The sequence below is a fragment of the Hyla sarda genome, chromosome 2 (assembly GCF_029499605.1).
Source record: "Hyla sarda isolate aHylSar1 chromosome 2, aHylSar1.hap1, whole genome shotgun sequence".
In the NCBI taxonomy this organism is placed as follows: Eukaryota; Metazoa; Chordata; class Amphibia; order Anura; family Hylidae; genus Hyla; species Hyla sarda.
The window spans coordinates 370,094,664-370,383,021 of NC_079190.1; the positions used below are offsets into that span (position 1 = coordinate 370,094,664).

At 44.1% G+C, this 288,358-nt stretch overlaps 2 protein-coding genes and 2 long non-coding RNA genes across 11 annotated transcripts; 3 read left to right on the top strand and 1 right to left on the bottom strand.

The window, feature by feature from the left end:
• Positions 1–30,186: 30,186 nt before the first annotated feature.
• On the top strand, positions 30,187–187,716 carry HIP1 (huntingtin interacting protein 1). 4 transcript variants are annotated; one of them, XR_008888950.1, is made up of 31 exons: positions 36,772–37,629; positions 83,705–83,768; positions 91,254–91,396; positions 92,065–92,121; positions 92,284–92,364; positions 93,799–93,875; positions 99,505–99,566; positions 115,038–115,178; positions 123,185–123,242; positions 127,108–127,183; positions 128,398–128,541; positions 129,919–130,016; positions 130,944–131,016; positions 135,179–135,362; positions 138,368–138,456; positions 147,578–147,694; positions 150,257–150,358; positions 153,084–153,216; positions 153,298–153,384; positions 159,223–159,312; positions 160,786–160,922; positions 165,763–165,873; positions 176,720–176,778; positions 177,653–177,746; positions 178,837–178,937; positions 180,211–180,316; positions 180,580–180,703; positions 180,842–180,903; positions 183,731–183,839; positions 186,266–187,320; positions 187,431–187,716. XR_008888950.1 is itself a non-coding variant. In XM_056558402.1 (30 exons), exons 1-30 carry the CDS (start codon positions 30,217–30,219, stop codon positions 186,274–186,276), a joined length of 2,805 nt encoding a protein of 934 aa, XP_056414377.1. In that variant the 5' UTR covers positions 30,187–30,216; the 3' UTR covers positions 186,277–187,344. The 4 variants fall into 4 exon arrangements, 3 of the variants coding, with proteins under 3 accessions (XP_056414377.1, XP_056414376.1, XP_056414379.1); XM_056558402.1 differs by lacking the exons at positions 36,772–37,629; positions 187,431–187,716 and adding an exon at positions 30,187–30,231 and having other exon boundaries at positions 186,266–187,344; XM_056558401.1 differs by lacking the exon at positions 187,431–187,716 and having other exon boundaries at positions 186,266–187,344.
• A 13,423-nt stretch (positions 187,717–201,139) lies between these two features.
• LOC130356631 (uncharacterized) lies at positions 201,140–239,405 on the bottom strand. The gene is made up of 3 exons (XR_008888951.1): positions 239,309–239,405; positions 237,945–238,018; positions 201,140–201,540 (listed from the first exon to the last, which is right to left on the bottom strand). It is a non-coding gene; the product is annotated as an uncharacterized LOC130356631 (long non-coding RNA).
• LOC130356632 (uncharacterized) lies at positions 214,568–217,122 on the top strand. 2 transcript variants are annotated; one of them, XR_008888952.1, is made up of 3 exons: positions 214,568–214,636; positions 215,811–215,951; positions 216,929–217,122. It is a non-coding gene; the product is annotated as an uncharacterized LOC130356632 (long non-coding RNA). The 2 variants fall into 2 exon arrangements; XR_008888953.1 differs by lacking the exon at positions 216,929–217,122 and adding an exon at positions 216,463–216,511.
• LOC130356630 (eosinophil peroxidase-like) lies at positions 237,944–260,697 on the top strand. 4 transcript variants are annotated; one of them, XM_056558405.1, is made up of 13 exons: positions 237,944–238,056; positions 245,060–245,153; positions 247,792–247,967; positions 249,186–249,306; positions 249,397–249,526; positions 249,658–249,864; positions 254,923–255,238; positions 256,145–256,305; positions 256,409–256,661; positions 256,929–257,099; positions 258,871–259,108; positions 259,370–259,608; positions 260,080–260,697. In XM_056558405.1, the coding sequence occupies exons 1-12, from the start codon at positions 237,981–237,983 to the stop codon at positions 259,569–259,571; spliced, it is 2,145 nt and encodes a 714-aa protein (XP_056414380.1). In that variant the 5' UTR covers positions 237,944–237,980; the 3' UTR covers positions 259,572–259,608; positions 260,080–260,697. The 4 variants fall into 4 exon arrangements, with proteins under 4 accessions (XP_056414380.1, XP_056414381.1, XP_056414382.1 ...); XM_056558406.1 differs by having other exon boundaries at positions 259,370–259,581; XM_056558407.1 differs by lacking the exon at positions 237,944–238,056 and adding an exon at positions 239,526–239,617.
• Positions 260,698–288,358: the final 27,661 nt, after the last annotated feature.

The following is a 288,358-nucleotide window of genomic DNA, read 5'->3' on the forward strand; positions in this document are numbered from 1 at the left end:
GGGTTAAACCCTGTGGGTCCCGGTTGCTACGGGCAGCCAGGACACACGGCTAATACCGGGCACTGCCGCTCAGGCCGATGCCTGGCATTAACCCTTTAGACGCTGCGATCAAAGCTGATTGTGGCATCTAAAGTGAAAGTAAAACTATCCCGGCAGCTCAACAGAGCTGATTAAGACTATGGCAACAGAATCGCGATGTCCCGATCAGCTTACTAGATGACAGGAGAGTCCTCACCTGCCTCTTGGTCATCCAATTGGCGACCTACTGTTCCATGCCTGCTCAGCAAGCTGGCCAATAACACTGATCAGTGCTATGCTATGGCATAGCAGTGATCAGTGTATGCAATCAGAAGAATAGTTATAGGGGTCAGAAGGTGACCATTTTAACCATACTAATTTTGGTGCATGTAGTTATAATTTTTTTTAAGTAGTAAAATAAATAAAAACTACATAAATTGGGTATCCATGTAACCGTATTGACCTACAGAATAAAGATAATGTGTAATTTTTACCGAAAAGTGCTCATGCTTCTGTTTGTACGAAACAAACAGAAGCCTTAAAATTAGCAAAATGGCATTTACTTTTTTGTGTGTTTTGCCACACATTATGTTATAAAATAAGTAATGTCAATTGGTGACAGAAAAAACAGGCCTTATATGGGTCTGTAGGTGCAAAATTGAACGGGTTATGATTTTTAGAAGGTGAGGAGGAAAAAATGAAAGTGCAAAAATTAAGATTTTAGTACGTACCTGGCAGACAGTAATGGACATGCTTAGGAAGGATCTGCGCTTGTCTTGGGGCTAAATGGCTATGTTGTGAGATTACCATAACACTGTGGCTAGCTTTTTGTAAACTGGTATTTCCTGTTTGAGTTTTCTTATCTGCCTACACTCCCACACATCAGCCACCCCACCCATTGAAACATAAATGAGCTGCATCCATTCAAAAGACCTTTGATTTTCAATCAGAGTGCCTACAGCTGTTGCATTAGTTGCATATTGATCTCTCTCCCACCAAGCGATCGCTCCCTGTCATCAGCTGACTAGTGATGTCAGGTCTCGGCCGCATTGCAACCTGGGAAAAATAAAATAGCATACATATAACTCATGCAGACAGTAAACAGTACATGACCAGTGCACCTATGGAGTACCTCTCACCTCCTACCCCAAAAGCGTTTTTGCATCAAATGGCTTCATCAGGGGGAGCCCCCTGACGAAGCCATTTGTTGAGAAAACACGTTTGGGGTAGGAGGTGAGAGGAACTCCATACGTGCACTGGTCATGTACTGTATACTGTATACTGTCTGCATGAGTTATATGTATGCTGCTTATTATGTTCCTTTGCACTTTATTACTGCAGTCATTTCTGTTAGCATAGGTACAAGCTGTTAGAGATAGCATCATATGTCTCTTGTGATTTCAACCCAGCATGTTACTTCCTTAGTGATTATCATAATCCAGCCTTTCATTTGGCACTTGGTTTATGCCTTCCCAGGTACTTTGTCCTGTGTTCTCATGAAGTCCCTACTTTCAAGGACTTCTTTTAGTGCCCTCATCTTCCTCTCTACTACCTGAGACACTTGTTGTACCCATACATGATACATGTTTTTTATGTGTTTTTAGGTTTTGTTATACCCTAATAAAGTTTGTTCACATTTCTATTGATATTACTGTTGTATGGTCTTTTGTTTTTGGTGTTGGTAGCCCCGTAGCATAGTCAAATAAAAAAAAATCCTGGAATACCCCTTTAAAGGGTTACTCCGCTCCCCAGCATTCAGGAACTCAATGTTCACATTGAGTTCCTGAATGCTGTCTGCGGGCTTCCATGTTCAAGCCTACCCCCTCGTGACGTCACGGCCTGCCCCTCAATGAAAGTCTATGGGAAGGAGGCGCAGCGGCCGTCACACCCCCTCCCACAGACTTGCTTTGAGGGGGCGGGACGTGACATCACATGACAGGGCATGACGTCACGAGGGGGCGGGCGTAAACACGGAAGCCCACACACAGCGTTTAGGAACTCAATGTTCCGGACGCTGGGGAGCGGAGTAACCCTTTAAGGGGAAAATGGGCTGAGTCCTTAAGGGGTTAACAGCAATAATGTTGTCTGTCACCTGAGTTTAGGAGGATCTTCTATACACAGGTGACAGACTGACAACAACCACCATCATTAGTACAGACCCACATTTACATCTGGGGACTCACAACATCTTTTCTGGTCACAGTTGTTGACTTTCCTTTTCTCACACTTTTCCTCCCTCCATTAGGTAGTTAGTTCACTCCAGTAGATAGACAGGTCTCTTCTCGTAATTTCCCCATAGATAGTTTCCCCCTATAGGGAGACCCACCCCCACCCCTCCCTATATGGTTTCCCTTGTAGAGAGTTGTACTTCTTCATTTAGTTGCCCACAAAAAAATATATAGTTAATCCCTTGTCTATAGTTGCCCCCTTGTCTATAGTTGCCCACCTGCATATAGTTGCCCTCTTGTATTTTGTTTGCACCTGTATAAAGTTGTCCCCTTGTAGATAGTTGCCCCCATCCTCTCAAGCAGCCCCCTACAAATAATTGCTCCCTCAAAATGAATAAAAAGAGAGTACAGGGAAGATGATTACTCCCATTCATCAGTGACTATCTATCTATTTTTTTATTTCATATCAATCAATCTATTTATCTGCCTACCTACCTCATATCAATCTATTTATCTGCCTACCTACCTCATATCAATCTATTTAATCTATCTATCATCAGTCTTTCTTTTACCTATTTATCTGTCTAAACTATCAATCAAAATACCTTTGTACAGCTCTCATGCAGGGAGCAAGGGCCTAGTCCTTGAGATCATGGGGGGAGGGGGGTGGGATAGGGGATACATTTTAACATAGTGGAGTACCTCATTACAGTTATGCCTCCCCCTGGAAAGTTTCTGCAGATGCCTATGGTTCACAGTGCTAAAATGGTCTCCCAATACCCCATATTTTAATCCGATCTAGAATCTGTGGGATGTGCGATCCAACTTATAGGACCACAGGTCACTTTTCCTATGAAAAGTTTTAAGTCCTACATTACTTTACAAAAACACTTTTTATATGATCTCTACAAAGCAAAATCATTTTGTCTGCATAATATTTGTGTAAATTCTGCTTTTCAGTTCTAGTCATTTAGTTTCTGTCATAGTTGCAGCAGAAAAGGAGTTCAAGCTGTGATGGACGCGTGACGGACATCAGAAGAACCTGATGAACCAGCACTTAATTACGGGTTTCATCGTGGTGACGTCATTTTGACAGAAATATTAGCTGTGCATGCTACCAAATAGAAAAGAGAATAAATAGAATATAGTACCAATAGCAATAATACAATGATGAGTACAACACAAATGTGAACACAACCTAAAGTCAAAGTATCATGAGCGATGACACCAGAAAGTGGAGCCTCATATAAACACTTTATATCAGCCCAATTGTTTTAATGAAGATAAATCTATAATACATTCATGTTCTTGCATACATCTGTGAATAAATAATTGCCCTTCGTGTATTGAAGGTTGACCTATTCTATTATACCTTATCCTGAGGAACAAAACCTGAAATTTTAAAAACACTTGATAATTCTGACATTAACAGTGTATAGTACAGCCATTCACTTGTAATAATCTGAATTATAGTGTCAGGAGGGGCGGCGGTAGGTGGAGGTCAGAGACAGCCAGGCTTTTGGATAATCGTCCATTGTCTGTACATGACAATACTGCGGCGTGTACTGCGATGAATGTAAATGTATCTGAATGATAAAATATGTACATGAAACACCCAATATGCTTTCATCCTTTTGTAGGGCACGGGTGTGCGTCACGTTTAAGCCTTTTTAATACATATATCTTCTCTGCTGCTTATTGCGCAAATTTACTGAACATGCATTATAATGGAATCATTAGAAAAGGAGAGCCCCATAGACTGTAAACATTCTTATAATGTTTGCAAAAAATTTGCCCTCATACATACCTGTAAATGAAAAAATAAAAAAGTTATAGGGGCCAGAATGTGACAATTTAGCACATACTAATTTTGGTGCATGTAGTTATCATTTTTTTAAAGTAGTAAAATAAAATAAAACCTATATAAATTAGGTATCCTTGTAACCGTATGGACCTACAGAATAAAGATATGGTGTCATTTTTACCAACAAGTGCACTGCATAGAATCAGAAGCCCTTAAAAATTACAAAAGGGCGTTTTTTTTTCCAATTTTGCCCCACAAATATTTTTTTCCTGGTTTTGCTGTAAATTTTGTGGGAAAATGATGGATGTAATTATAAAGTACAATAGGTGGCTCAAAAATAAGCCCTCATATGGGTCTGTATGTGCAAAATTGAAAGCGTTATGATTTTTAGAAGATGATGAGGAAAAAACAGAAGTGCAAAAATGGAAAAACCCTGCGTCCTTATGGGGTTAAAAAAAATGTTTCCAGGGGAGTACACTTTTAAGGTTAAGGTGTACAAACTCTGCATACCGTATATTTATACTTCATGCGTACCGTATTTTTCGCCGTATAAGACGCACTTTTTCTTCCCCAAAACTGGGGGCAAAAAGTCGGTGCGTCTTATACGGCGAATACACCCCAATCACGGTGGTCCCTGCGGCCATCAACGGCCGGGAATCACGGCTAATACAGGACATCACCAATCGCGGTGATGCCCTGTATTAACCCTTCAGACGCGGCGATTAAAGCTGAAGGGAAAGTGACATTAACCCGGCTGTTCAGTCGGGCTGTTCAGGACCGCCACGATTTCACCGCGGCGGTCCCGAACAGCCCGACTGAATAGCCGGGTTAGTGCTTACAGGACACCGGGAGGGACCTTACCTGACTCCTCGGTGTCTTCTCCGTTCAGGGTTCCCCTGTATGGCCGGCGCTCTCCTTCCTCGTCATCACGTCGTCGCGTACATGCGTCGGCGTGCGTAACGACGTGATGATGGCGACGGAGAGCGAGGATACCCGGCCGGCAGCAGAGACGTTCCGGTGCGACGGGGACACGGCGACAGCGATGGAGCGACATCCAGGGCAGCGGTGACGGGTCCGGAGCGGCGGGGACACGTGAGTATTACCTCCTATGCAGTGGTCTTCAATCTGCGGACCTCCAGATGTTGCGAAACTACAACTCCCAGCATGCCCGGACAGCCGTTGGCTGTCCGGGCATGCTGGGAGTTGTAGTTTTGCAACATCTGGAGGTTCGCAGGTTGAAGACCACTATTGGGTTCAAAATCTTAATTTTTTTTGATTTTGCACCAATAAATTGGGTGCGTCTTATACGCCGGTGCGTCCTATAGGGCGAAAAATACGGTAATTTTATATTGACATATTTTAATACACTGGAAACTCAGAAAACCAACAAAATAGGTATAAAGATATAGACAGGCGACCTGGAATCCTCCACTCATACTTGACACTGGACGGGAAGCTTAGGTTATCACTTGTCAGGCGGTGAGGCTGAAGCTTTTGGCTGTTGGTGGAGTTCTCCTTTACCAGTATCAGTTATCCCTCTAATCCTTCTTTATTGGTTAAACTGAAACAATTACATGACATAATTTACCCTTGATAGATCCCTTGGCATAACAAAGAATTCCCATTATAGACAAACCATATACAGTACTTTATATAAATATGAGGATATCCAGGGAAAATACAGCAATATGGCTCTGTTCAGTTCCCCCTTTTTCATTTTGATAAAAATATACATTTGGAGTATCCCTCAAGCGTATACCACTGGTAGTAGGCTGTAATGTATAACACTCTATAGGCATACAGTGGCATGTGTCAGTCATTGACTTCTATTGTAAAAAACATGTTTCCTACAGTATGCATTTTCTACATATACGCAGACAACACTTCTCTATAGTGAAAAGGACATGCTTATGTAAACCAACCCATTGAATACCATAGGGGACACTCATGCCAGGTTCATTGTGTGAACAGAGCTTTATATGAACTTATCATAACGAAACCCAAATGGTTTAATTCCCTATTACAGCATGAAGAATCCACGGCATGCTGTAATGGTCTCCTGAGGCTGTTGTGACCTCTGCGTACATCTTCTGAATCTACATTAGGTAATGCAGACCACTGGGAAGGGGATAAAAGGCAACAGACGGAGTGTCATGGAGTGAGGGGAAAGCTATAGCATGTCATCATTCTCACCATTCACACTAAAAAGAAACAATTGTTGGAATGTGTCCTTTCTTGAACACATGGATAAAACAAAAGAAAAAAACAAGGCCACGGGGGGTGGAAACTACAAAAGGTTATGGCTCTGGGACTGCGGTGATGGGGAAGCAAATCTTGTTTAAAAGAGTTTTTATTGTGCTAAAGTAACCAAACATAAACAACAACAACAACAAAAATAAAATAAAAAATATATAGCTATGTAGTATCTTTGTAACAATACCGACCAATAATACTAAGGTAACATTATTTATTCTGTGGCACAAAATGTAAAACACAAAAAAACTATGATGGAGTTGTTTTTACATCCCCCCCCCCCCCATTTCTATAACAAGAGGATGGAGTTGTTATTTCTATAACAATAGTTAAAAAAAGGTAATCAATAAGTTATATCTGCTGTTGAGGCTATGTTCACACAACAGAATTCCACAGGAATATTCCTCATGGACATTCTACTGCAGCAAAACCCCATTGATTTCAATGGGATTCTGCTGAACTGTGCCCACGACAGAATTTCCGTCGGAGATCCCGTGGGTGGCACTAGGACTGTGTGGAGTGCAATACCGTCCCCAGAGATGGCAATGCAGTCCTTTCTATAAGTCCACTAACAGCAACCTCCAAATACTCCCAAGGGACTTCAATAGGCGCAGAAAGGATGAAGGTAATAAATGTATAAGTCCACTAAGAAATGCATTGACATCTATAGGGACAGCAATGCAGTCCATGTGGTCCTAGTGCCGCCTGCGAGATCTCTGGCAGAAATTCCATCTGGTGATTCCACAGTGTGAATCCGGCCTTATTGTCCCCCTTGTTAAATCATGAATTTATTGCCACATATCTACACACAGGGGAAAGAAAGAAAGGAAGAAAGAAAGAAAGAAAGAAAGAAAGAAAGAAAGAAAGAAAGAAAGAAAGAAAGAAAGAAAGAAAGAAAGAAAAAGATTGTTTAGCTAAAAATGTTGTGCTACTAAATAAAATAGGTATTATGCTATTCTCTCTTCCACACAATAAGGTCTATTCACACGGCAGAATTTCCACCTCAAATTAAAGCCCATAGACTTCTATGGGATTCCGCACTCCCATTCAACCTTCTGAAATTCCACTTGCGGAATTCCACAGAAGTCTATAGGCTTTAATTTGAGCCAGAATTCCGCAAGTGGAAATAAACCCTTATTGTGTCATATGGAAAATACGCCATGTGAATAGACCCTAAGACTTAGGTCATTAGAAGATGCTGACATCAGTTGGGACAGTTACTGAAGTGTTATTAGTACATTTTAGGGTGTTTTGGGGGTCAATGGCATTTTTTCTGCCTTAAAACATGATAGAATTGTATAATTAAAATAATGTCACCTAAACACTTGCTTCAAAACGCTGCATTTTATCTTTAGCAACAGAAAGAATTTTACAACAAATTGACAAAACTTTATGAAGGGCGATAAGATGGGAGATAACAAAATGTATTAGATAAAAAATGTCTGGTCCACATCCTAAAACGTATTTCTTTTCGGCAATGAATGTCAGGAGTTAGGTATCTATCTGACAGTATATTGAGCCCCCCCTTTATAACTGAAGAAGAAAGTATGCTCCCCCTGAAAATAAAGAAGACAGGCAGACTAAGAGCTTCTTAATGGTCCCGCCGGACAGACTAAATCCGGCTCATCGAATGTCCTTTAATAATTCATCAGAAGAGCTTAGGCAGCATCCTGTAATAACAATGTATATCAGTGTCTCTATTAATTCTGCAATCTCCAGCTCAACCAGTTCCTTCTTTGTTCTGATGGTTTTCCTTTTTCACGCACGGCCTTTCTAGGCTATGAGAGCTGACCTCTTGTGTGAGGAACTCTCCCTGGCACTCCGAAGACAGTTTGGGAGATACAAGCAGCTGCTAGTGAATGGGATCCTAAAAGTGGGGTAGCCCCCTCCTCCACCTCCACACACAGCTCCTCAGTATCCAGCATGCAGCTGGCAAATTATTATTCAGCTGAATGTAAAGGCCGGAACTGTGGGTTTAAATATCCTTTTGCCAACAATGGCAGATCTCTTCCCTGACACATCAGCGCTGCACGGCCAAAAAATAAAAGAGCAAGATATGCCATGTGCCTTACTTTGCCGGAATAGTTAGAGTACCAGGAATATGTCTGAGAGGAAACAATATAAAAAGTTATCCCCCATCCACAAAGTAGATAATAACTTTTCAACCACTAGGACCCCCCAAGGATCTTGACAACAGAGGTCTCTTGACCCCAAAGTGAATGAAGCAGCAGCATGCATGCTCGTCTGCTGCTCTAGGAAGCGCCTACCTTAATGGTATATAAGACTCAACATGCCAGTTTGGTGCTCTCCTCAAGGAAATTAAAATGGCACAGGGGAGTTGGGGTGGAGGGACTAAAATAGCACGGGGGAGATTTAAATGGTATAGATGTAGTGGGGGGGAATAAAATGGCACAGGGGGGCATTTTAGTAGGAGCGGGCAGGATTGGATGCACATGTTAGCTAGAGCAGGCGGGATTGGGCACACATGTTGCGGGAGTGGAACACACACCTTGCGGAGCGGGCAGGAATGGTCAAAAATGTAGGGGGAGTGCGTGGGAGCAGGATTAAAAAAAATAGTCCTTCGAAGGGCTCTGGTGCATGCCACATCATCACACAGTCAGTGCATGCCACATCATTACACAGCAAACACATGCCACATCCTCACATCATCGCACAACCAGTGCATGCCACATCATCACAGTCAGTGCATGTCACATCATCAAACAATCAGCACATGCCACATTATAACATCATTGCACAATCAACACATGCCACATCATCACACAGTCAGCGCATGCCATATCATCACAGTCAGTGCATGTCACATCATCAAACAATCAGCACATGCCACATTATAACATCATTGCACAATCAACACATGCCACATCATCACACAGTCAGCACATGCCACATCATCACACAGTCAGCACATGCCATATCATCACACAGTCAGCACATGCCACATCATCACACAATCAGTGCATGCCACATCATCACATAGTCAGTGCATGCCACATCATCACACAATCAGTGCATGCCACATCATCACATAGTCAGTGCATGCCACATCATTACACAGCCAACACATGCCACATCCTCACATCATCGCACAACCAGTGCATGCCCCATCATCACAGTCAGTGCATGTCACATCATCAAACAATCAGCACATGCCACATTATAACATCATTGCACAATCAACACATGCCACATCATCACACAATCAGTGCATGCCACATCATTACACAGTCAGTGCATGCCACATCATTACACAGCCAACACATGCCACATCCTCACATCATCGCACAACCAGTGCATGCCACATCATCACAGTCAGTGCATGTCACATCATCAAACAATCAGCACATGCCACATTATAACATCATTGCACAATCAACACATGCCACATCATCACACAATCAGTGCATGCCACATCATCACACAGTCAGTGCATGCCACATCATCACATAGTCAGTGCATGCCACATCATCACACAATCAGTGTATGCCACATCATCACACAGTCAGCGCATGCCACATCATCACAGTCAGTGCATGCCACATCATCACACAGTCAGCGCATGCCACATCATCACACAATCAGTGCATGCCACATCATCACATAGTCAGTGCATGCCACATCATCACACAATCAGTGCATGCCACATCATCACACAGTCAGCACATGCCCCATCATCACACAGTCAGCGCATGCCACATTATCCCACAATCAGTGCATGCCACATCATCACACAATCAGTGCATGCCACATCATCACATAGTCAGTGCATGCCACATCATCACACAGTCCGCACATGCCAAATCATCACACAATCAGTGCATGCCACATCATCACATAGTCAGTGCATGCCACATCATCACATAGTCAGTGCATGCCACATCATCACACAGTCCGCGCATGCCAAATCATCACACAATCAGTGCATGCCACATCATCACATAGTCAGTGCATGCCACATCATCACATAGTCAGTGCATGCCACATCATCACACAATCAGTGTATGCCACATCATCACACAGTCAGCGCATGCCACATCATCACAGTCAGTGCATGCCACATCATTACACAGTCAGCGCATGCCACATCATCACACAATCAGTGCATGCCACATCATCACACAATCAGTGCATGCCACATCATCACATAGTCAGTGCATGCCACATCATCACATAGTCAGTGCATGCCACATCATCACTCAGTCAGCACATGCCACATCATCACACAATCAGTGCATGCCACATCATCACATAGTCAGTGCATGCCACATCATCACACAGTCCGTGCATTCCACAACATCATATCATCACACAGTCAGCACATGACACATAATCACATTAAGGGTATGGTCACACGACACGTATCCGCAGATCTGCCAGTGACCCAATTCTTAATGTGTGCCTCCAGCTGTTCCTCCCTACTTGCAGCGGCAATCCACTGCTCTGAGCAATCACACAGAGGCCTGCGAGTAGCCTTGCACAGCGGTTCGCCCTGTGTGACTGCTTGGAGCAGCGGATTGGCGCTGCAAGCAGGGGGGACAGTTGGAGGCACACTAAGGGTTGGGTCACCGGCAGATCCGCAGCGTAAGCTATCACGCCCCCTCCCGTAGGCTTGCATTGAGGGGCGGAGCGTGACGTCACACGCCGCCGGCCCTGCGGTCGCCGGTAATCAGTCCCGGAGCGAACACGCTCCGGGCACTGATTACAAACGGGGTACCGCGTGCATGATCATGGGGGTCCCCAGCTGCGGGACTCCGGCGATCAGGCATCTTATACCCTATCCTTTGGATAGGGGATAAGATGTTTAAGCACCGGAGTACCCCTTTAACCTCTTAAGGACCAATGACGTTGTGGAACGTCATGGCACCCTGGGCTTTAAGGACCAATGACGTTCCACAACGTCATGGCATTTTCCGGTCTCTGCCGCGCCCCGGGCAGAGATCGGAACTGGATCCCTGCTGAAATCCTTCAGCAGGCATCCAGGGCATACGCCGAGGGGGGCCATGTAGGCCCCCCATGTCGGCGATCGCCGCAAATCGCAAGGGAAATCGCCCTTGCGATTTGCGGCGATACCGGGCTGATCGGGTCTCTGGGACCCGACCGCCCGGTAATTTTGCATGATCCCGGCTGTCACAGACAGCCAGGACCATGCTGGAGTATCGGAGCGAGGTGGCAAGCCTGCCACCTCCTCCGATCCCCTGCGATCTGTCGGTTAGTTAACCGACCAATCGCAGGGGGGGGGGGCGGTTACTTCCTCCCGCCCTGCCCGGCCCCTGAAAGTCCGGAGAGGACGGGAGGAAGACCGGAGGACGCGGCGGGGGACGGGGGAGTGCTGGGGACCGGCCCCGGTACTTACCTCGTCCCTGAAGACCCGGATCCCTGCGATGAAGATGGCGGCGGAGGAGACAGGTGAGTAGATCTTCAGCCGCGGTCGGGCCCTTTACAGCAATGCACGTCGCCGTAAAGCGACATGCATTGCTGTAAAGGGACCCTGTAAACTACAACTCCCAGCATGCCCAGACAGCCCTTGGCGTCTGGGCATGCTGGGAGTTGCAGTTTTGCAACATCTGGAGGTCCACAGTTTGGAGACCACTGTACCCTTCCAGATGTTGCAAAACTACACATCCTCAGCATGCCCTTACTGTCCAGGCATGCTGGGATTTGTAGTTCTGTAACATCTGGCCCTTCAGATGTTGCAGAACTACAACTCCCAGCATGCCTGGACAGTTTTGGCATACTGGGAGTTGTAGTTTTGCAACATCTGGAAGGGCACAGATTGGGAACCACTGTATTAGTGGTCTGCAAACTGTAGTCCTCCAGATGTTGCAAAACTACAACTCCAAGCATGCTGGGAGTTGTAGTTCGGCAACATCTAGCTCTAAAGATGTTGCCGAACTACTACTCCCAGCATGCCTGAGAATGCTGGGAGTTGTGGTTTTGCAACAACAGGAGGCACACTGGTTGGGAAACATTGTCTGTTTCCTAACTCAGTGTTTCCCAACCCGTGTGCCTCCAGCTGTTGCAAAACTATAACTACCAGCATGCACTGATGGACTGTGCATGCTGGGAGTTGTAGTTTTGCAACAGCTGGAGGTCCCCCCCCTGTGAATGTACAGGGTACATTCACATGGGCAGGGGGCTTACAGTGAGTATCAGGCTGCAAGTTTGCGATGCAGCAAATTTTGCGCGGCAGCTCAAACTCGCTGTAACCCCCCCTGCCCATGTGACTGTACCCTAAAAACACTACACTACACTAACACAAAATAAAATAAAAAGTAAAAAACACTACATATACACAGCCCCCTACACAGCCCCCCTCCCCCAATAAAAATGAAAAACGTCTGGTACGCCACTGTTTCCAAAATGGAGCCTCCAGCTGTTGCAAAACAACAACTCCCAGTATTGCCGGACAGCCGTTGACTGTCCAGGCATGCTGGGAGTTTTGCAACAGCTGGAGGCACCCTGTTTGGGAATCACTGGCGTAGAATACCCCTATGTCCACCCCTATGCAAGTCCCTAATTTAGGCCTCAAATGCGCATGGCGCTCTCACTTTGGAGCCCTGTCGTATTTCAAGGCAACAGTTTAGGGTCACATATGGGGTATCGCCGTACTCGGGAGAAATTTCTTAACAAATTTTGGGGGGCTTTTTCTCCTTTCACCCCTCATGAAAAGGTGAAGTTGGGGTCTACACCAGCATGTTAGTGTAAAAAAAAAATTTTTTTACACTAACATGCTGGTGTTGCCCCATACTTTTCATTTTGACAAGAGGTAAAAGGGAAAAACGCCCCCCAAAATTTGTAATGCAATTTCTCCCGACTACGGAGATACCCCATATGTGGGCGCAAAGTGCTCTGGGGGCGCACAACAAGGCCCAGAAGGGAGAGTTCACCATGTACATTTGAGGTGATTTGCACAGGGGTGGCTGATTGTTACAGCGGTTTTGACAAACGCAAAAAAAAAAAAACCCCATATGTGACCCCATTTCGGAAACTACACCCCTCACGGAATGTAATGAGGGGTGCAGTGAGAATTTACCCCCCACTGGTGTCTGACAGATCTTTGGAACAGTGGGCTGCGCAAATTAAAAATTTTGTACAGCCCACTGTTCCAAAGATCTGACAGACACCAGTGGGGGGTAAATGCTCACTGTACCCCTTGTTACGTTCCTCAAGGGGTTTAGTTTCCAAAATGGTATGCCATGTGGGGGTTATTTTGCTGTCCTGGCACCATAGGGGCTTCCTAAATGGGACATGCCCCCCGAGCAAAATTTGCTCTCAAAAAGCCAAATATGACTCCCTCTCTTATGAGCATTGTAGTTTGCCCGTAGTGCGCTTCAGGTCAATTTATGGGGTACCTTCATACTCATAAGAGATGGGGTTACAAATTTTGGGGGGTATTTTCTGCTATTAACCCTTGCAAAAATGTGAAATTTGGGGGGTGGAAACACATTTTAGTGAAAATTTTTTTTTTTTTTACGTATGCAAAAGTCGTGAAACCCCTGTGGGGTATTAAGGCTCACTTTATTTCTTGTTACGTTCCTCAAGGGGTCTAGTTTCCAAAATGGTATGCCATGTGGGTATTTTTTGCTGTCCTGGCACCATAGGGGCTTCCTAAATGCGACATGCCCCCGAGCAAAATTTGCTCTCAAAAAGCCAAATATGACTCCTTCTCTTCTGAGCATTGTAGTTCGCCCGTAGTACACTTCAGGTCAACTTATGGGGTACCTCCATACTCAGAAGAGATGGGGTTACAAATTTTGGGGGGTATTTTCTGCTATTAACCCTTGCATACAAGTGAAATTTGGGTGGAAACACACATTTTAGTGACATTTTTAAAACATTTTTTTACATATGCAAAAGTCGTGAAACACCTGTGGGGTATTAAGGCTCACTTTATTCCTTGTTACGTTCCTCAAGGGGTCTAGTTTCCAAAATGGTATGCCATGTGGGTATTTTTTCCTGTTCTGGCACCATAGGGGCTTCCTAAATGCAACATGCCCCCCAAAAACCATTTCAGAAAAACGTACTCTCCAAAATCCCCTCGTCGCTCCTTCGCTTCTGAGCCCTCTACTGTGCCCGCCGAACACTTTACATAGACATATGAGGTATGTGCTTACTCGAGAGAAATTGGGCTACAAATATAAGTATACATTTTCTCCTTTTACCCCTTGTAAAAATTCAAAAATTGGGTCTACAAGAACATGCAAGTGTAAAAAATGAAGATTGTGAATTTTCTCCTTCACTTTGCTGCTATTCCTGTGAAACACCTAAAGGGTTAAAATGCTGACAATGTCATTTTGAATACTTTGGGGGGTGCAGTTTTTATAATGGGGTCATTTATGGGGTATTTCTAATATGAAGACCCTTCAAATCCACTTCAAACCTGAACTGGTCCCTGAAAAATTGTGATTTTGGAAATTTTGTGAAAAATTGGAAAATTGCTGCTGAACTTTGAAGCCCTCTGGTGTCTTCCAAAAGTAAAAAATCGTAAATTTTATGATGCAAACATAAAGTGGACATATTGTATATGTGAATAAAAAAAATAATTATTTGGAATATCCATTTTCCTTACAAGCAGAGAGCTTCAAAGTTAGAAAAATGCAAAATTTTCAATTTTTTCATCAAATTTTGGAATTTTTCACTAAGAAACGATGCAAGTATCGACAAAATTTTACCAATAACATAAAGTAGAATATGTCACGAAAAAACAATCTTGGAATCAGAATGATAGGTAAAAGCGTCTTAGAGTTATTAATGCTTAAAGTGACAGTGGTCAGATGTTCAAAAAACGCTCTGGTCCTAAGGTGTAAAATGGCCTGGTCCTTAAGGGGTTAAAGTAGGAAAATCTGCAATTGCCAATTGCGGATCTGCAACTGTGGATTTTACAAGGGAATTCTTATGTATTTTTGATTGTTTTGTAGTATGCAACCTTAAATACACAGCAAATGTGTTGTGTGTGAATACACCCTAAATAAGTATAACATACATTTTTCTTATATGTATGAAGCAATAACAAACAAACATACTACAGCGGTCTCTGGAAGTATAACATGTCTTTGTACTTTTAAGAGGGAATAATACGTTTACCTCCCTTACAAGAGCATTTACCAGGCATAACTGTCATACACTGTGCTCCGTCCGCAAGCACTGGCCATGAGCGCATGGTCCCTGAATCCCCTGCCGGCGGGGCTGGGATTCGCATTGCAGGATGTGCCCGCATGCGAGTCCCGGCCGGTCACCCACCATGCTCCGCTGCCGCCTCCTCCTCTGTGTCTCAGCTAGGAGTGTCCATGTCTCCTAGGACGTGCACGCTCCGGAGCTCTGAAATTTAAAGGGCCAGTACGCCCATAATAAGTTGTTGCACCTGACACCACATTATAAGTCCCTGCACCTCCCACATTTTCCTGCCGGATCTTAAGTGCCCCTAGCCTGGGATTAATCGACCCTTATAGCCTGTTAGCCTTACCCGTGTATCCAGACCTTCCGCTACGTTATTTGACTTCGCACCTTTGCCACCTGCCATGACCATCTGCTACATTTGACTACGCTACTGCCTTATCCTTCTGTACCTCGCCTAGCCCAGCTACTGTACCTGTGTGGCCGAGGCATGTCGGGGGTAGCGGCCTGGGTGTCACTTGCCGCAGCAAGCCCATCCTGCCTTGCAGTGGGCTCTGGTGAAGACAAGCGGCACCTTAGACTCTGCTCCCAATACGGTCCGAGTCATCACCACACAGGTTAGAGGATCCACACCCTGCTTCTTACAGCAAGATCTGGCCATGGATCTCGCTGGAGTTCCTCTGCCTGATAGTCCGGATCTCGCTTCCTTCGTGGCACTCCAGTCACAGCAGTTGGCCCAGCAGACACAGATGTTGAGCCAGTTATCCGCCATGATGCAGCAGTTGCTAACTGCTCAGCAACAACTGCCACAACCACAGCCTCCTCCTACTCCGGTGGCACCTCCCGCACCTGCAGTCGTATCAAGATCAAAACTCCACCTGTCTCGCCCCGAGAAATATGAGGGGGATCCCAAGTCCTGTTGTGGTTTTGTGACTCAGTTCTCAGTTTCATGCACATTGAACTCATGGCGGATCAGTTCCCTACGGAACGAGCAAAGGTGGCCTTCATCCTCAGTCTTTTAACTGGAAGGGCTTTCACAAGGGCTCTCACAACCAATCTCCAGGACTCAGCACTTTCCTCATCACTTTCCCCACAGGAAAGGACTCGCCGACAAACTGAGAACCTATGCCTATACTGCACCAGTGAGGATCACTTCCTAAGAGATTGTCCTCTGCATACTCAGTCACAGGGAAACGCCCGCACCTAGGGTTTGTGGGAGAGGCCTCCGTAGGTGTGAATACCACCTCTCCACAGATCTGATGGTCCAGCTCCTCCTACCGTCCAAAGAGATCATCTCCGTTCTTGCCTTTTTGGACTCTGGCTCAGCGGGAAATTTTATTGATGCTTCCCTAGTACAGAGGCATCACCTGCCGGTGTCCCACCTGTTAAAACCTCTGTACATCTCTAGGGTCAATGGTGAAAGACTGGACTGTACCATGCTATATCACACAGAACCGTTGACTATGCAGGTCGGAGTCTAACATAAGGAGAACTTTTCCTTCTATGTTCTCCTTCATTGTACTTCTCTCTTGCTTGGCCTACCTTAGTTGCAACTCCATGCTCCGCAGCTGGATTGGAAAACTGGAGAAGTTCTTCGCTGGGGTCTGCATTGCAACAATCACTGTATTCACATATGTATCTCAAAATTAGAACCATCTTCTCATCCACTGCCCGGTTTGCCTTCCTTTCTTCAGGACTATGCTGATGTCTTCAGTGAAAAGCAAGCCGAAGTGTTACCACCGCATCGTCCCGAATCTACCCTTTTTCTGTTCCAAAAACTCTGGCCATGTCTAATTACATCCAGGAGAACCTTCAGTAGGGATTTATCAGGAAGTCCTCTTTCCCCTGCCGGAGTCGGTTTCTTCTTCGTAGAAAAAAAAGACTACCGAGGTCTGAATAAAATTGCAGTAAAGAACCACTACCCACTTCTTTTAATATCTGAGTTGTTTGATCGTCTGCGAGGTGCCAAATTCTTCCAGAAATTGGATCTTCGTGGGGCCTATAATTTGATTCGTATACGAGAAGGGGACGAGTGGAAGACTGCATTTAATACTCGTGGCGGTCATTTTGAGTATCTAGTGATGCCTGTCACGATTCGGCTTACAGGTTGTGGATCCTCTGTGTCAGCGAGGGATTGGCGTGGACCGTGCTGGTGGACCGGTTCTAAGAGGCTACTGGTGTTCACCAGAGCCCGCCGCAAAGCGGGATGGTGTTGCTGCGGCAGTAGCAACCAGGTCGTATCCACTAGCAACGGCTCAACCTCGCTGACTGCTGAGAAGGCGTGGGACAGAAGGACTAGGCAGAGGCAAGGTCAGACGTAGCAGAAGGTCGGGGCAGGCGGCAAGGTTCGTAGTCAAGATGGATAGCAGGAGTTCAGGTAACACAGGCTTTGGACAACACTAAACGCTTTCACTGGCACAAGGCAACAAGATCCGGCAAGGGAGTGCAGGGGAAGTGATGTGATATAGCCAGGGAGCAGGTGGAAGCCAATTAAGCTAATTGGGCCAGGCACCAATCATTGGTGCACTGGCCCTTTAAGTCTCAGAGAGCTGGCGCGAGCGCGCCCTAGAGAGCGGAGCCGCGCGCGCCAGCACATGACAGCAGGGGACCGGGACGGGTAAGTGACTTGGGATGCGATTTGCGAGCGGGCGCGTCCCGCTGTGCGAATCGCATCCCCGACGGCCATGTCAGTGCAGCGCTCCCGGTCAGCGGGACTGCCTGGGGCGCTGCAGGGAGAGAGACGCCGTGAGCGCTCCGGGGAGGAGCAGGGACCCGGAGCGCTCGGCGTAACAGTACCCCCCCCCTTAGGTCTCCCCCTTTTTTTGTCCGACAACTGCTTTACCTGGGACGAGGACACCGGGAGTGAATGGAGGGTTTCCTCAAAGGCAGGCAGTACAGCAGGAGTGGGAATGGGGAGGGAGGGCAGAGGGTGAAGCTTGGCACGGGGCAGTGTGTCACCAGGACGGGCGCCATGAGGAGGCACTGAGGCTTGCCTGACGGGACTGGGAGGGGGGGGAGAGGCATTTCTTATGGCAAGCAGAGTCCCAGTTCTTGATCTCCCCGGTGGTCCAGTCAAGGGTGGGAGAATGAAGCCGGAGCCATGGCAGACCGAGGAGGACCTCAGAGGTACAGTTGGGAAGGACGAAGAATTCAATCATTTCGTGATGGGGTCCAATACACATTAAGAGGGGTTTTGTGCGGTAACGCACGGTGCAATCCAATCTGACTCCGTTGACCGCGGAAATGTAGAGCGGCTTGACGAGGCGGGTCACCGGGATGCAGAATTTATTCACCAAAGACTTCAAAATAAAATTCCCAGAGGCACCAGAGTCCAAGCAGGCCACGGCTGAGAGGGAGGAGTTGGCAGAAGGAGAGATCCGCACGGGCGCCATGAGACGTGGAGAAGCAGATTTTGAACCAAGAGACGCCACACCCACGTGAGCTGGGTGCGTGCGTGCGTTTCCTAGACGTGGAGGACGAATAGGGCAATCCACCAAGAAATGCTCGGTACTGGCACAGTACAGACAAAGATTTTCTTCCCTACGGCGATTCCTCTCTTCCTGGGTCAGGCGAGACCGATCCACTTGCATGGCCTCCTCGGCGGGAGGCCCAGGCGTAGATTGCAAAGGATACTGTGGGAGAGGTGCCCAGAGATCTAAGTCTTTTTCCTGGCGGAGCTCCTGATGTCTCTCAGAAAAACGCATGTCAATGCGTGTGGCCAAATGGATAAGTTCTTGCAGGTTGGCAGGAATCTCTCGTGCGGCCAGCACATCCTTGATGCTACTGGATAGGCCTTTTTTAAAGGTCGCGCAGAGAGCCTCGTTATTCCATGATAATTCGGAAGCAAGAGTACGAAATTGGATGGCGTACTCGCCCACTGAAGAATTACCCTGGACCAGGTTCAGCAGGGCAGTCTCGGCAGAAGAAGCTCGGGCTGGTTCCTCGAAGACACTACGGACTTCAGCGAAGAAGGACTGGACTGTGGCTGTGGCAGGATCATTGCGGTCCCAGAGCGGTGTGGCCCAAGACAAGGCCTTTCCTGAAAGAAGGCTCACTACGAACGCCACCTTAGACCGTTCTGTAGGAAACAAGTCCGACAACATCTCCATATGCAGGGAACATTGAGACAAAAATCCACGGCAGAGTCTAGAGTCCCCATCAAATTTGTCCGGCAGGGACAAGCGGAGGCTAGGAGCGGCCACTCGCTGCGGAGGAGGTGCAGGAGCTGGCGGAGGAGATGGTTGCTGCTGTAGCAGAGGCAGAAGTTGCTGTAACATGGCGGTCAACTGCGACAGCTGCTGTCCTTGTTGGGCAATCTGCTGCGATTGCTGAGCGACCACCGTGGGAAGGTCAGCGAGACTTGGCAGCGGCACCTCAGCGGGATCCATGGCCGGATCTACTGTCACGATTCGGCTTACAGGTTGTGGATCCTCTGTGTCAGCGAGGGATTGGCGTGGACCGTGCTGGTGGACCGGTTCTAAGAGGCTACTGGTGTTCACCAGAGCCCGCCGCAAAGCGGGATGGTCTTGCTGCGGCAGTAGCAACCAGGTCGTATCCACTAGCAACGGCTCAACCTCGCTGACTGCTGAGAAGGCGTGGGACAGAAGGACTAGGCAGAGGCAAGGTCAGACGTAGCAGAAGGTCGGGGCAGGCGGCAAGGTTCGTAGTCAAGATGGATAGCAGGAGTTCAGGTAACACAGGCTTTGGACAACACTAAACGCTTTCACTGGCACAAGGCAACAAGATCCGGCAAGGGAGTGCAGGGGAAGTGATGTGATATAGCCAGGGAGCAGGTGGAAGCCAATTAAGCTAATTGGGCCAGGCACCAATCATTGGTGCACTGGCCCTTTAAGTCTCAGAGAGCTGGCGCGCGCGCGCCCTAGAGAGCGGAGCCGCGCGCGCCAGCACATGACAGCAGGGGACCGGGACGGGTAAGTGACTTGGGATGCGATTCGCGAGCGGGTGCGTCCCGCTGTGCGAATCACATCCCCGACGGCCATGTCAGTGCAGCGCTCCCGGTCAGCGGGACTGACCGGGGCGCTGCAGGGAGAGAGACGCCGTGAGCGCTCCGGGGAGGAGCAGGGACCCGGAGCGCTCGGCGTAACAATGCCATTTGGACTCTGCAATGCTCCAGCAGTTTTCCAGGAGTTTGTCAATAATATTTTTCATGACATCCTATACTCCTGTGTTGTTGTTTATTTGGATGACATTCTCATCTACTTGCCCAATATCCAGTCGCATCGCTCTCACCTCCGCCAATTGTTACAGCGTCTCTGTGAAAATCATCTCTACGCTAAACTAGAGAAATGTACTTTTGAAAAAACAGCCTTCCATTTCTGGGGTATATTATTACCTGTCAAGGTCTACAAATGGATCCCAACAAGCTGTCCGCAGTACTGGACTGGCCTCAACCTTCGGGCTTGAAAGCAATTCAGCGCTTCCTCGCTTTGCCAGTTACTGTCGGCAATCTATTCCTCACTACTCCACTTAGGTAGCCCCCATCGTCTCCCTTACCAAGAAGACTGCTAATCCAAGAGTTTGGACTCCTGAGGCTGAAGAAGCTTTCCAACAGGCTCGTTAGTCCTGCAGAAAAGAATCTTCGTGCTGACGCTCTGTCCAGATCTTCCGACGTTCAAGGCCTGAAATCACATTCTCAACATATTATTTCCCCTGATCGTCTCATCTCAGCAGCACCAGCGTGTCTTCAGCACTTGCCACCAGGGAAGACTTATGTACCTCCCCGTTTAAGACCCCAAGTCCTGAAATGGGGTCATTCCTCTCTATTAGCCAGACATGCTGGAATTCGTAAGTCCATACAGCTCATCGCCCGACAGTATTGTTGGACCACTCTAAAATGGGATGTCGTTGATTTTGTCCGATCTTGCTCAGTTTGTGCCCAGGACAAGCGTTCAAAGCCTGCTGGTCTACTACATCCTTTGCCAGTTCCAGAGCAACCCTGGACGGATATTGCTATGGAATTTATTACTGACCTTCCCTCTTCTGGCGGAAATACGTTTATTTGGGTTGTTGTGGATCGATTCTCTAAAATGGCTCATTTTGTGCCACTAACGGGATTACCCTCTGCACCACAGCTTGCCAAGTTGTTCCTCTGCCATATCTTCTGCCTGCATGGATTGCCCTCCCATATTGTCTCCAACCGAGGAGTCCAGTTTGTCTCTAAGTTTTGGAGGGCCCTCTGTTCACGCCTTCAAGTTAAATTTGATTTTTCTTTGGGTTACCACCCTCAATCCAATGGATAGGTCAAAAGGGTGAACCAGGTCTTGGAAGACTATCTTCGTCATTTTGTTTCCGCTCGCCAAGACGACTGGGCCAATCTGAAACCCTGGGCCGAATTTTTGTACAACCATAAGGATTCTGAATCCTCTGGGTCTTCTTTCTTTGTGGTCTATGGACTTCATCCTCATTCTTCTTTACCCTTGTCCACTTCCTCCGGAGTTCCCATGGCGGATGATCAAGTGCAGAACTTCGTCTCCATCTGGCAAAAGGCTCATGGCTCTCTTCAGCATGCCGCTACTCGTATGAAATCGCAAGCAGAAAAGAAAAGACGTCCTCCTCCTGAATTCTCTCCAGGGGGGCAAAGTGTGGCTGTCTTCCAAGTTCCTCCATTTTAAGGTTCCATGTTATAAACTGGGAGCTCGCTATTTGGGTAGAAGATCAAAAAACTTTTAAACCCTGTGGCTTATTCTCTCCATCTGCCTTCTTCTCTCCAGATCCAGAATTATTTTCATGTATCTCTCTTAAAACCTGCTATCCATAACCGCTTCTCAAAAAAGACATCACTCCTACTCCCATCTCAGGTACCTCCGATGTCTATATTGTCAAAGAAATTCTGGATTCCAAGTTTGTCAGAGGGAAACATTTTTTCCTTGTGGATTGGGAAGGATTTGGCCCAGAGGAAAGGTATTGGGAGCCGCAGGGCAACATTCTAGACCGTGACCTTATCCACAAGTTCTTGTCCTCAAAAATGAGGGGGAGACCAAAGGGGGGGGGGGGGGGGTACTGTCATACACTGCACTCCGGCCGCAAATACCGGCCGTGTGCGCATGGTCCCTGAGTCCCCTGACGGCGGGGCTGGGATTCGCATCGTGGGACGCGCCCGCATGCGAGTCCCAGCCCGTCACTCACCATGCTTCGCTGCCGCCTCCTCCTCTGTGTCTCAGCTCCGGTGCGCGTGTCCCCGTTTCCTAGGGCATGCCGGAGCTCTGAAATTTAAAGGGCCAGTACGCCCATAATCAGTTGTTGCACCTGACACCACATTATAAGTCCCTGCACCTCCCACACTTCCCTGCCGGATCTTCAGTGCCCCTAGCCTGAGATTAAGCGACTTTTATAGCCTGTTAGCCTTACCCATGATAACAGACCTTCTGCTGCGTTGTTTGACTTCGCACATTTGCCGCCTGCCTTGACCATCTGCTACATTTCACTACGCTATTGTCTTTTCCTTCTGTACTTCGCCTAGCCAAGCTACCTTTGTGATTGAGCCATGTCGGGGGTAGCGACCTGGGTGTCGCCTGCCGCAGCAAGCCCATCCTGCCTTGCGGCGGACTCTGGTGAAGACCAGCGGCACCTTAGACTCCGCTCCCCGATATGGTCCGAGTCATCAGCCACACAGGTTATAGGATCCACTTCCTGCTTCGTTATAATAATGATAGGGTGCAGTTTTTAGCCCCTGATGTGTATACAAAGTACCTATTTGTACAGTGTGTACTTCACAAATTATTTTAACAACAATAAGCATTTTTGTGCACAGTGCCCACTAAATCTAATATATATATATATATATATATATATATATATATATATATATATATATATATATATATATATATACATATTTTGAATGCAGTTTTACAATTCCCATTTCAATCTAAAATAAATTCTCTTTTTGTCTCGGCCTACTGAGAAAAATTTTGTGCATAACCTGTTTACGAAAGGATTGGAAAAAGGAAAACTTAAAGTGAACCCTTACCATTTTTTAAATAATTTATACAAAAAAATTCTTAGCAGATTTATTTCCCAGTATATCTTTATAGTGGCTGCAGCACTGTTTTGCAAATAAATTTAACCTCTTAATGCCTTGCAAAAGTATCACCCCTCTTGGACTTTTCTAGGTAATAGTACAACTACACATTCAAATTTATTTCTGTGTTTCTGTGATTTTATGCAATGGGAAAAACACAAAATAGTCCTACATTTTGAAGTTGGGGGAATATCACATTTAAGAAAAAATAAAAATGATTTACAAATTGTATATCTGAAAAGTGCTGAATACATATGTATTATACCCCTTTACGGTGAATCTCTAAACAAAGAACAAGTGCAACTAATTGCCTTCACAAGTCACATTTGCAAGTCACATAATTAGGGTTCACCTGTCTGCAATTTAATCTCAGTTTACACCTTTTCTGTGAAGGCCTCAGAGTTAGTTAGAGAGCATTACTGAACAAACAGCTACATGAAGACCAACGAGCTCATCAAACAGGTCAGGGATATAGTTACATATTTCACAAATCCGGCCTTTATGGAAGAGTGCAAGAATAAAGTTATTGTTGAAAGTGACCCACAAGAAATCCTATTTGGAGTTTGCTACAAGCCATGTGAGAGACAGAGCAAACATGTGAAAGGTGCTCTGGTTAAATGAAACCAAAAAGTTTTGTCCTTAGTGCAAAATATTATGTGTGGTGAAAACCCAACACTGCCCATCATCCTGAGCACACCATCCCCACAGTGAAACACGGTGGTGATAGTATCATGCTATGAGCAAGAATGTATTTATACTAATTTGTAGAAAGTAGCAATGAGGGGCATCACCATTACTGTATTAGCAATGAAAGCAATCTTCCTCCCATTAAGCCCATCGCATATTCAATAATGTTTTCAGGCCAGGTTCTCTTTCTGTTTAAGCCTGAGGTGCCTAAACAATGAATAATAAATGTGATGCAATGCATACAGTGGGGCAAAAAAGTATTTAGTCAGCCACCAATTGTGCAAGTTCTCCACTTAAAAAGATGAAAGAGGCCCGTAATTTTAATCATAATACCTCAATTACGAGAGACATAATGAGAAAAAAAATCGATAAAATCACAGTCTGATTTTTAACCCCTTCCGGCTATAGGACGTATGCATACGTCTAATCATCCAACACGTTCGCGCAATTGGACGTATGCATACGTCATAGCAATCTCCTGCGCTGCCGCCGGCGACGGGACCCGACTGTTAATCATGGCCGGAGTCCCGCCGCAGCTGCCAGAGCCGCGATCGTGCCAGTCCTGGCAGCATTAACCCCCTAGATGCTGTGATCTATCCTGATCACGGCATCTATGCTGTTGACAGGGGGAGCGCTCTCCCCCTGTTCTCCAACGGCGGCGCCGTGATACAATCGCAGGTCGTCGTTGGTTGCTATGGCAGCAGGAGGTCAGATCATGACCTCCTGTATGCCTGCTACGTAAGCCTGTGAGATCCAGCCAGAGGCACAGGCTATAGTGTGTGCAGCTCATCAGGTCATATTGTGCTGCAGTACAAATGTATTGCAGCATAGTATAACCTGTAAAAAGTGTAAAAATTTAAATAAAAAGTTCTTCAATAAAAGTATGAAGTGTAAAAAAAAAAAAAAAAATGCCCCTTTCCCAATAAAAGCCCTGTATTATCACCAAAAAAGATCAAAAACACAAATCATATACATATTTCGTATTGCCACGTCTGTAATGACGTGTACTATAAAACTATAATGTAAATTATCCCGCACGGTGAACTCCATAAAAAAAAACATTAAAAAAAGAGCAAAATTCACCAATTTTGGTACATATAGCGGAATAGAAAAGATCAAAAGGTAGCACGCAGCACAAAAATTATACCAAAAAAAGTGCAGCTCACCCCACAAAAAGAAGCCCTTACTCAATGGCGTCGGATGAAAAATTTAAGAAATTTATGAAAAAGAGCATAGAAAGCTATATAAAATGGGTATCGCCATAATCGTACTGACCCACAGAATAAATATAACATCACTTTCACCGCACAGTGTATACTTTAAAAATAAAATAAATAAAAAACGCCAGAAATTTTCCAGTTTTTCACAATATTTTGACGTTTTTCACAAAAAATGCTGCATGTGTCAACAAAAAAGCACCATTTATATAAAGTACAATATGTCATGAAAAAACTATCTCAAAATCGCTCTGCTCAGAAAAAGCGTTCTGAGATTTAAAAAAAAGAGCCTGGTCATTGAGGTAAAAAATGGGTCTGTCCTTAAGGGGTTAAAGAATTTATTTGCAAATTATGTTGGAAAATAAGTATTTGGTCACCTACAAACAAGCAAGATTTCTGGCTCTCACAGACTTGTAACTTCTTCTTTAAGAGTCTCCTCTGTCCTCCATTCGTTACCTGTAATAATGGCACCTGTTTGAACTTGTTATCAGTATAAAACACACCTGTCCACCACCTCAAACAGTCACACTCCAAACTGCACTATGGCCAAGACCAAAGAGCTGTCGAAGGACACCAGAAACAAAATTGTAGACATGCACCAGGCTGAGAAGACTGAATCTGCAATAGAAAAGCAGCTTGGTGTGATGAAATCAACTGTGGGAGCAATTATTAGAAAATGGAAGACATACAAGACCCCTGATAATCTCCCTCGATCTGGGGCTCCACACAAGGTCTCCCCCCGTGGTGTCAAAATGTACACAAGAACGGTGATCAAAAATCCCAGAAGCACATGGGGAGACCTAGTGAATGACCTGGAGAGTGAATGACCTGGGACCAAAATAACAAAGGATACCATCAGTAACACTATGCTGCGAGGGTCTTAAATCATGCAGTGCCAGACGTGTCCCCCTGCTTAAGCCAGTACATGTTGTGGCCAGGCTGAAGTTTTCTAGAGAGCATTTGGATGATCCAGAAGAGTATTGGGAGAATGTCATATAGTCCCCCTCTGCAGTCCGGAACCCCTGATCCTCCAAAGGTCCCCCTCTTTCAGAGCTGACTTGTGCTCTGGTGGCGGGCCCACCGGCTGGATTTTATTATTCATAAGCGCTGGTCACGTGAGAGCTCGTTCCTACTGAGCGCTCATGTGACCAATGCTTATGAATATTTAAATCCAGCTGGTGGGCCCGCCTCCAGAGCGCAAGTCAGCGCTGAAAGAGGGGGACCTTTGGAGGATTGGGGGTTCCGGACTGCAGGTAGGTATAGCAGTCCCAGACCCCACATCAATCTCCTGCTCACCTGCACTATAACCCAGTGTATCGGATTATAGTTCGGGTGAACGGATGACCGTTTTCCTTTAAGCAGCATTTTTCCTCTGCCCAAATCCTGCTAATGAATGGCACAAGTTGCACAACGGACCATCCGGACCATCAGTTTTTGTCAGAAAAAGAGTCTTTGATGGAGGCCCAGAATGGTGCTCCGATGTAGATGTGATCCTAGCCTAATACTAACATAGAGTGGTCCTGTAACATAGGGCCTTCTGGGTAGTTTGGCTCTGACTTATTGCTGGATTACAGAGAACTAACAGAATTATTTCTTTATTTTGTATCAGATAAAAAGCTATAATCTTCTTTAAACATGTCTGCTGATCAAATACTTGTTAGTAAACATCGGCAATGGGGTTTCCGCAGGCTGCACATACAAGTACATTCATAGGCTGAATGGAGCATCTGGTGTAAACGCTGAATTATTCATATCATGCATAGTGCTAACTGCTCAGTCATTCATTTTATCAACGTGATGATTCACACAGTAAGCAGAAACTCTACTTGCATATTTGGAATCAGCTTGCATGTGGGTTGAATGTGTTACGCCAGCGGATGTCTATTGTGAAAATTATGCAATCACATGAGATTATTACACATTTGAATAAAAAAAAGCTACAAGCAACAGTTATCGTGGAACTCTCCTCTTCATTGAACATGTTCTGTCCCATATCATGACCCATAACATTTAAAGAATAACTGTCAGCAAACTAAACTTTTAATATATTGTTCCTTATGTAATTATAAGACACTTGGCTTTTTCCTTGCTCTTAAAATTCTTAACCTTTATATGTTTTTATTGTGATTGAAAAAATGGCCACTAGGTGGCTCTGTTCTGTTCCCTGCTGGGCATGGCAAGGCACAGCTCTCGCAAGCTTCAGTGACGTCATGCCTGCTGGGGAACGCCCACTTTTTCCTGCAGGGAGCTCATACAATGGCCATGATTTACTATTGTAAACCCGACATGTTTTGTAAATTACTTCTATTAAAAAATCTTAATCCTTCTAGAACTTATCAGCTGCTGTATACTACAGAGAACGTTGAGTAGTTATTTTCTGCCTGACCACAGTGCTCTCTGCTGACACCTCTGTCCATGTCAGGAAGTGTCCAGAGCAGGAGCTAATCCCCATACCAAACCTCTCCTGCTCCAGACAGTTCCTAGACAAGGCTTCAGTATAGAGTGCAGGAGTACATCGGCGCTGAACGGACCCAGGACACAGCAGGTAAGAAGGTAAAATCCAATTTATTTGATGCAACACGTTTCCCTGTGCAAGCACAGATTCATCAGGCATTTCGATGCCTGATGAATCTGCGCTTGCGCAGGGAAACGCGTTGCATCAAATAAATTGTATTTTACCTTCTTACCTGCTGTGTCCTGGGTCCGTTCAGCGCCGATGTACTCCTGCACTCTATACTGAAGCCTTGTCTTGTATCCATACGTTGTGGAATCCACACCAGGAGGGCTGCAGACGGACCATTGTATCCAAGCGATTTCCATTGTTGTGTATGAGGCTACACAACCACCCATGGTGAGCAGTTTAAAATTAGCTTTTACCTCTCCCCTCCCCCCATCTCCAGTGGTATTACCCTATGGAGCGCCTTCTCTCCTGTTTTTAGAACCAGACAGTTCCTGACATGGACAGAGGTGTCAGCAGAGAGCACTGTGCTCAGACAGAAAAGAACAACTCAACTTTCTCTGTAGTATACAGTAGCTGATAAGTACTGGAAGGATTAAGATTTTTTTAATAGAAGCAATTTACAAATCTGTTAAACTTTCTAGCACTATTTCATTTGAAAAAAAAAACAAAAAAACTTTAAGGTGTAGGTATAGGAAAAGATGAGGGACAGTCAGAGTCAGTCCTTGTACTTGTCCTGTTTTTATTATCCATTTCATTATTTCAAGTTTCAGCGATCTTTTAGTGAACTACTATTCTTAATACGTGCTTGTATGGATAAGTGCTATATTAGTTTTTCTTGCTTTCTTCAAATCCTGGAGAAGTGTGGCCTACAGTTAGGACTAGAGATGAGCGAACTTACAGTAAATTCGATTCGTCACGAACTTCTCGGCTCAGCAGTTGATGACTTTTCCTGCATAAATGAGTTCAGCTTTCAGGTGCTCCGGTGGGCTGGAAAAGGTGGATACAGTCCTAGGAAAGAAGTTCGCGATGAATCAAATTTACTGTAAGTTCGCTCATCTCTAGTTAGGACCAAGGAAAGGTGACTAGTATAGGTGAAGTCCAGCTGGCATTTTTGTGACTGATCACTATTCTGTAAGTGAAACATAAATCTTAGCGCTGCCCAGTGTATGCGGGTATACTCAAGCAGTGTGTGTTCATTGTACTGTATACTATATAGCAGCAGTTTGAGGCTTTTATCACATTGTACTATACAGTGGTCCCTCAAGTTACAATATTAATCGGTTCCAGGACGACCATTGTATGTTGAAACCATTGTATGTTGAGACCAGAACTCTATGGAAACCTGGTAATTGGTTCTGAAGCAACCAAAATGTCATCCAAAAATAGGAAAAAGTGAGGATTAAAGATAAATAAGTAGATAACTAATTCAGATAAAGCAAATCCTTCCATATAAAAGTAAGAAAGATCTGCTGGGAGATGTAAATCACTGTCTATTTCAGTGTTTTCCAACAAGGGTGCCTTCAGCTGTTGCAAAACTACAACTCCCAGCATGCCCGGACAGCCTTTGGCTGTCCGGGCATGCTGGGAGTTGTAGTTTTGCAACAGCTGGAGGCAACCTCTTTGGGAAACACTGGTCTATGTAGAGGACAGGAGCTTCTTCAGGGTCCTGTACAGAACATGCAATGTCCTAAAAAAGGAAAATGGAGCCGCCCTCACCTGATGCCCAAAGGAGTACAGAACATGTAATACCTCCCTGTACTGTAGGGGGCGCTACCAGACACCAGTCAGTGCATGCACAGGGGTTTTACAAGTGAAATATCCATTCTGATTGGTCGGTTCTTCCAGCCATTGACATGTTTCGCAGATTCCAAAGCATTGTGGGGGAGATTTATCAAAACCTGTGCAAAGGAAAAGTTGCCTAGTTTCCCATAGCAACCAATCAGATCGCTTCTTTCATTTTGCAGAAGCCTTGTTAAAAATGAAAGAAGCAAGCTGATTGGTTGCTATGGGCAACTGGGCAACTTTTCCTCTGGACAGGTTTTGATAAATCTCCCCCTGTTTGTTGAGTCTGGTTTCAAGTTACAATGGTCCAGAAAAGACCATCGTATGTTGAAACTAATGTATGTTGAGGCCATTGTAAGTTGAGGGATCACTGTATAGGGAAATCCTCTGGTACTTGTTGACACCACAACATGTCTCACCACTTAGCACAGAAAGAATTGGTGCCTGTTTGCCCTCCATCCTATTCCTCACCTTTGTTTCCTAACATGGCACGGTTTGCTTCAATGTTGTAACCCGTATTAAAATAAGTGAAGCAACTAAACGGTGTTGTGTTTCCTATCTCCAGGGGCCTGACTGCAGCAATGTGTACTCACACTGTGTCACATGATCACTGAATTACCAAAGTGTGCCGGATTGGGGACATTTCAGTCATGCTCTGGATGGAGGTAAAAGATTGCGCCATAATAATGAGCATTATTTTTGTGCATTTTTTGCTGATTTTTCTTAGGCATCATTTTCAGATTTATGACTTTTCTCTCTGCCTTGATTCAATCCCGCTGCTGCACCTTTTTTCCTCCTTTATACTTTTGTTTGCTGGATTTTCGTACTATTTATATGTAGCACCGCCGTAGAAATGGGAGGGTTGTACATTAAAAATAGTCAAAATGGAATTATGGAAGCAAAGCAGTGCCGGTTTACTCTCTTTTTGTATATCCCTTGTTCTATTCGCCTACTGTAAATGCGAGAAGCTGCATTGTGCTATCAAGATTCAGTTAGGGGGCATGCACACTACGTTTCTTAAGATACGGGACCGTATACGGCTGGGGAGAGGGGGGCGGAGAGTTGGGGGCGGGGCAACCGCACGATGCCATATGCGGTCCCGTATCTAATGTGTTTCAATGAGCTACCGGAGTGAAACGCTGCCAACAGCGTTTTTAGGTCCGGTCGGGAAACCGTATACGGGGCAAAACGGAGCCGACCGGTCGCTCATTGAAATACATTAGATACGGGACCGCATACGGCAGCGTGCGGTTGCCCCGCCCCCGACTCTCCGCCCCCCTCTCCCCAGCCGTATACGGTCCTGTATCTTAAGAAACGTAGTGTGCATGCACCCTTAAAGGGGTATTCTGGCCTTAGACATCTTATCCCCTATCCAAAGGATAGGGGCGGGACGTAACGTTACATCTCCGTCTCAGGAGCAGCGTCCGGCAAAATGGAATGCCGAGAGCTGCACGGAGATCGCGGGGGTCCTAGTAGCGAGACCCCCGCAATCAGACATCTTATCCTCTATCCTTTCAGAGAGCTGGGGCCCATCATCGAGGTTGTGGGGGTCCCAGCGGTCGGACACCCTGTATAAGACAGGATAGGATAAAAGTTACTTTTCACTGCACAACCCCTTTAAGGGTATATAAATAAAATTGATAAATGATCACTAGATGGATATGCTGTGGATTTGTCATGTGTTCACTTGGCAAATCCATAGCAGGTTACAGTACCAGCAAAGTAGATGTGATTTTTAAAATCACAACGTTTCCTGACCAATACTGACCAGTGGTGCGGGATTTAAATTCTGAAGCCTGTCAATTTATATTTGTTGTGTTTTTCATGCAGATTTTCTGCAAATTTTTACCACAAGAAATTGTCTGCATTTAAGCTGGGTTCAAAAAGCTTTCTTCCACAGTATAGGGGATAAGTGTCTGATCGTGAAGGGTCCGTACAATGGGACACACCCAGGGCTCAAGTCCTGCAGGAAGGCATGGGAATGGAGTTCCTGCACTTTTTTCACAGCAGCAACACTGTTCCCATTAGCAGGAGTCCTGCAGGACCAGCTCTTGAGTGGAAATCTTGGGTGAGTTCCCACACTTTTTTTCCAGGACTTGACCCCCTGGACACCCCCCCCCCCCTCCATGAATCTCTATGGGAGATGCGGAGATGACCTCTCCCATAGAAATGAATAGAGAGCGTGTCTGTCCACCTCTTAGTGAGGTTGATGACACAAACATTAGCCGCACAGAACCACTGCAGTTCCAGGGGCCTGTTCCGGATAGGGGATAAGTTGTCTATGGCTGCAGTACTCCTTTAACTGTTCATAATGTCCACACTTCCCTCTCGTGCTTCCAGTAACTGTTACGCCGAGCGCTCCGGGTCCCTGCTCCTCCCCGTAGCACTCGCGGCGTTCACCTCCGTGCAGCGCCCCGGTCAGACCCGCTGACAGGGAGCGCTGCACTAGTGTCACCGGCGGGGATGCGATCCGCGTAGCGGGACGCGCCCGCCCGCGGCTCACATCCCAATCTCCTCACCTGCCCCGTCCTCCGTCTGCTCAGTCCCGGCGTGCGCGGCCCCACTCCCTAGGGCGCGCGCGCCGGCTCAATCAGTACCTGCACCTGTGCCTTCCTCATTTAAACCCACTTCCCCTTCCTGTCATCGCCGGATCTTGTTGCCTAGTGCCAGTGAAAGCGTTTTGTGTGTTCCCAAGCCAGTGTTCCAGACCCTCTGCTGTTGCCTCTGACTACGACCCTTGCTGCCTGCCCTGACCTTCTGCTACGTCCGACCTTGCTCTTGCCTTGTCCCTTGTACTGCGCCTGTCTCAGCTGTCAGTGGGGTTGAGTCGCTATCGGGTGGAACGACCTGGGGGTTACCTGCCGCTGCAAGTCCATCCCGCTTTGCGGCGGGCTCTGGTGAAAACCAGTAACCCCTTAGACTCCGTTCCCCTGGTACGGCCCACGTCTTCACCCCACTGACACAGAGGATCCACCACCAGTGTCCTCGCTGCATACCTGTCCGGATCCTGACAGTAACTCTTCCATGGTCCCATAATCCTGTTTATTTTTATTTAAATCTGATGAATCGATTAAATATTCGGCCAAATAATCGATTATCAAAATAATTGTTAGTTGCCGCTCGATTTTTGAATTTTATTTAAAGAAAAAAGAAACTGTGGCAAGCACTATTACATGTATTTTATGCAGGTATTAGAAAAAAACATTTTATTGCCTAATGACTCTATGCACTTGGCCAGAGAATCTCTTTCCTATGAAGGTGAAGTTGTTTTCTGTGCACAAGTGTGAGTCAGGCTTCTATTTTGCTAAACTACAACCTATACGAATAAGTTTATAAGACACCTTGGGGTCAATATTTCTCTAGTGATGTGTCCTGGCATGTTCAGACTCACTGAAGACTTTTATGTAGCCAGCTCTGTAGAAAAGCACAAACACAGAAGTGAAGAGGAATATCTACTTCTGCTGTGCGAGTTCAGTCACAAGTGAATAACCCTTTCATTGTAGCGTATAACAATTTACAAGTTTTGGTTACTAGATTTCTTGTTTCAGATTTGGATCCCAATTGCCCATGCAGATTATGTACAGCAGCAGGGACTCCTGTCATAGATAGAAGTCCCTGCTCCTGTACAGCATTCTGAGACACTGCACCAGGTGCACAGCAAAAGTAGCTAGTAAAAACTATGATACATACAGCATTACCGCTTACCCCCAGGCTGCTCTGTAAACAGCAGGGATGAAATAAATGTAAAAAGAATTTAAAAAAAATTGGATTTTTTTAAATTACAATTTTTGCTGAATGGATTTGGTCATAACAATAAATTATGAAATACTATATAGAAATGAACTATCATGTTTAGTACGATCTGCCTGTCATATTTGTTTCGGATTCAGATCCCAATTTGGAAGTGCCCAAACAAAATATGTATAGGAAAAAGGACCCCTGTCAAGGACAGAAGTCCCTGCTCCTGTACAATACACTAACTAGCTGGGTCAAGTGCCAAGCAAATCCAAAAAGTATAATTGTTGCTTACCCTCAGGCCTGTCAGTGTACAGGAACATGGATGAAACAGATTTCAAATAAATCACAAAAAATTTTGACCAAAAGTCAGACCAAATCCAATGTGTGCTCAATGGATTAGCTCATCTCAATGAATGAGTAAACCATTTATAGTTGAGTGATTCCTGTGAGATTAATTTTGGGTCAGATTTGGCAAATTTTAATGTGAGGTTTCTTTGACATTCAGGTCTTGATGGTAAAGTAGTCCCTACTCCTGTACAGTACACTGATACATTGGGCCAGGTGCAGAGCAAATCCATTAAGTGAAATCTAAGACACATACAGCATTGCTGCTTACCTCCGGGCTTCTCAGTGCACAGGAGCAGGGATGAAACAACCAATCTGCACAAAATGGACTATCTCATCTCTAATCTTAACAATGAATGAAGTGATCATTTTAGTTAGAGACAAGGAAATCTCGAGAAATAAATTTTAGGTCCGATTTGACAAATTTCAATGTTTCTTTGATATTTAGATCCTGATTCAAAGTATGTACAGGATCAAGGACTCCTGTCGACAAGAGGAGTTATTGCTCCTGTACAGTACATTGACCAGCTGTGCTGGGCACAGGGCGATTGCAATATGCAACACATACAGTATTGCGCTTACCTCGGGGCTGCAAAAAGTTCTGATTTTAACCCCTTAAAGACTCAGCCCATTTTGGCCTTAAGGACTCAGACAATTTAATTTTTAAGTTTTCGTTTTTTCCTCCTCGCCTTCTAAAAATCATAACTCTTTTATATTTTCATCGCCATACTAGTATGAGGGCTTGTTTTTTGCATGACCAGTTGTCCTTTGTAATGACATAACTCATTATATCATAAAATGTATGGCACAACCAAAAAACACTATTTTTGTGAGGAAATTAAAAAGAAAAACGCAATTTAGCAAATTTTGGAAGGTTTCGTTTTCACGCCGTACAATTAACGGCAAAAATGACGTGTGTTCTTTATTCTGAGGGTCAATACGATTAAAATGATACCCATTATTACATACTTTTATATTATTGTTGTGCTTAAAAAAAATCACAAACTTTTTAACCAAATTAGTACGTTTATAATCCCTTTATTTTGATGACCTATAACTTTTTCATTTTTCCGTATAAGCGGCGGTATGAGGGCTCATTTTTTGCACCATGATCTGTACTTTTTTTTTATACCACATTTGCATATAAAAAACTTTTAATACATTTTTTTTAATTTTTTTAAATAAAATGTATTAAAAAAGTATCAATTTTGGACTTTTTTTTTTAACGTTCACGCCGTTCACCATACGGGATCATTAACATTTTATTTTAATAGTTTGGACATTTACGCACGTGGCGATACCAAATATGTCTATTAAATTTATTTTTTTACTCTTTTTGGGGGTAAAATAGGAAAAAACGGACGTTTTACTTTTTTATTGGGGGAGGGGATTTTTCACTTTTTTTTTTACTTTTAATTTTACATCTTTTTACATTTTTTTTTATACTTGAATAGTCCCCATAGGGGACTATTCATAGCAATACCATGATTGCTAATACTGATCTGTTCTATGTATAGGACATAGAACAGATCAGTGTTATCGGTCATCTTCTGCTCTGGGCTGCTCGATCTCAGACCAGAGCAGGAGACGCCGGGAGCCGGACACAGGCAGGTGAGGGGACCTCCGTGCGGTGTTCTGAATGATCGGATCCCCGCAGCAGCACTGCGGGCGATCAGATCATTCATTGAAATCGCGTACTGCCGCAGATGCCGGGATCTGTATTGATCCCGGCATCTGAGGGGTTAATGGCGGAGGCCCGTGAAATTGTGGGCGTCGGCCATTGCCGGCGGGTCCCTGGCTGCGATCAGCAGCCGGGATCAGCCGCGCATGACACGGGCATCGCTCCGATGCCCGTGGTTATGTACAGGACGTAAATATACGTCCTGGTGCGTTAAGTACCACTGCACCAGGACATACATTTACGTCCTGCGTCCTTAAGGGGTTAATACATTTTTGTTTTTTTTTTTGTTTTGTTTTTTACCAAATCCACTCCACTCTAAATAGATTTGCTCATCTGTAACCATAACCAATGATTGATTAAATAATTTGTAGTTAGAGATGAGACAATCTCTCCAGATTTGTTTCCGATCCTGGTCCTAAATTTTTCCTACCATTGTCCTCACAAAGTACAGGATCAGGGACTCCTGTCAACAGCAGAAGTCCCTGCTCCTATACAGTACAGTGAGCCCTATGTGTACAGGAATGAAACAAATCACGAAAAGTGTGTAGAATAATGGATTTTATTTAATTTATTTTTTGTGAAATCTGAGCCGAATCCACTCCGAGCTGAATATATTTGCTCATCTGTAACCATAACAATGGGGGAGATTTACCAAAACCTGTGTAGAGGAAAAGTTGTGGAGTTGCCCATGGCAACCAGATTGCATTTTCAGAGGCCTTTTCAAAAATGAAAGAAGAAACCTGATTGGTTGCTATGTGCAACTTCCTCTGGACAGGTTTCGATAAATCTCCCCCAATGAGTGATGAAATAATGAGCGAATCTCTCCAGATTTGCTTCCTATCCTGTTCCTAAAGTTTTCCTGCCATTGCCCTCACAAAATACAGGATCAGGGACTCCTGTCAACAGCAGAAGTCCCTGCTACTGTACAGTACAGTGAGCCCTATGTGTACAGGAATTAAACAAATCACAAAAAGTGTGTAGAATAATGGATTTTATTAAAAAAAAATTTTTGGGTGAAATCTGGGCCGAATCCACTCCGAGCTAAATATATTAGCTCATCTGTAACCATAACAATGAGTGATGAAATGATTTGTATTTAGAGATGAGCCCGATCCCAGTCCTAAAGTTTTCCTGCCATTGCCCTCACAAAATACAGGATCAGGGACTCCTGTCAACAGCAGAAGTCCCTGCTAATGTACAGTACAGTGCGCCGAAACAAATCACGAAAAGTGTGTAGAATAATGGATTTTTATTATTTTTTGTGTGTGAATTCTGGGCCGAATCCAGTCGGTGCTTAGTAGGTTTGCCCCCGATCCCATAGATCAGTGGTCCCCAAACTGTGGCCCTCCAGATGTTGCAAAACTACAATTCCCAGCATGCCTGGACAGCCGTTGGCTGTCCAGGCATGCTGGGAGTTGTAGTTTTGCAACATCTGGAGGGCCACAGTTTGGGGACCACTGCCATAAATGGAATCACTCCCAAGACTTGTTCTTATTATGGCTGGCATCAGGCGTGTGCCCACTGCAGTGTCTCCATCACAGGGCAGGGGCAGAGCTGGCCCCGGCTAATCCCCGCTAATCCCGGGCTGAATGCGGCTGTACCCGGCTGTGTGTGTGATGAGCAGCACTGGAGCAGACACCGTCCTCCTCCTCCCCCCGCAGCCACAATAGGCGGCTATTCTTATTCTAATGCCGGGGACACATATGCTGCTCAGTCCCCTCCTGTCTGCTCGGGGTTGGGGGGGCTTCTATCCCACAATCCTCTCCATCCTGCGCCCCTCCTCTCCGGGGGCTGTCTCGGCCTCTCCCCCCCAGCAGCAGGAAGAGAGTTGACCGCCTGATGCCAGGCTGTGTGACTACTGCACTTCTGGCTGGATGATCGCAGTGCCAGGCTCCCTCCTCCATCCCTGCATGCTGATGTGCCAGTCTGCACTGAGCCCTGCACCCTCTCCACCCAGCCTCAGCACCATCTGCCCATTGCCTGCCACACTTCTCTTTGATGCTGTTTACTTGGTGCCCTCTGTTCTGCATCACCCCCCATCATCATCATCACCACTTGGGACTACTTTATAGCTTAACCCTTTACTTACTTCTGACTTGCCCCCCAGTAACCCTGTGATCTGGCTGTGCCCCCTCCCTTCATGGTGATAATGTTGCTGCATCCAGCATTGTGATAACTCCTAAAAACTGCATTTTTTGGGCACTGGAGGTGGAGCTTGTACCCAGCTACAGCAGCAACAAGGGGGTCTGCAAGTGGCCTGCAAGGGATCTCATTGGAAAAGATGGACGCTAGCAAAATGGTGAGTGCCTTAAAGGGCTTCTCTATGTGTCTGTAAACAGAGCTCACACCACAGAGCACATGTACTTGTAACTTTCTAACATGTAACAAGCTGATCCTAGGGACTGGAATGGCCAGGAGGGGGCAGAGATGGTGTCCAGACAGTGATGGTGTCCCTATAGTGTTTCCCCAACCTGTGGCTTTCTCTAGCTCAGTGTTTTCCAACCAGTGTGCCTCCAGCTGTTGCAAAACTACAACAGCTGTTGCAAAACTACAACTCCCAGCCATGCCCGGACAGCCTTCGGCTGTCCGGGCATGGCTGTGAGTTGTAGTTTTGCAACAGCTGGAGGCACAATGGTTGAGAATTACACCTCTAGCTATTTCAATACTGTTAAAACACTACAAGTCCCAGCACGTCCAGACAGCCTTTGGTATGCTGAGAGTTGTAGTTTTGAAACACAGGTTTCGGAATACTGCTATAGAAGAACATCTGTAAACAAATCCCCCCCCCCGTTTTGTGGTTTATAAAAAAAGACCCCTAAACTTTACATATACATGAGGCTGGCTGGATCCTAAAATCTGAGCGCAGATCAGTGTTTTCCAACCAGGATGCCTTAGGCTGTTGCAAATCTATGACTCCTCTCTAGCTGGGGCATGCTGGGAGTTGTAGTTCTGCAGCCGGAGGCACACTGGTTGGGATACACTGGTGTAGACCATGGAAATGCCACAGTCATGGCGGCAGGAAAGTTATTGCCGCATATTTCATATTATTGTTTATATTATTAATAATTTTTTTAGAGTTCAAGATTATTTCATCTTTGCTGTGTATATACTGTGTGTATATATATATATATATATATATATATATATATGCTAACTGAGTACCCGGCGCTGCCCGGTTATTCCCACCTTATCCTTGTGGAGGAGGAAAAGCAACAGGAGGAAGGAGGAAGCTTTTGTCCTCATATCCTGTCCCTAAATCCTGACCCCATATCCCCTCCTCATATCCCGACCCCAAATCCCTTCCTCTTATTCTGACCTCATATTCTGTCTTCATATTTTGTTCTCATATCTCGACCTCATATCCCGTCCCCATATCCCGACCTCATATCCTTTCCCTATATCCTGACCTCATATCCCATCCACATATCTCGTCCCCATATCCCGTCCTCATATCCCAACCTCATATCCCGACCTCACATCCCATCCCCATAGCTAATCCTCATTTCTAATTGTCATATCCCAACCTCATATCCCATCCTCATATCCCGTCCCTATATCCTGTCCTCATATCCCGACCTCATATCCCGTCCCTATATCCCGACCTCATATCCCATCCCCATATCCCGCCCCCCATATCCCGTCCCCATATCCCATCCTCATATCCAGACCTCATATCCCGACCTTATATCCCATCCCCATATCCCGCTAATCCTCATTTCTAATCCTCATATCCCGTCCTCAGATGGGGCTGCGTTGTAGTAAAAATATTGGAAGCTGAAAATAAAAGGGGTGTGGCTTAAAAGGTGGGCGTGTCTTTGTGAGATGGGACATGGCATGCAGGGAGAGTGTGGCTTGCCAGCCGGATTGACACATTCACAGGGAGATGCAAAGTGGAGCTTGTGGAGTAAGGCACCAGAAGTCCTATATACTTGCATGGGACTTAAAACAAAAAAAACATCCTTCACATGTGGGGGCAGGTTAGTGGTTAATTTTACTATTATATATTTTTATTTGACATAGCACTAACATGTGACCAAGTATTATCGAAATATCTCCAGCTGTTTGGAAGTTATGCAGTAACATATATTTACCATAGTCTTGTATGGGACTTTAAATAAAAACCCTGACTCTTGCAAATAGGGGTGGGTAAGGGTTAAATTACCTATCCTATGTTTGTTGCTGACATATAAGTAATGTGTGCAAAGTTTCATGTTAAAGGGGTTATCCAGGAAAAAACTTTTTTTTATATGTCAACTGGCTCCAGAAAGTTAAACAGATTTGTAAATTACTTCTATTAAAAAATCTTAATCCTTTCAGTACTTATGAGCTTCTGAATTGTAGGTTGTTCTTTTCTGTCTAAGTAATCTCTGATGACACGTGTCTCGGGAACCGCCCAGTTAAGAAGAGGTTTGCTATGGGAATTTGCTTCTAAACTGGGCGGTTCCCGAGACACGTGTCATCAGAGATTACTTAGACAGAAAAGAACAACCTTAACTTCAGAAGCTCATAAGTACTGAAAGGATTAAGATTTTTTAATAGAAGTAATTTACAAATCTGTTAAACTTTCTGGAGCCAGTTGATATATATAAAAAAGTTTTTTCCTGGAATACCCCTTTAATATCTTTAGCAGTTTGGAAGTGATGCTGGAACATACACACATACATACATACACACGTTAAGTTTTATATACATATATTGAGAAAGGCTGCAAGTGGGCCGCCGGAACGTCGCTATGCCGTCAGGCTAATAAATCCATCACCTTTGCATCTTGACTTGGAGCGCTGCGGAATGTTGTCATCTTGCTGTCTACTATTGACCTGTTACCTGGGACAACGGTCTGCTGGCACCCATCATTGTTTCCCTCTTTGGTTGTGCTGCTTCATATTTTACCTTTTGTCTATATAGATATATACATTTTTTTTTACCAATTGTGTTTGTTGGCTTCTCTGACTGTCATAATATTGTAGTGATGTGCAGCACTACTGTATCCTGTAAATACAGCTAAAATCTGTCAGACTCATTGAGATAGGGAGGCCTTTGGAAAAAAATTTAGGGAGAAAAAAGATGGTCTTTCCAAAGCCGTTTTTTTTTTTTTTTTTCTGAAAAAATGTAGAAAAACAAAAAGGAGTAAGGAATATGTTCTTTTATAATGATAAATAAGATGTTAATATTTAAACTGTATAACATTTAGAAATTCTTAACCTTTATATGTTTTTAATGTGATTGAAAAAATTACCACTAGGTGGCTCTGTTCTGTTCCCTGCCGCAAGTCAAACAGTTAGTTTGGTCTCCTTCCGGCCTGGCAGGAGACCAAACTCAGGAATTGTGTGCGGGGCATGGTGAGGCACAGCTATCGCAGGCTTCAGTGATGTCGCGCCTGCTGGGGAACGCCCACTTTCTCCTGCCAGGAGCTCACATAATGGGAGCAAGGGGAAAGGTAAGATACAGAGCTTTTTAACTTCTTAAGGATGAAGGGCGTACCTGTACGCCCTGAGTCTGCTCCCTTTCTATAACTCGAGGCCACGCGGCGCTTTTAACCCTTTAGACACAGCATTTAAAGTTGATCGCCGCATATAAAGTGAAAGTAAAGTACTGCCGGTTAGCTCAGTGGGCTGTTCAGGACCGTCGCGGCGAAATTGCAGCGTCCCAAACAGCTGGCAGACACAAGGAGGGTCCCTACCTGCTCAGTGCCTGAGATCCAGGCATGAGTAGTTAAGCGGCAGAATCATTGATCAGTGGTTTCTTATGAGAAATCATTGATCAATGTAAAAGATCAGTGTGTGCAGTGTTATAGGTCCCTATGGGAGCTATAACACTGCCAAAAAAAAAAAAAAAGTTAATAAAGATCATTTAACCACTTCCCTAATAAAAGTTTGAATCACCCCCCTTTTCCCATAAAAAACAAAACAAAAACTGTGTAAATAAAAATAAACATATGTGGTATCTCCACGTGTGGAAATGTACAAATTATAAAAATATTTAGTTAATTAAACCGCACGATCAATGGTGTACGTGCAAAAAATTTCCAAAGTCCAAAATAGCGTATTTTTGGTAACATTTTATATCATGAAACAAGCGATCAAAAAGTCCGATCAATACAAAAATGATACCACTAAAAAGGTAAGATCACAGCGCAAAAAATGAGCCCTCATACCGCCCCATACGCGGAAAAGTAAAAAAGTTATAGGGGTCAGAAGATGACAATTTTAAACGTATACATTTTCCTGCATGTAGTTATGATTTTTTCCAGAAGTACGACAAAATCAAACCTATATAAGTAGGGTATTCCTTTAATCGTATGGACCTACAGAATAAAGAGAAGGTGTCAGTTTTACCGAAAAATGTACTGTGTAGAGACGGAAGCCCCCAAAATGTACAAAATGGCGTTTTTTCTTCAATTTTGTCATACAATGATTTTTTTTTCCGTTTTTCCGTAGATTTTTGGGTAAAATTTACTGATGCCATTACAAAGTAGAATTGGTGGCGCAAACAAAAAACCATCATTTGGGTCTGTAGGTGCAAAATTGAAAGGGTTATGATTTTTAAAAAGTGAGGAGGAGAAAAGGAAAGTGCAAAAACTGAAAGACCCAAGGGGTTAAAGGAGTTCTGTAGTGAAAAAAAGCTTATCTGCTATCCAAAAGATAAGGGATAAGTTATAGATCGTGGGGGTCCAAGCGCTGGGATCCTCCGCGATCTCCTGAATGGGGCCCCGGCAGTCTGCTGGTAGGGGGCGTGCCGACACGCCCCCACCATGTATCCCAAAGAAATACATGGAGGGGATATGTCGGCCTCGGCCTTCTGCGGGGGTCGGAACGGCCCCTTCCAGCAGACTGCCCGAAGGGGCAGGGGGTTCGTTCAGGAGATCGCGGGGGGTTCCAGCGCTTGGACCCTGCGCGATCTATAACTTATCCCCTATCCTTTGAATAGGGGATAAGTTATTTTTCACTGCACTACTCCTTTAACTCCCGTCCTTCCAACTGTCTGACCGACAGAGCTCCATTTAATGGAGAACAATGGCCGTGTGGTGAACAAGCCCTAAAATTCTTTATAAAAGTGGTGCAAGTCATGTAAGACTGTTTTTCTTTTTAATGCAGACTGGTCCTGCTGAAAAAATAAGGGAAGCTCCAATGGACCTATATAGGAGACTGCATAAATACATAAGAGACTTATTTAAAATACAGCTATCCTAAAGATATTGGGGGGAGATTTATCAAAACCTGTGTAGAGGGAAAATGAAGCAGTTGCAATAGCAACCAATCAGATCGCTTCTTTCATAAAAAAAAAATGGCTTCTGAAAAATAAAAGAAGCAATCTGATTGGTTGCTATGGGCAACTGGTCAATTTTTCCTTTGCGCAGGTCTTGATAAGTCTCCCTCACTGGCTGAGAAAAATTGTTCCGGATTTCTAGAACGGTCACATTGTTACCATAGGCCACTAAATCACAGATCCATAGAGCTATCTGCAGATGTCAGCACATTAATAGCCAGGAGTCATGTATTAGAACTTGCTCTTCTACAGCATAATTGATACTTTGCCAAAAAAGTGAACGAAAACCAAAAGACAGAATTGGGCTACCCAGTACCTCCTATCATAATGTGTAATTCATATCCAATGCAAAAACGTCCCAATAAATAAAGCACTGACAGGGATATCATCCAATATATTGAGACTTTATTGATACAATAATACAAAAATAGATGAAAACTTTAAAAGTAGATGTACTACACAAAAAAATGACCAAGTGGACCCATGCAACAGTAACATCACCCCGTTCAGGTGTAGTATGTTACAGCTGCAGAGCAACACATGGAAAAGGTGTTACAAGTATAACAATATAGTGCATGGGAAAACCTTATATTAAAGGGGTACTCTGCCCCTAGACATCTTATCCCCTATCCAAAGGATAGGGGATAAGATGTCAGATCGCGGGGGTACCGCTGCTCGGGACCCCGGGATCTCGGCTGCAGCACCCACCTAAATGGCTTCCGGCAACGCTGGAGGCTTTGGATCCCGACCACGCGAGCGTGGTCGGGATCCGAAGCCTCCAGCGTTGCCGGAAGCCATTGAGGTGGGTGCTGCAGCCGAGATCCAAGGGTCCCCAGCAGCGGGACCCCCGCGATCTGACATCCCATCCCCTATCCTTTGGATAGGGGATAAGATGTCTAGGGGCAGAGTACCCCTTTAACCCCTTAAGGACGCAGGACGTAAATGTACGTCCTGGTGCGGTGGTACTTAACGCACCAGGACGTACATTTACGTCCTGTGCATAACCGCGGGCATCGGAGCGATGCCCGTGTCATGCGCGGCTGATCCCGGCTGCTGATCGCAGCCAGGGACCCGCCGGCAATGGCCGACACCCGCGATCTCGCGGGCGTCCGCCATTAACCCCTCAGGTGCCGGGATCAATACAGATCCCGGCATCTGCGGCAGTGCGCGATTTCAATGAATGATCGGATCGCCCGCAGCGCTGCTGCGGGGATCCGATCATTCAGAATGCCGCACGGAGGTCCCCTCACCTTCCGGCTCCCGGCGTCTCCTGCTCTGGTCTGAGATCGAGCAGACCAGAGCAGAAGATGACCGATAACACTGATCTGTTCTATGTCCTATACATAGAACAGATCAGTATTAGCAATCATGGTATTGCTATGAATAATCCGCGTGCGTAAATGTCCAAACTATTAAAATAAAATGTTAATGATCCCGTACGGTGAACGGCGTGAACGGAAAAAAAAAAAAAAGTACAAAATTGCTACTTTTTTAAATACATTTTATTTTAAAAAAATTATTAAAAATGTATTTAAAGTTTTTTATATGCAAATGTGGTATCAAAAAAAAGTACAGATCATGTCGCAAAAAATGAGCCCTCATACCGCCGCTTATACAGAAAATAATAAAGTTAGAGGTCATCAAACGTACTAATTTGGTTAAAAAGTTTGTGATAACAATAATAGAAAAGTATATAATAATGGGTATCATTTTAATCGTATTGACCCTCAGAATAAAGAACACACGTCATTTTTACCATAAATTGTACGGCGTGAAAACGAAACCTTCCAAAATTAGCAAAATTGCGTTTTTCTTTTTAATTTCCCCACAAAAATAGTGTTTTTTGGTTGCGCCAGGAGTTAAAGGGGTACTCCGGTGAAATTCTTATTTTTTTTTTTTTATTCAACTGGTTCCAGAAAGTTAAACAGATTTGTAAATTACTTCTATAAAAAAAATCCTAACCCTTCCAGTACTTATCAGCTGCTGTATGCTCCACAGGAAGTTATTTTCTTTTTAATTTTCTTTCCAGTCTGACCACAGTGCTCTCTGCTGACACCTCTGTCTGTCTCAGAAACTGTCAAGAGCAGAATAGGTTCGCTATGGGGATTTGCTCCTGCTCTGGACAGTTCCTGAGACAGACAAAGGTGTCAGCAGAGAGCACTGTGGTCAGACAGAAAAGAAATTCAAAAAGAAAATAACTTTCTCTATAATGTACAGCAGCTGATAAGTACTGGAAGGATTAAGATTTTTAAATAGAAGTAATTTACAAATCTGTTTAACGTTCTGGCTCCAGTTGATTAAAAAAATAAATAGTTTTTCACCTGAGTACCCCTTTAATACAGGCCAAACCTGAAGCACCCCAATGATCATTTCACCTACTTCACTTCATCAGGGGGATGAAAAGTTTACTGATAGTAATGGAATAATACACAAAGGAGACCCCAAGAAAATATAAAGATCCTACGCAAAAATACTAAATCCAAAGCAAAAAGCAGGCGCATCTAGATCAAGTTATAACAATGAATCACTTTATTAATACATAAATGCTAAATAATGACATACATTTAAAATCATTTAAAAATTGTAAGAGATGGAATGCCAGATATGCATCCCTGTGATACAGATATAGAACAAGAGATCTGGGATAGGAACTCACCGAAGTTAGAGGGATGACCGTTTTCCTTTAAAAGGACATGTTGTAGAAATTCCTAAAACATTGATAGACTTTTTTGGGGATTTTGTAAATTCTTATTAAGTGTTTGGTATTTCCTGATATATATATATATATATATATATATATATATATATATATTGTGTCATTCAGTTTTCCGGAGCCAAAGGATTTGGATGAGAACAGAAGTAATGCCATGGAGGAGGCACCTTTTTATTATACAATTTACAATATTGGCCCTCATTTACTATTCTAAACCCGACTTCTTTTGTCGGGTTTTTTTGGCGCATCTTTGTCTGCGACATGTCTGCGACACGATGTGACATTTTTTCCCGACGGACCCGATGTTGATTCTCCCAAACCTGAAAAAGGGGCGTAACCCGACATTTCTGAGCTTTCCCACGTATTTATAAAGGTTTCCAACCCAAATTTGTTGAATTGTTGTGGATTTTTTCCAGACAACTCAGAGGAGTTGGAAACCAAAACCTACAAAACCCACGTGCGACAAACAGGATGCGACATAATAATAATAAATACCAGGGGAAAAAACAGTTGGGTAAGAAAGCAACATAGACTTACAACCCGATTTTCTAAGTAAATGAGGGCCATTAAGTTTGGATAAACTGAGTAAACTGAATGTTTTATCCAGTTCTAGTTTACAGATATAAATAGTCAACATGGGGGGCCTGAAATTAGAAAAGCCCAGGTTTGCTGCCATGCCATTTATCTCTATACATTTTTATTAATAATTATGCTGCTGTGGGGGGGATATGACTGCTTGGGTCACCTGTGACCTCAAAAACGTCAGTAATAGCCGAATACAGTATTTGTCTGTCCCTGTGGCTCATATGAAGAATTAAAGGGGTTAGAACAGAAAAACACAGCTAATTTCTTTCAAAAACAGCTCCAGTCTGTCTCCAGGTTGGGTGGGGTTTTACAACTTGGCTCCATTCACTTCAATGGAACTGAGCTGCTGAACCACACCCAACCTGGAGACGGACAGGGATAGTTTTTTCGAAACATAATAGCTCTGTTTGTCTATTCCTGGATAACCCCTTTAATGGAGCGCCAGTGCACATGTATAACCTGCCAACTCATTCTAATTGGAAGATACAGAAATCGCTGTGGTCCCCAGCAGTCACATAGTTATCCTATGGATATGATATAAATTTACTAGATGGGAAAATGCTGTGTTTGCATCTCCTGTTGTATGCTAAATAATAATAGCACCAAGCAAGCCCGATTGACTTCTAAGGCTATGTTCACATAGCCGACACTGGCAGAACATGCCCATGCTAGGACCCCTTGTATATCCGCCATCTCCATAGATGGCAATGCATTTCCGAGCAGATTTCGCAGGTGTGAGATGTGAAGGACAAAATTAAGATTTCAGCACCAGGTGTTTCCCGTGCAGAAATTCTTCCTTGTGGACAATGCTGCAGAATCCCCTAGAAAATAATGGGACTCTGCTGCAACAGAATTTACGAGCTGAATTTTTACAACGAATTTTGCGCAAAAATTCCGCCGCATGAACAAGACCTAAGAGGGACTGTTAGATTCCATCATATCTCATGGGAAGAATTGTGATGAATGCAATGCTATTCTTTCCATGCACATGATGGACACCATAACGACCCCCCCACCCCCCCATTAGTGGGTTCCATCAGGTTACTGTGATATCCATTGCACGATTAATATGGCACTGCCTATTAGCTTCCATTGTAAACCCTAGTTTCAAATGGAAACCCTATTACAGATGTGGGCAGAGCATGTTTCTTCGATATATTTTATTTGGGCAATGATTATTAATAATTCCAGAGAAGTTTTTACCCAGCTTTACTAGACTCCTGGATCAGTGAAGCAAACCAGTAATACAGGCGCTGGGTTGTATCATTGGATGTTAAGAAACAGATTTACTATTTAAGAGCTTGGATTTTGTACAGTTGGGTTTACCGCAGATTTTACCCTAATTTATTGATTTATTTATTTTTTGTGTGGTTTATTCCTGCTCATATCTGTGAGTAAATTCCAGAGCTTTTCCATCTGTGGAATTACAGATGGAAGCTGTGAAACTACAAGCCTCAGCATGGCCTCCCAGACACCTTACTGCTATGACATGTTGAAACCTGCAACTGCTATGTCTGCAGTGTATCAGTATAACAAGCTTCGTTCAGAGGGAGACACTGGATAGATCCTGGGAATAGAACAGTGTTTCTATCACCCAGTGTGCCTCCAGCTGTGGCAACACTACAACTTCCAGCATACTTGTCCTCAGTGCACATTGCCCTGCTTGTCCTCAGTGCACAGAGCCCTGCTTGTCATCGGTGTACAGAGCCCCGCTTGTCCTCAGTGTACAGATCCCCCTGCTTGTCCTCACTGCACAGAGCCCTGCTTGTCCTCAGTGTACAGAACCCTGCTTGTCCTCAGTGTACAGAGCCCTGCTTGTCCTCAGTGTACAGAGCCCTGCTTGTCCTCAGTGTATAGGGCCCTGCTTGTTCTCACTGCAAAGAGCCCTGCTTGTCCTCAGTGTACAGAGCCCTGCTTGTCCTCAGTGTACAGAGCCCTGCTTGTCCTCAGTGTATAGGGCCCTGCTTGTTCTCACTGCAAAGAGCCCTGCTTGTCCTCACTGCACAGAGCCCTGCTTGTCCTCAGTGTACAGAGCCCTGCTTGTCCTCAGTGTACAGATCCCTGCTTGTCCTCAGTGTACAGAGCCCTGCTTGTCCTCAGTGTACAGAGCCCCTCTTGTCCTCAGTGCGCAGTGCCCTGCTTGTCCTCAGTGTACAGAGCCCTGCTTGTCCTCAGTGCACAGACCCCTGCTTGTCCTCAGTGCACAGATCTCTGCTTGTTCTCACTGCACAGAGCCCTGCTTGTCCTCAATGCACAGAGCCCTGCTTGTCTTCACTGCACAGAGCCCTGCTTGTCCTCGGTGTACAGAACCCTGCTCGTCCTCAGTGTACAGAGCCCTGCTTATCCTCAGTGTACAGAGCCCTGCTTGTCCTCAGTGCACAGAGCCCTGCTTGTCATCGGTGTACAGAACCCTGCTCGTCTTCAGTGTAGAGAGCCCTGCTTGTCCTCAGTGCACAGAGCCCTGCTTGTCCACCATTCACAGAGCCCTGCTTGTCCTCCATTCACAGAGCCCTGCTTGTCCTCAGTGCACAGAGCCCTGCTTGTCCTCAGTAAACAGAGCCCTGCTTGTCCTCCATTCACAGAGCCCTGCTTGTCCTCCATGCACAGAGCCCGGCTTGTCCTCAGTGCACAGGGCCCTTCTTGTCCTCCATGCACAGAGCCCTTCTTGTCCTCCATGCACAGAGCCCTTCTTGTCCTCCATGCACAGAGCCCGGCTTGTCCACCCACACTTCCTGTATTTGGTCCTTTTACAGAGACACACAGGCAATAGCTGCATGGACAAAAATATACACATTTTTTAACCAAAGTATATTACAATTATACATATAATGGGAGTCATTTATCAAAACCTGTGGAGAGGCAAAGTTCCCCAGTTGCCCATAGCAACCAATCAGATCGCTTCTTACATTCTTAACAAGGCCTCTGAAAAATGAAAGAAGCGACCTGATTGGTTGCTATGGGCAACTGGGCAACTTTGCCTCTCCACAGGTTTTGATAAATCTCCCCCAATGTCATTTTCTACATTATATAAAAAAGTTTTTGTTTGTGACAGGTACACTTTAATACAGGCACAGATTACCATGCAGGTAACCATAGCGGGCACAAAGCTTTTCTGTATATACCCTATGTATTATTATAATGTTAGCTACTGAATGGCTTTTTGGAAGTTCAAACACTATCGAGTAACACATAAACAGGTGGCAGACATGTGAGGGATGTGGATGTGGGAAGACCATGGGTAGAAGGACGGCTAAGATTACAATTAATGGGAATGAGGAGGCAGGAGAGAAAAGATGCTCCCAAGCTGCGTAGGCCGGGGGCTGAAACCATAAAGGGCTATTGACTGCTTGACCTGTGGTCCTTGGCCTTCAGGGGCAGAGAGGAAAAAATTGTCAGCGCTAAGAACTCTTAGGTTGACAGACAACTACTGGAGATGGTTTATGGTTTAACCCCTTAAGGACGCAGCCCTTTTTCACCTTAAGGACTGAGCCCTTTTTCGCAATCATGACCACCGTCACTTTACGAATTAATAACGCTGTCACGATGCCGGCTGGCAGGTAGTGGATCCTCTGTGCCAGAGAGGGATGGCGAGGACCGCGCTAGTGGACCGGTTCTAAGCCACTACAGGTTTTCACCAGAGCCCGCCGCAAAGCGGGATGGTCTTGCTGCGGCGGTAGTGACCAGGTCGTATCCACTAGCAACGGCTCACCTCTCTGACTGCTGAAGATAGGCGAGGTACAAGGGAGTAGGCAGAAGCAAAGTCGGACGTAGCAGAAGGTCGGGGCAGGCGGCAAGGTTCGTAGTCAGGGGAGATAGCAGAAGTTCTGGTACACAGGCTTTAAACACACAAAACGCTTTCACTAGGCACAAGGGCAACAAGATCCGGCAAGGAAGTGCATGGGAGGAGGTTAGATATAGTCAGGGACCAGGTGGAAGCCAATTAAGCTAATTGGGCCAGGCACCAATCATTGGTGCACTGGCCCTTTAAGTCTCAGGGAGCTGGCGCGCGCGCGCCCTAGAGAGCGGAGCCGCGCGCGCCAGCACATGACAGCAGGGGACGGGAACGGGTAAGTGACCTGGGATGCGATTCGCGAGCGGGCGCGTCCCGCTGTGCGAATCGCATCCCCAACGGCCATGACAGAGCAGCGCTCCCGGTCAGCGGGACTGACCGGGGAGCTGCAGGGAGAAAGACGCCGTGAGCGCTCCGGGGAGGAGCGGGGGCCCGGAGCGCTAGGCGTAACAGTACCCCCCCCCTTAGGTCTCCCCTTCTCTTTGTCCGGTAACTGCCTCCCCTGGGATGAGGACACCGGGAAAGGATGGAGGGATTCCTCAACGGCAGGCAGAACAGCAGGAGTAGGAATGGGGAGAGAGGGCAGAGGGCGAGACCTGGCACGGGGCAGTGTGACACCAGGACGAGGGCCATGAGGGGACACAGAGGCTTGCCTGATGGGACTGGGAGGGGGGGAGAGGCATTTCCTGTGGCAGGCAGAGTCCTTAATGACCTTAGGGGGACCGGATACAGGAGGAACCACAGGGTCACGGCAGGGAGTACTGGGAACCGGTTGAAGGCAGTCCTTGGAACAAGAGGGACCCCAACTCTTGATCTCCCCAGTGGACCAAACCAGGGTTGGGGAATGGTGTTGAAGCCAGGGTAGTCCAAGGAGAACTTCAGAAGTGCAATTAGGAAGGACAAAAAATACAATTTCCTCGTGATGAGGTCCGATGCACATTAGGAGGGGCTCCGTGCGGTAACGCACGGTGCAATCCAACCTGGCTCCGTTGACCGCGGAAATGTGGAGTGGCTTGACAAGACGGGTCACCGGAATGCGGAATTTATTCACTAAGGACTCCCGAATAAAATTCCCAGAAGCTCCAGAGTCCAGGCAGGCCACGGCTGAGAGGGGAGAGCTGGCTGAAGTAGAAATCCGAACAGGCACCGTGAGACGTGGAGAAGCCGACTTAGCATCAAGAGACGCCACACCCACGAGAGCTGGGTGCGAGCGTGCGTTTCCCAGACGTGGAGGACGGATTGGGCAATCCACCAAAAAATGTTCAGTACTGGCACAGTACAGACAAAGATTCTCTTCCTTACGGCGATTCCTCTCTTCCAGGGTCAGGCGAGACCGATCCACTTGCATGGCCTCCTCGGCGGGAGGCCTAGGCGCAGATTGCAGTGGAGACTGTGGGAGAGGTGTCCAGAGATCTAAGTCTTTTTCCTGGCGGAGCTCTTGATGCCTCTCAGAAAAACGCATGTCAATGCGAGTGGCTAGATGAATGAGTTCATGCAGGTTAGCAGGAGTCTCTCGTGCGGCCAGAACATCTTTAATGTTGCTGGATAGGCCTTTTTTAAAGGTCGCGCAGAGAGCCTCATTATTCCAGGATAGTTCAGAAGCAAGAGTACGGAATTGTATGGCGTACTCGCCAACGGAGGAATTACCCTGGACCAGGTTCAGCAGGGCAGTCTCAGCAGAAGAGGCTCGGGCAGGTTCCTCAAAGACACTTCGAATTTCCGAGAAGAAGGAGTGTACAGAGGCAGTGACGGGGTCATTGCGGTCCCAGAGCGGTGTGGCCCATGACAGGGCTTTTCCAGACAGAAGGCTGACTACGAAAGCCACCTTAGACCTTTCAGTAGGAAACTGGTCCGACATCATCTCCAAGTGCAGGGAACATTGCGAAAGAAAGCCACGGCAAAACTTAGAGTCCCCATTAAATTTGTCCGGCAAGGACAGGCGGAGGCTAGGAGTGGCCACTCGCTGCGGAAGGGGTGCAGGAGCTGGCGGAGGAGATGGTTGTTGCTGCTGTAGCTGTGACTGTACTTGCTGTAGTTGTGACTGGAGTTGCTGTGTCATGGTGGTCAAGTACGACAGCTGGTGATCTTGTTGGGCGATCTGACGAGCTTGCTGGGCGACCAGCGTAGGGAGGTCAGCGACAACTGGCAGAGGAACTTCAGCGGGATCCATGGCCGGATCTACTGTCACGATGCCGGCTGGCAGGTAGTGGATCCTCTGTGCCAGAGAGGGATGGCGAGGACCGCGCTAGTGGACCGGTTCTAAGCCACTACAGGTTTTCACCAGAGCCCGCCGCAAAGCGGGATGGTCTTGCTGCGGCGGTAGTGACCAGGTCGTATCCACTAGCAACGGCTCACCTCTCTGACTGCTGAAGATAGGCGAGGTACAAGGGAGTAGGCAGAAGCAAAGTCGGACGTAGCAGAAGGTCGGGGCAGGCGGCAAGGTTCGTAGTCAGGGGAGATAGCAGAAGTTCTGGTACACAGGCTTTAAACACACAAAACGCTTTCACTAGGCACAAGGGCAACAAGATCCGGCAAGGAAGTGCATGGGAGGAGGTTAGATATAGTCAGGGACCAGGTGGAAGCCAATTAAGCTAATTGGGCCAGGCACCAATCATTGGTGCACTGGCCCTTTAAGTCTCAGGGAGCTGGCGCGCGCGCGCCCTAGAGAGCGGAGCCGCGCGCGCCAGCACATGACAGCAGGGGACGGGAACGGGTAAGTGACCTGGGATGCGATTCGCGAGCGGGCGCGTCCCGCTGTGCGAATCGCATCCCCAACGGCCATGACAGAGCAGCGCTCCCGGTCAGCGGGACTGACCGGGGAGCTGCAGGGAGAAAGACGCCGTGAGCGCTCCGGGGAGGAGCGGGGGCCCGGAGCGCTAGGCGTAACAAACGCGAAAACCCTTTTACCGAATATTCTGATTCTGAAATTGTTTTTTCATGACATATTCTACTTTATTTTGGTGGTAAATTGTCGGCATTACTTGCATCCTTTTTTGGTGAAAATTCCCAAAATTTCATGGAAATTTAGAAAATTTTGCATTTTTCTTACTTTGAAGCTCTCTGCTTGTAAGGAAATTGGATATTCACACTAAATTAAATATTTCTTCACAAATACGATATGTCCACTTTATGTTGGCATCATAAAATGGACAAAGTAGAGCAGCAATTTTCAAAAATTTTATGAAAATTGCTAAATCTGAAGGGACAGATGTTACAGAACTACAACTCCCCGCATGCCTGGGCAGTCGAGGCATACTGAGAGTTGTAGTTTGGCAACATCTGGAGGGCTACCGTTTGGGCACCACTGTAACAGTGGTCTACAAACTGTGACCCTCCAAATGTTGCAAAACTACAACTCTCAGCATGCCCAGACAGCCTTTGGCTGTCTGGGCATGCTGGGAGTGGCAGCTTGGCCTTCCTAGTGGTTGCCACAGTAAAGATCGTTTTACTTTCACTTTCAGTCCCCCACCCACGACGATTCCCTACCTGATCCAGTATCCAGCAGGCTCCAGCGAAGATCCCGGCTCCCCAGGCATCTTCTCCTGCAGGTACGGCCTCCATCTTCTTCCCAGATCCCCTCGACATCCAGGGGCAGGCAGAACGGGGGTTGCCACGGGGGTCCCCTGTCCTGCGCTGCCATTGGTCAGAACTCCGTTCTGACTAATGGCAGGGGATAGGAGGAGATTGCAGCTCTGCGACCTCACTCCTATCCCTTAGGCTGATCGGGGCTGTTGCTGACAACTCCGATCAGCCCTATTTTCCGGGTGATCGGGTCACCAGAGACCCGATCAGCCCAGAATTGGAGAAAATCGCATGTCTGAATTGACATGCGATTTTCTCTGATCGCCGACATGGGGGGGTCTCAGGACTGATTTCAGCAGGCATCCGGCTCCGGTCCCCAACCGGCTAGCGGTGGGGACTGGATTTCCCATGGGCGTATGGATACGCCCTGTGTCCTTAAGGACTCGGAATGCAGGGCGTATCCATACGCCCTGTATCCTGAAGAGGTTAAGAAACATTTCTGGCTATATTTAAGATTCTCATTCTGAGGAAACCTAAACTTATCTTTATTGAGAAATCTTTTTGTGGCCTGGGAGTAGCTGAGTCATAGCGGGCGGTAACTGTCTCCCAAGTTTTATGTGATAGTTTTGCAACATCTGGAGGTCCACAGTTTGGAGACCACTGTCATTGTCCCTGCTTTTGTCTTTTTCTTTTCCTGCATAGCTGTTCTAGTCACACAATGTTGTGATACTATTGTATACAGCTGTTTTAGGGGGTTATACAGAGCAGGGTACTGCTATACGTTTGCAACCTTCCCTTAAGGGAAGATAACCTATAGCCTGATGTGTTTCCAGGCAGGCCCCTTGGTTTTAGTGGGCTGAATCTAATTGTGACCAGGGGTACTTCTGCCCCTAGACATCTTATCCCATCGCGGGGGTCCCACAGCTGTGACCCTTGCGATCTCCTGGCGGTCGTTTAGAAGGCTGGGTGCGGGCGGCGGGGTCTTAATGTCACGGCCACGCCCCCTCATAACATCACACCATGCCCCCTCAATGTAAGTCTATGGGAGGGGGCATGGCGGCCAGTCACCAGTATATATTATGAGTGACTAACAAACACATACTTTAAGTGTATCAGGAAACTTAGTTTAGAAAAGTTTTTCACTAATTAAGTTTCCCCACCATGCATAGAAAAAGGTGAATAATCTATTGTTATAGGTCCTTCTGGCTTCATCCCATTCTGCAAGGCTTCACCTACAGAACAAGAATGTGTCAGGTCTTTGTTTGATCTTATCGGCGAGACAGAGAGAACCTCTGACCCTGATCCCAATGGGGAATCAGCGTTTGCGGGTGGTGTGAGATCTACTTTCCGCTCCCCCCGTTTGTGGCGGGTAGTGGCCTTGACTTCTTCCAACACAAAGTGCTAGAGGAGGTCCCACTCAGGTATCCGGAGGACCTATCCAGTCTGTCTGCAGTGCTGATGATAAAATTGCTTTGAATTCACTATGCTCTTTGAAAGGCGAAGTGTTTAACCCCTTAACGACCATGGACATAAATGTACGTCCTGGCTTGACGGTACTTCATGCACCAGGACGTACATTTACATCCTGTGTATGACCGCGAGCATCGGAGCGGTGCTCGCATCATACACGGCAGGTTCCTGCTGTTATCAGCAGCCGGGGACCCGCTGGTAATGGCCGACATCCGCGATCGCGTGGATGTTTGCATTAACCCCTCAGATGCCGTGATAAGTACAGATCACGGCATCTGCAGCAATGTGCATGTTAAAATAGATTATCGGATCGCCCTCAGCACTGCCCCGGCGATCCGATCATCTGTAATGGCGGACTGAGGTCCCCTAACCTGCCTCCGTCCGGCTCCCGGCGTCTTCTGCTCTGGTCTGAGATCGAGCAGACCAGAGCAAAAGATAGCCGATAATACTGATCAGTGATATGTCCTATGCATAGCACCGAACAGTAAAGCAATCAAATTATTGCTCTAGATAGTCCCCTATGGGGACATAAAAAGTGTTTAAAAAAATGTGAAAAATTTAAAAATAAAAAGTAAAAAAAAAGTGAAAAATCCCCTCCCCCAATAAAAATGAAAATTGGCCGTTTTTCTCTTTTTACCCCCAAAAAGCGTACATTTTTTTAATAAACATATTTGGTATCGCCGCATGCGTAAATGTCCGAACGATCAAAATGTTATGTTAATGATCCCATACGGTGAATGGCGTAAACATAAAAAATTTAAAAAGTCCAAAAATGCTGCTTTTTTAAATTAATAGAAAATGATCTAAAAGTTTTATAAATGCAAATGTGGTATCAATAAAAAGTACAGATGACGGCGCAAAAAATGAGCCCTCATACCGCCCTATATATACAGAAATAGGAAAAAGTTATAGGTGGTCAAAATAGGGCTAATTTAGATTACTGATTTTGTACAAAAAGTTTTAGATTTTTTTTAAGCAGTACAAAAATATAAAAGTATCTTGCCATGGGTATCATTTTAATCGTATTGACCCACAGAATAAAGAACACATGTCATTTTTACTGTAAATTGTACAATGTGAAAACAAAACCCTCCAAAATGTGCAAAATTGTGGTTTTCATTAAAATTTCCTCCCTAAAAATAAAATTTTTTGGGTTCGCCATACATTTTATGGTAAAATGAGAGATTTCATTACAAAGTACAATTGGTCACGCAAAAAACAAGCCCTTATATGGGTCTGTAGATGGAAATATAAAAGAGATATGGATTTTAGAAGGTGAGGAGGAAAAAACAAAAATGCAAAATAAAATTAGCCTGGTCCTTAAGGTTAAAATGGGCTTGGTCCTTAAGGGGTTAAGAAATCAGATAAGGGGGAACATAGTATTGATGACGGAAGAATACTATGTTCAAGAGTCCCTACGTCAATTAAAAAATTCAGATAACTATGAGCCACTGAGCAATAATCCAACTCAGCAATATACTCATAAGCTGCGTACTTTACTTAGATCTAATGTAGAAAGGGGCGTGCTATCTCATAAAACAGCAACTAGATTGGTATTTTCTGCCAAAAGTACATAAAACCCTGACTCATCCCAACAAATTTTTGTTTGGTTCAATCAATATTTAATCCTTATATACCAGTATTCCTCAAACCCTATGCGTGGAAATTATCAGGGATTTACTTTTTAGGCTCTAATAAAAGCCAGGTGTGTGTGGACTTTATCTGTGCGGCCCTTTCCTTTATCCTGACTTGTAATGCTTTTCAATTTGACCATTCCTGGTACAGACAGATTGGTGGAGGGGCCATGGGCACCCCTGTGGCATGCACCCTCGCCAATCTGTTTGTTGCGGTTTTTGAAAGAAAATGTTTTTTCAGCAACAAATAAATATTCCAAATACATTAAACATTACAGTCGTTTTGTAGACGACGTGTTTATAGTGTGGTCGGGATCAAGACAGGACTTCACAGATTTTGTCCAACACCTTAATCTGGTTAATAAAATGAATTTAAACTTCACTTGGAAATGTGAAGAGCAAGTTCAGAGTTTTTAGATGTACTTGTGGTCCCTGAGAAAGATAGATAGACAAGAGGATTTAGAAAGCCCACGGCTGGAAACTCGCTCATGCACTTCACATGTAAAAACCGCAGTACTGTATGGACAATTTCTGTAACTAAGTTGTATAAACAGTACAGATGATTCCTTTCAGGTCCAGGATTAGAGTTAAGTGACAGACTAAAGAAAAGAGGCTATCCTCAAAAAGTGTTGGATAATGCATTGAGGAGGACAGCAACTCAGGATCATATGACCTTATTAAATAGAAGGAAGAAGAAGGGCAGGAATGAGCTACTGTATATACTCGAGTATAAGCCGACCCAAATATAAGCCAAGGCCCCTAATTTCACCCCAAAGACCCAGGAAGAGTTATTGACTCAACTATTAGCCTAGGGTGGGAAATACATCATCCCCCCATGTCATCATCCCCCCCTGTCATCATCCTGACCCGTGTCATTAACACCCCCGTCATCATCACCCTGTCATCATCACCCCCATCATCATCACGCTGTCATCATCACCCTGTCATTATCACCCTGTCATTTTCACCCCCGTCATCATCACGCTGTCATCATCACCCTGTCATTATCACCCTGTCATCATCACCCCCGTCATCATCACCCTGTCATTTTCACCCCATCATCATCACCCTGTCATTTTCACCCCCGTCATCATCACGCTGTCATCATCACCCTGTCATTATCACCCCCGTCATCATCACACTGTCATTATCACCCCCGTCATCATCACCCCCGTCATCATCACCCTGTCATCATCAACCTGTCATTATCACCCTGTCATCATCACCCTGTCATTATCACCCTGTCATCATCACCCCCTTCATCATCACCCTGTCATTTTCACCCCATCATCACCCTGTCATTTTCACCCCCGTCATCATCACGCTGTCATCATCACCCTGTCATTATCACCCTGTCATCATCACCCCGTCATTTTCACCCCCGTCATCATCACGCTATCATCATCACCGTGTCATCATCCCCCTCGTCATCATCCCCGCTTGTCAATCCCTTCATCAGTGGTCTTCAATCTGCGGACTGCCATCAGCTGTCCGGGCATGCTGGGAGTTGTAGTTTTGAAACATCTTGAGGTCCGCAGGTTGAAGACCACTGCGGCCTTCGTCATCATCCAAACCCCCCCTTTAGTTTTCTTCTCACCTCCCCTCGGTGGGAAGGAAGGGTGAGCTGGTCCAGGCCATCTATGCTGCAGGGACCGTCCGGTGGGGAGGGTTAGTCATTCCTGGCTGTCCATTTTCACTGGGAAGCCATCTTCTCGCTCCGGGCCGGCCCCGGACTAGGGATGTTGCCTTGACGATGACGTACAGGAACGTTCATGCGCAGATACGTCTGCTGTGCACGGACGTCCCTGTGCGTCGTCGTCAAGGAAACATCACTATGCTGGGGCCGGCCCGGAGCGGAGAAGAGGTCCTCCCGGTGAAAATGGACATCCCGGAATGACTATCCCTCCCACCGGACGGTCCCTGCAGCATAGATGGCCCGGACCAGCTCACCCTCCCTTCCCACCGAGGGGAGGTGAGTAGAAAACTAAAGGGGGTCTAGATGATGACAAAGGCCACAGTGGTTTTCAACCTGTGGACCTCCAGATGTTTCAAAACTACAACTCCCAGCATGCCCGGACAGCTGATGGCTGTCCGGGCATGCTAGGAGTTGTAGTTTTGCAACATCTGGAGGTCTGCAGGTTGAAGTCCACTGAGAAGGGATTGACAGGCGGAGAGTTCACTCGAGTATAAGCCGAGGGGGGCGTTTTCAGCACGAAAAATCGTGCTGAAAAACTCGGCTTATACTCGAGTATATATGGTATCTTTAACTAGAGGGCTTGACCATTTCTCCTCCTTTAAATATAGTCCACTCGCCAATACTCAGAGAATCTATCAGAAAGAACCGGTACCTCATACAAAGAGGTCCCCAGCTAGCTGAATTTGTTAGGGATAAACCAATGGTTACCTTCAGGAAAACTCGAAATCTGGGAGACATCCTGACTTGCAGCAGGTACCGTTCACAGCGGAGTGGCATCGGTTGGCTTTCTTCAGCTGCACCAAAGGGTAACCACAGATGTGGAGGTTGCAACTGGTGTGTTTTTTTTTTAGGAAAAGTAGAAATTATTCCTTTGGTGGTTTCATTTGCTGCTGTACGAAGTTTGTTGTTTACGGAATCGAGTGTGAATGTGGCAGATTTTATATAGGCAGTACTATACGTCCAGTTCACACTCGCTTCCGTGAACATATCTACTCAATGGCAACACTAAAAGGTTCTCCCAGGTTGATCCAACATGTATTAAAGCAACTCAGGTAATACATCTGTTTTGAAATGTTTTGGCTTAGAACGTGTACATTTGGTAGCTGGAGGAGATAGAAAAAAACTCCATCAAAAAGAAGCCAGGTGGATCCTGCAAACGAGAGCGCAGGGACCCGCTGGCTTGCTAGATTATAGTGTATTCCTCTAAGCTTATACATAGTTTTGTATGGTTTTAATTGTTTTTCATTCCCTTGCACATGAAAGAGTTAAACATACACCTGTTCACGCTGTTGCCGGTATATACACAGGCAGTGCCGGGCAGCAGGGAGTTGTCAGAAGAAGCACCCGAGGCATGCAAAATAGTTATCACCTACCTATCACCTACCTCTCTGCTCGACGTCCCTCTCCCGTGATGCTGCTTCCATGATGCCGTTCATGTGTATGTACGGCTTCCACCTGCTCCCTGGCTTTATTACCTCACTTCCCCTGCACTCCCTTGCCGAATCTTATTGCCTTGTGCCAGTGAAAGCGTTTAGTGTTTTCCAAAGCCTGTGTTTCCAGATCTTCTGCTATCCACATTGACTACGAAGCTTGCCGCCTTCCCCGACCTTCTGCTACGTCTGACCTTGCCTCTGCCTAGTCCTTCTGTCCCACGCCTTCTCAGCAGTCAGCGAGGGTGAGCATCCCGCTTTGCGGCGGGCTCTGGTGAATTCCAGTAGCATCTTAGAACCGGTCCACCGACACGGTCCACGCCAATCCCTCGCTGACACAGAGGATCCACATCCAGCTAGCCGAATCGTGACACCTGTATCTGTGTACCTGCCCTGACCTTCTGCCATCTGCCATGTCCTGCCAGTGTCCTTCTGTGCCACACCACCCCCCAGCTACCTGTGTGGACGAGTCGTGCAAAGGGTAGCAACCTGGGTGCCGCCTCTGCATAGATCAATAGCACAAGCGAATATAAAAAACTTTGTAATAAATCTTAATAGATAAAAATACTTCTTTCTTGTGTTATCAAACCTTTTTCCATTCTTTCTCCCCTTTCTCCTGCTCACACTTGCTTCTTTGAAAATCAACTCAGCCTTGTCCTGTGTCTCCAAAACCAGCAATACACATCTATGGAGGGGTGAGGAGGGAGCTCCGCCCACCAGCTCTGAGAGAACTGCAAATTATAGATCAAGCCTGCAGAGCAGAAATCTACCGGAAAAAATGCCATATACAAGTGATATAATGGCCAGAAATAGTGCTGTTCCTCGTGTACACAGGCATTACAGCTTATCCTAAAAAGTCACCTTAAATGAAAGGTACGCTTTAAAGGAGTACAGTGGTGCAGTAAAACTTATCCCCTATGCAAAGGTCAGTGAATATGTGTGTCAGATTGCGGGGGTCTGACTGCTGGGACACCCATGATCTCCTTCACGGCACCCTGTCTCTCCCTAGGAAGGAAGCATTTTGACCCCGCACCGAGTGGCGACTGACACGTCCCCTTCAATGCTGCATAGAGGGACATGTTGGCCACCGCTTTGTGCAGGGATTGACATGCTCTCTTCTTGGAGAGAGCCGGGGGGCTATTCAGGAGATCACTGGGGTCCCAACCGCTGACACGTATCCCTATCGTTTGAATAGGGTATAAGTTTGACCAAACCTTGGTACTCCTTTAAGGCCTGTACAACTAGAAGAGTTGCTGTCTCTGGGAACATGCAGGTGGACATTACATTAATCTCCTAGAAGGAGCCATCATGAATTGTAAGTCCGTTGGGGCAGAAAGGTTTCTATTACACAGGGCAAAATTGCACCGTAAACAGGCCGGGCAGTTAGTCATCTAACAGGGCCTTAAATACCTTTTTTGGCCAGATTACCCACCTTTGCAAGTGCATAATGCTTCCTAAATCAAATTAGTAATAGTAGACATCTGTCTTTCTTTGTCTTTTGTGGTTTGGGCGTTTGTAGTGGTCTCTGTGTCACTGGGTGCAGACGTTTCTCCACCTTTGCTTTAAGTGCTTTGTAGCTGGAGAAACATTTATATAAGAGTCATGATGGTATTTTTAGACTTGGGTGTATTTTGTTTCTGGGACTTTTTCATCTTGTTTTCATGAAGACTTTCATTGGTGTCTAATAAAAAATGCCTAAAAATAGCAAAAATACCATTCCTTGTACTTGATATGTTAACGGAAAATTATACCATTTCAAAGCAGAAAAGTGGAAGCTGATGTCATAAGGAAATGGGCCACTTACTGCGAAACGCTTCCAGAGTAAACAAGAGAACCCAGTCACTGCATCATTGTACGTGGAAGAAGCCCTTAAAGCTTTCCAGTGACGATTGGGTTTGATAGTTGTCAGATAAACACACATAAATCCTTTATTTTTAGTAGGTAATGTAAACTGTAAAGTATCATTTTTGACTACTAGGTACCTTCTAGTAGCTAGAAATGGGCAACTCCTATTATGACTGTCCGCACAGTTGTCAGACTCACTTTTCAGTCTCAAGGAACTTATGCTAGACAGATAAGTAAGAATGTTATTAAAATAAAAATTCCCTCAAGAAGATGAAGAGTCCGGTCACCTGTTGTAGTGATGCACTGGAATGAAGAATAGGTATTCTCATATACATGTGATTATCATCTTACTATAAGGATTGGGTCACATGTGCCATATTTTGCTGCGTATTTCCTGCAGCTAACTCTTAGCTACCTATTGACTTCAATGGGTAGGAAAATATACAGAAGCAACCCCATACACTTATAGTGCTGATACTACCTGTATTCATAGAGGTAACATACAGATATAGTGCTGATACTACCTGTATTCATAGAGGTAACATACAGATATAGCGCTGATACTACCTGTATTCATAGAGGTAACATACAGATATAGTACTGATACTACCTGTATTCATAGAGGTAACATACATATATAGTGCTGATACTACCTGTATACATAGAGGTTACATACAGATGTAGTGCTGATACTACCTGTATTCATAGATGTAACATACAGATATAGTGCTGATACTACCTGTATACATAGAGGTAACATACATATATAGTGCTGATACTACCTGTATTCATAGAGGTAACATACAGATATAGTGCTGATATTACCTGTATTCATAGAGGTAACATACAGATATAGTGCTGATACTACCTGTATTCATAGAGGTAACATACAGATATAGTGCTGATATTACCTGTATTCATAGAGGTAACATACAGATATAGTGCTGATACTACCTGTATTCATAGAGGTAACATACAGATATAGTGCTGATACTACCTGTATTCATAGAGGTAACATACAAATATAGTGCTGATACTACCTGTATTCATAGAGGTAACATACAGATATAGCGCTGATACTACCTGTATTCATAGAGGTAACATACATATATAGCGCTGATATTACCTGTATTCATAGAGGTAACATACAGATATAGCGCTGATATTACCTGTATTCATAGAGGTAACATACAGATATAGCGCTGATACTACCTTTATTCATAGAGGTAACATACAGATATAGCGCTGATACTACCTGTATTCATAGAGGTAACATACAGATATAGTGCTGACACTACCTGTATACAGAGAGGTAACATACAGATATAGCGCTGATACTACCTGTATTCATAGAGGTAACATACAGATATAGCGCTGATACTACCTGTATTCATAGAGATAACATACAGATATAGTGCTGATACTACCTGTATTCATAGAGGTTACATACAGATATAGTGCTGATACTACCTGTATTCATAGAGGTAACATACATATATAGTGCTGATACTACCTGTATTCATAGAGGTTACATACAGATATAGCGCTGATACTACCTGTATTCATAGAGGTAACATACAGATATAGTGGTGATACTACCTGTATTCATAGAGGTAACATACAGATATAGTGCTGATACTACCTGTATTCATAGAGGTAACATACATATATAGTGCTGATACTACCTGTATTCATAGAGGTAACATACAGATATAGTGCTGACACTACCTGTATTCATAGAGGTAACATACAGATATAGTGCTGATACTACCTGTATTCATAGAGGTAACATACAGATATAGTGCTGATACTACCTGTATACAGAGAGGTAACATACAGATATAGTGCTGATACTACCTGTATTCATAGAGGTAACATACATATATAGTGCTGATACTACCTGTATTCATAGAGGTAACATACATATATAGTGCTGATACTACCTGTATACATAGAGGTAACATACAGATATAGTGCTGATACTACCTGTATTCATAGAGGTAACATACAGATATAGTGCTGATACTACCTGTATACAGAGAGGTAACATACAGATATAGCGCTGATACTACCTGTATTCATAGAGATAACATACAGATATAGTGCTGATACTACCTGTATTCATAGAGGTTACATACAGATATAGTACTGATACTACCTGTATTCATAGAGGTTACATACATATATAGTGCTGATACTACCTGTATTCATAGAGGTAACATACATATATAGTGCTGATACTACCTGTATTCATAGAGGTAACATACAGATATAGTGCTGATACTACCTGTATTCATAGAGGTAACATACAGATATAGTGCTGATACTACCTGTATTCATAGAGGTTACATACATATATAGTGCTGATACTACCTGTATACATAGAGGTTACATACAGATATAGTGCTGATACTACCTGTATTCATAGAGGTAACATACATATATAGTGCTGATACTACCTGTATACATAGAGGTAACATACATATATAGTGCTGATACTACCTGTATTCATAGAGGTAACATACAGATATAGCGCTGATACTACCTGTATTCATAGAGATAACATACAGATATAGTGCTGATACTACCTGTATTCATAGAGGTAACATACAGATATAGTGCTGATACTACCTGTATACATAGAGGTAACATACAGATATAGTGCTGATACTACCTGTATTCATAGAGGTAACATACAGATATAGTGCTGATACTACCTGTATACATAGAGGTAACATACATATATAGTGCTGATACTACCTGTATTCATAGAGGTAACATACATATATAGTGCTGATACTACCTGTATTCATAGAGGTAACATACAGATATAGTGCTGATACTACCTGTATTCATAGAGGTAACATACAGATATAGTACTGATACTACCTGTATTCATAGAGGTTACATACATATATAGTGCTGATACTACCTGTATTCATAGGGGTAACATACATATATAGTGCTGATACTACCTGTATTCATAGAGGTAACATACAGATATAGTGCTGATACTACCTGTATTCATAGAGGTTACATACATATATAGTGCTGATACTACCTGTATTCATAGAGGTAACATACAGATATAGCGCTGATACTACCTGTATTCATAGAGGTAACATACAGATATAGTACTGATACTACCTGTATTCATAGAGGTTACATACATATATAGTGCTGATACTACCTGTATTCATAGGGGTAACATACATATATAGTGCTGATACTACCTGTATTCATAGAGGTAACATACAGATATAGTGCTGATACTACCTGTATTCATAGAGGTAACATACATATATAGTGCTGATACTACCTGTATTCATAGAGGTAACATACAGATATAGTGCTGATACTACCTGTATTCATAGAGGTAACATACATATATAGTGCTGATACTACCTGTATACATAGAGGTAACATACATATATAGTGCTGATACTACCTGTATACATAGAGGTAACATACATATATAGTGCTGATACTACCTGTATTCATAGAGGTAACATACAGATATAGTACTGACACTACCTGTATACATAGAGGTAACATACAGATATAGTGCTGATACTACCTGTATTCATAGAGGTAACATACATATATAGTGCTGATACTACCTGTATACATAGAGGTAACATACATATATAGTGCTGATACTACCTGTATTCATAGAGGTAACATACAGATATAGTGCTGATACTACCTGTATACATAGAGGTAACACACAGATTATTTTTTAACATGTTGTCAGTGTATGACATTATAGGAATACATATGCCAGGCAGATCCCATTCTGAAAGAATCTTTCCCTATGAAATTTAAGATAGCCATGTGCATGAACCGATATGGTAACTTGTACTGTCTCTGCCCTCCATTCAGGACTGGGAAAAAGGCTAGGCACAGCAGGTAGTGGAAAATTAAATTGGGGTATGGGGAAATATTGAAACATATTATTTAAAAAATAAAAATGAATAAATAATAAAAAACCTGTGCACAGTGTCATTACATTAACGTATCAGAGTACTGACAATGTGAATATGTTGCTCTCACTGCTGATATTGAATCCCTAAGAATCCCCACCATGGTATTATTTCTCATTCTCTGCAACTCAGTGGGCGGGACCAGAGCTGGACTGTTTGCCAGTAGTACACAAATACTTTCTTCTTCCCTTTCTTCTCTAGCCAATCACAGCACAGCAAAACACATCACATACTCTCCTCTGCTATGCCATTACATAGTGCTGGTGCAAGTGCACTAAATAGACTGCGATATTTTTATGCTTACAATTAATATATAAAAAAATAAGCTGGAAATGTGCTGGGAGATGATTTATATAGTACATTATTATATATGGCATGTATAGGGAGAAGGGGTTACTGACACACTGGCTTTGCAAAGTGCTATGAGCAAAAATAATTCACTGTGCATGGACAGTGCAGATCTTATGGACACAGGTGCACAGTCTTTCTCTCTTTCCTCTGTACAGCGCAGGCCTTATGTAAGCTTATAAAAATCTTTACATTTCAGAGGATGATTCCCGCACTGTAATCTGTGCCAGCCTGAGACTATCACAGTTTATCTGGCGTGGTTTCATCTGAATGAGTTCTCTGTGTCATGTCCTTTACTTCTGCTGAAAACTTCCTGTTCAACATAGGAGCGTCACCCTGGAGCTTCCCTGTAACATTGCGAGACGGTCTCTTTGGTTCCCTTTTTAGGCGACAAACTAAATTTTGTTTGGCCTGAAAAAAAAAATGCCACAAAAAACTTTTTTCTGCTCCATGATGCAGTTTTTGTGGCATAGGCGGTGTTCCCCAACCAGTGTGCCTTCAGCTGTTGCCAAAGGCTGCCCGGGCTTGCTGGGAGTTGTAGTTTTGCAACAACTGGAGGCACCTTGGTTGGGAAACACTGAGCCTAGGTGATTTTTATGACTCAAGAATTTCTATTAAAGAATTAGGGGAAACACGTGCCAGAAAAATGCCCGCATATATGTACACCTATAGAGGTCTATGAAAGGAAGAAACACCAGGGTAAAACAACAGCAATGGGAAGGAAAAAAAAACAAAAAAAAACACCATAGCCAGAGTATGCAGCAATTTAAAAAAATGCCCCTAAAGGGTAAATCAACAGCAAAAATAAAAATGCTATGTATGTATGGCATTTCATATTTCCCTATTGACTCCTAGCTGACATCTGGCTGCAGCATTTTTGCCTAAAAGCATTGTATCTGGTGTAAAGAGTTGTTGATGGTTATTGTTTTACATTGTTAAGAGCATCATTGTTCTGGTGTGTGGCCTTTTATACATCTGTCTGGTCATATCTGCAAAATGTTAGAACATAGCATCATGAAACTAGGACGTGAGAGCCTGCCGTCTCCTGCACTCTGCTTAGAGCGTAGCGGCAGGCCCACATGGCCTAGCAACATGAAAGTGTAAAGGTTTGCATATTCATTATGAGGGCGGGCCAGAGCAGGGAATTTTGAGGAGCCAGGGGAGTGTGGTGAGCAAGCTCCCCGCCTCCATTGAGCAGAGCTGTGCAATAGAACTAGAAGAATAAAGACCTGCATTAATGCTTTACTGGCTTTTAGGATGAGTTTACATGTGACAGAATTGCTGAGGATTTTTGGCACATTCACATTGTAATAATTTCCAGTGCATTTAAAGGGGTACTCTGGTGAAAAACAAATGTTTTCAAATCAACTGGTGCCAGAAAGTTATACAGATCTGCAAATTACTTCCATTTAAAATGTATACAAATTTGTACGAAAGTTATACAAATTTGTAAATGACTTCTATTTATTTTTCTATTCTATTTAAAGCCTCCAGTACTTATCAGCTGCTGTATACTACAGAGAAAATTGTGTAGTACTTTCTAGTCTGACCACAGTGCTCTCTGCTGACATCTTTGTCTGTGTCAGGGACTGTCCAGAGTAGAAGCAAATCCCTACAGCAAACCTCTCCTGCTTTGGACAGTTCCTGATATGGACAGAGGTGTTAGCAGAGAGCACTGTGGTCAGACTGGAGAGAACTACCCAACTTCCTCTGGAGCATACAGCAGCTGATGAGTACTGAAAGGATTAAGATTTTAAAATAGAAGCAATTTACAAATCTGTTTGACTCTCTGGCACCAGCTAATTTGAAAACATTTTCCCCCACTGGAGTACCCCTTTAACTCCTAGTGATATAATGTTGTGTAACCAGAGGTATCAACACAAAAATATTGCTTAATCAAAAATCAAATTTTTTTTGTCCCCATCCTATTACAGCAGTATTTTCCAAACAGTGTGTCTCCAGCTGTTGAAAAACTACAACTCCCAGCATGCTTGGACAGCAAAAGGCTGGGAGTTGCAGTTTTACAATAGCTGGAGACATTCACACCTCTTTTTTGCAATACGGCAGCTTTTTTTTGCAAAATTCCCCCCACCATATTGCAAAAACGTGGTGTTAATGCACCCTTAAAGCTTGTGGACTAAAGGATAGAAATGACTTTAAAGGGGTACTCCGGTGCTTAAACATCTTATCCCCTATCCAAAGGATAGGGGTTAAAATGCCTGATTGCGGGAGTCCCGCCGCTGGGGACCCCCGGGATCATGCACGCGGCACCCCGTTTGTAATCAGTGCCCGGAGCGTGTTCGCTCCGCCCTCGTGTGACGTCACGCTCTGCCCCTCAATGCAAGCCTACGGGAGGGGCATGATAGCTATGCAAGCCTATGGAAGGGGGCGTGATAGCTATGTGCTTGTCCTCAGTGTACAGAGCCCGGCTTGTCCTCAGTGTACAGAGCCCTGCTTGTCCTCAGTGTACAGAGCCCGGCTTGTCCTCAGTGTACAGAGCCCGGCTTGTCCTCAGTGTACAGAGCCCTGCTTGTCCTCAGTGTACAGAGCCCGGCTTGTCCTCAGTGTACAGAGTCCTGTTTGTCCCCAGTGCACAGAGCCCTGCTTGTCCTCAGTGCACAGAGCCCTGCTTGTCCTCAGTGCACAGAGCCCCGCTTGTCCTCAGTGTACAGAGCCCTGCTTGTCCTCAGTGTACAGAGCCCTGCTTGTCCTCAGTGTACAGAGCCCTGCTTGTCCTCAGTGTACAGAGCCCTGCTTGTCCTCAGTGTACAGAGCCCTGCTTGTCCTCAGTGCACAGAGTCCTGCTTGTCCTCAGTGTACAGAGCCCTGCGTGTCCTCAGTGTACAGAGCCCTGCTTGTCCTCAGTGCACAGAGCCCTGCTTGTCCTCACTGCACAGAGCCCTGCTTGTCCTCAGTGTACAGAGCCCTGCTTGTCCTCCGTGTACAGAGCCCCACTTGTCCTCAGTGTACAGAGCCCTGCTTGTCCACCCACACTTCCCCTATGTGGACTCCTCATAGAGACACACAGGCAATAGCTGTCGGGACAAAAATATACACATTTTTAACATATATATATATATATATATATATATATATATACATATAATAGTATTATCTACATTATATAAAGGTACACTTTAAGATGATGTCACGCCTGCTGGGGAACGCCCCTTCCCAGTCTGTGAATCGGACTGAGACTGAGCAGAAAATACAGAGCAATATCAAGGTAGAAAACTAAAAAATACTAAAAATAAAAGGGGTGGTTTATCATGATGGGGCAGTGAACTGGGAGGATTATAACATTTAACAAGATCATGAGAGGTACTCTTTAGGCTCCACTTATTATTATTTTTTTTTACCTGCAATGTACTTTGGTTTTTAATGCCAATGCAAACTGATTTAAACAGAAGGAGTTATATATTAATAATGTAATAAAGCAGCCATGGTGATTAGGATGTGGATGACTCCGACTGAGTTGACCTTTCAGAAAACACCTTTCTTTTAATGACACCAAATATAGATTCTGACCATCATCAGGAAAAGCGATCATGCTGAGAGGTGGTGATGCAGTGCGCTGACTAAATGGCTGGCTGTAAGGTGCAGAAACTAAGTTGTGCTGGAACATAGGAGTGGTGCTTCCTGTCTGGCACGGGGAAGTCTCACATTGCGTTCTAAAAATAGACCCCCCTAAACACAACGCCAGTACCTCCAGTCAGGCTCTGGACTTAGAATCTGAAATAGATGGGGACGAGTTATTAGATGGTTGCAGTTTGGAAAAACAAAACCGAAAAAATATGACCATAAGATGTTTGTCCATATTTGGAGATGATGACATGTTTTAGTACCTATTATACGAACATGGGCAGTCGTGACCAAAAGTCAGACACAGATTTATGTTCTCACACAGTTTGCTACTTCTGTGTTTTTATAGCTTTTATTAGGATGTTTCTATGGTCACTAAGTACAGTTATAAGCATTTCATAAGTTTCAACATTTTTATTGACAAATACATCAAGTTAATGCAGACATTTAATATTTACAGTGTTGATTCTTTTTTTTTTTTTTTTCAATACTTTTTTAATGCCCAATCCTGACTGGCGACAACCCAGTCTACCTGATTTTGGGTCATGGACCCAAAATATTCATGCTTTGTTGATCAAGCCGCTTAGCCTTGTGATAGGGTGCTCCATAATGCTCAAAAAAGCATTGTTCATCACCAAATCGTCCCTGGATCATTGGGAGAAGGTGCTTTTTTTAAGAAGAGTGACTTCAATATATTCTTACTGAACACAACTGTGTCCTGTGACAGCAAGTATAATACAAATGTCATCTAGTCTTACTCTTATTCAAAGATTCAACCCAAATCAGAGGAAAACTACAAAATTGTTGCTGGTAAAAGTTATAGCTAAGGCTATGTTCACATTAGAAAAGTTGAGTATGTCTGTGGTATATGTTGGGATATGGTCACAAATGTATGCCAACCTATCCCACAGCATATCCTTGGAAAGCCTGTTCACCATAATGGGATGAATATACTTCCCGATAAAATACTTTTATTTTGTTGGACTTAAATGTGTAGCAGACCATTCTTTTGAATCCTGCAAAATAAAGAGAATAAATCGAACATAGTCACCAACAGACTACCTTGGGTCCATTACAGTCAATGGGCCATTGAGGGGAGTGCTGCATTATACACCTGCAGACTATTTTGCTGGTATCCGAGCATGTACCACAAATGTACTCCTCTTTTCTGATGTGAACATTGACCTATATTGTAATATTGGCTTGAGTTACTAAAGAGTTTTTCATGAGTTTTTTCTTCTTCGTTTAGCTCATAAACAACTCATCTTAGACCATGTAATGTACTCATATTTTTTATAAAGTCACCGATACCACGACTCCACTATAAGTCATGTGACTTTCATCCCTGCTGGTAAGATGATGCAGTAGGTCATGTGCTGTTCCTTCCGGTCTTTTTACACTATGTACGGTATGTCAGCAGTGACGTCACATACATGGACCAGCTCGGTACATGGACCTTCACCCTGTTGTATATCTATATTCTCATCTACCCATATCGCCCTCCCTAAACAAGCACCTTCAGCTTGGCTGAACGTGCATGTTAATTTTATTGTAAAGAAGGAGACAAGCGGCTGCCAGACCCCCGTGGCAGCATCTTATAGCACAAACAGTTTACCATGCTGAAATCCTACATAATAATAACCCAATAACTCTTTTCTCCAACATCTGTCACTATGGGACAGTCAGAAAGCTCACAATAGAGTTTAAATGGGCACTTGCAGAATCAAAATCTTTTTATATGTTGTACATCGTAGAAAAACATTATTCCAGGAAAAAACTTTTTTTTTATCAACTGGCTCCAGAAAGTGAAACCGATTTGGAAATTACTTCTATTAAAAAAATCGAAATCCTTCCAGTAGTTGAACTTGAGTTCAGTTGTTCTTTTCGGTCTGATAACAGTGCTCTCTGCTAGCAAACCTATCCTGCTCTGGACAGTACCTGAGACAAGCAGAGGGGTCAGCAGAGAGCACTGTTGTCAAAAAGAAAAGAACAACTCAACTTCAGCAGCTGATAACTACTGGAAGGATTAAGATTATTTAATAGAAATAATTTACAAATCTATTTAACTTTCTGGAGCCAGTTGTGTGTATGTATATATATATATATATATATATATATATATTTATTTTTTTTTTTTTTCCCCTGGAATACCCCTTTAATCTGTCTAATATATTTCATAACAATTTTTATCTATTTTTATAGTAATCAGGGCTTATAAAAAAGACCACTAAGGGTCTTCATACCATCCAGAACATAATCCTGAAGCATGGTCCAGGAAGTAAGGGGTGGGACTAGCACTCCTCTGTGCTCACTCCTGGTGTATATTAGAGAGGAGGGGGTTACAGAGCAGCCTGCAGTGATTGAATATGGAGACACAGCACAGTAGACTCAGGGAGGAAGTGAATGCATGGTTTGTGAGGGCAGACTCAATACTTGCCTTGGACACCCCCTTCCTGAGAAGAGGATGTCAGAATAAGTGAGAAGCAGAATGGAGGGATTGTTGAGCCAAATTCAGAAGTTAGACACATAAAAATACATGTAAAGCATCCGCATGACCTAATGAGTAACATAAATAAGCATAATTTTTTTCTGTGATCTGACAGATGCACTTTAGGCAGATTATATTGACAATAACCTAATATACACAGTGGGGATCAAAAGTTTGGGCACCCCAGGTAAAAATTTGTATTAATGTGCATAAATAAGCAATGGAAAGATGCAAAAATCTCCAAAAGGCATCAAATTACAGATTAGACATTCTTATAATATGTCAAAAAAGTTAGATTGTATTTCCATCATTTACTCTTTCAAAATAACAGAAAACAAAAAAATTGTGACTGCAAAAGTTTGGGCACCCTGCAGAATTTATAGCTTGCACAGCCCCCTTTGCAAAGCTGAGACCTGCCAGTGTCATGGATTTTTCTCAGTCATCATCTGGGAATACCAGGTAATGTCAATCTCAAAGGTTTTAAATGCCCAGACTCATCTGACCTTGCCCCAACAATCAGCACCATGGGTTCTTCTAAGCAGTTGTCTAGAAATCTGAAACTTAAAATAGTTGACGCTCACAAAGCTGGAGAAGGCTATAAGAAGATAGCAAAATGTTTTCAGATGTCAATATCCTTTGTTCGGAATATAATTAAGAAATGGCAGTCATCAGGAACAGTGGAAGTTAAAGCAAGATCTGGAAGACCAAGAAAAATATCAGACAGAACAGCTCGCAGGATTGTGAGAAAAACTATTCAAAACCCACGTTTGACTGCACAATCCCTCCAGAAAGATCTGGCAGACACTGGAGTTGTGGTACACTATTCCACTATAAAGAGATACTTGTACAAATATGGTCTTCATGGAAGAGTCATCAGAAGAAAACCTCTTCTACGTCCTCACCACAAAAATCAGCGTTTGAAGTTTGCAAATGAACATATAGATAAGCCTGATGCATTTTGGAAACAATTTCTGTGGACCGATGAGGTTAAAATTGAACTTTTTGGCCGGAATGAGCAAAGGCACGTTTGGAGAAGAAGGGGAACAGAATTTAATGAAAAGAACCTCTGTCCAACTCTTAAGCATGGGGGTGGATCAATCATGCTTTGGGGTTGTATTGCGCCCAGTGGCACAGGGAACATCTCACGAGTAGAAGGAAAAAATGGACTCAATAAAGTTTCTGCAAATTTTGGATGCTAACTTGATGCCATCTGTGAAAAAGCTGAAGTTAAAGAGAGGATGGCTTCTACAAATGGATAATGATCCTGAACACACCTCGAAATCCACGGGGATTACATCAAGAGGCGTAAACTGAACGTTTTGCCATGGCCTTCACAATCTCCTGACCTCAACATAATTGAAAATCTATGGATAGACCTTAAAAGAGCAGTGCGTGACAGAGCCCAGAAATCTCAAAGAACTGGAAGACTTTTGTAAGGAAGAATGGGCAAAGATATATAAACAAGAATTGAGAGACTCTTGGCTGGCTACAAAAAGCGTTTACAAGCTGTGATACTTCCCAAAGGGGGCAGTACAAGATATTAACTCCGCAGGGTGCCCAAAATTTTGCAGCCGCTATTTTTTTTGTTTTCTGTTATTTTGAAAGTGTAAATGATGGAAATAAAATCTAACTTTTGTTAACATATTATAAGATTGTCTAATCTGTAATTTGATGCCTTTTTGAGATTTTTCCATCTTTCCTTGACTTCTTTATGCACATTAATACAAATGTTTACCTGGGGTGCCCAAACTTTTGATCCCCACTTTAAAAGGGTTTATAATCCATATTAGAGGATAAAATCAAAAATGTAGATGTCATTTACTTCCATTTTCATAATGGCATCATAGACCTGGTATGAATGCGTTGTCTCTGCTGTGCTGTCCTCCTTCTCATATGTTAACTAACCTTCAACTTTTTACAAGGTGCTAATAGAACAGAGCAGAAGGGCAAGGAGCAATAGAAAGAAGCACATAAAAATGCCACCCATTAAAGGTTGTGGCTGCATTGTATATACTGCAGACACAGCCTTTTTATAGAATTTGCTTTAGAGTTTTGATTTACTGTATTAATATGACCACCTGGTCAGGGTTCCTAAGCTATAATAGATTAATATGCCTTTATAACAGTAACAGCTTTGACCCAGATACGCCTTTACAGAAGGACACGGCCATTTGTGCTAGGTTGTGATGCATAAATATTCATATTTAGGAGCATGGATGTGCTTGAGGGTCGGGCTGACCTGTGAGGAGTACTCGCTGTATAAAAGGAGTCTAGTGCAAGACGTGAGAGTGGAGACTTCATCTACTACATTGTACTGTATAGACAAAAATCTTGTAGCACATGTGTTGTACTTTTCCTACAATATATGTGATATTGATAGGACATGGCATAAATGTCACATAGATTGGGGGTCGAAACGATGAAAGTGCACCTCCTGGTACGTCTCTGAAAACAGGTGCAAGCTTTACTCCCTTATTTTGTGGTAAAAATGCCTCAGATTTTTTGCTTCAAAATAAGCAATAGATTTTTCTGAAGGAGAAACCCATGTGTGAACATTCCCTGTAGGTTCCTATTAATTGAATGCAAGCAGAGATCTGAAATTGTAATTTCAAAGAGTATTCCGGGATAGTTTTTTTATTTTTTTTTTAAAGCTAATTTTTTATTCTGTCAGGTATAAAAAAACAAACACTACTTACCTTCTGCCACTTCCCGGTGCCTCCATTGTCCTGCTGCAGGCCCGGTGCACTCCTCTTCCCGAGTACCCCTTAGTCAACAACCGCTCGACAAGCGATTAGCTGATTGGCAATCTGATATATTGTGCCCCAGCACCAGGAAGAAGACCGGAGCTGGGGTTTATTTTGTCAGATTGACCCTCAGCCACTCACTGGCCAAGGCATGGCATTGTTGCGACTATTGATTGCTGAACCCCAGCATGATATGTTGACCACAGGGAACCTGGAAGAGCAGTGCATCTGGAACTACAGCTGAACAACAAACATTGTTTCTTGATGTGGAGATGAGCTGTGATTGGCTAAGACCGCACCCCCTCATTAGGGCTGGGCGGTATACCGGTTCATACCGAATACCAACATTTTTGTGCTGCACGATATGAATTTTAACCCATACCGCAATACCGGTTTGGCCCCTCCCCCTCGGGAATGAATGAGTTATCAGACCAGCGCTGCGCTGTCCCCTAATCATATGAACTAATCATATGTGACCCGCGAGTGCTGTTCTGCCCCCCCCCCCACAATTAATTATTAGCCCAGTGCTGCGCTGTCCCCATCGGGGTACTACTCACATGTCACCCGCAAGCGCTGCCCTCCTCATCCTCCTGTCTGTTGCGGCCGCCGGCGCTGACACTCTATACCAATGGTCTTCAACCTCCAGATGTTGCAAAACTACAACTCCCAGCATGCCCGGACAGCCGTTGGCTGTCCGGGCATGCTGGGAGTTGTAGTTTTGCAACCTCTGGAGGTCCGCAGGTTGAAGACCACTGCTCTATACTGTATCCATATATCCGGGCTGCAAAAGGTAAACAAAATAAACTTTAACTCACCTTCCCCGTCGGTCCGGACCAGCTTCCTAGGGAATGGAACATTGGAAAGCCGTCAGCCTGTCACCGGCCGCAGCGATGTTCCGCCTCGGCCGGTGATAGGTTGAGCCCACTGTCATGTAAGAAGCGGGCGGAACATCGCTGCGGCCGGTGATAGGCTGACGGCTGTCCGACGTTCACGTCCCCAGGAAGAGCGTAAGGCCAATGTAGGAACATGCGTAAAAGTTTATTTTTGTTTACCATTTGCAGCCCGGGCATAGGGATACAGCTATAGAGTGTCAGCGCCGGTGGCCGCAACACACAGGAGGAAGAGGAGGGCAGCGCTTGCGGGTGACGTGAGTAGTACCCCGATGGGGACAGCGCAGCGCTGGGCTAATAATACATTTTATTTTTTTTATTTGGGGGGGGGGGGATACCGTTATATACTGTGGAACCGCCATAAGTTACAAAAATACACATATTTGGCCTTACCGCCCAGCCCTACCCCTCATCACTCTGAACTCTGCTGTACACTCTATACACTGTGCTGAGCTGAGGTCCCACCTGCATTTCCTGACTTTTATCTCTGCCAGGCTGCTGCAGGAGACAATCTGCAAGCAGGAACAGAAGGAGGACCCTTGGTGGCCAAACATTTAGGGGTTAATGAAACACATGAAGTATATTAGAAAAGTAATTCAAATAGGCTATTCTATAACACATTCATTTTTATTACTAATGGCAGGTACCCTTTTATAGCAAAACTGTATATACAATATATGCAAACTAAGGCTGGGCGGTATGACCAAATGTGCGCATCATGATATTTTTGTAACTTTCGGCGGTTACACGGTATATAACGGTATTTCCTCCTCCTCCTCCCCCCCCAAATTAATTATCAGCCCAGCGCTGCGCTGTTCTGCCCCCCCCCCCATTAATTATCTGCCCCCATCGGGGTAAATACTCACGTGAGCGATGCCCTCCTCATGCTGTTTGTCGCGGCCGCCTGCGCTGACACAAGTTAAATAAAATAAACTAATGCATGTTCAGACGTCGGCCTTATGCTCGGGACGGGAATGTCGGACAGCCCCCAGCCTATCGCCGGCCGCAGCGATGTTCCGCCTCGGCCGCTGATAGGCTGAGCCCACTGTCATGTCAGGAACTCTGGACGGCTTCTTACATGACAGTGGGCTCAGCCTATCAGCGGCCGAGGCGGAACATCGCTGCGGCCGGTGATAGGCTGACGGCTTTCCGACGTTCCATTCACTAGGAAGCAGATGAGGCCGGTACCTGACCAACGGTAGGTAAGATAAAGTTTATTTAGTTTATTTTTTGCAGCCCGGGCATAGGGATACCACACAGTATAGAGCAGTGGTCTTCAACCTGCGGACCTCCAGATTTTGCAAAACTACAACTCCCAGCATGCATGCTGAGAGTTGTAGTTGTGCAACATCTGGAGGTCCGCAGGTTGAAGACCATTGGTATAGAGTGTCAGCGCCGGCGGCCGCAACAAACAGGAGGATGGGGACAGCGCTAGGCTGATAATTAATTGGGGGGCAGAACAGCCCTCGCGGGCAACATATGATTAGTTCCCCAATGTGGGGACAGCGCAGCGTTGGGCTGATAATTCATTCATTCCCGAGGGGGAGGGGCCCAACCGGTATTGTGGTATGGGTTAAAATTCATATTGTGCAGCACAAAAATGTCGGTATTCGGTATGAACTGGTATACCGCCCAGCCCTAATGCAAACCACCGTGCAAAATTTCACGCTGGGGACCAGAGTTAGACATAGGAAAGGAATCACGGCATGTGCCCCCACAGAGCCCCACGCCTTACGTTACTACAAGGCAACTACCTTGTAGACCCCCCACGGCGTTATGCTACTACTACCATGTTTCACTGTGGTCATTGTGTGCTCAGGGTGATGTGTGTGGACACAAAGTTCAATTTTGGTCCCATTTGACCAAAGCACTTCAGTAATACAGATGTTTTACCAGTGAAATATGGATACCGCACAATATAGAGTGTTATATACATACCTATATGGAAAACATTAACTTAACAAAAGCGGTCACATCTGTGCCCATAACCGTGTCCGAGGGCACGACTTTAGTGGGCATACCCTGCAATGAATAAATAAAATAAAAAAGGGAGGGTTGGGAGGGATCCGCAAAACGTCACGTACACCCCGCCAGTAAGTTCAGGGGTTGTTATATACCCATGCCCCCCTCCACACACACACACAACTCCTTTGCGCCCCACCTAGTACTGCAGGGGCGGAAATACTCCTGCCTCTCACACAAATACAGCATGATAGGCTTAAAGGGATAGCATGATAGGCTTAAAGGGATTCTCCAAAGGATAGGGGATAAGATACCTGATCGCGGGAGTCCTGCCGCTGGGGACCCCCTGTGATCTTGCACACAGCACCCCGTTTGTAATCAGTCCCCGGAGCGTGTTCGCTCCGGGTCTGATTACCGGCGACCACAGGGCCGACGGCGTGTGACGTCACGCTCCGCCCCTCAATGCAAGCCTATGAGAGGGGGCATGATAGCTCCCATGCCCCCTCCCATAGGCTTGCATTGAGGGGCGAAGCGTGATGTCACACGGGAGCACACCGTGTCACACATCACACACCGTTGGCCCCGTGATCGGCAGTAATCAGACCCGGAGCGAACACGCTTCCGGGGACTGATTGCAAATGGGGTGCCGCGTGCAAGATCACGGGGGTCCCCATACAAATATATTAGTATGGTACAGATCTTACTCTGCTATTTTATTCTATTACTCTATGCCAAGTGTATAATTTTAATATTATTGCCTAATACATTGTTAGGTTGCCTTTTATTATGTATGTTCTTCTCACAAGGGCCCTGTGAGAAGTGGTGAAATCTTATTTTTATAACTAAATGATAATTATTATTGAAGCACGATCCTCGTATATCCATTTTATACTCACCTAGAAGGTCCGGGCTACATTGCATTTTTTTGGTTTTCCTTTTTTAGCAATTAAGGTATAGTTGCTTGCCCTGTTTGACCTCGGTGCGTAATAGTTGTGAGCTGCACACATCTACATAGTTTTTTCAGATTTGTAAATTACTTCTATTAAAAAATCTTAATCTTTCCAATAGTTATTAGATTCTGAAGTTGAGTTGTTGTTGTTTTCTGTCTAACTGCTCTCTGATGACTCACGTCCCGGGAGCTGTGCAGTTCCTATGGGGATATTCTCCCATCATGCACAGCTCCCGGGACGTGACATCATCATTGAGCAGTTAAGACAGAAAACTTCAGAAGCTAATAACTTTTGGAAGGACTAAGATTTTTTAATAGAAGTAATTAACAAATCTGTTTAACTTCCCGGAGCCAGTTGATATATATAAAAAAAGGTTTTGCCTGGAATACCCCTTTAAAAACTACCCACCCTTAATATCCATAAACCCCAAAACACAAGCAGGGACATCACAAGGATAAGCCGAAAAAGTCCCCAATGTGCTTACATACTGTAAAACTCACGGCTGCAAGCAGGACACTCACGGAGGTAGTGGATCCGCTGGACCTGTGTGGCAGATGACACGGGCCGTTCCAGGGAGCTGGGTCTAAGGTGCTGCTGGTTTTCACCAGAGCCCGCCGCAAAGTGGGATGGTCTTGCTGCGGCAGGCGGCACCCAGGTCGCTACCCCTGGCACGGCTCGACCACACAGGGGGCTGAGGTCATGCGAGGTACAGGAGGAGTTAGGCAAGACGTGGTCTGGATAGCAGGAGGTCTGGGCTGGCGGCACAGGAGCGTATTCAGGAACATAGCAGGAGGTCTAAAGGCGGGCAGCAAAGAGCAATGTCAGGCACGGAATGAAAGGGTCTAGAACACGTTAAGGCTAAACAAACTAACGCTTTCTCTAGTACACTGGGGTAACAAAGATCCAGCAGGGAGTGATGGTAGGTGCAGATATTTAAGAAGAACAGTGCAGGTGCAAAACATAATTACGGGCGCACTGGCCCTTTTTATCAGAGCGCTCCAGCGCGCTCGCGCCCTTGGGTGTGGGGGGCCGGCGCTGAGGGAGGACGGAGGAAGGAGAAGAGCACAAGGTGAGAGACGGACTGCGACTCGCATGCGTGTTTGGCCAGAGCGCTGGATGTAACACATACTAGGTGGTAACAATGGCAATGCTGTATATAAGAGTCACATAATAATATTTACCTGATTAAGACATCCGGAGTCCTAATGTACCCTGCCTCACCGGAGTCCTAATGTACCCGCCCGCTCAATGCAAGTCTATGGGAGGGGGCATGGTGTACGTCACGCCCACTCCCATAGACTTGTATTGAGGGGGCGGGGAATGACATCACGAGGGGCGGGCTGTGATGTCACAATACTCTGGCCCCTGTATCGCCCATCATCAGGCAGATGACACAGGGTGCTGCAGGAGAGATCGCGGGGTTCCCAGCTGTTGGACCCCTGTGATCAGACATCTTATCCTCTATCCTTTGGATAGGGGATAAGATATCTAGGGAGGGAGTGCCCCTTTAAACAAAGATCCCACGTGGCCCTCACGTTACCCTTTAGGCCCTTCGCCATTTTTTTGATTGGCCCAGAAAACTCCTTTAGATAGATAGATCAATAGATATGCACTGTAGATCTATATAGATAAATACACACATATAGGTACAGTATGCAGATTCATATATGTATTTATACACTTTGTTCCTTAGATATCTGTCCAGGAATGTATTTGAGGGAAGTATAACAAAAAAACATTCAAATCCAGTTGTGCCATAATAACAGCATAAACAGAACTATTTTCCACTTTTTCCGAAATGATAACACACTGCGCCAAATCTATCTAGACATAAATCAGCAATCTGCAGCAATGTAGTGGGCAGAAAAGTGTGAGAAGGTAAGTGGACCGGTATGACACTTGGCAGGTCGGGCAGGCATACCGCTTATCCTTAGGTTCAGAGCTACAGGCTGCTTATTTAGCTGTCAGACAGAACATGTGAGAAGCCTGAGTAAATGCAGCAGCACGCGGAGATATGTAGACTGTGTGATACACAAGCACTCTATCAATGTGTTACATTAGATGTAAACATCCTCCGGAAGACAAAGCTGATTATAGTTGTTGCTTTTTTTTTTTTTTTTTTTTTTACTATGTCGCTACAATGTTAAAGGGGGAGGGGGGTTCGGTGACTTCCTATAAGTAATATAGGTGGACGCAAGCATGTAAAAAGCTAATTTTATTACATTATAGCAATTTTGGCTCAAAGAGCAGCACAAGGTATGTGTACATAGAACTGATCTCTAGTACCATATTGATGAATGAGATATTATCTCTGGTCACACCGCCTTTACATTTCCTCCCTTCTCTTCTATCATCTATATCATTTTATTGTAATGTAATTTATTGTTGAGGTGATTTGAACCACTTTGCATTAGGGGGTAACTATCATTTGGACGAACTTTAGTCATGTCATTGTAACATCTCAGAACTTTTGATCATGGGGACCCAGGTCCCACCCAGGGGTATAGCTATAGGGGGTGCAGAGGTAGCAGTCGCATCAGGGCCCTGGTGCCTAAAGGGGCCCCAAAGCACATCTGCCCCATAAGAGAACGGTAATATAATTGACACATGGGGCCCCTGTTGCAGAATTTGTATCGGGTCCCAGAAGCTACAAGTTACGATTATGGTCCCACCCATCACTCAAATGAAGGGGCAGAAGGGCTCAGTTGAGTGGTGTTCCTCTTCTCTTCTGAGTGGCTCTTTTTGGAAAGAGATTTAAAGAAAGTCTTATGGACTTTTTTTTATATATCTGTGACATCGGACACTGACAGAACCCGACAGGTCACCTTCACTTTGCATAGGGTTCCACCGGGGTTCCATTACATGTCCGTCATTTTACAGGATTTTTGGAGTTTAAAAAATAGCCGGTGACATTTTTTTTCTCCACTAAGGTCCTGCCGTTTTCACGAGATCAGCAGAATCCTTCCTAACTTCTCATTAAGAATTTTTTTAGAATTTGTAATGGGACATAAAGTACTTTACGAAATAGTTGTGCCCATTAATGGTGCCTTGATAGGACATAATACAAATTTTATCACAGCCCTGTCAGGACCCTTGTAAACGTATAATAATTAAAACTTAATATTTATTGATATGCATTAAAATGTAAAATTTCAGCAAATTGTGATATACACTCGTGATCACCCAAATAAATCAAATAATGATAACGAGGTATTGGACCACAAACCAATAATACCCTATTTAACAGGTATCAGATAGAGTTAATGACAACTAATATCTGCAGTAATCCTGTATATGGTGAGAGCGTGAGATATCACCGTCCCCCAGGCTACACGAACAGAGGGAATATCACACTTCAATTCTTCAGTTGCCAATGCATAGGTAGTGTGATATAGTTGTCAACAACACAACACCCAATTGTGCAAACAGCTCTAAATAATGTTTGACAACCCAGGGTTAGGCTCACCATTTGTTCAGGTATAGTCAATCCAATATCACCTCATGTGCAAAAATAAGTGAAAAATAATGTTTAAAATCTACATGACAGTTCATGATCCATTAGTTCCGACGTGTTTCTCCCCTTAATAACGGGGTTTATCAAGGAACGTTTGTAGGAATAGTCCAATAGATAAAGACTGGTGTCAGGAGTATAAGCTAGCTCACAATGAGCATCAGTCTGCCTCACTCCTCCAGGCTGTATGGGATATCGATAGTGGCGCCTGATATGCGCCCCGGTCTGCTGTTGGGCGCAAATCGGGATTTTAAACATTATTTTTCACTTATTTTTGCACATGAGGTGATATTGGATTGACTATACCTGAACAAATGGTGAGCCTAACCCTGGGTTGTCAAACATTATTTAGAGCTGTTTGCACAATTGGGTGTTGTTGACAACTATATCACACTACCTATGCATTGGCAACTGAGGAATTGAAGTGTGATATTCCCTCTGTTCGTGTAGCCTGGGGGACGGTGATATATCACGCTCTCACCATATACAGGATTACTGCAGATATTAGTTGTCATTAACTCTATCTGATACCTGTTAAATAGGGTATTATTGGTTTGTGGTCCAATACCTCGTTATTATTATTTGATTTATTTGGGTGATCACGAGTGTATATCACAATTTGCTGAAATTTTACATTTTAATGCATATCAATAAATATTTTACGTTTTAATTATTATTCGTTTACAAGGGTCCTGACAGGGCTGTGATAAAATATTCTAAGTGACTCCTTGATCTATTGATACAAAGTGCTGTACTGACATAATACAAATGCCCAATCTAAAAAAAAAAAACTGATGTCAATAGTAAAGATTCTACTAGTAATGTTATATAAATTTTTTTTTGTAAGAACGCAGTTGAATAATATATTTAGTAAAGTGGCTACAGTGTGAAGCATTGCAGTGGTTGTCGATGGGATCAACCTGGCATATGGAAGAGAGATAATACTCACCTGCCCCAACCCCCTGGCTAAGCACAACCTCCTCCTTTCATCTTGACATGCAGTAAGCGTCTGTTCAGCCAATTGTTGGCCAAGAAAAGTTGCAGCTATGACTAGTGAATGGCTGAGCGGATGCTTCTTGCATGTCGATGCAAAAGCAGGGAACCATGCCAAGTCAGAACCAGGCAACATTGGGTCAAAATTCGGGACAGGTCAGTATAATTTTTTTCACAGTTAAGCCATCCTGAGCTCATGGACAAGAATTTTGCAGGCTGGAAAACTCCTTTTAATCCTAATGCACCATTATTCATGTTATGTTAAAGGGAATCTGTCACATTTAATTTCAGTCTAATCTGCCGGCATTAGGTTATAGAGCAAGGGGAGCTGAGCAGATTGATATCATTTTTCATGGAAAAATTCCAGGATAACTTGTCATTTAATCCTGGAAATCTCTGATCATTTTAAGCTAAATAGTCATGTGGGTGGTCCTACTTAGTTACTGGCAGCTATTTGTGTATACGTGTGCATATAGATAGCTGTCAACCACTAGGACCGCCCATATGACTATGTACCCAGAATGAGTAGAGATTCACATAAATAAATGACAAGTTATCCTGAAACTTTTCCCACAAATCTATATATCGATCTTCTCAGCTTCTCCTGCTCTATAACATGCTGCCTGCAGATTGGGCCGGATGTTCAAGGTGACAGGTTCCCTTTAATTGAAACTGATCCTTTTTTCACCTCCTTGTAGTTCTTTTTGTCACAAATAAGTGTCACAATGTTCTAATGCTTTTGGACAATAAAGATGGTGAAAGGTGTCAATAAGTATGTCACCTGGTTGGAGTAACAATTTGTTTAGACATACTTTTCTTTATACATCAGGTTGGTATATGAGCCGTAGTCTTTGTGTATGCTCAGCCATCCAGCCTTGCAGCTGCCATATTCAGTGTCGCAGTTACTAGATTGTGCTCTGTCTATTGTATTCCCACCATCTCTCACCCTGCTCTTAATGTTTCCTCTTTCAGACTGTGAGTATAAACAAAGCCATCAACACTCAAGAAGCGGCCGTGAAAGAGAAACATGCAAGAAATATCCTTTGAAAAGATACAACCAGTGGGATGCCAGAGTCCATGGCTGAACGTGTTCTGTGAGCGTGTGTGGGAGGAAGGGATTACAATTACCAGTGAATTGGATTTTACAGCAGGCCGTGTGGCATTGTGACAGTGCTATATGTGCTACAGGATGCGGGTGGTAAAGGAATACTAAATGCTTTAGCACATTAGGATTTCTGTCCCCACAGGGCAGAGCTGGCAGTCTGTCAGGCTATTCTTAGAAAGAGAATTAATATTTGACTTATTAATAAAACATACAGCTTTAACAGAACTATGCAGAAGACTACACTCGGATGAGCGCTCTGAGCTGAACCACTTTTTCTCTTGTAACCTATTCTGAGGAAGGGTCCTCAAACAACAAAAGTGTCATCCAGTCTTAAAGGAAATATGCAGCCATAACAACTTATCCCCTATCTACATGACAGGGGATAAGTGTCTGATCACGGGGGGGGGGGGGGGGTCTGACCACTGGAACCCCCTGCGATCTCCTGCTTGAGGTCCCGCCTCTACCGCAGCTCTCCCGTGCAGGTGGCGTGCCGTCCATAGCATGGCGTCACGGCCGACACGCCTCCTCCATGTAGTTCTATGGGAGAGGCGGGGATGCAGCGTTCATTCCTCCCCTCCTCTCCCATAAAGCTGTATGAGGAGGGGTCGTACCTTCGACCTCAAAGAGGTCTACGCTATGCGCATTAGCAGCTTGCACAGAGTGGAAATGCCGGGGCCCATTTGGGAGATCGCGATGGGTCCCAGCGTTTGGACCCCAGCGATCAAACACTTAATGCCTATCCTGTGGATAGGGGTTAAGTTGTTATGGCTAAAGTTGTCCTTTAAGTTGGGTTAATTCCATGTCCGGGATCTACGTTTCTGGTATACGTCAGCCAGTATCCTGATGTATACAGTTGTTGCCAAAAGTTTTGAGGCTGTCACAAATTTTTGTATTCACAAAGTTTGCTGCTTTTGTGTTTTTTGATTTCTTTTGTCAAACGTTTCTATGGTTATTGAAGTACAGTTATAAGCATTTCTACGATTTAAAACTTTTATTGACTCAATATTTAGTGTTGACCCCTTTTTTTCTGAAATTCACCCTAGCATGCTAAATATCAGCTTCTAAACCCAATCCTGATGGATAGTAACTCATTCTGGTCTATTCATTTCTTGGATTTTATCACAATTTCTTAGATTTTGTTTGTCCTCCTACTTTTTGAGGACTGAGATCTGGGAAGTGTTTTGCCCATGTACCCAAAATGTCAATGTTTTGTTCACTGAACCACTTAGTTATAACATTTACCTTGTGACCTGGTGCTCTATAATGCTGGTAAAATTATTTCTTCATCTCCAAATTGCTCCTGGATCATTGGATAAAATGGTCTTGGAGGATCTTTGAAGTCTTCTTAGGCAAATTTGTGAGGGAGCCTACTTACTCCCTTGGATAAAAAGTAACCACACACATGAATGATATCAGGAGGCTTTACTGTTTATGACACATTTACAGATAATCATTCTCCTACATGTTCCAAACTGTCTGCAGGGACTTTATCAGAAGACAGTAGGGGAGATTTATCAAAACCTGTGCAGAGGAAAAGTTGCCCATAGCAACCAATCAGATCGCTTCTTTCATTTTTAACAAGGCCTCTGCAAAATGAAAGAAGCAATCTGATTGGTTGCTATGGGCAACTGGGCAACTTTTCCTCTGCACATCTTTTGATAAATCTCCCCCAATAACTTTACCCCAGTCCTTTGCAGTCCAGTTCCTGTAGAATGCCGGGTCTGTCCTTGAAGTTTTTCTCGGAAACAAGTGTCGTCTTTGCTGCCTTTTTTACACCAGTCCAGCCAACAAAAGGCTTCACAAAATTTCTGCACATGTAAACATTCTCCAAGAGCAACTTCTCCAGCATAATGAAGGACCGTGTCACCAGTTTAAAGTGATAACTAAGTGCCTTGGTGGACAAAACATTAACATTTTGGACCCATGTCCAGGAACCGTTCCAGATCAGGGTGAATTGCAGAAGTAGAGTCAACACTAAATATTGAGGTTTTGCATAAAATTTATGTATTTGTCAATAAAAGTTTAAAATATTATGGAAAACTTAAACCTTTACTTCAGTTTTCCATAGAAACATCTGACTAAAAGATCGAAGAACACTGAGGCAGCAAACTTTGAAAATCCACTGTACTGCCAATGCATGAAACATGAAGTAGACCCAGCCTAAGATTTTCTGACATACTATTTATACATGTCAGAAAATGAGATTATATGGGTTCATAGGAACAGGGATTCCCTCCAGTGCTCTGAGCAAACAACCACACCTATGGCACTGACTGGCTACAAGCCATTTATTTCCAATATATCACGGCCAAGCATGGCACAGAAGTGCATGCATAACCAAAGGGGTCTGATGTTTATGGAATGCTGGAGCACTGTTGTTTTGTTGGGGGCCCCTTCTCCTTCACCCATGTAAGTGTAATGTTCTGTTATGGAGTATGGAATTATTGAAGTCTTTATTTGATAGTAGTAGATAAAAGCTGTATCACATTATGTTTGGAAGCCATTTAAGTGGACTTCTACCCAAAATGAAAAAAAAAAAAAAACTGCCACTAATTGGAAAAATACTTGTTTGAACAGTGACTAAGTCTGGCTATTAAAAGGGTATTCTGGGCACAAATATTTTATCCCCTATCCAAAGGATAGGGGATAAGATGTCTGATCACGGGGGGCCCGCTGCTGAGACTCGATTTCCCTGCAGCACCCGCATTCTATGCGGGTGCTGAATCTCCAGTTTCGGAAACTTCCAGGTTTACGGGACTGGGGACGTGACGTCATGCCACGCCCCCTCCATTCATGTCTATGGGAGTCACGCCCCCACCCATAGACATGAATGGAGGGGGCGTGGCGTGGTGTCACGTCCCCAGTCCTGGAATCCCGGAGGTTTCCGAAACTAGAGACGCAGTACCCGCATAGAATGCGGGTGCTGCAGGGAGATCGCGGGGGGTCTCAGCAGTGGTCCCCCCGCGATCAGACATCTTATCCCCTATCCTTTGGATAGGGGATAAAATGTTTTTGCCCGGAATACCCCTTTAAGTTACTTTTACTGACAGAGATATTGACATAACAGTCTTCTTTGCGCAAGTGAACACAGGAAGTTACAGCCACATTAGTTATTACCTTTAAAGGACATGTGTGATCAGGTAATGGCCTATTGTTTATATACAAATTTAGATTTTTTCTAATTTACCGTTGTACTATCTATATTTTTAAATGATCATGGAATCTTTGTATTCTTACCACCATGCCTTTTCTCAGTAGAGAAAACTTCAGCAGTCTTTTCACTATCATCGCTAGCAGAATTACAGTTAAAAGTGCCACCAGTGCATAGATAAGATGGGATCACACCATTCACAAAGGGTGTTTAGAGCCCCCCTCTCAGTCTCCATGCAGAAAATTATCTCAAAGAAGTCAGTAGAGTCTTCTACAGTGTATTATCCCCTATGTCCATCGAGCTGCTGTCAAGCACATTTATGAATGCATGTAACAGAGCAGAGGAAAAGCTTGACAATATGGCTGCCCCTTAATAATGTACAAAAAAAAAAATTACAACCATAAAAAAGAACAGATTAGAAAAAAAAAAAAACAGGTCATTATTTGTCTCTGATCGGTAAAAATTCTAGGTGACACATTTCCTGTATAGCCAGCGCCAATTCTGCCTATAGGCAAAATAGGCAGCCGCCTAGAGCACCCTCTTGATAGGAGCGCCACTCTGCATGCTGCAAGAAAGTTAGGAGCCAGCTAGCATCTGAAGCACCTGCCCAGCCAGCAACACTGTGTCACCCCAGTAGTAAGGTAATTACATGAGGAGGAGGTTTGTTACAGTGTGTCACCCCAGTAGTAAGGTAATTACATGAGGAGGAGGTTTGTTACAGTGTGTCACCCCAGTAGTAAGGTAATTACATGAGGAGGAGGTTTGTTACAGTGTGTCACCCCAGAAGTAAGGTGATTATATGAGGAGGAGGAGGTTTATTTTAGTTTGTCACTCCAGAAGTAAGGCAGAGGGGGGGGGGGGGGGGGGCGTGTCAAAGGGCAGAGCCAAGCGGCAGGGGTGCCTGCTGTCGATCAGTGATTGATGACCTATTTCGAGGATAGGCGATCACTTAGATTAGCCCTGAAAACCCCTTTAAGTTGTCTTCTCAGTAAATTGTCACTTTGTTTGATCAATACTTTTTGATAAGCAAATTTAGAAGTAGCAACCAGTTTTTCTGCACTTTTTGACACTTCACAAAGAAAGAAACTAAACATTATGATTTGTGTTTTCTCTTTTATTATAAAGCATGGACTTTTAGGTCGCTGTTCCTTTAAAGCATAACACTTGCTGATCTATTCTAATGCAGGGCTCAGCAGATGGAGTGGTGATTTCTTTCCTGGCAAACATCCTGTCTATTCTTTTAGCTTTTGAACAATTTTATACTGTCCATGCCCTTTTCTCTCAATAATCTGAGTACGGTACTTCCTGAAGATAGCAGGGTTATCTGGATTCCTGCTTACTTGAATTTTGTCAATTTCCTGCATTTTTTTATATTCACTGTCAGCAGTCATGAAACTAAGGGAAATATCATCCTACTATGTGCACTTATATCCAAGTTGTGTAGCTTGGGGAAGAGTTCCATAAGCTGTTCACTAAATGTTCCCAAAATCCAAAGGCATTTCAGAGTGCAATCATGATTAGACCTATTTATAGAATTATTATTATATAAACAGTCATGGACGTAAATGTTGGCACCCCTGAATTTTTTCTAGAAAATTAAGTATTTCTCACAGAAAAGGATTGCAGTAACAATTTTTTTGCTATACACATGTTTATTCCCTTTGTGTGTATTCAAATTAAACCAAAAAAGGGAGGAAAAAGGCAAATTGGACATAATGTCACACCAAACTCCAAAAATGGGCTGGACAAAATTATTGGTACCCTTTCAAAATTGTGGGGAAATAAGATTGTTTGAAGCATGTGATGCTCCTTTAAACTCACCTGGGGCAAGTAACATGTGTGGGCAATATAAAAATCACACCTGAAAGCAGATAAAAAGGAGAGAAGTTCACTTAGTCTTTGCATTGTGTGTCTGTGTGCACCACACTAAGCATGGACAACAGAAAGAGGAGAAGAGAACTGACTGAGGACCAAAATTGTGGAAAAATATCAACAATCTCAAGGTTACAAGTCCATCTCCAGAGATCTAGATTTGCCTTTGTCCACAGTGCGCAACATTATCAAGAAGTTTGCAACCCATGGCACTTTAGCTAATCTCCCTGGGTGTGGACGGAAGAGGAAAATTGATGAAAGGTGTCAACGCAGGATAGTCCGGATGGTGGATAATCAACATTTAAATGAAATGAAACACTATGGCAGAAGACCCAGGAGGACCCCACTGCTGACACAGAGACATAAAAAAGAAAGACTACATTTTGCCAAAATGAACTTGAGTAAGCCAAAATCCTTCTGGGAAAACGTCTTGTGGACAGATGATACCAAGATAGAGCTTTTTGGTAAAGCACATCATTCTGCTGTTTACCGAAAATGGAATGAGGCCTACAAAGAAAAGAACACAGTACCTACAGTGAAATATGGTGGAGGTTCAATTATGTTTTGGGGTTGTTTTGCGGCGTGTGGCACTGGGTGCCTTGAATGTGTGCAAGGCATAATGCAATCTGAGGATTACCAACAGATTTTGGGTCACACTGTACAGCCGAGTGTCGGAAAGCTGGGTTTGCATCCAAAATCTTGGATCTTACAGCATGACAATGACCCAAACATACATCAGAAAGCACCCAGAAATGGATGGCAACAAAGCGCTGGAGAGTTCTGAAGTGGCAGCAATGAGTCCAGCTCTAAATACCATTGAACACCTGTGGAGAGATCTTAAAATTGCTTTTGGAAAAAGGCGCCTTCCAATAAGAGAGACCTGGAGCAGTTTGCAAAGGAAGAGTGGTCCAACATTCTGGCTGAGAGGTGTAAGAAGCTTATTGATGGTTATAGGAAGCGACTGATTTATTTTGAGTTATTTTTTCCAAATGGTGTGCAACCAAATTTTATGGTAAGGGTAAGAAACAATCTTATTTTCCCACAATTTTGAAAGGGTACCAATAATTTTGTCCAGCCTATTTTTGGAGTTTGGTGTGACATTATGTCCAATTAGATTTTTTCCTCCCTCTTTTTGGTTTAGTTCCAATACACACAAAGGGAATAAACATGTGTTACTGCAATCCTTTTCTGTGAGAAATTCTTCATTTTCTTGAAAAATTTCAGGGGTGCCAACATTTACGGCCATGACTGTATATATATATATATATATATATATATATATATATATAATTTTTATTTTTATTATGGCTTCCTATGTAGGAAAATGCATCAATAACTAATGTAAGAATAATAATAAGAATTTATGAGAACAACTTTTTAAATACTTCCATCGTTGTATTTGGTGCTAAGAATCAGCACCATAAACACTGAAAAAAAGAGGCAGGTCAGTCTATATAAGTGATTCCCAAAGTGGGCAATATTACTCCCTGAGGGGCACTGGAGCAATCCAGAGGGAGTAGGAGGTGGCGGGTTTTAGTAACTTGAGGAGCATTTGGGGGACGTAGAATAAAAATAAGGGGACAGTGGAAGAATAATTAAAAAGAGGAAGATAAGAACATTTTAGAAATGTTCCATGTGTTGTTTCATCTGTTGTGTAACACAAGAGTTGTTACATAGAGTTGTAATGATTACTTCATTTTCGAAATAAACACACAACATGCAAATTATAACTGATAAGTGAGCAAGTGTGTTGGCAGGTCTTAACAAGCAAGTGTTGTCAGGCGAATGTGGCGCACATTGTCGTAAAATGTCCAGCGTGCATCGGCAGGAATATGCGCCTGTCATGATTTGTTTGTGATATTATAAATGGGCGACAGGTATAAAATCTATTTTACAATGTTTCTGAATAGTGTGACAAGCAGTTATCAATAGCTCAAGTGCAATACATATAAAAAAAAAAATTACTCATATTTGATCTTTATGAATTATGGATAACATAAAAAGCAAATTGTATTGTTTCAATAAAACTCCAATTTACAAGTATTTTATATAGTTTTTTACATATCTACCTTACTCTTCTGTGTCTTCTTGTTTCAAAAATCACATACTATATTTTTTGAATGAAAAGATGCCCTTTTTCTTCTAGTCCACAGTCAGTGTGATTCAGCAGTGCCTAACCTTCTGACCACTTTAATTAGTGATCAGGGAAAATTCTAATACGACATTCTGTTCTCCTGTGAGACATCTTTAGTCTTCATAGTTTAGACGGGCCTGTCATGACCACCAATAGATTATATGACTGTGATAGACTTTATCCTAATATATTTTGAGAGGATTGTATGTTTTATTCTATTAACTGTTTTGGAAGTGTTGTGTCCTTAATTTACTTCTACCTTGTATTTTGGGAACTCACCATGAGAAGGGAGCTCAGACATTCTGGGCAGCTGTCAACCGGCTGCCCCTGTCAAGCAATGCGGTCCTCTGCTGGAAATTTTGCCACGTGTTTCACAAACTGCTCCGTGATGGACACCCTAATGTGAGTACAGCTAAACCATAGTGTACTTTATTCCTGCTGTCCTAGGGGCTGACAGCGTTAATATCTAAAGAATGAGTAGCTCAGAGTACGATGGAATATGTAGTGTATGTCTCCAGCAATGAACTTCTTCTCTCTGAATTTCTTCATTGCAGGGGGTCTGTATGGCTGTACTGAGACCATCCCCTGTATCAGCAATTTTCCCTGCTGAATTTTCTCCCTGCAGAATGTGTGTAAGGCTGTGTTCACACCACGTTTTCATACGGGACCTACGGGACCTCATATCCCTGCCGTATGCCGACCGTATGTAATTCATTTCAATGAGACGACCGGAGTGAAAAGCTGACTCCGGTCGGCTCAGTTTTACCCTGTATGCTGTTTTCCACCAGATTGAAAACCGGGTTTTTCACTCCGGTCGGCTCATTGAAATGAATTACATACGGGAGTGCCCGGTTTTAGCTTCCCCCAGCCGTATCCGGTCCTGTATGGCTGAAAACGTGGTGTGAACCCAGACTCAGAAACATGAGAAATACCCTCAGATTTCTACCATGTGTTTGTTGAGGATTCGGCCACATGGATTAGGAGTAATAGGTTACCTCTTTTATTATGCAATGCAGATTTTAAATTGTGTCGTTTTCCTTGTATAACTCATATATAGTTTTTATTTTTAGGTTTTGAAGGACTCTTTGCGATATAAGAATGAACTAATAGACATGAGCCGGATGTGGGTAAGAGGACAGATTCCCCATACATCTTTATTTTATATCCAAACACAATTGCTATTTGGCAGATTTAGTGGTTGTTGTGATGACATATTCTACAGCCATTATGGGTGTTATGTCCATCCTTTTCATCCATTATAGTTGATTCTTATCCTGTTTCCCTTACAGGGGCATCTTAGTGATGGCTATGGCCAATTATGCAGTATCTATCTGAAGCTCCTGAACACCAAGATGGATTTTCACACAAAGGTGAGAATGCCAGGAACCACCTCACCATGATTGGCCATACAGTTACAGCAGTTTCTTTACTGTCATTGATCCCTCCAAAAACTCAATACACTGAATGGCATTGTTGGCATAAAGAAGGCCATTATAGTCATATGAAGCCCAGAAAAAGTAGTGCATGGATGAGGACTGTGGCCCAGATTTGTCAAACTGTGTGGGATAAAAAGTGGAGAGATTTTCCCACAGCAACCAATCACAGCTCAGGTAACGAGCTCTGGTAAAGTGAAAGCTAAACTGTGATTGGTTGCTGTAGGAAAACCACTCCACTGTTTCTCTCACACAGATTGATAAATCTGGGCTACATGAGGGAGATTTGTCCAAACCTGTGTAGAGGAAAAGTTGCTGAGTTGCCCATAGCAACCAATCAGATCACTTCTTTCATTTTTCAGAGGCCTTTTCAGAAATGAAAGAAGTAATCTGATTGGTTGCTATGGGCAACTCAGCAACTTTTCCTCTAGACAGGTTTTAATAAATCTCCCCCTATGTTTTTACATTTTAGAGCTTGGACTCTGAACAACAGCCCTTTGTACTTTCCTAAACATGCCCACAAGACATGTCCGCCGCACACCTCTACATAAAGCCCGGTAAATCTGGGGCTGCCCAGGAACCCTCACTGAATCCTACGCCAGCTTGGAGCCTGCATAGAGTTCACCTACAATTTACACCTACTTGCAGGCATACGTTTTAGTAAATTTACCATGCACAGGATGTTATGCCCCCTTGGCGTGACGCTACACCAACCTTGTGGTTACACTCTGCACATTTGGCAAGCTTAGCCCACAGTGGGGGAGATTTAGCAAAACCTGTACAGAGGAAAAGTTGACCAGTTGCCCATAGCAACCAATCAGATTGTTTCTTTCATTTTTCACAGGCCTTTTTAATAATTAAAGAAGCAAATTATTGGTTGCTATGGGCAACTGGGCCACATTTCCTCTGCACAGGTTTTGATAAATCTCCCCCAGTGTTCAAAAAATTGCAGGATCCCCAATCCTTCAAACACCCCCTGGCAGTGGACTTTGAATGCTGTGTGCCTTGTTTATATAACCAGACCCGCACAGACTACTTGTGAAGCTGCCACGATTTTTGTGTGGAATTTTTCATCCATATTGCTTTCATTGCTGACTTAATTGAATTTGAACATTTCTATCATATCCCCACTTTCCAGATCTACCGATCCATAGTTACTTTGTTGTCCTAACGGTGCAGACTGCTAAACTATGTATCCCAGCTAAAATGTGCACTTAGCGGTGGCTCGTATCCTTCTAAGAGTTCCGCCATGTAATTGTATACTGTTATACACTGTAAAGCTCTTCCCCTGGTTTATATCTAGAACATATTCCACTAGTATTGTTCCTTCCATGTGCGATCATTACCCATTCTTCTATTTTGTGCTCCCAGAATCCTCGTTTCCCTGGAAACCTTCAGATGACTGACAGACAGCTGGATGAAGCGGGAGAGAACGATGTCAATAATTTGTGAGTTTCTTCCCCGGCTCATTACAAGATTTTACCTTCTACTAGGCATAAAGCATTACTTAGAAGATTGTGGTGTTATTACTGAGATGCTCTTTCCTACCTCCATTTATACAAGGGAGGCTGCACTTTTACAGTCCCTGTTACTTATATATTATGGAGTTGTATAATGAGCAGTTCCCTAGTCTATACTTTTTAAGAAAATTGCTCTCATGAGAACTACAATTCCCTTTCTGGTCTGGACGGCAGAATACAGCACAGTTTACTGCATCGGCTCACAAGAGCCTGTGTACTTTCTGTATTTGTGAAATGGAGAACTTCCGAAAGTACAAAAAGAAATTACAACATGTAACATTATTGCGTACATGATCTGCTGTATATTTTCTGCAGCTGATTTTGCTACCTATTGAAGCTAATGGGTTTCAAAGTCAGCTGCACAAAATATGCAGCAACAATATGCAGCAGATTCTGTTCATGTTAATGTACCCTTAAGGGGTTAATGTGTTCACATGTGTGTTCACATGTTGTCGCCCCAGTGGGGTCACTTTCCCTCCTCCAGTGTCCACAGGTCACCAACTGGTCACATTACCAGAATTTTTTTTTTGAAAAATCGTGGCAAAAATGGCGCGGTCTTACCACGATTTTGAAAAATCCCGGTAAAACTGCACCATTTTTGCCACGATTTTTCCCAAAAATTGTTCTAGTAATGTGACCTGTTGGTGACCTGGGGACACTGGAGGAGGGAAAGTGACCCCACTGGGCTACTACTATACACATCACTCAGCCCCTGGTTATATTGCTGATCAGGGGGGAGAGAGGCAGCACACAAGGACATCACTCACCCTCACACGAAGCGGCCTCTCTGCTGTGTTCCTGGGAGGCCTGTCAGCTCTCGGCCCTGTCCTCTTCCTGTGATCGGGGCGGAGGCAACAATCAGGTCCTCTTCCTCCCTGCTCTGCTGTCTGTCTCTGCTAATGATACGCATAGCAGGAGCAGCGCAGGGATATTTATATAGAGAAAGACATTACCTGAAAGTAGCACTTGTCTGACTGGGGATCCGGGACAAGTGTCCTGAATCCTCAGCAGCTGCAGCGGGCCCTTTACCCGGCCGGGTCTTCGGACCACGGCCGAATGGATCGGCCGGTCATCCCGCTCCTGTAGCACCATGTTTTGGTATTACCCAGCAGGAAACTGTGAAAGGTAATCTAAGCTTATTTTGATCATAATTTTGATTTGATCTTATCGCCCTGAAGAACAAAGGATCGGGTGGAGATTGAGCTGTCCTACGATCTCTGTGATGTGACTGTTATTGGTATTCTGCTGCTTGCTATGGGAAGTGATATGCAGACGTCAAGTTTTTAATAAAGCCCATTCTCTCGAATAATTTTTAGCCAAAAATACAGGCATTTCAATAAAAAAAAGGTAACTCTGTAACTTCAGGCCTAAAAATACCCAGAATTTTCAGTTCTTGCCTGAAGATAAACTGTAACCTACATAGAACATTGGCAGTAATAGTTATAGAAGTAGAAATTGCTCACTTAATATAAGAATATAACTCTACAGAGTTATTGGAGGTTTCTAAGATGCATGTTTCCACCAGCCGAGGAGCAAATGAGAATCCCGGCGGATCACAGCTATACTTGAGTGTCATCATTTACTTCTTATATAATCCCCTATGGAACAGGCATCTTATATATACATGCAATGGATCGGTGCCCTACTTTCAGATTAGCACACATAGTCTTACTATAGTGATGGCTTGGCAGCATGTTGCCTCTGTTTCTCTCCAGCGCTGGATGAGCTGCAGTTAGAGATACATATTGAATGACATTATGACCTTCTCTCGGCTTTGAAGCAGTTATCTGCCTATGTGTGCTGAATGCTTTTATGTTGGCTTTTTCAGATAAAGAAATCATGATCCATCTCACGTTCCAAGCTCTGCTTTTTTTTGCATAGAAGAGTTAGTTACATTGATAAAGCTGGCTCACTTGGCTTCTGGACACAAACACATTACAGTGTCCTGAGCTGAATAAACTTGCCAGAAGTCTATTTTATCATTTAGTGCATTCACTCACTGTCGCGGAATTTATCGCCCTATTGAGATGATTACTGGAAACTGGGAGGGTACGTAGGGTACGTTCACACGAGCGGATTTACAGCGGATTTTACGCTGCGGATCCTCTGGTGAAGGCCCGCTCTATGCTGTCTTTACGTGTGCCTGCTCGTAGCGGCAATACACCACTACGAGCAGACACATGTAAAGACAGCATAGAGCGGGCCTTCACCAGCGGATCCGCAGCGAAATACGCTGCTAAAATCCGCTCGTGTGAACGTACCCGTAGGATGTCTCTTGTATTAAGGGAAACCTGACTGATGCACAAGTTGCCCTTAGTCTCAAGGTAAATAGATACATAAGTTAGGACAGTCTGACCTGATGCTGCTGTTTACTCCGGTTGTCTTAATGGGAACCTTTCACATTGAAATCAAAACTCTGCAGGCAACATATTATAAAGAAGGAGGAGCTGAGCGGATTATATATTGTTTTGTGGGAAAAGATTCAGGATAACTGAATATATTCATGTGGCTCTCTGCTTATTCTGGGCTTAGTAGTCATGTGGGCGGTCCTACTCTTTAATTGACAGCATCTGTGTGTATAAGTGTATATATAAAATGAGCTGTTAATCACTGAACAGAACCACCCACATGACTACCTAGCCCAGAGTGAGCAGAGATTTACATAAATAAATGACAAGTTATTCTGGAAGTTTTACCACAAAACGATATATATGTATCAATCCGCTTAGTTACTCTATAACATGATACCTGCCGATTGGTTGCATTTCCAATGTGACAGGTTCCCTTAAGAACATAAAGAAAAAGTAACTCAGATGGATTTATTTTAGTGATTACTACTACATAGTATTCGCTATAAACTGTGGCTGGTGGCCGCTTTTTTCCTACAAAATCATCTGATCCCCGATGCTGTTTATGTCTGTAATATGGGTGAGAAACCTTTTTTCTGCCAAGGGCCATTTGGATATTTATAGTTTAATTTGAGTGCCGTATTTTGCTATTTTGCACCGTACAATTCTAAATACCGGTAGTCTGCACAAGATGTTCCCAGATTATCTTGCGGCGCTGTTCCTTCCCCCAAAATGGGGGCCCTTACTAATGAGATTGCGCTGAATTACAGTGAATGATGATCTGTGTCTTATTGCAGACCACTGTCTGGGGGTACTCTGCTGGGAAACTTTTTTTTTTTTCAAATCAACTGGTGCCAGGAAGTTAATCAGATTTGTAAATCTCTTCTATTAAAAAATCTTAATCCTTCCAGTACTTAGCTGCTGTATTCTACAAGTTATTTTCTTTTTGAATTTCCTTTCTGCCTGACCACTGTGCTCTCTGCTGACACCTCTGTCCATTTTAGGAACTGTCCAGAGCAGGAGCATATCCCCATAGCAAACTTCTCTTGCTCTGGACTGTTCCTGACATGGACAGAGGTGTCAGCAGAGAGCACTGTGGTCAGACAGAAAAAACATTCAAAAAGAAAAGAACTGTCTCTGTAGTATACAGCAGCTGATAAGTACTGGAAGGATTAAGATTTTTTAAAAGAAGTGATTTACAAATCTGTTTAAAGTTTCTGGCACCAGTTGATTTAAAAAAAAGTTTTCCAGCGGAGTACCCCTTTAATCTATTATTCTCATGTGGGAAAAAAGTAGCATTTTATGGCAGAAATGTTTACTATGTGTACAGTGGTCTGCAATAAGACACAGATCATCACTCACTGTAATGCAGCGCAATCTCATTAGTAAGGGAGTACCCTTTTTAAGTCGTGATATGGCCATAATTTGTCAATTTGGCCAATTGTGTTAAATACTGATGATTGCTTTGTTTCTGGTATCTCCTTGCCTCCTTATTATCCTAATTATTTTTGAAGTACGTAGATACTTTCTTGTCTGCCTTTTGTCCTATTTTTTTTAAAGTATATATTGAAGTACACTTTTGGCACTTGCTTGGTGGTATGCAAAAATATTTTTGGAATTTTATCGACAGGGTCATAGTTTGCATACCTGTAACAGATACATTTGGCGCTTGATAAATGAGCCTTTTTAGGATAGTTAATGCGAAAAATACTGGTCCATTTGGTTTAGTAAATCTCCGCTATTGTCTTTACACTGTTATACTGTAAACATATCAAACTTATGTGTATTGGTGCAATGGCTTACTTTATAACATGAGCATAGATTCCATCCAAATTGCACGTAGCTTTAATAAAAGTCTGCAGTAGGATTTTCAGAAAGAAGAAAAAACACTTTTTAAGGACTGCACAGCAGTGAGTGTCCCAAGTTACCGACCCTCACCTGCCATTTTATGATCCTGAATCTTCTAAAAGGGATCTCTGATTTAGCAAATTCTTTTGGTGTAACTATGCTGTGTACAAAAGCATAGCCAATGTATACGTTGCAATGTGTGTGTTTTTTTTTTTTTTTTTTTCATGCTGTAAGTCAATAGGAAATAGATTTTGCTTTATGGCATCCGTTTATAGCATCCATTTTCCCTTTCAAGAGTATAAAATGCATACAATAAATGTAAACAAAAATGCAGTGTGAGTCCATCCGTAGAAGTATCTCTTCATAGTAGGCTGAACACAAAGTGTACCCTGCTAGAACCCCCAGGGAAACCCCGTAGTAATTCCATTTTCTACAGCACAATATATGTAAAGGGAATGTGTCACCTTAATACAAGGTTGTCTCTCCTATTAGCTTCAGGGGCCCAAAACAAGATATTGTGACATTTGGGTAACAGAAGTGAAAAAATCTTTAGTGTCATTCATAGAAACTTTTTACGTATCATCAAGACATCAAAAGTTTAGATTGCATCGGGTCTCAGTCCTGAGACCCGCTGCAATCACGAGTAATAGCGCCTCACTCCCCAGCTGTCAGTCCAATCCGATACTCACTGCATCAGTCTATAGAGTGAATGAGTTGGTCTGGGCATCCAACCAGTGAAGAGAACTGCTGTGCACTTCAGCAGGCTATTACTGACGATCGCATCGGGTCTCAGGACTGAGACCCAAGTGGGATCTAAACTTTTGACATACTCATTACGGAAATGCTCCCCACCTTTTCTCCTCCCCTTTGTGGTGTCCAATGTCTTCTATGTGTGTGCTCTATTGTCTCCGTCAGATAGGACAGTTTATACAGATAGGACAGATCTTCTGTATGTATGTGTGGCACAGTTCATATCCAAATCAATAAGTTGTTTGCGTAATACGGTACAGGCTGTTCTAAACCCAAGAGGTCATGAACTTCCGACTCCTCTATTTACTCAAAGTATCCCAATAGGGTATATGAAAATGGGTTTTCTATTCCATACAACACCTTTAATAGCGCAGTACACGTTGTTAAATAGATGATTTAATGTGGAGACAACATCTATTGTAATGTAATTGTAGCCTCTTTCTACTAATATAGTTAATGTATGTATGTGAGAGGTGGCTGCGTGCAATTATTCTATAGAAATCAAGACGTAGAACATTTAGTACAACCATTATTTGTGTGCATATATAGAAATGCTATAATATCCCGTGTCTGTTTCTGTACATAATAACTTTTATGTTAATGTTCTTCAGCTTTCAGCTTACGGTGGAAATATTTGACTACATGGAGTGGGAGCTCAATCTCTTTCATACAGGTCAGTGTTTCTTGCCTTCCCTGACTGATTCATGTAATTCATGACTACTGCTGTTCCCTGCTGATGTACTGGAAGACTGAGACCTGTCATCCCAAGTATGGAGCGCTGCTCTGCAGGAGTGGCATTTATGCCACCACCTAATGATCACTCCGCACAACTAGCGATTACACCATGGAGGCTAATGTTACAGTGCACGTGGTGCCGTATGTGTTCACGTGTCTGGCTTCAAATGTATGTCTTCAGATGAGTACCATGGGTAACACTAAAGTGGTTGCCTGCGACAAGTTTAGAAATAAATCTTAATTCTATTCATCTAGAATGATATATTTTTAACAAACATGAGTCATATGTCCTATGCCCCTGGCACATTTGCTCATAGCGCCAGCCTCAATGCATTCACAGAAACAGGACATGATGTATATTACAATTAATGGAATGTTGCACACACAAAAGGGTATAGTCTACTTTAGGGTTACAATATTTTTTAATAAAAAACTGTATAAATACACTGTGTACACAGTAAAAACAAAAAGGACTGCAGTGCTTACGACTGAAGCAAGTCTTTATTTATTGTGAAATATGGCTACACAGGCTACCATCATTGTGCTACCATGAAGCTTTATCATGCTCAGTTGTATGAAAGAAAGCATAGTATAATGTGGTAACTAGTCAACGGGGCAATTCCCGATGGCTGCTCTCTGCCCCACCTGCCCAGAGTGGCAGATCTCTTATGTGTGTGTATAGGGAGAGACATGTCACTCAAGGGTGGTGGGGTAGATAGCAGCTGAGGGGGCTATATGTAAATGAAAACACAAAATGGTCACCTTTTTTTCTGTCTAGCTTTTTTTCAGTTTACCTTTATGCAGTAACCTTTGTCCCAAATGTACTGCTTTTTGCATATATAAGGGTATTTTATTATTCAGCCTCTTTAGCCTTCAATATGACCATACCGCAGAGCCTTTTAATATAATCAGGGTGGTAACTATTATACCTTAAAGGGGTACTCCACTGCTCAGCGTTTGGAACAAACTGTTCCGAACGCTGGAGCCAAGAGCTCGTGATGTCATAGCCCTGCCCCCTCATGCAGTCAGACATCACACCCATAGACTTGCATTGAAAGGGCGGGGTGTGATGGCATGAGGGGGTGGGGCTATGACGTCACAAGCTCCGGGCTCCAGCGTTCGGAACAGTTTGTTCCAAACGCTGAGCAGCGGAGTACCCCTTTAAGGGTATGTTCACAATTGCATACTTTCTGCTGCAGATTTGCTGTAGCAGATTTTGCTCCCCATGTGCATCCATTATAGGTTATTTGTACTTGTATTGTAGACTTTTTGCTCTTCAAATACCTGCAAAAGAATAAGTGCAAAATAAGAGAGGCTCTTGTCACACTAATCACCAAAGAGACCTGACAGCTATACCCACGGTGTCAGAAAAATGCAGAATATGAAATAAGACTCTGGGGCTCAAGGTCTCGGATATTCAGGAAAATATTTTATTTTCGTAATAAAATTTAAACAACAGTGGTGTGTACCATATAAAATAGTTAAAAATGTAACTGGTGGCACTAAAGTCAGAACGTATTGTAAAATAAATCAGTACATACATTAAATAAATTGATGTGCATATAAAATGTTCAGGATCACCATATATTGAATAAAATCAATCCCACAATGGATACAAGTTGGCTACAAGTAGTGACTAAAAAGCTATTCCTTATGGTTAGCTCCAGTTTCTTGTAGTTACAAGGAAGAACGCTCTTTCTTTTATCATTGAATCGCTATATCAGCTAATATAATGCGTTGGTAAGTAGTATTTGTTGTAGCAAGTTTGTATCAGACATATTCTGAGTCACTAGTTTCAGTGTGCTGAGATAAGCAGTAATTGAAATAGATATAACAGCAAAGGCATGCTGGGACTACTTGTCGTAGCGTGGCATTGTGTTACGCCTAGCGCTCCGGGCCCCCGCTCCTCCCCGGAGCGCTCACGGCGTCTTTCTCCCTGCAGCTCCCCGGTCAGTCCCGCTGACCGGGAGCGCTGCTCTGTCATGGCCGTTGGGGATGCGATTCGCACAGCGGGACGCGCCCGCTCGCGAATCGCATCCCAGGTCACTTACCCGTTCCCGTCCCCTGCTGTCATGTGCTGGCGCGCGCGGCTCCGCTCTCTAGGGCGCGCGCGCGCCAGCTCCCTGAGACTTAAAGGGCCAGTGCACCAATGATTGGTGCCTGGCCCAATTAGCTTAATTGGCTTCCACCTGGTCCCTGACTATATCTAACCTCCTCCCATGCACTTCCTTGCCGGATCTTGTTGCCCTTGTGCCTAGTGAAAGCGTTTTGTGTGTTTAAACCCTGTGTACCAGAACTACTGCTATCTCCCCTGACTACGAACCTTGCCGCCTGCCCCCGCAGCCAGAGAGGTGAGCCGTTGCTAGTGGATACGACCTGGTCACTACCGCCGCAGCAAGACCATCCCGCTTTGCGGCGGGCTCTGGTGAAAACCAGTAGTGTCTTAGAACCGGTCCACTAGCACGGTCCTCGCCATCCCTCTCTGGCACAGAGGATCCACCTCCTGCCAGCCGGCATCGTGACAGTAGATCCGGCCATGGATCCCGCTGAGGTTCCCCAGCATTCCATCTCTGATCTCACCACGGTGGTCGCCCAGCAATCCCGACAGATCGCCCATCTAACCCACCAGCTGTCGGAAATGTCCACCATTGTGCACCAACTTCAGTCGCAACTGCAGCAGCAATCATCTCCTCCGCCACCTCCTGCACCCCTTCCGCAGCGAGTGGCCACTCCTAGCCTCCGCCTGTCCTTGCCGGACAAATTTAATGGGGACTCTAAGTTTTGCCGTGGCTTTCTTTCGCAATGTTCCCTGCACATGGAGATGATGTCGGACCAGTTTCCTACTGAAAGGTCTAAGGTGGCTTTCGTAGTCAGCCTTCTGTCTGGAAAAGCTCTGTCATGGGCCACACCGCTCTGGGACCGCAATGACCCCGTCACTGCCTCTGTACACTCCTTCTTCTCGGAAATTCGAAGTGTCTTTGAGGAACCTGCCCGAGCCTCTTCTGCTGAGACTGCCCTGCTGAACCTGGTCCAGGGTAATTCTTCCGTTGGCGAGTACGCCATACAATTCCGTACTCTTGCTTCTGAACTATCCTGGAATAATGAGGCTCTCTGCGCGACCTTTAAAAAAGGCCTATCCAGCAACATTAAAGATGTTCTGGCCGCACGAGAGACTCCTGCTAACCTGCATGAACTCATTCATCTAGCCACTCGCATTGACATGCGTTTTTCTGAGAGGCATCAAGAGCTCCGCCAGGAAAAAGACTTAGATCTCTGGACACCTCTCCCACAGTCTCCACTGCAATCTGCGCCTAGGCCTCTCGCCGAGGAGGCCATGCAAGTGGATCGGTCTCGCCTGACCCTGGAAGAGAGGAATCGCCGTAAGGAAGAGAATCTCTGTCTGTACTGTGCCAGTACTGAACATTTTTTGGTGGATTGCCCAATCCGTCCTCCACGTCTGGGAAACGCACGCTCGCACCCAGCTCCCGTGGGTGTGGCGTCTCTTGATGCTAAGTCGGCTTCTCCACGTCTCACGGTGCCTGTTCGGATTTCTACTTCAGCCAGCTCTCCCCTCTCAGCCGTGGCCTGCCTGGACTCTGGAGCTTCTGAGAATTTTATTCGGGAGTCCTTAGTGAATAAATTCCGCATTCCGGTGACCCGTCTTGTCAAGCCACTCCACATTTCCGCGGTCAACGGAGCCAGGTTGGATTGCACCGTGCGTTACCGCACGGAGCCCCTCCTAATGTGCATCGGACCTCATCACGAGGAAATGGTATTTTTTGTCCTTCCTAATTGCACTTCTGAAGTTCTCCTTGGACTACCCTGGCTTCAACACCATTCCCCAACCCTGGATTGGTCCACTGGGGAGATCAAGAGTTGGGGTCCCTCTTGTTCCAAGGACTGCCTTCAACCGGTTCCCAGTACTCCCTGCCGTGACCCTGTGGTTCCTCCTGTATCCGGTCCCCCTAAGGTCATTAAGGACTCTGCCTGCCACAGGAAATGCCTCTCCCCCCCTCCCAGTCCCATCAGGCAAGCCTCTGTGTCCCCTCATGGCCCTCGTCCTGGTGTCACACTGCCCCGTGCCAGGTCTCGCCCTCTGCCCTCTCTCCCCATTCCTACTCCTGCTGTTCTACCTGCCGTTGAGGAATCCCTCCATCCTTTCCCGGTGTCCTCATCCCAGGGGAGGCAGTTACCGGACAAAGAGAAGGGGAGACCTAAGGGGGGGGGTACTGTTACGCCTAGCGCTCCGGGCCCCCGCTCCTCCCCGGAGCGCTCACGGCGTCTTTCTCCCTGCAGCTCCCCGGTCAGTCCCGCTGACCGGGAGCGCTGCTCTGTCATGGCCGTTGGGGATGCGATTCGCACAGCGGGACGCGCCCGCTCGCGAATCGCATCCCAGGTCACTTACCCGTTCCCGTCCCCTGCTGTCATGTGCTGGCGCGCGCGGCTCCGCTCTCTAGGGCGCGCGCGCGCGCCAGCTCCCTGAGACTTAAAGGGCCAGTGCACCAATGATTGGTGCCTGGCCCAATTAGCTTAATTGGCTTCCACCTGGTCCCTGACTATATCTAACCTCCTCCCATGCACTTCCTTGCCGGATCTTGTTGCCCTTGTGCCTAGTGAAAGCGTTTTGTGTGTTTAAACCCTGTGTACCAGAACTACTGCTATCTCCCCTGACTACGAACCTTGCCGCCTGCCCCCGACCTTCTGCTACGTCCGACCTTGCTTCTGCCTACTCCCTTGTACCTCGCCTATCTTCAGCAGCCAGAGAGGTGAGCCGTTGCTAGTGGATACGACCTGGTCACTACCGCCGCAGCAAGACCATCCCGCTTTGCGGTGGGCTCTGGTGAAAACCAGTAGTGTCTTAGAACCGGTCCACTAGCACGGTCCTCGCCATCCCTCTCTGGCACAGAGGATCCACCTCCTGCCAGCCGGCATCGTGACACATTGTAACCGCTTACCTTACTGGTACAAGGACGCGCTGGTCTTTATCCTCACTGCTGGCTTTCTATAGCAAGAGGGTATGCTGCAGGAGACTTGGCCGTCTCCTATTAGTCACAGAATGGACAGATGGGCTCCAGTCGGGTGGACTGCAGCGCTCCTGCTCCTTGGGGACATGATGTCTGTGCAAGGATCATGGGTGTCGTCCTCGTGGTAGGTAGCGCAGGCAGGCGGGATGGTACGTATGCAGTGCAATAGTAAATCCAATTGGTCACACTGTGGGTAGTCAGTGGTGATTCCAGTAACTAGCTGGACGCGTTTCAAGACCTCTGTAGGTTTTTTCTCTTCAGCAGCTTGTATGATAATCATTTCTCACAGAAAAGGATTGCAGTAACACATGTTTTGCTATACACATGTTTATTTCCTTTGTGTGTATTGGAACTAAACCAAAAAAGGAAGGAAAAAATTATTGGCACCCTTTCAAAATTGTGGAAAAATAAGATTGTTTCAAGCATTTGATGCTCCTTTAAACTCACCTGGGGCAAGTAACAGGTGTGGGCAATATAAAAATCACACCTGAAAGCAGATAAAAAGGAGAGAAGTTCACATAGTCTTTGCATTGTGTGTCTGTGTGTGCCACACTAAGCATGGACAACAAAAAGAGGACGTGAGAACCATAATTGTTGAAAAATATCAACAATCTGAAGGTTACAAGTTTATCTCCAGAGATCTAGATTTGCCTTTGTCCACAGTGCGCAACATTATCAAGAAGTTTGCAACCCATGGCACTGTAGCTAATCTCCCTGGGCCTGGACGGAAGAGAAAAATTGATGAAAGGTGTCAACACAGTATAGTCCGGATGGTGGATAAGCAGCCCCAAAAAAGTTCCAAAGATATTCAAGCTGTCCTGCAGGCTCAGGGAACATCAGTGTCAGCATGAACTATCCATCGACATTTAAATGAAATGAAACACTATGGCAGGAGACCCAGGAAGACCCCACTGCTGACACAGAGACATAAAAAAGACTACATTTTGCCAAAATGAACTTGAGTAAGCCAAAATCCTTCTGGGAAAACATCTTGTGGACAGATGATGCCAAGATAGAGCTTTTTGGTAAAGAACATCATTCTACTGTTTACTGAAAACAGAATGAGGCCTACAAAGAAAAGAACACAGTACCTACAGTGAAATATGGTGGAAGTTCAGTGATGCTTTGGGTTTGTTTTGCTGCCTCTGGCACTGGGTGCCTTGAATGTGTGCAAGACATCATGAAATCTGAGGATTACCAACGGATTTTGGGTCGCACTGTACAGCCCAGTGTCAGAAAGCTGGGTTTGCGTCCGAGATCTTGGGTCATCCAGCAGGACAATGAGCCCAAACATACATCAAAAAGCACCCAGAAATGGATGGCAACAAAGCGCTGGAGAGTTCTGAAGTGGCCAGAAATGAGTCCATGGAGACCGGGAGCAGTTTGCAAAGGAAGAGTGGTCCAACATTCCGTCTGAGAGGTCTAAGAAGCTTATTGATGGTTATAGGAAGCAACTGATTTCAGTTATTTTTTCCAAAGGGTGTGCAACCAGATATTAAGTTAAGGGTGGCAATTTGAAAAATGTCAGTGGTGCCAACATTTACGGCCATGACTGTGTATGTGTATATATATATATATATATATATATATATATCCAGCAGCACACCATTGTCTCAGATGAATTCATGTGTGGCTATATTCATCCAGTATACAATGCGATGGATCTATGTGGAGCCTCTAACCCAGCCTCTGGCAGCCTGCACCCAGACCTATTCTTTTTGGAGTGCTGCTATCCTCTGGTATGTGAAGATTCAAAGGCCATGAGCACTCCACTGGGCATTGGATACTTACCCCTTTTGCCTAGGCGACAGGCCTCTCACCATCCAAGCCAGAACACACTGCACTGTACTGATGAGGGGCAACACCCCCGAAACAGCACTGTCTGCAGATGGATCCTCCTCCCTTCTGGGGAGACTTCTGGCTTAGCATTTAATCCTAATCAGTTTCTGAGACTCCGTAATTGGAGCTAAAACTGTTGCTTAGGGGATTCTACCTGAAGGTGGTGTGATTAGCTGCTATACACACACACATATATATATATATATATATATATATATATATATATATATATATATAAAAGGGTGTTTCATTTTGTAAGGCAAAAAATTAAATATAAAATTTTTGCATACCTTTCTTATGCCACGAGTCTCAGTGATGTAAAATATATATATACCAAGTTTCAAGAAGCTTGGATAATATTTAGAGGTTGCACACTGATCAGTGTTGTAAAAGTAGGCACAAATGTGATTTTTTAATGTTAATTACTTTTTATTGGGAAAACTAGAAATCCCAAACTTAATATAATATTAAAACTAGACACATAAGATTAATAGATAGTATGATAGGCAAAACATGTGTTAATCAATCAACTTTGAACAATGCAATCCCTTCTTTTGTACGCTTGGTGACGACTTTCCTTTGATGCTCGACTACCCTCAAAAGAATTGTTTTTGTTGTTCGTCCCTGACCGATTCATTAAGCAGCCTGAGTAATACATTCATCCAAAAAAGCCAATCCTACATTTGTTTGTGACCAAAGGTACCAAAGGTGTTTCTTAGCAACTGTGAGAGCAATTTTTTGACATCTGCACGTGCTCAGAATCTGTAGCATATCCAAATCATTCTTTGGAGCCCATCAACTTACAATTGCCTCATGCCAAAAGCCAACATATATGAGGCTGACAAAATGTGCAACCCGTTTCATTCCTTTCAATTCTCGTTGAGGAATATTCTACTGTTTAGTGAAGAGGACAATTTTAAGTGCATATATTGCCTTTGCCATCCACCTTGCTTGATGCAGTGCCCCTGGGATCCTGAAACTGAAGTCATTTTGAGACCAACCTCCTAGGTACAGGAGTGAGAGTTGTAATAACTCTTTGTAGACTTCCGTCTTTTAGGACATTTTGGATGTAGTTAACCATTTTCACTCGTTCTTCTAGAAAGCCTTAAACAGGACTTTCTTCATCCAGCATTGTCGTATCTGACTTATTATCAAGTGAAGCCCACAGACTTTGAAACTTCTGAAAAATCTGAATGTCAGGACCACTTGATGGTATGCCACAACACTCCTTTCAATATTAGTTCATGGGTGTGATGACGGCAAGCCAACCACAACAATGTTCGTCCGAATTCCCTTTCAATTCTGGTACATGCCCCTTGGATCAGATGATATTGTCACATAGCGCAAATCGGTCCACTTCCCAAATAACTACTTCAGCCATCTGCTCACCAGTGCCTTTTAGGGCAACAGGTACGTCAAGCAATTGCTCAAAATCTTAGCTAGTCACTAGAATTGCAACTCTTTCTTCCAGAGTTTTGACACTCCCATGGGCAACTGAGGGCAACAGTTTACTATCCCAATGCAAGACCAAATGAGGAGGATTTTCAAAGGGTGACTCTTCAATTTTCTTTGCCATTTTACTTCTATTGATTGCCCGAGCTCGGTAAATGGTTGTTGGAGATACGGAAATGTTTGAAACATCGTGGCCAAGGCTCTTTGCAGTTGCTATAAATGAAGAGCTATTCTCGATCCCAAGTATATGTGAGTGTCTGATCAAGAGGTTTTTATCTAGGACTTGAACGTAATGTTTTCGTTGCTGAAGGCGAAAACTCTGCCTTTTCGTCATTAGGTGCTGATGGATGATGATGATGGAGATGAGTCTTCCAGTGTAACTGTCTTATTGATTTTAGCGATAGCTTTGTAATGTTTATTCTTAGATGAATCATTTTTGTCTTCTTTTGTACACTTAGTTCTTATTTTCGAGGCAAAAACCTTGTCTACTCCACTCATTGACAAACTCATATGATCTTCTCTTTGTGACCTTAGAAATTCTTTATCTTCTTGTGATATGCTAGTCATGTCCATCACATTTTGCAAGGAAATGTCAAATAACTCGACTCGACATTTACTTTATCCGTGTTTCTCGATTTCTCTTTACCCAGATTTTGGTATTCTTTGTACAGCTGTATACCAGCACGGATATTCTCCTCCGTCATAACAGGGATATTTGCTTTCCTCCACACTTCCTGTAGTTTAGTACTGGTAGATTTTGCAGCATCCGCAAGTGTTTCTTTCATTTCCTTGTGATGGTAAATAAAAACTAAGTACTTGTTCCTTTGAAGGGAGCCGAGCTCCTAAAAACGCACCACTAGGCACCTTTTTTGGCAGCCAAATTCCTCTTTGGGTTCCCATTTTAAAGTTCAGTTACTTGCAAAGGATAAAAGAAATACATGAGAAGCCCATTAGTACAAATCCCTTCAATATTAGAAATGTCACTAGTTTGAGATAAAAGTGATCAAAGTGTGCCACCCCTAAATATTATCCAATCTTCTTGAAATTTGGCATATATATCTTTTACATCACTAAGACTCGGGGCGTAAGCAAAGTCATATGAAAATCACATCTTTGGAAAAATGAAACACCCTAATATATATATATATATATATATATATATATATATATATATATATATATATATAATATATATATATATATACTGATTAAGTAGAAGACACGTCAGTTTTGTCTGTGATATATCCACATGAGGTGTTGACAGCAGTACTATACGATGGTGTATAGCTGTGTTCAGCGTGTAGCTGTGGGTTCATTGCACATAGTTTTCTCACCGAGCTGGGAAGTTAGTCATTTAATCACTAGTTAAACACTCACTTCCTTTCTGTTGACCGGTACAGAATCTTAATGTATCATAGGAAGTAACACCATTGTGCCATTGCATAATAGTGGAACGTTCTCACTGACTGCAGTGTGTCAGAGCTTCAGCAGAAAAATGTGACATGTCTCTATGTGAGAAAAGGCAGCGCTCTACAATGTTTGTTTGACTTTTTATGGACTGGTTATAGTTCATTGACAGGCATTAGCTGCTTCAGACAGCCCCTTGTTATTTGGCTTAGAAGGTCGGGTAAATTAGAGAAATGTAGTCCTTATTGTTTGTGTGTTGTGATGCTTATGCTTTGAGACTGTTTGCTTGAAGTTTATTCTGAAAGACTGTATGATCTCATCAGAGAAAGCTTATTTTCAACTAATGACCTACAACTGAATCCCTTAGGCTATATGTATTTTGGTTAAAAAAATGGCTAACAAAAAAACTATGTGGCAACGAGAACATAGCTTTAGGCCAGGTTCACACAATTTTAATGCATGTTTTATATTATCTGCACTTTTTCAGCCTTGAAGTATGACACAAAATTTTACGAAATGTGAACTGGCAGGGTTTACACACATTATTTTGGCCTGTATTTCTAATCAAATCCAGAGAGAAAAACTGTAAGGCTAAGTTTCCACACAGGTTATTTTTTTGTGGCGTTTTTTGGGAAGCTGCCTCTGCAGTCTTTGAGCCAAAGCCAGAAGCGTATGTAAAGTGGTACTCTGCTCCTAGACGTTTTATCCCCTATCCAATGGACCCCCGCGATCTCTGTGAAGCACCCATCGGTCATTCAGAACACTGGGTGCAGTCGAGGGGGGGGGGGGGGGTCGTTATGTCACTCCACGCCCCTTGTGACGTCACGCCTTACACCCTCAATGCAAGTCTATGGGAGGGGGCGTGGCCTCTCCCATAGACTTGCATTGAGGGGTGTGTGATGTGACATCACTAGGGGCGTGGCCATGATGTCACGACCCCCGCCGCCTGCTCCAAGCGTTGGTAGCAAAATGCTCCAAATTCTGGGGCAGCAGAGTACCCCTTTAAAAGAAACGGAAAATATTTTGGAAGGATGTATACCTCTCCTTTCTGCTGGATCCACTTCTGGATCCACTTTGGCTCAAAAACTGCAGTGGCAGAAATAAAAATAAAAAAGCCAGAAAAAAAACCTGTGTTGAAACTCAGAAAAATGGGAATTTGCTGCTTTTTCTGTGTTTTGAACTTATACCTGGTTTGGCCTAAAATACTGACCAAACTACTATAGTGACCTCATGAAAGTGCATCCCCTGTATAAAGTGAGCCGAGCAAGGCTGCTTCATATAAAATACAAGTATAGTAAAACGTTTTTTGAAGGATGCTCAAAATTAACATTGGTTATATAGTAAGCAGCATTAAATTGTAGCATATTTATCTTTTAGTATAAAAAAAACTCTGCTACTAACCTTGAAACAATTAGCAAGGCTAGCTTATGTTGACCAAAGTTAATAGGGAGCACTGTTCTGAAAGTAGTGTGTGTATATGTGTGTGTATATGTGTGTGTGTGTTTAGTTGGCTTATGAACATGTATTACTCCATGTGGTCCATAGTCTGTTTGACATCACGTATTTATGCATCAATAAGCTGGATCTGGAGCAAAGAAACTAACATTACACCCTTGTGCACTCAAAGTACTAAATAAATAAATACGCATTCAAGAATAATTTATGTTATGCTGATGGTGTCCAATAGATAGCATATATTTTATCTACATTTCGGACAGCAAGTGAGCATTATGCCTTAATAGTGATGCATAATCCTCTGTACTGAGTGGAAGTGTCCTCCTACACGCTCTTGTTTTAGCATGCATTGTATGTGACTGACGTGTGCTGATTAGACAGAATTAATCAGATTTCCTCTGCTACATTATCTTGAGCTAACCTGATAATTATTTTCTCATCATGAATTACATTGCATTAACAACCGCTCCATGTGTAGTCAGCAGTGCAGCGATAAAGAATATACAGTTATACCTTTAACCTAGTATCAAATGCACACACCCCCCCCCCACCACCTCCCATTGCTGAAAAACATATTTGACTTACAGTCTCCAAGTAAACTGGAATTTACAGGCTTAGGGCTTATGCACGTGGTTAAGTCTCCATGCAATGTCTCTCTGTCTCTGCTGGACCCCATAGCAGTGCCTGAAGGAAGGAATACCTCTGTACATACATAGTCCGAAGGAGCATGCTGCAGGTTTATACAACTTCAGGGGATCTTTCTCTGTGCAAAATACATAAGCTTTTTAATATCTTGTAATATAAAACTTAAAGGGGTACTCCGGTGGAAAAATATTTTATTTTAAATCAACTGGTGCCAAACAGTTAAACAGATTTGTAAATTACTTCTATTTAAAAATAGGAAGTTGTGTAATTCTTTTCAGCCTGACCACAGTGCCCCCTGCTGATACCTCTGTCCATATCAGGAACTGTCCGGAGTAGGAGCAAATCCTGATAGCAATCCTATATTGCTCTGGACAGTTCCTGACATAGACAGAGGTGTCAGCAGAGAGCACTGTGGTCAGACTGAGAAAAAATTCAAAAAGGAAAGAGCTTCCCCTGGAGCATACAGCAGCTGATAAGTCCTGGAAGGGTTAAGATTTTCAAATAGAAATGTTTTACAAATCTGTTTAACTTTCTGGCACCAGTTGATTAAAAAAAAAAAAAATTTCCACTGGAGTACCCCTTTAATTCATACAATGAACTTAATTTTGAAGCTTTCAGATGACTGGTTAATCGAGTCTAAATAAGTTGATTAAAGTGGATTTAGTCAAGGCAGACATGTTTATAAAAGAACCCGAAGGCTGGTGAGAACAGTCAGGTTTATTATAGAGGACTGCTATTACCCATGAAATACAATTCTGTAGCATGTCCCATTCTTAGACTTTAGTATCAAGCCATTCCGTTGTTATTCCTCCTCTTTGTCCAGCAATGTACCAGTACCCTAACCAAAGTTGTGTGTAAACGGGGTCCTATAAATGTAACAAGTGACTACATTTCATTCCTAAGATATATGGAAATTTCATTAATTACTGGAAATTTTTGGGAACTTTTACCAAATTTGGGAAATTTATGGAGCTCTCATCTTTAACATGAATCAAAGCAGCGTCAAATGTGTCAAATGTTGCATGCTGTTTGTTAAACGTCACACATTTTATATTGGAGAAGACAAGATGTGTTAGCTTCAGTTTTGTCATTTCTTTCACCCCTTTTTCTTTGACTTTTCAAAGAGTTGTATTTCATAAATACAACTAAAAGTATAACACAAATAGAGAAACATAGATGCACATTCACCATTTGTATTTTGATCTACTTGCTTCTCAGCATAATTTACAAAAACTAACAGGTTGTTAGTATACATTTTGATCAAAAAGTACAAGCCCACTCGCCATGTCAGGGGCTTGGTCAGGCAGTAGTGGGGCTGCCTGGCCACTGGGTCGTTCCCCCTGTGGGCCTGGTGTCTCGGAGGCAGTGGTCGGCGCACGGCACTACGCCAGTGTTAGGTTAGGTACCCACTCTGACTAGGTGGCCTTGACGTGGCGAGTGGGCTTGTACTTTTTGATCAAAATGTATACTAACAACCTGTTCGTTTTTTAAATTACGCTGAGAAGCAAATAGATCAAAATACAAATGGTGGATGTGCGGCTATGTTTCTCTATTTGTGCTGTGCAACTAAAAGTATCTCAACACATAACCATGGTGCAAATAATAATTTTTATTAGCTACAGTTTAAATTTTACTGTTAACCGTTGTTTCCAGTAAAAATGAACCCCCCCAAAAAAAAAAAAAAAAAAAAAAAAGAAGAAGCACAAAGCTTGAAAAATGTGGACCAGGTTTTCCCTTTGGTTTAGGGTTTTTTCCGACTCTCTTTTGGCAGATGTGATTGAAAAGAAGGGTGGGGCCGTTGTACTTTAAATTGGTACTCCCCTGCTCAGTGTTTGGAACAAAATGTTCCAAATGCTTAGAGACGGTGCCGGGAGCTTGTGACATCATGGCTGTCACGCCCCCTCCCATAGACTTGCATTGAGGGGCAGGTTGTGACGTCATGAGGGGCGGGACTATGACGTCACAAGCTCCCGGTGCTGGCACTAAGCATTAGGAGCATTTTGTTCCAAACGCTGAGAAGTGGAGTACCCCTTTAACAAGACTGATCCTTTGTTCTTGCAAGATGTGTTTGGTCACCATTAGAACATGCATACCGAGGGAGAAATAGTAAGAAATAACTATGAAGTTGTATGAAAGGGATGGCCTTATGTTGGATAGTGCCCTGTTTAAGACTGTATTGTTGTCCTCTCCAGTATACCTTAACTTTTTTTTTTCCCCTCAGCTTGGGAAGGTTTTTTTTTTTTTTTTTTTTTTAAAGTGGTATTTTGACCTTAGGACCTTAGACATCTAATTCCCTCTGCAATGGATAGGGGATAAGATGTCTGATTGCAGGGGTCCTGCCTTTCTGTGCTGGGAAATGCTCCCGAGATGGAGACGTGACGCCACACCCCCTCCAATAGACATTAATGGAGGGGGCATAGCGTGACGTCATGAGGGGGTGTGGGGTGACGTCACATCTCTGTCTCGGGAGCAGCGCCCGACACAGATACCGGGTGCTGCACTGAGATTGTGGGGGGGTCCCAGAGGCGGGACCCCCGCGATCAGACATCTTATCCCCTATCCTTTGGATAGAGGATAAGATGTCTAAGGCCGGAATACCCCTTTAAGTTTGTCCAAATCTTGCCAAAACCAGTGACCAAACCACAATACAAAGGCACATCTGACTGCAAAATTAATATTAGCTAAAACAGAACTCATGTATTTACATGAGTATGATAAAAAAAAAGGAAAGTATAAAACGTTTACATACACATGACATATTGTTACGCCGAGCGCTCCGGGTCCCCGCTCCTCCCCGGAGCGCTCGCTACACTCTCGCTATTGCAGCGCTCCGGTCAGATCCACTGACCCGGTGCGCTGCGATCCTGCCTCCAGCCGGGATGCGATTCGCGATGCGGGTGGCGCCCGCTCGCGATGCGCACCCCGGCTCCCGTACCTGACTCGCTCTCCGTCGGTCCTGTCCCGGCGCGCGCGGCCCCGCTCCCTAGGGCGCGCGCGCGCCGGGTCTCTGCGATTTAAAGGGCCACTGCGCCGCTGATTGGCGCAGTGGTTCTAATTAGTGTGTTCACCTGTGCACTCCCTAGGTATACCTCACTTCCCCTGCACTCCCTCGCCGGATCTTGTTGCCATTGTGCCAGTGAAAGCGTTTCCTTGTGTGTTCCTAGCCTGTGTTCCAGACCTCCTGCCGTTGCCCCTGATTACGATCCTTGCTGCCTGCCCCGACCTTCTGCTACGTCCGACCTTGCTTCTGTCTACTCCCTTGTACCGCGCCTATCTTCAGCAGTCAGAGAGGTTGAGCCGTTGCTAGTGGATACGACCTGGTCACTACCGCCGCAGCAAGACCATCCCGCTTTGCGGCGGGCTCTGGTGAACACCAGTAGTGACTTAGAACCGGTCCACTAGCACGGTCCACGCCAATCCCTCTCTGGCACAGAGGATCCACCTCCTGCCAGCCGGCATCGCGACACATATACTACATGCAGATACACATATATATATATATACATATATACAGAGACACATTGATGTTCTTCAGTCCTATGTATATACATGCTGATTTCTAATATAATTTCTCTTTTGTTCTGCAGTTTTTAAATCATTGGACATGTCCCGTTCTGTGTCTGTCACCGCTGCTGGCCAGTGCCGTCTTTCACCTCTAATCCAAGTCATACTAGACTGCAGCCACTTGTATGACTACACTGTGAAACTCCTCTTCAAACTTCACTCTTGTGAGTATTCTGTAAACTAGCAAAACCTCAAAATGAAAAATTAAAAAGAAAACTTTGAAAATATACTGCACCATTTCAGTGAATATGGTACTTTTAGGCATGAAGTTGGTGGAGAAAAAGTGTTCGACCACTGAATTTAGTTACCGTATATACTCGAGTATAAGCCGACCCGAGTATAAGCCGAGACCCCTAATTTCAACCCAAAATCCCAGGAAAAGTTATTGACTCGAGTATAAGCCTAGGGTGGGAAATACCTCATCCCCCCCTGTCATCATCCAGAACCGTCATTAACATCCTCATCATCATCCCCTTGTCATCATCCCACACATCCCCCCTTCATCATCCCCTTATCATCCCACACATCCCCCTTCATCATCCCCTTGTCATCATCCCACACATCCCCCCTTCATCATCCCCTTATCATCCCGCACATCCCCCCTTCATCATCCCCTTATCATCCCACACATCCCCCCCCTTCATCATCCCCTTATCATCCCGCACATCCCCCCTTCATCATCCCCTTATCATCCCACACATCCCCCCTTCATCATCCCCTTGTAATCATCCCCACCCCCCTTCATCATCCCCACACCCCCCCTTCATCATCCTCTTCTCATCATTCGCCCTCAGTGGTCTTCAACCTGCGGACCTCCAGAGGTTTCAAAACTACAACTCCCAGCAAGCCCGGGCAGCCATCGGCTGTCCGGGCTTGCTGGGAGTTGTAGTTTTGAAACCTCCGGAGGTCCGCAGGTTGAAGACCACTGCGGCCTTCAACATCATCCAGCCCCCCTCTCACCCCCTTTAGTTCTGAGTACTCACCTCCGCTCGGCGCTGGTCCGGTCCTGCAGGGCTGTCCGGAGAAGAGGTGGTCCGGTGAGGAGGTGGTCCGGGTTGCTATCTTCACCGGGGGCGCCTCTTCTCCGCGCTTCCGGCCCGGAATAGATGCGTTGCCTTGACAATGACGCAAATGACGCACCTCTGCGTCGTTGTCACGGCAACGTGACTATTCTGAGGCCGGGCCCGAAGCGCTTAGAAGAGGCCTCCCCGGTGAAGATAGCAGCCCGGAACCACTATCCCACCGGACGACCTCCTCACCGGACAGCCCTGCAGGACCGGACCAGCGCCGAGCGGAGGTGAGTACTCAGAACTAAAGGGGGTGAGAGGGGGCTGGATGATGTTGAAGGCCGCAGTGGTCTTCAACCTGCGGACCTCCGGAGGTTTCAAAACTACAACTCCCAGCAAGCCCGGACAGCCGATGGCTGCCCGGGCTTGCTGGGAGTTGTAGTTTTGAAACCTCTGGAGGTCCGCAGGTTGAAGACCACTGCGGGTGGGGGAGTTCACTCGAGTATAAGCCGAGGGGGGTGTTTTCAGCACGAAAAATCGTGCTGAAAAACTCGGCTTATACTCGAGTATATACGGTAGTTATTAATCTTATTCATTTATTTCGTTATTATTTTTAATTATTGATTAGTTTTCTGCTGTTTTAGATTTCTGTGTTGTCAATTTGAAATTTTACTTTAAAACTTTCCATATGAATTGTCAAGAGTGTAAATATCCTACATGCATAGTAAAATGAACAGCGCCACCTACTGGCACAACTGCACATATTATTACAGTTGTGCCAGTAGAAAGTAGAAAGTTGACAAGGAAACTGGTAAAGAGATTATCAAACTCCATTATCTATATCACTGTTTCTCAACCAGTATGCCTCTAGCTTTTTCAAAACTACAACTCCCAGTATGTTAGCACATATTGACATAGATGGGGGTTCTTTACTTGGGGCCCTTGGAGGAACAAAAGAAACATAACAGTCATATGTAGGTCATATCCCTATACATTTGTATTTAGCTTAATATTTATTTTCTATTAGCTGAGTACCCAGTGTAATGATGTTCTTGTAATGATGTGTATATGTATATATATATATATATATATATATATATATATATATATAGTCCTAGAGCGTGAGCTGCACATTTAGTTTTGTTTCTGTCTTGTCTGTGAAGCAAAACAGACTTTTTAAATTAATATTTGGACCCTGGCGGAGGGGAAATGAACCCTTCTGGTCTCCATGTCAGTTTGTACCTCAGTTAAGTCTGTACAACATATAAAGATGAATTGATTCTGGGGAGGGCTAACAGGAAGAGCTAAGATCTAAATTGTGTCAATTCAGTAGTCTGTGAGTCTCTTCTGGTAAATGCCAGTCATATCTGACCACAATCAATAGCCGGTCTCTAGACTTAACCCATTATATAATGGACAGGATTGTGGTGGGGTCATGCCAGCAGCAATCTAGAATTATTGTAGACTTAAAGAGTACCTGTCATCAAACCATATTTTCTAAACTAACTCAGATTATGTCCCCTTACTTCTCCTAACACCCCTCCTGCCCTTAAAAAATGTTCTGAGCTTTAAAAAGATTTGTCTCATACCGTTCCCCTTGTTCACATTGTGTGAGCTCCCAATGGAAGAAAGTGGGGATTCCCCAGCAGGCGTGATGTCCCCACACGCTTCCTGAGTTTGATCTCCTGGCCAGGCCCGGAGGAGACCAAACTAACTGTTTGATTTGCGCAGAGAACAGAACAGCGCCACCTAGTGGCCGATTTTTCAATCACATTAAGAACATATAAAGGTTAAGAATTTTGACAGCAAGTAATTAGCAAAGTGTCTGATAATTACATAAAGAATAATATATTAAAAGTTTAGTTTTGGTGACAGGTACTATTTAAAGGGAACCTGTCATGCATACCTCCCAACTTTTTGTATAGCCAAAGAGGAACACTTATGGTTCAAAGTATTAACCCCTTGCCACAAAACGCCGTTTATAAACGGCACTGCGGCTGTTACGCCGAGCGCTCCGGGTCCCTGCTCCTCCCCGGAGCGCTTGCGGCGTTCTCCTCTCTGCAGCGCCCCGGTCAGACCCGCTGACCGGGAGCGCTGCACTGACAATGCCGACGGGGATGCGATTCGCATAGCGGGACGCGCCCGCTCGCGAATCGCATCCCAAGCTACTTGCCTGTCCCGGTCCCCGGCTGTCACGTTCTGACGCGCGCGGCTCCGCTCTCTAGGGCGCGCGCGCGCCAGCTCTCTAAGATTTAAAGGGCCAGTGCACCAATGATTGGTGCCTGACCCAATCAGTCTAATTAGCTTCCACCTGCTCCACATCCTTATAACCTCACTTCCCCTTCCCTGCTTGGCCGGATCTTGTTGCCTTGTGCCAGAGAAAGCGTTTTGTGTATGTCCCAAGCCTGTGTTCCAGACCTTCTGCTGTTGCCCCTGACTACGACCCTGCCCTGACCTTCTGCTACATCCGACCTTACTCTTGCCTTGTCCTTTTGTACCGCGCCTGTCTCAGCAGTCAGAGAGGTTAAGCCGTTACCGGTGGATACGACCTGGTTGCTACCGCCGCAGCAAGACCATCCCGCTTTGCGGCGGGCTCTGGTGAATACCAGTAGCAACTTAGAACCGGTCCACTGGTACGGTCCACGCCAATCCCTCTCTGACACAGAGGATCCACCTCCAGCCTGCCGAATCGTGACAGTAGATCCGGTGATGGATCCCGCTGAGGTGCTGCTGCCAAGTCTTGCTGACCTACCCACGGTGGTCGCCCAGCAATCCCAACAAATCGCCCAACAAGGACAGCAGCTGTCACAGTTGACCGCCATGCTACAGCAACTTCTGCCACTGCTACAGCAGCAACCATCTCCTCCGCCAGCTCCTGCACCTCCTCCGCAGCGAGTGGCCGCTCCTAGCCTCCACTAGTCTCTGCCGGACAAATTTGATGGGGACTCTAATCTCTGCCGTGGTTTCCTGTCTCAATGTTCCCTACATTTGGAGATGTTGTCGGACCAATTTCCTACAGAACGGTCTAAGGTGGCTTTCGTACTTAGTCTTCTGTCTGGAAAGGCCTTGTCTTGGGCCACACCGCTCTGGGAACGCAATGATCCTGCCACAGCCACAGTCCAGTCCTTCTTCGCTGAAGTCCGTAGTGTCTTCGAGGAGCCAGCCCGGGCCTCCTCTGGCGAGACTGCTTTGCTGAACCTAGTTCAAGGAACTTCTTCCGTAGGCGAATACACCATCCAGTTTCGTACCCTTGCCTCAGAGCTAGCCTGGAACAATGAGGCCCTCTGCGCGACCTTCAAGAAAGGCTCAGCCAGCAACATCAAAGATGTACTGGCCGCACGAGAAATTCCTGCTAACCTGTCTGAACTTATCCTTTTGGCCACCCGCATCGACAAGCATTTTTCTGAAAGACACCAGGAGCTCCGCCAGGAAAAGAACCTTGATCTCTGGGTACCTCTCTCCCAGTATCCTCTGCAATCTACTCCTGTGCCTCCCGCCGAGGAGGCTATGCAAGTGAATCGGTCTCGCCTGACCCATGAAGAGAGGTCTCGTCGCAGAGATAAAAACCTATGCCTGTACTGCGCTAGTACTGAACATTTCCTAGTGGACTGCCCTATTCGTCCTCCGCATCTGGGAAACGCACACACCCTGTTCAAATGGGAGTGGCGTCCCTTGGTGTGAATTCTGCTTCTCCACGTCTCACTGTGCCCGTGCGGATTGCTCCTTCTGCCAACTCCTCCTTCTCAGCTGTGGCCTTCTTGGACTCTGGTTCTGCTGGAAATTTTATTCTGGCCTCTTTTGTTAATAGGTTCTGCATCCCAGTGACCCGTCTCGTCAAGCCGCTCTACATTTCTTTGGTCAACGGAGTAAAATTGGACTGCACTGTGCATTACCGCACAGAACCCCTGCTTATGAGCATTGGACTGCATCACGAGAAAATTTAATTTTTTGTTCTGCCCAACTGCACCTCTGAAGTCCTCCTTGGTCTGCCATGGCTCCAACGTCATTCTCCCACCCTTGACTGGGCCACCGGGGAGATCAAGAATTGGGGTCCTGCTTGTCACAAACGATGCCTCACATCTGCTCCTCATAGCCCCCTTCCTGGTAACACTCTGCCCCGTGACAAGCTTCACCCTCCGCCCCCCCTCCCCATTCCCACTTCTTCTGAATTGCCTGCCGCTGATGTAGCTTCCCAGGACTTCTCTTTTTTCCGGAAGGAAACTCAAGAGTCGCCCCCAATGTTCTCGTCTGATTTGAAGGGACAAACAGACAAAAAGAGGGGGAGACCTAAGGGGAGGGGGTACTGTTACGCCGAGCGCTCCGGGTCCCTGCTCCTCTCCGGAGCGTTCGCGGCGTTCTCCTCTCTGCAGCGCCCCGGTCAGACGCGCTGACCGGGAGCGCTGCACTGACACTGCCGACGGGGATGCGATTCGCATAGCGGGACGCGCCCGCTCGCGAATCGCATCCCAAGCTACTTGCCTGTCCCGGTCCCCGGCTGTCACGTTCTTGCGCGCGGCTCTGCTCTCTAGGGCACGCGCGCGCCAGCTCTCTAAGATTTAAAGGGCCAGTGCACCAATAATTGGTGCCTGGCCCAATCAGTCTAATTAGCTTCCACCTGCTCCACGTCCTTATAACCTCACTTCCCCTTCCCTGCTTGGCCGGATCTTGTTGCCTTGTGCCAGAGAAAGCGTTTTGTGTATGTCCCAAGCCTGTGTTCCAAACCTTCTTCTGTTGCCCCTGACTACGACCCTTGCTGCCTGCCCTGACCTTCTGCTACGTCCGACCTTGCTCTTGCCTTGTCCTTTTGTACCGCGCCTGTCTCAGCAGTCAGAGAGGTTGAGCCGTTACCGGTGGATACGACCAGGTTGCTACCGCCGCAGCAAGACCATCCCGCTTTGCGGAGGGCTCTGGTGAATACCAGTAGCAACTTAGAACCGGTCCACCGTTACGGTCCATGCCAATCCCTCTCTGACACAGAGGATCCACCTCCAGCCTGCCGAATCGTGACAGCGGCACAGCAGGGTTATGAAGCGAGCTCAGGAGCTGAGCTCGCATTATATTCACACAGTCCCAGCTGCTATCAGCAGCCAGGACCCATGGCTAATGCCAGACATTAACTCTTTAGGCGCGGCGATCAAAGTTGATCGCTACGTCGAAAGTGAAAGCTTCCCAGCATCTCAGTCGGGCTGATCTGGACTATCGGGGTGAAACTGTGGTGTCCCTTATCTGCCTCCTCCGCGTCCAAATGACTGCTCCGTGCCTGAGGTCCAGGCAGGAGCAGTCAAGCAGCGATAACACTGATCAATGCTATGATATGGCGATGCATTGATCAGTGCCTGCAATCTGTATAATGCATGTTATAGCCCCTATAACATTGCAAAAAAAGTGAGAAAAAAAGTTTAAAAAGATGATTTGACCCCTCCCCTAATAAAAGTTTGAATGACCCCCCTTTTCCCATTTAAAAAAAAAAACTGTGTAAATAAAAATAAACATATGTGGTATCGCCGCTTGCGTAAATATCTGAATATATATAAAAATATATTGTTAATTAAACCGCATGGTCAATGGTGTATGCACAAAAAAATCTTTTTGTAGTGTGTAGAAATAGAAGCCCCCAAAAATTTCAAAATGGCGTTTTTTCTTTTTGGTTTCGCCATAGATTTTTGGGTAAAATGACTGATGTCATTATAAAGTAGAATTGGTGGCGCAAAAAAATAAGCCATCATATGGATTTTTAGGTGCAAAATTAAAAGGGTTATGATTTTTAAAAGGTAAGGAGGAAAAAACTAAAGTGCAAGAACAAAAAAACGCTGTCCTTAAGGGGTTAAAGTTGATTTTACATACTTTGTTGTATACCGGAATACTATTTGATTTAAATAATATTACACAATTCATCTAAATATAACAATTTATTAACCAAAATGTTATTAAGTTGAAGTGGTATTCTTATCTCTCTTAAAGTGCTTCCCTGTCCCCCTAACTACTGGGCTTCCCTGTTCTACACTGTTGACCCAACTCCAAGTCAATGTTTTTATGCAAATTGCATAAAACAGCTTTAGGAAGCTCTCATTTACAGATAGGAGTAGCCCTTTACGATCCACCCCACAGGTCAGTTACTGCTGCGGATTTTGTCTGCAATGTGGGGTTGAGATTTTGGAAACCTCATCCACTTTGCTGTTACTATAAAACATTGCAAATTTTTAACAGGTCAATTTTGTGTGGAAAATGAGTACAGTCACATGTACAGGATCGGCTGCATATTTTGTGCTGCTGATTTTGTTACCCATTAACTTCAATGAGTAGCAGAATCAGCTGAAGAAAATAGGCAGCAGATCCTGTACATGTGAACGTACCCTAAATCTGTCACATGTCGCCCTACTCCAACAAATCCCACTGTAATGGCTGAACATTTCATAAATATTTCTCAGTTTGACCTGACAGTGAGGACTGTACACCAGGTGTTAAGGGGGTACTCCACTGCCCCAGCGTTCGGAACATTTTGTTCCGAACGCTGGGTGCGTGCTGCGGGGGTCGTGATGTCACGACCATGCCCCCTTGTGACGTAACGTCACACCCCCTCAATGCAAGTCTATGGGAGGGGGCGTGGCATCCGCCACGCCCCCTCCCATAGAGTTGCATTGAAGGGGTGTGGCATGACGTCACTTCCCCCGCAGCCCGCACCCAGCTTTCGGAATAAAATGTTTTGAACGCTGGGGCAGTGGAGTACCCCTTTTAAGGAAACCTGTCAGGTCCCCTAACCCTTATAAGTCCTCCCCAGTACCCTGTAGATGTAAAGCACAGGATTCGGATGCTGTGCCCATAAGCTTCGTCTGATGCTGTTCTCTAATTATAAAAAACAAGTTAAGTCAGTGCTCTCTGCAGCTGGGTAAGTAGGCACGGGGGCAGAGCGGCAGCAAACTTAGTCATGCTGCCCCCACCCTCCTTCCAGCCACTCACGCTTGACTGACACACTGAGTCCCGGGCTTTACATGACAGAAGATTGTAAAATCCAGTAAATATTATTATTCCAGTTGTATTATGCACAGGAAATTGGATACTACTTTCCAGTAAGTATGATCATATATTGTAATTCTTCTGGGATACATCATAATATGTTGTAGAATATAAATGAATCATTTGTGGCAATGTCCATTGTCTTACAGGCCTTCCTACAGATACATTACAGGGTCATCGAGATCGGTTTATGGAACAGTTTCAAAAGTAAGCATAGAAATGTGATATTGGTGCTGACTAAAGATTGTAAATGTCATACAGTCTTTATGCTTCTTATTAAAGGAAAACTGTCAGATATTTTCTCCCGCACTATCCACAGGTACTGATGGATAGTGCAGGAGATGCCGATTCCAACGAGCCCTACCTTGCCCGGATCCGCCCGGCCGTTCGCCCGCAATTGTAGTTTTATTCTATGTGTATATTTTGCTGTAACTGGCATGGGCGGGGCTTCTGCATGTTAACTGGCACTGACGTCAGCGCTGCTTATGAATACTCATCTCCATTGCACATTGGACACCAGCAGATCCCACTGACTTTGGTGTCCATAAATGGAGCACCAATGCAGATGTGAACATAGCCTAAGTCACACTTTTCGAGGACTTGCTGCAATCATTGTAATATTACTGTGTATGTACCATCTGCTGCCTCTGCCAATGACAGAAATGGTCAGGTTTCCAAAGCGAGAAGACTTTCATCTGCTTATACTATCTATAGTATACCCATATTCTTAGCCTTAGTAGGGTTGTTCTTCACTGACATTTTTGGAAAGAGGTTTTAAGCGCTGTTTCTATTGTGGGTCACATGATTGTTATGCTATACATTCATAACAAGGTTTTGGTCCCTGAACCTACTTCCCCAGTGTTGTCAATGATGTCCCATTCAGGGGGCTGGAGCAAGTAATCTGCTGAGGAGATGCATCCCGGAAGGTGGAGCTTACAGCAAAGACTGTTCATAAATACTAAAAGTAAAAAAGAAACAACAGTGGCACCTATACCTTAAGCCTCCTAAGACCACGAGATGGAGACGGCGTCCCGCTAGTCTGGAAATCCACCCTGGCAGCGGAGGTGCTAGGACAATAAAGACCGTAGTCACCAAATAGTAGTAAATAAAGAAAAAAGGTGTCCTGCACTCACCGCTTCAGTCCAGGTAATCCTGCTCCCATCTCGGGTCACGACTCGAACACGGAGGACATGGATAGTGGAGCGCTCAGAGGCCTCTGAGCGCTCCACTATCCATGTCCTCCGTGTTCGAGTCGTGACCCGAGATGGGAGCAGGATTACCTGGACTGAAGTGGTGAGTGCAGGACACCTTTTTTCTTTATTTACTACTAACTGTTCATAAATAGTTGAATTATGGGAAATGTAGTTATCAGCATCATACTGAAACAAGTGACTCGTCCCACACAAGAAAGTAATGCAGTAAATCAAATTAGATCTGTCATTGTGGAAAAGGTAATAAGGAACTGCATTAAATTGGTCCATGAGGCTTAATAGTTATATATTGCAAGGGTAGGATTGGAAAACCCCTCTCAGTTGAACCAGTCACATTGAATATACAGTCCAATCTGCAGGCATCATCATATAGAGTAGGAGGAGCAAATTGATGCATAGTTTTGCTGGAAACGTTTTAGGATAACTTGTCATTTATACAGTGACCCCTCGACCTACGATGGCCCCGACATACGATAATTTCAACAAGGCAGCATCAACATACGATGCTTTTTTATGTTGGGACCTTCGCATAAACGGCTATCCGGCAGCGCTATCCGGCAGCGTTGACTGCTTCAGCTGCCGCCAGATAGCCATTTACGGTGCCCCGTGAGCTCCGGTGATGTCTCTTACCTGTCCTCGGGGCTCCGGCGCGTCCTCTTCGGGATCCCCTGCATCGTCGGCGCTCTCCATCGACGTCATCACGTCGCTGCGCACACCGTCCCGTCATCCAATAGGAGCGGCGTGCGTAATGACGTGATGGCGGCGACGCAGAGCGTGGATGCCGGTGAAGCAGAGGCCTTACTGGAGCGTCGGGGACACCTCGGGGACGCGGCGACAGCGATTGACGCCGACATCCCGGGCAGCGGGAACGAGCGGTGACGGTCCGGAGCGGCGGGGACAGGTGAGTACAACTTCCTCTACCAGTGGTCTACAACCTGCGGCCCTCCAGATGTTGCAAAACTACAACACCCAGCATGCCCGGACAGCCAACGGCTGTCCGGGCATGCTGGGTGTTGTAGTTTTGGCAACATCTGGAGGTCCGCAGGTTGTAGACCACTGTCCTATACTTTACATTGCACGGATCCCTCAACATGCGATGGTTTCAACAAACGATGGTCTTACCATCGTATGTTGAGTTACCACTGTACATGTCTGCTCATTCTTGGCTAAGTAGTCATGTGGGCGGTCCTAGTGATTACTATCTGTGAATAATTGTACAGTCGCAGAATAGGACCACCTACATGACTGCTTAGCGCAGAATGAGTAGAGATTACATGAATAAACAAAAAGTTATCCTGGAACTTTTCCCTCAAAGCTATATATCACTTTGCTCAGCTCCTCCTGCTCTATAACCTGAGATTGAAATGGATTTTAAATGTAACAGTTTCCTTTTAAAAGTGTGAGTTTTTACTTGGAATTCTGTTGACCTGTTCTTCCTTGATATCTCTATTTCTTCTTTGACATGGTCTGCTACAGCTTGTTATAGCTTGCACTCCCCATGTGATTTCCATTGTCATGTGTTATGCTGAGTGGATCAAGCGTATGGAAATGATAGGGGAAATGAAAATGTTCCCAATGTTGCTGCTTCTCAAATGACTTCTATATAATCCATTAGAAAGAAGAACATAGAAAGACTAGAAGAAGAAATGTAATAGAAACCAGAGTGTCTGAGAAGAGGGGATTTAGCCTAAAATACAAATAGTTTCGAACATAATTGCTTATTGAATAAAACTGTCATGTGGAACATACTGACTCATTTTCAGGCATCTTGTTATAGAGCAGGAGGAGCTGAGGAGATTGATATATATCTTTATGGGGAAAATATTCAGTATAACTTGCATTTTATTCATAGAAAACACTGCACACAGTGGATTGTGGATCCAGTAATAGGAAGTAGCGCTCAATTTAGGAAGGCAGAAGAAAGATGATACCCGGCACTCACCAGTTATGCACAATGAAGACTTATTATGCCATAGTGTAGTACAAGGATGGGTTTCGGCGTGGAAGCCTTCCTCAGCTGTCTGCCTAAGGCTCCCACGCCGAAACCCGTCCTTGTACTACACTATGGCATAATAAATCTTTACTGTGCATTATTGGTGAGTGCTGGGTATCATCTTTCTTCTACCTGTGGCTTTACCCTACCTCGTACAGCACCGCAGATTCTACAGAAGTGCCAACATATCCCTATATTGAACATATTAGGAAGGCAGTCAATCATTCAGTCACTCCGCCCACTGGACTCTTGAGCCCTGAGTAAACAGGGATTTCAATGAGTAAGAATACAAGTCACACTGAATCTTCTACCCTAAATTCTGTGTTATTCTGCTCATGACACCACCACAGATTTTTTAGAATTAGAGAAAGGTTTATTACAGGTAGCGGTGCTATGCTTTAAATGGGGCATTAACAGAAAACTCTGAGTAGTGACAAATAGGTTCGAGCTTTCTTTAGAACCGTAACATTTTAGAAATCAATTCGATCTTCTTTACAAGGTTTGTAACCACAACAGAAAAAGGAAAATATGTGCACAGTTTTGCAGTTTAGGAAAATTTATCCCAAGGCCAAAGAGTAGGGGATAAGTGTCTGATCGTGGGGGATCCAACCGCTGGGACCCCCCGGGTTTTCCTGCACAGCACTCTGGCTCTCTTAGTGGGCAGGGTGGCGGCCGGAACGCGCCCTCCATACATATCTATCGGAGAACCGAAGCGCTGTACTTGTGTATCTCTGGCTCTTCCATAGAGATGCATGGAGGGGGCTTTTTCCGGGGAGGTTCTTTCTATCGGTGAGTTATTTACCTGCTGTCAGTAAATGAAAGTAATATTAAAAAAGGAATGTAATTCTCAGTATTACGTTGTCTATAGGTTGAAGGACTTGTTTTACCGTTCAAGTAACCTGCAATACTTCAAACGCCTACTGCAGATTCCACAACTTCCAGAGGTAAGAAGACGTCTTCAGAGATTTTATATCTTTATCATTCAGGTATTCACGACAGATGTACAGTAAACACGAACATGCCTCTGAATTATCCAAGGGACAATGAAGGTTGGAAAATAAAATGATATTTGTAATGATCGATATTGTCAGCTTCAAGTACTGAAGATCTCAGCAGTTGTGTAACAGTAAATGAGGCTTTTAGAATAATTCTTCTGTCCTAGTTGTTGGCAATGCATAATAGCAGAGAAACAGAAGAAAACATTTTTAGCAGAGAAATAGAAATAAATTAAAGAAAGCACCAAATTTATAACAGTGGTTCAGGCTGTTTGAAAAACTAGCACATTTTTAGGTAGTCCAATGTTTCCTAACCAATGTGTTTCCAGCTGTTGCAAAACTACAACTCCCAACGTGCCTGGATAGCCAAAGGCAAAGCATTAAAGGGGTACTCCGTTGGAAAGCATTTTTTATTTATTTATTTATTTATTTATTTTTTCAAATCAACTGGTGCCAGAAAGTGAAACAGATTTGTAAATTACTCATATATTTAAAAAATCTTAATCCTTCCTGTACTTATTAGCTGCTGTATGCTCCAAAGGAAGTTAAGTAGTTCTTTTCAGTGTGACCACAGTGCTCTCTGCTGACACCTCTGTCCATGTCAGGAAGTGTCCAGAGTAGGAGCAAAATAGACAGAGGTGTCAGCAGAGAGCACTGTGGTCACACTGAAAAGAACTATACAATTTCCTCTGTAGCATGCAGCAGCTGATAAGTACTGGAAGGATTAAGATTTTTTAAAAGAAGTAATTTACAAATCTCTTTAACTTTCTGGAACCAGTTGATATGAAGAAGAAAAAAAATTCCACTGGAGTACCCCTTTAACTGCTGATTAAATCTCTGCTAGCTCATAGCTAGCAGATACTTCAGCATGGGCACACAGGCTTGCTGGATTTAAATAGAGGCATCCACCTCTACATAATTCCAGCGAGCCTGTCCGCTGGGGGAGATTGGATTAATGCCCCCCTTTTGTTAACTTAGCTTATTGGGAGACTATTACTAAGGAGAAAGCTCTGGGAATATGCAGAGGGAGCTACATTCGTTTTTACTCTGGTGTCGGATAGTAATACGAGTGCTGTTTGTTATAACAGTATAAAGATTTTTCATGATGAATGTATTTGATCTGAATTATGTTTATATTCTTTTTATTCCTTCTTCTCTTGTAGAACCCACCAAACTTTTTGAGAGCTTCTGCCTTATCTGAGCACATTAGCCCGGTGGTTCTCATTCCTACAGGAAACTCTCCCCCGGACAGTGAAACATTAGTGGAGACTGATGATCTTGTTGGGATGGACTCTTCATCTATCCAGGTAAAAATAAAATAGTATTATTTGTGTGTTTGTGTGTGTTAAAGGGGTACTCCGGTGGAATTTTTTTTTTTTTTTTTAAATCAACTAGTGCCAGAAAGTTAAACAGATTTGTAAATTACTTCTATTAAAAAAATCTTTACCCTTCCAGTACTTATCAGCTGCTCTATACTACAGAGGAAATTCTTTTCTTTTTGAATTTCTTTTTTGTCTTGTCTACAGTGTTCATGATGCCCGTATCAGGAACTGTCCAGAGCAGTGGAAAATCCCCATAGGAAACCTATGCTGCTCTGGACAGTTCCTGACACGGACAGAGGTGTCAGCAGAGAGCACTGTGGACAAGACAAAAAAGATTCAAAAAGAAAAGAATTTCCTCTGTAGCATACAGCTGCTAAAAAGTACTGAAAGGATAAAAATTTTTAAATAGAAGTAATTTACAAATCTGTTTAACTTTCTTGCACCAGTTCATAAAAAAAAAAAAAAGTTTTCCACCGGAGTACACCTTTAACCCCTTAAGGACGCAGGACGTAAATGTACGTCCTGGTGCGGTGGTACTTAACGCACCAGGACGTACATTTACGTCCTAAGCATAACCGCGGGCATCGGAGCGATGCCCGTGTCATGCGCGGCTGATCCCGGCTGCTGATCGCAGCCAGGGACCCGCCGGCAATGGCCGACGCCCGCGATCTCGTGGGCGTCCCCCATTAACCCCTCAGGTGTCGGGATCAATACAGATCCCGGCATCTGCGGCAGTGCGCGATTTGAATGAATGATCGGATCGCCCGCAGCGCTGCAGTGCACAAAAGGTCACCACTAAGGCCACCATACAGTATATATTTCTGTTTCAGTGGCCCATTATGCTTTCTTATACAGTAAAATTAGAGGTATGCTGAGACATACTATCCCGACACGGTAAAATTACACCCTTTAGGCCACCTTCGGATGGCTGCGTTTGGTATATGGGCAGGGAGATTATGCATTTTCCTGGCACATACACAGAACATGTTCATCTGAATGAATGTGAATATAGAGTTGAGGGGTGAGGATTATTATGTATTGATTTTCTGTGTTACCTTATTGCCTAGTGTCCCTAGAGGGAAATGTTGCTGGTGGTTCGTAAAACAATGTCAGTTATTGGCATTTTCTTTCCTCATAAATATAAACATGTTGGTTTTAGGTCTGTCCTCTATTTTTGATGACTGTAAAAGATATGCTGTTCTTGTACCATCTGCTTCACATATTAATAAACCCAGAACATAACAGAAAGTATATCAGAGAATTGTATAACTAACCTTTATTTTCTGAAACCAGAATATCCACTTAAATATTCTTCTTTTGTATAAGCGTTTTGGTTCATCTTGCATATTGTTTTTATTACAGAGTATCCCTGAAAATAAATTTGATGATATATTCGGCAGCTCCTTTAGCAATGACCCTTTCAATTTCAGCAGCCAGAATGGCATGACAAGGGATGACAAGTAAGTGATTGGTTGGTTTAAGGATGTAAAGGATGTAACAAATAGTCTCTAGATAGGAAGGGGGTCATTTCTTTGAGTACAGCCACTTCAACACCTTTAAAAACAAATCACCAGTATCCTGCATCTTTTGAGCAATAGCCACAAGTCTCCCTAAAATTCAGAGCCCCACCTAGCTCCCATAAAGCACTCTATTGAAGTGTCATGCTTCACAAAGTAGAAATCTTTAGAAGCACATGATATATAGGGCAGCTGTCATCACAAACATTAAGTCTCTCAGCCCTGAACGCAATGACGTTTTGGGGTGCAAAAATTAATCTAAGGCTGCATTCACATTACGTTTGTTACATACGGGGACCGGATGGGAGATGGGAAAGCCGAGCTCTCCTGTATCCCAGCTGGCCCCAGCCCCCATCTCATTCATTTGAATGAGCCGATCCGGGGTCAAGTATTGACTCCAATCGGCTCATTTTTGCCCCGTATCCGGTTTTCTGACAGGACCTAAAACCGTAGTATACGGGAGCCATATGTAACAAACGTGATGTGAATGCAGCCTAAAGAAGTTTACCGTATATACTCAACCCGAATATAAGCAGAGGCCCCTAATTTCACCCCAAAAACCCAGGAAAAGTTATTGACACGACTATAAGCCTAGGGTGGGAAATACATCATCCCCCAATGTCATCATCCCCCCTGAATAACCTATCAATATGTTTTTGGGTATGGAAAAAAAAAAATTTTGCTTATCCACAGTCAAATTTGCCTCCAGTACTGCTAGGTGATATTACTGGTCCCTACTGTGCCACATTTAAGATATGCCAATGATAGTACGTAGGTGAATATGTAAGTTAACCCTTCCTCTTGTATTCATTTTCGAATTGTGTGCTGTAATTTACATAAGATCAGCTCAACTCAACTTTCTGTCCTCAGAGATCGGCTCATAGAACAGCTGTATAAAGAAATAGCCATTCTAAGGGATGATTTGGGAAACTTCAAAGCAGAGGTAAGACATTTCACTGGATACAATAGCAAGTGTTAAACTAGGAGTCATTTCCTTTCTTAGGTCTCAGACGCATACCTTGATGTCACTTTAGAAATCAGAAATTGCCTTCCAGCAGTATTTCATGAGAAGTGGAGGCAGCTGCCTGGTGTCTTCTGCCTGAATGAACCGATCAGCGTGAGATATGATGACAATGCCCTTCACCATGAATGCAGCTCTATTTCACATGATTTTCTCATTCTGTCTGAGTCTAATGTGACATTGTAGTCTTTGAAGAACATATGTTAGGCGCCCTACAGGTGCCTGATATACAGTATACGATCTAATTTATTCATCTACCTTGTAAATAACTGGGCATTATCATTGCTTCAGAGCATTTTTTGTCTATGTTTCGGCACAGTTCAGGTGCAAGCAGCATATTTAGCGATTTTAAGGGTCTTTTGATATAGACAGTTTCACTCTTTTTGCCTACCCGTAGAACTTCTTTTGGACCACAGCGTCCCACTCCCCTTCTATGACAGCTCCTGAGCACGGGTCATAGCTGGGTGGTCCTGGGGGCTATCTGCCACCAGGACCCATCTTTAAAGGACAACTGTAGTGGAACACTTTTATATATGCCCGTGCCCGGGCCTCAAAAATAAACAAAATAAACCCATACATACCTTACGACGAGCCCCCGTTGGTCCGGCACAGACCTCACGGTCCGGCAGTGCTGACCTCATTCCACTTCCTGGGTACAGGGACGCCGCAGAGGCATCGGTGTATCACCCGCTGCAGCAATGTCCCGCCCCGGCCTGTGATAGGCTGAGCCCACTGTCATGTAAGGAGCTCTGGCCGGCTTCTTACATGACAGTGGGCTCAGCCTATCACAGGCCGGGGCGGGACATCGCTGCGGTTGATGATACACCGAGGGCTCTGCGGCGTCCCTGTCCCCACGAAGTGGAATGACATCAGCACTGCCGGACCGTGAGGCCTGTGCTGGACCAACGGGGGCTCGTAGGAAGGTATGTATACGTTTATTTTGTTTATTTTTGAGGCCCAGGCACGGGCATATATAAAAGTGTTCCACTACAGTTGTCCTTTATTGCAATATATCACCGATGTCACAATGATGCCCGGCTTTAACCCCTTAGACACTGCAATCAAATTTGATTGTAGCGTCTAAAATGCAAGTAAAAATGTCCCGGCAGCTCTGTGAAAGTAAGTAAAAACACCTAACCTTCCAAATTCAGGACCCGGGAAAGTGTCTACTTCCCTCCCTCACAAGCGTCTAGAAAAAGTGTATGTGGTAGAGCTTTTCCCACCACAACAGAGCTGCGCAAAATTATTCATCCTGATGCACCTTCTTGATAAATAAGATGCACGCTAGTCAAACCCACCACCCAAATAAACGTGGGAAAATAGCTCTACCGTAGACATTCTTTGATAAATCTGGGTCTATATGTCACCTGGAAATATTTGGTGCAACTACTTTTTCCCACCAGGATAAATAAAAAACCTGTCTTTTCTCGGCAAGTCAGATTATATTCTTTGATTCAATATAATGTAATCTGTTACTTTCAGGAGCTATACACATGATGGCACTATACAACCACTTAGGTTTGGCTATGCTTGTTCGGCCAAAAGCTTTGAAGGGGTTATCCAAATAAATAAAAGCTATTCTTTTTTCACAAGATAACTAACTGATTGGTGGAGGTTTTACTGCTGGGACCCCAACAGACCATGAAAACAGAGGTCAAATGTCCCCTGATAGAATAGGTCAGCAGTGTGCATGTATGGTCACTGCTTCATTCAGTCTATATGGAAATTCCAAAATTTTTGAGCATTGAACTTGGCTATGTTCAGAAATCCCATGGACACTTGGACAGTGAATGGAAGCGTGGCCTAGCACGTACATTGCTGCTCCATTCTCTCTCTGGGACATAAATCTGCCATTCTCTTAATGGGTCCCATTGACCTAGATATTTCCTATCCTGTGGATAGGTGATAACTTAATATGTTGTGATAACTCCTTTATCCCTTCAGCAAATGATACACTGCTCAACAAAAAATAAGGGAACACTAAGATAATATATTCACCAAGCCATAGCCCGGGGTAAAACACCCCTATTTGAATACCCCTAAAATATAACTTTTAATGAGTGTTCTCATAAAACAAGATAATGTGAACCCAGAAATCTTAAAATTGATGCCAGATAGGTAGTATATTAGTGATGTGAAACATGGTATACACCCTCACGTATCAGAATCTAGGGTACTGCAGATACCCAGTAACCCTATCTTGAAATCATTAAAATAACACACTGAATTGCCAGCCTCCACATGTTTTTTCATTACAACTGCGTTCTCAAGAGGCAAACAGTGGCAATGGCCATTGCCACTGTTTGCCTCTTGAGAACGCCGTTGTAATGGCGAAACATGTAAAGGGCCCCCTATGCCCTTTGGGTTGAACTGTTTTATAACACTAAGATAACACTTCCTAGAGCTGAATGAATGAACTAATCGAATTAAATACTTTTGTCTTTACATAGTTGGATGTGCTGACAACAATATCACACAAAAATGATCAATGGAAATTAAATTTATCAATCCATGGAGGACTTGGTATAGAGTCTCACTCAAAATCAAAGTGGAAAACCAGACTACAGGCTGATCCAACTTTGATGTAATGTCCTTAAAACAAGTCAAAATAAGGCTCAGTAGTGTGTGTGGCCTCCACGTGCCCGTTTGACCTCCCTACAACGCCTGGGCATGCTCCTGATGAGGTGGCGGATGGTCTCCTGAGGGATGTCCTCCCAGACCTGGACTAAAACATCTGAAAACTCCTAGACACTCTATGGTGCAACGTGGCGTTGGTGGATGGAGCGAGACATGATGTCCCAGATGTGCTCAGTCGGATTCAGGTCTGGGGAACGGTCGGGCCAGTCCATTGCATCAATGCCTTCCTCTTGCAGGAACTGCTGACACACTCCAGCCACATGAGGTCTAGCATTGTCTTGCATTTGGAGGAACCCACGGTCAACCGCACCAGCATATGGTCTCAGAAGGGGTCTGAGGATCTCATCTCGGTACCTAATGGTATTCAGGCTACCTCTGGCAAGCACATGGAGGGCTGTGCGGTCTCCCAATGAAATGCCACCCCACACCATTGCTGACCCACCACCAAACCGGTCATGCTGGAGGATGTTGCAGGCAGCAGAACGTTCTCCCCGGCATCTCCAGACTCTGTCATGTCTGTCACATGTGCTCAATGTGAACCTGCTTTCATTTGTGAAGAGCACAGGGGGTCAGTGGCGAATTTACCAATCTTGGTGTTCTCTGGCAAATGCCAAACGTCCTGCACAATGTTGGGCTGCAAGCACAATCCCCACCTGTGGATGTCGGGCCCTCATGGAGTCTGTTTCTGACCGTTTGAGTGGATACATGCACATTTGTGGCCTGCTGGAGGTCATTTTGCAGGGCCCTGGCAGTGCTCCTACTGCTCCTTCTTGCACAAAAGTGGAGGTAGCGGTCCTGCTGCTGGGTTGTTGCCCTCCTATGACCTCCTCCACGTCTCCTGATGTACTGGCCTGTCTACTGGTAGCGCCTCCATTCTCTGGACATTACGCTGACAGACACAGCAAACCTTCTTGCCACAGCTTGCATTGATGTTCCATCCTGGATGAGCTGCACTACCTGAGCCACTTGTGTGGGTTGTAGACCCCGTCTCATGCTACCACTTGAGTGAAAGCCCTGTCAGCATTCAAAAGTGACCAAAACATCAGCCAGGAAGCATAGGAACTGAGAAGTGGTCTGTGGTCACCACCTGCAGAACCACTCCTTTATTGGGGACGTTTTGCTAATTGCCTATCATTTCCACCTGTTGTCTGTTCCATTTGCACAACAGCATGTGAAATTGATTGTCATTTCACAGAAGTGCCATTGACTCGGAGTTACATTGTGTTGTTTAAGTGTTCCCTTTATTTTTTTGAGCAGTGTATTTGCTGTGCTATGTTAGAAGCTACAAAAGCAGGACTATATAAACCACGGAAACTCTTACACTCTTACACTTTAGTAGGGTTCCCAATCTCTCATTTTATCATACTTTAGTTACAACAGTCAAGTAATATAAGAAATGGGAAGTCATACGTTTTTAGTACAGTGACAATAACATTTTCCTCTTCAGAGTCACCGGTTGGTTAGCAGTCTGAGGGGTCGGATCCAAGAACTGGAGGCAGAGTTAGCGGAGCAGAAGCATCACAGAGAGCAGGCAGTGGACGAAAATGAGTTTCTGCGCACCGAGCTGGAGGAGCTGAAAAGGAAGAGACAGGATACCGAGAAAGCCCAGAAGAGCCTCACTGAAATAGAAAGTAAGGAGTCATCATAGATAAAACCCAATATGAAACTTAATATGCTCTTGGATAATGGCAATTATTGTTGTTGGATGAGACTTTACTGTGATATAGAAGTATATTTGGGGTTGGGCTTGTTATTACAGGCCCTAAGCCTGAGGCTGCACTACTAACAGGATTTGAAGACATCATGGCCTCTTTTGATTTCTGAAAATCAAGACCATGTGTGGAGCCATATCAGGACCTTGTGTGGAACCATATCAGTATCATATAAGATGTATGCTATTTGAGCCAAACTAGATGTAGATATTGACTCGATGGCTCCTACAGGTTTTGTCACTGTCTCCCAGCCGTCCTTCTCCTGTCCTCGGGGTGATCTTTTTCCTGCTTCTGGAAGTCGACAAGAAACAATGCATCTCAGCTGATCTTCCAGGCCTTTTTTCTTGAGTCTTTGAGCCCATGATGCTGTAGTATAAACTGTGTAATATGTTTCTATTACCTCCTTGTGCTGATTTGTCCTGTTTTTATGCACAGGTCCCACACCCGGAAGTGCTGTAGTTCAAAAAGAGGGAAGTGCTCATGCCGTTATACAAAGCCCGGGTGAGACCTCATTTGGAGTATTGTGCGCATTACATAAGACATAAGGGGAGATTTATCAAAACCTGTGTAGGGGAAGGGTAGTACAGTTGCCCATAACAACCATTTAGATTGCTTCTTTTATTTTTATTAAGGCTTCTGCAGGTAACTGCACCACTCTTCCCTTACACAGGAGTTTATAAATCTCCCCCAATATGTCATAAGGAACATGGTCTCTGGGGAGGGGCTATACTGCAGTGGGTGGGGGGATAGCATTACCTCAGTAAATCCCTTTTACTCACCCACTGCAGCATAGCCACACCCTCTGGAGACCATGTGACATATTATATTGTCTTTGGCCCCAAGGAATTCTGGGAAGGTCAGAGACAACAGTAAAAGAAGAAGACTTACAAGCACTTCCGAGTGTGGGTCCTGTACATGAAAATGTGACAAAGCAGCGGACAGAAGTAATAGAGGCATAATACACAGTATTGTAACTTGGCATCATGGGCTCAAAGGCGGAAGAAAATCCTGGAGTACCCTTTTAATTTTCATGGTGTTCAAGGAGCAGATGGGGCAATAATTATGACCATAGAAATGGAATTACGGAGGTGAGTCTAAGACATGATATTGATCACATAAGGAATGCTTGGAACACTGGTGCTAACAGGTAAGGAAACTACCTGCTGGATGAGAACAGTGCTTTAGCACTACCCTATGTTTTTATTCTGCCCTGCAGATGTAGCTCGATAGTTAAAATCAATTTGTTGGAATCTACTGCCCGGTTTTCCCCTCCCCCTAAGGCTATGTTCACACGTTGGGTATGTCTGCATGGAAAATATCTGCGGACATTCCACAGACTGCTAGGAGCACACGGGAATGTGCTGTCTCATAGACGGTAATGCATTCTGTGCAGAGTCCACAGAAAAAATGGACGTGTTTATTCTTTCTGCGGGCATCGGAATCAGAATTTCCGAGGTGGGCACAGCACAGCAGAATCCCGTTGAATTCAACTGGACTTTGCTGCGGAATCTCTGTGCAGAATTCCAATGTGGAATTCCGCATGGAAATTCTGACGTGTAAACATATCCTCAGGGGTTTGTTGTGTTTTCTGTATATGCACCTGAATTCCCCTCCAGTAGAGTCAGAATTAAAATTTATGTTACAATGGGAAAAGGATTCCGGTTTACTATGACCTTACCACACTGGCAGGCGTGTTGCCAAATTTTAAGCAAGGAAAGCTGGCAGGTTTCTCTTCTGGAGACTTCTTTGAAAATATAGCACTGTGCTTACCATGTCCCCTCTCATTTACATTCAGTGTTTCCTTCCTCCTTTCCCTTTTGTTTTCACGGCTGTTCTCAAATTGATAATATGTATCACACATGGAGGAGCTGCCCCGTATTTCACAGTTTTTGGGGTATGGTCATTTATCTTCTACAAAATCTTACAAATTTTTCCTGCCCCTTAACCCTGCCTTTTAAAGGGGTACTCTGCCCCTAGACATCTTATCCCCCATCCAAAGGATAGGGTATAAGATGTCAGATTGCCCGCTGGGGACCCCCGCAATATAGCAAGCAGCACTCACCTGTAACTGCTTCCGGAAGCGCTGGAGCTTCTCTGGCTAATTCCTCCCGACCACGGGGACGGAAGATAGTGACGTCACGACTCTGCCCCTGTGTGACGTCACGCCCCGCCCCCTCAATGCAAGTCTATGGGACGGGGCGTGACGGCCATCACACTCTCTCCCATAGACTTGCATTGAGGGGGCGGGGCGTGACGCCATGATCTTCCGTCCCTGTGGTCGGGAGGAATTAGCCAGAGAAGCTCCAGCGCTTCTGGAAGCAGTTACAGGTGGGTGCTATATTGCGGAGGTTCTCCAGCAGCGGGACCCCGGCAATCTGACATCTTATCCCCTATCCTTTGGATAGGGGATAAGATGTCTAGGGGCGGAGTACCCCTTTAAGTGACAAACCTCCATATGCCATATAGATTGTTTGAGCTCTCTAAATTTTTGTTGTTGGCAGCCCGGATACATATTGCCTATAGATGGAAACAGTCCGACCTTCCCTTTGACATTTGATTGAGAGGGTAAATAACATTGTGCTTTAAGACTCCCGGCTATAAGAGAAGATGGAGTGGACAGATTTCACAAGGTGTGGGAGCCCTAGTTATCCTCCTATTGTCCAGATCCCAGAAACAATATGTTGTTGTATTAATGTACACAGCATTATGGCGGTCTGTTTTATTTTTTATTATTCCGGATGGCACGTTCAGTTTGATTTGTTTTCTGTTTAATTCTAGGTTCCCAGGTACACTTGAGATGTACAATTGTCTCCTTTATGTACTTTTTCAATAAACTTAATTGGTTTGATACTAAAATCAGTTTGTAGCGTTACAAAAAGTCACACTATAGCACCCGCCTTAACCTCTTCCTTTCACTTTTACAGGAAAATCCATAGCAAATGAGCAGAGATATACCAAGCTGAAGGAGAAGTATGCAGAGCTTGTGCGGAGCCATGCTGATCTCTTGAGAAAGGTACATGGTTCAGACAAAGTTGTGGTGGTGGGGGATAAGTGTCTGCAGGGTGGGTACCCCTGACTACTGGAGAAACAAATGATAAAAACAAATACATGTTTTTCTCAGTCATATGACTGAAGGCTAAAGTCTAAAGGTGGCCATACACTATTGTTATTGAAATATATATATATATATATATATATATATATATATATATATCCTGTAAAAAAACATAACTAAAAAAAATAACGTAAACATTTTTTAATACTGGAAAACATTTTTCAATATGGTTAGGATGGACATGTTTAAAAGTCTGGATATTGGTACACCTCTGAAAGGGCTTCCTGTAGTACATACCACACATACCACAGCCATTTTTTGTAAATGGAGTTTATAACTAGAGATGAGCGAACTTACAGTAAATTCGATTTGTCACGAACTTCTCGGCTCGGCAGTTGATGACTTTTCCTGCATAAATTAGTTCAGCTTTCAGGTGCTCCGGTGGGCTGGAAAAGGTGGATACAGTCCTAGGAGACTATATAGATAGAATCTTTCCTAGGAATGTATCCACCTTTTCCAGCCCACCGGAGCACCTGAAGGCTGAACTAATTTACGCAGGATAAGGCATCAACTGCCGAGCCGAGAAGTTTGTGAAGAATTGAATTTACTGTAAGTACGCTCATCTCTACTTATAACATCTAATTCCATATTTTCATATTTAGATGCAGATTTTGAAACCAAAGCCATGGACAGATCATAAATAGAGAACATGAAGGAAAGACTGAGACTTCTCTTTATAAATTCACTAGCTGATTACCCGGCGTTGCCCGATTTTTCCTTCCTAATCCTTGTTGGAGAGGAAAATCAACAAAGGAGGAAGCTTTTGACTTCATATCCCATCTTCATATATTGTTGTCATATCCCAACCCCATATCCCGTCCTCATATCTCAACCTCATATTCCGTCCTCATACCCTGACCTCATATCCCGTCCACATATCTCGACCTCCTATCCCGGCCTCATATCCCGACCTCCTATCCCGACCTCCTATCTCAACCTCCTATCTCAACCTCCTATCTCAACCTCATATATCAACCTCCTATCCCGACATCCTATCCCGACATCCTATCCCGACCTCCTATCTCGACCTCCTATCCTGTCCTCATATCCCGACCTCCTATCCCGTCCTCATATCCCGACCTCCTATGCTTTCCTCATATCCCGTCCTCATATCCCGTCCTTATAGCCCGACCCCATATCCCGTCCCCATATTCCGACCTCATACCCTGTCCTCATATCCTTTCCTCATATCCCATCCTCATATCCCGTCCTCATATCCTATCCTCATATCCCATCCTCATATCCCGTCCTAGTATCTTGTCCTCCTATCCCGTCCTCCTATCCCGACCTTATATCCCGTCCTCATATGCTGTCCTCATATCCCGTCCTTCTGTCCCATCCTCATATCCCGTCCTCATATCCCGACCTCATATTCTGTCCTCATATCCCAACCTCATGTCCCGTTCTCATATTCCCTCCTCATATCCTGACCTCATATCCCAACCTAATATCCTGTCCTCATATGCTGTCCTCATGTCCCATCCTTATGTCCCTTCCTCATATCCTGTCCTCAGGTGGGGCTGATTTATGATGAAGATATTGTAAGCTGAAAATAGAAGGGCGACGTGGCTTTGTGGGACTGGGTGTGATTTGCAAGCCAGACCGATGCGCAAAAAGGATAGATAATAAAAGGGGTGGGGCTTAGTGAGATGGGAGATCTTTGTGAGATGGAGTGTGGCTTGCAAGCCGGATTGACACATTCACCAGGAGATACGAAGCGGAGCTTGTGGAGTAAGGTACTGGAAGTCCCATATACTTGCATGGGACTTGAAACAAAAACCCATCTTATATATAAGGGTGTAGGTAAGGGTTAATTTAACTATCATATATTTTTATTTGACATATAAGTAATATGTGCATCAGGTATTATTGAAATATCTCCAGCCGTACGGAAGTTATGTGGGAACATACATTTCCCATAGATTTGCATGGGACTTTAAACAAAACCCCGACCCTCACAAATGGGGTTGAGTAAGGGTTAAATTACCTTTCCTATGTTTGTTGTTGACATATACCGTATATACTCGAGTATAAGCCGACCCGAGTATAAGCCGAGACCCCTAATTTCAACCCAAAATCCCAGGAAAAGTTATTGACTCGAGTATAAGCCTAGGGTGGGAAATACCTCATCCCCCCCTGTCATCATCCAGACCCGTCATTAACATCCTCATCATCCCCTTGTCATCATCCCCCACATCCCCCCTTCATCATCCCCTTGTCATCATCCCACACATCCCCTTATCATCCCACACATCCCCCCTTCATCATCCCCTTGTCATCATCCCACACATCCCCCCTTCATCATCCCCTTGTCATCATCCCACACATCCCCTTATCATCCCACACATCCCCCCTTCATCATCCCCTTGTCATCATCCCACACATCCCCTTGTCATCATCCCACACATCCCCTTGTCATCATCCCACACATCCCCTTATCCCACACATCCCCCCTTCATCATCCCCTTGTCATCATCCCACACATCCCCTTGTCATCATCCAACACATCCCCCCTTCATCATCCCCTTGTCATCATCCCACACATCCCCTTATCATCCCACACATCCCCCCTTCATCATCCCCTTGTCATCATCCCACACATCCCCTTATCATCCCACACATCCCCCCTTCATCATCCCCTTGTAATCATCCCACACCCCCCCCCCTTCATCATCCCCACCCCCCTTCATCATCCCCACACCCCCCCCCCTTCATCATCCTCTTCTCATCATTCGCCCTCAGTGGTCTTCAACCTGCGGACCTCCAGAGGTTTCAAAACTACAACTCCCAGCAAGCCCGGGCAGCCATCGGCTGTCCGGGCTTGCTGGGAGTTGTAGTTTTGAAACCTCCGGAGGTCCGCAGGTTGAAGACCACTGCGGCCTTCAACATGCGGACCTCCAGAGGTTTCAAAACTACAACTCCCAGCAAGCCCGGGCAGCCATCGGCTGTCCGGGCTTGCTGGGAGTTGTAGTTTTGAAACCTCCGGAGGTCCGCAGGTTGAAGACCACTGCGGCCTTCAACATCATCCAGCCCCCTCTCACCCCCTTTAGTTCTGAGTACTCACCTCCGCTCGGCGCTGGTCCGGTCCTGCAGGGCTGTCCGGTAAGGAGGTGGTCCGGTGAGGAGGTGGTCCGGGCTGCTATCTTCACCGGGGAGGCCTCTTCTCCGCGCTTCCGGCCCGGAATAGAGCCGTTGCCTAGACAACGACGCATCTGCGTCGTTGTCAAGGCAACGTGACTATTCTGAGGCCGGGCCCGAAGCGCTTAGAAGAGGCCTCCCCGGTGAAGATAGCAGCCCGGACCACCTCCTCACCGGACCACCTCCTTACCGGACAGCCCTGCAGGACCGGACCAGCGCCGAGCGGAGGTGAGTACTCAGAACTAAAGGGGGTGAGAGGGGGCTGGATGATGTTGAAGGCCGCAGTGGTCTTCAACCTGCGGACCTCCGGAGGTTTCAAAACTACAACTCCCAGCAAGCCCGGACAGCCGATGGCTGCCCTGGCTTGCTGGGAGTTGTAGTTTTGAAACCTCTGGAGGTCCGCATGTTGAAGACCACTGCGGGTGGGGGAGTTCACTCGAGTATAAGCCGAGGGGGGTGTTTTCAGCACGAAAAATCGTGCTGAAAAACTCGGCTTATACTCGAGTATATACGGTAAGTAACAAGTGGGCCAAGTTTCATGTTAATATCTTTGGCCGTTTGAACGTGATGCTGAAACATACACATACACACACACACACACACACATACACCCATACACATACACACACACATTGGCCCTCATTTACTATTGCAAACCCGACATGTTTTGTCGGGTTGTGCGCCAGATTCTGTCGCATTGCGCCAGAAATTCTGTCTGCTCCACATTTTGCACCAGAATTTGCGCCAGAATTGAAAAAACCCCAACTAACTCTCCATTTTGCTAAGAAAACCTGAAAAAGGGGCGTGGTGGCCGGGGAAAAGGGGCGTGGTCTCCAAAAAGGGGCATGGTTCTGAAATTGTCACAAAAAAACAACATCTTTACTGAGGTTTCCACATAAAATGTGAAATGTGGTGGATTTCAGCTGAAGAAAACCCTACAGATCAGAACATGTGTAAAAAAAATAAAGTGTAGTGAAAGTGGAAAATGTAGGGAAACCTTAGTAAATTCCATGGAAAATAAATTGTAGGGAATTAAAACTCACAAAGAAAACTATACAACACTCTTAGTAAATAAGGGCCAATGAGTTTTATATATATAGATATTCGATTAAAAACCTGCACCTAAAAACCTGAATTTATAGGGATATTTATCATTGTGTGTCTTTAGAAAGTGTGTTTTGGATTTGATTGCTTGCGACATATTTATCATAATGTCGCAGGGGGTTTGATAAATTTGGCACACATCAGTAAAAAAGGATAAATCACTTCAGAACACCACTTTGGCCCTCATTTACTTAGAAAATCGGGTTGTATGTCTATCTTGCTTTCGTACCCGACTGCTTTTTTCCCCTGGTATTTATTATTATTATGTCGCATCCTGTTTGTCGCACATGGGTTTTGTTGGTTTTGGTTTCCAACTCCTCTGAGCTGTCGGGAAAAAATCCACAACAATTCAACAAATTCGGGTTGGAAAGCTTTATAAATATGTGGGAAAGCTCAGAAATGTCGGGTTACGCCCCTTTTTCTGGTTTGGGAGACTCCACATCAGGTCCGTCGGGAAAAAATGTTGCATCGTGTCGCAGACTGGCGCACGATGTCTGCGACATGTCGCAGACAAAGATGCGCCAAAAAAACCCGACAAAATAAGTCGGGTTTAGAATAGTAAATGAGGGCCTTTGTGTGATTTCTTCTCCTAGACTTTTCTGCAACTTCTTACCCCGTTACTCAAAAAATGAGTGACTTTTTTTTCCCTAAATGCTCTCCACAGCCAGTTTTGTAAGCCAGGTCTGGTATAGATCTGTGACAAATTGAGGGCTTTTTGACAAACATATGACTTTTTAAGAAAAATTGCACTTCATAAATCAGCAACCACTGCAAAGTGAAAACCAAAAGTGTGAACCAAAGTCACTTTTGTCTAATTCAATGTCTTCCCATACATAAAGATTACCTCATTGTATAAATCCATTTTAGTAGACATTATGGGGGAAATTATTAAGCTGGTATGCCATTATAAAAGTCACAATATTTCGCGCTAAGATTCACAACTTTTCACATTTCAGCTGAGCTGGGCTTTGAAGAGGGGGCATGACCTTACACAGCCCTGCAGATTTAAAGGGGTACTCCGTCCCTAGACAAAAGGATTGGGGATAAGATGTCAGATCGCGGTGGTCCCGCCGCTGGGGACCCCCGGGATCTCGGCTGCAGGACCCACCTGTTGCGGCTTCCGGAAACGCTGGAGGCTTCGGCTCCCGACCACAGTGACGTGAGATCATGACGTCACAAGTCCGCCCCCCTGTGACGTCACGCCCGCCCCTCAATGCAAGTCTATGGGAGGGGGCTTGACAGCAGTCACGCCCCCTCCCATAGACTTGCATTGAGGGGGCGGGGCGTGACGTCACACAGGGGTGGAGTCGTGACGTCACGATCTCACGTCACCGTTGACAGGAGGCTTTAGGATGAGAGCCTCCAGCACTGCCGGAAGCCGCAACAGGTGGGTCCTGCAGCCGAGATCCCGGGGGTCCCCAGCGGCGGGACCTCCGCGATCTGACATCTTATCTCCTATCCTTTCGATAGGGGATAAGATGTCTAGGGACGGAGTACCCTAACAAAATTTACCCCAGAAATTGACATGTGAGAAGAAGAGGATTACCCTTCTTAATAAATTTGGTGCATGTTGCTCAAGTTCACTTCCACTTAAGGCCCCTTTCACACTACCGTTATGCTCCTGTAAAAACACCATCATGAACTTCCCTCAGAAAGTCCATAAAACGGCCGTGAAAAGTCCCATTCATGTCAATGGGATTTTTTTGACCATCCTTTAGCATCAGTTATGTCCCGTTATTACTACCGTCCGTTATTTTTGAAGGTGCAAATAACTGTGCATGCACAAATTTTTGCCCCGTCAAAAATAACGGTGGAATAACGGACATTAAAATTTTAACATTGAAGTCTATGGCTGACGTATGTTCACAAAGAACATCTGTTAGCGCCCGTTACCATATATGCTTGAGTATAAGCCGACCCGAATATAAGCCGAGACCCCTAATTTCATCCCAAAAACCCAGGAAAAGTTATTAACTCGACTATATGCCTAGGGTGGGAAATACATCATCCCCCCATGTCATCATCCAGACCCCTGTCATCATCCAGACCCCCGTCATTAACACCCCTGTCATCACCCCCCCTTCATCATTACCCTGTCATCATACCCCCCTTCATCATCACCGCCTGTCATCATCCCCCTGTCATCATCCCACACCCCCCCATTCATCATCACCGCCTGTCATCATCCCCCTGTCATCATCCCACACCCCCCCCATTCTTCATCACCGCCTGTCAATCCAGTGGTCTTCAACCTGCGGACCTCCAGATGTTGCAAAACTACAACTCCCATTTAGATTTCTACTCGCCTCCCCTCGGCTGGAAGGAAGGGTGAGCTGGTCTGGGCCATCTATGCTGCAGTGACCATCCGGTGGGGAGGGTTAATCGTTCCGGGCTGGCCATCTTCATTGGGAGGGCCCTCTTCTCCGCTCCGAACCCGGCCCCGGACTAGTGACGTTGCCTTGACAACGACGCACAGGGACGTTCATGCGCAGGGACGTCCCTGTGCGTCGTCATCAAGGCAACGTCACTAGTCCGGGCCCGGAGCGGAGAAGAGGGCCTCCCGGTGAAGATGGCCTGCCCGGAACGACTATCCCTCCCCACCGGACGATCCCTGCAGGATAGATGGCCCGGACCAGCTCACCCTTCCTTCCCACCGAGGGGAGGTGAGTAGAAAACTAAAGGGGGTCTGAATGATGACGAAGGCCGCAGTGGTCTTCAACCTGCGGACCTCCAGATGTTTCAAAACTACAACACCCAGCTTGCCCGGACAGCTGATGGCTGTCTGGGCATGCTGGAAGTTGTAGTTTTGAAACATCTGGAGGTCCGCAGGTTAAAGACCACTGAACAGGCGGAGAGTATAAGCCGAGGGAGGTGTTTTCAGCACAAAAAATCATGCTGAAAAACTCGGCTTTTTTTTAAGGGATTAAGAAGGACATAAAATAACGGACTATAATGGTGCATGACGGATTAAATAACAAGTGATAACGGATGGAACATGTTCGTTATTTTGACAGAATGCCCGTTAAAATAACAGACATTGGTCATCCGTTATCATCTGTTATGTTCAGTTATTGTATCTATTTTTTAATTAACTGTTTTTGCAGAATAACGGGTGTGAGAAGGCAGGAACATGACGGTAGTATGAAAGAAGCTTTAGACAAGTGTAAGAAATGCCGGTCACGATTACCTACTCATCTCCCCCTCACCCCTTCAATGTTTTCAGCGTAGAAGACTTGTTTGGTTCTGCACATCTTCCTGCACTTCAATTTGTTACCATTCATTTTATATATTAGATGGGACAAGTCAATTTTCTAGACTGAATTGAACAAGATTGCTCAGACTTGTCCTTTAAAGAAAATTGTATTGCCAATGAGGTCTGTTGTTTCTCATGCCAAATGTCCTAACCATACAGACCGATGTGTCTGTTTGAGTGAGTGCAAGCTCATCCTTGCTGGCCTTGATTGATAGATCAATGTCTAGACCCAAATACTCAGAAATTTAAATAAAGGTTAAAGGGGTGCTCCGGTGGAAAACGTAATTTTTTTTTTTTTTTTTAATCAACTGGTGCCAGAAAGTTAAACAGATTTGTAAATTATTGAAACAGTGAGATAGGAAGGGGGGGGAGCACAAAAAAGGCAAAAAGACAAACTACACCAGTCCTGGATGTCAGCACGGCCTCAGCAAACCAACTCTATGTCTCCTGCGGGGTGCACATATACAAAGTATGAAGTATCAATAGTAGCAAACAGAGCATGTATGTGCACTCACTGCTCAGCGGAGACCGTTGCGTGTAGGAGTCCGGTAACAGGAAGCTGGGTCACAGCATCGGTGCAGGTAGAATGGCGCTCAGAGGCTACACCGGCAGTTTCACACATAAGTGCGTGCGTCTTCCGGCCGGAAGAAGCACGCACTTACGAGTGAAACTGCCGGCGTAGCCTCTGAGCGCCATTCTACCTGTGACGGTGCTGTGACCCAGCTTCCTGTTACCGGACTCCTACACGCAACGGTCTTCGCTGAGCAGTGCGTACACGTACGTGCTCTGTTGTTTGCTAGATTTGTAAATTACTTCTATAAAAAAAATCTTCATCCTTCCAGTACTTATTAGCTGCTGAATGCTACAGAGGAAATTATTTTCTTTTTGGAACACAGAGCTCTCTGCTGACATCATGACCACAGTGCTCTCTGCTGACATCTCTGTCCATTTTAAGAACTGTCCAGAGTGAGAGAAAATCCCCATAGAAAACATATGCTGCACTGTACAGTTCCTAAAATGGACAGAGATGTCAGCAGAGAGCACTGTGGTCATGATGTCAGCAGAGAGCTTTGTGTTAAAAAAAAAAAAGAATTTCCTCGGTAGTATTCAGCAGCTAATAAGTACTGGAAGTAGTAAGATTTTTTTTAATAGAAGTAATTTACAAATCTGTTTAACTTTCTGCCACCAGTTGATAAAAAAAAAATAAGTTTTCCACCGGAGTACCCCTTTAATAGGAAGCTAAAAATGCATGCTATTTGTTGATGGTATGTGACAGGCTGGCTCAATAAATCAGTGGCTTCAGCGGTTCAACGTTGCGGCCACTATTTTGTTAAGCGGGCCTGTGACGTCTTGCCAACAAACCTGGAAGCCTGCTACAACCGAGACTGGAGCTGTGTAAACCCAGGTAGCTGTGTCAACCCGAATTTGAAACAGCTTGAATTGTTTTGGGCACTTTTTCAGTTTTTTGAGTGTGTGATTTTTTTTTTTTGGGAAACTGAACCAATATCTCCTTCCATTTGTTAGAATGCTGAAGTCACAAAGCAGATGACTGTGGCTCGAGAAGCTCTGGGGGACATGGAACGCTCAAGAAAAGAGCTTGAGAATTCGTATCAACGTGTGAATGAACATACACAGAGGAAGGTGAGCTCTCTTTGTTCAGCCACTAAAAGACGGGTCTCACATGGATGTCATAGAGAGGGGTCCCCCCGTGAAGGACAACGTATAAAGCTGGGGTCAGCATTAATAAACATTGTACACGTAGACAAATAGAATAAAAATCATTTGGAAGAAGTCTCGGCACTCACCATTTTCCTGGATATTTGTGCTTATTAAAGGGGTACTCCGCTGCTCAGTGTTTGGAACAAACTGTTCCGAATGCTGGAGCCAATGCCGGGAGCTTGTGACGTCATGGCCCCGCCCTCTCATGATGTCATGCCCCCTCCCATAGACTTACATTGAGGGGGCAGGGCATGACATCATGAGGGGGCGGGGCTATTACATCACAAGCTCCCGGCGCCTGCTCAATTCTAGACCCTAGCTCAATTTCTAGACCCTTAAGAAGTCCATGTATTAGGGCTAGTTCACATTCTACACCACAGCAGTATGGTATAGAATGGTTCAAACAGTACATAAATGTATGATGTAGTATACCCGAAGACTTCCATTATGTAAAAGTTGCCAAAAGTATGTCACTTTGGACTTGTTTTTGTCCCCGTACGATTATGGCCTTTTTAAAAAAAAAATTTTTATCAGTTTTTACATAGTAAAACATATTAACAAAAACAGTATACATTTAAAACTTAGGCTAGGTTCACACAGCCATTTGCACCGATCCATTAGGGGTCCGATCGGCTCTTTTTTTTTCTTTTCTGAGCCGATCGGACCCTAAAACGGGTCAGATGCAAAACGGCTACTACCGGGTCATGACAGACCCCATTCACTTGCATGGAGTCCATTGGTGACCCAGTAATTTGCTTGCACTATTTTTTTTCTCCGCTAAACTTCCGTCCTTCTGGCCGGATTGCCGACGGAGTCCAATGGCAATGTGAACGAGGCCTTATGCGAACGGATACAAACTTATACCCCAAACAAAAATGTATACCACAAAAAATGTATGCAACATTGAGCCAAATTGGTCTTGTTTCAGTACATCTGTTTGTAGTATACCAGAAACGGATATGTGTGGTTTAGATACAGTATGAACCTACCATTAGATGGACAACCATTGATTTGACAAGTCGACAATACTGCAACCCCGGCACTACACCATAACGGCACGTCACGACCCTGCCCAAAGCGGGCGCTGCCACACCTCCTCCGTACATATCCATGGGAGAGCCGAACGAAAGATTGCCGAACTGCTCTCCCATAGAGCTACAGTATATAGAGGGGTCGTGACAAGAGATGAGCGAACTTACAGTAAATTCGATTCGTCACGAACTTCTCGGCTCGGCAGTTCATGATTTATCCTGCATAAATTAGTTCAGCTTTCAGGTGCTCCGGTGGGCTGGAAAAGGTGGATACATTCCTAGGAGGCTCTTTCCTAGGACTGTATCCACCTTTTCCAGCCCACCGGAGCACCTGAAAGCTGAACTTATTTATGCAGGACAAGTCATCAACTGCCGAGCCGAGAAGTTCGTGACGAATCAAATTTACTGTAAGTTCGCTCATCTCTAGTCGGGACGTTCTGCTGTGGAGGAGAGCCGGGGCCCCGCACAAAAGATGGGGGGGCAGCGGTTGGACCCCCCACAATCTAAAACTTATGTCTTATCCTGCAGATTGGGGATAAGTTTTCCTGTATTTCAGGCATGAGACTTCTCCTTTAGGGTCTATTCACACGTACAGTATTCTGCGCAGATTTGATGCACAGGATTTCAAGCTGTGTTCAGTTTACATTGAAATCTGCAGCAGAAAATCCAATCTGCACAGAATACTGTACGTGTGAATAGACCATTAAAGGGATTGTCCAGTTTAGCGGTCACCCCCACAATGAGCCTTTTTCTGCAGAAGAGTCGGAATGGAAATGTTGCTTTGTTGCTGCAGGGAAAACAAGGTATGACAGCCCATTATAATCAGTGAACACAATGAACGCCTGCAGACTCTGGATTCCACATTTGGCCGTAGCATCCGCTCTTTGCCGCATGGCCTAATAGGACATACAATATGACAAATGACGTCTAGAGCTGAACCGCTTTCCCACTGGACGCGGTGTAATGGAAAGTTACTGAACTGCAGTCTGCTAAACAAATTGGAAAATAAGCAAGTAAAATAAGCGGGCAGGCGTGCGGGATAGCCTAATGAAGTGCAATGCAAGATGTTCTCTAGATTACCAGTCTCGGGGGAGTCTTAAGGAAAACTTCAATTCATTTGTAAAGCATTTATAATCTTCCATCTCAGTAAATGCTAATATAAAACAGAAGAATTTATTATACCCATTTATTGAAAGAGCTGAGATGGGATTATGCTTTAAATATGGAAAGGTGGTTTATATCTAGCTTTAACGCAGTGTTTTCCAAACAGTGTGTCCCCAGCTGTTGCAAAACTACAACTCCCAGCATGCCCGGACAGCCGAAGGCTGTCCGGGCATGCTGGAAGTTGTAGTTTTGCAACAGCTGGGGACACACTGTTTTGGCAAAACACAACTTTAATGAATGTAATTGAAGAACACAGGTAAATAATCTACATTCTGTTCTTAATTTATAGGTGCAGGAACAGATGCATCAGATGGATGAGTTACAGGGGGCGCTAGAGAGCAGACAACAGGAAGTTCAACTCCTACAAAGCAGCATAGCAACCTCCAATCAGGTGAGACATCTAAAAAAAAGCAGAACTTTATGAAGCTTTACCTTAAACCATTTATTCAGTATAGATCCTTATAGATTTGGGATTTAAGATGACAGACAACCCATGCATGCTACATCAGCTAATATAGGTGTACACAAGATATACATCTGCCCTTTTTTTATTGTTTAATAATAAAAAAAAATCCCTTGACGGCTTCTTTAACACTGCTGTTCTGTAAATTTAGAGGGCAGAACATTAAGTGTTACATATCCTTGTCTTCGATTTTGGGGGCAGTTTTTAATGAACAGACCAAAGAGGTTGTGGGGTCTTTATGGCTAGGTTCCCCCTATGGAATTCACAAGATCACGAGTGTGGGCAGCGTCGACTGAATCAGTCGGCACTAGGACTGCACGGACATTGCCATTAACTTTAAAAATGACCCATTGTTTAAATCAAGATTTTATGTTATCCATATTTTTGGTAATGTTTTTCTTATTTTGTATTTTACTATATATATTTTTTAATTATCATGAAATCTTGCAGTTTTCATTCTGGCCACTAGGGACTTAAAGGTAGGAAGACAATGTAATAGAGCAGCAGGAAACGCTAGCAGAATGCTTGGATGTATAGGGAGAGGTATAAGCAGTAGAAAGAGAGAAGTGCTCATGCCACTGTACAGAACACTGGTGAGACCTCATTTGGAGTATTGTGCGCAGTACTGGAGGCCGCATCTCCAGAAGGATATAGATACTCTAGAGAGAGTTCAGAGAAGAGCTACTAAACTAGTACATGGATTGCAGGATAAAACTTACCAGGAAAGGTTAAAGGACCTTAAAGGGGTACTCTGGTGAAAACCTTTTTTCTTTTAAATCAACTGGTGGCAGAAAGTTAAACATATTTGTAAATTACTTCTATTAAAAAATCTTAATCCTTTCTGTACTTATTAGCTGCTGAATACTACAGAGGAAATTCTTTTCTTTTTGGAATGCTCTCTGATGACATCACGAGCACAGTTCTCTCTGCTGACGCTATTATAATAAAAATAACTCTTTATTTATTGTTGTCCTTACTGGGATTTGAACCCAAATCCCCAGCACTGCAAGGCAGCAGTGCTAACCACTGAGCCACCATGCTGCCCTTAGCATACATTTGCTATGCACGGTTGCTAAAATGGACAGAGATGTCAGCAGAGAGCACTGTGCTCGTGATGTCATGAGTGTTCCAAAAAGAAAGGAATTCCCTCTGTAGCATTCAGCAGCTAATAAGTACTGGAAGGATTAAGATTTTTTAATAGAAGTAATTTAGAAATATTTTTAACTTTCTGCCACCAGTTGATTTAAAAGAAAAAAGGTTTTCACCAGAGTACCCCTTTAACATGTATAGCTTGGAAGAAAGAAGAGACAGAGGGGATATGATAGAGACTTTTAAATACATAAAGGGAATCAACACGGTAAAGGAGGAGAGCATATTTAAAAGAAGAACAACTACCACAAGAGGACATTGTTTTAAATTAGAGGGGCAAAGGTTTAAAAGTAATATCAGGAAGTATTACTTTACTGAGAGAGTAGTGGATGCATGGAATAGCCTTCCTGCAGAAGTGGTCGCTGCAAATACAGTGAAGGAGTTTAAACATGCATGGGATAGGAATATAAGATAGAGTTAGGTATAAGGCTACGCTTCATATAAGATAGAGATAGGCATAAGGCTATCCTTCATATAAGATAGAGTTAGGTATAAGGCTACCCTTCATATAAGATAGAGTTAGGTATAAGGCTATCCTTCATATAAGATAGAGATAGGTATAAGGCTACCCTTCATATAAGATAGAGATAAGCATAAGGCTATCCTTCATATAAGATAGAGTTAGGTATAAGGCTATCCTTCATATAAGATAGAGTTAGGTATAAGGCTATCCTTCATATAAGATAGAGTTAGGCATAAGGCTATCCTTCATATAAGATAGAGTTAGGTATAAGGCTATCCTTCATATAAGATAGAGATAGGTATAAGGCTATCCTTCATATAAGATAGTTAGGTATAATGCTATCCTTCATATAAGATAGAGATAGGCATAAGGCTATCCTTCATATAAGATAGAGATAAGCATAAGGCTATCCTTCATATAAGATAGAGATAGGCATAAGGCTATCCTTCATATAAGATACAGATAGGCATAAGGCTATCCTTCATATAAGATAGGGCCAGGGACTATTGATAGGATTCAGATTATTGGGCAGACTAGATGGGCCAAATGGTTCTTATCTGCAGACACATTCTATGTTTCTATGGGACTAAAGCTAGCACTAATGCGAAGCTGAGACTTCCTGTTCTGTACAGGTGATTATTTCCCAGTAAAACCTTTCTTCTCACCATAGTCAAGAGTATGGTAAAAGGTGACACCAGTAAAGAGATAACACTGGATCCATCACCATTCATAGCAGAGATCGGTATCCTCCCTCCCTGTAGAATGACCTGTGAAGCGTCTTCGATTCATCTGGATGGGACAGCAACTTTCTATTGTTGTCTATGTCTATGGGCCCTGCTGTAAAGCATATCACTCAGGCAAGATGACAGCCCCCATAATAATGCACAAAAAAGGGAAAAAACTGAAAAGGAACAATGGAACAGACATCACCATTTTAACTCCTGTATACTCAGCTTTAGACCAATACTTTAGACCAATTCCCATGTTATCCTAGTCCCTAAAGTAATACATAATTTATTGTCCGCTGCTGTGTCCTCTCAGGATTACCTCACACGGTTTAAGGAACATGAGGAGGGTTTTCTACAACGCTTGATGCAGGAGGTAGAAGGAATTATCCAAGAGGCGCTTCAGCAGCTAGACGAACCACTGTACACCAGCGGCAGTGTGTCTACAGGTGAGAACACCATCTCAAGCACAGCTAACCACTGTATGAGGATCTGACTTGCAAACCCACTAATCCTGTAATATTTTCCAGACTTTCTAATCTCCAGAACAGTGGCGGCGGTAGAGAGCACTGAGAAATTAGACGAGGCATGGAAGAGACACATGTCTGATACTTCAGGTGAGAAGAAAAGATGGGAGAGGACCAAAAGCTGTAAAGAGTGTAGCAGGCAAGTGGAGGAACTGCATGGCAGTCAGACTGGACAGGTGTTAGAAGAGACCTCTGGAAGATGAAAATGTCAGTAGGATAAAGTTGTATAATGTAGGGACATGTAAAATGTAAGCGATCACACTTCACAATACTCTCTTAGGTCTCCATTTTGTATCTGCAAGCCGATCTTATCGACCACATCTACAGTAGCTCTCTTCTGTGTAAGAGTCTCTACCATCATGTTCACATATACACAGGGCCGGCTTTGCCTATAGGCAATATAGGCAGCCGCCTAGAGCGCACTCTCGATAGGAGTGCCACTCTGCCTGCAGCAATAAAGTTAGCCAGCATCTGAAGCACCCGCCCATCCAGCAAAACCCCTGATTGATTACATGAGAAGAAGGTTGGTTACAGCGTGTCACCCGAGTAGTAAGGTGATTACTTGAGGAAGAGGTTGTTACAGTGTGTCACTGCAGTAGTTAGGTGGGGCGTGTCAAAGGGCAGAGCCAATGGGCGAGATGAAGGGGTAGCAAAATGAGATTCAACCTAGGTTAGCAAAAATCCTTGCACCAGGCCTGCATATACAGGGCACCTCCAGCGTTCCCCAATCCATGGCCTATGGACTGCTCCAGTTGTATTTAACATAAGGGATCGACCGATTATCAGTTTGGCCCATATTATCGCCCGATATTCACGATTTTTTACATTATCGGTATCGGCAATTACCTTGCCGATAAGGCCCCGCCCCCGAGACCGTCGCCGCTGCCCCATTGCCTCGCGCATCCCCTGTTTTATAATTACCTGTTCCCAGGGCCCGGGGGGCCACGCTACTTCTGGCTTCTGCGACGTCCTGCGCTATTGCTGTCCGCTGCACAAGGACAAATGACGTCCTCAACGCAACGTCACCGTCAGTGCGCACAGTGACAGCTCAGGACGCCGCTGGAGCCAGAAGTAGCACGGACCCCAGGAACAGGTAATTATAAAACCGGGGATGGGGGAGGCAATGGGGCAGCGGCAGTGGTTGGACTAGGGAGGACCCCAGGACAGGCAGGGGGAGAGTAGCGGGTGGCGGCGGTGGTCTCTGGCCCCGCAAAAGCTGCTGCAGTTCATTGATTTAAAGCGCCCGCTTTAAATCATTATTCTGCAGCGGCCTCTGTGGGGCTGGGGGGGGATAGCCGATAACTTATACCATAATATCGGCATAAGTTACCGGCTACTGCCTCAAAGTTAACATATTATCGATATCGGCCCTAAAAAATCTATATCGGTCGATCCCTATTTAACATACTACAGTAGCCTTTGGCTGTCCGGGCATGCTGGGAGTTGTAGTTTTGCAACAGCTGGAAACACCCTGGTTTGGAAACACTATACTACAGTGTCAGGACATCAGCGTAGATTTTAGTTATGTGTACATGCTCTTACTTATCCTTTTTGTGAGAGGGGAGACTCTTCATAAGGTCCTTTTTATGTTGGGGACTGGAATAACTAACACCTATGTCAGTGTCTTCCAAAGAGTGTGCCTCCAGCTGTTGCAAAACTACAACTCCAAGCATGCCCGGACAGCCAAAGGCTGTCCGAGCATATTTGGAGTTGTAGTTTTGCAACAGCTTGAGGCCCACTTTTTGCAAAACATTGTCCTAGGCAAACTCCTATTGTTGCATTTCATGGCGGATAGCAATATTCACATACATTAGCATACAGTCTGCTCTGGGATTCCTAATATTCTGTATAAATTACTCTTGGATGTATATTTTTAATCTAAGGTCTTAGCTTACGGAATATTCTCTATACCAGTATTTCCCAACCAGTATTTCTCCAGCTGCTACAAAACTACAACTCCCAGCATGGCTGGGCATACTAGGTTTTGTAGTTTTGCGATAGCTCGAGGTACATGGTTGGGTTACACTGGTCTATAACTATCCCTACAGGTAAATCTGTCGAAATATACATTTACTGAATAAGACACAAGATGGCAGTATTGTCCATGTGCAGTTGTCCAGACTTCATCATACTCTACAGTACATTCTTTGCTTATTAGTGGAGAGAAGAGACGCAAGGCTGCTTAAAGGGGTACTCCGGGCCTGAGACATCTTATCCCCTATCCAAAGGATAGGGGATAAGATGTCTCACCGCGGGAGTCCCGCCGCTGTGGACCCCCTCAATCTTGAGCTGCACGCCACGGTGCAAGCTTACAAACAGCCGAGTGGCGACCACGGGGCCGAACGTCATGACTCCGCCTCCGTGTGACGTCACCCCCCATCCCGCTATGCAAGTCTATGGGAGGGGGCGTGGAGTCATGTCACCATACTCCGGCCCCGTGGTCACCACCCGGCTGTTTGTGAGCTGGCACCGCGGCATGCAGCTCAAACAGGTGGGTGGCGAACACAAGATTGCCGGGGTCCCCAGCGGCGAGACCCCCACGGTGATACATCTTATCCCCTATACTTTGGATAGGGGACAAGATGTCTCAGGGCCGGAGTACCCCTTTAACTTACTGGTACCAAGGATCTATTAGATAGAGGGGATTTGCAAGTAATTTAAGATCCATGTCTTCTTTGCAGTTTACAAGCTGTGGATTTACCTAGTCTGTATCTAAACTCCCTGCAAAATAAGAGGTGGAAAATGATTGGTTGTCATGGCCAACTACACCACCTTTGTTTTGTGCCAGCTTTTATTACACACACAGCAGGTATAGTCATCTCAACTCTGGAATACCCAGCCAAGTGCCCCGGGATAGTGCACAGGTGCAGAGCCAATAGGAAGACAAGAGAAGACGCCCAGCGCTCCAGGAATCCATAACATTCTTGTTTCATTTAGAACTAGGACCTAAACCTTGTGGAAGAGGGAAGGCAACAATGACACTCTTGTCCTCATATCCTGACCTCATATACCGACTTCATATCCTGTCCTCATATCCAATCCTTATATCATCCTGTCCTCATATCCTGACCTCATATCCAATCCTTATATCCAATCCTTATATCCTGTCCTCATATCCAATCCTTATATCCAATCCTTATATCCAATCCTTATATCCAATCCTTATATCCTGTCCTCATATCCAATCCTTATATCCAATCCCTATATCCAATCCTTATATCCTGTCCTCATATCCTGTCCCCATATCCAATCCTTATATCCTGTCCTCATATCCAATCCTTATATCATCCTGTCCTCATATCCCGACCTCATATCCAATCCTTATATCCTGTCCTCATATCCTGTCCCCATATCCAATCCTTATATCCTGTCCTCATATCCAATCCTTATATCATCCTGTCCTTATATCCTGACCTCATATCCAATCCTTATATCCAATCCTTATATCCTGTCCTCATATCCTGTCCCCATATCCAATCCTTATATCCTGTCCTCATATCCAATCCTTATATCATCCTGTCCTCATATCCCGACCTCATATCCAATCCTTATATCCAATCCTTATATCCTGTCCCCATATCCAATCCTTATATCCAATCCTTATATCCTGTCCCCATATCCAATCCTTATATCCAATCCTTATATCCTGTCCCCATATCCAATCCTTATATCCAATCCTTATATCCTGTCCTCATATCCAATCCTTATATCCTGTCCTCATATCCCGACCTCATATCCAATCCTTATATCCTGTCCTCATATCCAATCCTTATATCATCCTGTCCTCATATCCCGACCTCATATCCAATCCTTATATCCAATCCTTATATCCTGTCCTCATATCCCGACCTCATATCCAATCTTTAATCCTTATATTCCATTCTCATATCCTGTCCTCATATCCCAACCTCATATCCTGCCCTCATATCTTGTCCTCATCCCGACCTCATAACCCGACCTCATATCCCAACCTCATATCCCATCCTCATATCCCGATCTCATATCCCATCCTCATCATGTCCTGTCCTCACCAGGAGAGCAGAGGGGAGCTTGTAGAGTAAGGTCCCGGAAGTCTCATAGACTTGCATTGGACTTTAGACAAAAAAAAACACCCTCGCAAATGGGGATGATTAGAGTTAATTTGACTATCCTATATTTTTAGTTGACATTTAAAGGGGTACTCCGCTGGAAAACCTTTTTTTGTTTATGAACTGGTGCCAGAAAGTTAAACAGATTTGTAAATTACTTCTATTAAAAAATCTTTACCCATCCTATAATTTTTAGCAGCCTCATGCTACAGAGGAAATTCTGTTCTTTTTTCATTTCTTTTTTGTCTTGACCACAGTGCTCTCTGCTGACACCTGATGCCCATATCAGGAATTGTCCAGAGCAGGAGAAAATACCCATAGCAAACCTATGCTGCTCTGGAAAGTTCCTGACACGGACAGAGGTGTCAGCAGAGAGCACTGTGGACAAGACAGAAAAGAAATTCAAAAAAGAAAATAATTTCCTCTGTAGCATACAGCTGCTAAAAAGTTCTGGAAGGGTAGAGATTTTTTAATAGTAATTTACAAATTTGTTTAACTTTCTGGCACCAGTTGACTTGGCACCAGTTGACCTAAAAAAAAAATGTTTTCCACTGGAGTACCCCTTTAAAGCCCCTGAGACATCTTATCCTCTATACAAAGGATTCGCCACCCACCTGTTTGAGCTGCACGCCGCGGTGCCAGCACACAAACAGCCGGGTGGCGACCATGGGGCCGGAGTATGGTGACATCATGACTCCACCCCCGTGTGATGTCACCACCCTGCCCCCGCTATGCAAGTCTATGGGAGGGGGTTTGACGGATCCTTTGGACAGAGGATAAGAGGATGTCTCAGGGCCGGAGTACCCCTTTAAGTAACATGAAACCAAGTTTCATCTGTTTGGAAGTTATGCTGGAACATACATACACACATTGGGGGAGATTTATCAAAACCTGTGCAAAGGAAAAGTTGACTATTTGCCGATAGCAACCAATCAGATCGCTTCTTTCATTTAAAAAAAAAAAGGCCTGTGAAAAATGAAAAAAAAATGAAAGTTTTAATAACTTTCCACTATTGACTTTTAAATATATATAGATTCATTAAAAGCAGGGGATACAGACATCTCCTTTAAGAAGGGTACAGCTTGATGCGTTTTGGGGTGTTACCTCTTAGTATTATACGTCATGCTAAGGGGTAACCCTCCGAAACCTGTGTATTTACTGCTTTTAATTAACTTAAAAGGGTATTCCAGGCAAAACCTTTTTTTTATATATATATCAACTGGCTCCGGAAAGTTAAACAGATTTGTAAATTACTTCTATTAAAAAATCTTAATCCTTCCAATAGTTATTAGCTTCTGAAGTTTTCTGTCTAACTGCTCATTGATGATGTCACGTCCTGGGAGCTGTGCATGATGGGAGAATATCCCCATAGGAACTGCACAGCTCCCGGGACGTGAGTCATCAGAAAGCAACTCAACTTCAGAAGCTAATAACTATTGGAAGGATTAAGATTTTTTAATAGAAGTAATTTACAAATCTGTTTAACTTTCCGGAGCCAGTTGATATATAAAAAAAAGTTTTGGCCTGGAATACCCCTTTAAGTAAGAATATTATGGATTTCTCTAGCGCATGTGTTTGTATAAGACTGGAAAAGCAATAGAATTAAGAAGCAGACCAAAGAAAGTTGTCATTAAAAGTTGTGAGATATTGGTGTCCAATTTTCAAAATCCCTGCTTGCTGTCAGCACACGTATTACGGTATAGATTAATGTTCATCATGTTCGGTTAAACCTTGGTAAATTGTCAGGCCTATTGCTACTTGGATCACAGGGATTATCATATATATGCTGGAATAACTTGTTTTTTATAGATTTCTCTACTTTTTAAAACATTTTTCCTAGATGTGAATTCCTTGTTGCCAAATCTGGTCCAGTTTGCACATAGAATAAGTGATGTGATCATGCAAGGAGCCCAGACCAGGACATCTGACAGTAAGTAATGCTTCACTTTATGTGATTTCATCCGCTCTGGGCCTTCACTAAATACTGTATATAGTTATACTTATAGTGCATACTCACCTGGATAGAAAATTGGTCAAACCTAGATGGGAAAAATTAAAGGAGGAGTATGGTACAGCAAATTGTATCCCCTATTTAAAGTTAAGGGAATAAGTTTTAGATCCCTGGGGGTTCGACCTCTGGGATCCTGCACGATCTACTGAACAGGACGCCCGTAAATGGAGAGCATTGACCACCGCAGAAGGCGGCGGCCGACACGTCCCTTCCATGTATCTCTATGGGAGTGCCGTAGATAGCCGAACGCTGTATCTCCAGCTCTCTCATAGAGATACATGGAGGGGGCATGTCGGTGGCCCTTTGTGCGGGGGTCAACACGGCCCAATGCAGTCCCTTTCAGGAGATTGCAGTGGATCCTAGCTAAGTGTCCCTGTACGATATTTCTCTTTTAAAGAAACATGCAAACACAATTTTACAGATTATAGACAGATTTTATGCAAAGATGTGAAGGCTTTGTAGCTATATCAACACATAGCATTATCTATTTAAAGGGGTACTCCAGGGAACTAAACCGACACCCTTTCCTTTTCCTCTCACCAACCTATTTAATATCATTCATTAGCTACTAAGTTGTCACTTAGTGAGAAAAATATGCCATCCAGCCATCCACTGTGTCTTTCTCAAAGCCCCTCTCTGAAAGCAGCCCCCATCCTCCTGAGAGACACAGAGTGCTTTCTGCCCTGCAATGATGAGTCATGCTCCCTTTAGCTATGAGGTGTGTACAGCCCCAGCCAATCAGATACTTAATCTCTCTCACAGAGCAGGAAGGTGGGGGCTGCTCCCAGAAAGGGAGCTGTGAAGAGCTGAATGATAGTGAGAACAGAGCTGCAATGGCATTCATGCTGAAGAGGTGGGAAGGATAGCAAAGAATATCAAGCAGTCAGAGAAGACAACGGAGGCTACAGGAGCTGTGCATATCAGACAGAGTCACTTACAGGGAACATATCCAAGTAGTGTGATGGCTTTGGAGCTTTTTTTTTTAACTGCTTCTCTGGAGCACCCCTTTAGTACTGGTCCTTATTTATAGTCTGTATTACAGTCCAAAGCTGTGCTCACAATTCTCTTAGATGTCACTGGCAATATTCAGCTAGCTTGTATGTAGATAGGTTCTTTTAGATGAGTGGGGCAAATAGTATGGGGTGTAAAGACAACACTTCCCAGAAAGCAAATCACAAGAATACTGTGCAAGATACTGATCAACCTATAAATGAGCCAAAGCCTGTCCTTGCTATCAGGGCATGTTGGGAGTTGTAGTTTTGCAACAGCTGCAGATACAATGTATGGAAAAAACTGCTATAAATGCTGAAAATATTCCTCTTGTATATCAAACACGATTGCAAATGTAAAGTGGCCATTTATCGTCTGGTATCCTGGCGTCTTTCTTCTCAGAGCTGTGTGATAGCTGTCGTACATGTGGTACCGAAGCTTTGAACTATCTCTCCACCCTGAAGAACAAAGCCATACAGAGTGAAGCCGACTGTAGCCAGATTACTGCCACGCTAAAGCACATTGCTGATATTGCCCAGGTAAGATGATCTAATCTGGTTTTAACCCTTTAAGGACGCAGGACGTAAATGTACGTCCTGGTGAGGTGGTACTTACGTCCTGTGCATAACCGCGGGCATCGGAGCGATGCCCGTGTCATGCGCGGCTGATCCCGGCTGCTGATCGCAGCCAGGGACCCGCCGGCAATGGCCGACGCCCGCGATCTCGCGGGCGTCCGCCATTAACCCCTCAGGTGCCGGGATCAATACAGATCCCGGCATCTGCGGCAGTGCGCGATTTCAATTAATGAATGGTCCCCTCTCCTTCCTTCGTCCGGCTCCCGGCGTCTCCTGCTCTGGTCTGTGATCGAGCAGACCAGAGCAGGAGATGACCGATAATACTGATCTGTTCTATGTCCTATACATAGAACAGATCAGTATTAGCAATCATGTATTAGCAAAAATGTAAAAGTAAAAAAAATGTGAAAAATCCCCTCCCGCAATAAAAAAGTAAAACGTCAGTTTGTCCTATTTTACCCCCAAAAAGCGTAAAAAAATTTTTTATAGACATATTTGGTATCGCCGCGTGCGTAAATGTCCGAACTATTAAAATAAAATGTTAATGATCCCGTACGGTGAACGGCGTGAACGATAAAAAAAAAAAAAAAGTCCAAAATTCCTACTTTTTTAATACATTTTATTAAAAAAAAAATTATAAAAAATGTATTAAAAGTTTTTTATATGTAAAAAAGTACAGATCATGGCGCAAAAAATGAGCCCCCATACCGCCGCTTATACGGAAAAATAAAAAAGTTAGAGGTCATCAAAATAAAGGAATTATAAACGTACTAATTTGGTTAAAAAGTTTGTGATTTTTTTTAAGCGCAACAATAATATAAAAGTATATAATAATGGGTATCATTTTATTCGTATTGACCCTCAGAATAAAGAACACTCGTCTTTTTTACCATAAATTGTACGGCGTGAAAACAAAACCTTCCAAAATTAGCAAAATTGCGTTTTTCGTTTTAATTTCCCCACAAAAATAGTGTTTTTTGGTTGCGCCATACATTTTATGATATAATGAGTTATGTCATTACAAAGGACAACTGGTCGCGCAACAAACAAGCCCTCATACTAGTCTGTGGATGAAAATATAAAAGAGTTATGATTTTTAGAAGGCGAGGAGGAAAAAATGAAAACATAAAAATTAAATTGTCTGAGTCCTTAAGGCCAAAATGGGCTGAGTCCTTAAGGGGTTAAAGGGGTATTCCAGGAATTTTTTTATTTGACTATGCTACAGGGGCTGTAAAGTTAGTGTAGTACATAATATAGTGTCTCTAACGGCTGGTTTCATATTCTTATGTGACCTTTGCTCTGAATGTTCATTTTTAACAGCAGACGAAATGACTCCTGTCTCGGGTATTTCCCAGGATGCAGTGCGGCCGAGACCTGACATCACTTGTCTGGTGATGACATGGAGCCTGTTCTGCTTCAATGGGTGGAGTGAGCACAGGGAATTTGCAACAGCTGGAGGCACCCTGATTAGAAAGCACCTGGCTTTTGCATGGAATTCAGCTTGTTTGTGGCTCAATGGGTGAGGTGGCTGATGTGTGGGAGGGAGGAAAGTGGAATTATGGGATTTGTAGTAAAAGAGAAAACTCCAACAGGAAATATCCAGTTCACAAAAAGATAGCTGTAATCTCACAATATAGCCATTTAACCCAAAGACAAGCGCAGATCCTTCCTAAGCATGTCCATTACTGTCTGCCAGGTACATACTGAAATCACCTTATGCTGGATAACCCCTTTAAGGACCAGTTTTACACTGATAATTGAAGTGTGGTCTAGTGGATGATGGCTGCACTGTGTGGTATATTTCCTATGGCAAATAACCCTGAGTGCTGGCGTTATATGCACTACATAACTGGTGTACATGCTGTGCACCACATTATTGTGTGTTTTAGACATTTTGAGAAGAATTTATTAAGAGTGGCATTTTGCATGGCAGTTTCTGCTGTCATTTATTGTAACTGGCAATAGAAGACCACTTCCTTTTTTCTTATTTATTCATTCATTTATGTATTTATTTATTTTAAATCAGAGCATAATTAAAATTTGCTGAAAAATTGCAAATGCACATTGCGCAAAAACTGGTGTACAAGATTTTGTAAATTCCACTATTTTTACTAGGAGATGTGGTTTTATTGGAAAGGTTTGTGGTCTATGATGGGACATTGTGCACCTGAATTGTAGTGAAAATTAAGTGGTGTAAAATAGGACAAAGTAGGACATTTATTAAGACCAGTGTCTCAGATAAAAGAAACCTCTTTATAAATTCTGAGGATCACACATACAGACCGTGCGCCAGACATAAAAGTCAACAACAGCTAAGAGCTGGAGTCAATTTCTAGTATAACGTACAGCAAGTTATGTAAGTTATGATAAATCAGGCTAGAGAAGCCACATTGTCTCCTGCTAAGCCATTTCCCACGTTGGTGTAGGGGAGGGCCGAAAGGCAAAACGTTTTTGCACAAAAAAGCAGCTTGCACAAAATTTGGGACATTTGTGTGCCAGAAAACTGTCATACAGCTTTGATAAATTCTCTCCCAAGTTTCTAAAGATACACCAAATATATCAGAGACTGAGCCACAACTGGCACATTCTTAGGCTAGAGCTACACGGGACTTTTTTCGTGACATCGGCCAAAGATCAGGGTATCACACAGCTACATTGCAGCTGATTAAAGTGGATGGGGTCACATTGGGACCTTCAAGTGGCCGTGACCATAAATCAGCAAAAATCTATTCAAGATGGAATCGTAGTCATGGTCCCAGCCTCTTGCAGGTCGCAACACGGCTTTCAGCAACACAACATAGTTAGGCTGGGTTCACATCACGTTTTCTCCCATACGGGAGTGCATACGGCAGGGGAGAGCTAAAACCTTGCGCTCCCATATGCCTTTCTATGCGCTCCCATATCATTTCAATGAGCCGGCCGGAGTGAAACGTTCGGTCCGGTCGGCTCATTTTTGCGCCGTATGCGCTTTTACAACCGGACCTAAAACCGTGGTTGACCACAGTTTTAGGTCTGGGGAAAAAGCGCATACAGCACAAAAATGAGCCGACCAGACCGAACGTTTCACTCCGTTGAAATGAATTACATACGGGAGCGCATACGAAAGCATACGGGAGTGCAAGGTTTTAGCTCCCCCCTGCCGTATGCGCTCCCGTATGGGAGAAAATGTGATGTGAACCAGCCCTTATTGCGCCCTATGTTGTGGATGCTCTCGTCATACTAGATTCCTTTTACTCGCTGTATGGTGTTTTTCTTTGGCCTAAAAGCACTGTGGCCAGATGTTTGCTGGGAGTCAATAGGCTCAGATTGCCAAAATCCCAGCATGTTAAGGGCATGGCATTTTTTCAGGAAATCTTATATGAGAGGGAAGAAAACACAATGAGGGGTATTTATGAAATCTTGTACACAGTTTTTTTTTTTGGCTGTGTTTTGTCGCTATTTTTTAGCTCCGTTACGACAATCAGCTGCACCAAATTGTGTAGAATTTTTTTATAAAGCCATGCTCCCTCTATATAGCTCTATGGAGCGGCTGTTCGGCTTTCTTCGGCTCTCCCATAGAGCTATATGGAGGAGGCGTGGTGGCCCCCGGTTTGGTCGGGGTTGTGACGCGCCACTGAGGAGGAGAGCCAGGGGCTCCATACAGGAGATCGCGGGGGGGGGGGGGGGGGGGGTGGGGGGCCAGCAGTCGGACCCTCCAACCTAATGCACAAATTAAAACAGCTAAAATGGCCCAGGCTGTGCAAGCTTTACCCCTGTAAACCAGTCAAGGTCCCAAGGTCAGATTTAACACTTTTCAGCTGCTGCCCACAGTCAGAAATTTCTGCCAGGAATTCTGGGGCAGGAGTCTGCACCTTTTGAAGGGCTGCAATTGTGGCAAAATTATAAATTTGCTTGTGACAATTGATAATTTTGGCGCAACTACGCTCTGTTTGTTGCAAAAAAACTACATAAAATCACACATTGCAACACTATTATTGATACATACCCCCAATGTGTATTTCAAAGTGATGTTTTTTGTCCTTAACTCTTCAACAGAAATCATTTCACATGATGAGTCACATGAATGAATCACATGACTTGTAATGAAAAAAAGCCAAAGAAAAACTCCTATAACAAAACCCACTTTTTTTTGGGCCAAAAAATTGGCAGACTAAAGTTGTGTGGAATCCCAGCCTTACAGTAAAACTGCCCCTTTATGTTATATCTCAACTTCGCCAAGACAACAATGTTCCTCACCTCCCTTTTCTAGCCATCTTTCTCAGTTTTTCTTTACCTTTAAAACTGTTTGCTCCCATTGTGAAGTGTCTGCACTAATATTTGCCTTGCAGAAGGAGCATATGGATGGACAACATGCATTTTTTCCTTTTACAATGAAATGCATTGAGTTCTTATTTCCTTGAATAAAAGGGTGGGAGAATTAATCATAGATGTGGGAGGGAAGGGTTGATTAAGCGTAGTGTGCACAGGCCCCAGTCCTCAGTTCTAATCACACACAGCTCCCCTGGTGACACTTCTTACTTTACTCAATGTCTGTGCCAAGAGCTTCAGGTCTCAGCTGCAATTATATTTAGTGTTAATTGTAAAATTTCCATAATTCTCTGCCTTGGCTTCAGCGCTAATCAGCAATGCCGAGGGAATATGGGGAAGAGGAATTACCATTTCCATGCCAAAGCCAAGTACTTAGAAGGACCTCATTGCGTGTCCCATTAAAAACTTCAGTTTATTAAGTGATTCTTGTGGTGATGATGGTGGGAAATGTGTGAGGCAGTCTGCATCATGACGTTATTTAATGGTTGCCTTTCAGGAGCTGCGGCCCCCTTCACTTGATATTAAAGAGGAGGAGCTGGGAGACCTGGTGGAGAAGGAGATGGCAGCCACGGCGGCAGCTGTCGAAACTGCTGCCTCCAGAATTGAGGTAAGAAACCTTAAGGAACATGGAACAAGAAATAATTTGATAGAATTGAACCACAGATGGTGCATTCTGTTATATATTAGTATACGTGCATGGATGGTGTCCAAAGAGCAGACAAATCAGTGGATCTTTGTGACTATGATCCCCAGTGCATTACAATATTCCAACACAATACATTGCTGTGTCAGGTTAATAAATTCAAAATTGCTACAACATTGCTACATCTGTACACTGCCCTATGCATCTGGATGGCTGTTAAACAGAACAAGGGATGTATTCCAACAATGAAAGTCTGCAAAAGAATTCCATTTGTAATTTATTTATTTTTTCAGATGGCAATGTTTCGGGGACATTAGTGACTCTTCATCAGGCATGAGATACTTAGACCAGGAAAAACTTTCAAAGGGTCATGTGGAATAAATTCATCTGGTGCAGTAGGGGATAGATGGCTCTGCCGCTCATCTCCCCTTTGCTATAACAGGTACATTTATTCCAGATTTTTTTTACCCAGAACCATCTGAAAGTTGTTCCTGATGAAGAGTCACAAAGTCACAAAATTAATTCATCAGCAGAGTTTAGTTTATAGTGTTAAAGTTAAATTAATTAATTTTAAGCATACCTGAAATATGGATGTACTATTGCCTTTTTCTGCAAGTGAAGCGAGGTGATCAGCCCTTATTAGAGTGTGCATCCATTAATTTAATACCAAGGGTTGTACTTTCTAGGTTATGCTATATTTAGGCTCCCACACAGTGGGGGAGATTCTCAAACAATTTTGCGCCCCAAAAAATTTATTTTGGCAAGAAAATTATCAACCACATTTCCAAAGAGCTTTGTGCCACGGTTTACACTGTTCACGTCAGTTTTGTAAAAGTGGGCGTGTCCACGTATATTGTCTGCTTTACATGATCTTTTCAAGGGGTGAGAGTCCAGTTTACATCAGAAATTTCACACCAGCTTTTTGATAGTGTAGAAATCACAGAAATGGTTGTAGTTTTATTGTTTTTTTTTTTTTTCTTAGTTCTTATGGGAAAAGGGGGTTATTTAAATATTTAGTAAAAAAAATAAATAATTATTATTGAAAAATGTTATAAAGAAAAAAAATAATATATATATATATGTGTGTGTGTGTGTGATAAAGTGGCAAGGAAAGGGTGCGTTTCCTTGACTGGCTCTGAAGAATCCAGGGGAGGTGCTCAAAAGGAAGAGGCTAAGTCTGATCTGGGCTCTCCCTTGGAAACAGCATGTCGTTGTAAGGGGGAGACAGGGGGCCTTGTTGGAAGCACACAGCAGGAGCTGAGAGTGGCCTAAGTTACAGTGTGAACTGTGCTTAATCAGGTTGCAGGTGGCACATGTTTTACCTGGATGAGGGGAGCTCACCAGTTAGTAGACAGGGCATGCTGAGAGTTGTAGTCAGTGACCAGATGGTCTAGGACTTTATTTTGTTCCTGTTCTATGTTTTGTTTTACCTGCAACCTGTTTAAATAAAGCTGGCGAGGTGCCAGACTTGTATGCTGAACTGTTGTCTGGCGAGTTATTGCGAGGAAACATGACCCGTGGCAGCGACCAGGACGATCCCAGAGCTATCCCCGAGGACGGTTCCTCACGATATATATTATTTTTTTTTTCTTGGTCACTGCACCTGCACTCACATTTAAGCTCAGAAATGTTTTATTTATACAGTTATCGCTTGTCTGGGCACTGGTAACTAATGGAATACTTTGTGAGATGTTTCTGGCAGAATTTTCTGGCATGTAAAATTTGGCGCAAAAATCTTAAATTTTGATGCCAAAATTGCCGATTTTTCTTAACTCGCAAATTTTGCCAAAAAAAACCCAATATGGCTGCAAAAGAAAATTGGGCCGCGAAAAAAAACCAAAAGTGGCGTGAAAATTAATTTTCACATATTTTCATATTTTCAAAGCAGCACAAGAGACCTTTGACAATGCGAGGAGAAAAAAAAAAGGTCTGAAGAATATTGCTGGAAATGTAAATCTGACAGTAGTTTTTGCGAATCTCCATCAGTATTTTATACCGTATACCTTTATATACAATAACATAATCTACTACATTATTCCATACTGCAAAAAAAAGTTTGCTGATGTAAACCGGCTACACAGAGGCCAAAAGAGTAGTCCTTGTGTTTCCGTGGGTTAAATAGAGCCCCATGGGTACATTTGACATATATAACTGTCACGATGCCGGCTGGCAGGTAGTGGATCCTCTGTGCCAGAGAGGGATTGGCGTGGACCGTGCTAGTGGATCGGTTCTAAGTCACTACTGGTTTTCACCAGAGCCCGCCGCAAAGCGGGATGGTCTTGCTGCGGCGGTAGTGACCAGGTCGTATCCACTAGCAACGGCTCAACCTCTCTGACTGCTGAAGATAGGCGCGGTACAAGGGAGTAGACAGAAGCAAGGTCGGACGTAGCAGAAGGTCGGGGCAGGCAGCAAGGATCGTAGTCGGGGGCAACGGCAGGAGGTCTGGAACACAGGCTAGGAACACACAAGGAAACGCTTTCACTGGCACAATGGCAACAAGATCCGGCGAGGGAGTGAAGGGGAAGTGAGGTATAAATAGGGAGTGCACAGGTGAACACACTAATTGGAACCACTGCGCCAATCAGCGGCGCAGTGGCCCTTTAAATCGCAGAGACCCGGCGCGCGCGCGCCCTAGGGAGCGGGGCCGCGCGCGCCGGGACAGGACAGACGGAGAGCGAGTCAGGTACGGGAGCCGGGATGCGCATCGCGAGCGGGCGCTACCCGCATCGCGAATCGCATCCCGGCTGGAGACGGTATCGCAGCGCACCGGGTCAGTGGAGCTGCCCGGAGCGCTGCGGTAGCGAGAGAGAAGCGAGCGCTCCGGGGAGGAGTGGGGACCCGGAGCGCTCGGCGTAACAGTACCCCCCCCCCCTTGGGTCTCCCCCTCGTCTTAGAGCCTGAGAACCTGAGGAGCAGACTTTTGTCTAGGATGTTGTCCTCAGGTTCCCAGGATCTCTCTTCAGGTCCACAGCCCTCCCAATCCACCAAAAAGAACCTTTTTCCTCTGACCGTCTTGGAGGCCAGTATCTCTTTCACTGAGAAGACGTCAGAAGAACCGGAGACAGGAGTGGGAGAAACTAATTTGGGAGAGAAACGGTTGATGATGAGTGGTTTAAGAAGAGAGACATGAAAGGCATTAGGAATACGGAGAGAAGGAGGAAGAAGAAGTTTGTAAGAGACAGGATTAATTTGGCACAAGACTTTGAAAGGACCAAGATAGCGTGGACCCAGTTTGTAACTGGGGACACGAAAGCGGACATATTTAGCGGAGAGCCATACCTTGTCTCCTGGAGCAAAAATGGGGGGAGCTCTTCTTTTCTTATCGGCAAACTTTTTCATGCGAGATGAAGCCTGTAAAAGAGAATCTTGGGTCTCTTTCCATATGGTGGAAAGATCACGAGTCACTTCATCTACAGCGGGCAAACCAGAGGGCAAGGGAGTAGGGAGGGGGGGAAGAGGGTGACGGCCGTACACCACGAAAAATGGGGATTTGGAGGAAGATTCAGAGACTCTAAAGTTATACGAGAATTCGGCCCATGGTAGAAGATCTGCCCAATCATCCTGGCGGGAGGAAACAAAATGTCGTAAATAATCACCCAAGACCTGGTTAATTCTTTCTACTTGTCCATTGGACTGGGGATGATATGCAGAAGAAAAATTTAATTTAATCTTGAGTTGTTTACAGAGAGCCCTCCAGAATTTTGACACGAATTGGACGCCTCTATCCGAGACTATCTGTGTGGGCAACCCGTGAAGACGAAAAATGTGTACAAAAAATTGTTTAGCCAACTGAGGCGCTGAAGGAAGACCAGGAAGAGGGATGAAATGTGCCATCTTGGAGAATCGATCAACGACCACCCAAACAACAGTGTTGCCACGGGATGGGGGTAGGTCTGTAATAAAATCCATACCAATCAGAGACCAAGGCTGTTCGGGGACAGGCAGAGGATGAAGAAAACCAGCGGGCCTCTGGCGAGGAGTCTTATCCCGGGCACAGACAGTGCAGGCTCGCACAAAGTCCACGACATCCGTCTCCAGAGTCGGCCACCAATAGAAGCGAGAGATGAGTTGCACAGATTTCTTGATGCCCGCATGACCTGCGAGATGGGAGGAGTGACCCCATTTGAGGATTCCGAGGCGTTGGCGTGGAGAGACGAAGGTCTTTCCTGGAGGAGTTTGCCTGATGGAGGCTGGAGAAGTGGAAATCAGGCAGTCAGGAGGAATGATGTGTTGCGGAGAGAGTTCAACTTCCGAGGCATCCGAGGAACGAGAGAGAGCATCGGCCCTAATGTTCTTATCGGCAGGCCGAAAGTGAATTTCAAAATTAAATCGGGCAAAGAACAGAGACCACCTGGCCTGGCGAGGATTCAGCCGTTGGGCAGACTGGAGATAGGAGAGATTCTTGTGATCGGTGTAAATAATAACTGGAAATCTTGATCCCTCCAGCAGATGCCTCCATTCCTCAAGTGCTAATTTAATGGCTAGAAGCTCTCGATCCCCGATGGAGTAGTTCCTCTCCGCCGGAGAGAAGGTCCTAGAAAAAAAACCACAAGTAACAGCATGCCCGGAAGAATTTTTTTGTAGAAGGACCGCTCCAGCTCCTACAGAGGAGGCATCAACCTCCAATAGGAAGGGTTTAGATGGGTCAGGTCTGGAGAGCACGGGAGCCGAAGAAAAGGCAGACTTGAGCCGTTTAAAGGCGTCTTCCGCTTGAGGAGGCCAAGACTTGGGATTGGCATTTTTTTTGGTTAAAGCCACGATAGGGGCCACAACGGTAGAAAAATGTGGAATAAATTGCCTGTAATAATTGGGGAACCCCAAAAAACGTTGGATAGCACAGAGTCCGGAGGGGCGTGGCCAATCTAAGACGGCAGAGAGTTTGTCTGGATCCATTTGTAGTCCCTGGCCAGAGACCAAGTATCCTAGGAAAGGAAGAGATTGGCATTCAAACAGACATTTCTCTATCTTGGCATAAAGTTGATTGTCACGAAGTCTCTGAAGAACCATACGGACATGCTGGCGGTGTTCTTCTAGATTGGCAGAAAAAATCAGGATATCGTCCAGATATACAACAACACAGGAGTATAAGAGATCACGAAAAATTTCATTAACAAAGTCTTGGAAGACGGCAGGGGCGTTGCACAGGCCAAAGGGCATGACCAGATACTCAAAGTGTCCATCTCTAGTGTTAAATGCCGTTTTCCATTCATCCCCCTCTCTGATGCGGATGAGATTATAAGCACCTCTTAAGTCCAGTTTGGTAAAGATGTGGGCACCTTGGAGGCGATCAAAGAGTTCAGAGATAAGAGGTAGGGGGTAGCGGTTCTTTACCGTGATTTTATTAAGACCGCGGTAGTCAATGCAAGGACGTAGAGAGCCATCTTTTTTGGACACAAAGAAAAATCCGGCTCCGGCAGGAGAGGAGGATTTACGGATAAAGCCTTTTTTTAAATTTTCCTGGATGTACTCCGACATAGCAAGAGTCTCTGGGGCGGACAGAGGATAGATTCTGCCCCGGGGTGGAGTAGTGCCCGGGAGGAGGTCAATAGGACAATCATAAGGCCTGTGAGGAGGTAGAGTCTCAGCTTGTTTTTTGCAAAAAACATCCGCAAAGTCCATATAGGCCTTAGGGAGACCGGTTACAGGGGGAACCACAGAGTCACGGCAAGGGGTACTGGGAACCGGTTTTAGGCAGTCCTTGAAACAAGAGGGCCCCCAACTCTTGATCTCCCCAGTGGACCAATCCAGGGTTGGGGAATGGAGTTGAAGCCAGGGTAGTCCAAGGAGGATTTCGGAAGTGCAATTGGGGAGGACCAAAAATTCAATCTTCTCGTGATGAGGTCCGATGCACATTAGAAGGGGCTCCGTGCGGAAACGTATGGTACAGTCCAATCTTTCATTGTTTACACAATTGATGTAAAGGGGTCTGGCGAGACTGGTCACTGGGATGTTGAACCTGTTGACGAGAGAGGCCAAAATAAAATTTCCTGCAGATCCGGAATCCAAGAAGGCCATAGTAGAGAAGGAGAAGGCAGAGGCAGATATCCGCACAGGCACAGTAAGACGTGGAGAAGCAGAGTAGACATCAAGGACTGTCTCACCTTTGTGCGGAGTCAGCGTACGTCTTTCCAGGCGGGGAGGACGGATAGGACAATCCTTCAGGAAGTGTTCGGTACTGGCACAGTACAGGCAGAGATTTTCCATGCGGCGTCGTGTCCTCTCTTGAGGTGTCAGGCGAGACCGGTCGACCTGCATAGCCTCCACGGCGGGAGGCACAGGAACGGATTGCAGGGGACCAGAGGAGAGAGGAGCCGGGGAGAAAAAACGCCTTGTGCGAACAAAGTCCATATCCTGGCGGAGCTCCTGACGCCTTTCGGAAAAACGCATGTCAATGCGAGTGGCAAGATGGATGAGTTCATGTAGGTTAGCAGGGATTTCTCGTGCGGCCAGAACATCTTTAATGTTGCTGGATAGGCCTTTTTTAAAGGTCGCGCAGAGGGCCTCATTATTCCAGGATAATTCTGAAGCAAGAGTACGGAATTGTACGGCGTACTCGCCAACGGAAGAATTACCCTGGACCAGGTTCAACAGGGCAGTCTCAGCAGAAGAGGCTCGGGCAGGTTCCTCAAAGACACTTCGAATTTCCGAGAAGAAGGAGTGTATAGAGGCAGTGACGGGGTCATTGCGGTCCCAGAGCGGTGTGGCCCATGACAGAGCTTTTCCAGACAGAAGGCTGACTACGAAAGCCACCTTAGACCTTTCAGTAGGGAACTGGTCCGACATCATCTCCAAGTGCAGGGAACATTGGGAAAGAAAGCCACGGCAGAATTTAGAGTCCCCATCAAATTTATCCGGCAAGGATAGTCGTAGACCAGAAGCGGCCACTCGCTGCGGAGGAGGTGCAGGAGCTGGCGGAGGAGATGATTGCTGAAGCTGTGGTAGTAGCTGCTGTAGCATCACGGTCAGTTGAGACAGCTGTTGGCCTTGTTGCGCTATCTGTTGTGACTGCTGGGCGACCACCGTGGTGAGGTCGGCGACAACTGGCAGAGGAACTTCAGCGGGATCCATGGCCGGATCTACTGTCACGATGCCGGCTGGCAGGTAGTGGATCCTCTGTGCCAGAGAGGGATTGGCGTGGACCGTGCTAGTGGATCGGTTCTAAGTCACTACTGGTTTTCACCAGAGCCCGCCGCAAAGCGGGATGGTCTTGCTGCGGCGGTAGTGACCAGGTCGTATCCACTAGCAACGGCTCAACCTCTCTGACTGCTGAAGATAGGCGCGGTACAAGGGAGTAGACAGAAGCAAGGTCGGACGTAGCAGAAGGTCGGGGCAGGCAGCAAGGATCGTAGTCGGGGGCAACGGCAGGAGGTCTGGAACACAGGCTAGGAACACACAAGGAAACGCTTTCACTGGCACAATTGCAACAAGATCCGGTGAGGGAGTGAAGGGGAAGTGAGGTATAAATAGGGAGTGCACAGGTGAACACACTAATTGGAACCACTGCGCCAATCAGCGGCGCAGTGGCCCTTTAAATCGCAGAGACCCGGCGCGCGCGCGCCCTAGGGAGCGGGGCCGCGCGCGCCGGGACAGGACAGACGGAGAGCGAGTCAGGTACGGGAGCCGGGATGCGCATCGCGAGCGGGCGCTACCCGCATCGCGAATCGCATCCCGGCTGGAGACGGTATCGCAGCGCACCGGGTCAGTGGAGCTGCCCGGAGCGCTGCGGTAGCGAGAGAGAAGCGAGCGCTCCGGGGAGGAGCGGGGACCCGGAGCGCTCGGCGTAACAATACCATTGTATTTGACAAATGTCAGCTCTGAACTTTATGTGCATAAGGCCCTTATTAGATAAGGCAGCGATATTCATGATGGAGATGTCATAGCAGAGAGTGAAAGCAGAGAGCGGAGATTGTGGTTCACAGCTGTTTACAATCAGTTCAGTTTTTCATTAGGCCACAAAAGAGATTTTAAAATATTAAATATTTGCATGTCCAAAACATGGACAAAAAGCAGGGGAAGTGTCCCTCATTTTTTGTAAAACTTGCAGATTTTATTAAAGGAGTAGTCTAGTGCAGACTATTCCAACTCCGTTCTGCTCGGGCTGAAAAAGAAAACAAACTTTCACTCACCTTCCTGCGTTCCCCGGAGCACCGCTACAGCTGATCGGTCCTCGGGTCCCGTCTTCTTCCTGTGCACGGATTGTCACACGGTGCTCAACCTATCACCGGCCGAGGCTGGGCATCGCTGCGGTCGGTGATAGGCTAAATGCCATGGGACGATCCGCACAGAACGGAGTTGGAATAGTCTGCACTAGACTACTCCTTTAACTCTATTAAAATCCCACCAGATATAGATACCAGAACAGACACTGTTTTGCTGACACTTTTCAAGCTGTCTAATCTAGTGATTGTATGTGCTTGGATGTTTATGTTTATTAAATCTGGAAGTTTTACCCCGGACCCTTCATCTGCTTTTCTGTGTACAAAACTCTGACACCACCCATTGTCTGGTCTGTGCAATATTTGGAATGCTGCTGAATGAGAACAGGCCTTAATCTATGGTTACAAAATCTGGAAGTGTAGGCACGCAAATACTTTCAACTGCTTAAAACACTGCTGTGTGAAAGTGGCCTTCGTAATACAGACACAAATCCTAGCCGGACTGCGGATCTAATGTCCTCAACTGACAGCATCAAAGATCACTAACAGGCTTTCAGATCGGGTCCCTAGACTTGTGGTCAGGCCAAGCTGTGCCTTAGAAATTTTGACACAGAAATGTGGCCATATGATCTTGTTGACCTCGTCTGAAACCGGCCTGAAGCAGTACTTCATTTGGTTGTATGAATGGGGCTGTACTCATATTTAAAGGGGTATTCCGCTGCTCAGCATTTGGAACAAATTGTTCCAAACACTGGAGCCGGCACTGGGGGCTCGTGATGTCATAGCCACGCCCCCTCATGACGTCACATCCCGCCCCCTCAATGCAAGTCTATAGGAGGGGGTGTGACGGCTGTCCCCCCCCACCTCCCATAGACTTGCAATTAGGGGGCAGGGTGTGATGTCATGAGGGGGCGGGGCTATTATGTCACGAGCTCCCGGCTCCAGCGTTCGGAGCAGTTTGTTCCAAACGCTGAGCAGTGGAGAACCCCTTTAATGAATCTTTGACCTGCATCACTTTATCTGTTGCTTTCGTTTTATACTACATGTACTGATAGAATCACTTTACTCTTTTGTGTAGGTGTGGCTGCTGATCCGATCAGTAAGATACAGCAGCTCCTTCTTGTTATTTCTCCAGGAATAGCTCTCTCGTAATAGTTGAAGGAAGGAGAATGTTTAGCATTGTAGCATAGGGTTTGCTTGGCATATCACTAAAAAATGTAGCAGAGCTGAAACCATCATTGGACTCTTTGGGTGAATGTACAGATTAGACGAAAATTGTCTGAGCCCCCAAATTCAGCGGGCTCAGCTATCCAATGTCTGTAGGGTTGCCCCAACTCAGCACTTGTTGGGAGCAAGAAGTTACAGGATTATAGGATTTTAACAATTCTGATCCTTTATTTTTATGGTGTTTTTATGGTGGTCTATTTCCCTCTCAGTGTATGGGCAACATTTGTCATTTATCCACTGTTGTCCTCAAGATAATACAGTAGGTTCACTTGCAGTCTTTAAGGCAATGTATTGCCTAGTTTTTTCTGGTTAGAGGCAGATACTGAAACATTTCTATTTGTCATTTGTTTATATTACATTTTTTGTACATTATTACTGGGGGCTGCCATACCGCCTTTTTTTTTTTTTAGCAAATCCCATGGACATAGGCAACAATACACTGATGTACCATGAATGGAAAAGGTTAACATGAATGGGAAATCTGCAGCAGATATCCGAAGTTTGTTGAAAATGTGTTTTATTTTTGGTGTAAAAAAAATAACTATGAGGGACATATTCAAAAACTTGTGTCGTTTATGTTATAGTATTATTAATCATATCTTTATTTCCTGATCATATTTTCATAGCTCACTTTGTTGCTTTGAAATATGGGAGGTTTTCGGTTTTGCTACGCTTTATTTTTCAATTTACGCCTAAATTTAACATTTTGGCTCCAGTTTTAAAATCCTACTATATTAAAATATAGTAGTATTTTGCAATGTCAAATTTAACTTTGGTAAAATTAATAATAAAAACACAAAAGTCACTATTTTTTTTTTACATTTTCACACCATCTCAAAGGTAGTGTAAACTTTGCTTCAGAATTTTCATGTAAACCCAAGTATGAGCCTTTGAAAATGTCCTGTAATCTATACTAAAACCAACATCACCCCCACTGTACCTAAACTGGAGTGCATCATGTGAACTTTTGCTTTTTTAAATGTTGTTTCTGTGTCACTTTTACTCACTTTTACTCAGAATAAATGACATGCTGTGGATTTAAAATATGTGCCGCAGTTCAATTTTACGCACAGATTGTGTGAGAATTTTTTATGCAGCCTTTAGATTCTACAAATTTCATCTACTTTATTGCTATTCTAAGGCCTCGTTCACACAGCGGAATTTCTGAGCAGAATCGGACATAGGATGATAGCATCAGCACTGCTACTGCTGCCATTTAGATGGTTCTACAGTGCAATTTTTCAAATGCTCATCTACCTGGAGTCAGGGGTATGAAGACATATGACTAAAAGCACCACACAGATAGCAGATATATGCTACAGGCTATAGTCCTCTTATACCAAGGGATGAAGGGACTTCATAGCTCCTTTGTATTTATTATGATGACGGCCTCTAGTGTTCACCTCATAAAAATTTTTCCCCCACAGGAAATGCTCAAAAAGTCACGGACAGATGATACTGGACTAAAATTACAAGTCAATGAACAGTAAGACATTTTATATTTTGTAACATAGATCAGCACATAAAGTTTATATGATGACAATATTTTAAAGGGTAACTCTCATTAAAACTAACTTTTGCTATTGTACTCCTTATGGTAAATGAAAAATATTTCTAATATACTTTGTTTAAAAAATGAAGTTTTCTATGTTTTATTTGTGCTTAAAAAAGCTCAAGAGCACATTTTCCCCCAACTCATACACAGACTTTGGAGCAAAGTCCAAACACAGGAAGTGCCGCCTGGAGGGGTAGGGGGTGTCCAGCCTCATCCAATCATAGCTCCTCTCACACATAACTGCCATATGCTGTTGGCTGGACCCCCCCCCCCCCCCCTCAGCACTCCAGGCTGCACTTCCTGTGTTCGGACTTCGGTCCAAAGTCTGTGTATGTGATGGGGGAAAATGTGCTCTTGAGCTTTTTTAAGCACAAATAAAACATAGAAAACTTCAATTTTTTTTTAACAAAGTATATTAGAAATATTTTTCATTTACCATGAGTGCAATAGCAAAAATTAGTTTTAATGAGAGTGCCCATTTAAAGCATATTTTAGAGCTTATGCAAACTTCAGCTCCAGCATGGGTAAATGAAAGCCATGCTGGGCGGTACAGTTGCCTAGGCAACCATACCACGCACGGTGAAGTTCCATGCACAAGCCCTTTTCTGCTTAGGTCTTGCCACGCGGGGGCTGAAGATCGCGTGGGCTCACAAATTTGGACTTTTGCTTTAATTCCCCAGAAACATCACTGCTCTAGTCCATTGCCTAGTGTTGTAGATTAATCCAATCAAGTGAAAGTGGGATGATGTACGATATAACATACAGACCGGCTCATCCGTATATTATGTTTGTTTGTGTTCTGCAGGATTTTAGGCTCATGCACAGATCTTATGCAGGCTATTCAAGCCTTGATACTGGCTTCAAAGGACCTCCAAAAGGAAATCGTGGAGAGTGGAGGAGTCAGTATATCCATTGCTTTTGTCTGTTTTTGCCAATTTCAGATTAAAACTTATTGTGGTAACATTTTGTTAGGTGGGTAGATGTTTAACCCAGTGAAGCGTGCCGATGTGCCATTCCCCTGTTTATTCATCTGATGCGGGGAGCATAATCAAAAATGAGTAGCACTCATCACTTGTTCTGCAATGCTTATGTGTGGGGATAAGTGGCACAAGGGTTTTATAAATATGGCTAGAAAACAAAGGCAAATCTGCCCTGGTCATTCCCATTCAGTAAGATAATATGGCTGTCATTTTACAGACCTAAAATTAAGTGCAGGGTCACGGCTCAAAAACATCAGCTTTTTGGGCCGTTTTAATTCCATAGAAATGAATTGTTTGTGGACTGCATAATAGTACTTGATGTAGATAAAAATGCTTAAAAACACCTGTTGTAAAAAAGTAATAAAATGCAAAAGACACCTAAATAAAAATACACTGAATGAAAGAACAAACTGAAAACATTTTTCAGCATTTTTTTTTCATGAAAAACTGCCATTTTTTAAAGCTGAAAATACAGACAATCTGCGCTTAGTTTGAAGGGATGCCCAGGATTAGAAAACTATGGCCGCTTTTTTCTTGGAATAGCGATTGTCCTTGCTTATTCTGTTTCTTCTGCTCCTCTGAAGTGAAATGACCTGAGCTGCAATAATTTATGTGACCCGTTGACTGGTGTCGTACTGTTTTTGAAAAAGCAGTCATGTTTTTTAAATCTAGGGCATCCTCTTTATACTGTTAAAGGGAATCACTCATCACTTTCTCGGTGCAGTCCCCTGCGGCTTTACCTCTTCCCACCAGCCTTGATTGTTGGATCTCTCACTGTTGGGGGATAGGAAGACATCTATCTGCCAAGGCCAGTTGGGCAGTGAAAAGCCACCATGATCCGCCCTGATGAATTGTGAATCAGGCATCATGAAAATGATGACACGTTCCCTTTAATGCAGTCTGGCTTTTTGTTTTTATTGCATGTGTTATTGTAGTGAAATTCCATCTGTTCAGTTATGCTTTATTCTACATTTTCTTTTTTTTTTTCATTTGGTTCATATTTCTGCAGGGTGCAGCATCTACAAAAGAATTTTATGCTAAAAACTCGAGGTGGACAGAAGGGCTGATCTCAGCCTCCAAGGCAGTGGGTTGGGGTGCTACTGTGATGGTGTAAGTGAGAATGAATTCATTACTATCTCACATCTATTCATTACTATGTCAAAGCAACAACTTCTCTCCATATAGCAGTTTTTTTTTCTCCTTTTTCCCCAGCAGTATTTTGCCTGTCTGGGCATATTGGGAATTGTAGTTTTGCAACAACTTGAGACACACTGTGTTAAAACACTGCCCCATGGGGAGTAAAAAAAAACTGAAAAATATAAAAAAAAGTAATAAAAGTGAAAAAGCCTCTCCTCTAATAAACGTATAAATCACCCCTTTTCCCTCATTTTTAAATGAAATTTAAAAAATATATAAACATGAACAAATGTGGTATGGCCGCATGGGTATGTCCAAACTATTAAAATATAACGTTAATGAAACAGCACGGTCAATGGCGTAAACGTAAAAAAAGTACAAAGTTAAGAATTTTTGGTCACTTCATATAGCATAGTAACATAGTAATATAGTTCATAAGGTTGAAAAAAGAGTCCATCATTTCAACCTATATCCCTAATGAGTCCCTACTAAGTTGATCCAGAGGAAGGCAAAAAAAATCTCATACTAGAGGTAAAAATTCCTTCCCAACTCCAAATATGGCAATCAGAATAAATGCCTGGATCAATGTTCTGTCCCTATAAATCTAGTATACATAACCAGCGATGTTATTATTCTCCAAAAATGCATCCAGACCCCTTTTGAACTCTTTTACTGAGTTCACCATGACCACCTCCTCCGGGAGAGAATTCCACAGTCTCACTGCTCTTACAGTAGCAGAATTTTTTTTCATAAAAAGTGATCAAAAAGTCCCATCAAAACAGAAATGGTGCCAATAAAATAATACAGATCATGACGCAAAAAAATTAAGTCCAATTACAGCCCTGTTTATGGAAAAATAAGAAAGTTTTAGGGGTCAGAAGAGGACATTTTAAAGGAGTACTCCAGTTCAGTAAAACGTATCCCATATCCAAAGGATAGGGGATAAGTTTTAGGTCATGGGGAGTCTGACCACTGGGACCTCTTGCGATCTCCTGCACGGCACCCTGGAAGGGGTTGTGCTGACCCCCGCACAAAGCAGTGGCCGACACACCCCGGCGGAGGGTCCCTATCTTATAAACCAAGTAAATGTACAGAAGTGTATACTTTCTGGGATATATCATGTTTTAAGATGTCAATTTATCATTTCTTATTTTATACCTTTTTTTCATATTTCTACCTTTACAATGTCAGTTCTATATAATCTCTACCTATGCTTTTCTTCTGATCATCTTCTTTGCCTTTCCAGGGATGCTGCGGACCTTGTGGTCCAAGGACAGGGGAAATTTGAAGATCTTATTGTTTGTTCCCATGAAATTGCAGCCAGCACTGCCCAGCTTGTAGCGGCTTCCAAGGTATCATACACTTGTAGGTCAGATTACATAGTATTGAGTAAACCTTGGCCTAGGTTGAGTTTTGCTATGCTTTCTTTTCCCCATAGCCTTCTTAAAAATGGTATTTGCACTAGAGAAACAGGCTTTGATAACGTTCCTAAGTGGAATATATATAGACCATGAACTTGGCCTTTATTGGAGGAATAACCAAATGTATTTAGTGAGATTCTTTATTGAGCCTCAATTTTTCCATAATTAATTTCATAATGTATTCACTCCTGTAGGTAAAGGCAGATAAGAACAGTTCTAACTTGACCAGACTACAACAAGCCTCTAAAGTTGTAAATCATAATGCTGCTGGGGTGGTGGCTTCTACAAAGTCAGTCAAGTCACAGATAGAAGAAGTAGGTAAGTCTAGAGTTGTCTCCTGCTTCTCAAGAATACTTTTAAGGGACCAGCCACATATAATTGCTTGCCTGCCTGAAGACAGTGTTACTTATCCCTAGCCCTAGCTATCAATGATGTCTTTTCTCCTTCTATCAATAGAAACAATGGACTTCTCTAGTATGACCCTCACTCAGATCAAGCGTCAAGAGATGGACTCACAGGTATTAATAACACCAACATGTCATCATTTACAGCACATTACCTCATTTGTCTTACTTTAGTCTCATATTTGCTTCTCATCCAACTTAAACAGAAGTAATCTGAAAAATATTGTAAAATATATTCATTGTCTTCTTTATTTCGCCTATATTAAAGGGGTACTCCTGCCCTGAGAAATCTTATCCCCTATCCAAAGGATAGGGGATAAGATGTCTCACCGTGGGGGTCCCGCCGCTGGGGACACCCACAATCTTGTATTCGCCACCCACCTGTTTGAGCTGCACGCCACGGTGCCAGCTCACAAACAGCCGGGTGGAGAACGCGGGGCTAGAGTATCGTGACACCCCCGTGTGACGTCAACCCCCGCTATGCAAGTCTATGGGTGGGGGCGTGACGGCAGTCACGCCCCCTCCCATAGACTGGCATAGCGGGGGGTGACGTCACATGGGGCGGAGTCGTGACGTCACGATACTCCGGCCCCGTGGTCGCCACCCGGCTGTTTGTGAGCTGGCACTGCGGTGTGCAGCTCAAACAGGTGGGTGGCAAATACAAGATTGTGGGGTCCCCAGCGGCGGGACCCCTGCCGTGAGACATTTTATCCCCTATCCTTTGAACTACATAAAGGGGTATTCCAATGGGGAGCTACTGTGTTATATGGGAAATGATGACCTTGAGGAAGACCTCTTGCTCCCTCTCTTGCACTTGAGCTAATGTGCTGGTGGCTAATATCAAAATGGCCAAACAGCACTTCCAGATGAGAAAAAAAAGTGGAATTTTTCATGCAGTGCTGGACCCAGACGGTGGTAAAGAGACGAGGCTCTTAAAGAGTACAATCAAATGGCATTTATTAAAAGCACGTCAACGCGTTTCTGGCCCAGAATGGGCCCTTCCTCAGGACAAGGTGCACCTTGTCCTGAGGAAGGGCCCAGAATGGGCCAGAAACGCGTTGACTTGCTATTAATAAATGCCATTTGATTGTACTCTTTAAGAGCCTTGTCTCTTTACCACCGTCTGGGTCCAGCGCTGCATGAAAAATTCCACTTTTTTTTCTCATCTGTACCAATACTACCGATGACTCCGGTGAGCGTTCGGAGGGATTGCTAGCCGCATGATTTAAAGACTTATTCTACATGCGAGATAAGGTGTTGTGCCCTGAGCGCACCATCATATGGTGAGTGAGATTCACACCATCTTTTCATTATTAAATTGCCTTACTGTACTTCACTAGGGGCGCGTTCCCTTTTTTCCCTTATCTCTTACAAACAGCACTTCCAGTGAATCGTGTGTCATTCCAGGTGGTTACTTCTTGTGTACCTAAGCAACCTCAACCTTAATTGCCTGCTTATTAAACAACATGCATGGAAGATTAAATGAATTAATGTTTAATACTTATAACAGGAAATGTCCTTTTTTCCTGAAATGTTATCTTCCATTTTCTCATATTCATTTATTTTTTGTTATATTAGTTGGTGAAGACTTTAGATCATGGTGACATAGGCTTCACTAATGGAGTTATTTTTATTAAGTTGTCCAGCCAGTTAGCATTTTTACTAAGAGAATGTTGTAAAATCAAAAAATAAATTCTATTCACCTTAATATTCACCTAGCTAATCTCTAGTTGTTATGGGCCACCCATATGGCTAAAAATTTGCTGTAGTGGTGAGAAGGCCCAGAAAGTAGAAACTGGCAAAGGACCCAGCTATCGCTGAAATGATAATGGAAGGGGATCTGCAGTGGTGAGTATAACGTCTTATATTATTTTACAACATTCTGAGCTGTATAAAAAAATGTAAAGGCGTATTCCAGGATTTTCTTTTTTTCAGCCGTTGAGCCATAGATATTGACCCTGATTTGTGAGAGAAAAACTTGAGAAATTTTCCCATAGCAACCAATCACAGCTCAGCTTTCACTTTACCAGAGCTGTTTAAGAAAACTGAGCTGTGATTGGTTGGTTTGGGAAAATCTCTACAGTTTTTCTTTCACATATTTTGATAAATCAGGGTCTTTATCTTTAGTCACATGGAATTCTAGGAAAGGTCAGAGACAATTGTACACAAAAAGACTTGCTCTACAGTATTTGCGGATTAGGTTCTCGTGCATGAAAACAAGATAAAGCAATGCATGGAGGTAATAGAAGCATATTACACAGTATAATAACTTGGCATCATGAACTCAAAGGATGAAAAAAAAAATCATGGAAAACCCTTCTCATTTTTAATACAAGTCAGAATGTTGTAAAACAATATAAGACGTATACTCACCCCTGCAGATCCCCTTCAATTTACATTCCAGCAATTCCTGGGTCTTGCTAATTTCTACTTTCTGGGCCCTGTTAACCCAGATATGTGACCACTACAGCAAGTTTTTTGCAGTTGTGGTGGCCCATAACAAACAAATATCGAAAGGGGGGGGGGGGGGTAGGATATGACCCAGGAAGGGTCAGAGCAAGAGAAGCTGGGCATCAGTTAGGTGACTAGGATTTCTTTTATAAATTTACAACATTCCCTATGTGAAAATAGTAATTGGATGGACAACCTACTAAAATTAACTCCATTAATGGAGCCTATGTCACTATGATCTTAAGTCTTCACCAGCAAGTTTTTTTTATGGTACCTTGCATAGGACTTCATATGTTCTACTGCTAGAATTAAACTTTAAAACATTACTGTCATTTAAATAAACTTTTGATGTGTTACACAGACATCAAAAGTTTAGATCAGTCAGGGTCTCAGTGTTGAGACCCCCTCTGATGGTTTGCTATAGCCAGGATGTGTTGTACTAGTCTATCATGATTGTCTCACATACAAATAAAATCCTTTAACTTGATAGGTTCGAGTGCTGGAGTTGGAGAACCAATTGCAAAAAGAGAGAGAAAAACTTGGAGATTTAAGGAAGAAGCACTATGAATTAGCCGGAGTCTCAGAAGGGTGGGGAGATGGTAAGCTTAGTGCTCACTGTTGCATAACTCCAAGTGAGTGTGCTCAGTAGTTTGATAGTCAGGGGGCATATACTACTTTATGTTCTTTACTTTCTCAGAAAGATAATAATCATAATGATATTTATGTAGAAAATAAGTAAACTAAACTTAATAGATAAAACCACAGCTAGTTTGTATTTAATAAATTCCTACTGAGAAGCAACAAAAACCAGTTTCTACTAGTTTAGTTTAAGTAGTAATTCCCATATCTAATGATATTATTTGAATAAAACCTTTCACTTTATGGGCCTGATGTAGATAACTAAGCCCTGTACTCGGTTTGGCTGTCTTTCTATAGAATTCAATAGAGCATGTTCAACCGCTGCCCCATTCAAATGGGGGACACAGGATCCCTGTTTTTAAAACTCATAGGTCCCAGCAGTGATATCCCCACTGATTAGACATTTAACACTTATCCTGCAAACAGTGTTAAGCATTGTTCATTAAAGGGGAACTCAAGCCAAATTAAATTACCTTTATATAGCTGCACATGTTAAAGGAAAACTGTCATATGTTTTCTCCCACACTATCCACAGGTACCGTTGGATAGTGCGGGAGGCGCTGAACATTTTGAGTCTTACCTTGCCCGGATGCGCTGTGCCGTTCACCCGTTATAGCAGTTTTTCTGTATATTTAAATTGGCTGCTAACTAGCACGGGTGGGGTTACTGCCTTCATCTGGCACTGTGACGTAACCACCGCCCGGCCCGCAGCACCGCCCGGCTAATGAATATTCATATAATGTCGTACACTCTCCTTCTCATCCCGGCCGATACTGCGCATGTGCGGAATTTACTCCAGCGCTGCTCCGGACTAATGAAGCAGCGCTGAAGACCGCTTCCGGGTATAGTAGGAAATCCCGCACATGCGCAGTATCGTCCGGGATGAGAAGGAGAGTGTAAGATAATAATGAATATTCATTAGCCGGGCGGTGCTGCGGGCCGGGCGGCGGTTACGTCACAGTGCCAGATGAAGGCAGTAACACAGCCCGTGCCATTTAGCACCTAATTTAAATATACAGAAAAACTGCTATAACGGGCGAACGGCGCAGCGCATCCGGGCAAGGTAGGACTCAAAATGTTCAGCATCTCCCGCACTGTCCACCGGTACCTGTGGATAGTGCGGGAGAAAGCATATGACAGTTTTCCTTTAAAGTTATAAAACTTTGAAATGTACAATTGTAATCTTTGTTAAGCACATACCCTGCTTCTCTCATCTTTTCCCAAAGGCAGGAAGTCCAGTAGGTCTTAGCACACATGATGACTGTCCAGCACCAATTTACTGCATCCAGCGGCCATTTTTGACCCGACACCTCATTTTCGAACATCACACTCCCTTATCCTCAGCTCTCAGAGAGCCCAGAGTGCTGTAGTGTGTGATTGTCCCTGATTGCCTGAGGCCTCACACCACCCTTATTGATATTCACTGCCTCTCTAACCATGTGACCTTCTCAACTCTCTGAAGGCAGCTACTCCCGCAGCTCACACAGTAAACAAATGCAAGGGTTCATGGTCTGTGTAGTCTTCTGCAGCTCTCAGCTCCCTGCACAAACCAAGAAATCTCCTTTAAAGAACCCCTTTAAGTAAATAGGATGTGCTGAGTTGGAGCCAAAAAAGCTCACAGCTGTGGCTAATGGAAAGTTCTAGTGAGGGAGCAGCACCTCTCTGTGATGTCCATATGGAAAGGGGTTGTCCAGATTCTACAACTCCTTTTTTCAGTGGGATTATTTTTTGCTGTATTCACCATCTAACCTCTCTACCACAGCAGCAGTAAGGATAGGGTACAGGTGACTCTTTCACCTTCCCCTGGCAGGGGAAAGTGTTAGTAACAGTTTTAAAAGTCTGGAGATCTGCAATAGCATACTTTAAAGTACTTTCTGTAGAATAAGTAACTGTGGGAACTTTGTCCCACCATTACAAATTTTTCCCTTTTTCACAGGATAGGAAATAATTGTCTGATCTTGGGGTGTCCGACTTTTGGGACCCCAGCAATCTCAAGAATGAGAACTCAAGTCTCCTGTCAGAATGGAGTGACAGACACACATACGCACCACCACTCCATTCCTTTTCTGTGGCAGTTGCTGAAGATGGCCTAGTACAGTACCGGCAGCTACTGTAGAGAATGAGCAGTCAAGTGTGCTCACCGCCAAGAGTTAGGTCCCCTTTCTTGAAATAGCAAGGGTCCCAGAGGTTGTATCCCCCACTATCAGTTATCTCCTAACCACACGGCTTGCAATACAGAAATGAGTGTTCAGCACAGCCTAGGAACTGCAAAACCCAATGGTTTGTGTCTCTCAAAGGGGTTGTTCTTATCTGATTTTACTTCTATTTTTCATTCATTTAGACTGCAACAAAATAATTTCTCCTTTCTCATGATTTTTCACTGCAGCTGCTGAATAGGCTGTATTACGGCTTCCACTCAACATACAGAACGCACACAGCAGATAACTTTGAAAGCACACGTCTATGGCATTCAATTCAGATCTTCTCAACACAGCCTGAACTGGCCACGTCTATCTGGTTCTGAGTTTTTCCTAATGGGCTACAGAATGGCGGAAAGGAAGGAGACGAGTATCGATGATGCAACAGGGAGGATTCACGAACCTGTATACTGCTCCCACGCTTAACCACGACTCACCTTCCATGCTTGGGAGACAAATATATTCCATTTCTTGATATATATGTTAGTTCAGGATCACATGAAGGGACCAGAACAACTCAACAGGGTGCAGAGTATTAGCTCTTGCCTTGGACGCCAGACAGCCTGTGAGATTCTGGCACCTAAAGGAGACGATTAGGTGCTTAATAGCAGCATTCAGTTAATTCCATTCAGCTAAATACAATTCATTATATGGTGTGGAGTGACCAGGAGCACAAATAAGCCCCTAGGGGGCGTATGAGAGACAGAGACCTTCAGCTATTGTTCAGACATATTTAAATTAGTTGGCGAAGAAAATGGACTACAACTTTTGCTTTATAGGTTACTGGACAATGTTATAGTCACAGAAAGAGAGAATGACTTGATATTATTGGTGCTGTAAACTTAACAAAAACAGCAACGTTTTGGGCATAAAAATAATGTATTGGTTTTAACCAAACATGTAGAATTGTTTGGAAGACATCAATATTATATATTGTATAAATGTACAGTGGGCTCTGTGACCAGAAGACTTGAGAGTATTCGCACTCATGACCTAAGATCACTCAGTAAACTTAAGACCCCCAACACTGATCTCTGTCCATGAAATGTCCCATTTTCTGGACAAATCCCTTGTGAAATCTTTCCTTTGGTAGGTGCTATATATGGGTCTATTCCCCGGGGTCCTATCATATCCTGCACTGCCATCTGAGTTTACAGCAGGAAGAAAGATGTGGAGGAATTGAGGCCATGGATTCTGGATACACATTCTGTGACTGTAAGGGAAGACATTATATAGACCAGTGGTCTTCAACCTGCGGACCTCCAGATGTTGCAAAACTACAACTCCCAGCATGCCCGGACAGCCAACGGCTGTCCGGGCATGCTGGGAGTTGTAGTTTTGCAACATCTGGAGGTCCGCAGGTTGAAGACCACTGATATAGACCATGGTGTTATAATGTTTTCACATTTGTGCCATAAGGCTTGGCACAAGTAGATGTCACTATTGCATTTACACTAATAAATCCATGTTCATTTTTTCCTGCTTCTTTTTATTCTGTAACAGAAATGCCTTAGAATTCTTAAAGGATAAAGTTGAAAGTTCCAAAATATTTAGACATTTTGAATTTCTTCGTAGGTTGAATACGTTTTTTTTAAATTAAAGTTAAAGCATGACATAAAAAATATCTTGGTTGCAGAAAGGAAGTGGAAAGATAACCATTTCTTTTTCTCTTAAAGGGGTATTCCAGGCCAAAACTTTTTTGTATATATCAACTGGCTCCGGAAAGTTAAACAGATTTGTAAATTACTTCTATTAAAAAATCTTAATGCTTCCAATAGTTATTAGCTTCTGAAGTTGAGTTGTTGTTTTCTGTCTAACTGCTCAATGATGACTCATGTCCCGGGAGCTGTGCAGTTCCTATGGGGATATTTTCCCATCATGCACAGCTCCCGGGACATGACATCATCATTGAGCAGTTAGATAGAAAACTTCAGAAGCTAATAACTATTGGAAGGATTTAATAGAAGTAATTTACAAATCTGGTTAACTTTCCGGAGCCAGTTGATATATATAAAAAATGTTTTTGCCTGGAATACCCCTTTAAGGATGGCGTCATTCTTACAAACTGTTCTTTTTTAGGGACTAGTACGGTGTTTTCCAACCAGTGTGCCTCCAGCTGTTGTAAAACTACAACTCCCAGCATGCCCAGCCAGGGCTTTCCAGGCATGCTAGGAGTTGTAGTTTTGCAACAGCTGGATGCACACTGCTTGGAATCGCCCATAAGATCAATGTCAATCATGGCATCTATAGTGAAAATAGAGGTGGCAGTAAGTTCAGGTGGGCTCATCGGACCCCCATAGTGCAATCCCAGCGGTCCAATGAGTGTAAACATCTGCCAAAGGTCTATTACCCTCCTCCTGCAAGCAGGTTGGCAGGTCTTCTTGTGCAGCCTGTAGATGGGCTCATCAGACCTCCATAGTGGAATCACAGGGGGGTCCGATGAGCAGTACTTTGCAATCTAATAATTGCGATAATTTGTTGCCAGTGGGGACTTAAAAAGTGTAAAATAAATATTAAAAAAATATATAAAAGCCATCCTACTCCTAATAAAAATATAAATCACTATCCTTTTCCCATTAAAAACAATAAAAAAAAAAAAACGTGTGGTATCACTGCATGTTTATGATCCTGCATAGTGAACAGCGTAAAAGTAAAAAAAAAAATACGAAACTCCAAAATTGCTGCTTTTGGTCACATCATATCACATAACCTGCAGTATTTTTTACCCGCTTTTTTTATCAACTGGTTCCAGAAAGTTAAACAGATTTGCAAATTACTTCTATTAAAAAATCTTAATTGTTCCACAACTTATCAGCTGCTGTTATGATCCACAGGAAGTTCTTTTCTTTTTGAATTTCCTTTCTGCCTGACCATAATGCTCTCTGCTGACACCTCTGTCCATTTTTAGGAACTATCCAAAGCAAGATAGGTTTTCTATGGGGATTTGCGCTTACTCTGGACAGTTCCTAAAATGGACAGAGGTGTCAGCAGAGAGCGCTGTGGTTAGTTAGAAAGGAAATTCAAAAAGAAAATAACTTCCTGTGGACGGCAGCTGATAAGTGCTGGAAGGATTAAGATTTTTTTAATAGAAGTAATTTACAAATCTGTTTAACTTTCTGGCACCAGTTGATTTAAAATAAAAAAAAAATTCCGGTGGACTACCCCTTTAACTCTGGTCATCTGAATGAACACAGTATATGGAGCTTAAAGTCGGTGTTAAGCCAGCCTAAAGGCTTGAATTGCAGGACATGATTACAGGTACTATAATTCACGTATGTGTGCCTAAGGTATGATAACTAATCCAAATGGAGCATAATATCAAGCACACAGCATTGTAATATCCATATACAAAAATTGGTAATAATATGGGTCATACTGAAGAGCCTGGTGCTTTTAAAGCAGTTTTCCTGGCAGGTTCCCAAAGCCGCCATCTAGAAGTGCATTTTTGTCTCGCTACAACCTAGGTCAGATTAGACAGGAGATGCGGGAGTTTAGAATCCCGGCACAGGTTTCCTAGACCTTCCCGTGGATGGCGACTTGCGCGCTAAAGCGCGCAACCGGCGGGGTTACACAGCAGTCGGAGAGGGTAAACAGATGTAGTGATAACTTTTTATTATTTTCATAAAAAGTATTGGTGCTCTGTTGGACAACGCGTTTCGGAGGGGCTCCCTCCTTCCTCAGGTCCGCATGCGGACCTGAGGAAGAAGGGAGCCCCTCCGAAATGTGTTGTCCAACTGAGCACCAATACTTTTTATGAAAATAATAAAAAGTTATCACTGTATCTCTGCACCCTCTCCGACTGCTGTCTAACCCTCCCGGTGTAGCGCTTCAGCGCAGAAGTCGCCATCCACGGGAATGTCTAGGAAACCCGTGCCAGGATTCCAACCTCCCGCATCTGCAAAACTATCCTACCCACCGTCTCCGACGGGACCGACTGCCAGCTGCTCCCGGCGTACCTGCAAAAAGACTCCTGCTCAAAGCTTTCATCAGTGTTGCGCCTGAAACTAGCGCAACACTTAAAGGTGTATGGTTTTCTACCATACATCTTTTATCCAGGGATAACCGGCACTATATTAGCGCCATATCTGTCTTTTTTTCTCCCCCTACATATACTAGATAAGACAGGAGAGTATACGTGATCAACCTCTTTAAACATGACATTGTCACAGGATAAAATATTAGCAGAAGGGAGGTCCGCTCACCTAACTCCTCCGCATGGGCTGTGCTCCAGCAACAGATAAGAAGAAGAAAGTAGGTAGCTGGCAGATAAAATTATTCAGCTCTATTGGAATCCAAATAAAATTCTTGCCAGTAAAAATGGACAATCAACAGGTAAAAACAGAGAAACGCTAGACACGCATGACATGTTTTAGGCCATGTGACCAGGGATCAAGTCCTGGGAATAAAGTGTGGGAACTCACCCAAGATTTCTACTCAAAGGCTGGACTGCTACTAATGGGAAACGTGTTTCTCCTGTAAAAAACAAAACAAACAAAAAAGTGCAGGAACTCCATTCCCATGCGTTCCTGCAGGACTTGAGCCCTTTATCAAATGCAACGTTAGGAGGGATACCAGGCGGCATATATATATGGTGTAACTCAGGTAAGGTAATTAACAGGAGGAGGAATAAACCCAATCAGCACTACCTTCGGTACCTAGTGAAAACAGCAATACACATTCACACATGTACTTCCCACCAGATTTACAGTAGAAACAATAACACATAAACACAAAACTAAAAAAAGAAATATGTAAATCAATGGTCAAAAAGGGTCACAAAAGTTATGTTATCAAACCTAACACATAAATAAAGATCACCAAACATAAAAAAAATTGTATAAGTCACATGTCTATAATGTAGGGTAAGATCGGACCTGCAATTTAACCCATTGGACTGAGAGCACCACAACAGATAAATCCAACAGACAAATACTTCTCTGTTGCGGAGAGCTCTAAGCCGATCTTCTCTCCCAGGTTTACCCACTATTTCTACACGTGTAAAAATTTGAAACATCACCAAAATGGACGTCACGAAAATGCTTAGATACACTGGAAACATTAATGCTCAAAGGATTGTATAAACCTCAAAGATGTTCTTGTATTCGTTTCTTGGTGCTGCCAATATAAGTGACATCACATTCACTGCACCAGACCTTATAAACAACAAAAAACAATTGGCAATTAAAGGGGTACTCCGGTGAAAAAAATTTTTTTTAAATCAACTGGTGCCAGAAAGTTAAACAGATTTGTAAATTACTTCTATTAAAAAAATCTTAATCCTTCCTGTACTTATTAGCTGCTACAGTGGAAATTCTTTTCTTTTTGAAACACAGAGCTGTCTGCTGACATCATGAGCACAGTGCTCTCTGCTGACATCTCTGTCCATTTTAGGAACTGTCCAGAACCGCATATGTTCTCTATGGGGATTTCCTTTTACTCTGGACAGTTCCTAAAATGGACAGAGATGTCAGCAGAGAGCACTGTGCTCATGATGTCAGCAGACAGCTCTGTGTTTCAAAAAGAAAAGAATTTCCACTGTAGTATTCAGCAGCTAATAAGTACAGGAAGGATTAAGATTTTTTTTATAGAAGTCATTTACAAATCTAACAACAACCTACAGGTGTGGAAGACCACACAATAAAATGGTGAATATACCCCAGTTAAAAATAATTTATGACAAGTATAATCATGTATAAAAGTAATTTTATTGAAATATATAGTTAAAAAAATACATATATGTATATCTGAAATCACAGAATCAATTCATAAACGGTAGTATAAAAATAGAGGATATATAAAAGTATAAGTATAAAAGTATAAGGTGGATGCTGGGGTGAGAGAGCCTGTATGCCAATAAAATAGATAAAGAAATAAAATAGTTCTTTGAGAAGTCACAATGCTAGTAGTGAGCTGCAATTAATGGTTTATAAATAAGTAGATTGGTAATAATAAATAAATTATAAATTAATATCTGCAGGGGTTGCATGCACAAGGTGAGGGGAAGGAGGGGGGAAGGGCGTCGTGCAAAATATGTGCAAGAAAAATGTGCAATACTTGTGGAATTAAATTACCACGCAATGGCCGGTGAGGGCAAACAAATATATGTGATGGAATTATTGATTAATAACCAAGGCAGAAAGCAAATGAATAAAACATAACACTCAAGTGAGTTGCAACAAGTGCAAAGAATTAAAAATGAAAAAATTAATTAACCGTGCAAATGAAGTGGACAAGGACTTGGACATGCAGCCTAAAAAAAAAGGGGGGGAATAATATCACCTGGGTCACACAGTATAGTGCTGATAATAAGCAATAACAACCAACAGGCAATGGGCAGCAATAATACAGATAGCAGCAGATAGATAGCAGCAAGTTTGGGTGGTGACTAGCAGCAAAGAGTAGTATGCAGGGAAGAAACGGTTTGGTATAAGCTGGCACAGGACTCACCCCAATCCACCTCCACAACTCCGACGCGTTTCGCCGGAAGCGGCTTTGTCACTCCTTGACAAAGCCGCTTCCGGCGAAACGCGTCGGAGTTGTGGAGGTGGATTGGGGTGAGTCCTGTGCCAGCTTATACCAAACCGTTTCTTCCCTGCATACTACTCTTTGCTGCTAGTCACCACCCAAACTTGCTGCTATCTATCTGCTGCTATCTGTATTATTGCTGCCCATTGCCTGTTGGTTGTTATTGCTTATTATCAGCACTATACTGTGTGACCCAGGTGATATTATTCCCCCCTTTTTTTTAGGCTGCATGTCCAAGTCCTTGTCCACTTCATTTGCACGGTTAATTAATTTTTTAATTCTTTGCACTTGTTGCAACTCACTTGAGTGTTATGTTTTATTCATTTGCTTTCTGCCTTGGTTATTAATCAATAATTCCATCACATATATTTGTTTGCCCTCACCGGCCATTGCGTGGTAATTTAATTCCACAAGTATTGCACATTTTTCTTGCACATATTTTGCACGACGCCCTTCCCCCCTCCTTCCCCTCACCTTGTGCATGCAACCCCTGCAGATATTAATTTATAATTTATTTATTATTTATAAACCATTAATTGCAGCTCACTACTAGCATTGTGACTTCTCAAAGAACTATTTTATTTCTTTATCTATTTTATTGGCATACAGGCTCTCTCACCCCAGCATCCACCTTATACTTTTATACTTATACTTTTATATATTCTCTATTTTTATACTACCGTTTATGAATTGATTCTGTGATTTCAGATATACATATATGTATTTTTTTAACTATATATATCAATAAAATTACTTTTATACATGATTATACTTGTCATAAATTATTTTTAACTGGGGTATATTCACCATTTTATTGTGTGGTCTTCCACACCTGTAGGTTGTTGTTTTAGTTGCTCTTTCAGTGAATAATAAATCCCCTACCCTACCTATACAATATTTCCATTTTTGAGCCCTTGAGGAAAGTTTCTTTCGGTCACTCATTTACAAATCTGTTTAACTTTCTGGCACCAGTTGATTAAAAAAAAAAAAGTTTTTCACCGGAGTACCCCTTTAATACATTGTTTTATGGAAATGACATTGTCAACAGTAGAGGAAGTCCTAGAAGCATGTCTACAAACAACACATCTTTGCTGGCTGCATTTGTAAAAACCAGGGGTTAAGCCCCTGGGGAAAAAAGTGAGGGGACTCACCCATTGTTTCCACTCAAAGGCTTGTCTTGCAGGACACCTTCTAATGGGAATGGTGTTCCTGCTGTGGAAAAAGTGCAGGATCTCCACTCCCATGTGTTCCTGCAGGACTTGAACCCTGGTAAAACATTTTATGAATAGAATTGTTTGCTTAAAGCGCAATTGTCATGCACTGTGGGTTCTATAACCTACACACGGCCTTTGTACTGTGTGCAGATGGTGTGTACAGCACCGTTTTTACCTTATTTCTGCCTGCTTTTATCACCCCAAAAAATGCTTTTGATCGCAGCCATATACAGTCGGATAGGCATGGCCTGAAGTATGCTATGCACCGCCGCCGCCACCCCACCCCTGTACGTCAGCACTGGGACCGCTGTGTGATTGACACACAGGTCCCAGCACATGCGCCCCTCAGCTCAGCTAACAAGCGCCGCGGCGTATGGTATCCAGGCAAGCACTCACTCCCGCCACCTGCCGGCTCAGTGCTCCTGTGCAGTGCTAGAGGCAGAGAGTGCATGTCTTCTCTGCCTCTAGTAACGGGGACTGTCCTGGGCGCGCAGGCGCACTGAGGAGGCAGACGACGGGAGCGAGCGCTCACTGAGGGAGCGAGTGCTTGCCTGGATAACGCGGCGGCGCGCACGTTAGATGCGCTGGGTCCTGTGTGTCAAACACACTGGTCCCAGTGCTGACACGGGGTGGGCGTGGGCATAGCGTACCTAGCGCCACGCCTATCCTACTGTGTGTGGCTGTGATCAAAAGCATATTTGGGGATGAGGAAAGCCTGCAAATAATAAGGTAAAAACAATGCTGTACACAGTACAAAGGCTGTGTGTAGGTTATAGTAGATACGAGATGGCAGAGCACTAGGAGACTGTCCAAATTTGAAGCTCCTCTATGTAAGAAATTGCAGCCCATCTGCAAGAATTTGGAAAAGGAAGATGCCTGCTGTAATATAGGTGAGAATGTTTAATGATGTTTTTATCTTATTAAATTCTACACCCTAGGTTGTTGAAATTGAAAGTTTGTTCACATAAGCAGATGTTTAACCCTCAGTAAGTCAGATCATGGCTTTAGCTGTATCCTACGTTTTGCTTCAAGACGTGATTACGAATAACTGGCTTGTGTGTTCTGAGCGGTGACAGAAGTGGTAAGCCACTGCCAGACTTTTCTTCCTGAGAAAAAAAAGGATCAGGCATTTAAAATTCCACATGCTTGATCCATCTATGCCTCGACATACACCTAAAGGTCTATTCACACGGCAGAATTTCCGCTTGCGGAATTCCACCTCAAAGCCCATAGACTTCTATGGGATTCCGCACTCCCATTAAGGCTGGGTTCACACTGCAGAATTTCTGGGCAGAATTTCTGCCGGAGATCGAGCCGGCGGCGCTAGGACCGAGCAGACTGCATTGCTGCCCCCATAGACTGCAATGCATTTCTAGGTGGATCTTTTGGGAGATCTGCTCAGAAATGCATTACCATCTATGGGGACGGTAATGTTGTCTGCGCGGTCCTAGTGCCGCCAGCTCAATCTCCGGCACAAATTCTGCCCAGAAATTCCACAGTGTGAACCCAGCCTAACATTTCTGCTTGCAGAATTCCGCTAGCGGAATTCCACAAGCAGAAATTCAGAAGTATGAATGGGAGTGCGGAATCCCATAGGAGTCTATGGGCTGTAATTTGAAGCGGAATTTCGCAAGCAGGAATTCTGCTGTGTGAATAGAACCTAAGGCTAGGTTCACACTGGGGAATCTCCAGATGGAAAATTTCCGTCTAGAGATTCCGAGTGTGGCCAGCGCCGGCTGAATCAGTCGGCGCTAGGACCGCGTGGCCACTGCAGTCCCCAATAGACTGCAATGTGTTCCGCAAGTATTTCCGCCTGAAGAATTTGTGAATGCAAAACCTATTCACTATAGTATACATTTTAGTAAGCAGAATTTCTGCCTGCAATTTCAAAGCGGAATTGCAGGCGTTCCGTAGTGTGAACCTAGCTTAAGGCTAGGTTCACACTGCGGAATCTCCAGGCAGAATTTCTGCCAGAGATTGAGCCAGCGGCACTAGGACCGCGCGGACTGCATTGCCGTCCCCATAGCTGGCAATGGAAAGCAGTCCGCGTGGTCCTAGTGCCGCCAGCTCGATCTCCAACAGAAATTCTGCCTGGATATTCCGCAGTGTGAATCCAAGGGAAAGCTTAAGTGAACGTTCACACGAGCGGACCCACATCATAATTTATGTTGCAGATCCGCCGCTGAAGGACCGCTGCATGGTGGCTTTACATGTGCCTGCTCGGAGTGGCAATACGCCGCTACGAGCAGACACACAGCTATGTGCAAGTTGCAGCACACATGCGCAGTATACTTACACATCGCAGCTGCTTTCTGCCTAGCTCATGGAGCAGGGGGAGCGGCCGCGATGTGTGCGAGTACACCGCGTATGTGCAGCGACTCGCACATCGCTTCAATGTGTCTGCTCGTAGTGGCGTATTGCCGCTCCGAGCAGGCACATGTAAAGCCACCATGCAGCGGTCCTTCAGCGGTGGATCTGCAGCGTAAAATACGATGTGGGTCCACTCGTGTGAACGTACCCTAAGTGTCATCTTGTAATGCTGAAATCGGCAGCATGCGGATCCATAAACTGCCTCTGGGAGTGACATCATGGTGTACACCATGGGTTATCATGGTTTAACGGCTGTCCACAAGTGGTGTAAATCCACTGGACTCTGGTGCAGAGGAATCATTGTACAAGCTCTTAAAGGGTACCTCTCATCAAATAAACTTTTGATATATTTTAGATTAATGAATGTTGAATAACTTTCCAATAGCATGTTAATGAAAAATATGCTTCTTTCTATTGTATTTTTCCCGATCGGTCCTGTCAGCAAGCATTTCAGACTCATGCTGGAGTTCTAAACACTCAGAGCTGCCAGCCTGCTTTGTTCACAGCCAAACAGGCTGTGAACAAAGCAGGCTGGCAGCTCTGAGTGTTCTCCTTTGTGAACAAAGCAGACTGGCAGCTCGTAGTGTTTAGGACTCCTGCATGAGTCTGAAATGCTTGCTGCCAGGACTGGTAGGGAGACCCCTAGTGGTCATTTCTTCAAAGTGGAAAATTAAATAGAAAGAAGCATATTTTTTAATAACATGCAATTGTAAAGTTATTCTGCATACATTAATCTATAATATATCAAAAAAAAAATTTGATGAGAGGTACCCTTTAATAAAGATGGAGTCTAGACATGTTTGGTTTTAGCTTTTCTGTCATTGTTGTATGTAAACACTAATCAGCAAAAATATTAACACTATCTGCCTAACTTTATGTACAGTAAACCACCCTTGTGCCACCAAAACAGCTCTGACCTGTCAAGGCGTGGATTCCAAAAAAAACGCTGAAAGTTTCTTGTGGTTTTTGGTGTAAGATGTTAGCAGCAAATCCTTCAAGTCCTGAAAGTTGCAAAGTGCATCTCCATTGATCAAACTTGTTTTATAAGCACAACCCGGCATCTGTGCTTGATGAAATTCAGATCTTGGGGTATTTGGAGGCCAGGCTAACACCTTGCTTTCCTCTTCAAACTATTCCAGGTTCACTTTTATTGTTATGGCTGATAGGTATGGATCATACCTGTAATTGATCACTTTGGGGCTTCAATTAAACTCACATTATATTTAGGTGTTTTTTTTTTAGATTTCACTGCAAATCCATGACAAACTTCATATTGCTGTATGCACATTTTGTTGTGTGTTTTGCTCTGGATCAGGCATGGATTTTACCATTAGAAAGGTTGTAAACTACCCTATATACTCGAGTATAAGCCGAGTTTTTCAGCACGATTTTTCGTGCTTAAAACACCCCCCTCGGCTTATACTCGAGTGAACTCTCCGCCCTCAGTGGTCTTCAACCTGTGCACCTCCAGATGTTTCAAAACTACAACTCCCAGCATGCCCGGACAGCCATAGGCTGTCCGGGCATGCTGGGAGTTGTAGTTTTGAAACATCTAGAGGTCCGCAGGTTGAAGACCACTGCGGCCTTCGTAATCATCCAGACCACCCACCCCCACCCCCTTTAGTTTTGTACTCACCTCCCCTCAGCGGGACGTAAGGGCAAGCTGGTCCGGGCCATCTGTGCTGCAGAGACCGTCCGGTGGGGAGGGATACTCGTTCCGGGCTGTCCATCTTCACCGGGGGGGGGGGCCTCTTCTCCGCGCTTCGGGCCTGGCCCCGGAATAATGATGCACATGGACGTTGCTCATGGATGATGACGAAGGCCGCAGTTGTCTTCAACCTGCTGACCTCCAGATGTTTCAAAACTACAACTCCCAGCATGCCCGGACAGCCGATGACTGTCCGGGCATGCTGGGAGTTGTAGTTTTGGAACATCTGGAGGTCCGCAGGTTGCAGACCACTGTAATCAGACATTGACAAGTGGTGATGATGAAGGGGGTGGTGTGGGATGATGACAGGCGGATGATGACAGGCGATGATGATGAAGGAGGGGGTGTGGGATGATGACAGGCAGATGATGACAGGCAGTGATGATGATGGGGGGGTGTGGGATGATGACAGGCGGTGATGATGAAAGAGGGGGTGTGGTATGATGACAGGGGGATGATGACAGGCGGTGATGATGAAGGGGGGATGATGACAGGGTAATGATGAAGGGGGGGATGATGACAGGTGGTGATGATGAAGGAGGGGATGATGACAGGGTGATGATGATGAGGGTGTTAATGACGGGGGTCTGAATGATGACATGGGGGGATGATGTTTTTCCCACCCTAGGCTTATACTCGAGTCAATAACTTTTCCTGGGTTCTTGGGGTGAAATTAGGGGCCTCGGCTTATATTCGGGTCGGCTTATACCCGAGTATATACGGTACCATAAACATCTGCAAGATGTCTGTTTAACAATAAGCATGATTTATACAAGATCGGCTTATACACCGAAAACGTGGTACTCTACATAGGTCAGTTCTCAACAGTGCCAGAAAGATATGGCAGGTTATACCCTACCAGATTTCCATGTCTTCTTTGTAGTTGGCCAACTACATTTTTCATGCTTTCTCATTCCTAATGTCATCTGGCACATTATTTACACATTACTTGACCTCTTTTCGATACACTTTCCACCAGTGCTAAAGGTTTGCTCCACGTCGGTAGACTCACCCTGCACGTCTGGAAAGCCACTTGGAGTCCCCACTCCTATTCTGATACTATGTCTGATTTGTCACAATTCCAGAACATGTTCGCTCATCTTCATGACCTTCTTCGGGATTACTTTAAAAAATTCTTTCAGTTGCACCATGTGCTTAATATTCATTTAGGGCACTCTAGACCAGTGTTTCTTAAGTGCAGTCCTCATGTACCCCCAACAGGTCATATTTTCTAGATTTTCTTAGTAATATAACTGTGGTGATGCCTGATGCACTGGACATAATTATATCTCCTATGAAAGATTAAGGAAATCCAGAAAACATGACCTTTTGGGGGTACTTGAGGACCGCACTTGAGAAACAATGTCCTAGACCACTGATCTCTGACTATCCCCTCATTGGCACCCTACAGTCACAGGGACTTAGAGGTCCAATTTCAGATCTCCTTATTATCACAAAGTATTCACAAATCCCCTTGCTAGCTGAGGCTTATTAGAAAGCACACTTGCCCTCTCTGTCCTCAGGATGTGCTTTCCGCTTTTCCATTTTCCGTTAAAAAAATTGACAATTTTGGGCCAATTTAAAATACCCCAAAATTCATGCAGGAAAATGCAAATGACATGTAACAAGATTTGTGAGATATTATATTATTATTGCATTCTTCAGAGACTAGACGCTGTGTTCACATATGTTGGTATCCCGCATGCATTTTTCAGCATTTTTACAAAAAAAGACAGAAATCACAGTAAAATTGTGTGTTTAACCGCAATTGCATAGTTGTTGTAAAATTGAACAGCTATTATGTGCAATTTTAGTAAATCATCAAAACCTGGGTGTACCCTGACAGTACCACATAGCAACAATGCCAAATGTCTTCAGTTCTACCATGGGATCTTCAGACGCCGAATAAAAATAAACAAATATAGTTTGGAAATACTTATAATAGTGTTTTGCAAGTTTAAGTTTTAAAATGCAATACAATACATTGAAAAAAACAAAAATTAAACCCTGTTTTTTTACATTTTCACACCGTTACAAAAGGTAGTATAAACTTTCAATTAGAATTTTCATGCACCCACAAATATGAGCTTTTGACAATGTCCTGTAATCTAGACTAATTCTGTTTTTAAAAACGGGAGTACATTGTGCAAAGTTCTTTTTGAGGTAAACTCCTTTGAAAATGTAGTGTGATTATTGTGGGCCAAAAATAGGGGATAAGATGTCTAACCGCGGGGGTCCCGCCGCTGAGGACCCCCGCAATCTTGTATTCGCCACCCACCTGTTTGAGCTGCACGCTGCGATGCCAGCTCACAAACAGCCGGGTGGCGACCAGGGGGCCGGAGTATCGTGACGTCACGACTCCACTCCTGTGTGACGTCACCCCCTGCTCCCCGCTATGCAAGTCTATGGGAGGGGGCGAGACGTGCATAGCGGGGGCAGGAGGTGACGTCACACGGGGCGGAGTTGTGACGTCACGATACTCCGGCCCCGTGGTCGCCACCCGGCTGTTTGAGAGCTGGCATCGCAGCGTGCAGCGGCAAGTTTTATACGGTTTGGGAAGCCTGGTGGAGCTCTTGACTCATGACTCTTCAATCTTCTAGCGCAATCCAATTTCTTATCATAAATTCCACTACAGAACTTCCAATTTGTCATATCAGCAGCAGCCTCTCATAGGGCCCTGTAGTGTGAACGGGGCCTTACCGTTCCCCTACGAGAGACATTGTCATATCATATTTCATTCACTTTTATCTTGTCATGTTTTTCTTACTTTTCAGTTAAACAAATAAAATATAAAAAACAATGAGCATGCTCTAGATTTGTTTATATTTTCTGTGCTCAATTTTAATGCAAAATTTGGCCCTCTTAAAAAAATTTCAGTGGGTGGATAACCTCTATTATATTATTTTAGAATGATATTATATTATTTTTCTCCACATATGTGTCAGTTTTCTGATGCAAAACATTCATATCTTAACTAAGCTCCCCCATGACCCAGGGTAGAAAATAATCTATAAAAATAGTGGGGGAGATTTATCAAAACCTTTACAAAGGAAAAGTTGCCCAGTTGCCCATAGCAACCAATCAGCTCGCTTCTTTCATTTTTAACAAAATGAAAGAAACGATCTGATTGGTTTCTATGGGAAACTGGGCAACTTTTCCTCTGGACAGGTTTTGATCAATCTCCCCCAGTATGTCATGTGACATACCAATTTTACAATTCCATTCAAGGTAAACTTACAGTAATTTCCCCATACTAACAGGATGCTCAGTTTGGTCTTATTGGCTTTATCTACGTCTACACATATTAACTGTATAATTTATATCTATATTTTTAAGCATATTAAAAATTCTCTCTCCAGACGGGGTATACAGTAGTTTTAATTTCGTTTTATCGAGCCCCATATGAAGTTCTACTAGTGCAGTATATTTCAATACTTGTGTATTCCGTCCATCTATGTATTATGTGCAGCTGGACACACTGTAACTGCAGTCAGTTGTGAGGCTTGAGAAATACCAGTGCAACAGGGTCCATTAGGAAAAAAAACTGTATTTTGGTCAACCTCAGATTGAGAAAGCCGGGAAGGAAGAAGGAAGAGGTGTAAAAAGGCATGATGACATGATTATTTCCAAACACCATTGTGTTTCCCTGAAAAACAGAAAAAAAGACATGCATTTCACTCTATTAAGATTAGAAGAACTCACATTCATAAGGAATAAAGAGGTGGTAAATTTTATATCCTAAAAAAATCCCTAATTCTTTCCTTACATAATTCATAGAGATGAGCGCCACTTTATACTGTACATCCTTTGCATCTGTGCCCATGCTCCATACATCTGTGCCCATGCTCCATACATCTGTGCCCATGCTCCATACATCTGTGCCCATGCTCCATACATCTGTGCCCATGCTCCATACATCTGTGCCCATGCTCCATACATCTGTGCCCATGCTCCATACCGCATTGTGGTACCACGCCACTTATATGTGTCATTCCACATGGATTCCACATACAGATTTCTCTCATTGTCAAGAAATTTGCATCCAAATCTGGAATAAAAATGCAAGAATTGAAGACACTTCAGGAATTTCAAGGCTGAGATTTAGGCCTCTTTTTGTCCTGTAAACAAGCCCTTACTGCTTCCTGCAGACTGACTATAGCGTATAGCATGACTACTAACAATGTGGCCACAAGACAATACTTTATAGCAGTGGTCTTCAACCTGTGAACCTCCAGATGTTGCAAAACTACAACTCCCAGCACAAAACGTATGCAAACAGATTCAAACTTAAAACCAAAACGTATCGCACAAAAATGTATGTGTCAAATTGATTTTGTTATGGTACATAAACAGATGTTTGTGGTATAGATGTAAACAGGGCCGGCCTTAGGTGTTCAGGCGCCCTGTGCGTGGTAACCTTGTGGCGCATCGCCCCCCCCCCCCCCCCATTACCCCATAAACATACACAAAGAGGAAAAAAATCTTTGTAACAAATATTTTTTGAAATATTTAATCAGTCCCCTGCCCCCTTAATCAGTCTCATGTCTCCCTTCACCAGTCCCCTGCCCCCCTTAATAAGATGCAGTATAGCTCTCCACATTAGGTGCAGTATAGTTCCCCCACATTAGGTGCAGTATAGTTCCCCCACATTAGGTGTAGTATAGCTCCCCACATTAGGTGCAGTATAGTTCCCCCACATTAGGTGCAGTATAGTTTCCCCACATTAGGTGCAGTATAGTTCCCCCACATTAGGTGCAGTATAGTTCCCCACATTAAGTGCAGTATAGTTCTCCACATTAGGTGCAGTATAGTTCTCCACATTAGGTGCAGTATAGTTCCCCCACATTAGGTGCAGTATAGCTCTCCACATTAGGTGCAGTATAGTTCCCCCACATTAGGTGCAGTATAGCTCTCCACATTAGGTGCAGTATAGTTCCCCACATTAGGTGCAGTATAGCCCACCACATTAGGTGCAGTATAGCTCTCCACATTAGGTGCAGTATAGTTCCCCCACATTAGGTGCAGTATAGCTCTCCACATTAGGTGCAGTATAGTTCCCCACATTAGGTGCAGTATAGCCCACCACATTAGGTGCAGTATAGTTCCCCCACATTAGGTGCAGTATAGCTCACAACATTAGGTGCAGTATAGTTCCCCGCATTAGGTTCAGTATAGTTCCCCACATTAGGTGCAGTATAGTTCCCCACATTAAGTGCAGTATAGTTCCCCACATTAGGTGCAGTATAGTCCTCCACATTAGGTGCAGTATAGTTTCCCCACATTAGGTGCCATATAGTTCCCCACATTAGGTGCAGTATAGTTCCCCCCACATTAGGTGCAGTATAGTTCCCCCACATTAGGTGCAGTATAGTTCCCCACATTAGGTGCAGTATAGTTCTCCACATTAGGTGCAGTATAGTCCTCCACATTAGGTGCAGTATGGTTCCTCCACATTAGGTGCAGTACAGTTCCCCCACAATAGGTGCAGTACAGTTCCCCCACATTAGGTGCAGCATGTTCCCCCACATTAGGTGCAGTATACTTCCCCACATTAGGTGCAGTATAGCTCTCCACATTAGGTTGGCAGTATAGTTCCCCACATTAGGTGCAGTATAGTTCTCCACATTAGGTGCAGTATAGTTCCCCCACATTAGGTGCCATACAGTTCCCCACATTAGGTGCAGCATAGTTCTCCACATTAGGTGCAGTATAGCTCCCCACATTAGGTGCAGTATAGCTCTCCACATTAGGTGAAGTATAGTTCCTCACATTAGGTGCAGTATGTTCCCCTTACATTAGGTGCAGTATAGCTCCCCACATTAGGTGCAGTACAGTTCCCCCACATTAGGTGCAATATTGTTCCCCACATTAGGTGCAGTATAGTTCCCTCACATTAGGTGCAGTATAGTTCCCCACATTAGGTGCAGTATAGTTCCCCACATTATGTGCAGTATAGCTCCCCCACATCAGGTGCAGTATAGTTCCCCACATTAGGTGCAGTATAGCTCCCCCACATTAGGTGCAGTATAGTTCTCCAATTAGGTGCAGTATAGCTCCCCACATTAGGTGCAGTATAGTTCCCCACATTAGGTGCAGTATAGTTCCCCACATTAGATGAAGTATAGTTCCCCCACATTAGGTGCAGTATAGTTCCCCACATTAGGTGCAGTATAGTTCCCCCACATTAGGTGCATTATAGTTCCCCACATTAGGTGCAGTATAATTCCCCCACATTAGGTGCAGTATAGTTCCCCACATTAGGTGCAGTATAGTTCCCCAACATTAGGTGCATTATAGTTCCCCACATTGGGTGCAGTATAGCTCCCCACATTAGGTGCATTATAGTTCCCCACATTAGGTGCAGTATAGTTCCCCACATTAGGTGCAGTATAGTTCCCCCACATTAGGTGCAGTATAGTTCCCCCACATTAGGTGCAGTATAGCTCCCCACAGTAGGTGCAGTATAGCTCCCCACATTAGGAGCAGAATAGTTCCCCACATTAGGTGCAGTATAGTTCCCCCACATTAGGTGCAGTATAGTTCCCCACATTAGGTGCAGTACAGTTCCCCACATAAGGTGCAGTATAGTTGCCCACATTAGGTGCAGAATAGTTCCCCACATTAGGTGCAGTATAGTTCCCCCCATTAGGTGCAGAATAGTTCCCCAAATTAGGTGCAGTATAGCTCTCCACATTAGGTGCAGTATAGTTCCCCACATTAGGTGCAGTATAGTTTCCCCACATTAGGTGCCATATAGTTCCCCACATTAGGTGCAGTATAGTTCCTCCACATTAGGTGCAGTAATGTTCCCCCACATTAGGTGCCATATAGTTCCCCACATTAGGTGCAGTATAGTTCCCCCACATTACGTGCAGTATAGTTCCCCACATTGGGTGCAGTATAGTTCTCCACATTAGGTGCAGTATAGCTCCCCACATTAGGTGCAGAATAGTTCCCCACATTAGGTGCAGTATAGTTCCCCCACATTAGGTGCAGTATAGTTCCACACATTAGGTGCAGTACAGTTCCCTACATAAGGTGCAGTATAGCTCCCCACATTAGGTGCAGAATAGTTCCCCACATTAGGTGCAGTATAGTTCCCCCCACATTAGGTGCAGTATAGTTCCCCCCATTAGGTGCAGTATAGTTCCCCCACATTAGGTGCAGTATAGTTCCACGCATAAGGTGCAGTATAGTTCCCCACATTAGGTGCAGTATAGTTCCCCCCACATTAGGTGCAGTATAGTTCCCCCACATTAGGTGCAGTATAGTTCCCCCACATTAGGTGCAGTATAGTTCCCCACATTAGGTGCAGTATAGCTCCCCACATTAGGTGCAGTATAGTTCCCTCACATTAGGTGCAGTATAGTTCCCCACATTAGGTGCAGTATAGCTCCCCTCATTAGGTGCAGTATAGCTCCCCCACATTAGGTGCAGTATAGTTCCCCACATTAGGTGCAGTATAGTTCCCCCACATTAGGTGTAGTATAGCTCCCCACATTAGGTGCAGTATAGTTCCCCCACATTAGGTGCAGTATAGCTCCCCACATTAGGTGCAGTACAGCTCCCCACATTAGGTGCAGTATAGCCCCCCCCCCCCCGACTCACACACACACACAGACATGCAACCACACATGCACACACAGACAGACAGACAACCACACATGCACACACAGACAGACAAACAGACAACCACACATGCACACACACACACACACACACACAGACAGACACCCACACATGCACACATACACATAGACAACCTTACCTGACCTGCGCTGCGCTTCTCTTCTCTCCGGCGGCGGCCTGACGAGTGACGTCACTGACGTCCTGTGCGGGTCTACGAAGGGACATCACATGCGCGACGTCCCTCTTCAGACTCGGGCGGCCAGCCAACCGGAGACGTGGAGGAGGGCAGGGTAAGTGAAGCCTTCCGGTGTAATGAAGAAAACTGTGCCCTGAAATGGAATGTGACCCTCCGCATAGGGACACAGTTGAGGGAGGGTAGTGGGAATGTAATGAGAGGGAGCGGCCTGCAAAGCAGAAAACTGTGTTCCTGTGCGAAGGGTCACATTCCGCTACAGGGCACAGTTTTCTTCATTACACTGGCATTTAGCGCTGCTTTCCCGAAGCAGGGCTAAATCCCGGGCATCGGGCAATACAAATTATATAAACTTGGTGCAAGCTGTGTCGGCCGCCCGGCGCCCCTGTCGCTATGGCGCCCTGTGCGGCCGCACAGCTCGAACACCCCTAAGGCCGGCCCTGGATGAAAACCTACCCTTGTGTGTGTGGTATAGATGCAAGATTAGTCAGTGACAGAGAACAGTGGTCCTGCAGTTCTCCATCACTAACCCCTTAAAGGGGTGCTCCACCCCTAGACATGTTATCCCTGTTCAAATGATAGGGAAAAACATGTCTGATCGCGGGGGGTCTGGCTGCTGGGACTCTCCGTGATTTCCGTGCCAGCACTGCGGAGTTCATAAACGCAGACAATGAATATGTAAATTGGCCCGGCGAAGCCCCTCCCGCAATTCACTGAATTCAGCAGAGGATCTTCTGCGGAAGATATCTTAGAATCTACTGAACATATTTTAGTCAGCGACCCCTTGTTGGACTCCCGTTCACCCACATTATAACCCAGTGTAGTAGGTTTAGTGTGGGTGAACAGGTTTTCCTTTAACCCCTTAAGGACCCAGCCATTTTACACCTTAGGACCCAACCATTTTTTGCACATCTGACCACTGTCACTTTAAACATTAATAACTCTGGAATGCATTTAGTTATCATTCTGATTCAGAGATTGTTTTTTCGTGACATATTCTACTTTAGCATAGTGGTAAAATTTTGTGGTAACTTGCATCCTTTTTTGGTGAAAAATCCCCAAATTTGATGAAAAATTAGAAAATTTAGCATTTTTCTAACTTTGAAGCTCTCTGCTTGTAAGGAAAATGGATATTCCAAATAATTTTATTCACATATACAATATGTCCACTGTATGTTTGCATCATAAAAATCATGTTTTTTTTTTACTTTTGGAAGACATCAGAGGGCTTCAAAGTTCAGCAGCAATTTTCCATTTTTTCTCAAAATTTCCAAAATCACAATTTATCAGGGACCAGTTCAGGTTTGAAGTGGATTTGAAGGGTCTTCATCTTAGAAATACCCCACAAATGACCCCATTATAAAAACTGCACCCCCCAAAGTATTCAAAATGACATTCAGTCAGCGTTTTAACCTTTTAGGTGTTTCACAGGAATAGCAGAAAAGTGAAGGAGAAAATTCACAATCTTAATTTTTTACACTCGCATGTTCTTGTAGACCCAATTTTTGAATTTTTACAAGGGGTAAAAGGAGAAAATGTATACTTATATTTGTAGCCCAATTTCTCTCGAGTAAGCACATACCTCATGTGTCTATGTAAAGTGTTCGCCGGACGCAGTAGAGGGCTCAGAAGCAAAGGAGCGACAAGGGGATTTTGGAGAGTACGTTTTTCTGAAATGGTTTTAGGGGAGCATGTTGCATTTAGGAAGCCCCTATTGTGCCAGAACAGCAAAAAAAAAAATTTGGAAACTAGACCCCTTGAGGAACGTAACAAGGAATAAAGTGAGCCTTAATACCCCACAAATTCTCACTGCATCCCTCATTCCATTCCATGAGGGGTGTAGTTTCCGAAATGGGGTCACATGTGGGGTTTTGTTCTTTTTGCGTTTGTCAAAACCGCTGTAACAATCAGCCACCCCTGTGCAAATCACCTCAAAAGTACATGGTGCACTCTCTCTTCTGGGCCTTGTTGTGCGCCCCCAGAGCACTTTGTGCCCACATATGGGTAATCTCCGTAGTCGGGAGAAATTGCGTTACAAATTTTGGGGGGCTTTTTTCCCTTTTACCTTTTGTCAAAATGAAAAGTATAGGGCAACACCAGCATGTTAGTGTAAAAAATGTATTTTTTTACACTAATATGCTGGTGTAGACCCCAACTTCACCTTTTCATAAGGGAGGAAAGGAGAAAAAGCCCCCCAAAATTTGTTAGGCAATTTCTCCCGAGTACGGTGATACCCCATATGTGACCCTAAACTGTTGCCTTGAAATACGACAGGGCTCCAAAATGAGAGCGCCATGCGCATTTGAGGCCTGAATTAGGGATTTGTATAGGGGTGGACATAGGGGTATTCTACGCCAGTGATACCCAAACAGGGTGCCTCCAGTTGTTGCAAAACTCCCAGCATGTTTGGACAGTCAACGGCTGTCCGGCAATACTGGGAGTTGTTGTTTTGCAACAGCTGGAGGCTCCATTTTGGAAACAGTGGTGTACCAGACGTTTTTCATTTTTATTGGGGAGGGGTGCTGTGTAGGGATATGTGTATATGTAGTGTTTTTTACTTTTTATTTTATTTTGTGTTAGTGCAGTGTAGTGTAGTGTTTTTAGGGTACAGTCACACGGGCGGGGGATTACAACGAGTTTCCCGCTGCGAGTTTGAGCTGCCGTGCAAAATTTGCTGCATCGCAAACTTGCAGCCTGATACTCACTGTAAGCCCCCTGCCCATGTGAATGTACCCTGTACATTCCCAGGGGGGGGGGGGGGGGGAACCTCCAGCTGTTGCAAAACTACAACTCCCAGCATGCACATTCTATCAGTGCATGCTGGTAGTTACAGTTTTGCAACAGCTGGAGGCACACGGGTTGGGAAACACTGAGTTAGGAAACAGACAATGTTTCCCAACCAGTGTGCCTCCAGTTGTCGCAAAACCACAACTCCCAAACATTCTAAGGCATGCTGGAAGTAGTAGTTCGGCAACATCTTTAGAGCCAGATGTTGCCGAACTACAACTCCCAGCATGCTTGGAGTTGTAGTTTTGCAATATCTGGAGGACTACAGTTTGCAGACCACTAATACAGTGGTTCCCAATCTGTGCCCTTCCAGATGTTGCAAAACTACAACTCCCAGTATGCCAAAACTGTCCAGGCATGCTGGGAGTTGTAGTTCTGCAACATCTGAAGGGCCAGATGTTACAGAACTACAACTCCCAGCATGCCTGGACAGTAAGGGCATGCTGAGGATGTGTAGTTTTGCAACATCTGGAAGGGCACAGTGGTCTCCAAACTGTGGACCTTCAGATGTTGCAAAACTGCAACTCCCAGCATGCCCATACGCCAAGGGCTGTCTGGGCATGCTGGGAGTTGTAGTGTAAGCGGACCAGATGGACCAGTCCAGATCGCTTTACAGCGGTCTGGACTGCTGCAAAGGTCCCACAACGCCACTGAAGATCAACTCACCTGTCGCCACTGCCGCCGTCTCCGCCGCCGGGATCCGGGTCTTCAGGGACGAGGTAAGTACCGGGGCCGGGCCCCAGCACTCCCCCATCCCCTGCCGCGTCCTCCGGTCTTCCTCCCGTCCTCTCCGGACTTCCAGGGACCGGGCAGGGCGGGAGGAAGTAACCCCCCCCCCCCTCCCTGCGATTGGTCGGTTAACTAACTGAGGAATCGCAGGGGATAGGAGGCTTGCCACCTCGCTCCTATACTTCAGCATGGTCCTGACTGTCTGTGACAACCGGTATCATGCAAAATTACCGGGCGGTCGGGTCTCAGAGACCCGATCAGCCCGGTATCGCCGCAGATCGCAGGGGCGATTTCCCTAGCGATTTGCGACGATCGCCGACATGGGGGCAGACATGGCTCCCCTCGGCGTTTGCCCTGGATGCCTGCTGAAGCATTTCAGCAGGCATCCTCTTCCGATCTCTGCCCGGCGTGCAGCAGGGACCGGAAACCGCCAGGACGTCACAGGACGTCCTGGGTCCTTAACCCCTTAAGGACCGAGCCCTTTTTCACCTTAAGGACCGGAGCGTTTTTTGCAATTCTGACCACTGTCACTTTAAACATTAATAACTCTGGAATGCTTTTAGTTATCATTCTGATTCCGAGATTGTTTTTTCGTGACATATTCTACTTTAACTAAGTGGTAAAATTTTATGGTAACTTGCATCCTTTCTTGGTGAAAAATCACCAAATTTGATGAAAAAAATGAAAATTTTGTATTTTTCTAACTTTGAAGCTCTCTGCTTGTAAGGAAAATGGATATTCAAAATATTTTTTTTTTTGGGTTCACATATGTTTGCATCATAAAATTTATGAGTTTTTACTTTTGGAAGACACCAGAGGGCTTCAAAGTTCAGCAGCAATTTTGAAAATTTTCACAAAATTTTCAAACTCGCTATTTTTCATGGACCAGCTCACGTTTGAAGTGGATTTGAAGGGCCTTCATATTAGAAATGCCCCATAAAAGACCCCATTATAAAAACTACACCCCCCAAAGTATTCAAAATGACATTCAATAAGTGTATTAACCCTTTAGGTGTTTCACAGGAATAGCAGCAAAGTGAAGGAGAAAATTCAAAATCTTCATTTTTTACACTCGCATGTTCTTGTAGACCCAATTTTTGAATTTTTGCAAGGGGTAAAAAGGAGAAAATTTTTACTTGTATTTGAAACCCAATTTCTCTCGAGTAAGCAGATACCTCATATGTCTATGTTAATTGTTCAGCGGGCGCAGTAGAGGGTTCAGAAGGGAAGGAGCGACAAATGGTTTTTGGGGGGCATGTCACCTTTAGGAAGCCCCTATGGTGCCAGAACAGCAAAAAAAAACACACATGGCATACCATTTTGGAAACTAGACCCCTCAGGGAACGTAACAAGGGGTAAAGTGAACCTTAATACCCCACAGGTGTTTCACGACTTTTGCATATGTAAAAAAAATAAAAAAATTTTTACCTAAAATGCTTGGTTTCCCAAAAATTTTACATTTTTAAAATGTGTAATAGCAGAAAATACCCCCCAAAATTTGAAACCCAATTTCTCCCGATTCAGAAAACACCCCATATGGGGGTGAAAATTGCTCTGCTGGCGCACTACAGGTCTAAGAAGAGAAGGAGTCACATTTGGCTTTTTGAAAGCAAATTTTGCTCTGGGGGCATGCCGCATTTAGGAAGCCCCTATGGTGCCAGAACAGCAAAAAAAAAACCACATGGCATACCATTTTGGAAACTAGACCCCTCGGGGAACGTAACAAGGGGTAATGTGAACCTTAATACCCTACAGGTGTTTCACGACTTTTGCATATGTAAAAAAAAATATTAATTTTTTACCTAATATGCTTGGTTTCCCAAAATTTTTACATTTTTAAAAAGGGTAATAGCAGGAAATACCCCCCAAAATTTGAAGCCCAATTTCTCCCGATTCAGAAAACACCCCATATGGGGGTGAAAAGTGCTCTGCTGGCGCACTACAGGTCTCAGAAGAGAAGGAGTCACATTTGGCTTTTTGAAAGCAAATTTAGCTCTGGGGGCATGCCGCATTTAGGAAGCCCCTATGGTGCCAGAACAGCAAAAAAAAAACACATGGCATACCATTTTGGAAACTAGACCCCTCGGGGAACGTAACAAGGGGTAATGTGAACCTTAATACCCTACAGGTGTTTCACGACTTTTGCATATGTGAACATTTTTTATTTTTTTTTTACCTAAAATGCTTGGTTTCCCAAAATTTTTACATTTTTAAAAAGGGTAATAGCAGAAAACACCTCCCAAAATTTGAAGCCCAATTTCTCCCGATTCAGAAAACACCCCATATGGGGGTGAAAAGTGCTCTGCTGGCGCACTACAGGTCTCAGAAGAGAAGGAGTCACATTTGGCTTTTTGAAAGCAAATTTTGCTCTGGGGGCATGCCGCATTTAGGAAGCCCCTATGGTGCCAGGACAGCAAAAAAAATAACACATGGCATACCATTTTGGAAACTAGACCCCTCGGGGAACGTAACAAGGGGTTAAGTGAACCTTTATACCCCACAGGTGTTTCATGACTTTTGTATATGTAAAAAAAATTTTTTTTTTTTACCTAAAATGCTTGTTTTCCCAAAAATTTTACATTTTTAAAAAGGGTAATAGCAGAAAATACCCCCCAAAATTTGAAGCCCAATTTCTCCCGAGTACGGCGATACCCCATATGTGGCCCTAAACTGTTGCCTTGAAATACGACAGGGCTCCAAAGTGAGAGCGCCATGCGCATTTGAGGCCTAAATTAGGGATTGCATAGGGGTGGACATAGGGGAATTCTACGCCAGTGATTCCCAAACAGGGTGCCTCCAGCTGTTGTAAAACTCCCAGCATGCCTGGACAGTCAGTGGCTATCTGGCAATACTGGGAGTAGTTGTTTTGCAACAGCTGGAGGCTCCGTTCTGGAAACAGTGGCGTACCAGACGTTTTTCATTTTTATTGGGGAGGGGAGGGGGGCTGTGTAGGGGTATATGTATATGTAGTGTTTTTTTACTTTTTATTTTATTGTGTGTTAGTGTAGTGTAGTGTTTTTAGGGTACAATCGCACGGGCGGGGGTTCACAGTAGTTTCTCGCTGGCAGTTTGAACTGCAGCAGAAAATTTGACGCAGCTCAAACTTGCAGCCGGATACTTACTGTAATCCTCCGCCCATGTGAGTGTACCCTGTACGTTCACATTGGGGGGGGGGGGGGGGGGAAACATCCAGCTGTTGCAAAACTACAACTCCCAGCATGTACGGTCTATCAGTGCATGCTGGGAGTTGTAGTTTTGCAACAGCTGGAGACACACAGGTTGTGAAACACCAAGTTTGGTAACAAACTCAGTGTTTTGCAACCAGTGTGCCTTCAGCTGTTGCAAAAGCTACAACCCCCAGCATGTACGGACAGCGGAAGGGCATGCTGGGTCTTGTAGTTATGCAACAGCCGGAGGCATACTACATTGGCTGGGGATGCTGGGGATTGTAGTTATGCAACAGCTGGAGACACACTGGTTTACTACTTAACTCAGTGTGCCTTCAGCTGTTGCAAAACTACAACTCTCAGCAGTCACCGACAGCCAACGGGCATGCTGGGAGTTGTAGTTATGCAACCACCAGATGCACCACTACAACTCCCAGCATGCACTTTAGCTGATTGTGCAAGCTGGGAGTTGTAGTTACACAACAGCTGAAGGTACACTTTTCCATAGAAAAAATGTGCCTCCAGCTGTTGCAAAACTACAAGTCCCAGCATGCCCATAAGGGCATGCTGGGAGTTGTGGTGGTCTGCCTCCTGCTGTTGCATAACTACAGCTCCCAGCATGCCCTTGTTGCATGCTGGGAGCTGTTGCTAAGCAACAGCAGGAGGCTGTCACTCACCTCCAACGATCCTCGCCGCACAGGTCAGTCCCTCGTCGTCTCCTCCGCCGCCGCTGCTCCTGGGGCCCCGATCCCAACAGGGATGCCGGAGATCGGGGTCCCCAGCACCGGGGGTCGTCTTCCCGCACCCGCTCACGTCCTCCGGAAGAGGGGCGGAGCGGGTTGCGGGAGTGACACCCGCAGCAGGCGCCCTGATTGGTCGGCCGGTAATCCGGCCGACGAATCAGGGCGATTGTGAGGTGGCACCAGTGCCACCTCACCCCTGCTGGCTCTGGCTGTTCGGGGCCGTCTCTGACGGCCCCGATCAGCCAGTAATTCCGGGTCATCGGGTCACTGGAGACCCGATTGACCCGGAATCTGCCGCAGATCGCTGGACTGAATTGTCCAGCGATCTGCGGCAATCGCCGACATGGGGGGACATAATGACCCCCCTGGGCGTCATCGTGAGGTGGCATCAGTGCCAACTCACTCCTGCTGCTAAAGGATGATAGGGGCCATCTCGGACGACACCGATTATCCTTTTTTTCCGGGTCACCAGGGACCCGATTGACCCGGAATTGCTGAAAATCGACGATCTGAATTGATCGCCCTGACTCCTTAAGGATCGCGTATGCAGGGCGTATGCATACGCCCTGTGTATGCAAGAGGTTAAGAAGCCGTAATACCCAAGGTATAAAGCTGCTTTCAGTGTTAGGCTGTTGTTGAAACCGACTGGCAGCCTGTCCAGGACATCCGACAGCTGCCTGAATAAATCCCCTGCCAACGACTGTCGGCTGGGAAGCTTGGGGACCTGGCCCTTCTGGACCCCTTTCAACGCTGCTTTGACAACATGCGATGAAAATATGGACACTCTGTTGAGTTTAGCCAGGGCTAAGAAATGTTGGATGCCTGCTAAAGATAGTGTTGTATGCTAGCTGTAATGTACAGGGTGGGCCATTTATATGGATACACCTTAATAAAATGGGAATGGTTGGTGAAACTTTTCAAGATGGGTGTTGACCATGTCGGACATTTGGAAGTCAGCCATTTTGAATCCAACTTTTGTTTTTTCAATAGGAAGAGGGTCATGTGACACATCAAACTTAATGGGAATTTCACAAGAAAAACAATGATGTAGTAAGGTTCTTGCTTTGCATTTACTTGACAGTTTATTTTGCCTTTTAAATAACAGGGACTTGGGGAAGAACTATGTCATGCCTGGCAAGCATCTGTCAGTGTCCCTTGTAGTGCTGTAACAGGTAGTGTATCAGTTAGTATGTCAGCTTGTTCCTCTTTTCAGTGTCCGGTTGTTCTCTCAGAGTGGGCGATACTACCACAGCTTCTCAGGTACAGGTTCCGCCTCAAGTTTGCTAGTAAGCAGATGCAACTCTTTCTGTCACACAAGGTAGAGTCTAGTATACTGTATGTGATGCTTGATGTCAAGTGTGTGGTTTGTTTATATTAGTTATGAATACTGTCATTCATCCTACTAAGTTGACTTTTGCCCTCTATAGGCGTTCCCTCGGACACGGTTCATGGCACACCTCTGACTGCTTTGCTAAGTTTAAGGTTTTCTTACAGGTATGTATGCAACGTTGCAGACTCCAGCTCGTTTGGAGCCCTGAGCGCAAGTATTAAGCCCATTAGGGCCCCCTGAGCCTGTAGGTGGGGCATATAGGAATCATGGGAGCTGCGTGAGTGTATAAGGCCCCTGCTCCATACAGACGGGACGTACGTAATGTTTTGCGGAACCCTCCCAACCCTCCCTTATTTTATTCTTTTATTATAGGGTATGCCCTCTATAGGCGTGCCCTCAGACGCGGTTCATGGCACACCTCTGACTGCTTTGCTAAGTTTAAGTTTTTTTTTACAGGTATGTATGCAATGTTGCAGACTCCAGCATATTTTGAGCCCCGAGGAAAAGCTATTTTTACCGTAAAAATAAAACCTTTTAAAATAGCCATTTTTTTTATTTCCCCATACAAATAATATATATATATATATAAAAAAAATATATATATATATATATATATAACAAAAAAATATATATATATTTAACAAAAAAAAAAAAAAAAAAAATATATATATATATATATATATATATATATATATATGTATATATATATATATATATATATATGTATCAACAGAAGAATGCAGCAGCACACTGCCAGCACAAGGATATAGGTGAAACATGAATATGCAGTTAAAACATGGAGAGCTATACAGCTATGGTGTAATAGATGCAAATGTGAAACTATGAAATAGTGAGGCACTTAGTTCGCAAATTTGTCTCCGCCGGCGGTCAAATAGCTTGGACCGTCCAACCGCGATAAGGTGGCCTCATTGGGACGGACCCTACACTGTGAATATGCCTCTGTGTGAACAGTTCAGTAAGCATTGCAGGGTCTGGAACATCCAAGACACCTTATATACACACTTGATAGAGGTGGGTGGGGTGCACGGCCAACATGGAGATAGCCACTCCCCCGTATGTGCAATACAGACAAAGAATAAGTCAGCCAGTACTTTAGTTGATACCAAACTATTATATGGACCTGGCCTACAGGTGCACGCTACTAGGCTAGATATACAGCAACAGAAGAATGCAGCAGCACACTGCCAGCACAAGGATATAGGTGAAACATGAATATGCAGTTAAAACATGGAGAGCTATACAGCTATGGTGAAATGTGAAACTGTGAAATAGTGAGGCACTTAGCTCGCAAATTATTATTTTTTTTTTGTTTTGCAGTTGTTTATGGTAAAATGAAAAGTGTTATTACAAAGCACAATTGGTTCCACAAAAAGCAAGCCCTCATATGGTCCTGTTGATGGAGAAATAAGAGTTATGCCTCTCAAAAGGCGAGGAGGAAAAAACTAAAATGCTATAAAGGTAACTTGCTGTGCCCTCAAGGCCAAAATGGTCTGTGTCCTTAAGGGGTTAATAGTGGAAATATGTCCCTGTCACTGCTCTTCCTTATAGCAGCTGCTTTGCCTGACCTGTCAACAGTAATCAGGATGGATCCCCTCTTGTAAAAAGACAGCAGCTGGATATCACAGAAACTGTTTTACAATAGTTTTATTGCGCTAATAAACATAATTGTACTGTACACATGGCTCATACTGCTAAGAGGAATGTACCCTAGGTTACTTACGTATCTTCTCCATTATTCTCATTCCATTCTTGGTATTGGGGCAGAAAATAGTTTAATCTGTGAAATCACAGCAAGTGTGTCTATGTCTGGAAACCCATTGTGAAAACCAATGCCACTCTTATATAGTATATAGCAAGGTTCAGTATTGTCACCTTTGTAGGCTGCTAGTACATGATCCCACTTGGTAGGATAGGCCAGCCCCATGGACTATGCAAATGATGAACTATTTTACTTTTTCTTTTAAATCAGGTGTAAAGGTGACAACTGAACTCAAGCTGGTAGAAGCTGAACCTGAAATGAAAGTTCAAGTAGCTATTTGTACATGTTTGCTTTTGTATAAACCACTAAAAGTATTACTATATAGTTACATAGTTTATAAGGTTGAAATGGAGGGGCAGGCTGTGCTTAACTAGCCTGCCCCCTAACTGGTGAGCCGGGTGTGAAGGTTCCCCTTAAGTTAGCCCCCTCTCCAATGTTTTTCTCCTACCACCCCCCTCTTTTCTGTTCGTTTCCCTGGGAGGGGGTGGGTTGTTAGGGGAACCTGTCCAACCCCTTTAGGCTTATTTTTCTGGGCTATTAGCCCCTTCCCAGGTACCTTATAGCAGATCTAGCGCCTTTTCCCTGCAGTCACCCCTCTTGGGTCCCTTAGGTTGTGCCGCCTTGCCTCCCTTGTTGTATAACGTGTGGTGTTTTATGTATTTTCTTTTATTTACAGTTGTTGGTGTATGGATTCTGAAGTCAAAGCGGACGCTTAGAGTAGGCAAAGATGTGGTGAGTCTGGTGGATGACCTGCCCATCGGAGTCGGTTGGGCAGTACCGCATGGATTTTGACAAAGAATTTGTGTGCCTTTAAGGCTGGTTTGATATGCTAATTTAAAATAAAACCTGTGACAGACCCCTACCCACTTAAACGTGTAAACTGGTGTCCTGCCTCTTTATTTCAGGGGGGAGGGGCCTGGTTGGGTACATTAGGAGCTGGAAGGGTCTCAGCAGTCAAAGACCAGAGTCCATCAATTTCAACCTATATCCCTATTGAGTTGTTCCAGAGGAAGGCAAAAAACCCTCATACAAGAAGTAAAAATTCCTTCCCGACTCCAAATATGGCAGTCAGAATAAATCCCTGGATCAACATTCTGTCCCTATAAATCTAATATCCATAACCTGTAATGTTATTCCTCTCCAGAAATGAATCCAGGCCCCTTTTGAACTCTTTTACCGAGTTCACCATGACCACCTCCTCCAGAAGAGAGTTCCACAGTCTCACTGCTCTCACAGTAAAGAACCCCCGTCTGTGCGGGTGTAGAAACCTTCTTTCCTCTAAACGTAGAGTATGCCCACTTGTGGGAGAGATCTCTGTACTGCCCCCTGATATATTTATACATAGTTATTAGGTCGCCCCCAAGCCTTCTTTTTCTTAACTAAAGAACCCTAATTCTGATAATCTTTCTGGGTACTGTAGTCTTCCCATTCCCTGTATTACTTTGGTTGCCCGTCTTTGAACCCTCTCCAGCTCCACTATATCTTTCTTGTACACTGGTGCCCAGTATTGTACACAGTATTCCATGAGTGGTCTGACTAGTGCCTTGTACAGTGGTAGAATTATCACGGGCCTCTATGCCCCTATTGATGCACCCCATGATTTTATTTGCCTTGGCAGCAGCTGCCCGGCACTGGTCGCTACTGCTAAATTTACTGTTAACTAAGACTCCTGTCTTTTTCCATTTCAGTCATCCCAAGTGTGCTCCCATTTAATACATAATCCCAGCCTGGATTTTTCCTCCCCATGTGCATAACCTTACATTTATCAGTGTTAAACATTGTCTGCCACTTCCCAGTCCCAACCTCCAACCTATCCAGATCCATTTGTAACAGTGTACTGCCCTCTATTGTGTTAACCACTTTACATAGTTTAGTATCATCTGCAAAGATTGCTACTTCACTATACAATCCCTTGACAAGGTCATTAATAAATATGCAGTATTAAATAGAATAGGACACAAAACTGACCCCTGTGGTACCCCACTAGTAACAGTCACCCAACCAGAATAAGTACCATTAATATCCTCCCTCTGTTTCCTATCACTGAGCCAGTTACTTACCCACTTACACACAATCTCCCCCAGCCCAATCTTTCTCATTTCATGTACCAATCTTTTATGTGGCACTGTATCAAATGCTTTGAAAAAATCAAGATATACGACATCCAGCGATTCCCCCTGGTACAGTCTGGAGCTCACCTCCTCATAAAAGCTGATCAGGTAAGTTTGACAGGACCGATCCCTCATAAACTCATGTTGATTTCGAGTCACACAATTATTTTGATCAAGATACTCCAAAAAAGCATCTCTTAGAAACCCCTCAAACAATTTACATAATACTGAGGTTAAACTAACAGGCCTGTAATTTCTGGGGTCACTTTTTAACCCCTTTTTAAATACTGGCACCACATTTGCTATGCGCCAGTCCTGGGGAACCTTCCCTGTAACTATAGAGTCCTTGAATATTAGAAATATGGGTCTGTCTATTACTTTACTTAACTCCCTTAGAACACTGGGGTGAATGCCATCTGGACCTGGTAATTTGTCTATTTAGATTTTTTGTAGGTGGCACTGTACTTCTTCCTGGGTTAGACAGGTGACCTGTACTGGGGAGTTTACCTTATCTTGCTGTATTTCACCTGGCATTTCATTTTCACCTGTGAATACAGTGGAGAAGACTGTATTTGATATATTTGCTTTTTCCTGTTCCCCGTCTATAATTTCTTCCTCATCACTTTTTAAAGGGCCAACACTTTCATTTCTACTTAAATGGGCACTGTCAGATACAAAAACTTTTGTTGTACATCTTGGCAAAATATTAACCTTTCTAATATACTAAATGAGAAAATGTTATTTTCTTTTTATAGAAATCATGGCTTATAAAATCATGGCTTTGTCCAAGCTGAAGCACAGGCATGGACAAAGTCCAGTCAGTGAGGGTGGGCTAGCACTTCTCTGTGCTCTCTCTTGTGTGATAGGACTCCTCTGTGCTCTCTCCTGTCTGATAGTACTCCTCTGTGCTCTCTCCTGTCTTATAGTACTCCTCTGTGCTCTCTCCTGTCTGATAGGACTCCTCTGTGCTCTCTCTTGTGTGATATGACTCCTCTGTGCTCTCTCCTGTCTGATAGTACTCCTCTGTGCTCTTTCCTGTCTGATAGCACTCCTCTGTGCTCTCTCCTGTCTGATAGTACTCCTCTGTGCTCTCTCCTGTCTGATAGCACTCCTCTGTGCTCTCTCCTGTCTGATAGTACTTCTGTGCCTGATAAGACAAGAGAGAGCACTGAGGAGTACTATCAGACAGGAGAGAGCACAGAGGAGTACTATCAGACAGGAGAGAGCACAGAGGAGTGCTATCAGACAGGAGAGAGCACAGAGGAGTACTATCAGAAAGGATAGAGCACAGAGGAGTACTATCAGACAGGAGTGAGCACAGAGGAGTACTATCAGAAGGGAGAGAGCACAGAGGAGTACTATCAAACAGGAGAGAGCACAGAGGAGTACTATCAGGCAGGAGAGAGCACAGAGGAGTGGTATCAGACCAGAGAGAGCACAGAGGAGTACTATCAGACAGGAGAGAGCACAGAGGAGTCTTATCAGACAGGAGAGATCACAGAAGAGTACTATCAGACAGGAGAGAGCACAGAGGAGTGCTATCAAACAGGAGAGAGCACAGAGGAGTACTATCAGACAGGAGAGAGCACAGAGGAGTAATATCAGACAGGAGTGAGCACAGAATAGTCCTATCAAACAGTAGAGAGCACAGAGGAGTCCTATCAGAGAGGAGAGAGCACAGAGGAGTCCTATCAGAGAGGAGAGAGCACAGAAGAGTACTATCAGACAGGAGAGAGCACAGAGAAGTGCTAGCCCACCCTCGCCTGAGCTTCAGCTTGGACAAAGCCATGATTTTATAAGCCATGATTCTATAAAAAAGAAAATAAAGGGAACTTGTGGACAGAATTTTAGAACTCTAATGATTGCAGAGTACAGTTGTTACTCTATGTAATGAACCATGTACTGTACTTGGTATGACAGCTTTTGGTTACCTGCTGTAAGCTTACACCTATGTTATTTATATAGTTGTAAATATATGTTGTATGTTATACTGTATCTGTTAATCCTGTCTGATAGTACTCCTTTATGCTCTCTCCTGTCTTATAGTACTCCTCTGTGCTCTCTCCTGTTTGATAGTACTCCTCGGTGCTCTCTCCCTTCTGATAGTACTCCTCTGTGCTCACTCCTGTCTGATAGTACTCCTCTGTGCTCTCTCCTGGCTGATAGCACTCATCTGTGCTCTCTCCCTTCTGATAGCACTCCTCTGTGCTCTCTCCTGTCTGATAGTACTCCTCTGTGCTCTCTCCCTTCTGATAGTACTCCTCTGTGCTCACTCCTGTCTGATAGTACTCCTCTGTGCTCTCTCCTGTCTGATAGCACTCCTCTGTGCTCTCTCCTGTCTGATAGCACTCCTCTGTGCTCTCTCCTGTCTGATAGTACTCCTCAGTGCTCTCTCTTGTCTTATCAGACACAGAAGTACTATCAGACAGAAGAGAGCACAGAGGAGTGCTATCAGACAGGAGAGAGCACAGAGGAGTCCTATCACACAAGAGAGAGCACAGAGGAGTCCTATCAGACAAGAGAGAGCACAGAGGAGTCCTATCAGACAAGAGAGAGCACAGAGGAGTTCTATCAGACAGGAGAGAGCACAGAGGAGTACTATCAGACAGGAGAGAGCACAGAGGAGTCCTTTTAGACAGGAGAGAGCACAGGAGAGTACTATCAGACAGGAGAGAGCACAGAGAAGTGCTAGCCCACTCTCGCCTGTGCTTCAGCTTGGACAAAGCCATGATTTTATAAGCCATGATTTCTATAAAAAGGAAAAAAAGGGAACTTGTGGACAGAATTGCTGAACTCTAATGACTGCAGAGTATAGTTATTACTTTATGTAATAAACCATGTACTGTGTTTGGTATGACCACTTTTGGTTACCCGCTGTAAGCTTACACCTATATTATTTATAAAGTTGCAAATATATGTTGTATGTTATACTTTATCTGTTAATCCATTTAAATAGAAAATCTCTCCATTTACAGTGAAGAATAAGGCCCTTCTTCTGAGAAAAATGATGGAGGTTCTGGAAACCTCAGAATTTCCCTATCTTACATTCCATATCTCACCTATCTGAGAACGCAGTCATGGGCATACCACACAGCAGACCCCCCCCCCCCCCCCCATCCCAATTATCCTATCATATATAGTATAGATGTGCTTTATCCCATCACATATAGTATATCTTCATCTTGAGGAAGCTGCACTTTTAGTTAATGTCTTACTGTAAATGTTTATCTGTGAACGAGGAAGAAGACACATTGGGTAGGATTTACTAAGCCTGGCTTTTCACACGTCAGTTTTTTTTTCCATTGTCTGTGACTCCACATCCTAGTGAAGTGAACTCACAGATAATGAATAAGTAAATTGAGCTGGCGAACTTCCTCCCCTGCGTGCCATTCACTGAAATTAGCAAAGGATATTTTGGGGGATATATCTCAGGACCTACTGTATATATTTAAGTAAGTGACCCCTCATTGGACTCACACTTCCTTTAATACGCAATTTGTATTAAATGTCAGAAAATGATAAATCTCAAACATACATGAACAGCAGAATTTCACAAATATTTTAACCTCTTAAGGACGCAGTGCATACCTGTACACCCTATGTCTGCTCCGCTGCTATGACGTGGGGTCACGAGCTGACCCCGCGTCATAGCGGGTCAGTCCCGGTGGCTATCACATCACCGATCGCGGTGATGTTTGGTATTAACCCCTTAGACACGGCAATCAAAGTTGATCGCCGTGACTAAAATGAAAGAAAAAAATGCATCCCGGCAGCTCCGCGAAGCTGATCTGGACCACAGCGGTAAAACCGCGGTGTCCAGATCAGCTGAGAGGCTGGGAGGAGGGTCCCTACCTTCCTTCTCGCTCTCTGATTATCGCTCTATTGCTCCATGCCTGAGATCCAGGCTGGAGCAGGTGAGCGCAGAGAACACTGATTAATGCTATGCTATGGCATAGAATTAAACAGTATATGCAATCAGAATATTGCAAGTTATAGTCCCCTATGGGAGCTATGAATGTGTAAAAAAATGTTTTAACAAATTTGATTTAACTCCTTCCCTATGAAAAGTTTGAGTCACCCCCCTTTTCCCATAAAAAAAATATATATATGTAAACAAAAATAAATATGAACATATGTGGTATCGCCGCGTGTGTAAATGTCCGAACTATAAAAATATAATGTTAATTAAACTGCATGCTCAATGGTGTACACGTAAAAAATAAAATTCCAAAGTCCAAAATTGTGTATCATTTGGTCACTTTGTATACTCTAAAAAAAAATTTAGAAAAAGAGATGAAAAAGTCCATTCAAACAAAAATTGTACCGATAAAAACTTCAGATCACGGCGCAAAAAAGGAGCCCTCATACCGCCCCGTATGCGGAAAAATAAAAAAGGCATTGGGGACAGAAGAGGACATTTTTAAACGTACTAATATTTGTGCAAAAAGTTATAATTTTTTAACAATAGTAAAACAAAATCAAACCTATATAAATTGGGTGTGTATCATTTTTTTCATAAGGACCTACAGAATAAATATAAGGTAATTTTTTTTACCAAAAAGTGCACTGCGTAGAAACAGAAGCCCCCAAAAAGTGTCATGTTTTTTTTTTTCAATTTTGTGCCACAAAATTTTTCTCCGTAGATTTTTGGGTAAAATGACTGATGTCATTACAAAGTAAAGTTGGGAGCACATAAAACAACCCACATATGGATCTGTAGGTGGAAAACTTAAAGTGCAAAAACGGAAAAACCTTGAGTCCTTAAGGGATTAAAATATAGATACTAAAATGGAAAACTTGGGGGGAAAAAAACCATCACCATAAAAGTGTATTAGTTCCAATTATCGGGGAAAAATTGTCTTCTATGTTTTCCTTTCCCTTTTTTGTGTTATAGATTTACATATATTGTATTTATTGCTATATGTATCTTAAATCTTCAGAACATGATGCTGGATTTTGACAGTGTACAGAGTCAGCCAACTGTTTTCTTTCTACAGGAAATTCATGTAATATTTTACGAGTACAGTTTCCTTATGTCTGTATGTCAACATAAATTTTGAAATTCCTGGTCAACTGGCTTAACAATTCAACTAAAGGTTCCTTATCTTATGCAAATACTGTCACCAATATCAATCAATACAATGTCATGTGTATGTTCAGGAAGTATAAAAAAAATAAAGAAATGAAAAATTTCAAAACTCTGCGTAATTTGCTTATTTTCACAAATCCATTCAAATATTCACATTAAACTGTTAAAGACACCGGACGAGAACCAACTCCATGCGGCTCCAGGCTGCTTTCAATAGCTGAGGGCTGCCGCTACTCACTGCGGGTTCAAATGCACTAAACCCAATACATAGGGTAACAGTGTGGGTGAACCGGATTACACTGAGGTATCCCTTATCTGGATCTGAAGTCTGGTTCCGGAGATTTATTAGCTAGCATTGCTAATTTGGAAATGGCCATCTTTGCACAATGGAAGGTGGAAAGGTATATCGGTGATGAAGGAATTAGGGCAGGGATGCTGGGTATGCCGGATCCCATCTCCATTGCGTAAAGCTGGCCATTTGCAGATCAGGAATGCTGGTTTATATTGTGTGAGTGAACTGGTCCACTAACACTATAAGGATAAGGGATGAGATGTCTGATCACGGGGGTCCTGCCACTGGGGATTCCCGCAATCTCTCATGCAGCACCCATCTTTGTGAGCTACATGCAGCCCTGGAGGTTCCGAGTCTGAAGCCTCATGACCAGGGGGCTGGAGTATCCTGACGTCACGACCCACCCCCTCAATGCAAGTCTATGGGATGGGGCGGGAAGGGGAGTATCGTGATGTCACTCCCCGCCCCCTCAATGCAAGTCTATGAGAATGGGGACAGAGTCATGACGTCACGATACTCTGGTCCCGTGGTCGTGAAGCTTCAGACTCGGAGCCTCCAGCACTGCGTGCCGCTCAAAAAGGTGGGTGCTGCATGAGAGATTGCAGGGGTCCCCTGCGGCAGGATCCCCGCGATCAGACATCTTATCCTCTATTCTTTGGATAAGGGATAAGATGTGTTAGGAGCGGAGCACCCCTTTAACTGTTTAAATGACACTTTCAAAACTAATAGTAGCATTTACAAAACAGAGCTGAGTATTATTGGTGGTTCAGGGGTCTGATTGTTCCTATTGGACAAAATTACAGGGAACCGATCCATTGTGATGGCAGCTTTGGGCCTTCTAAGGACCTTGGAGCCTGTTGTGGCAAAACTAGGTTGTACTAGCAGATAATTCCATACATTGCATTAGTAATGCATTGAGTTAAATAAGCAATCAAATACTGGTCCTAAAATTTAAATCACCTCCTTTTCCTTATTTTTCAAATAAAAAAAATGGTTAACAAAAAAACCCTCCATAAACATATTTGTTATCACCACGTGCGGAAATGTCAGAACTATTAATATATGATGTTAATGAAGCTGCAAAGCGAATGACATGAACATAAAAAAGAATACCAAACATCAATATTGTGGGGTTTTGGTCACAAAAAAAGGAAAAACAAGTGATGAAAAGGTAAGAAAGCATTATTAGGAAGATCTTACAGAATGTTATCCTGCAGAGTAGAGATGAGCGAATCGAAGTTGACGAACCTAAATTTGTTACGAATTTCATGAAAAATTCGCTTTGCAACGAATGCAAATATAGCCGCGATTCGATCGCGCAAATCGCTTCATTAAACTTAATTTTACAGCGTTCCAGGCTATTGGAGACCTAAGATGGTGGATCCACATGTGAGTACATGGAGCAGGGGATTATGGGAGGGCGGGAAACAGCGGTGGGAATGAAGGTAGGCGGGCTGACCCTTAACCACATGTGAGATGCAGCCTATCAGTGTTCACTGACCCCTGTGATGTCACAGCCCCTATATAATCGGCGGCCATCTTGCCTCTCTTCATTTCATCTATGCACTCAGATGGAGAGGACGGGACTGCGTGTGTGTGATTAGCTGATACCACAGTGTTACACTGCAACTGCTAGTCACATCAGCATTGGGGAAAGACAGGAGTGCAGAGTGCTGTGCTGTTACACTGAGAAGGGTCATTGATTGCTAAACCTCCTATTCACGTTATTGAGCATTGCAGCAGAGAGGGGCAGATAGCTGTCAGCTGCATCATAAAGATCTCCAAGCTGCCTGAACTTTATCAACTATCTTACCACCTCATTTTTTCAGCGCAATTCAGTAATTTTTTTTGCTCCACAAATCATCTGCTGCTCAGAATTGTGTGACAGAGTGCAATTTAGGGTTTAATCCCTGTATTTTTTTATTGTGGTGCTGCACTGTTGGGTCCTGCTGCTGTTCACAAATACGTTCTTTTTCAGCGGATTGTAGCGCATTTGTCTGCCCTCATACGTGCAGAACACACAGGGAAAGTCCTTACTCCTGGCAAAAGAAATCACCTGCTGGTGTTTTAAAAAAAAATACTTATTTTTTCCTGCGTATAGTTGCGCATATTATTGCCCTCATCAGTGCATACTGCATAGGTACATCCAAGTATTGTACCATTTAGTACCTGTTAATCTGTCAAGGTGCTCCAAACTGTCAAAGACCAAACAATAGTATTCACCTGCTGGTGTTTTATAAAAAATACTTATTTTTTCTGCGTATAGTTGCGCATATTACTGCCCTCATCAGTGCATACCGCATAGGTACATCCAAGTATTGTACCATTTTTTACCTGTTAATTTGTCAAGGTGCTCCATACTGTCAAAGTCCAAACAATAGTATTCACCGGCTAGTGTTTAAAAAAAAATAAAACAGAGTTTTTTCTGCGTATAGTTGCGCATATTACTGCCCTCATCAATGCATACCGCATAGGTACATCCAAGTATTATACCATTTAGTACCTGTTAATCTGTCAAGGTGCTCCATATTGTCAAAGTCCAAACAATAGTATTCACTGGCTGGTGTTTAAAAAAAAAAAAAAAAAGCATAGTTTTTTCTGCATATAGTTGCGCATATTACTGCCCTTATCATTGCATACCGCATAGGTACATCCAATTACCTCATGCATCAGCCAACTCCAGGCTGTGTCATTCAGGCAATATATAGGTAACACCTGCTGTCCTAAATATTCTTAAAAACATTTTTAAAATGGTTGTTTTTTTCTTTGGGATTCTGAAGCCCTGGTGTGTACTCAATGCTGCTTCCTGCTACACTCTGTCAGCCTGTTGGTCCTGCGACAATGTGCTACTCCGCCTCCACATCCTCCACTGTGTCTTAAGCCTCCACTGCCCGGACAAGTCTCAGTGGCCCTTCAGCATATCATGTGTGCAGGTCACGGCGGTGTCACGTTGTTCTTCACATGGTTTGCCTTGGCGAGAAGTCTTGGAAACAATGGCCGGTCAGGGCAATGGAGACGCTGCGCTTACATCTCACGGCCACATGAGTCCTGTGGGGGCTTGTTGGATTTGGTCCTTTGTACCCACACGCTGGGGTCCGGGACACTGGAAGTTTGTTTTAAATTTCAAATCAAAAAATGATGGCGATGCTGGGCCTGGGTCTGGGAATTTAAAATTTTCCCATAGGTAGCACCCGCTATCCAAAATCTTTTAAAAAAAATTCTAAAATTGTGGTGTTTTTTGGGGGGATTGTGAAGCCCTGGTGTGAACTCGTGCATCAGCCAACTCTAGGCTGTGTCATTCAGGCAATATATGGTTTACTGATGCCTCTGTGGGGCCTGGATCTGGGAAATTCAAATTTTCTCATAGGTAGCACCCGCTATCCAAAATCTTCGGTTTAAATTTCTTAATACATCTTTTAATCTTAGGGATTGTGAAGGCCTAGTGCCTACTCATGCTGCTGGCACCTCTGCTGCTGGCTGTGCCATTCATTCACTATATGGTCTCATCATGCTGCCAACGCCTCCATGCTGTGCCATGCAGCCACTATATGGTCACCTCATGCTGCCAACACCTCCACGCTGTGTCATTCAGCCACTATATGGTCTCCTCATGCTGCCAACATGTCCACTGTCACGATGCCGGCTGGCAGGTAGTGGATCCTCTGTGCCAGAGAGGGATTGGCGTGGACCGTGCTAGTGGACCGGTTCTAAGCCACTACTGGTTTTCACCAGAGCCCGCCGCAAAGCGGGATGGTCTTGCTGCGGCGGTAGTGACCAGGTCGTATCCACTAGCAACGGCTCACCTCTCTGGCTGCTGAAGATACTGAAGAAAGGCGAGGTACAAGGGAGTAGGCAGTAGCAAGGTCGGACGTAGCAGAAGGTCGGGGGCAGGCGGCAAGGTTCGTAGTCAGGGGAGATAGCAAAGGTACTGGTACACAGGCTATTAAACACACAAGGAACGCTTTCACTGGCACTAAGGCAACAAGATCCGGCAAGGGAGTGCAAGGGAGGAGACTAGATATAGCCAGGGAACAGGTGGGAACCAATTAAGCTAATTGGGCCAGGCACCAATCATTGGTGCACTGGCCCTTTAAGTCTCAGGGAGCTGGCGCGCGCGCGCCCTAGAGAGCGGAGCCGCGCGCGCCAGCACATGACTGCAGGAGACGGGAACGGGTAAGTGACCTGGGATGCGATTCGCGAGCGGGCGCGTCCCGCTGTGCGAATCGCATCCCCAACGGCCATGGCAGAGCAGCGCTCCCGGTCAGCGCTGACCGGGGAGCTGCAGGGAGAAAGACGCCGTGAGCGCTCCGGGGAGGAGCGGGGACCCGGAGCGCTAGGCGTAACAGTACCCCCCCCCTTAGGTCTCCCCTTCTCTTTATCGGGTAACTGCCTCCCCTGGGATGAGGACACCGGGAAAGGATGGAGGGATTCCTCAACGGCAGGCAGAACCGCAGGAGTAGGAATGGGGAGAGAGGGCAGAGGGCGAGACCTGGCACGGGGCAGTGTGACACCAGGACGAGGGCCATGAGGGGACACAGAAGCTTGCCTGATGGAACTGGGAGGGGGGGAAGGGCATTTCCTGTGGCAGGCAGAGTCCTTAATGACCTTAGGGGGACCGGATACAGGAGGAACCACAGAGTTACGGCAAGGGTTACTGGGAACCGGTTTTAGACAGTTCTTGGAACAAGAGGACCCCCAACTCTTGATCTCCCCAGTGGACCAATCCAGGGTTGGGGAATGAAGTTGAAGCCAGGGAAGTCCAAGGAGAATCTCCGAGGTGCAATTGGGGAGGACCAAAAGTTCAATCCTCTCGTGATGAGATCCGATGCTCATAAGAAGGGGCTCCGTGCGGAAACGTATGGTACAGTCCAACCTGGCTCCGTTGACCGCGGAAATGCGGAGTGGCTTGACAAGACGGGTCACCGGAATATGGAATTTATTCACAAAGGAGTCCCGAATAAAATTCCCAGAAGCTCCAGAGTCCAGGCAGGCCACGGCTGAGAGGGGAGAGCTGGCTGAAGTGGAAATCCGAACAGGTACCGTGAGACGTGGAGAAGCCGACTTGGCATCAAGAGACGCCACACCCACGAGAGCTGAGTGCGAGCGTGCGTTTCCCAGACGTGGAGGACGGATTGGGCAATCCACCAGAAAATGTTCAGTACTGGCACAGTACAGACAAAGATTCTCTTCCTTACGGCGATTCCTCTCTTCCAGGGTCAGGCGAGACCGATCCACTTGCATGGCCTCCTCGGCGGGAGGCCTGGGCGCAGATTGCAGTGGAGACTGTGGGAGAGGTGGCCAGAGATCTAAGTCTTTTTCCTGGCGGAGCTCTTGATGCCTCTCAGAAAAACGCATGTCAATGCGAGTGGCTAGATGAATGAGTTCATGCAGGCTAGCAGGAGTCTCTCGTGCGGCCAGAACATCTTTAATGTTGCTGGATAGGCCTTTTTTAAAGGTCGCGCAGAGAGCCTCATTATTCCAGGATAGTTCAGAAGCAAGAGTACGGAATTGTATGGCGTACTCGCCAACGGAGGAATTACCCTGGACCAGGTTCAACAGGGCAGTCTCAGCAGAAGAGGCTCGGGCAGGTTCCTCAAAGACACTTCGAATTTCCGAGAAGAAGGAGTGAACAGAGGCAGTGACGGGGTCATTGCGGTCCCAGAGCGGTGTGGCCCATGACAGGGCTTTTCCAGACAGAAGGCTGACTACGAAAGCCACCTTAGACCTTTCAGTAGGAAACAGGTCCGACATCATCTCCAAGTGCAGAGAACATTGCGAAAGGAAGCCACGGCAAAACTTAGAGTCCCCATTAAATTTGTCTGGCAAAGACAGGCGGAGGCTAGGAGTGGCCAGTCGCTGCGGAAGGGGTGCAGGAGCTGGCGGAGGAGATGGTTGTTGCTGCTGTAGCTGAGACTGAACTTGCTGTAGCTGTGACTGTTGCTGCTGTTGCTGTGACTGGAGCTGCTGTAGCTGCGACTGGAGTTGCTGTGTCATGGTGGTCAAGTACGACAGCTGGTGCTCTTGTCGGGCGACCAATGTAGGGAGGTCGGCGGCAGCTGGCAGAGGAACTTCAGCGGGATCCATGGCCGGATCTACTGTCACGATGCCGGCTGGCAGGTAGTGGATCCTCTGTGCCAGAGAGGGATTGGCGTGGACCGTGCTAGTGGACCGGTTCTAAGCCACTACTGGTTTTCACCAGAGCCCGCCGCAAAGCGGGATGGTCTTGCTGCGGCGGTAGTGACCAGGTCGTATCCACTAGCAACGGCTCACCTCTCTGGCTGCTGAAGATACTGAAGAAAGGCGAGGTACAAGGGAGTAGGCAGTAGCAAGGTCGGACGTAGCAGAAGGTCGGGGGCAGGCGGCAAGGTTCGTAGTCAGGGGAGATAGCAAAGGTACTGGTACACAGGCTATTAAACACACAAGGAACGCTTTCACTGGCACTAAGGCAACAAGATCCGGCAAGGGAGTGCAAGGGAGGAGACTAGATATAGCCAGGGAACAGGTGGGAACCAATTAAGCTAATTGGGCCAGGCACCAATCATTGGTGCACTGGCCCTTTAAGTCTCAGGGAGCTGGCGCGCGCGCGCCCTAGAGAGCGGAGCCGCGCGCGCCAGCACATGACTGCAGGAGACGGGAACGGGTAAGTGACCTGGGATGCGATTCGCGAGCGGGCGCGTCCCGCTGTGCGAATCGCATCCCCAACGGCCATGGCAGAGCAGCGCTCCCGGTCAGCGCTGACCGGGGAGCTGCAGGGAGAAAGACGCCGTGAGCGCTCCGGGGAGGAGCGGGGACCCGGAGCGCTAGGCGTAACATCCACACTGTGTCATTCAGCCACTATATGGTGTCCTCATGCTGCCAACACCTCCACGCTGTGCCATTCAAGCACTATATGGTCTACTCATGCTGCCGAATCAAATTTTTGAAAAGTTCGCTCATCTCTATTTCAGAGCCACATAATCCCTCCATTTTACATTGAACTGTTTGAGCTTTGATCTTTCTTGAATTATTGTTATTCTGTTTTGCTTATAGTTTTCACCCAATAAAGATTTTATTTCATCATGATTCTTGTTGCCTGTAAACACCTATGCCTCCATGTGCAGCACCGTACAGATTGGCAGCTATCCTATAATGTGTGAGTGGACATACATGTACAATTATTGGGATGGAAAGCAGTGCCAGTGCTTGTTGATGTCCACTACCAGTGAGAAATCCACTATCCTCACAGACATGCGGGGAGATTTATCAAAACCTGTGCAGAGAAAAACTTGCCCCGTTGCCCATAGCAACCAATCAGCTCGATTCTTTCATTTTTAGGAAGGCCTGTGAAAAATGAAAGAAGCAATCTGATTGGTTGCTATGGGCAACTAGGCAACTTTTCCTTTGCACAGGTTTTGATAAATCTCCCCCATGATCTTTACTTTGGAGAAAGCACTGCCACTCACCAGATTCTTCTATTATGGCCAATGTGAAACCGAGATGTATCCTTCCACCCCTGATCCCAGCATACCAGCAACCCTGGCAGAAGAGCTGTGTGTAAATCCATGTCCCTTCTACCAACTCTTATGATATCAAGCTGATGGTCACCTGTTCTTAAAGGGGTACACCGCTGCTCAGCGTTTGGAACAAACTGTTCCGAACGCTGGAGCCGGTGCCGGGGGCTCGTGATGTCATAGCCCCACCCCCTCATGACATCACACCCCGCCCCCTCAATGCAAGTCTATGTGAGGGGGCGGGACGGCAGTTTGTTCCAAATGCTGAGCAGCAGAGTACCCCTTTAAGTATAAGACACTAGTGACTTATATGCAAAAAAGAAGGGTCGTCCAGCACTCGGGATGCATTTAAAAGAAGTTTTGCTTTATTCGAAAATCTTCAGACACTGGTCACAACAGAGTAAAGCGTCTGACACGTTTCACTAGCATTATATTACAATAATATTATTACAATATTACACGCAAGTTAAAATACATGTAAGCGCGGTCACATGACCCATTACGTCATTAATCCAATACAAAGCAAATTGTAAAGCCAATAAGTGGATGAAACAGGAGTGGATGTGGTCTCTGTGTCCAAGCGGGTGGTTCTTTTGAATATCAAATATATATATATATATATATATATATATATATATATATATATATATATAGATAATATAGATGAAGGGGAGCACCGTGCTCAAGGATTCAAGATCCGTGTAGGTGCACAGCTTCAGGAACAGACAAATTCCCAAGTAATATCAAATGTAAAGTAGAAGCGGCACTCCAAAATATCAATAAAGCGTGGGTTTATTCACACATCTGTGCAGAAAGCATATATATATATATATATATATATATATATATATATATATATATATATTTAAAAACCCTCTCATTGTACATTTAGGAGGAGTGAGGTGATCTCTGAGCTCCGCAGGTGGTTTCTCTTAGCAGCATGAAATCGAAAGCGACGGAAGTGAAATCTGAATGGATTGATTGCAAAATCTGGAACAACAAACATAGAAGGGAAGTATTAACGAAGTTTTTAGATTAAACCTCCCCACACTGCGAATTAAATTAAATTCGGTGTAAAGGAATACCTAATAGTATAACACTGAGAATGATCTATACCATACGATAATTTTGCTACAATATGGAAGAATGCTACGATATATATACTATATATATATATTTGATATTCAAAAGAACCACCCAATTGGACACAGAGACCACATCGGAAATTCCGAGAGGTGGTAAGCGGTGTTCAAACCTATACAACTAGTGACTTATACAGCAAATGATTATGGGCTCATCCTGTTAAACGCCCCTGCAATCTGATGGGTTTTCTGAAATGTGATTGTATTTTGCCCTACTGTAGGGACCCTCCAACCAATACATTAGGAATTATTAAAAAGCATTGTTCAAAAGGAGCAAATACTTTAAGTTGAAGCAAGAAGCAGAGGACAAATACAATGCTAGAAGGTTATAGAAAGGAATGGTGATAAACAGTAGCAGTAGTAGTCAGGTTGGTTGCCAAGAACTTATCCACATACCACGTAGTGTAAAATGCTCCTGACCAAACAGTCACATTTCGGACCTTACTCATGGGAGCCTTACTCATGGCCCATGAGTTAGGCTCCTATGCGTCATGGAAGCCCATACTGTAGGACTGTAATCAATAGGTCCAGATTTTAATATGAATTTTAACCCCTTAAGGACAAAGCACATATGAGTACGTCCCTGCACCCTGGGTCTTAAGGATTAGGCACGTACTCATACATCCGTGGGAATTTCGGTCCCTGCCACGCACCGGGTGGGGACCAGACCGGGGTGACTGCTGATATCAATCAGCAGTCACCCCGCGCAAATGCCCAGGGGGGTCATCAGATCCCCCCATGTCGGCGATCGGCGCAAATCACAAGTGAATTCACACTTGCGATTTGAGCGATTCCGGGTCATTACGGGTCTATGGTGACCCGGTGACCCGGAATATAAGGGGGATCGCGGGTGTCTAAGACACCCACAATTCCCCTGAAGAGATAGGAGGGAGGTGGCAGGGGTGCCACCCCTCCTATCCCTGCTATTGGTGGTCTAGACGCGACCACCAATAGCAGATCGGGGGCGAGGGGGTTAACTTTTGTTTTCCCCGTCCTGCCCACCCATAATAGGCAGGGCAGAACGGGGAAATGACAGAGGACCGGCGCCGACGTCCACTTACCGATCTGCGGAGGCTGCGGGCGACGATCGGCGGGCGGCGCTGTCGTGCAGCAGGCTCCCTGGATTCGTCGGAAGCCGGTAAGTTGCCTAGCCGGTAAGTTGACTATATAGTGGTCTCTATACTGTAGCACTCCAGATGTTGCAAAACTACAACTCCCAGCATGCCCAGACAGCTGTTTGGGCATGCTGGGAATTGTAGTGTTGCAACAGCTGGAGGGCTACAGTTTGAGACCACTATATGGTAGTCTCTGAACTATAGCCCTCCAGATCTTGCAAAACTACAACTCCTAGCATGCCCACACAACTGTTTGCTGTCTGGGCATGCTGGGATTTGTAGTTTTGCAGCATCTGGAGGGCCACAGTTTGCAGTGGTCTCTATACTGTAGCTCTCCAGATGTTGCAAAACTGCAAATCCCAGCATGCTGGGAGTTGTAGTTGTAATCCCTCCAGCTGTTGCATAACTACATCTCCCAGCATGCCCTTCAGTGATAAGTACATGCTGGGAGTTGTAGTTTTGCAACAGCTGGAGGCACACTGGTTGGAAAATATTGAGTTAGATAAGAGAACCTAACTGAAGGTTTTCCAACCAGTGTGCCTCCAGCTGTTGCAAAAGTACAACTCCCAGCCAGCATGGTCTGTCAGTACATGCTGGGAGGTGTAGTTTTGAAACAGCTGGAGGTTTGGCCCCCCATGTGAACAGCGTACATTCACACGGGCAGGCTTACAGTAAGTTTTCTGCTTCAAGTATGAGCTGCGGCAAATTTTTTACCGCAGCGCAAACTCCTAGCAGGGAACTCACTGTAAACCTCCGCCAGTGTGAATGTACCCTAAAAACACTACACTACACTACACTAACACATGATAAAGGGTAAAACACTACATATACACCTCCTTACACTGTCCCCCCAATAAAAATTAAAAACGTATTGTACGGCAGTGTTTCCAAAACGGAGCCTCCAGCTGTTGCAAAACAACAACTCCCAGCATATCTGGACAGCCACTGGCTGTCCAGGCATGCTGGGAGTTTAGCAACAGCTGGAGGCACCCTGTTTGGGACTCACTGGCGTAGAATACCCCTATGTCCACCCCTATGCAATCCCTAATTTAGACCTCAAATGCGTATGCGCTCTCTCACTTCGAAGCCCTGTCGTATTTCAAGGAAACAGTTTAGGCCCACATATGGGGTATCTCTGTACTCGGGAGAAATTACACTACACATTTTGGGGGGCTTTTTCTCCTTTTACCCCTTATGAAAAGGAAAAATTGGGGTCTACACCAGCCTGTTAGTGTAAAAAAAAATGTTTTTACACTAACAAGCTGGTGTTGCCCTTTACTTTTTCTTTTCACAAGAGGTAAAAGGAAAAAAAGACCACCAAAATTTGTAACGCAATTTCTCCTGAGTATGGAAATACCCCATATGTGGGCGCAAAATGATCTGCGGGCGCACAACAAGGCTCAAGAGTGAGAGTGCACTATGTACATTTGAAGCCTAAATTTTACAGTGGTTCTGACATAAACGCAAAAAAATAAATACCCACGTGACCCCCTTTTGGAAATTACACCACTCACGGAATGTAACAAGGGGTATAGTGAGCCTTAACACCCCACAGGTGTTTGACAAAAAATTTTTTAAGTTGGATGGGAAAATAAAAAAAATAATTTTTTTTCACAGAAATGCTGGTGTTACCCTAAATTTTTAATTTTCACAAGGGAAAATAGGAGAAACCCCCCCAAAATTTGTAACCCCATTTCTTCTGAGTAAGAAAATACCCCAAATGTGGATGTAAAGTGCTCGGCGGGCGAACTACAATGCTCAGAAGAGAGGGAGCGCCACTGGGATTTTGAAGAGAAAATGTGTCCGGAATTGAAGGCCACATGTGTTTACAAAGCCCCCATAGTGCCAGAACAATGGACCCCCCAACATGTGACCCCATTTTGGAAACTACACCCCTCACGTAATGTAATAAGAGGTACAGTGAGCATTTACACCCCACAGGTGTCTGACAGATTTTTGGAACAGTGGTCCGTGAAAAACTAAATTTTTCATTTGCTCAGCTCACTGTTCCAAAGATCTGTCAAATGCCAGTGGGGTGTAAATACTCACTGCACCCCTTATTAAATTCTGTGAGGGGTGTAGTTTCCAAAATGGGGTCACATGTGGGGGGGGTCCACTGTTCTGGCACCACGAGGGGCTTTGTAAACGCACATGGCCCCTGACTACCATTCCAAACAAATTCACTCTTCAATCAATGGCTCTCCTTCTCTTCTGAGCATTGTAGTTCGACCGCAGGGCACTTGACGTCCACACATGGGGTATTTCCATATTCAGAAGAAATGGGGTTACAAATTTTGGGGGGTATTTTCTGCTATAAACCCTTGCAAAAATGTGGAATTTGGGGGCAAACACACATTTTAGTGAAATTTTTTTTTTTTTTTACATATGCAAAAGTTGTGAAACCCCTGTGGGGTATTAAGACTCACTTTATTCCTCAAGGGGTCTAGTTCCTCAAGGGGTCTAGTTTCCAAAATGGTATGCTATGTGGGGAGTTTTTGCTGTTCTGGCACCATAGGGGCTTCCTAAATGCGACATGCCCCCCGACCAAAATTTGCTCTCAAAAAGTTAAATATGACTCCTTCTCTTCTGAGCATTGTAGTTCGCCCGTAGTGCACTTCAGGTCAACTTATGGGGTACCTTAATACTTAATATGGGAAATACACATTTTTGTGAAAAAAAAATATATTTTTTTACATATACAAAAGTCTTGAAACCCCTGTGGGGTATTAAGGCTCACTTTATTCCTTGTTTCGTTCCTCAAGGGGTCTAGTTTCCAAAATGGTATGCCATGTGTTTTTTTTTTTTTTTTTTTTTGCTGTTCTGGCACCATAGGGGCTTCCTAAATGCAACACGCCCCCCAAAAACCATTTCAGAAAAACGTACTCTCCAAAATCCCCTTGTCGCTCCTTCGCTTCTGAGCCCTCTACTGTGCCTGCCGAACACTTTACATAGACATATGAGGTATGTGCTTATTCGAGAGAAATTGGGCTACAAATACAAGTATAAATTTTCTCCTTTTACCCCTTGTAAAAATTCAAAAATTGGGTCTACAAGAACATGCAAGTGTAAAAAATGAAGATTGTGAATTTTCTCCTTCACTTTGCTGCTATTCCTGGGAAACACCTAAAGGGTTAAAACACTTACTGAATGTCATTTTGAATACTTTGGGGGGTGCAATTTTTATAATGGGGTCTTTTATGGGGTATTTCTAATATGAAGACCCTTCAAATCCACTTCAAACCTGAACTGGTCCCTGAAAAATAGTGAGTTTGAAAATTTTGTGAAAAATTGGAAAATTGCTGCTGAACTTTGAAGCCCTCTGGTGTCTTCCAAAAGTAAAAACATGTCAATTTTATGATGCAAACATAAAGTAGACATATTGTATATGTGAATAAAAAAAACGTATTTGGGGATTTTTCACCAAGAAAGGATGCAAGTTATCACAAAAATTTACCACCATGTTAAAGTAGAATATGTCACGAAAAAACAATCTCGGAATCAGAATGATAGATAAAAGCATTCCAGAGTTATTAATGTTTAAGTGACAGTGGTCAGATGTTCAAAAAACGCTCTGGTCCAAAGGTGTAAAATGGCCTGGTCCTTAAGGGGTTAATATCAAGGACTGATAAAGACAATTTTTCTACATTTCCATTTCCGTGGAGATCTTTTCCAGCAGAACTAGGTGAATATATAGCACGTAGCCTACAAGTAAATTGGTGAGTGACTTTTCTTTTTTCTGTAGTATTGTTTTTAATTATTTTAAATACAACGTGCGGAAGAAAAGAAAGAGGCATTAGGCAAACCAGAAACATTTGAAAGTCTTAATTTATCACAAATTTGCCACTTCCACATCAGAAACCCGAGAGTAACACAAACTCGGATATCTATACATGTTCACGCACATTGGGTACTAACTACCAAGGTTTCTTCACTTCCCAACTGGTTGTCACCGCTCAGTTAATATGCCACAAATAAATAGATAGATAGATATCAGATAGATGGGATCCAAATTATATGGGTGATTAAAGAACAATTACCATCCCACTCCATAGTGTGCACTGGATGTATGGAGAATCTAGCAATGTTCCTGCTGTTAAATATTATTTCTTTACAGGCCAGACTATTACACACATTGCATTATTTTATTTTAAGTAACTGATTCTAAACATCCTTATGTTCCATTCATTTTGCCATTGAATACAACTGTGACGCAAAAGACCAGACGTTTCCTGTGTCACAAGTGCTGTTTCCAAATAGTCACAAATCCTAGATGAATGGGCGTTCTGTAGAATATAGCCTCCCCCTGGGTGTTCTCCATTCACTTATAAATTTAAAGTGAGGCTACTAGGGAACCAGTACAGAGGACCAATGATGTGAGTGATGCTCAGGGTTTACTTTGTTTTTATTTTTAATTTTGTTTCTCATTTTGTTTCATCTTATTGCAGCCTCTTACCTTTTTCTTTTTGTCTTTTTTATTTTATTTAACAGCATGGCTCCTCTGCATACTGCTGGGTGGATGCTCCTGGCCTGGGGATTGATACACACGTGTTCATCCTCTTACTATGGTAAAACCTTTATATTACATTCACTGTCAGATTTGATGATGTATTATGTTCTTTAACTTGGAAGCTCAATGTCAATACTGCATTAAAGGACATCTGCAGCGTTACAAACACTTATCCCCTATCCTCAAGATAGGGGATAAGTGTTTGATCGCATGGGGTCCAAACGCTGGGGCCCCCGGCGATCACCTGTACGGGGCCACGGCTCTCCCGTGCAGGGGGCGTGCCAGCCGCAGCATGACGTTGCACCTCCATACATCTCTATGGGAGAGGCGGGAAGGCAGCATTCGTGCCTCCCCGCATCACCCATAGAACTGTATGGGGACGGGGAGGAGACAGGGCGTCACCGTCGACCTTTAGGTGGACGCCACGCACCTTAGCGCTCACCATGAGCGCTTATGGCGGTGCCCCATTAGGGAGATCATGGGGGGTCCTAGTGGTTGGACCCCCCACGATCAAACACTTATCCCCTATCCTGTGGATAGGGGATAAGTGTAATGCCGCTGCAGTTGTCCTTTACAATGTTTGATAATGAACTAACCGGTTTCCATTTAAACTCTTGTGTGCACATAAACAATAAACATAAATAAATACATATATATATACATCTTACAGACTGAAGGGTGCACACTGAAGGGTGTAAATAGAACCCGCCAATCGGCCCATTAACAATCATTTTAACAGAATCTTGCTCTATCATTTCTCAATGGTCAGATGTAGGGAGCTGTAATATCTTAAAGTCTTCCCTTGAAGCCATCACTGTAGAAATTCTGTAGGAAACCTGCTGGGAATCTTATTTCCCACAGATCGCCTACCTCTATATCTACTGAGAGTAAATTAGGGCCTACGTCCTCAACCTGCTGTTATACTCCATGGCCGGCATTTATCATTGTGTTGACTTTTTTTTTTTTGTCTATATTTGGTGCTTTTTTTTTTGCACCATTTGGTTTACACATTTCTGCTGATTTTGAGTTGTAATCCACAGATTTTGGCAATACACATGATATAGAAGGGTTTTTATCCACTGCTCCTTTTGTGAAAAGGCACAAAAAAGTCGCAAAGCCGCTGAAACGTCTCTAAACTACACCAACCCAGACTTAGCTTAGCTTTTTGGTGTATGTGAAGAGTGAAATTTTAGAAAATGTGACCTGCACAAAATTTATCAAATACCCTGTGACCATTTAATAAATTTGGTGCTCCTACACATTACCAGCACACAAAAAAAGGTGTAGAAAAATGCTTCACTTCCACCTACAATGATAAATGCCTCCTATGTGCCTCAGGGTACTAGCACTGTTCTAATGCTGTGATTTTAACATAGGGGGAGATTCATCAAAACCTGTGCAAAGGAAATGTTGCTCCGTTGCCCATAGCAACCAATCAGATAGCTTCTTTCATTTTGCAGAGGTCTTGTTAAAAATGAAAGAAGCGAGCTGATTGGTTGCTATAGGCAACCGGGGAAATTTCCCTCTGCACAAGTTTTGATAAATCTCCCCCTCATAGAGCCCAGGGATTCATGACAACTATGGAGTACTTTGATGTAACTTTTCCTATTTGATTTATGGTATATAAAAGCCCTGAAAAACAATGTTTTAGGGAACTGTACATAAAACAATAACTATCTGATCTTTTTCCTCTTTTTTTTTTTTATATAACTGTTTTTTTTTATTTTATAAACAGTTTTCCAATAACATATGAATAACATTCAGGAACAAAAAAAAAAAAAGAAAAGAAAAGAAAATGGACAGTTCTCAAGAATTACCATTTACACATGTCCATCTGAAACTAAATATCAGTGAAGCAAATCAGAGACACAGATATGATAAGACTTATAGGATCAATAAGATGTCCCATAACAATATTAACTTAGTCAACAATACTTAAAGGGGTACTCCACTGCTCAGCGATTGGAGCAAAATGTTCCGAATGCTTAGAGGCAGCATTGGGAGCTCATGATGTCATAGCCCCGCCCACTCATGACATCACACCCACCCCCTCAATGCAAGTCTATGGGAGGGGGCGTGACACGCCCCCTCCCATAGACTTTCATTGAGGGGGTGGGGTGTGACATCATGAGGGGGCGGGGCCAGGGCTCAAGTTCTGCAAGAACTCATGGGAACGGAGTTCTTGCACTTTTTCCACAGCAGGAACGCAGTTCCCATTAGCAGGAGTCCTGCAGGAATCCCTGGTTTTCAAGTTTGTTATAAAGTATATGTTATTACGTCCTCTTTCTGAAATTAGCTCTAGGATTAATATTAGGGGATCTCTGCCCCTAGACATCTTATCCCCTATCCAAAGGATAGGGGATAAGATGTCTAATCGCGGGGGTCCCCAGCAGTGGTGGCACCCCAGATCGTGGCTGAGGCACCCCAGACATCCGGCTCATGCAGTGAACTTCGTTCTGTGCCGAATGACTGGCAAAGGGGGGCAGAGGCTTGTGACATCACGGCCATACCCCCTCAATGCAAGTCTATGGGAGGGGGCATGACGGCCATCATGCCCCCTCCAATAGATTTGCATTGAGGGGCTGTGGCCGTGACATCACAAGCCTCTGGCGCTGCACCCAATGCTCTAAACAAATGCTGGGCGCAGCAGGGAGAATGCGGGGGGGGGCCCCGGCAATCAGACATCTTATCCCCTATCCTTTGGATAGGGGATAAGATGTCTAGGGGTGGAGTACCCCTATAAGTGGAAATCTTGGGTGAGTTCCCACACTTTTTTTCCCAGGACTTGATCCCTGGGCGGGGCTATGTCGTCACGAGCTATTGGCGGCGGCTCTAAGCATTCGGAACGTTTTGTTCCTAACGCTGAGTAGCGGAGTACCCCTTTAAGAGAGAGATGATTATCATGTAAGGTGTAAACAAAATGAGAATCCATTCACCAGATATTGCTCAAGAAATAAGCATGGCTATCAAGAATGGTTCTGACTTGAACAGAATTTGACAAATCATACATCATACATGTACAGATTTATTTATTTGAATGGAAAGCGAAACAGTTTGGCTGGATTTACACTCAGACAAATCTCAATGGGGGTTGGTCATTCAGGTTGACCATAAGCATAGTAAATTCTAAGAAAAGAAAAATCTCTTAGCAGCAGCATAGATTGGGTCATTTGACCAACAGTTAGACCATACCGTCAGGCCATATTAGGCATGAAAAGTGTGAAACTGGCCTTAAAGGGGTACTCCGATGGAAAACTTTTTCTTTTTTAAATCATCTGGTGCCAGATAGTTAAACAGATTTGTAAATTACTTCCATTAAATTTTTTTTTATCCTTCCAGTACTTATTAGCAGCTGTATGCTACAGAGGAAATTCTTTGGTTTTTGAATTTCTTTTCTGTCTTGTCCACATTGCGCTCTGCTGACACCTCTGTCCGTGTCAGGAACTGTTCAGAGTAGCATAGGTTTGCTATGGGGATTTTCTCCTGCTCTGGACAGTTCCTGATACAGGCATCAGGTGTCAGCAGAGAGCACTGTGGACAAGACAAAAAAGAAATTCCAAAAGAAAAGAATTTCCTTTGTAGCATACAGCTGCTAAAAAGTGCTGGAAGGATAAAGATGTTTTAATAGAAATCATTTACAATTCTGTTTAACTTTCTGGCACCAGTTGGTTTTAAAAAAAAGTTTTCCAACGGAGTACCCCTTTAACCCCTTAAGTACAGGTACGCCCTGACAGCCTGGGACTTAAGGACCCAGGATGCCTGCTGAAATCATTCAGTAGGCACCCCGTGCAAACCCCTGGGGGGGTCCTTAGACCCCCCCATGTTGGCGATCGCCACAAATCGCCGATCAATTCAGGTCGGCGATTTGCGGTGATTCTGGGTCAATCGGGTCCCCGGTGACCCAGAAAAAAAGGGTTATAGGTGCCGTCCGACATGGCACCTATCACCCTTTAGCAGCAGGAGTGAGGTGGCACGGGTGCCACCTCATGATCATCCTGATTCAAATCAGGACGCCTGCTGTGGGGATGTCCTAATGGCACCTGCTCCTCCCCTACTCCGGAGGGCAGTGGGATCAGGAGGCGGTGGAGGCGGTGGCAGGAGGATCCGGCATGTGCGCAGCAGCAGGAGGTGAGGCTGGCCTCCTGCTGTTTCTTAGCAACAACTCACAGCATGCACAAAAGGGCATGCTGGGAGTTGTTGTTATGCAACAGCAGAAGGCACAACTACAACTCCTAGCATGCTGGAGGCCCATTATTTCTATGCCTCAAGGAATTGCATAACTACAACCCCCAGCATGCACAAACTACCAAAGGGCATGCTGGGAGTTGCAGTTGTGTGCCTCCATCTGTGTGCCTCCAACTACAAGTCCCAGCATGCCCTTTGGCTGTAAGTGCATGCTGAGAGTTGTAGCTTTGCAACAGCTGAAGGCACACTTTGTTACCTAACTCAGTGTTTCGCAACCGGTGTTCCTCCAGCTGTTGCAAACTACAACTCCCAGCATGCACTGACAGGCCGTACATGCTGGGAGTTGTAGTTTTGCAACAGCTTGAGGCACACTTGCAAATCACTGAGTTAAATAACAAACTCTCAGTGTTTTGCAACCAGTGTGCCTCCAGCTGTTAAATAACTGCAACCATCAGCATGCTGAGCAGCCAAAGGGCATGCTGCGAGTGTTAGTAGTGTGCCTCTAGCTGTTGCATAACTACAAGTCCCAGCATGCATTTCGACTGTCCGTGCATGCTGTCGGTTGTAGCTTTTGCAACAGCTGAAGGCACACTGGTTGCAAAACACTGAGTTTGTTACCTAACTCAGTGTTTCGCAACCAGTGTGCCTCCAGCTGTTGCAAACTACAACTCCCAGCATGCACTGACAGACAGTACATGCTGGGCATTGTAGTTTTGCAACAGCTGGAGGCACACTGGTTGCAAAACACTGAGATAAGTAACAAATTCTCAGTGTTTTGCCACCAGTGTGCCTCCAGCAGTTGCATAACTACAACCCCAGCATGCACGGACAGTCAAAGGGCATGCTGAGAGTTGCAACAGCTAGAACGGCGCGGCACATCCGGGCATGGTATGCATCAAACTGATCAGTGTCCCCTGCACTACCAGCCAGTACCACTGGTTAGTGCGGGGGGGGGGGGGGGGCAAGCTGACAGTTTTCCTTTAAGGTGAAAACGGGCAGGGTCTATAAGGGGTTAAAGGGGTACTCCGGTGGAAAATAATAATAAAAATAATAATGAACTGGTGCCAGACAGTTAAACAGATTTGTAAATTACTTCTATAAAAAAAATCTTAACCCCTTAAGGACACAGCCCATTTTTGGCCTTAAAGACACAGGAAATTTTATGTTTGCATTTTCGTTTTTACTTCCTCACATTCTAAAAAGCATAACTCTTTTATATTTTCATCCACAGACCCATATGGGGGCTTATTATTTGCATGACCAATTGTAATTTGTTATCACACCTTTTATTTTACCATAAAATATATGGCAAAACAAAAAAAATATCATTTGTGTGGGGAAATCGAAATGAAAACTGCAACTTTGCACATTTTGAAGGGTTTCACTTTTATGCTGTACACTTTACGGTAAACATATAGGTTATATACTTTTCTATTATTGTACTGCTTTTAAAAAAACAACCTTTTTTTTTTTTTTTACAAAAAAGAAGTATGTTTAAAATCTCCCTATTTTGACCACCTATAACTTTCAAAAAAAATGTTAAACAATTTATTTATTTATTACGCTTTTTGGGGATAAAATGGGAAAAAGGGACGATTAAAATTTTTTTTTAAGGGAGGGGAATTTTCACGTTTTTTTTTAACCTAAACACAAACAAAAAACCTAAAGGTGCATTAAAAACACAACGTCGATGCATTTCAAACTTCAAATGAGTTCTAAGTCATGGCAAACAATGACCATGACTAAGAACTTGTTTGAAGTTCGAAATGCGTCGATGTTGTGTTTTTAATGGGTTTTTTGTTGCTCTTGTTCATGTTTTAATACCACTCAGTAAAAGTCATGTTTTAATTTTTATTTTTGAGAGCTGGACCCCACCATTTTTGTTCTATCTATGTCAGGAACTGTCCAGAGCAGGAGAGGATTGCTATGGGGATTTTCTGTGGAGCACACAGCAGCTGATAAGTACTGGAAGGATGAAGATTTTTAAATAGAAGTATTTTACAAATCTGTTTAACTTTCTGTCATCAGTTGATTAAAAAAAATGAAGTGTTTTTCACCGGAGTAGCCCTTTAAAGTGGTACTCTGGTGAAAAACATTTTTTTTCAATCAACTGCCAGAAAGTTAAACTCTTAATCCTTACAGTACTTATAAGCTGCTGTATGCTCCACAGGAAGTTCTTTTCTTTTTGAATTTCATTTCTGTCTGACCACAGTGCCCTCTGCTGACACCTCTGTCCATGTCAGGAACTGTTCAGAGCAGGATAGGTTTGCTATGGGGATTCATTCCTGCTCTGGACAGTTCCTGATGTGGACAGATGTGTCAGCGGAGAGCCATGTGGTCAGACAGAAAAGAAATTAAAAAAAGAAAAGAACTTCCTGTGGTGCATATAGCAGCTGATAAGTAATGGTATGATTAAGATTTTTTAAATATAAGTAATTTACAAATCTATGGCACAAGTTGATTTAAAAAAATTGCTTTCCACCGGAGTACCCCTTTAAAAAGCAATGGCATAGTGTCAGCATAGGCCATCAATATTAGATTTGAGAGGGTCCGTCTCCTGACCTCCCAACCAGTTAACTTTTTGAAGTGGCCATGATGCTCATTTTTAGCGCTGCAGTTTTATTCAGTGTTTACCGCGTCTTGGATTCGTTGTACTATTTGCAGCAGTGGTGGAAAGCACTGCACCATTGTCCCATCCAAGTGAACAGGGCAGTATCTTGCAGCACCACTTCTAATAGAACGATTACAAGTACAGGCAACATTGATGAGGCCGCAGCAGTCTGGACCCAGATGACCTAATCTTGATGCCTTTCCTAAGGATGGGTCCTCCATTTTTAAATATTATACATAGTTTAATGTTACATTTTGTTTTGCAGATGGGGTTGAGGAAGTGAACAATGACTTCATTGAAATTTGTGCAAAGGAAGCCAAACACCTGGTAGATACGGCCTATAAAAACACCCGCCAAATGTAAGCAGGAATATGTACTGTGACGTTGTGGGTGATGCAGGTTAAGGTTTTACAACTAATTATGTAATATAATATACAATGTTATAATACTTTAGACATAGCAACAAATGAAAATGTGGCCGGATGTTACGTAATAAGAATTTATGTTGTTGATATTGATGTCAGTTATCCTAGAATATATGACTCAATGAAATGTGAAAAAAATGTGTAAATCTGACCTGTCTAGTGGATTCTTTTTTTTTCTGCTACTGCAAAGCTTACAAGATGTTTTTTTAATCTTATTTTGAATTTCATACTAATATTGTGGGGAATAACCTACATTTGCATTACATTACTCTACATTATTATTGTTATTGTATTTTCTTTTTTTTTGTCTCATAGTTAAAGGGGTACTTTGGTGGAAAAACATTTTTTTTATTTTTTTTTTTATCAACTGGTGCCAGAAAGTTAAACAGATTTGTAAATGACTTCTATTTAAAAATCTTAATCCTTCCAGTACTTATCAGCTGCTGTTATGATCCACAGGAAGTTCTTTTCTTTTTGAATTTCCTTTCTACCTGATCACAGTGCTCTCTGCAGACAAATCCCCATAGTAAACCTATCCTGCTCTGGGCAGTTCCTAAAATGGACAGAGGTGTCAGCAGAGAAGCACTGTGGTAAGGCAGAAAGGAAATTCAAAAAGAAACAAACTTCCTGTGGTTCATAACACCGGCTGATAAGTACTAGAAGGATTATGATTTTTTAATAGAATGAATTTACAAATCTGTTTAACTTTCTGGCAAAAAAAAATGTTTTCCAGGAGTACTTCTTTAATGGTAACCTATGGGCCTGTTTATGTTGCACTGAGTTGCACAGCAAATCTGCAAATGTGCCTAAGGCTGCATTCACACCTCGTTTTTTACATACGGGTGCCAGATCTGGCTGGGGAGGGGAAAACCGGGCGCTCCCGTACCCCAGCCGGATCAGCCCGTGACTCCATTTACTTTAATGAGCTCAGTTTTGACCCGTATGCAGTTTCCTGACTGGACCTAAAACCGTAGTATACTACAGTTTTAGGTCCGGTCTAAAACCGGATACGGGTCAAAGCTGACCCGTCCAAAGTTACCGTTTGACTCCGGTCGGCTCATTAAAGTAAATGGAGTCACGGATCCGGCTGGTGTACGGGAGCACCCGGTTTTCCCTCCCCCAGCCAGATAAGGCACCCGTATGTACAAAACGTGGTGTGAATGCAGCCTAAGGCTTCTTTGACACTGCCATTAGGACACGGCAGTGTGAAGGCCGTCTGGGGAGTCGGGGAGAATGGCGGGAGAAAAAATACTGCTTGCCCCGTGTTTTTCTCCCGCTATTCTCGTCAAAAAACAACGGCGCTCGACAGCCCCCATAATAGTAAATGGAAGCCGTCGGAACCCGTTGTTGCCCATTGTGCCCTGTCACGAGAACGGCCGTTAAAGTTTAAAAAAAAGAGACTTTAACGGCCTTTCTTGACGGGAAGCAATGGCAGTGTGAACAGGGCCTAATGATGATCTCTATACAGTGCTACAGGATATGTTGGTACTATATAAAGAAGTTAAATAAATGATAATTGTTATGCCTATAGTCCAGTGTTACCCAACCAGTGTGCCTCCAGTTGTTGCAAAACTATAACTCCCAGCATGCTCCGAGTTGACACACTGGTTGGGAAACACTGATATAGACAGTTTCGTTTATAGGAGTGTTTTTCAAACAGTGTGCCTCCAGCTGTTGCAAAACTGCAACTACCAGCATGCCCGGACAGCCTTTGGCTGTCCGGGCATGCTGGGAGTTGTATTTTTGCAATAGCTGGAAACATACTGTTTGGAAAAGTCTGGGATATAGAGATGGAAACCATTCAGTGGACAAAATGCATAGGGAGCTTTGTATTAAAAAGGTTAGTGCATATTGTTTTATTATTGAAAGTAATGTATAAATCATTATAAGCGAGTTACACCTTGTGATATCTGGAGGCAGCCCAAATTTTATCGTTTAACTCGATGTTTATGCAGATAAAATAATCTAAAGATATATTAAAGGGGTACTCCACCGGAAAACATTTTCTTTCAAAATCAACTGGTGCCAGAAAGTTAAACAGATTTGTAAATTACTTCTATTAAAAAATCCCAATCCTTCCAGTACTTATCAGCTGCTGTATAGTAAACAGGAAGTTCTTTCCTTTTTGAATTTCTGCCTTAGCACTCTGCTCTCTGCTGACACCTCTGTCCATTTTAGGAACTGTCCAGAGTAGGAGAAAATCCCCATAGCAAACCTCTTGCTTTGGACAGTTCCTGACATGGACAGAGGTGTCAGCAGAGAGCACTTGTGATCAGGCAGAAAGGAAATTCAAAAATAAAAGAACTTCCTGTGTATTATACAGCAGCTGATAAGTACTGGAAGGATTAGGATTTTTTAATAGAAGTCATTTACAAATCTGTTTAACGTTCTGGCACCGGTTGATATAAAAGAAAATGTTTTCCAGTGGAGTACCCCTTTAAAGTTTCACTCAGCACAGAGTTATGGATCTATGAATACATACAAAATAATGTTATTATAATGTTATAAGGGTATACAGTACATTCACTTTACCTAGCAAATGGAGTAGTTAACATCTCATTCTATTTCCCAGTTTGAAAGAACGCTTAATGAGTAAATCGCTTGATGCCCGCGATCTCATGGCTTACTTCAAGCAGCCTGTTGCAGGAAGCAGGAACGCCATCAGAGCTGCTGATTACATGGGCACTACCCTCCAGCTCTTGGCGGGAAAAGTGAAATATTTTAATGACCGTCCTTTCAATATATCAGGTACCCTGGTCCACTGTAAATGGGTTATTTATGACAATTAGGTTTTACATATTTTTATTGTTTCATATTTTCAGCGCTTCTCCCTTCTATTGATGCTACTGCACTTTTAGGGTACGTTCCCACTTAGCGCAAAGTCTGCAGCAGCAACGGAAAATACGCTGCGTATCCCTCGCTCACCATACACTCAAGGCTTTCCGGCGGCAGCCCTATGTGTGTAGTGAGATTTGGAGGTGGAGCCGCGCGTCACAATCACGCCGGCACACGGCCCTGCCTCCAAAACTCACTACACACATAGGAGCCTTGTGTGTATGGTGAGCAAGGAATACGCAGATTTTGCACAGCGGGAAATACACTGCGTATGCACTAAGTGAGAATGTACTCTTAAAATGCAATGATCATTGATCTTTCATCCACAAACTTTTGACTGGTATTACAACTAAATGGGCACTGTCAAATCCAAAAACTTTTTGGTTATTGATGAACTGATGGTTACTGATGAAAATTAAAAACTTTAAAAAAAACAACATTTTTTTATTTTTACTAAAGAAAACAGCTCCCGAAAATCCCACCACTAGGGGCCCCCATACCTACACTAACACTAACCAGTCCTGCAGCAGCATCAGGTTTGTCCATGAGTCATGGACAAGAGATTACTCCTGCAAAAGGCTACATCACCTCCCACCACAAGGGGGGGGGGCACAATCCCTTCCCCTGAGAGGATTTCTAATGCTGTAAGCTAATGAAAATAGGTATATTTATAATGAATATAGGTGATGAAGACATAAAAATTAGATGTACATGGTCAGGATTAGGCACTGAGTAACAACTTTTTTTTGTAGGATCTGACAGATAAGACCTATTCACTTACCTATTCAGCTAACTAGGTTACTCCAGGGAAATAAAACTTATCCCCTATCCACAAAATATGTTTCTGATCACATGGGATCTGACCACTGGGGCCCCCATGATCTCCTGTACAGGGGCCAGCTACTTACCTGTTTGTTCTCTGAGCGCTCTGGCCCCTTTTCTCGGATATGGGCTTCAGGGACTGCGCGCTCAGCAAATCATCGGCTGAGCCTTGGTTCTAAACAAGAGATTGTGGAGGGCCTCTGAGCCGCTGAACCCCTCCATTATCAGAAAATTATCACTATCCTGTTGACAGAAATGCTTTTGCTGTAATAAAAAATAGACATTTTAATGCTAAATCTTGTATTGTAGATCTATTAACAAAGAACCAGTTGGATAATATTTTTAAGATCTCAGGCTGCGCATCTCAACACCTTCCAAAAGTTTGTCAGGACAGTCCCTACCGCACCATTACTGGAGAGTGCAATAACAGGTAAGTTAAAAATTAGGATCACAGTTAAGAATCTTCCATAAGAACTTGTGTATAATAAATACAATTTTATATTGCATTGCTGGTTCGCAGGAGAAATCCCAATCTTGGCGCTTCCAACACAGGGTTTACACGTTTGCTGCCTGCTCAGTATGAGGATGGTGTGTACCTCCCTCGAGGCTGGACTGAAAATCGTAGAATTAATGGGTTCCGTCTGCCTTTGGTAAGAGGAAAGTGCTGATGTTTATTACCGCACCTTCTCGGATACTACGAGTTAAAAAGATCAAAAAATGCAACAATATGCTAATCCTAGAAAATGACATCAGAGGCTGACACGTATTTCTTTTTAAATAGGCACGTCAAGTATCCAATGAAATTGTCAGATTCCCTACTGAAAATATCACCCTAGACAATGGTCGAGCACTTATGTTTATGCAGTGGGGACAATGGACAGACCATGACCTTGATCTCTCCCCTGAGACTCCTGCAAGGTCAACTTTTCTTGAAGGTGTGGACTGTGATCACAGCTGTGAAAGAGAGCCCCCCTGCTTTCCACTTAAGGTAACCAGCACACTTGGGCAAGCTAAATCATCTACTAGTGCAGGTGGACCAGCTGTTATATGGTGGGGGTCACACGTGCCGTATTTTTGCTGCACATTTGCTGCTGCATACTTTTCTACTAATTATGTCAATGGATAGCAGAATACGCAGCTGATTTTGCTACCCATTGACTTTAATGGGTAGGAAAATAGACAGCAGCAAATACGTAGCATATATATGGCATTTGTGACCCTACCCTTAAAAGACCTTATCTGATGTAGACTAGATGTTCCTGTGGCAGACTTTGAATGACCTTTAGGGTAGGGTCACACCTGCCATATTTTGCTGTATATTTGCTGCAGTGTATTTCCCTACCAAGTCAATGGGCAGGAAAATATACATCAGCAAATACGCAGCAAAATACAGCACATGCGACCCTACCCTTATTGTATTTCAGCCATAACCAGTAGCACAATTTACATTTCACATTTAGTCTAAGCTCATACATTGTAAATATGAACAAAAAAAAACCTGTAAAATAGATATAAAAACAGCTTTTTTTTTTTTTTGTTTAAATCTGAATAAGCTATATTGAAGTCTATGGTACAGCGGTTGTCATTGTACGCATTGTTTTAAAAAATGCCAGTAATTTTAAGTCTGGAATTACTATTATTTTTTTCAAACTATGTGGAGGATTTATCATCACCGTGCATGGTGTATTTCATTTTTTTTTTTCAAAAGTTGCAAAATGTTTGCGCAAATGTCCACTTTGAGCTACAATTTAGTGACTTTTTTTTACACTTTATGCCGAGCTCACAAGTAGATGGGGCTTGGTGTAAAGCAGACGTAACATGTCAAGACATGGGGCAAGGAAGGCGGAAAGATGGGTAGGCGGTATGACCCTGAATCACATGCAGCCTGCAGCCTATCACCAGCCAGCCACCCCTGTGATGTCATAGTCCTATATAATCGGCAGCCATCTTGTGGCAGTGTGTGTTGTATAGAAAAGCATTTTTACAGCAGCGATTCACCTCAAGCCCAAATCCTGCCTAGAAGCACTGATAGGGAAGGGAGAGAAATTGAGAGAGAAAGTGCAATTTTGGGTGTACTACACAGCGACTGTGTGCTGCAGCACTGGTGTGTACAACAACTGAAAAGCTAATAGTAGCCAGCCAGTTAGGGTGAGCAGAGCACTAAAAGCCATAATCACATGCTATTAGTGCCTAATACAGGTTGCGTAGCGGAGCGTATTGTCCACTATTAAGTGTAACGTGTGCGTTCATAGGTGGTGTACGATTTTGTTCCTGTTAAAGTCTTAAAGGCCTAGTTATTGTGAAAGGCCAGCCAAAAGTACACACCTGCTGTTGTTGTCGACAAATACTGTTTTAAGTGTAGTGGAGCGTATTGTACTCCCCTTATAAGTGCATACCACGTACGTACTGCTACGTGGTGTACCATATTGTATTTGCCAAGAAGAGAATTAATAGGGCGAGAGTAGGGCCTTACATTGGAAGTTCTCTTCATGCTGATCCCATCTCCAGGCTGTGTCATTCAGCCACTATATGTTCTCCTCTTGCTGCTGCAAACTCCAGGCTGTGTCATTCAGCCACTATATGGTCTCCCCATGCTTCTGCCACCTCCAGGCTGTGTCATTCAGCCATTTTATGGTCTCCTCATGCTGCCACCACCTCCAGGCTGTGTCATTCAGCCTCTATATGGTCTCTGCATGCTTCCGCCACCTCCAGGCTGTGTCATTCAGCCACTATATGGTCTCCTCATGCTGCCGCCAACTCCAGGCTGTGTCATTAAACCACTATATTGTCTCCTCTTGCTGTTGCCAACTCCAGGCTGTGTCATTCAGCCACTATATGGTCTCCTCTTGCTGCCACCAACTCTAGGCTGTGTCATTCTGCCAGATTATGGTCTCCTCATGCTGCTGTCACCTCCAGGTTGTGTCACTGTGGTCTCCTCATGCTGCTGGCACATTAAATAAAACTTTTTAGGTTAATCTATTTGAAATCTTCAATTTAAATGTAAAAAAATATCTTTCATATTTTCAATTGTGAGGCCCTATGGTCTTGTCAGGCTGTTGCCACCTCTAGGCTGGATCATTCAGCCACTAAATGGTCTCCTTATGCTGCCGCCAACTCCAGGCTGTGTCATTCAGCCACTATATGGTGTCCTCTTATTGCCACCAACTCCAGGCTGTCATTCTGCCAAATTATGGTCTCCTCATGCTGCTGCCACCTACAGGCTGTGTCACTGTGCCACCATGTGGTCTCTTCATGCTGCTGGCACATTAAATAAAGCTTTTTAGGTTCATCTATTTGAAATCTTCAATTTAAATGTTAAAAAATATATTTAATCTTTTCAATTGTGTAGTCTTGTCAGGCTGTTGCCACCTCCAGGCTTGGTCATTCAGCCACTATATGGTCTCCTCATGCTGCCGCCACCTCTACATTGTGTCATTCAGGCATTATATGGTCTCCTCATGTTGCCAACAACTCCACGTTGTGTCATTCAGCCACTACATAGTTTCCTCATACTGATGCCACCTTCAGCTCTGTCATTGTGCCACTCTGCGACAGTGATTGTAATAGCAACGCCTCTAATCTGCATTTCATACTGAATAATAGTATTTCAGTAGCACAGCACACTCACAATGCATGTTATGGCAATACAAAGTGTTCTACACCCCTATTGAGGCTCTCTGTAGGCCAGAAATAGAAATTTTTAATAGAGATTCACCGCAAATAAATTCGAACCGAACTGAAATTTTTCAAAAAATTTGCTCATCTCTATACTAGCCAAATCTAAGGGAGTTATTGATCTGAAGGGTTTGCAAGTTGCAGTGCCAGCGTCTTTTCTATGTTGTTGGATGTAGGGAGGCATATGCTATTGATTTCCAGATTGGTAGTAAATGTAAGATTGTGGATATATGATAAAGTACAACAATGTTTAAACAGATGTTTTATTTTTATTTTTTTATTTTTTATTTTTATAAAAGTTCAGTATGTACAGTGTGCTATACCACTCGTTTCAAAGGGAGACAGTTTCACACAAATACAATATTTTATATCAGTAGATCCTGTACCTTCTCCTTTGCCATTTGGTTAGTCAATTGTTTGCTTTAGTGCAAGTGATGTCAAAGATACTGTAAAACTCTATTTCTGTATAACATAACTGCCTCTATAAAAGCTTCCATATAAACCATCCCACATAGCAACCATAAAGTAATGAAATTACCATCCGAAGGAAGTTCTTCTACCCTTTGGCAATGTTTTGACAATAGTGTACGAACACGTACATAGGTATCATGTTATGTGGCCTAAGTCCAAGCCCAGGAGAACGTCTGTTCGTGTGAACCTGCCATGTGGCATGAACTGGAACCTTCCATTAAAAGAATACATTAAGAAATTTTTCGGAGGTATAGCTTTTTGCACAAAACAGTCAAGAAAGCTGACAGGTTCTTTAGAAGGATTTAACTTCCTTGCTTTAGCCTAAGTGCAGGGGGGAACTAGATAAGGATTTATATCTCCTGTGGGGGACTGCAGAGTATTTGAACATATGTCAGGGTCCTTCCACTATAAACGTCTAACTACTGGAAGTCCCAGAAGCAGAACACTCATTGTTCTGCATAATATGAAAAACTTCTTTAACCAAAGTGGTCTGTTTCTAATGAAAGAAATTATAATAATTATATGTTATGAACATATAGGGAATATGGAAGCTTTGTTCCGCGCTGATGGATAGGAGGACCAAGGACAGGTAGATATAAAATAAAAATAGAAAATATTAATAGTTTAATTATCTATCTATATAATAGATTGTCTCTATTTAAAACACGCAACGCGTTTCAGGGTTATGCAAACACTTTCTTCAGGTGTGACCAATAATGACAGGTGAACAAAGAAGTAGACACAACCAGTACATGTCACAAAGGAAGTGACGTGACGCTCAAAACAACAAACTTGCATTTCACATCAAAAAATATATTTAAAAAAATGACAAAGATGAATACAGCACATATTTAGCCCAATTAATCATAAAAGTATGTTCAAAAAAACACATAAAGCCTATTATGAAGCATAAAACAATATACTGACCATAAGGGATAAAAAAAAAACATCCCTTATGGTGAGTATCAGCGCATCAGAAAAAATTTACTGTTAATTCTGACTATAGTTTACAAACTAAGATTTTCTATACTCTTTTTTTTTAGAAAAAGAATATCCTAAAAAAATTCTAAGTACCATTTACACTCAAACAAACAGAACTTGTGAACAAAACTAAAATTAATAAGAACATGAACACAAATCCGCAAATTTATAATAAAATTTATAATAGTGGTACTAAAAAATCGAAATAAATATTGGTCACTACTTCTTATGGACCTGATTCTAAAACAGATTCTACCGAGTAAACCATCTATCACATATAGCAGAGCAAAGACTCTGCAAAATCATCTGGCGCCAAGTCGGCTCAAAATTGTAAATGAAGAAAAACCCTTGGCTGCGGTAATAGCTAAAACTTAAAAATGTGTGCAAAAAATAGGCATTTTTCGATGTAGACTCATGAGGTGTCTGTTGTTTACGAATACCTAAATCAGGAATCTCTACGATTGTCTCTAGGTCCACGGCTGTCATTATTCGTTTTAAAGAATATAATGATTGTTCGGCCTCATTTGTGATTTACCTTCATTCATGCAAGTTCGGTATTCAGTGTATTGTATGAACTGTGCAGACTTTGCGTGCCAGAATGAACAAGCCTTGTTGTAATATAAGTAGAGATGAGCGATTGCTGACTTTAGCCTGCATAAATTAGTTCAGCTTTCAGGTGCTCCGGTGGGCTGGAAAAGGTGGATACAGTCCTAGGAGACTCTCACCTTGGAATACATTGTCACAGTGAGATTGCACATATGGGAGCGCCCCATTGTTCTGTTTGTCATTTATAATAAATAGGATGGCACATTAAACATATTGGGGACACATCAATTTGATATTGAAAAATGTTACCTTGTGATTATCAGTATTTGGCATTGTAACTTAAAGTGTCATATCTTGTGTCTTTTCATGATAGATTCCACCAAATGATCCTCGGTTTACAAATCGCAGTGACTGTATCCCATTGTTCCGCTCCTCTCCTGTATGTACTCCAGGCTCTCCAATCCGTGAACAGATAAACATACTTACCTCTTTTCTTGATGGGAGCCAAGTGTATGGCAGTGATCTGGCGCTGTCTTTCCGACTACGTAATAATACGAATCAGTTTGGACTCTTGGCTATTAACCAAAACATCTCGGACAATGGACTGGCTTATCTTCCATTTGAAAATTCAGCACAAGATTTCTGTATGCTGACTAATATATCAGCTGGAATCCCCTGTTTCTTGGGAGGTAGAGATCTTACATAGCTACTAAGCTGACATGGTTGAAAAAGACAAATGTGCCTCAAGTTGGAAACAATTGTATATGTTCTTTAGTGTATCAAATGTAGACATTTAAACAAAATACTTTTTAAGATATTTTTTGTTTCAATACCATTTTCAGGATTTCTGTTTACTGTCGGTGAGTGAAAGCATTGATTGTTTACATATAGAGGCAGTTTACGGCTCATTTCAATAAAATGAATGGGCCTAGTGCAAGTGTGAACAGGACCTTATTAGAACAGGGTTTTAGCCTCTGAATATAACAGTGAATATTTCCACTCACAGACACCAAGCAGAGATGGTAAGGAATTGTATCACAACATAAAACAGAACATTGCAGAGATTTTATGATATGCCGAATAAGTCATCCTGGCTTAGCCAATGATGGCTAATATGTCAATAGCACAAGTAAGTGGTCAAATATCTGGTCATCCATTATGCCATTGCCCCTTACTTGCCCTATCACTACTAAGATTCCACGTATCTCCCAAAACTGCCCTCATCAGTAGTCCAAACATTTTGCAAAACCTCTGCATGTAGCCACTAAAAACAAAATACTGGCTTCATGATTTCTATTTTTTAAGAACCAATGATGCAATTCTTCTCCATTGACTTATAATAGGTCAGTCATGTTTAGTCATGCTTCAGTGTTTTTGCTGGATACTATTCTGACTTCTAAAAAGTAATGGCAGTCCGAGGTTGAACAAAGACCAAATGTGATAGATAACGGGACTTTTCTTCTGTAATATTTCACTTATCACTTTATCATATATTGTTTAACAGTTCTCATACCTTTTTCCATCATCAGTGAATATGTTGTATATTTTACTACAATATCCCTTACAAATACCTTGTCTGGTTTTGTTAATAATAGGAGACCCCCGTGTCAGTGAGCAACCTGGCCTGACTACCTTTCACACAGTTTTTGTACGTGCACACAACACTATAGCAACAGAACTACGGAGGTTGAACAGACAATGGTCTGGTGAGACCTTGTATCAAGAAGCTAGGAAGATCGTGATAGGAATCTTACAGGTGCTTTATCATTCTTTTTATACAATGTTTTTTTTTCACTTTCTTTTTTTTTAAGATTTACATTTTCTATCACTTCCATTAATATTTTTTTCTTGTTTGACAGAAAATAACATACAAAGATTGGCTGCCGTTACTATTGGGATCAGAGACACCCAATGTTCTCCCAAGATATAGAGGTTACAATGAGTCTGTAGATCCAAGAGTGGCCAATGTATTCACTGTTGTTTTCCGCATGGGCCATACTCTCATACAGCCACTCGTATATCGCCTTGATGATGGCTATCGTCCCTATGCACCACAGCCACAGATGCCCCTTCACACGACTTTTTTCAATAGCTGGCAAGTGGTGAGAAAAGGTAATATTTCCATGTAAAATTATAATGTTTGCACCAAGCTTTTTCCATGCTTCTCAAAATGGTGAATTTTCAAGCAGTGTTATTAAGATAAAGAAGTAGAGAATGCACAAATGGAACTTCCACTGTAACAGTTTAAAAAGTCATAATCTGTGAGCCATTAAATGGAATACATATGAATTTTTTGATCAGTACATCAATAAGTTACATCAATGGGTCTGAGGACCTATACATTAAGAAGAATTTAAGTATTTCATATGTTGTATGCAGGTGGAATTGATACTCTTCTCCGAGGACAGATTGCAAATCGAGCAAAACTAAACCGTCAAAATCAACTGGTAGTGGATGAGTTAAGGGAGCGTCTCTTCCAGTTCTTGAAGCGTACTGGACTTGACTTACCAGCTATCAACTTGCAAAGGGGTCGTGAGCATGGTCTACCAGGTAATTTTAACCTGAAAATTGTTTGATGTACATAAGGCATTTCTCAATTAAAGGTGTAATTTATATATATATATATATATATATATATATATATACATACCGTATATATCAAAAACAGCTTTCAGATGTTTCTGGGGTAAAACAAAAACACAAGGGCCCTGATTTACTAAGAGCGGATTGCAGTTTTCTTTGTGGGTTTTAATTTCCTACAATTTTTTTCCACGGTATTTACTAAGGTTTCCCTACATTTTTCACTTTTTCTTACATTTTCCTTTTTTTTACACATGCTCTGATCTGTCTGGTTTTCCTCAGCTCAAATCCACCATATTTTCTGTGGAAACCTTAGTAAATATGTTGTTGTTTTTTTGTGAAAATGTTGAACACGCACCTTTTCGGCGATCACACTCCCTTTTCCTGACAGCCACACCCTTTTTTCGGGTTTTCTTAGTCAAATGGAGAGTTACTCGGGTTTTTCTAATTCTGGCACATTAGAGCACAGCCCGACAAAACATGTCGGGTTTGCAGAAGTAAATAAGGGCCAAGAAATGTCAGAGTATGGAGATGGGATAAACATCCATGTTTTCTGGTAGTGCAGATCATGCAGGTTGTGCTGTAGATAGGAAGGTGAGTTGATGCATGACAGTCTGCAGGTTGAGTAGGGAGTGATCCCAAAGGGGAAAAACCCACACTGTTTAGCATCATTGTCTAAGGCAGAAGGAAGTTCTCATGGGTGAAGGAGAAGGCAGCACAGAATAAAGCTATGCTGTGTACATGAGAGTAGTAAAGGCAGCAGCATCTCACTTCCACAATATATTACTCGGAGGAACATGCCCAAGTGATAAAAGTCTGAATCTATGAGCAGGTTACAAACTGGTGGTTGAAAAATAAATGAAGGAACAGAGATTGGGCTCTGAAACTTAGTGAAACCTTTTTTTTTATTATTTCGGGGCAAACATCAGCATATGTAAAAATAATTCTTCACATCAAAAAAGCTTTCATGTCAAAGTTGTCCATAATCTATAATACAGAGTTTTGTTATTGATGTACAGTATTTTTTTTACATATATTGCTGGAATTTTCTATCATATGTGCAGCTCACATTTAAAGAATAAAACAGAAAATAATTGGCTTGTTTAGTACTTGAAAACTTGAAATAAAAATGGCTGGTTGAATTGAGAGTTGCCAGGATGTGTGGTGTGTTAATGTGTGGTGTAGATCTAAGAACACTGAAGAACTTGCTGTTCATTCAGGCTTCCTAGTGGTAACTGAGAAGATTAGCATCTGTATTTTAGAAGCAATCTAAGCACTGAACTGTTAAAGGGGTATTCCAGTCTTAGATCCAAAGGAGGGGGGATAAAATGTCTGATTGCAGGGACTCCCGCCGCTGGCCCCTTGTGATGCCACGCCCCCTCCATTCATGGCTATGGAAGGGGGTGTTCAAAAATACCGTGGGAAGCCAATATAATATAGATCCTGAACAAGACATGAAATCACCATGGACTAACAGATGAAGCTCTGTTAGATGGATGGAAATAATTTTCATCTGATTAAAACAGACAGAATGGTTATATGCAAGCTTTTCTTCTTGCAGCAAATCGTAATATGTGGTCTTGGATTCCAAAGTTCTAAAAAAGTGAGGAGCAATACCTTTATTATGCAACTAAAAATATATTTTCGTATATCCCAGGTTCTATTGATTATAAAAGCATCTTACATGACTTGTATGTTCTACCTGAACCTATGGACTTTTTTTTTTTTTTTTTTTATATAGGATACAATGCATATCGAAGGTTTTGTGGACTTTCTGCACCACGCAATGTGAATGAGTTAGCGGCTGTGCTGAATAACAGGGAGCTGGCCCAAAAGTTCATAAATCTTTATGGAACACCTGAAAACATTGACATCTGGGTTGGAGGGGTTGCAGAACCTCTAGTCAGCAATGGCAGAATTGGGAAGCTGCTTACATGTCTGATTGGCAACCAGTTCCGCAGGGCTCGAGATGGAGACCGGTAAGTATGTTAATAAAGATAAATGTATTTCACTAAGAGGAGGCAGAAACTACTATTAAGTACATTCCTTAATATGTCCTTATAGAATGTTTCTTCTTTGTGCCACTACCTGAGCCTCTATTTGATGTAAAAATATGGGAATTAGGTCTGATACTATACCATTATCAAATTATAGGGAAACCTTCAGAATAAAGTTGTTTATATCTGATAGCTCAGATTTTGTGTGTTCTATAGTAGTGTAATAATTATCTTTCCCTGTAGGTTTTATTATGAGAACCGTGGAGTGTTCACCTCAGCTCAGAAGAACGCAATAGAGAAAGTGACATTTGCGCGTGTCATCTGTGACAACACTAAGATTAATGAGATTCCTCGTAATGTTTTCATGGCCAATCAGTATCCTCGGGATTTTGTGAGTTGTTCCCGCATCCCAGCCCTGGACCTTACACCATGGAGAGCAACTTAAGCTGAAAATGGTGAGCTTACCAAGCATCACCTAAGAGGTATCTATAACAAATATGGATAATGCCATTAAAAAATTACCTGTAACCCCAACACTAGGCAACAGGGCCATCAAAACAGAAAATTGGGCTATACTATCTCTTAGAATGTCACCACTTTAAAGACAGGAGATAGGACAGTTGTTCAGAGACAGGACTATGACAAGGAACATCATCTTTTCCCCTAGTAAAGGGAAACCTATTTATAACTCTGGCTTTTTTTTCCCCAATTTTAGGATAGACAAGAGAAATTTCTATTCTTTATTTTGACTCTTGATTATCAGACACTTGCTTTATCTTATTTTATACCCTTTACCACAATCCTTCACATTTTATAAAACTTAAAAGGTGCTAAGATTCGAAAAAACATACTGAACACATTAAAAAAGAAATAAATCCAGGATTCTTTTTGAAAGTTTTAGGTTTTCCGATCATAAACATAATGTATTTATTTTAGCTTTTATTCTTTTTCAGATAAATGTTACCATCTCAGAACCAAAGATTACTTAACAAACCGGAACACATCAATTCTCCAAGAGAATGACAGCGCTACTTTTTTCCTGTATATAGTACAATACAATCATGTTTTATTGTTTTCTGTATTGCTTAAAAATTGTGAGGGAAATCGATCAACAGGCGCGTAACTCTTGTGTAGTGATAGTAAAGGTACCCGGGCCATGTTGCCTGTGGGAACCCTAAAGATCTCTGCCACATAAAAAGGGACCAGATATGGGACCAGTTAAGATCTTGCACTGGGACTGAGGAGCTTCAAGTTATACCTTTGTCAAAAGTGGAGATAAAGAATAATGCAGTAGTCAATCAACTAATCGGATTCCATATTTCGTTATTAAGTGGCCCTTTAGAGAATATAAGCAGTTCCGTGATTGGCTGCCATGTGTTACTACTCCACTTTTCTTTCCTTCACTTTTGATAAAAATTCCCCTGTATTCCTACCTAAATATACTTCTTAGCTTTGTATATTTTTGTCTTCTCTTTTACTCAGTATATACAAATATTGAATATTTCATAAATGCTTGCTTTTTTCCTTAATAAAAAAAAGAAACCTTATGCAATGTTACAAATAAAATAAAAATAAAATGATCTTTTCTCAAGTCATTAGAAGCTAACATAATGAGCTGTATGAAAATATTGCTGCATAATAATAATAATAATAATTTTATTATAATAATTCATTAAAGCACTAACCTACCCTGACATCAAACTTAAAACAACGGCTCTGTGGCTCTGGCCGTCTGTTTGGTCTGTGCGCTGGAGGGGGTCTTATGGGGTTAGAGGGGTCTGGGGGGGAGGCAGAGGAGTCTGAAGGAGGAGACAGAGGAGCTTGGGGGGTCAGAGGCATCTGGAGGAGAAAGAGACAGAGGTTTTGGAGGGGATTAGAGGGGTCTGAGTGGGTCAGTGGGGTCTGAAGGAGAAGGGGTCAGAGGGGTCTTGGAGAGGAAAGGACTTAGGGATCTGGAAGAGGACTTAGTGTTCTGGAAGGACAGATGGGTTTGAAGGAAAATTAGGTAGTGTTGAGCGTGAATATTCGAAATGTAAATTTTTACCGCGAATATCGACATGTTGCAATTTCGTGAATATTTAGATATAGTGATATATATTCATAATGATAAATATCATTTTTTTTGGAAAATATGCGAAAATATGCAAATATATGCGAATATGCGAATATCGGCTCTTCCAGTCAGAGGACACTGATCCCTACCTTCTTTTAGGTGAAAGATATAATCGCGCATGTGCACTATGCAAATTTCATGACAAATTTTTGAATGGAAAAAAAAGAACGAACATAGAAAAATATGTGAATTTCGTGAACATAGGACAAATATTCGTCCATATATTTGCAAAATATCACAAATTCGAATATGGCCCCTGACACTCATCACTAAGAGGTTTGGATGGAAAGAGGAGCCTGGAGGAGGTGGTTACTTAGTGGTTTGGGGGGGGGGGGCAGAGGAGTCAGTATTATGACAGTATTATGGGAGGACTAAGGGGTGTAAGGGGACAGAGAGGTCTGGAGGAGGACTTATTGGCTCCGGAGGGGCAGAGGGGTCTGAAAGTGGTCTGAGCAGTTTGGGGGGGGGGGGGGCAGGGGGCAGAGAAGTCTGGAGGAGGACTTAGGGGTTGGGAGGAGAGAGGTCTGGGTGAGGACTTAGGGCTCTGGATGATGACTTAGGCATCTGAAGGGGCAGAGAAGTCTGGATGAAGTCTGGGGTCTAGGGACAGAGGGGATTGGAGGAGGACCTAGGGGTGTGGAGGGACAGAGGGGTCTGGGTGGCAGAAGAGTCTGGAGGATGAAGGGATAGAGGGGTCTGGAAGAGGACTAAGGGGTTTGGGGAGCAGAAGGGTCTGGAGGAGGACAGTACAAGGGTGGAATTCAGCCAAACTGAGAAAAAACTGTGTAAGGCAGTATTATTTTCAGGGGCCCAGCATCTAGCAACGTTATATAGAGGGGCAAAAGTATCTGACATTGTTATATTAGTTATTTTCTTCATACAGAGAATGAGGATCTGCTGCCAAAGTAAGAAACCAATGCTGTCCTGACATCAAACTCAGCAGAGAGATGCAGCTGGGAGAAGACGCAGCTGGGGGAAGATGCAGCTGGGGGAGGAAGTGTTTCCTAACCAGGGTGCCTCCAACTGTTCAAAACTATAACTCCCAGAATACCTGGAAAGCCTCAGGCGGTCTGGGCATGCTGGGAGTTGTAATTTGCAACTTCTGGAGGCACCCTGGTTGGGAAACACTACATACCTGGCCAATTTGGTAGCCAGATTGGTAGGTAGCCAGTATGTAGGTAGCCAAATATGTGAGTAAGTAGTTTGGTAGCCAGGTATGTAGGTAGTAAATATGTAAGTAGCAAGGTAGTTTGATAGCCATGTATGTAGTTGTTCTGGTAGTTTGGTAGCCAGCTAGTCCCCATTTCGTCCCCCTTTGCGCCAGGTTGAAAAAAAAGTTAAAAAACAAACACGGATCCTCTATGGTTATAGTACTGTGGTTCCTTTAATCACACTCCTGTCACTCTTAAGAAGCCTGTACATGCTAAGATCTCACAGTGATAGAATGTGGCAGGATTCCTCTTGAGCATAAAGCGTGGCTGTGCTGTATCCTCCCCCCAGTAAGTGTAGGCAGCACAGCAGTGAGTACATCTGTAAGTGTATGTCAGTGCGGTGCCCCTGTACAATACAGTACAACTTACACTTACAGTATGTGTGGTGGGCCACATGGTGGAAAGTTGAGGGATGGGGATGATGTTATTAACCCCTAAATGTTTGTGACGCCAGGGTGTGGTTTTCTTGGTAACCACCTGAACGGTAGTACCGCTATCCCAAGGTTAGGCAGGGCAATAATAGTCCAAGACCAGGTTAGGGTTAGCGATAGCTTTACTGAGGTAGACAGAGGGAAATAGTCTTTACAGCTAGGCCAGGATCCCAGAGAGGTGGCCAGTATCACAGAAGGACTGTAGTGACTTTGACAGACTTTACGACAGCCACACTGACTATAATAGACTTGACTGTAGGTAGTGAAAGCAGACATAGGCCACACCTCCTCAACAGCAGGAGTAGACCTGGATACTTACATAGTTACATAGTTACATAGTAGTATGGTTGAAAAAAGACATACGTCCATCAAGTCCAACCAGGGGATTGAAGGGAAGGATGTAAGGGGATAAGGGAAAGGGATGTAGTTTTATAATTCTGCATAAGCATTAATGTTATTTTGTTCCAGGAATGTATCTAACCCTGCTTTAAAGCTGTTAATTGTTCCTGCTGTGACCAGTTCCTGAGGTAGACCGTTCCATAAATTCACAGTCCTCACGGTAAAGAAGGCGTGCCGCCCCTTTAGACTAAACCTTTTCTTCTCCAGACGGAGGGAGTGCCCCCTCGTCCTTTGGGGGGGTTTAACCTGGAACAGTTTTTCTCCATATTTTTTGTATGGGCCATTTATATACTTATATACGTTTATCATATCCCCCCTTAAACGTCTCTTCTCAAGACTAAACAATTGTAACTCCTTTAATCGCTCCTCATAGCTAAGATGTTCCATGCCCCATATTAGTTTAGTCGCGCGTCTCTGCACCCTTTCCAACTCCGCAGTGTCCCTTTTATGAACAGGCGACCAAAACTGAACAGCATATTCCAGGTGAGGCCGTACCAATGCTTTATAAAGGGGGAGTATTATGTCCCTGGCCCTCGAGTCCATGCCTCTTTTTATACATGACAATATCCTGCCGGCTTTGGAAGCAGCAGCCTGACATTGCATGCTATTTTGTAGTCTGTGATCTACAAGTACACCCAGATCCTTCTCTACCAGTGACTCTGCCAGTTTAATCCCCCCTAAGACATACGACGCATGCAGGTTATTAGTACCCAGATGCATAACTTTACATTTATCCACATTGAACCTCATTTGCCAAGTGGATGCCCAGACACTTAGTCTATCCAAGTCATCTTGTAACTTATGCACATCCTCTATAGACTGTACTGTGCTACAAAGCTTGGTGTCATCTGCAAAGATAGAAACAGAGCTGTTAATACCATCCTCTATATCATTGATAAATAAATTAAACAGCAGCGGGCCCAGTACTGAACCTTGGGGTACACCACTAATAACCGGGGACCAATCAGAGTACGAATCATTTACCACCACTCTCTGGGTACGATCCATGAGCCAGTGTTCAATCCAGTTACAAACTAAAGTTTCCAAGCCCAAGGACCTTAACTTACCTGTCAGATGTCTGTGAGGGACAGTATCAAATGCTTTGGCAAAATCCAGAAACACTATATCCACAGCCATTCCTCTGTCAAGGCTTCTACTCACCTCTTCATAAAAGCAAATTAGATTGGTTTGACAACTTCTATCCTTAGTAAACCCATGCTGGCTATCACTTATAATACTATTATCCCCTATGTATTCCTGTATGTAATCCCTTATAAGTCCTTCAAACAATTTACCCACAATGCACGTTAGACTTACCGGTCTATAATTGCCTGGCGAAGACCTAGAGCCCTTCTTGAAGATTGGTACCACATTAGCCTTGCGCCAGTCCCTTGGCACAATACCAGACACCAGAGAATCTCTAAATATCATGAACAAGGGTACAGATATTACTGAACTTACCTCTCTAAGAACTCTTGGGTGTAGTCCATCCGGCCCTGGAGATTTGCTAACATTTACTTTACTTAACTTACCTTGTACCATCTCTACATTAAGCCAGTTCAATACATTATATGATGTGTTACCAGCACTGACCTGGCCAATGTCAGCTCCTTCTTCCATAGTATATACAGAACTAAAGAACCCATTCAGTAGCTCCGCCTTCTCTTGATCGCCCGTGACAACCTCCCCATTATCATTATTAAGGGGTCCTACATGCTCTGTCCTTGGTTTTTTTGTATTTATATATCTAAAAAAATATTTAGGATTAGTTTTGCTTTCTTCGGCCACCTGTCTCTCATTTTGAATTTTTGCTGTTTTTATTACATTTTTACAGATTTTATTAAGCTCCTTGTACTGTTTAAATGTTAAAGCTGACCCATCAGATTTGTATTTTTTGAAGGCTATTTTTTTGTTGTTTATTGCTCTTTTAACCTCATTTGTCAGCCATGTAGGATTTAGTTTTAATCGTTTATATTTGTTCCCCTTTGGTATATATTTAGCTGTATAGTTATTTAGAGTTGATTTAAAGATGTCCCATTTACCTTCTGTATCAGTATTTGAGAACACCTCCCCCCAGTCTATGTCCTGTAGTGCAGCCCTCAGCCCAGGGAAATTTGCCTTTTTAAAGTTATATGTTTTTGCTTTCCCCGTCTGTCTTTGTTTTCTACATTTTAAGTCAAAAGTAACTATATTGTGGTCGCTATTACCAAGGTTTTCCCTCACAGTTACATTACCAACCAGCTCTGCGTTGTTGGAAATGATCAGATCCAACAAGGCATCACTTCTTGTTGGGTCCTCCACAAACTGGCCCATAAAATTATCCTGCAATAAATTTAGGAATTGTCGCCCCTTTGTAGTTTTAGCCAACCCCCGGCCCCAATCTATATCTGGATAGTTAAAATCTCCCATTATTACCACTGTACCTGCCCGGGCGGCCCTCTCTATTTGTTTATACAGCCGACCTTCTATCTCTTCAGTGATATTAGGGGGTCTGTAAATTACACCAAATATTATTTTTTCAGTATTTCCCTCCTTTTGTAATTCTACCCACAGTGATTCCACCTCCTCAGAATCATCACACACTATGGCATCGTTCACACTGACTTTCATACCACTTCTTACATACAGACAGACTCCACCACCTTTTCTGTTCATTCTATCCTTGCGAAACAATGTAAACCCCTGCAGATTAACAGCCCAGTCATGCGAGGAGTCCAGCCATGTCTCAGTGACCCCAACTATATCAATATGTTCCTCCAGTATCAAGGCCTCAAGCTCCCCCATTTTATTTGCTAGGCTTCTGGCATTTGTGAACATACACTTTACATTTCCAATAAGTTTTACACATATAGTCTCACTAATGGGATTTTCAGAGTTATTGGGGTTAATGTCATTTTTTGAGTTATAAGGGCTAATTGTACTATTTAAGTTATTGGGGCTAATGGGATTTTTTGAGTTATTGGGTCTAACGTTATTATTTAAGTTATTGGGGCTAATGGGATTTTTTGCGTTATTGCGTCTAACGTTGTTATTTAAGTTATTGGGGCTAATGGTATTTTTTGAGTTAATGGGGCTTATTGTAGTTATTGAGTTATTGGGGCTAATGGAATTTTTTGAATTATTGGGATTACAATTTTTCGGGCTACATTTATTTTTACAGCTGGTTTGTAACGCATGAATCTCCTTATCCACTGTTCTTAACCTCCCCCCACAGGACTCCTCTCCACCCGCCATTATGTCCTGACCCCTCTCTAACCTATCCATCCCACTGTCTGCTTTCTTTGCTTTATTATCCTCCCCCCACTCACCTAGTTTAAATACTCAGCCACCCCTTCCAGGATTCTCTCCCCCAGCACAGCAGACCCCCTTCCATTCAGGTGCAAATTATCCGTAGAATAGAGTTTGTACCCCAATGAAAAGTCAGCCCAGTGCTCTAAAAACCCAAACCCTTCCCCCTCACACCACGACTTAAGCCATGCATTTAACTCCCTAAGCTCCCGCTGTCTTTCCTGCGATGCGCATGGCACAGGAAGTATTCCAGAGAACACAACCTTAGAGGTCCTTCCCTTCAGCTTGGCACCTAGTTCCTTGTAATTATTCTTCAAGGACCTCCACCTACCATGTATTCTGTCGTTGGTTCCCACATGGACCACGACAGCTGGGTCATCCCCAGCCCCCCCTAGTAATTTGTCCACCCTTTCCACCACATGCCGAACCCTGGCACCAGGGAGACAGCAAACCATTCGGTTGAGGTGGTCTTGGCGACAAATTATTCTATCCGTCTTCCTGATTATAGAGTCCCCTACCACAACTAACTGTCTTGGCCTACCTGCGTTACCATCCCCCACACTACTAGTTGAGCTGTTCCCCCGGCTGTTAGGGAGACCAGTATCCACTAGGGTTGCCATCTCTGATACTGAGGCCCTCGCATCATCGCCCAACTTGGCAATTTTACTTGGGAGATCAGAAGCAGAAGTGACCTTCCTTTTCCTTGCCCCCTTTCCAGTCCCTCTAACTACATTAACCCAGCTCCCTACTTGGGCCTCCTGGCTAGTTTCTCCAACCTCCATTTCTACCCCACTAACTGCTTGCTCTGTAAGATTGTCAATCGCCCTCAATGTTGCATTTTGCTCCTCTAGATCTCTAATACGAGCTTCCAGGTGGGCAACATGCTCACATTTGTCACAGCGGTATTCACCCTGAAGCTGCTGCTCCAGAGATGTATACATGTGGCACAATGTGCACTGAAGAAAACCTCCAATCCTGCTGTCCATATCCTTGGTGACAAACAGCTGTTATTAACTATTAAGATAAACTGCTTTTATCAAGGGAGTGTAATACTTACAGTTACAGTGGATCCTGCTTACAACTCCTGCTTTTTAAACTTCTCAAATGTAACACTTAATAATACCACACTTTAGAATACAGACCCAGCTTCAGCTAGACTCAGTCAGAGCCTGACTGAGTCGGTCGGTGCCTGACGGTCAGGCCAAACCTCCTCGTTCCTAGGAGTAGGCCTGGGCACATCTGTTAGGGAGCCGTGGCGTAGATATTTTGCATCCATTGTGGGTGGATCCAGATACTCCTCTTGGACAACTGCTCCCTTGACATAACGAAAAAGGGAGGACTGTGTGATAATATTCAGAGTCTGCTAGAATTTTTAAAGCCTCCTTTACATAGTCGGTACGATCTAAAATAGCAACAGCCCCCTTCTTTCTCCGCAGATTAGATAATTATAGAAGAGTTATTGTTACGCCTAGCGCTCCGGGTCCCCGCTCCTCCCCGGAGCGCTCACGGCGTCTTTTTCCCTGCAGCGCCCCGGTCAGTCCCGCTGACCGGGAGCGCTGCACTGTCATGGCCGTTGGGGATGCGATTCGCACAGCGGGACGCGCCCGCTCGCGAATCGCATCCCAGGTCACTTACCCGTCCCGGTCCCCTGCTGTCATGTGCTGGCGCGCGCGGCTCCGCTCTCTAGGGCGCGCGCGCGCCAGCTCTCTGAGACTTAAAGGGCCAGTGCACCAATGATTGGTGCCTGGCCCAATTAGCTTAATTGGCTTCCACCTGCTCCCTGGCTTTATCTGACCTCCTCCCATTCACTCCCTTGCCGGATCTTGTTGCCTTGTGCCAGTGAAAGCGTTTAGTGTGTCCAAAGCCTGTGTACCTGAACTTCTGCTACCCATCCTGACTACGAACCTTGCCGCCTGCCCCCGACCTTCTGCTACGTCTGACCTTGCCTCTGCCTAGTCCTTCTGTCCCACGCCTTCTCAGCAGTCAGCGAGGTAGAGCCGTTGCTAGTGGATACGACCTGGTTGCTACTGCCGCAGCAAGACCATCCCGCTTTGCGGCGGGCTCTGGTGAATACCAGTAGCCTCTTAGAACCGGTCCACTAGCACGGTCCACGCCAATCCCTCGCTGACACAGAGGATCCACTACCTGGAAGCCGAATCGTGACAGTAGATCCGGCCATGGATCCCGCTGAGGTGCCGCTGCCAAGTCTCGCTGATCTTCCCACGGTGGTCGCTCAGCAATCGCAGCAGATTGCCCAACAAGGACAGCAGCTGTCGCAGTTGACCGCCATGTTACAGCAACTTCTGCCTCTGCTACAGCAGCAACGATCTCCTCCGCCAGCTCCTGCACCTCCTCCGCAGCGAGTGGCCGCTCCTAACCTCCGCTTGTCCCTGCCGGACAAATTTGATGGGGACTCTAAACTCTGCCGTGGATTTTTGTCTCAGTGTTCCCTGCATATGGAGATGTTGTCGGACTTGTTTCCTTCAGAACGGTCTAAGGTGGCGTTCGTAGTAAGCCTTCTTTCAGGAAAGGCCTTGTCTTGGGCCACACCGCTCTGGGACCGCAATGATCCTGCCACAGCCACAGTCCAGGCCTTCTTCGCTGAACTCCGGAGTGTCTTCGAGGAGCCAGCCCGAGCTTCTTCTGCCGAGACTGCCCTGTTGAACCTGGTCCAGGGTAATTCTTCAGTGGGCGAGTACGCCATCCAATTTCGTACTCTTGCCTCCGAGTTATCATGGAATAACGAGGCTCTCTGCGCGACCTTTAAAAAAGGCCTATCCAGTCGCATCAAGGATGTGCTGGCCTCACGAGAGATTCCTGCCAACCTCCAAGAACTCATCCATTTGGCTACCCGCATTGACATGCGTTTTTCTGAGCGACACCAAGAGCACCGCCAGGAAAAAGACTTAGATCTCTGGGCACCTCTCCCACAGTATCCGTTGCAATCTACGCCTGGGCCTCCCGCCGAGGAGGCCATGCAAGTGGATAAGTCTCGCCTGACCCAGGAAGAGAGGAATCGCCGTAGGGAAGAAAATCTCTGTCTGTACTGTGCCAGTACCGAGCATTTCTTGGTGGATTGCCCTATCCGTCCTCCACGCCTGGGAAACGCACGCACGCACCCAGCTCACGTGGGTGTGGCATCTCTTGGTTCTAAGTCTTCTTCTCCACGTCTCACGGTGCCCGTGCGGATTTCTCCTACAGCCAACTCCTCCCTCTCAGCCGTGGCCTGCTTGGACTCTGGTGCCTCCGGGAATTTTATTTTGGAGTCCTTTGTTAATAAATTCAGCATCCCGGTGACCCGTCTCGCCAAACCGCTCTACATTTCCGCGGTCAACGGAGCCAGATTGGACTGCACCGTGCGTTACCGCACAGAACCCCTCCTGATGTCTATCGGACCCCACCACGAAAGGATTGAGTTCTTCATTCTCCCCAGCTGTACCTCTGAGGTCCTCCTCGGTCTGCCATGGCTCCGGCTTCATTCCCCCACCCTTGATTGGACCACCGGGGAGATAAAGAACTGGGACTCTGCCTGCCACAGGAAGTGCCTCTCCCCCCCTCCCAGTCCCATCAGGCAAGCCTCTGTGTCCCCTCATGGCTCCCGTCCTTGTGTCTCCCTGCCCCGTGCCAAACTTCACCCTCTGCCCTCCCTCCCCATTCCAACTCCTGCTGTACTGCCTCCCGTTGAGGAAGCCCCGCATTCTTTCCCGGTGTCCTCATTCCAAGGGAGGCAGTTACCGGACAAAAAAAAGGGGAGACCTAAGGGGGGGGGTACTGTTACGCCTAGCGCTCCGGGTCCCCGCTCCTCCCCGGAGCGCTCACGGCGTCTTTTTCCCTGCAGCGCCCCGGTCAGTCCCGCTGACCGGGAGCGCTGCACTGTCATGGCCGTTGGGGATGCGATTCGCACAGCGGGACGCGCCCGCTCGCGAATCGCATCCCAGGTCACTTACCCGTCCCGGTCCCCTGCTGTCATGTGCTGGCGCGCGCGGCTCCGCTCTCTAGGGCGCGCGCGCGCCAGCTCTCTGAGACTTAAAGGGCCAGTGCACCAATGATTGGTGCCTGGCCCAATTAGCTTAATTGGCTTCCACCTGCTCCCTGGCTTTATCTGACCTCCTCCCATGCACTCCCTTGCCGGATCTTGTTGCCTTGTGCCAGTGAAAGCGTTTAGTGTGTCCAAAGCCTGTGTACCTGAACTTCTGCTACCCATCCTGACTACGAACCTTGCCGCCTGCCCCCGACCTTCTGCTACGTCTGACCTTGCCTCTGCCTAGTCCTTCTGTCCCACGCCTTCTCAGCAGTCAGCGAGGTAGAGCCGTTGCTAGTGGATACGACCTGGTTGCTACTGCCGCAGCAAGACCATCCCGCTTTGCGGCGGGCTCTGGTGAATACCAGTAGCCTCTTAGAACCGGTCCACTAGCACGGTCCACGCCAATCCCTCGCTGACACAGAGGATCCACTACCTGGAAGCCGAATCGTGACAGTTATTACGTAAAGACCTAATTGCTGTCCTCTCTAGGGACGTCAAATTATCTGTTTTATATGATGGAGAAATCTGTTCTCGAATATTATTAAATTCTTTTGACACTAGAGAGTAAAATGTTTCTACATGTGCACCTCTATGATGGAATGGATAAAAAGATGTCACCTTAGTCGGGGTCACATTAACATGTCTTGCTAAATCCAGTGGATTCGATACAGAGTCTCCAACTAGCTCAGACGGAGAGTCTGTATCCCTATTCACCAGAGAAAAATGGCGTTCCAAAGTTAATTTCCGTTTAAATTTATTTAAATCCAGGAAAAGCTGGAAACTATCGGGTAATGCTCTAGGGCAAAAAGACAAACCTTTATTCAATAATTTAGATTCATTAACTGTTAGAGTATAAGATGATAAATTAAAAATTCTCACACTATCAGGGCCATCACAAGGTGGCACAACCTCTAATACTTATTTCTTTTTGGTTCTGTATTTCTTTTTTCCGCCTCTACATCCTCTGTAGCGAGTTTTCTTTTTTGGGAACTCGCCACTAGAGGTGGGAAATACTTGGTTATTCTGTTCGAGATGGGGAGTGTCCCTGTCGCAGTGGTTACACTTGCAGGGCATGGATCTAAAAAATCTTTATAAACCGATTCATTACAATATTGATATAGAGTGTCTCTAGAGGACAAAAGGTCCTCTGCTTGGTTCTCTATTATAAGTGTTGTCATGTACTGTTAAAAGTGAAGTATCAAAACTCAAATCACTATTGGAGGAAATATCCGATAAGTCAGACAATTCTTGGGGTTGCTGATGTAGTTTGTTGGATGTGTAAATGACAGGGGTAGATAGAGATGGACAAGGTCCTTCACGTATGACGTGAATCCCTGCAACCAACTGCGTGGATGATTGTATATAATCCTGAGGTAATGTATGTGATACTTTCTGTTTATTGGGAGGAAGGGATCCAGAATAAATAGAGTCTGAATTAAAAAATTGTGCAGTGATGGTATGATTACGTGACGTTGTATTAGTGGGTGTCTTCTTAGGTAGATGACCCCTAGCATTATTGCCTTTATGATTATGTAGATTACATATGTAGTTCAGCATCTGGAACTCCAGATGCTGAACTCTGGTAGCTGCTTCAGCAAAGACTTGTTCTCAGCAGCAGGTGGTAAAGCTAAGAGAGTGAATTAAAATGGCTGCCCCTTTATATAGTGAGGGGGCTGGACTATAGCCCATTGGTCAAGCTGTGGGTCATAGGTTAAACCTGGTGATCTCTGGAAGTACATGTTGCAACAAATCATATAACAGTATAACATGTGATCAGGCTTACTCACACAGGTCCTTGGAGTACTCCAAAGGTCCTATATACTATCTATACATTAGAATCCTATCTATGGTCTTAAGGTAACATACACCACACTTAACAAATTAGCAATATAACACAAGGAGTCCCTGCAGGGGAGCTCCCAGGTGACTGAGGAACTCAACCTGACGGGGCCTACAGGTAATACAGGACTATGTACCTGTAGTGGGACACCACACATACATCAAATACCTCTAAACCCACCTGACAACCCCCATCAAAAAAATTGAACCACATATCGGAAAGCATATATGACACAGAGTCTTCAAAGTCATTTGTGGCATTAACCCCTTAACGACACAGAACGTAAAAGTACGTCCTGGTGCCCTGGTACTTAACGCACCAAGACATACATTTACATCCTGTACATGACCAAGAGCACCGAAGTGGTGCTTGCGTCATGCACGGCAGACCCGCCGGTAAAGGCGGACATCAGCGAATGCGCTGATGTCTACCATTAACCCCTCAGATGCCGTGATCAATACAGATCATGGCATCTGTGGCAGTACAGTTGGTAAAATGGATGATCAGTTTGCCTGCAGCGCAGGGTATGTGCAGAGCATTGCATCCTAGTATCTGTATATTCCTGTTAGCGGGTGAGATTGGATAAAAAATCATCAGGAGCGGGATTGAAAAAACTGTCCTGCGGAGAGCTCTACTACATAGTTTATAAGGAGAACAGCAGGCTAACTTCAGTAATTTTTCTTTCTCTGTGTGTAACATGTGCAGCATAAAACCATAGAGGAAAGGGTTACAGAGCAGAGTGCAGTGATTGGCTGACAGCTCAGTGACACAGTGAGGGAGGAAGTTTAGTCATGTACAGTGAGGGCAGGAGAGGGACACACCCCCTGCCTGAGAGAAGATGAAAATTCAGTGTGATCTGATATAAGCTGATTTTAAAAGAAATACAGAAGCTAGACACATAAAAGTTATATGTACATGATCAGGATGAGGTGCTGAGAAACATATAACCTTTTTTTTCTGGGATTTGATAGGTATGCTTTAAGGCCAAAATGGGCTGTGTCCTTAAGGGGTTAAGATGTCAACACTCTACACATTGACTATTATAAATTAGAACAGAGATTTTATTACTGTGATAAGTATCTTCTTTGTGTAAGGTTATAGGATGTACATATCACCAGGAAAGATGGTTTAAAACATTATTAACTAAGCTCCTTAACAATCATTGAATAACTTTATTTACAGTAAGGTTGCATAAACAGTGTTTATTCAGCTTTACACAATGTCACCACCTAAATGTTCCAGATGGGCTTTCTGACCATGCTACACTACACATATGATCGTTTTTGAAAGACCTATTATGTAATGTCGATAAAGCAGCAAGATACTTCCCTTCTGAGAGAGCATGACTGGAAGTTATTTTTTCTTTTATGTTCTTGTGTGTTCTTTAAAAACAATATAGGCTGTAAAGAAAATTTTTACTTCCATCTTCATTTGCTAAAACTTCATATCCATACTCTTGAAAACCTCATACTCACATAGAAATCCTCAGCACTACTCCCTTCACTGTGATCAGCACCTTTCTTTAAGTCCTTCTCGCAAGGAAGAAACGTTAATTGCATTATTCCCTTAAAGGGGTACTCCACTTCCCAGCGTTCAGAAAATTTAGTTCCGAATGCTGGGTGCTGGCTTTGGTGGTCGCCACGCCTCTCGTGATATCACTCCCTTCCCCCTCAATGCAAGTCTATGGGAGGGGGCGTGATGTCTGTCATGCCCCCTCTCATAGACTGACCCAGCACCTACATCCTCATATTTACTTCCTGCTGTCCCTTTAAGAACATTACACACAGGTCAATTATCAGGTAAATAAGCATTCCTAGAAATGCTTATTCACGATAATCGGCTTTTATAAAGGGCTACCTATGTTTTCTCTTTGATTGTACTATTTACTGAAACTGACCCTCTGTCCTAGCACCGCCGCGGGTTGTTGAACTCAGACTCCCATAGCTGCCCTTGGTCCATTGGTGGATTCAGATATAAGTCGCTGGTGCCGCTTATCTTTTTGTTCTCTGGAGTAGTCTATGTTGTATCCTTTTACTTTTAGCTGAGCACAGCATTGAGTATCGATTGTATTTAAATGGACATGGAAACAGCTTCAATTACCGGGCAGTCGGTTCCCGACGTAGGGAGACAGCATGCTGACACGTTCTTTTCATCCTGCAATACGCAGGATGAATTGCAGATTCTTAGCACTAAATCACTTGAGCACAAGGTTTATTCACTAGCAGATAAAGAAGCCAGGTCCTTCTGGTCTATTAACTCTCTCCAAGCATATGTGGAGTCAGGAAGAGCACCACGAGGCTTGAGGACATATAAGGTGCCTTCCCTTTTCCAAGACAGCATGGAATTTATTGAGAAATGGAAAAAAGCACATATGGTGCATGCCACAACGCTGGTAGAGATTGTTTTGGAACAGATCAGACTCGAATATGCTAAAATTACAGAGGAGATGTGCAGGTCCAGATTGGAATTACGTTCACGTTTGTCGGAAACACAGGCCACAGCATTTTTTTTAAAATTTAGATAAAAAAAATAGCTTTACTTCAGATTGAAATTAAAGAGCAGAAAAGAGATAAATTTATTCGCGACAAGCGAGATTATGACTCCAATAATGTCTTTTCATGGAACACTTCTAAAAATAAAAAAGGAGGAAGATTTTATAGGAGGAGACCTAGCCAGAAGAAACGTCAGGATTTTTGGACGACTGAGTCCGACACTTGTGCCTCGGATGAGACAAGTAGAGAAACCAGTATCCCTGAGGAGTATGCTCAGAAGCCCCCTTTAGGAGAAGGACGAGGCGGGGTGGGAGAAAAAGAAAGACCCCGTGGCAAATATTATCAGAAGAGGAAAAGGGTGTCCTGGAGGGATTAGAGCTGCTTAATTTAGTGGTTAATTTATCGGAGGTGACTATTTCTGAAAATACTATTTCTGCTCTTTCTAAGGGTTTAAATTTTGGTTTAATGGAGAATTTTGATTTCACTGCATTTGAATTTGATCTATTCAAAGCAATAAGAAAAATTTATTTAGAAAAATGTTTTGCAAAAATTCCTGAAAAAACATCTATTTCTAATGCAGATCATAATTCTCCATGTGTATTAGGTCCATTGGGCTTTTGCCCAATATCAGGGGTGGATCCCGAAGATTTGGAATTTACTAGGATATTAGCTAACTTAGCAGCAGGGGAACCTGATCCACAAGATAGAGGTCAGACTCAGTCATTGCGGTTCACAGGGGGAGTTCCTTCTTCTTTTAATCCTCCTGTTATTCCAGGAAGTCCTATAGACTTGTTTAATAAAGCAGTCAGGAATGATATGAAAGCGTTAATCTATCCACAAGCTACATGTAATATCTCCCAAAAAGAAAAAGAAGGTCTAGTCTGGATTGCAAAACGTGAAGATCTTATAGTATCCAGAGCTGACAAGGGTGGAAGTATTGTAGTTTGGTCTCAGGAGCAATATAACAAGGAAGCAGTCCGCCAATTGCAGGATGTTGTCACTTATGAAAAACTGGTTGCGAACCCTACCATCAAAATAAAAGAAAGATTGAGGTCATTTCTTAGGGGCCATGTAGAATCTGGAGCAATAGATATAAAATTGGCCGAACGGTTGATACCTGAAAATCCCAAGGACCCTAAATGGTATCTACTTCCAAAGGTGCACAAATCTCATACCTCCCCCCCAGGTAGGTCCATTGTGGCTGGAATAGGCTCAATTACTGAGCATCTTTCAAAATATGTAGACTGGGCTTTACGCCCACTACTGACTGAGATGCCAGCCTATTTAAAAGATACAGGGGACGTATTGAGATTTGTGCAGGATTATTGTTGGCAGGGTTCCTACACCTTGGCATGAATTGATGTGGAGGCTCTGTACACCCGCATTCCCCATAATGCGGGTGTGCAGGCCGTCCGCACAGTACTTAATCAGACAGATAAGAATTTGACATATATCAACTTTATCTGTGATGCATTAATGTTTATACTTACCAACAATACCTTTAAATTTGATACACAATGGTATAGACAACGTACGGGGACTGCCATGGGGAGTCCGACCTCATGTTCATATGCTAACCTCTTTCTATCAATTTTTGAGAAACAATATATATACAGTACCACAAACCCATTTATCACACATCTGAAGGCATATATGAGATATATGGATGAAGTGCTAGTGGTCTGGGAGGGGACCCAGTCCGAATTTGAGGATTTTGTGTCTTTCCTCAATGTGGAGAATGAAATGAATATGCATTTTACAAGTGTGTATGGAGGAGACACTCTTGAGTTTCTTGATCTGCGATTGTTGGTAAAAAATGGTCAATTGATCTCTGAGGGCTACAGAAAACCTGTGGCAAAAAATGCAATCCTGCACTATGAAAGTTCACATCCGAAACAAGTCAAAGACGGGATTCCATACAGTCAATTCCTGAGATTAAGGAGGAATAATTCTGAAGATGATTGTTATAAAAAACAAGCTGCTGAATTATCAGAAAGGTTAAGAGCGAGGGGCTATCCTGCTAATATTATTAATCAAGCATATAAAAGAGCAGAATCGAAAAACAGGACTGATCTTATTAAAATTAAGAATAACTCTAAGAAGACCAACTCAGCTAATAAAAGATTTATATTTGCATTCAAGAATAGCCCTTTGAATTCCATGATTAGAACAGCTATATCTAGTAATTGGTATCTTCTGCTTGCAGACCCTGATATACAAGATACAGCGTTAAATAGACCAATTGTAACTTTTAGAAAGAACGTTACAATTCAAGAATTCTTGAAAATAAATCAAAACAAATTAAGAAGGAGAAAGGACAAGAAACCTGGTTAACTACTCCCTTCCCAAAAGGAAATAGAAAATGTGGATCGTGTACCCAATGCAGTATGAATATTAATTCAAATATAGTACTGCTGGGGGGGTCATACAATTAGGACGAAAGAGTTAATTACTTGTCGCAGTAGTTTTGTAGTTTATTTTTTGCTCTGTACATGTGGTAATTTTTATGTTGGAAAAACAGAAAGACAGTTACGGATAAGGATCCGGGAGCATGTATATTCGGTAAAAAAAGGAGGTGGTTCCCCTCGATTTGTAGAACACATGCGATCTGAACATAATGGAAATTGTGCCGATATTCAATTTGGAGGAATAGAGTTGGTTGTATCATGTCGTAATAACACGAATAGGAGGCAGGCTCTGCTGCAAGCTGAGGCCAAGTGGATCTTGCGCTTAGAAGCGCAGGGTCCGCTTGGATTAAATGACAGATTAGACATGTCCCCCTTTTTATAAAAAGTGCTATAAATTAATAGGTAATATTTATTAATGTTTTTGGTTAAGGGCGTTAGTTACACTTACGTTATTTTCCTCCCTTATTTATTCTGCACCATCACGTCACCTGGTCACATGATTCAGTAATCACCTGATAAAAAACCAGCTTGATGACGTTTTCATTGGGCCGGAAGAAGCATTGATTGTAACGCGAAACCGCCGGCTGTTGTCCATTTCTGAGCACTGTCAGCGGCAGCTGCTACTCCCACGCCATTCGAGGAGGTCTGGAATCCGAGGCCGCGATACCCGTACTGTGCGGTGAGTGCAGGATATGTTTTCTCTTTGATTGGGCTTTTATAAAGGGGCCAGTGATTGGATGTTTTGTTATCATCATTTCCAGCTGCACATCACCCCGTGTAAACAGATTACGTGTGTCCAATAATGAGTCATTTAATTGGGTGCAGGAATGATCCAGTGATTGTCCTGGTCACATGGCTGATTAAGCCTTGTAAAGGCTGTGCAAATGAGTGCTGATCAGTGAGAATAGCATTTGTTATCTGGGACCCTAATCCTAAAGTCTTCAGATATGCCAGATTTATCAAACAGTCTGATACACTTTGAGGCTAGGTTCATACTGAGAAATCTCAGATTCTGAGGGCGGCACTGGGAGCGCATGGACATTCCCGTCCCCAAAGACTGCAACGCATTCTGCACAGATCCCACCAAAATAATCAGCAAGATCAATGTTTCAGCATGTTATTTCAGCAGTGGAATCTGCCGCCGAAATTCTGTTCTGTGCCCTGTGCAGTAGGATCCCAGTGACAGCAATGGGATTCTGCTGCACTGAAATTTTCAGGCAGTATTCTGCTTGGAAATTACGTAATGTAAACCCAGCCTGAAAATTTTGGTGCAATATGAAGACTGTCTATCTAAGTTTGCAATGTCTAAGGATCCATTTTGAAAAAATTCCCCCTATTGTTTTATGTATTGACCTGTTATTTAATGTTGATAAGGAAGTGAAGTACTTCCTTTTTTTAAGAACACGACTGTGTTACTTTATATGTTATGTCCGGACGTGTTCTTCAACTCAATAGCCTGTGTCTCCTTCTAATTGGTCTATGGACTATGAATCAACTTTATTGAAGTGGCTTTTTTTCTTCAAGAGATTGCCTTCTCTTTTGTAGTCTTTATAGCAGTATACACTAGCGTTTTGTTTTAGTTATTTAGAGAACGCCTGCCATATGCTACTGTGGTGGAAACTCTTGAAGGTGTGTCCTTCTTTATGGAATTGTTTAGTGTTAAGCCATTTACTGAGTATTTTTATGGTTAAAAGGACATAGAAAAGTTACAACAACAAATAGATATAGAAATTAACAACATAGCTCAAATTTCATTTGCTTAATAAAGCATTCAGCCTTTCATAACTACAAATTAACATTGGTAATTTTTATGTTAAACATTTAGTATTATTAGGCTAACTGCTGTTATGACGTAAATGATCATAGGTTTATATATGATGCAACATTTTTATATGCATTATTAATAACATTGCCTTTTTATAGATACATATTCATTTGTTCTATTAATACATATTCATTTGTTCTACTGTATATTACATTCCAAATTCATTGTTGAAATGTTCCTTTTGTCTAAGTCTTTGAAAAATCACAATAAAAATCCCATTAAACGGGAAAAAGAATTGTTTCCTTGATGGGAGGGAACTTTTTTATATTGCCTTATTTATTGTGAAAACACATTCTGTGTGTTCAAATAGTTTTTACTATTCTCTGTCATGTTCTCCTGACCTGAAAGGACCTTTACCTTGAAATATATTTGCCAGTTCATGTTTAACCATGCAAAATGTTCACATCCTTGCGAGTCAGGGCAGTATATACAACTCGTGCTGCTCTAGAATATACAGAATATACATGCAGATTTTGTTTCAGACTCACTGTGGAACATAAATCAGTCACACTAAATAAGCATGCTTCGACTGCGAATCTGCATGTAAAATTAGCGGCCATTCTGACCCATCCAGTCCACAGCATGGAGGCAGTAGCTACATCAAATGTAATTATCCATTTTTTACACTCACTTAAGTGCTTTGTCCCCTCAGCAATACTGCCTTAGGCACAGGTCCCTAATAGTAAATACTGTATTTATCAGCGTATAACACACATTTTTTAGGCTAAAATTTTTAGCCTAAAGTTTTTCTGCGGGTTATACGCCGATAAGCCGCTGCAGTTCAGTGATTTAAAGCGGGCGCTTTAAATCAATGAACTGCAGCTGCTTTTGCAGGTCCAGAGACCTGCCGTCGCTGCTGGCTTCTCTACCCCGGCCAATCCTGGGGTCCAGAGACTGCCGACGCCGCTGCCCCATTGCCTCCCCCATCCCCAGTTTTATAATTACCTGTTGCCGGGGTCGGGTCCACGCTGCTTCAGGCTCCGGTCATTGCTATGCGTTGCGAGGCGCAATGACGAGTGACGTCTTCAATGCGACATCACTCATCATTGCGTCTCGCAGCGCATAGCAACGACGCAGGAGACCGGCACCGGAGCCTGAAGCAGCGCGGACCCGACCCCGGCAACAGGTAATTATAAAACCGGGGATGGGGGGAGGCAATGGGGAAGCGGTGCCGGCAATGGGGCACCTGCGCCGATAGACAGGGGGAGAGAAGCGGCGGCAGCAGGGCTCTAGACCCCAGGAAAGGCAGGGGGAGAGAAGCGGGCAGCGATGGCCTCTGTCCCCCGGCCTTTCCTAGGGGCTTCTGCGGGGTCAGAAACAGTGTATCGGGGTATACACATGAACACACACGCACCCTCATTTTACCAAGGATATTTGGGTAAAATATCATTTTACCAAGGATATTTGGGGTCAGAAACAGTGTATCGGGGTATACACATGCACACACACGCACCCTCATTTTACCAAGGATATTTACTCAAATATCCTTGGTAAAATGAGGGTGCCTGTTATAGGCCGGTGCGTGGTATACCCCGATAAATACGGTATAGCCCTAATGCTAGTGATGTTCTTTTTCCTAAAATATGATCAGGAGGGTACAGGTTCTTGGCTGCTAGTTGGAAAAGTGGTTTGTAGTGGTATGTTTTCCCCCCCCCAAATTTACCATTTTTTACAAGAGGTAATAGGAGAAAATGCCCTCCAAAATTTGAAACCCCCGTTTCTTCTGAGTATGGAAATACCCCATGTGTGGATGTAAAGTGCTAAATGTGCATTTACAAAGCCCCCATGGTGCCAGAGCAGTAGACCCCCCCACATGTGACCCTATTTTGGAAACTACACCCTTCATGAAATGTAACAAGGGGTGCAGACCAGTGGATTGTGCAAATGAAAATTTTATTTTTAATTTTCATTGACCACTGTTCCAAAAATCTGTCAGACACCAGTGGGGCGTAAATGCTAACTGCACCCTTTGTTACATTCCGTGAGGGGTGTGGTTTCCAAAATGGGGTTACATGTGGGGGGGGGGGGCAGGTCCGGCCTTAGGTGTTCAGGCGCCCTGTGCAAGCTAACCTTGTGGCGCTCTGCCCCCCCTCATTACCCCATAAACATACACAAAGAGGAAAAAAATCTTTGTAACAAATATTTTTTTTTAATATTTAATCAGTCCCCTGCCCCCTTAATCAGTCTCATGTCCCTCTTCACCAGTCCCCTGCCCCCCTTAATCAGATGCAGTATAGTTCCCCCACATTAGGTGCAGAATAGTTCCCCACATTAGGTGCAGTATAGTTCCCCCACATTAGTTGCCATATAGTTCCCCACATTAGGTGCAGTATAGTTCCCCCACATTAGGTGCAGTATAGTTCCCCCACATTAGGTGCCTTATAGTTCCCCACATTAGGTGCAGTATAGTTCTCCCACATTAGGTGCAGTATAGTTCTCCACATTGGGTGCAGTATAGTTCCCCACATTAGGTGCAGTATAGTTCTCCACATTAGGTGCAGTATAGTCCTCCACATTAGGTGCAGTATAGTTCCTCCACATTAGGTGCAGTACAGTTCCCCCACATTAGGTGCAGTATGTTCCCCCACATTAGGTGCAGTATAGTTCCCCACATGAGGTGCAGTATAGTTCTCCACATTAGGTGCAGTATAGCTCTCCACATTAGGTTGGCAGTATAGTTCCCACATTAGGTGCAGTATAGTTCCCCCAGATTAGATGCCATATAGTTCCCCACATTAGGTGCAGTATAGTTCCCCCACATTAGGTGCATTATAGTTCCCCACATTAGGTGCAGTGTAGTTCCCCCACATTAGGTGCAGTATAGTTCCCCACATTAGGTGCAGTATAGTTCCCCCACATTAGATGCAGTATAGTTCCCCACATTAGGTGCAGTATAGCTACCCACATTAAGTGCAGTATAGTTCCCCACATTAGGTGCAGTATAGTTCCCCCACATTAGGTTCAGTATAGCTCCCCACATTAGGCGCAGTATAGCTCCCCACATTAGGTGCAGAATAGTTCCCCACATTAGGTGCAGTATAGTTCCCCCACATTAGGTGCAGTATAGTTCCCCACATTAGGTGTAGTACAGTTCCCCACAATAAGGTGCAGTATAGTTGCCCACATTAGGTGCAGAATAGTACCCCACATTAGGTGCAGTATAGTTCCCCCACATTAGGTGCAGTATAGTTCCCCACATTAGGTGCAGTACAGTTCCCCACATAAGGTGCAGTATAGCTCCGCACATTAGGTACAGTATAGTTCCCCCATTAGGTGCAGTATAGTTCCCCACATAAGGTGCAGTATAGTTCCCCACATTAGTTGCAGTATAGTTCCCCCACATTAGGTGCAGTATAGTTCCCCCACATTAGGTGCAGTATAGTTCCCCCACATTAGGTGCAGTATAGTTCCCCACATTAGGTGCAGTATAGCTCCCCACATTAGGTGCAGTATATTTCCCTCACATTAGGTGCAGTATAGTTCCCTACATTAGGTGCAGTATAGCTCCCCACATTAGGTGCAGTATAGTTCCCCCTCATTAGGCGCAGTATAGTTCCCCACATTAGGTGCAGTATAGCTCCCCCACATTAGGTGCAGTATAGTTCCCCACATTAGGTGCAGTATAGCTCCCCACATTAGGTGCAGTATAGCTCCCCCACATTAGGTGCAGTATAGGTCCCCACATTAGGTGCAGTATAGCTCCCTACATTAGGTGCAGTATAGCTCCCCACATTAGGTGCAGTACAGTTCCCCACATAAGGTGCAGTATAGCTCCGCACATTAGGTACAGTATAGTTCCCCCATTAGGTGCAGTATAGTTCCCCACATAAGGTGCAGTATAGTTCCCCACATTAGGTGCAGTATAGTTCCCCCACATTAGGTGCAGTATAGTTCCCCCACATTAGGTGCAGTATAGTTCCCCCACATTAGGTGCAGTATAGTTCCCCACATTAGGTGCAGTATAGCTCCCCACATTAGGTGCAGTATATTTCCCTCACATTAGGTGCAGTATAGTTCCCTACATTAGGTGCAGTATAGCTCCCCACATTAGGTGCAGTATAGTTCCCCCTCATTAGGCGCAGTATAGTTCCCCACATTAGGTGCAGTATAGCTCCCCCACATTAGGTGCAGTATAGTTCCCCACATTAGGTGCAGTATAGCTCCCCACATTAGGTGCAGTATAGCTCCCCCACATTAGGTGCAGTATAGGTCCCCACATTAGGTGCAGTATAGCTCCCTATATTAGGTGCAGTATAGCTCCCCACATTAGGTGCAGTATAGCCCCCCCCCGACTCACACACACACATACAGACATGCAACCACACATGCACACACAGACAGACAGACAAACAGACAACCACACATGCACACACACACACACACAGACAGACACCCACACATGCACACATACACATAGACAACCCTACCTGACCTGCGCTGCACTTCTCTTCTCTCCGGCGGTGGCCTGACGAGTGACATCACTGACGTCCTGTGCGGGTCTGCGGAGGTACGTCACATGTGCAATGTCCCTCTTCAGGCTCGGCCCGCCAGCCAACCGGAAACGCGGAGGAGGGCAGGGTAAGTGAAGCCTTCCGGTGTAATGAAGAAAACTGTGCCCTGAAATGGAATGTGACCCTCCGCATAGGGACACAGTTGAGGGAGGGTAGTGGGAATGTTATGAGAGGGAGCGGCGGGCAAAGCAGAAAACTGTGTCCCTGTGCGGAGTGTCACATTCCGCTACAGGGCACAGTTTTCTTCATTACACCGGCATTTAGCGCTGCTTGCCCGAAGCAGGGCTAAATCCCGGGCGTCGGGCAATACAAATTATATATACTTGGTGCGAGCTGTGTCGGCCGCCCGGCGCCTTTGTCGCTATGGCGCCCTTTGCGTCCGCACAGCTTGCACACCCCTAAGGCCGGCCCTGGTGGGGGGGGGGATTCCGCTGTTCTGGATCCATGGGGCTTTGTAAACGCACATGGCCTTCAATTGCAGCCAAATTCTCTCTCCAAAAATCCAATGGCGCTCCTTCTTTTCTGAGGTATTTATATACTCAGAAGAAATGGGGTTACAAATTTTTTTGTGTGTTTATTTCAGAACCACTGTAACAATCAGCAACCCCTGTGCAAATCACCTCAAATGTACATGGCGTTCTCACTCCTGAACTTTGTTGTGCGCCCACAGAGCATTTTACACCCACATATGGGGTATTTCTGTACTCAGGAGAAATTGTGTTACAAATTTTACCTTCTTTTACTTCTTGTGAAAATTAAAAGTATGGGGCAACACCAGTATGTTAGTGTAAAAAAATTATATTTTATTACAATAACATGCTGAAGTAGACCCTAACTTTACCTTTTCATAAGGAGTGAAAGGAGAAAAAACATCCAAAATTTGTTAGGCAATTTCTCCCGAGTACGGAAATACCCCATATGTTACCCTAAACTGTTTCCTTGAAATATGGCCTTAATTAGGGATTTGCATAGGGGTGGACATAGGGGTATTCTACGCCAGTGATTCCCAAAAAGGGTGCCTCCAGCTGTCCACCAGTCAATAAAGGTAGCGGAGAGTCAGCACTCGTCCTTGTATTGTGGTTCCAGCGGATCAAAAATCAGCATAGGTAGGTAAAGGAATCCCGGCACTCACGGATAGATGCTGAATCACTTTGTGTTTTATTCACACATAAAGCAAAGTATTGCGACTCGCAGGACGCGTTTCAACCAACAAATGGCCTTTGTCTACTGAGATCAGTTGACAAAGGCCATTTGTTGGTTGAAACGTGTCCTGCGAGTCACAATGCTTTGCTTTATGTGTGAATAAAACACAAAGTGATTCAGCATCTATCCGTGAGTGCCGGGATTCCTTTTCCTACCTGTCCTCCAGTCAATGGCTGTCCAGCAATACTGGGAATTGTTGTTTTGCAACAGCTGGAGGCTCCATTTTGGAAACACTGCCGTGCCAGACATTTTCATTTTTATTGGGGATGGGGGTAAGGGAGGTAGGGGTATGTGTATATGTAGTGTTTTTTTTTTTTACTTTTTATTATGTGTTAATGTAGTGTAGTGTTTTTAGGGTACATTTACACAGGCGGGAGTTCACAGCAAGTTTTCCACTGGGAGTTTGAGCTGCATCTCAAGCTTGCAGCGAGAAACTCCCTGTAAACCCCCACCCGTGTGAATGTACCCAGACAGCCAAAGGGCATGTTGGGAGTTACAGTTGTGCCTTCAGCTGTGGCAAAACTACAACTCCCAGCATGCCCTTTGGCGGTGCATGCTGGAAGTTATTGCTAGGCAACAGCAGGAGGCAAACAGTGCTTACCTCCTGCTGTTAGATCCCTCCCCCAAAGATCGCGGGGACTGCTGCTGCTGGGGACCGCTGCTGCTCGGGACTGCCGCCTCACCGGACCCCAGGTAAGCCTCCCCACACCCCCCACCGCCGATCACCCCTAACCTCCACCACCGATGCCCTGCCGATGCCGCCCAGCAGGACAGGTGATTGTTCGGCTGGGCCGGCCGACTAATCACGCCAATTGTAAGGTGCCACTTCACTCCTTCTGGTGAGGGTTGATAAGTGGCGTCTCGGACGCCACCTATCACTCTTTTTTTTCCTGGTCACCGGAGACCCGATTGACACGGAATCACCGCTATTTCTCGGTCTGAATTGATCCCTTACACCCTAGGTCCTTAAGGGGTTAAAGGAGTAAAGGAGTAAAGGAGTGGTTATTTTCTGTCTGACCACACTGCCCTCTGCTGACACTTCTGTCCATGTTAGAAACTGTCCAGAGCAGGAGAGGATTGCTATGGCTCAAGACAGTTCCTGACACAGACAGAGGTGTCAACAGAGAGCACTGTGGTCAGACAGAAAAGAACAATTCAACTTCCTCTCTAGTATACAGCAGCTGATAAGTACTGGAAGGATATTTTTTTTTTTAAAGAAGTAACTTTTGCTGGACATTATTGTGATGTTGTAACATATGATTATTAAATCTTGCAGACCCTTTGCCAGTTTTCAATGACTTAATGTGTTCAAGTATGCGGTGAAAAAGGGGGTGCACTGTCTTCCCTATATAATAACGACTGCATGAGCACACCATACAGTATACCACAAGTTTAGATCTACATGTTGCATTTTGTTTTACATGTATTTGTGTGACCTCCTAATTTAACTGTTTTCTTTTTTAGATTCATTTCACAGAGGGAACATGAGCCGCAAGCATAATCGCCTGCGAAGCTAACGTCATTTAACCACATTTTTTTCTGGGTATGTTCTTTTTCTTTCCAGATATTCCCTGATCGTTTTATTGCATCTATAATTCACTATGGGTTTTGAAGCAGTAATGTTGGCAATATCAGGGTCACTTTGGAGTATAAACCAGTTAGAAAAAATAAACTGTTGTCACGTACCTGCAGGACTGGTAGTGGATCCTCTGAACCAGAGAGGCGATGACGTGGGTTGTACCAGAGGACCAGTTCTAATGGTTACTGGTTTTCACCAGAGCCCGCCGCAAGGCGGGATGGACTTTCTGCGGCGGTAACCACCAGGTCGTATCCTCCAGTAGCAACTCGACCTCTCTGGTGGCTGATATGGCGTGGTACACAGGGAGCATGCAAGAGTGTAGTTGGATGTAGCAGAGGTCAGGGCAGGGAGCAAGGGTTCACAGGCGAGTATACGGTAGCAATGGGTATGGCAACTGACAAGGCAATAATCACTGTAGGGAACGCTTTCTCAGAGGCACAAGGCACAAAGATCTGGCAGGGGCAGGAAGGGGCAGGTGCCTTTTATTGGGAAATCACAATGGGAGGTGTGGAACCAGCGCACCAATTACCGGTGCGCTGGCCCTTTAAATTTACTGAAGCCGGTGCGCGCGCGCCCTAGAGAGCGGGGCCGCGCGCGCCGGGACCCAGGAGCAAGGAGCGCCACGCGGGGAGCAGGTGAGATGAACGGGGACGCGGCGCATGAGCGGGGACAAGCCGCCATGCTAGCCGCGTCCCTGCCACAGTGAGACCCGCGCTCCCAGTCAGTGTGTTTGACCGGGAGACGCCGGGACCCCCGCACGGAGGACACAGGCAGCGGGCACTCCGGTCCGGAGGTGGAGATCGGAGCACTCGCTGTGACAGTACCCCCCCCCTTAGGTCTCCCTCTCTTTTTGGTACCAAGGAAGTTGAGAATGAGACTGCGGTCCAATATGTTATTAATATGGATTAATGCGGCTCTTGACTCTGAAGGGACCTAGGTAACGAGGTCCCAGCTTGTAATTTGGTACCTTGAATCTGATGTACTTCGAGGAGAGCCACACCTTGTCACCGGGACGGAATTCTGGAGGAGTTCTACGACTCTTGTCGGCCTGGAGCTTCATACGGGCCGAGGCCTTGAGGAGGGCTGAGTGAGTCTCTCGCCAAATAGATGAGAAGTCCAGAAGGAGATCCTCTACCGCTGGTACAGAGGAGGGAGCAGAGATCCTAGGCAGAGGAGGCAGAAGATGACGACCATAAACTACAAAAAATGGAGACTTGTTGGCAGCGGAAGATTGCTTGAAGTTGTATGAGAACTCTGCCCAAGGGAGCAAGTCTGACCAATCATCTTGGCGGGCCAACACAAAATGGCAAAGATAATCTCCCAGAGTCTGGTTCACCCATTCTACTTGGCCGTTAGACTGTGGGTGATACGAGGAAGAAAAGTCCAGCTTGACTCCGAGCTGACCACAGAGAGCCCTCCAAAACTTGGAAATGAACTGCACCCCACGGTCAGAGACGATGTGTCTGGGAAGACCGTGGAGGCGGAAGATGTGTAGAAAATTTTTTTGGCCAACTGAGGAACGGACGGAAGACCAGGCAGGGAGACAAAGTGAGCCATCTTCGAGAATCGGTCAACCACGACCCAAATGACGTGGTCATACCATGGGAGGAGGGGAGATCCGTGATAAAGTCCATGGCGATGTGTGACCAAGGGGTCTCTGGAACAGGAAGAGGCAGAAGAAGGCCGGCAGGTTTTTGACGAGGAGTCTTGTCACAGGCGCAGATCACACAGGACTGGATGAATTCTGTGACGTCTCTCTCAAGCGAAGGCCACCAATACCTTTGAGAAATTAATTGAAGAGACTTCTTAATCCCAGGATGACCGGCCAGAAGGGAAGTGTGACCCCACTTGAGGACTTCGCTGGTGAGGAGGAACAAAGGTCTTACCCGGAGGAAGAAGCCGTAAGTC

Bases quoted from the DNA above. Each gene is read 5' to 3' on its own strand.
- HIP1 (XM_056558401.1), top strand. The intron at 92,365-93,798 runs GTGAGAATGCCA...TTGTGCTCCCAG, and splicing joins AGATGGATTTTCACACAAAG to AATCCTCGTTTCCCTGGAAA. The intron at 159,313-160,785 runs GTAAGTAATGCT...CTTTCTTCTCAG, and splicing joins CCAGACCAGGACATCTGACA to AGCTGTGTGATAGCTGTCGT.
- LOC130356630 (XM_056558405.1), top strand. From the start codon at position 237,981: ATGGCTCCTCTGCATACTGCTGGGTGGATGCTCCTGGCCTGGGGATTG. The intron at 238,057-245,059 runs GTAAAACCTTTA...TTTGTTTTGCAG, and splicing joins GTGTTCATCCTCTTACTATG to ATGGGGTTGAGGAAGTGAAC. The intron at 256,306-256,408 runs GTGCTTTATCAT...CTTGTTTGACAG, and splicing joins TCGTGATAGGAATCTTACAG to AAAATAACATACAAAGATTG.